Source organism: Amblyraja radiata, chromosome 22 (assembly GCF_010909765.2).
Source record: "Amblyraja radiata isolate CabotCenter1 chromosome 22, sAmbRad1.1.pri, whole genome shotgun sequence".
Taxonomy (NCBI): Eukaryota; Metazoa; Chordata; class Chondrichthyes; order Rajiformes; family Rajidae; genus Amblyraja; species Amblyraja radiata.
The window spans coordinates 38,466,099-38,754,456 of record NC_045977.1 but is presented as its reverse complement, the minus strand read 5'-3'; the positions used below and the strand labels follow the sequence as shown (position 1 = coordinate 38,754,456).

The following is a 288,358-nucleotide window of genomic DNA, read 5'->3' as shown; positions in this document are numbered from 1 at the left end:
TCAATCATGGCTGATCTATCTCTCCCTCCAAACCCCATTCCCCTGCCTTCTCCCCATAACCTCCGACACTTGTACTAAACACGAGTGACATTGGACTGAATCACTGTTCAGCATTTAGACTTGTAATTCCATATCCTATTTTTCCACTACAATTTCCAATTGATCACTCTTAGTTTAGTGTAATATTGTCACATGTACCAAGGTACAGTGAAAGGTTTGTTGCGTGCCATCCAAACAAAAAAAAAATGTACATGATTACAATCAAAATATCCACCGTTAAAATAAGTTCATAAGTTTTAGGAGCAGAATAAGGTCATTCAGCCCATCAGGTCTACTCTGCCATTCAACCATGGGGGAGGAGCCATCTTGGGGAACGGATGCTAACCAGCAGCCGTCCGTTTAATTCATTTTTTTTCCAGTTTTTAGTTAGTTTAGTTCGTCGTTTTTTCGGAGAAATTGACTTCTTATTGTGGGGGGGGAAGGAGGTAACCTTACTTCTAGGTCCCTACCTGGTCGGTGAGGCAGCTTTTTCTCTGGGCTGCCCGTCGACCCGTCCTCGTGGCCTACCAGCGGGCTTGGAGCGCCGTTTCCTGGTGGGGACCGCCCAGCACCTCGGCTTCGGTGGCGGCACAGCGCTGGAGCGCCATCACGGAGCAGAGCGGGCGATGCCTTGCCTGGGTCGCCGCGCTGGATCGACGCGCTGGAGCTCCGGTGAGCTGTGACCGCCGAGTTCAACACCTCCGGGCTGCAGGTCAGCGGAGCGGAGCGGGCGGCGCCGACATTACCATCGGGAGCCTGGGAGCTCCAACTCGGTGCGTCCCTGTCGGCTTCGGTAGCCGACAATCCCCTGCTAGGAAGCGGCCGTTCCAGGTGGCCCAGCCGCTGTGAGGACTCTCCCGACGCCGGGGCAAGACCACCCGGCCAGAACGGCCAGGAACATCGGGCCTCCGTTGAGGCAACAGCGGTGGCCTTAATAGGCCTGACTTTTGGGAGGACTGGGGTTGGGGACTGGACTTTGTGCCTTCCCCCACAGTGGTAATCATTGTGGGGGGATGATTTTTCTGTGTGTAGTTACTATGTTAGTCTGTGTCCAAGATGGCTGTCGGAAGAGAGAGTGGACGCTGGCGCGCTTTAGCTGCCGCTGCTCTCCCTTCACATTGTGTTTTTTTGATTTTTTGATTTTTGTGTTTTTGGAGCGATTTCTATCTTTAATTTGTGTATTGATGATGTCCTTATTATTTATTTTTCTCCGACTATATGTTTTTTTTCTCTTCTGTTTAATCTTTGTAAGGTGACCTTGAGATTTGAAAGGCGCCTGAAAATAAAATTTATTATTATTATTATTATCTATCTTTCCCTCAACCCCATTCTCCTAATTTCACCCCATAACCCCTTACTAATGAAGAATCTGTCTTCTACTGCAGTTGTACAGGGCCTTGGTGAGACCACACCTGGAGTATTGCGTACAGTTTTGGTATCCAAATCTGAGGAAAGACATTCTTGCCATAGAGGGAGTACAGAGAAGGTTCACCAGACTGATTCCTGGGATGTCAGGACTTTCATATGAAGAAAGACTGGATAGACTCGGCTTGTACTCGCTAGAATTTAGAAGATTGAGAGGGGATCTTATAGAAACGTACAAAATTCTTAAGGGGTTGGACAGGCTAGATGCAGGAAGATTGTTCCCGATGTTGGGGAAGTCCAGAACAAGGGGTCACAGTTTAAGGATAAGGGGGAAATCTTTTCGGACCGAGATGAGAAAAACCTTTTTCACACAGAGAGTGGTGAATCTGTGGAATTCTCTGCCACAGAAGGTAGTTGAGGCCAGTTCATTTACTATATTTAAGAGGGAGTTAGATGTGGCCCTTGTGGCTAAAGGGATCAGGGGGTATGGAGAGAAGGCAGGTACAGGATACCGAGCTGGATGATCAGCCATGATCATATTGAATGGCAGTGCAGGCTCGAAGGGCCGAATGGCCTACTCCTGCACCTATTTTCTATGTTTCTAACCTCGGCCTTAAACATACCCATTGACCTTGGCCTCCACAGCCTTCTGCAGAAATATAACCATTTATCCGATTGGAACCATTCATCTTTCCTTTGATCTGATCAACTTATTCCAAGATTGACAACTCCTACCTTCCTTTGAAACCACTGGAATGATTTGAAGCAGAAATTATGTATCCAGAGAAAGAATACAAAGACCCAAATAACGCATCTAATTCAGAATCTGATAATAAAAATGACATGCAAAAATACTTCTGCACAACTATTCTCTACACATTTCAAGGGATAAATAGACAATAGACCATAATTAAATCACCAACTATAAATTTCAGTTGCATATATTGAGCATGCCAATTGGACAAGAGTGGGGCTATAGGCAGAGTAAATGCAAGTTTAATGCAAGTGAGAGCCAAATGAAGATAAGCGAATCACACAAAAACAATTACCTGAGAGTTTTTGCCATAATTCTTGAATTTTTTCATCCTGTCATGCTCCGATTTGCAACTGGACGACATCTTCACAGCCGGAGTTTTTACAAAGACTGTGACAAAGCTTCCGACAATGCGAGCAATAAACTAAAAAACAAACAACATTTTAGCAGAAGAGCGCCACGACTAACTCAAAGTTAATCTATGTGAGCACAGGCAAGAAACCACAGTGTTCTATATATAACCATTCATCTCCCATCCCCTCCCATTCCCAATCTGACCTTTCTGCCCTGGGCCTCCTCCATTGTCAGAGTGAGGCCCAGTGCAAATTGGAGGAACAGCACCTCATTTCGCTTGGGTAGTTTACACCCCAGCGGTATGAACATTGACTTCTCTAACTTCAGATAGCCCTTGCTGTCTCTCTTCATCCCTCTCCCCTGTTCTCCCTCTAGTCTTGTCTCCACCTACATACTATCTTTGTCGCCCCCCCTCCCCCCAACATCAGTCTGACGAAGGGTCGCAACCTGAAACGTCGCCCATTCCTTCTCTCCAGTGATGCTGCCTCACCCGCTGAGTTACTCCACCATTCATCTCTCCTTTGATCTGATTAACTTATTGCAAGATTGCCAAGTCCCTTTCAAAATCACTGGAACGATTTGAAGCCGAATTGAAGCTTTCTGAGAATGAGTACAACGACACGAACATCCCATCTAAAAATACTTCTACACAACTATTCTCCACGCACTTCAGGTATTTATTTCCCCCTTTGAATTTTTAAATGGTTAACTAAACAACCCATTGCAGGGCAACCTAGTAATGTTGCTTCCATTTTATTGCTCATTTTATGGTAGAAAATAATTGCATACAAATGAAATGAGAAACAGTTCAAGAGATTTGGAATGATTAGCCACATTCTATCCCCATAAAGATCAGGAGCCCATATAAATGCAATGCAATTATCTTTCAAATACTCAAGCAGGAATATTAATTATAGATTCAGTGGTTTTTGGGACAATCATTTGAAATGTAACAACTTTGCTGTTATCCACATTTGCTTTTAAATAAATCATTGTTCTGGAAATCACAGTAACTTTGTCTAGACATTCAGATGGCCAACTATCACAATGGCTTTGTAAGAAGATACTCAATGCATTGTAAGGTTAGCACCACAAGGTAGACAGAAGTGCGTTAGAGTCCGATCATTGGCTTGGTTTTGTTTGGAGCTGGTGCCTTCACACTGTAAGCTGCTCCACACTGTCTCTTTATGTCACGTGAACTTTATGCAAAACCAATTTTGAAGCATGCTACTTTAATTCCTTGATGGCATTTTTTAAATCTTTATTCACTTACAGCATAATCTGCCTGCTACTGTGCTGATTCTTCATGGAATTTCGAGTTGACCATTCTAGACAACTTTGGCACGTGGAGTTTGGGGGGGTGGGGTGGGGAGGAGAGGTGGAAGAGTGCAAACAGGGGGTTGGGAATTAAGATTTTAATTTGAACTCCAAGGCTATACGAGGGTAACCATTCCGATTGATAAAAGGGTGGCGGGTGCCTGGAACGCGCTGCCAGGGTGGTGGAGAACAGAGATACCATATAATAAATGATGCTCTATAATCTTTGGTGGAGAGGGACTAAATAATAGCAATTTTCTGGTTAGGCACGTGGATATGCAAGGAATGGTGGGATGATGGATCATGTGCAGATTGGTCATCTCATCACATGGTCTCCGTTGTCATTGTTCCTATCCTATACCAGGGCTCAAGAACAGGGAACTCAGGAAAAAGGCAACGTTTCGGCCCGAAACGTTGCCTTTTTCCTTCGCTCCATAGATGCTGCTGCACCCGCTGAGTTTCTCCAGCTTTTTTTGTGTACCTTCGATTTTCCAGCATCTGCAGTTCCTTCTTAAACACAGGTAACTCAGCTTGGGATTGTTAAAGCCATAGAATTGAAGTCAGACTGTAGTGAAGTTGGGAATGCACCGCCAGGGGCAGTGGAAGCAGATTCAATGTTGGTAGACAAAAATGCTGGAGAAACTCAGCGGGCGAGGCAGCATCTATGGAGCGAAGGAAATAGGCAACGTTTCCGGCCGAAACTCCCTTCTTGTTGGTACTCGCGGTGGGGAGCAAGTTACGCGTGATAGCAATTGTAAGAAGAACCGCTGGGCTAGGAATGGCTTAATGGTTCTTGTGTGGGCGTTGTCTCAATGTGGGGTGGGTGGGTGGGGGGGACCCAACAGCTTAATTGATACAATAAATGTCCAATTATTACTTTGGCTAACGATTTTTATAAATTAAAAAAATAACATCTCTCCGTTTTTCTTTTAAAAAACCACCCCACCCATCCAAGAGCTGATACACTGGAAGCATTAAGACACTGGAAACATTAAGACACTGGAAACATTAAGACACTGGAAACCTTAAAACGGAATTAAGACAAATCTAGACCAACAATCTTTCCCCAAACGCCAGTGAAACAACCTTGTTCGCCACTATCTGGATGAAATTCTAGCAATTGGAGCTTTAGCAAATTAATTCGAAGTCTACAAATGAGTGAACATGAAACCCATACCAACAAATACTGGAGAATTCTAACATCAACTCCACCTTCCAGTTACTAACCCGGATTCGCCCTTCGTTGACAAGGCAGCTCCCATAGGAAAAACTTCATTGCGCACGAGTTTAAAAATACACACGAGGAGTCCATTAAGCGTTTTCAAAATCGATTTAATCTAATTAATTAATTCTCTCCACATACCATGAAGGATTTCCTGGCGTCAAGGTCCCTCATCAACCCATTGAATGATTTGAGGGCTGTGTAATATCCAATTATGCATTAACGTGAAGGCATTAATACAATTTGGATATTGTGTTGAGCTATTTTTAGCCTGGATACCAAGTTAGCGACATCGGGTAAACAACGCGTTCAAAAAACCTCGTTTGTAATGAACGATAAATTCTGATACTTAAATCTCACAATCGATTTACCACGAAAGACCAATAACGATGACCCAATCCAAGCTTCAGAAAATCACCGTTGCTTTGAATCCTATGTGTTATTGTTTGTTACCAGATTAATCAAGACACTGATTTTTTAACTGAAACACATCAAATTATTATACGGGATAACTACTGTCACGAAATGTCTTAATACTAACCTAATCCATGTTAACAAAAGTGCAGCTTGGTTTTAGGAAGGGCCCGATAAATAAAATTATGGGGCAATTTGGTAGATTTGAACTGGCACTTAACTAGCCTCGAACCGGAATTTCGATAATTTAGCTACAAATACGTCGCTAAATCGAAAAAGGGTTTACAATCTCGATTATATACAACATTTCTTACTCAACAAAATTGTTACATCCTACGCAACAAGGAGACTGCAAGAAACAAAAAGCAGAGGGAACTGCAGATGTTGCAATGCTGAACAAAGCCCAGAGTGCTGGAGGAACTCAGCGACGCCCTCTCCACAGATAATGACTGGCCCACTGACTAACTCCAGCACAGAACTCCATCTTAAACCAGCAACTCCACGGACATCAATGCAGAGTTCACAAAAGGAATAACCGAACAGGAATCATTCCAGGCATCGCGAAAGTGGCCACGTCAAAAGTAGCAAAGGACTCGAGGTTTTATTTAATTAACAAATTAAAGAATTGAAAATTAGAGCAATGAGATTAAGAGCAAAGATGAATAAAAAAACATTATGAGGTTCAGACCTTAAAAGGAGTTAATACGAAGTTAATAATAAGTCAAATTATCAAGTTCAAGTCAAGTTCAAGTGAGTTTACTCACTTATGGGCAAAAATAAGACAGACATTTTGCACCTGATAGCATAGAAATGTTTCACAAAAACGACAGACTTTTGAGTAGTCCCTAATATCTATGACGAATAAATGAAACCTAATCTCAACGCTTCTTCACTCACCGCCGGGCTACTTTGCTGAACATCAACACGAGAAATGTGGAACTTGCGGCTGGGTTTAAATTTCCAGGCCTTTGCTCGTCCCAGTCCCTCTCTGCACCGGTTGGGTGACCCGCAGTGAGCTCCGCCCAGGGCCCGGGATAACGTTGACCCGACCAGCTGTTTTATAAGCACTGATTACAATGAGAAAGACACAAAATGCTGCAGTAACACAGCGGGACAGGCAGCATCTCTGGAGAGAGAAGGAATCGGTGACGTTTCGGGTCGTGACCCTTCTTCAGATTATAATGATATCTCCATTCTTACTTTTAGCCCCAGTAGTGTGTTATATAATTGTGTGGGGGTGTGGGTGTGGGTGTGGGGGGCACATGACAATAATGAACCACAATCTGAATGGGCTGCGTAAAATCCAAAGTGCAGAATTCCTTTCACAATTTCATAAATTCATGACTTCTAGGAGCAGTATAAGGCCATTCGGCCCATCAGGTCTACTGCACCATTCAATCATGGCTGATCTATCTTTCCATCTCATCCCCATTCTCCTGCCTTCGCCACATAACTCCTGACACCCCTACTAATTAAAATGAAATCTGTCAATCTCCACCTTAAAAATATCCATTGACTTGGGCTCCACATCTGTCTCTCGAATTGCTAGACTTTTCAAAAAATTAAACAGAACAATATAAAAATTAAAAGAAATAGCTACGATTGCAATTAAAAGTACAATATTTATACAATTAGTAGGAATGTACTATTCTTTAAAGGCTTTGAGGGATATGGGCCAAACGCAGGCAGGTGGGTCGAGTGTTGGTAGGGCATCTTGGTTGGCACGGGCAAGTTGGGCCGAATGGCCTGTTTCTCTGCTGTATGTCTCTGTGACTTTACTATTAGCCTGGCCAAGCTAGAGAAGAAATTGTTAACATAAAGGTATTCAGAGGGTATAGATGCAAGGAACTGCAGATGCTAGTTTACAACAAAAAAGACACACAGAGTTATTCAGCAGGTCGGGCAGCATCTTTGGAGAACATGGATAGTTTTGGGTTGGGACCTTTTTTCAGACTCAATAAGAAGGGTTACACCACAGAACGTCACCAATCCATGTTCCCCAGAGATGCTGCCTGTTAATCCAGCACTGTGTATCTTTTGTAGTGCAGAGGGTAAGATTCTTGGTGTGTCGGATGGAACTGCAGATGCTGGTTTAAACCGAAGATAGACACAAAATGTCGGAGTAACTCAGCGGGACAGGCAGTAACTCTGGATAGAGGAATAGCTCTGAAGAAGGGTCTGAAGTCTGAAGAAGGGTCTTGACCCGAAACATCACCCATTCCTTCTATCCAGTGATGCTGCCTGTCCCGCTGAGTTACTCCGGCATTTTGTGTCTATGTAAGATTCTTAGTGGCAGTTTCCATCTTTCAAATGGGCTGTTGAACCAAGGGTTTGCAGGTTAACTGGCTTTTGGGTGAATGATACCAATAGTCTATCTTGTCAATTTTTCCATTCTTTTTAATAGTGCTGGAGTAACTCAGAGGGTCAGGCAGCATCTCTGGAGAAATCTCAGGCAGCATCTTTATTTGTCAGGTCAGTCAACTCATTGCACTGAAAAGAGTAACTATATCTCACAGTTGCTGTCCTAATATAAATATGTGTGAGGACCCCATTGTCATAGTTCACAGATGCAGCAAGATCTCAACCTTTGGCAGAAACACTCTTCAAAAGTTCACGTGATAGGAGCAGAATTTGGCCATTCGGCCCATCAAGTCTACTCCGCCATTCAATCATGGCTGATCTATCTCTCCCTCCTAACCCCATTCCCCTGCCTTCTCCCCATAACCCCTGACACCTGTACTAATCAAGAATCTATCGATCTCTGCCTTTAAAATATCCATTGATTTGGCCTTCACAGTGTTGTTATCATCTGTGTGGTGCAGATTAGCAACTATTAAATCATCAGCTGCTGCATAATATAACATTAACTATTTTTGCTGTCTCAGTTTCAATCTTGGAGAGGTTTCACTTTGATGAAGACTATCCTGCTCAGTGCCAGCTGATGAGATTTATTTATACATATTAACATCATTAATTAGAACTGAATGGATTCAAACGCAAGTGTCTGATGTTACTAAAAATATAGTTGAAATGCGCTTCAGATGCAGTCTAATGGGTCTCCCAGGATTTAACCGTTCAGCCATGAGAAGGCTTGCTAAAGAAGTAATGCATCTGTTTAGGAGTTCCCAGCGCTGATAGATAACGATAAAACTAACCACAGGAAAAGAATGATAACTGGGAATAAACTTCATATTTAGATTTTTTGCTATAATTCCTTTTCTTTTTACGCATTGCTAGAAACAGCAATGCTGACAAAACAAAACATCTTAATTGTGTTTGCGCACTAACAGCATTGAATACTGATTTGAAGACGGTATAAATAGAATATCATACTCAAATTCATCCCCCATTTGAAACTGCTGCTGAGTGAAAACCGTCAGCTGTCCAACTTCTGTCAAATCTTTCCATGCCTGCACACACACAAATTAACTTGTTTACAGGAGAAATTGTGGATATGGAATACTCTGCATTTTATTTTGTCTGTAAAACTTAATTCAAGAGCATCTGAGCTATAGTCAGGATAGCAGCCAATGATAAGATGATAATTATATTCTTTTAAGATGCTATTGGCATCTTAAATCGTGTTTTTAAGGATTAAAAATGATAACTACTGCTTGCTGAATATACACCAATGTCCATAATAGTTTTGACAATATAGATTATTTATTTACAAACGACTGAATATTTTTCTATCCATAGCAAATATTAACTTTTTAAGTCCAACGGCAGCAAGTGTTAGGTATTAGGTTTATGATTGTCACGTGTACCAAGGTACAGTGGAAACATCGAAACATAGAAAATAGGTGCAGGAGGAGGCCATTCGGCCCTTCGAGCCAGCACCGCAGCAAGCTTTGTTTTGCATGCTGTCCAATTAAATTGGATAATACTATACATAAATACAATCAAGTTCGTTCGCTCGTGTGTGTGTCAGACGACCCACAGCTCGCTGTTGGCTTCCGTCGTTGTCCAACCTGTTGATAGAATTAGTCTCCCGACGCGTCACTGAGCGCATCGTGCCGTCGTCTGTGGGGATCGCCACAAGAAGGCTTCTGTCATGATCCCCAATACAAGCAAGTCAAACTCAAGTACAATAGGTAGAGCAAGGTGCAAGGTACAGCGTGCAGAATATAGTTCTCAGCATTATTGCACATCAGTTCCATGGACACAGTTCAATGTCCACAATGGGGTAGCAGAAACTTGGACAGTTCCCTAGTTTATAGAAGGACTAACATGCAGAGGCTTTTAACAGCAGCCAAGACTCCATCACCCAGCTGATAAAACTATCAGCTCTGGTTGTCTTTAGTGACCAAGTAAATGTTGTCTCACCACTCCCCTATCCCAATCTATCCATCTTATAAAAGTATAAGAAATAAAAGCTAGACTAGGTTGAGCCACCGTTGAATTATGACCATGGCCGAATCTATCTTCCTCACTTTCTGACACTACTAACATATAGAAATATAGAAACATAGAAAATAGGTGCAGGAGTAGGCCATTCGGCCCTTCGAGCCTGCACCGCCATTCAATATGATCATGGCTGATCATCCAACTCAGTATCCTGTACCTGCCTTCTCTCCATATCCCCTGATCCCTTTAGCCACAAGGCCCACATCTAACTCCCCCTTAAATATAGCCAATGAACTGGCCTCAACTACCGTCTGTGGCAGAGAGTTCCACAGATTCACCACTCTCTGTGTGAAAAATGTTTTTCTCATCTCGGTCCTAAAGGATTTCCCCTTTATCCTTAAACTGTGACCCCTTGTCCTGGACTTCCCCAACATCGGGAACAATCTTCCTGCATCTAGCCTGTCCAACCCCTTAAGAATTTTGTAAGTTTCTATAAGATCCCCCCTCAATCTTCTAAATTCTAGCGAGTACAAACCGAGTCTATCCAATCTTTCCTCATATGAAAGTCCTGCCATCCCAGGAATCAGTCTGGTGAACCTTCTCTGTACTCCCTCTATGGCAAGAATGTCTTTCCTCAGATTTGGAGACCAAAACTGTACACAATACTCCAGGTGTGGTCTCACCAATACCCTTGAGATACAACATATATTTTGTGTCCATCAGTATCCAATTATGTATCTGACTCAATGTTAAATTTGTTCAACATTTGACCATTCGTAGGTCTTAGGGCAGAACACGTCGACCATTCACCGCAGATATTTCTCATCTTGGAAGATGCATTGTACTTTTTATATCTATCTCACGATAATGCAATAACCAATAACTGCCACATAAAAGTTGTCATCCAGGTGGGGATTTGTGGGCAGCTCAGTAATAATCTCATAACGTATATCATCGAGAACTCGTAAAGTGTAACAAGGAAAAATCTCTATTTCGGTGAGATTGGCTCTCATTCTCCCAACTCTCATCTCTTACAGCGATATAAAGAGTTGGCGGTGACATTATTCACTTGAACTTCCACACATTTCACCTCCAATGTCACAGTATATTATGGACCAAAGAAATCATGAGAGGAATAGATCAGGTAGATGCACAGAGTCTCTTGCCCAGAGTAGGGGAATCGAGGACCAGGGGACGTAGGTTCAATGTGAAGGGGAAAAAGATTTAATATGAATCTGAGGGGTAACATTTTCACACAAAGGATGTATGGAACAAGCTGCCAGATGAGGTAGTTGAGGCTGGGACTATCCCAATGCTTAAGGAACAGTTAGACAGGTACATGGATAGGACAGGTTTGGAGGGATATGGACCAAGCGCAGGCAGGTAGGTTCAGTGTTGCTAGGACATGTGGCCGGTGTGGGCAAGTTGGGCCGAAGGGCCTGTTTCCACACTGTTTCACTCTATGACTCACAAAATGGTTCTAAATCTGGAGAACATATTTAATCATTGAAAAATTGAGCAGCCTTCAGCTGTCAATAAGAGTCCACCTCTTCTTTTAGGTGTAGGTTTTCATGTGTACCAAGGTACAGTGAAAGGTTTTGTTTTACATGCGATCCAAACTAATCAGATAATACTGATATATAATCAAGCCAAACCTAAGTCCAATATGCACAGTGAAGAGAAAGATACAGTGCGGAATATTGTTCTCATCATTGGAGCGCAAGTTATCAGTCACATTCCCAACAATATTGTAGGTATTGGGCAACAATATGAAAATAATCTGACTCCTTGAAATTTGGCAGGAATAGCCACAATGTAATAAAAAGGGACTGCAGATGCTGGTTGTCCTGAGAGATGGACACAAAATGCTAGAGTAACTCAGCAAGTCAGGCACATCACTGGAGAACATAGATGGGTGATGTTTCGGGCTGGAACCATGAAAGAGGATCCCAATCCGAAACGCGACCTGTCCGTTTTCTCCGGAGATGCTGCCTGACCCGCTGAATTACTCCAGCATTTGGTGTCTATCTGTCACATCATAACTGGTTGCTATGGAAATCTTGCTGAAACATTGATAAAATATAACGCCATTATGTTCATGGGTTTAAAACACCCTGATAGGCTTTACAGCCAATTAAATGCAGAGAGGATTAGTAAATGTTTCAATGAAGTAAACATTTGAATGCAGGAAACATAACCATCGATCTGTCAGCAAGGGACACACACAAACAGATCATGCTGATGATTTTCTAAACGCATTGAAGTCGGGGCCATAGGTGCTTTTCTGTTAAGTATTTATTTCAAGGCATTCATAGAAGTCCAAACATAGGGTTGACATTAATTTAGCTGAACTGCTTGCTAATCATAGTCAAGCATTTTCACAGACACTAAACCTGCAAATAAAAATAATAGTTTTCAATTAACATTTTCGATCATAATGTCATAAAACACGGGAGCAGAATTAGGCCATTCGGCCCATCAAGTCTGCTCCGTCATTAGATCTATTTTATTCCTCTCAACCACATTCTCCTGCCTTTGCCCTGTGAATTTTGACCCCTTTACTAATCACGAACATTTCAATCCCCGCTTTAAGCATCCTCAATGTCTTGGCCTCCACAACCATCTGTGACAATGAATTCCACAGATTCACCATCCTCTGGCTGAAGAAATACCTCCTCATCTCTATTCTAAAGGCACGCCTTTTTATCCTGAAGCTCGCCCACGACTCGAAATATCCTCTCCATGTCCACTCTATCTGGGCCTTTCATTAATCAGTACGTTTCAATGAGATTCTCCCCCCTCCCCTCATTTTATACATTTTCAGAGAACAATTCAAAATTCACACAAAATTAAGATAGAAATGAAATTTTGTAAACAAACCTTTAAAAATTAAAAACAAAACAAATAATCTAAAACTGCAGTATATTGTGAAATACTTATCTGAGGTAATTACAGTTTACACATATAAAATTACTGCTTTGGAACGAGTAATGTTGTTAAGCAATAATTACGGCTCATTATGCAATTGGAAACTTCGACAAAGAGTGGCATCTTCAGTGTTTCCATAACAAGGATGATTTGTAAGTACTTGAAATTCTCTTCAAGTCACTGATTTCTGAAGATTATGCCGGAGTGGATGAGAGTAAAATATAGCTTTGGATGGACAAGTCATCAATGGCAGTATCTTCTGGGGAAAGTCGAGAGAAAGGGAGAGTGTCTGTAATAAGGTGAAGACTAATATGTTTTCAGTACCACAGAGTTAACCATAGATATTTTTGCTATTTAACATTTAGCAGAATGTTACAGTCTTGGCCACAATACCAACAAGAGGTGTGAAGTGTAACCTGAAGTGTTCCATCTCAGGTGTAAACCAGGAAGAAAATCATGGTTTTCCAGCATCTGCAGTTCCTTCTTAAACAGAATATCATGGTTTATCTTTCCAACAAAAGCTTTGACACAGGCCTTAGGAAATTAAAAAAACCATTTTATTCTGCCTGAGCATGCTCCAAGGAAAGAAATTCATAAGTTATAGGAGCAGAATTAGGTCATTCGGCCCATCAAGTCTACTCCACCGTTCATTATGGCTGATCTATCTTTCCCTCTCAATCCCATTCTCCTGCCTTCACCCAGTAATCAAAAATCCATCAATCTCCACCTGAAGAATATCTATTGACTAGACCTCCACAGCCTTCTGTGGCAATGGATTCCAAAGATTCACCACCCTCTGACTAAAGACATTCTTTATCATCTACTTTCTGAAGGTACGTCCTTTTATTCTGAGTCTATGATCCTGGACTCTCCCATGAGTGGAAACATCCTCTCCATATTCACTCTATCCAGGCCTTTCACTATTCGGAAATAACTAAAAATGCATAAGATATATGCCCGAAGCTCTGTGCATAGTGGCCCTCAGACTTGGAACAAACATGATAGCCAAATACTCGGACAGACTGGGGCTTATTTTATGAAAAGGAAATAGCGAACACAAAATGGGTTCTGCACTAATAACACACATCTGTCTAGAATTAGCATGCCGTTCTGAGGCTAATTGATGATTAGTGTGATTTAAACATGCCTGCAGATGCTGACATTTTCTTGTAGATTTAACACTTGATATCTGATTAGTGACAGTTTTCAGAAGAGATCTGTCTAACCTCCAGGCATCTTGTTCCACTGAAATTGAGACTGAACCTCTGAATGGAAACGTGGATATTTAAGGATGGGTCGGGGCACATGGGTTTTCAATTTTCCAAATGACCATTGGGACATGTAACCCACGTGGGAGGAGATGGTGCAGGAGGGAAGAGGCAAAGATTCTGGTCCTTGAATGCTGCTCCAGTGCCTAAAAATAGTAAGTTTAATGCATGGTAATGATCAATACGAGAAGCAAAGTGCAGCACAGGCTAAAACCATGCACTGGCAATCACACACCATCCTTGTATAGACCACACATGCATGCACTCATTTGTACATAGGTACACAAGCATACACACATGTACACCCACACACATATACACACGCATTGACAATCAAACACCATTACATCCTTGTACAGAGCACACATGCATGCACGCATGTTATAGACACACATGTGTACACACGTATACACCTGCACACATTTACACACACACAAACAGTTACATACTATTACACACTTGTATACAGCACACATGCACGGACTTGTGTACATACACCATCATCATCGGTGGTCACTCGAAACAAGTATGACTGTCCTCTCCTCTCCTCTCCACAGGGTCGTCTACTTGTGGGTCTGCAGATGTCTGTAGAGGCCGATCCGCGATCCACACACCTTGGCGCAACGTGGGCAGTGGAGACTGGCGGTGGTTGGTAGTCGTCGAGTCCCCTTCTCTCTCTCTCCTCACGGTGCTGTTGCTTTGTCTCTGTGACACGGCCTAGTTCCGTTTCGTGACGTGCAGCTCCTTCCTGCACGGATTTCCTCCAGGAGCGCCCGCCTGTCCCGTGCAATGTGCTCCCTGTTGCTCGATGTGATGTGGAATTTCTTCAGACTGTTCTTGATGTTGTCCTTGAAGCGTTACTTTGGCCCACCGGAGGCTCGCCGACCTTCCTTCAGTTGAGAGTAGAGGATCCGTTTAGGGAGACATGTGTTGGACATGCGGATGACATGGCCAGTCCATCGAAGTTGGTGCTGTATTATTGTGGCGGTGATGCTGGTCATGTACACACATGCACATTGTCAATAACACACTATTCACACATGTACAGAGCACATGCATGCACTCAAGTGTACATATACACACACGTATATACATATACACAGATATGATCACCCATTCACACTAGTTCTATGTTATCCCCCAATTCCTCATCCACTCCCTACACAGTAGGGGCGATTTACAGAGGCCAATTAACCTACAAACCCGCATGTCTTTGGGATGAGGGAAGAAACTGGAGGAAACCTACGTGGTCAGAAGATGGGTGGGAAAGGAAAGACACATGGAACTGCAGATGCTGGTTAACAAAAAAAGACACAAGAGCTGGAGTACCTCAGCAGGCCAGGCAACATCCCTGGAGTACTTGAATAGGTGACGTTTTGGGTCGAGACCCTTCTTCAGACTGGAGAAGAGTCCCGACCCGAATACCTATCCATGTCCTCCAGAGATGCCGACTGCCCTGCTGAGTTACTCCAGCACTTTGTGTCTGATTTTGGTGGGGAAAAGGACATAGTGGGACAAGGTCAGTTGACAGGATGTACCTTTTTTTTTCATACAAAATGCTTTTATTCAGAACAAACAAAAATGCAAAGTAGTAACACGATCAAAGAATGCCTACATTGGCATTTTACAAACCAAGTTATCAAATTAAAATATTAACATTTTTATCAACAATACATTCGACCTCCCGCGGTGACCAGCGTCCACGGACGGCTTCCAGAGTACCCGTGGACACAACGTGTTCTCTCTCCAGATGAACTACAAAAATTGTTCATCCCAGTTTGGCAAAAGAATAAATCAGGGAAGGTAGTGCATCCGTGGATAACAAGGGAAATCAGGGATAGTATCAAAGCGAAGGATGATGCGTACAAATTAGCCAGAAAAAGCAGCATACCGGAGGACTGGGAGAAATTCAGAGACCAGCAGAGGAGGACAAAGGGCTTAATTAGGAAAGGAAAAATAGATTATGAAAGAAAACTGGCAGGGAACATAAAAACTGACTGCAAAAGTTTTTATAGATATGTGAAAAGAAAGAGATTAGTTAAAACAAATGTAGGTCCCTTGCAGTCAGAAACAGGTGAGTTGATCATGGGGAACAAGGATATGGCGGACCAATTGAATAACTACTTTGGTTCCGTCTTCACTAAGGAAGACATAAATAATCTGCCGGAAATAGCAGGGGACCGCGGGTCAAAGGAGTTGGAGGAATTGAGTGAAATCCAGGTTAGCCGGGAAGTGGTGTTGGGTAAATTAAATGGATTAAAGGCCGATAAATCCCCAGGGCCAGATAGGCTGCATCCCAGAGTACTTAAGGAAGTAGCTCCAGAAATAGTGGATGCATTAGTAATAATCTTTCAAAACTCTTTAGATTCTGGAGTAGTTCCTGAGGATTGGCGGATAGCAAACGTAACCCCACTTTTTAAGAAGGGAGGGAGAGAGAAAACGGGGAATTACAGACCAGTTAGTCTAACATCGGTAGTGGGGAAACTGCTAGAGTCAGTTATTAAAGATGGGATAGCAGCACATTTGGAAAGTGGTGAAATCATTGGACAAAGTCAGCATGGATTTACAAAAGGTAAATCATGTCTGACGAATCTTATAGAATTTTTCGAGGATGTAACTAGTAGCGTGGATAGGGGAGAACCAGTGGATGTGGTGTATCTGGACTTCCAGAAGGCTTTCGACAAGGTCCCACATAAGAGATTAGTTTACAAACTTAAAGCACACGGCATTGGGGGTTCAGTATTGATGTGGATAGAGAACTGGCTGGCAAACAGGAAGCAAAGAGTAGGAGTAAACGGGTCCTTTTCACAATGGCAGGCAGTGACTAGTGGGGTACCGCAAGGCTCAGTGCTGGGACCCCAGCTATTTACAATATATATTAATGATCTGGATGAGGGAATTGAAGGCAATATCTCCAAGTTTGCGGATGACACTAAGCTGGGGGGCAGTGTTAGCTGTGAGGAGGATGCTAGGAGACTGCAAGGTGACTTGGATAGGCTGGGTGAGTGGGCAAATGTTTGGCAGATGCAGTATAATGTGGATAAATGTGAGGTTATCCATTTTGGTGGCAAAAACAGGAAAGCAGACTATTATCTAAATGGTGGCCGACTAGGAAAAGGGGAGATGCAGCGAGACCTGGGTGTCATGGTACACCAGTCATTGAAAGTGGGCATGCAGGTGCAGCAGGCAGTGAAGAAAGCGAATGGTATGTTAGCTTTCATAGCAAAAGGATTTGAGTATAGGAGCAGGGAGGTTCTACTGCAGTTGTACAGGGTCTTGGTGAGACCACACCTGGAGTATTGCGTACAGTTTTGGTCTCCAAATCTGAGGAAGGACATTATTGCCATAGAGGGAGTGCAGAGAAGGTTCACCAGACTGATTCCTGGGATGTCAGGACTGTCTTATGAAGAAAGACTGGATAGACTTGGTTTATACTCTCTAGAATTTAGGAGATTGAGAGGGGATCTTATAGAAACTTACAAAATTCTTAAGGGGTTGGACAGGCTAGATGCAGGAAGATTGCTCCCGATGTTGGGGAAGTCCAGGACAAAGGGTCACAGCTTAAGGATAAGGGGGAAATCCTTTAAAACCGAGATGAGAAGAACTTTTTTCACACAGAGAGTGGTGAATCTCTGGAACTCCCTGCCACAGAGGGTAGTCGAGGCCAGTTCATTGGCTATATTTAAGAGGGAGTTAGATGTGGCCCTTGTGGCTAAGGGGATCAGAGGCTATGGAGAGAAGGCAGGTACGGGATACTGAGTTGGATGATCAGCCATGATCATATTGAATGGTGGTGCAGGCTCGAAGGGCCGAATGGCCTACTCCTGCACCTAATTTCTATGTTTCTATGACACGCGGGCACGGACGTAACCCCGGAAAAGGGGCAGGCAGACGACTTCTGTACGGCCATCGACTGCCCGCTGCCTGGACCCGCGAATGGACAGGATGTACCTTGGGAGTTCAACGTTGTGGCAAATAGCCTTGTAAGGCTGGGCAAGGAGACCAATGAGCACACTTGGTTAATGCTTAATATAATTCTAGTCTTGCAATGCGTCACTTGAGCTTTTTAATTCCAGTATCAGGTGCATGTATAAGTTGCAGCTATTTCCTGAAGCCCAAGAGGGTCTGTTTATTTTCTGTGCATGTGCTTGATGCTGGAAGAATGTTTGCAAAAGTAGACAACCTCCACAGTTGCAAAGTTGTTTTAGAAGAATATGGAAATAAATATGCAGTAAATATTTTGACATTGTCAGTTAGATCATAGATCGGGTCACAGGTCCATTGGCCCACATTGTTTGTGTACGGAACAAGTTCCCACCCCCAGCTTTCTTCCAGCTCTTTATACCCCCCCTCCCCCGCCCCCCACTACTAACAGCTTGACCCATAATGTCGCCGATCTATATCCTCCCCGCTGCTTGACTCGCAGAATTACTCCAGCACTTTGTGACTTTTTTCGTAAGAACAAGCACCTGCAGCTCCTTGTGCTGCCAAGTTAAACTAATCTCCTCTGCCTACCCTGCGTATGGTCCATATCCCTCCATTCCCTGCATGTCCAAAAGCTTCGTATACACCACTGTTGTATCTGCTTCCGCCGCCACTCCTGGCAATGCATTCCAAGCACTCACCGCCCTCTGTATAAACCGGCACGGTGGCGCAGCGGTAGAGTTGCTGCTTTACAGCGCTTGCTGCGCCGGTGACCCCGGGTTCGATCCCGACAACGGGACATTAGTACATTCTCCCCGTGACCACGTGAGATTTCTCCGAGATCTTCGGTTTCCTCCCACACTCCAAAGACGTACAGGTTTGTCGGTTAATTGGCTTGTTATAAGTGTAAATTGTGTGTGTGTGGGACAGTGTTAGTGTGTGGGGGTCGTTGGTCGGCGCGGACTCGGTGGGTCCAAACGGCCTGTTCCCACGTTGTATCTCTAAACTAAACTGGCCCTGCGCATACCCTTAACACTTTGCCCTGCGCATACCCTTAACATGTTTCCTCTCGCACCTTAAAGGCATGCACACTACACAACAACATTTCTACACTGGGTAAAGTTCTTTATATTTACTTTAACATTTCCATAACATTAATCTGGCGATTATTTGGTTACGCGACATCATATCGCATCATTTTCCTTGCACTGGGCAGTGAACTACCACTCAGTCCCTGATGGCAAATGTATGATGGAGGAGGGAGGATATATTTCACACACATTTCCAAAAAGATCCAAATGAAGAATTTTGTCTCTTCAAAATTAATTATCGTCCTATTTCTGCAGCCAATGGTGCATGATAGGACGGGAATTTGCGTTCAAAGAGAATTATCAGAGATATTAATTTTCTTAGTTTCCTCACAGATGTTCATCTGTAATGTAGAAACACGGAACTGCAGAAACTGGTTTACAGAAAAAGACACAAAATGCTGGAGTAACTCAGTGGGCCAGGCAGCAGCTCTGGAGAATTCAACCAGGAACACCTTGTTGCAAAAACAGTGCGGCACGGTGGCGCAGCGGCAGAGACCAGGGTTCAATCCTGGCTAAAGGGGGCTGCCTGTACGGAGTTTGTACGTTCTCTCTGTGACCACGTGGGTTTTCTCCTGGTGCTCCTGTTTCCTCGCAGACTTCAAACGCGTACAGGTTTGTAGTTTAACTGGCGTCGGTAAAGTTGTAAATTGTCGCCAGTGTGCAGGATAGCGCTAGTGTACGGGATGATCGCTGGTTGGTGCGGACCCAATGGGCAGGGGGGCCTGATTCTGCACTGTAGTCTAAAGTTTACAGTCTAAAGAGAATCATTTTTCTTTGTTTATTTATTCTTTCAGAAACACGTCATGAATGAATTAATTATTTTTTAATATGGCTACTTTGTTCATTAATGCTGAATGTTGAAACTCTATCGCCTGTGTCTTAACTACATACAGACTCCAGGTTAGCACCTGTTCCCTGTCCCTTATACGGATATGAACTGGACCACAGAATTCCCATGAAACCGACTATTAACTGCACCGTACACTGGGGATCCGCTTCAGCCAATGAGAGTTCAATTAAGGATGCTTTGCTTCATCATTTTTGCTTGCTCAGGAGATTATGCATTAGTATAAAAGTCAAATTCCAATAAGACTTCACAGCAGCTTCTGCCCCTGTGTCCGGTAAGTCTTTGGTAGCAACTATTCTGGTGGTAAGTTTATGATGCATTCCTCTAACCTTCACCAAATTGACAAAACCTTAGTTAAGCTGCAAATTGTAATGCTTTCCTTTTCTACGACTGGATAGCAGACCAACAAAAGCTTGTCTCTGTGCCCTTGGTACAAATGACAATAATAAACTAAACTAAACTAACTGTGCAGTGAAGTTTACCCATTGATTTACTCTGATGGACTGCCGTTTCATATGAAGAAAGACTGGATAGACTCGGCTTGTACTCGCTAGAATTTAGAAGATTGAGGGGGGATCTTATAGAAACTTACAAATTTCTTAAGGGGTTGGACAGGCTAGATGCAGGAAGATTATTCCCGATGTTGGGGAAGTCCAGAACAAGGGGTCACAGTTTAAGAATAAGAGGGAAATCTTTTAGGACCGAGATGAGAAAATCATTTTTCACACAGAGAGTGGTGAATCTGTGGAATTCTCTGCCACAGAAGGTAGTTGAGGCCAGTTCATTGGCTATATTTAAGAGGGAGTTAGATGTGGCCCTTGTGGCTAAAGGGATCAGGGGGAATGGAGAGAAGGCGGGTACAGGATACTGAGTTGGATGATCAGCCATGATCATATTGAATGGCAGTGCAGGCTCGAAGGGCCGAATGGCCTACTCCTGCACCTATTGTCTATGTTTCTATGTTTCTACGTTTTTATGAAGACATTTGCGATAAGTTTGTAAGTCGCAAATGAGTGAGATGATGTATTTTTTGTAGTGTGTTGGTATGGTTTGGACTGCACATGCCGAAAGTTGATTCTATCATTACTTTAAGAAAGATATTTGGAAAGAAAAAAAATGGGGGACAGTGGGGGGGGGGGGGGGGGGGGGGGGGGAGAGGGAGACAGCGATGATAAAGGATGTCTGTTCCCAGGTGCTGGGAGAGTTCCTGAACCCTTTGCCTGAACAGTATGAGGATGGTTAAGAATGTGCCCTGTTACAAACATATGGATTTTGTGTGTTACACCATTAGGCCCACTTTACAATAGAGGCAGAAGGAACTGGAGATGTGGGAATAGTTACCAGAATGAAGGGGAAGATCTTCTTTTTATCGAGCCCACATCACAAGATGAGAAGTTGTTCAGCCAGAGCTGAACACATTTCTCGGCATCTGCACACAATGGCGTCTGTCTTGTCGCTTCTTGTGCGTGCTGGTGGCCGCGACGTGAACGCTCTTTCCTTGACCCCAAGGGGAAGATATAGAGTGCAGAATTTAGTTCTCAGCATTGCAGCGTAACAATTTCATAGACAATGTCCAATGTCCACTATGGAGATAGATCTGAGCTGCTCGCAGCCTTAGTAAAGTACATGATCGGTGACTATCTTAGGACCGGTATACTCCGTTCCTAAGATAGTATTTTACACCACTGACCTGCCCCCTGGTTCTGACCTTGCTTCCTCTGCTGCTGCAGCCTTTATCCATGTCATTTGTATTTGGGACTTGACGATTCTCATGTACACCTGACCAGCCTCTCATTTTACCACCTTCCCACCCACCACTTTGCTCCCCGATTATTCCCTTGTTCCCAGTCTCCTTCACCCCTTTCACTTCTTTCCCTCTTGACAGTGTTTCAGTTTCAATATCCTTCACTTTGTTTTCAAATCCCTCCAAGGACTTGATCACTCCCCCACGCTGTCCACCTGTGCAATCTCTAGAAGCCTTGTGGACCTCAATGCTCCTCTCCTTCTGGCCCCTAATCTCTACGGATTTAATTTGTTCCAAGTCTGCTGGCTGTACTCTCAACTGCCACAGTTCTAAGGGCTGGCCTTTCAAAATTACAGCATTATGGTATTGTTTGCAACAATTAATATCAAACACATGCAGGCATTTGGCCTCTGGTTTTATCAACCTCCTCCAGATTGCGTTTCTTTGAAGTCCAGTGACCAACTAAGGTACCCAACCCAAAACGTCACCCATTCACGAGGTGCTGCCTGACCCGCTGCCTTACTCCAGCACTTTGTGCCTTTCATTGTAAACCAGCATCTGCAGTTCCTTGTTTCTCCATAGGCCTTTAGACTTTAGAGATACAGTGAGGAAACAGGCCCCTCGGTCCAACTGAGTCCACGCCGACCAGTGATCAGGGCTGATCACTATTCCGAGCACTCGGACTACTGCTAGTACACTAGCACTATCCTACACTCCAGGGACAATTTACAATTTACAGAAGCCAATTAACCTACAGACCTGCACGTCTTTGGAGTGTGCGAGGAACCGGAGCACCCGAAGTAAACCCACGTGGTCACGGGGCGAACGTGCAAACTCCACACAGGCAGCACCCGTAGTCAGGATCGAACCGGGGTCTCTGGCGCGGTGAGGCAGCAACTCTACCACTGCGTCACCGAGCTGCACCAGCCCCTCCCGAAACCTCTGAATTTAATAAAGGCCATGGGTAGTCAGATCGCCAAGTCAACAAGCTTCTGAGTTCTACAATCCTTAGCGTTTCTGACCTTTCTCTCTCCCTGTCTTCTCTTGTATTGTGCCTTCAGAGGGAGATCTCTGTTCTTCTCGAGCATAATCTGCAGCCAACTTGAATCCAAAATGGGAGGCAAGGGAGAATGTGGAGATGATGTTGATCCTATGCCTTTCTTGGGTCCGACCGAGAAGGAGAAACTGGACTTCATGAAGAAGCCCTATGACATCAAGAAGTCCTGCTGGATCAAAGATGATAAGTGTGGTTTCGTTGAAGGAGAAATCCAGTCTGAAAAAGATGAGCAAGTCACGGTGAAGACAGCCAAGACAGTAAGTGGCAATTATTACGCAATTTGTATGGGGGGGGGGGGGGACAAAAACTAAATGAGAATTGAATAGAGAAAGGTACAGCACAGGAACAGGCCATTCTGCCCACAATATCGGTGCCAAACACAATGCCAAAATAAACTCATTTATTTTAGTTTAGTTTAGAGGTGCAGCGTGGAAACAGGCCCTTCGGCCCACCCAGTCCGTACTGACCAGCGATCCCCGTGCACTAGCTCTATGTTATTCCATGTTCGCATCCTACACACTAGGGGGAATTCAGAGAAACCAACAAACCTGCACTTCTTTGGAATATGGGAGGAAAATAGAAAACCCATGCAGTCACAGGGAGAACGTGCAGACTCCATACAGACAGCACCTGTAGTCAGAATCTACTGTAGCAACTCTACCGCTGCGTCACTGTGCCACCCCAAACCGATATGACCGGTATCAGTTATACTCTTCGACAGTAATATCATAGCTATTAAATTCTGACCATTTTTTGACTTATGTTTCAGACTGTGACTATGAAGAAGGATCTTGTTCAACAGATGAATCCACCTAAGTTTATTCAAGCCACAGACATGGCCAACCTGACCTTTCTGAATGAGGCCAGCGTCCTCGTGAATCTCCGGGATCGCTATGTCAACATGCGAATCTATGTAAGTCTCACACTAATCGTCACCTGCCCCTGTTTATCTGTGTAGGAAGGAACTGCAGTCGCTGGTTCACATCAAAGGTAGACACAGAATGCTGGAGTAACTCAGCGGGACAGGCAGCATCTCTGGAGAGAAAGAATGGGTGACGTTTCGGGTCGAGACCCTTCTTCAGACTTGAGATGCTGCCTGTCCCGCTGAGTTACTCCAACATTTTGTGCCTGTGTTCATTTGTGAGAAAGCAATGTGAAGGGACAGCGATCTCAACAGAAATTATTACCTGCCACGCTTTGTCCTGCCTCACCTTTCTTCCCGATTTCTTTACCCCTCCGACCGCAACGTTCTCTGGATACTTTCAAGAGAGAGCTCGATAGGGCTCTTAAAGATGGCGGAGTCAGGGGATATGGGGAGAGGACAGGAACGGGGTACTGATTGTGGATGATCAGCTATGAATGGCGGTGCTGGCTAAAAGGGCCGAATGGCCTACCCCTGCACCTATTGTCTATTGTCTATAATCAGTTTGAAGAAGGGTCCTGACCCAAAATGTCACCCATCCATGTTCTTCAGCGTGCTGCCTGACCTGTGCTGTGAGTTACTCCAGCACTTTGAGTCTTTTTTTTGTAAACGAGCATCTGCAGTTCCTCATCTCTCCATGGTTCATGTGGTGCATTTTTGTCCACCTCCTTTAGATGTTGCCTTTAGATCTCCCCTTATAGCTACTGGATGCCCCGTTGTTGGAGATGCTGAATTTCCGATAAGACGTTAAGCCAAGACCTTGTGAATTAAAAAAAAAGAAAACAAGCATTTTAAGGGGGTCAAGGGTAATGGGGAGAAGGCAGGAGAATGGGGTTGGAGAGGGGAAGATAGATCAGTCATGATTGAATGGCGGAGTAGACTTGATGGGCCGATTGGCCTAATTCTACTCCTGTAACTCATGAATTGTTTCATTGGTGCTTTTGGGAGTGTTTTGTGTCTAATTATGGGCTGCATTACCACAGCTACAATTTCAAAGGCCTTTCATTGTCTGAGAAGTGTTGTGAAGTTCCAAGTTCTGTCAATCCTTGTTGTCATTGTAGTTTCGGGTCAGTTGTGGATATAGACAATAGACAATAGGTGCAGGAGTAGGCCATTCGGCCCTTCGAGCCAGCACCGCCATTCAATGTGATCATGGCTGATCATCCCCAATCAGTACCCCGTTCCTGCCTTCTCCCCATATCCCCTGATTCCGCTATTTTTAAGAGCCCTATCTAGCTCTCTCTTGAAAGCATCCAGAGAACCTGCCTCCACCACCCTCTGAGGCAGAGAATTCCACAGACTCACCACTCTCTGTGAGAAAAAGTGTTTCCTCGTCTCCGTTCTGAATGGCTTACTCCTTATTCTTAAAGTGGCCCCTGGTTCTGGACTCCCCCAACATTGGGAACATGTTTCCTGCCTCTAGCGTGTCCAAGCCCTTAACAATCTTATATGTTTCAATGAGATACCCTCTCATCCTTCTAAACTCCAGAGTGTACAAGCCCAGATATTTAACTATGACTTTGTGAAATCAATGAAGCAAAAGTGTTTTTATGAAAGGGCAGTACATTCTCATTCCATTCCACCTGTGTTTGATGTTTGCAGACATATTCTGGGCTGTTCTGCGTGACTGTGAACCCTTACAAATGGCTGCCCATCTACGGCACCAGAGTGGCGAATATGTACAAGGGCAGGAAACGCAATGAGATGCCTCCTCATCTTTTCTCAATCTCTGACAACGCATATCATGACATGCTCATGGGTAAGGAACTGATAGATCGCACCCAAAGTTCCGAATCCAGTACTGAGAAGAATTTTGCATCGAACGTTAAAACGTTGCTTTTATCAATAAACCTTCTCAGTTAGTTTAGTTCAGTTTAGTTTGTTGCTGACGGTGCCAAGGTACGGTGAAAAGCTCACATTGCATGCTAACTAGTCAGCTGGTCTGAAGAAGGGTCTTGACCTGAAACGTCACCCATTCCTTCTCTCCAGAGATGCTGCCTGTCCCACTGAGTTACTCCAGCTTTCTGTGTCCATCTTCAGTTGAAAGACTATGATGACGACATGACTAAACTTAGTTTAGTTTATTGTCACGTGCACGGAGGTACAGTGAAAAGCTTTTGTTGCGCGCCAACCATGATTACAATCAAGCCATCCACCGTGTACAGACACAGGGTAAAGGGAATAACGTTTAGTGCAAGATAAAGTCCGATTAAAGATAGCCCGAGGATAGATAGTAGCTCAGGACCGCTCTCTAGTCATTGATATGATGGTTCAGTTGCCTGCTAACAGCTGGGAAGAAACTGTCCCAGCTTATTTTATTTGTAGGAAGGAACTGTAGATACTGGTTTACACCGAGGGTAGACACAAAATGCTGGAGTAACTCAGCGGGTCAGGCAGCATCTCTGGAGAGAAGGAATAGGTGACGTTTCGCCTCCCCGGCTTGTTTTATTATCAATTGGCTACTTTAATAAACCAAGTTCCATATTTTTATGGAAAGGGCTGGAAAACGTTTGACAGAAGCTCCATTTACAGCAGGAGCTAGAGGCAGCACAGACGTTATGGCAGGATGTGCAGCAAACCATCCATTTACTCAGCAAACAAAGTCTGTTTAAACAACAGAGGACAGCAAACAGGCAGACCGGTCCACTTGGAAACCTGAGTGTTTATCGGCTAAATGAAATCAATCTTCATTTAAGACTGTTAACAGCTTTTTGATTAGAAACTGAGTTATTCCTTTTGCAAAATGCACTGGGTGGAGGGGAGTTGCCCGCATATGTTGTGGGTGAAATCAAACCTGATACTTCCAACAGTGCAGTGTCCACGATGTGATTTGCACACAAATGATTTCCCTTCTGGCAAAGGGTGGTAATGTCACATTTTACTTGTATGCAAGTTCCAATCAATAGTAAATAGGGGTTTTGGTAGCAGATGGAATTTGGGTACTCTCTGAGTACAGTTGACTTCAGCAGCATTTCAGTGTTTACATGAGCCAGTTCCACCAAACCATTGCCACTCTCTCTCTCTTTTTCAGCCTCTCTTTTGGTCCTGCCCAGTACATCCATTGAGCACAAGTCTGTCATAGTTTGGTTTAGTTTAGTTTAGAGATACAGCGTAGAAACAGGACATTTGGTCCACCAAGTCCGCGCCGACCAGCCATCCCCGCACACTACCACTATCCTACACATACTAGGAACAATTTACAATTATACCAAGCAAATTCACCTACAAACCTGTACTTCTTTGAAGTGTGGGGGGAAAGCGGAGATTCCGGAGAAAACTCACGCAGGTCCCAGGGAGAACGTATTAACTCCGTACAGACAGGCACCCATAGTCAAGATCGAACCCGGGACTCTGGCACTGTAATGCCCCTGTCCCACTTAGGAAACCTGAACGGAAACCTCTGGAGACTTTGCGCCCCACCCATGCTAGTTGAAGGTGGTTGCCGGAGGTTGCAGGTAGTGGAAGGTCTTACCTTCCACTACCTGCAACCTCTGGCAACCACCTGCAACCTCAGGCAACCACCTTCAACTAGCATCGCAACCGGCTTCGACTCAAAAATTACCGATTTTTAAAACGGCAACCTATTTTTAGTCGCGGCCGGTTTTGAACTTTTTGAAATAATCGCCGGAACATGGAAGAAGCGGAAACCACTTTTGACCATTAGGGAGACTGACAAAAACCTCCGGGAAACCTTGGGTGGGGCGCAAAGTCTCCAAGAGGTTTCCGTTCAGGTTTCCTAAGTGGGACAGGGTCATAAAAACTCAGCAGATCAGGCAGCAACTGTGGGGGGGGAATAGATAGGCGATGTTCCGGGTCGGGACTCTTCTTCAGACTGATTGTAGTTGGGAAAGATTATGAAAAGCTGGGAAAGACAGATGAGGGTGATGAGTGTTTATAAGTGAAAGGGAAGTTACAAGACGGTTACTATCAAGTCAGCAGAAATGGAGCCTTGTGCCTTGAGAATGTTGGAACGGCAGAGAGGAATATCAAAAGTAGATTCCGACACCCCTGAAATATTTTGATATTAGCAGCATTTTGACTTGTGTAATAACTTTACAATTTATGGGAAGTTTGAGACTGGTACACAGGTGATGCCAATGTTATGGCCAGATAAAACCCCACCATTACTGATTTAATGCCGTGACGTATTATTGTCACTAACTTTTATAATGGAAGCGACGGAAATGATGCCTTTGACTAATGTTTCTTTGCCTTTTTTTTGCAGAGCGTGAAAACCAGTCAATGTTGATCACGTAAGTTTATATAAAGTTTAAGGAGGAACTGCAGATGCTGGAAAATCGAAGGTAGACAAAAATGCTGGAGAAACTCAGAGGGTGAGGCAGCAGCTATGGAGCGAAGGAAATAGGCAACAAAATAGGAAATAGGCAACGTTTCGGGCCGAAACCCGGAAGGGTTTCGTCCCGAAACGTTACCTATTTCCTTCGCTCCATAGATGCTGCCTCACCCGCTGAGTTTCTCCAGCATTTTTGTCTACCTCCTGTTTATATAAATCTATTTTTTTTTAAACAGAAGTATAATCTACAACAAATTATAAAAGAAAGCAGACAAACGACCCTGTAAAAAGAATCTAGGCAAACAGGTTTAAATCTTAGAGTACTGAGAGTACTGAGGTTGGCAGGTCATGTTGCAGTTGTATAAGACGTTGGCGAGGCCACAATTAGAGTATTGTGTTCGGTTCTGGGCACCGTGTTATAGGAAAGGTGTTGTCAAGCTGGAAAGGTGTACAGAGAAGATTTACAAGGATGTTGCCAAGGGCTAGAGGGTCTGAGCTATAGGCAGAGGTTGCGTAGGCTGGGACTCTATTCCTTGGAGCGCAGGAGGATGAGCGGGTGATCTTACAGATGCGTATAAGATCTTGAGAGGATTAGATGTAATAATTTTGTTTATAGGGACAGTGCATATTAATGAACATTTGCATGTAAATATGCGAGATTGTAGCCAATCAGTAGCTAATTTCCGTCTCTAGTCGGGTAGATGCACAGATGTTTGTTGCCTAGAATAGGTGAATCGATGACCAGAGAACATAGGTTTAAAGTGACGGGGAAAAGATTTAATAGGAATCAGAGGAGTAACTTTTTCACACAAATGTTGGCTGATGTATGGAACAAGCTGCCAGAGGAGGTAGTTGAGGCAGGGAATATCCCAAGAGGGATCAGGGGGTATGGAGAGAAGGCAGGTACGGGATACTGAGTTGGATGATCATATTGAATGGTGGTGCAGGCTCGAAGGGCCGAATGGCCTACTCCTGCACCTATTTTCTATGTTCCTATGTAAAGAAGCAGCTAGACAAGTACATGGATAGGACAGATTTGGAGGGATATGGACCAAATGCTGGTAGGTGGGCCTAGTGTAGATGGGACATGTTGGCCAGTGTGGGCAAGTTGAGCCGAAGGGCCTGTTTCCACAATGTATCACTCTATGAAACAAGGAACAAACTGCAGATGCTGGTTGAAACACAAATGGGCTGACAGTGCTGGAGCAACTCAGCGGGTCAGGCAGCATCTCTGAAGAACATGGATTGGCGATGTTAATTGCAGCCATCCTAGATATTCCTTCAGTGAAAGCCCAACCCTTACTGCATCCATTTGTCGGATTCCCAGACATGAACCCCGCTGCTGAAAATGGATAAAATATCAAGATGCCAGAAATATGAAATAAAAGCATAAAATGCGGGAAACACTCAGCAGGTCAGGCAGGCTGGATGAGAAATTTGGACGGTTTCACAATTTGCTACTCTTCAATCCTTTTGTCTCACACCCTCTGTGTTATTCTCTGGGCTTTGTTACAAAAAGCCCCGGTAGACACAAAGTGCTGGAGTAACACGGTGGGTGAGGCAGCATCTACGGAGAGAAGGAATTGGCGACGTTTCGGGTCGAGACCCTGTCAAAAAGCCTGAGTCCCCCTATCACCTGCTGCCCTTTGTTGTGCCGCCCTCCCATCCTTACAATCAGTCTGAGGACGGTTCTCCACCCAAAACGTCACATATTTTGGATGATCAGTCACGGTGGCACAGCGGTAGAGTTGCTGCCTTACAGCAAAATGCAGCGCCAGAGACCCCGGTTCGATCCCGACTACGGGTGCTGTCTGTATGGAGTTTGTACGTTCTCCCCATGATCTGCGTGGGTTTTCTCCGAGATCTTCGGTTTCCTCCCACACTCCAAAGATGTGCAGGTTTGTAGGTTAATTGTCTTGATATAAATGTAAAATTGTCGAAGTTGGCGATATGCAGAGTACTACAAAATTCAGGTTCAGAAGGTATCTATATTCTCTCGAGATGCTGCCTGCCCCGCTGAGTTACTCCAGAGATGCTGCCTGCCCCGCTGAGTTACTCCAGAGATGCTGCCTGCCCCGCTGAGTTTCTCCAGAGATGCTGCCTGCCCCGCTGAGTTACTCCAGAGATGCTGCCTGCCCCGCTGAGTTTCTCCAAAGAGACTGCCTGCCCCGCTGAGTTACCCCAGAGATGCTGCCTGCCCCGCTGAGTTACTCCAGCAATTTGTGCCCTTTATGAACCAAAACATCGTCTGTCCATTCCTTCCACAGATGCTGCCCGACCCACTGAGTTCCTCCACATCTTTGTGTTTTACCATCTGGACTTCCTTCACAACAGTCACCTAATGTGCCCGTAATATCAGCCAGCAGATGCTTATGGCCATTCTTGCACGGAGTTTAGATATATTTGATATATGTTTAGAATAAGGATAAGGGGAAGCATAATGAATCAATACTAAGGGAGGAAATGATGGATGTGATGTGGTCAGTGCTTGTGTTACCCTGACGACTGATGCTAGCTTGTGTTAAGTGGAACTGCAGTGCCACCACTAGGGGTAAGAGTGAATAGCAGGTACAGGTCCACCATCGATGTTCCAGCACCCTTGGTTCCAGAGCCTTGGTGGATTATCCGTTTTGCCGGACCAACAGAGGTCACGTAATTCAACTCTAACCCACTCTTCACCAGCTGCATCCCTGTGCCGCCTGCGCTGAAGATTTAGCTACAGAGTTCAGCTTTTGCAAATAGGAAGAGTCACGTTGCGTACAGTACTTAAGAGAGGAAGTTTCAGTTCTATTTGTGAGTTTGACATTAAAAGGATGACAAAGTTACAGCATTTCAAGGTTTTCAAGCAGTGAAAGTGAAAAGAATATTTGCACTTCGACCTGAGAAATCAATCAGCATCTAAGAATTACTTTTTTTCCCACACAGAGGAGAATCTGGTGCTGGAAAGACTGAGAATACCAAGAAGGTTATCCAGTATTTTGCCAACATGGGCGGCTGTAAGCCAATCGGTGGTGATGAGAAGGTAGGATTGGAACCATGTGCGAAGATCTGGGAAAAAAAAATGTCAACTCAGAGCAATAGTTACTGGGACCTTGATAGGCGGTTTAGAAAGTATATATTTTCAGCATCATTAGACAACGTCTATAAAACAAAATCAAGAAAGTTTTGCTAAAACAGTAGACATAGCCCAGTCCGCCGTGCAATCCAACCTCCCTTCCACTGACTCCATCTACACTTCACGCTGCCTCGGCAAGGCCAGCAGCTTAACCAAGGACCAGTCTCAACCCGGTCACTCCCTCTTCTCCCCACTCCCATCAGGCAAGAGGTACAGAAGTGTGAAAACAAGCGCACACCTCCAGATTCAGGGACAGTTTCTTCCCAGCTGTTATCAGGCGACTGAACCATCCTATCACCAGCTAGAGAGCAGTCCGGAGCTGCCATCTACCTCATTGGAGACCTTCAAACTATCTTTAAGTGGACTTTAATCAAAGTTTACTGGACTTTAACTAGCACTAAATGTTATTCACTTTATCCTGTATCTGTACACTGACAGCTTGTTAGTAATCATGTATAGTCTGACTGGATAGATAGCACGCAACAAAAAAGCTTTTCTCTGTATCTCGGTACACATGATAATAATAAGCTAAGCTAAACTAAGCTTAACGTTGGGTCATTGTTTATATGAACCAACCTAATTATGACCTTTGCAGCTTTTATCAAAGCTCGGTCAGATGTCTGATCAATATAGCTATAGTCACATTATATAACTGTGTAGGAAGAAGCTGTTGATGCTGGTTTACACTGTAAATAGACACAAAATGCCGGAGTAATTCTGAGGGACAGGCAGCATCTCTGGAGAGAAGGAATGGGTGACGTTTTAGTTCAAGACCCTTCTTCAGACTGGGTCCGCAGTCTGAAAACTGGTCTCAAGCCAAAACGTCACCCATTCCTTCTCTCCAGAGATGCTGCCTGTCCCGCTGAGTTACTCCGGCATTTTGTGCATTACATAACTGCTCTTACACACAGATAATTATTTTAATTCAAACACTTTACGAAGTAAATTTGGAACTGTTGGTCATTATTTATTAATATAAGTTTTAAAGTATCTGAGCTTTTAATGTTATATCCTTAATTTTGTTACTCCTCAAGTGAGTTTACTCTTACTTATAAAAATAATTACTTATGCAGGATTTCAAGATGTATTCAAGGGAGAGTGGCTCTTCGGGCTAACGGAATCAAGGGATATGGGGAGAAAGCAGGAACGCGGTACTGATTCTGGATGATCAGCCATGATCATTAGGGTTGAATGGCGGTGCTGGCTCGAAGGGCCGAATGGCCGACTCCTGCACCTTATTTTCTATGTTTCCATGTTTCTAAAATGTGTTGAGCTGTTACCAGACATTTCATTTTTTTCTTTCCTTCTTCTTTATTTATAAAGGGCTCCCTGGAAGATCAAGTCATCCAGGCCAACCCTGTGCTGGAAGCCTTTGGCAACGCCAAAACCACCAGGAACAACAACTCCTCGCGCTTTGTAAGTCTTGGCTTGCTCTTTCCCTTCCTTAATTTCCACCTGCATTATCTCATCTCCAACACGTCAGCAGAGAATCGTGATGAAGTTGCTTTCCAATGTTATGAACAACTGCTAGAATTTAGAAGATTGAGGGCGGATCCTATAGAAACTTACACAATTCTTAAGGGGTTGGACAGGCTAGATGCAGGAAGATTGTTCCCGATGTTGGGGAAGTCCAGAACAAGGGGTCACAGTTTAAGGATAAGGGGGAAATCTTTTAGGCCCGAGATGAGAAAAACATTTAGTGGTGAATCTGTGGAATTCTCTGCCACAGAAGGTAGTTGAGGCCAGTTCATTGGCTATATTTAAGAGGGAGTTAGATGTGGCCCTTGTGGCTAAAGGGACCAGGGGGGTCCCTTTAGCCACAATCTACCTTGGGCCCACAATCTTTACTTACAGAATAATGAAAGGTATAGATAGAGTGGATGTGGAAAGGATGTTTCCACAGGTGGGAGAGTCTAGGGTCAGAGGTCATGGCCTAAGAATTAATGGGCGCTCTTTTAGAATGGAGGTGAGGAGGAACTTCTTCAGTCAGAGGGTAGTTAATCTGTGGAACTCGTTGCCACAGAGGGCTGTGGAGGCCAAGTCAGTGGATATTTGTAAGACACAGATAGACAAATTCTTGATTAGAACGGGTATTGGGGCGATGGGGAGAAGGCAGGAAAATAGGATTAGGAAGCAGAGATCAGCCATGATTGGATGGCAGAGTAGACTCGATGGGCTGAATGGCCTAATTCTACTCATATAACGTGTGAACATGAACTTATGAACAATGTCTGTGCCGTACATGATGCTAAGACCAACTCTTCTCTGCCCTCACATAATCCATATGCCATTCTCTGCCTATTCATACTATGGATACTATCATATATCACGATCATATTACTGACATATTTGACCGCACCACCACCACTGTCTGCAGGTTCCAATCGCTCACCACCTTCTGTGTAAAAAAAAATCTAACATCTCCTTTCATTAGAACTCGAGAAAATTAGTGTTAAGTTCCAGATAGAAGAGAGGAAGGGGCGTTATGTTGTGTGTGCGTGCGAGCGTGCGTGTGCAAGCGAGCGTGCAAGTGTGTGCACATATACTTAGGACTGAAGTTGAATATTAATGGTAACTCGTAGCAAAATACCATCTAATTTCACTCTCTCGTTCTCTCAAGGGAAAATTCATCCGCATTCACTTTGGTCCATCCGGCAAACTCTCGGGTGCTGATATTGAGAGCTGTAAGCAGATGTTTTTATTCATACATATTTTTTTAGAGCTGCATTTGATATTTAAAGAACGTTTAAGATTTCAGCCATTTCATGATTTTGTGACAATAAGCTGAACTGGAGAGTTTAATTCACGCGCATGCAATGTATCTATTCACTCAGATTTGCTTGAAAAATCGCGTGTGATCTCGCAACAGTCAGCTGAGAGAGGCTACCACATCTTCTATCAGCTCTTGTCTGGAAAGATCCCAAGCATAATCGGTAAGCAGTTGATGGTTAACAAACATAATTAACTTACTGGGAAGAAACTATTCTCAGTCCATAAAGGGTGCCCAGCACAAACTATCAAATCTGAATCATGGTGATCACACAACTAAAACCCCTGTCCCACGGTACGAGTTCATTCCAAGAGCTCTCCTGAGTTTGCCCCGATTCAAACTTGGAGATTTACGGTAATGGCCACTCGTCGGTACTCGGGGCTCTCGTGGACATTTTTCATCGTGTTGAAAAATCTTCACGAGTCTTCCCGTGCTTACCTGCCGTTAGCGAGCCTTCCTGAGTACCTGCCGTTAGCGCTAAGAGACGTCCCCGAGCTCCGACGTACCCGCTACGTTCATTCTCCGTGCTTACCACGAGTTTGATTTTTTTATAAACTCGGGAGAGCTCTTGGAATGAACTCGTACCGTGGGACAGGGCTATTATCTGCTCAGCAAGAGCCAGGCCTCCCAAGCTCATTGCCACTTTATTGATTGAATTGATTGAAAGGTAAACAGGCCCTTCGGCCCACCAGGTTCACACCGACCATCGATCACCCACCCGTTCTATGCTGTTCTCAACCACTTCCTTCACACCGGGGACAGTTTGCAGAGGCCAATTAACCTACAAACCAGATGTGGGAGGAAACCGGAGCAGCCGGAGAGAACCCCACTCGGTCAAAGGAAGAACGTGCAAACACCACACAGAGAGGTCAGACTTGAACTCGGGTCTCTGGCGCTGCGAGGCTGCAGCTCGACCACTGTGAGGCCCCTACTTTGCAAACATTCATTGATTATCAAATGTATTTATTGGTCAGCGGATTATTTTATATTAAAGATCCAGATTAGCTGTAAATGATTGTTGTACAACAAGGGGATTCTTCTACTTGTTTGCACTCAAGTGGATTAAAGCCTTTGGAATCAATGGGTGTTCACAAACGTAAGTGAAAATGTCCACAGCCCTTTGATTCAATGCGCTGGATCATAAGAGATAGGAGTAGAATCCCCACCCTCTGACTAAAGAAATTCCTCCTCTTATCCTAAAAGAATGTCCTTTAATTCTGAGGCTGTGAGCTCTAGTCCTAGACTCTCCCACCAGTGGAAACATCCTCTCCACATCCACTCTATCCAGGCCTTTCACTATTCGGTATGTTTCAATGAGGGTCCCCCCCCCTCATTTTTCTAAACGCCTGCATTCTCCTGCATTTCTTCGTCATTGAGTTTATAAAGCAAACATATCCTCCTGGTGGCTTGAATGTATATGATGACATACAGTACATTAAAATATCGTGGACAAATTGGATGGGACAGGCAAAATGCTGGGTGTTGAGTTTATCATTTATCCTTCACCACTTTATCCTTCACCTGTACATTGTGGAAGGCTTGATTGTAATCAGGTATTGGCTTTTCTTTGACTGGATAGCATGCAGATAAAAGCTTTTCACTGTACCTCGGAGCATGTGACAATAATGAACTCAACAAAACATTTTTTTTTTAATTCTACGAGGCATTCGGAGCCTTCATAGGAGACAAAGCTCCACCCAACTTTCTTGATTAGTGTCAGAGGTTATGGAGAGAAGGCAGGAGAATGGGGTTCGGAGGGAGAGATAGATCCGCCATGATTGAATGGTGGAGTAGACTTGATGGGCCGAATGGCCTAATTCTGCTCCTATTCCTTATGACCTTCTGACTGCCTATCATCTTTCTATGGCGGGTCTTCAGCTGGCCACCAGTTGATGTGTTCTCCCTGCTGGGGCTTTGGTTCGCCCTGTTGAATGTCCGTCCCACCAGGTGCTGGAGATCAGTTGGATAAACAGCTTGGCCAGATGTGCGGGAGCAGACAGGAATGCAAATAGCCGTGCCACGGTGGTGCAGCGGTAGAGTTGCAGCCTCACAGCGCCAAAGACCCGGGTTCGATCCTGACTACGGGTGCCGTCTCTACGTTCTCCCCGTGGCCTGCGTGGGTTTTCACCGAGATCTTCGGTTTCCTCCCACACCCCAAAGACGTACAAAGGTTTGTAGGTTAATTGGCTTGGCATAAATGTAAATTGTCCCTAGTCTATGTAGGATGGTGTTAGTGTGCGGGGATCGGTGGTCGGCGTGGAAGGTGCCTGTTTCCGCGCTGTATCTCTAAACTAAACTAAACAAGTCAAGGTGACAAACCATATCCACCTCAGTTCACCCAACCTTGTTGCAAGTGTACGCCTGTACGTACAAAACCGATGGTGAAAATTGTCTCCGTACAATTGAGCTCTTGTTCATCACTTTGATCAGAGAACCAAAGAACAACTCAAGGATGAGATAATCATAATGAACATTTGAAATGGATGAGATAATATAAGTGGAAAAAGTCTTGGCTGAAAGACATGATCTAATGTTATCTTTGGTGTAAAATCTAGTGAGTCTGATGGTTCTCTGCATCATGCAGCCCATCTGTTGTGACAAGAATACACGGGATTGGCAGAGTTGACAGTGATTAAGATAACACAGAGAGGGAAATGTGTTCTTTCATGCCTCCTACACCACGAATATACTTAGAGACAAATTAAAATAGACTGCACTTGGCCTCAAAACTGTTCCAAACCAAGATGGGAAATGGTGACATGAATGACACAATGGACAGTGTGACTCAACTTGAGATGAATTGGCCGACATTCTGTCACAAAGTGCAGGTTTTGTGCACGACTTATTAAATATCATAAAAAATCAACTTGAATACTTCGACAAAAAACATTGGAGGAACTCAGCGGGTCAGGCATCCGGTCTGGAGGACATGGATAGGTGACAACTCAACATCTGCAGAGTCTGAAGAAGGGTTTCGGGCCCAAAACGTTGCCTATTTCCCTCGCTCCATAGATGCTGCTGCACCCGCTGAGTTTCTCCAGCACTTTTGTCTACCTTGGATAGGTGACATTTTTGGTTGGCACCCTTCTTCAGTCTGCCCGAGCCAAATCTGGCTATTATCACATTGCTATTTGGGAATTTGCTGCACACAAACTACCTAACTGTTTTATTTCTCACTTAATATCACTGCCTACATTTCAAATATAGTTCATTGTGAAGGCGAGAACTGCTTTGGGGCATCCTGACGTGAACTATACTATCTTAATGCAACTCCTTTCTTTGATTCTCTTTAATTTATGATTATGATAAGCTGTTCCTTGTTTTAAATAAAATAATTAGAGGTGTTAGTAACAAAGACAAAGAATGATCAAAACTCTTTGATAAACACAAAACGCTGGAATAGATCTGCAGGTTAGGCAGCATCTCTGGAGAAATGCAAATAGGTGACGTTTCGGGTCGAGACCCTTCATCAGACTGAGAGTCAGGGAGGGGAGAAATTCTTTAAAATTCTTTAAAATTCTTAAAACTATTAAAACTGTTGTTGTTATTTTTCCAAACAGAGGCACTGTTGTTGCAGCCTGACCCGAACCAATACTTCTGGGTCTGTCAGGGTGTCGTTAGTGTGGACAACATGGACGATGGAGAGGAGTTGGGTCTCACTGATGTAAGTATTTTAACATTTAACACTTGGTTCCTTGAAACTTACCGAATAGTGAAGGGCCTGGATAGAGTGGATGTGGATAGGATGTTTCCACTAATGGGAGAGTTGAGGACCAGAGGCCATCGCATCGGAATAAAAGGACCTACCTTTAGAAAGTAGTTGGAGCAGCGTTGCTGCCTTACTGCGCCAGGGACCCGGGTTCGATCCTGACTGCGGGTGCTACCTGTACGGAGTTTGTATGTTCTCTCTGTGACCTGCGCGGGATTTTGTCTGGAAGCTCCGGTTTCCGAAGATGTACAGGTTTGTAGGTTAATTAGCTTGGTAAAATTGTAAATTGTCCCAAGTGTGTGTAGTGTAGTGTTACTGTGCGGGAATCGCTGGTCGGCACGGCCTCAGTGGGCCGAAGGGCCTGTTTGTGCACTGTTTCTCTAAGCTAAACTAAGCTGAAGATGAGGAATAATTTCTTTACTCAGAGGGTAGTGAATATGTGGAATTAATTGCCACAGATGGCTGTGGAGGCCATCAGTGGGTATTATTAAGTGGGTATTATAAAGGCGCAGGTTAACAGATTGTTGATTAGTAAGGGTATCAGGGGTTTTGGGGAGAAGGCAGAAAATGCGGTTGAGAAGAAAAGATAGATCAGCCATGATTGAATGGTGGAGTAGACTTGGCCTAATTCTGCTCCTACAACTTATGAATGCACTGCAACTGTGAAGTGGCAATACTTCTCGGTGGCAATAATTGTTATAAATTGGAAAATATACTTGGATGGGAGGTTGGAGGGTGCAGAAGAGCTTTATCAGCATGCAGAAACAAGGAACTACAGATGCTTGACTGCACAAAAGGACACAAAATGCTGGAGTAATTCAGCCGATCAGGCAGCAACTCTGGAGAACACGGATAGATGATGTTTCTGGTCAGCTCCCTTCTTCAGACTGATTGTAGGTGTGGGGGGGGGGGGGGGGGGGGGGGGGGGGGGGGGGGGGGGGGGGGGGGGGGGGGGGGGGGAGGAGAGGAAAGTTTTTAGATCATAAGATCATGTGATAGGAGCAGAATTAGGCCATTCGGCCCATCGTCCACTCAGCCATTCAATCATGGCTGATCTATCTCTCCCTCCTAACCCCATTCTCCTGCCTTCTCCCCATAACCTCTGACACCAGTCTCCAGACCTGAGTTGCCACTTGACTCCGAGATGACAATTAGACCATATGGAGGATAGACACAAAATGCTGGAGTAACCTAGCGGGACAGTTATGAGCAACAGCAGTTACAAGGCTGTTGGATAGGCACACGGATACGAAGGGTTGAGGGGGATTTTGGCCAAACAGGTAAATGGGATTAGCTTAGATGGGGCATCTTGGTTAGAATGAACGAGCTGAGCCGAAGGGCCTGTTTCCGTGCTCCGTGACAATTGTGTAAGACAACTGTGAATGTTTGATCACCAGGTTGCCTTTGATGTCCTGGGCTTCACTCCTGACGAGAAACTGGGCATCTACAAGTTGACTGGGGCAATTATGCATTTCGGTAACATGAAGTTCAAGCAAAAACCAAGAGAAGAACAAGGAGAAGTTGACACTCCTGAAGGTAGATGCCCTTCATTCAATGGAATATCTTCAAACATATGAAATGAAAGAAGCACCAGGCAGTAAAGTGGGATTTGAGTATAGGAGCAGGGAGGTTCTACTGCAGTTGTTCAGGGTCTTGGTGGGACCACACCTGGAGTATTGCGTACAGTTTTGGTCTCCTAATCTGAGGAAATACATTCTTGCCATAGAGGGAGTACAGAGAAGGTTCACCAGACTGATTCCTGGGATGTCAGGACTTTCATATGAAGAAAGACAGAATAGACTCGGCTTGTACTCGCTAGAATTTAGAAGATTGAGGGGGGATCTTATAGAAACTTACAAAATTCTTAAGGGGTTGGACAGGCTAGATGCAGGAAGATTGTTCCCGATGTTGGGGAAGTCCAGAACAAGGGGTCACAGTTTAAGGATAAGGGATAAATCTTTTAGGACCGAGATGAGGAAAACATTTTTCACACTGAGAGTGGTGAATCTCTGGAATTCTCTGCCACAGAAGGTAGTTGAGGCCAGTTCATTGGCTATATTTAAGAGGGAGTTAGATGTGGCCCTTGTGGCTAAAGGGATCAGGGGGTATGGAGAGAAGGCAGGTACAGGATGCTGAGTTGGATGATCAGCCATGATCATATTGAATGGCGGTGCAGGCTCGAAGAGCCGAATGGCCTACTCCTGCACCTATTTTCTATGTTTCTATGTTTCTATGAAAGTGACTTACTGGAAAATACTGAGGTGGACAAAAAGCTAGAGAAACTCAGCGGGTGAGGCAGCATCTATGGAGCGAAGGAATGGGTGACGTTTCGGGTCGGTTACAGGGTATAGGTACATGATAAAGGGAATAACGTTAAGTGCAAGGTAAAGCCAGCAAAGTCCGATCAAGGATTGTCCGAAGGTCACCAAAGAGGTACATAGTAGTTCAGCACTGCTCTCTGGTTGTGGCGGGATGATTCAGTTGCCCGATAACAGCTGGGAAGAAACTGTCCCTGAATCACGGTGCCTGGGTTTGATGCTGACCTCGTTTGTGTGGAGTTTGTACGTTCTCCCCACGACCGCATGAGCTTTTTTCTGGGTGCTCTGGTTTGCACCCACATCTCAAAGATATGCGGGTTAGCAGGTTAATTGGCCTCTGTAAGGGAGTGGCCAAGAAAGTGGGATAGCAAAGAACTGGTGTGGACGGGTGATTGTTGGTCGGCATGGACTTGGTGTTTCCATGTTGTGTCTTTCAATTTAATTCAAGTCAGTTCACCTGCCCTCCACCTCTGACAGTGGGTGAAGCTGGGAGCAGGGCTTGCGAACAGTTATGGGCAGCACAGCACAGGAGGGGTGGACATTTGTTGTGACACCCACACTCCTCCGCTACTTTGCTCAGCTGTTGCCTGTCGTTCAGAGCTTCACTGCACAGATCGAGGACAGTCTAGGGTTAGGTTTGTTATTGCCACGTGGTACATTGTAAAAGCTTTGTTTTGCATGCAAACAGACCAGATATCACGACATAGAGATACAAGTCAAGGTCAAGCTGAGCTTCACTCGGGTGGTGGGTGGATGGAACAAGCTGCCAGAGAAAGTAGTTGAGGCTGGTAAAATAACAACATTTAAAAGACACTTGGACAGGTGCACGGACAGTAAAGGTTAAGAGGGATAGGGGCCAAATGAGGGCAGTGTAGATGGGGCATCTTGGTCTGGATGGGCCGAAGGGCATGTCTGCTGTGTGCTGTCTTACTCCATGACTCTGGCTCTAGAAGAGGCTTGAATAGAGTGGATATGGGGAGGATGTTTCCACCAGTGGGAGAGTCTAGGACCAGAGGTCGCAGCCTCAGAATTACAGGATGTTCTTTTAGGAAGGAGACGAGGAAGAATTTCTTTAGTCAGAGGGTGGTGAATTGGTGGAATTCTTTGCCACAGAGGGCTATGGGGCAAAGTCAGTGGATATATTTAAGGCAGAGATAGATAGATTCTTGATTAGTATGGTTGTCAGAGGTTATGGGGAGAAGGCAGGAGAATGGGGTTAGGAGGGAGAGATACATGAGCCATGATTGATTGGCAGAGGCGACTCGCTGGGCCGAATAGCCTAACTCTACTTCTATCACTTATGACCTTATGAAGAGGAGATATAAACTACTGACATTTCATTGTGTGGCGCAGTAATGTTTTGTGACAGTGAACCAGAAAATGCCAAAAGAGATTCAGCGGGTTCATACAACTTCTCAACCCTTCTGTGTCTTCTGCCTCCAGTGTCGGACAAAGTCGCCCACTTGTTTTCCATCAATTCTGGAGATTTGCAAAAGGGCATCACCAGGCCTAGGGTGAAGGTTGGCAACGAGTTTGTGCAGAAGAGCCAGAACGTGGACCAGGTAAGCGTGGGCATCCAACTTCATGCTATTTTTTATAATGAGAACATTGAACAGAGAGCAGTACAGTGCAGGACCCGGCCCTTTGACCCACGATGTTTGCACTCACCATGATACCAACACCAATTCTTATCTCACTGCATAAAATCCATATCCCCCATTCTCTGCATAATCCATATGCCTATCCAAACGTTTCTTAAATGTTACGATCTCCTCTAAGTATCTATCTCCTCCACCATAACCCGGCAGCCTGTTCCAGGCACTCACCACCCTCTGTGTAAAAACTTGCCCTGCACATCTCCTTAAGGGCCTGTCCCACATAGGCGACTCTTTAGGCAACTGCCAGGGACTAGTTTTAATGGAATTCACTTACGACACCTGGCGACGACCTACAACAACACCTACGTCAACCTACGACAGCAAAACTTGTCGCCACTGTCGCCGAAAATTTTTCAACATGTTGAAAATTATGAGGCAGTCGCCTGTAGTCACCTAAGGCCGGGCCTTAAAACGCGCCAGGCCGTTAAAATGTTGTCCCTCTCACCTTAAACCGATTAAATTTCTATTGTTTAAAAAATTTCATCCACCAGAAAAACCCCTGATATATTATCAGTCAACTACATTTGGATTTGGTTGCTTTCATTGCCAGCTTTCACCTCCTTCCTCTTCAAAGGATTTGACTATCTTTTTGATCATGCTCCCTTGATAAAAGAGCATTCGCTCAGGTCCTCACTGGTGGCCTTCAGTTGCCTAACTTTTCACTCTGGAAGCATTTTTCACGTGGATTTTGGATGCTCCCAGCGCTACCAACATGAGGCAGAATTATGCTTTTGTTTTGTATACATTAAGCCAGCACAGAGGTAGAGTTACTGCCTTACAGCGCCAGAGACCCGGGTTCCATCCTGACTATGGGTGCTGCCTGTACGGAGTTTGTAGGCTCTCCCTGTGACCTGCATAGGGTTTTTCCGGGTGCTCCGGTCTCCTTCCACACTCCAAAGGCATACAGGTTTATCGGTTAATTGGCTTCGGAAATTTTTTTAATTGTCCCTAGTGCGTTGGAAAGTGCCGTTACAGGAATTGCTGGTCGGCGCGGATTCGGTGGGCCGAAGGGCCAGTTTCCGCGCTATATCTCTAAACTAAAAACTAAACTAATAACGACAGGCTTCCACTGTCATCTCGATCCATCTCAAACTCAGGGACCAATCTTGCTGCATGTTAAAATGTTGTTCCTACACAGTAAGAATAGATCTTGACTCTGAAGTCAATGCGAGGGTGAGTTTGATGAACTTGTTTTTATTTGTGTCTGCTTTCAGTGCTACAATGCGATTGGCGCGTTGGCGAAGTCTGTTTATGACAAAATGTTCAAGTGGATGGTGGTCAGAATCAACAAGACCTTGGACACCAAGTTACAGCGCCAGTACTTCATAGGAGTGCTGGACATCGCTGGCTTTGAAATCTTTGAGGTAGAGTCTTACAATGCAGACACTTTGCAATGCAGATCACCAAAAATTAGCTATCACCTAACATTGGTGATTATGAAAGCAGAAGATGAAATGTTATTTGAGTTTCAAGTTGAGATGATATAAAAATAATCTTTACCCTAATAGGGGCTAATTTTAACTTTAATAATGGATATAAAATTGGCAGTATTGGTTCAACCATTCTGGACTACTAACATCTGAGAAGGAGTATGTTGGGAAGAACATTTGTTATAGTTTATTGTTCAAAGTCAAATGATCCTAAATACCCCAAAGGACAGAGAGCACAGGGACAATCGACTCTTCGCAGCTCCTGTAACATTCCTAACGATCATGGCTGATCTTTTATCTCCACAGTTCCTACTCCCACTGTCCCCATAACCTATGGTTCTCTGCGTATCTAACGCTAAGCACTATGGATTGCTGAGCCAAATTTGCCCCACAATAGGACATTCGTTGTCCTCTGGAGTAGCAACATCTAGAGCCTGACAGCTCTCTGAATGAAGATGTTTCTACTCATCGATCCTAATCGAAAGATCGATTATTCTGAGACTGGATCCCAGTTTTAGTCTCTTGACTCAAAGGAAACATACTCCCAGCATCCAACCTTTCAAACTCCTTAGGAATTTATTTTTCTGTTTCATTGAGATCACCTTTCATTTTCCTAATCTCAATCGAATATAGGTTTGTTTTACGCAACCTCTCATGATGTGATTATCACCCCAAGTCAGAATCAATCTGGTCATAAGGGCGGTCGCGGTGGCGCAGCGGTAGAGTCGCTGCCTTACAGCGAATGCAGCGCCGGAGACCCGGGTTCGATCCCGACTACGGGTGCTGTCCGTACGGAGTTTGTACGTTCTCCCCGTGACCTGTATGGGTTTTCTCCAAGATCTTCGGTTTTCTCCCACACTCCAAAGACGTGCAAGTTTGTAGGTTAATTGGCTTGATAATTGTAAAAATTGTCCCTAGTGTGTGTAGGATAGTGTTAATGTGTGGGGATCGCTGGTCGGCACGGACCTGGTTGGCCAAAGGGCCTGTTTCCGCGCTGTATCTCTAAACTAAACTAAACTAAAACAAAATAAGGTCATAAATAATAGGAGTAAAATTAGGCTATTCGGCCCATCAAGTCTGTTCTGCCATTCAATCATGGCTGATCTCCTTCCCAACCCTATTCTCCTACATTCTCCCCATAACCTCTGACACCCATGCTAATCAAGAATCTATCACTATTCTGTATGTTTCAATGAGGTGTCCCCCCCTCATTCTTCTAAACTCTTGCGAGTACAGGCCCAGTGCTGACAAACGCTCATCATACGTTAACCTACTTATTCCAGGGTTCATTCTTAGAGTAGAGTACAGTGAGTTGCTTGGGTCCAGAGACTTGTAACTGAATTTAAAATTTATCAACTTTATCATGGGTGAAAATGTAGATTTTAAAATTGGGATTTTCAAAGGACAAAGGAATGACAATCAATAGATAATCTTAATGGTTTGAAAGTAAACTTTGATTTCTAAATAAATAAATGCTATTCGAGATGCAATAAGGAATGAGAATTAAGCAGGTGTCCAAACAGTTTGGTAAGGAAATATTCTTATTTTTCACCATTATTATACTTCCACAGTTCAACAGCTTTGAGCAACTCTGCATCAACTTCACCAACGAGAAGCTGCAACAGTTTTTCAATCACCACATGTTCGTCCTGGAACAGGAGGAATATAAGAAGGAGGGGATTGTCTGGACGTTCATTGATTTCGGCATGGATCTCCAAGCTTGCATCGAGCTGCTGGAGAAGGTAATTGGGTCAAACAACTCACAAAAACATTGATAGAACGGACATTGAGCAGGAGCAAGAATCAAGAAGGCAAAACCTTGGGGAGAGAAAGTCATAGAGTCATAGAGGGTGTAAACAGGCCCAACTTGCATACACCAACCAATTGTCCCTAGTTTGTAGAAACCTACTGATAAAGTGGGAGAATGTGGAACTGGTGTGTACGGGTGATTGATAGTCAGCCTGGACTCACTTGGCCAAAGGGCCGTTTTCAATGCTATATCTCTAAACGTGTTTGGGAAATCCAAATGTGTCCACTTTGGGTAGCAGTTTGACGATTACTTTTGGATGAGTAGCAATGGAACAACCCAGTGAAAATTCTTCTGCTCTTTTTGTCCAGCCCATGGGAATCTTCTCCATCCTGGAAGAACAATGTGTGTTCCCCAAAGCCACGGATGCAACATTCAAGGCCGCCCTGTACGACAATCATTTGGGCAAGTCCAACAATTTCTTGAAACCCAAAGGTGGCAAAGGAAAAGCAGAACCCACCTTTGAGCTGGTCCATTATGCTGGCACGGTGAGTGTTGACATCTTCAGCAAATGCACCGCGCTCTGCAATTCCACCAGTTCTGAAATGCGACTTGGTGGTGCTTGGTGAGGGGTGTGAGGCAAGGGTGGAATTGGCCAATGTTCGTGGCTGCAGATAGGTTGATGGCAAATAACTCAGCGGGTCAGGCAGCAACTCTGGAGAAAAAGGATGGGTGACATTTCCGGTCGGGACCCTTCTTCACCTGTTCTTTTTCTCCAGAGATGCTGCCTGACCCGCTGAGTTACGCAAGCATTTTGTGTCTAAATTCGGTCTAAATCAGCATCTGCAGTACCTTCTCACGCTCTCGATTGCAAATCCACCTTGAGGATCCTTGGCAAAGAGAATGGTGGATACTTAGGTTGTGTGTGCTGATTTGTCACCAGTCCATTTCACACAGTGCCACAGTTGGTCGAGCTGCTGCCTCACTGTGCCAGAGGCCCGGGTTCGCTCGTTTTCTTGGCTGCTGTTTGTGTGGAGTTTGCACGTTCTCTCTATGACTGCGTTGGTCTCCTCCAGGTGCTCCGGGTTCCCCCCCCCCCCCAACCTAAAGACACGGGAGTCTAAGTTTACATTGCCTCTCGTGTGTGGGGAGGGGATGTGAACATGGGATAACATGGAACTAGTATGAAGGGGTTGGGGTCTTAAGGGGTTGGACAGGTTAGATGCAGGAAGGTTGTTCCCGATGTTGGGGAAGTCCAGGACAAGGGGTCACAGTTTAAGGATAAAGGGGAAATACTTTAGGACCGAGATGATAAAAAAAAATTCACACAGAGAGTGGTGAATCTCTGGAACTCTCTGCCACAGAAGGTAGTTGAGGCCAGTTCATTGGCTATATTTAAGAGGGAGTTAGATGTGGCCCTTGTGGCTAAAGGGATCAGGGGGTATGGAGAGAAGGCAGGTACAGGATACTGAGTTGGATGATCGGCCATGATCATATTGAATGGCGGTGCAGGCTCGAAGGGCCGAATGGCCTACTCCTGCACCTATTATCTATGTTTCTATGAATGGGTGGTTGATGGTTGGCATAGACACGTGGACTTCCCATCTACAAGGTCCCTACCTGCATGACTCAACTCCAAGCTAAAAGTGTCACCAGAGTCTGGACTCTATGTGTACCTTCATTGGGATACATTGCAATTCTCTTCCTGCTCTTCATCAGGTTGGCTACACCACCCAGGGTTGGCTGGAGAAGAACAAGGATCCCTTGAATGAAACGGTGGTGGGCCTTTTCCAAAAGTCAGCCCAAGCTTTGCTACCCATTCTGTTTAAAGAAGAAGAAACACCAGGTAGGTTACAGAGAGCAGCGAGACATCCCAAGAGTGGGTGAGACGTTGGGATAAACCAGAAGGGAAGCCCAATGTGGTTCAGAACAAAGATGCAACCTCTTGTATATTGTATCTTTCTTATCTTGATAAATGTGTTCAATTCTGATGAATTGTAGATTACAATACAATTTATTTGTTGTCATTTGAACCCAGAGGTTCAAACGAAATTTGGTTTCTGCAGTCATACAAACAAGAAGAAGAACCAAGAAACAACACAATTTACACGAACATCCATCACAGTGAATCTCCTCCTCACTGTGATGGAAGGCAAAGATTAAGCTTTTCTGTAAGGCACAGCTGGTGGGGCAGCTACTTCACAGCACCAGAGACCCTGGTTCGATCCTGAACTCGGGTGCTGTCTATGTGGAGTTTACACGTTTTCCCTGTGGTCGCGTGGGTTTCCTCCAGGTGCTCAAGTTTCCTCCCACATCCTAAAGACATGCAGGTTTGTAGGCTAATTGTGCCTAGTGTGTGTGGGGACTGGATGCAAAAGTGGGATAACATAGAACTAGTGTGAACGGGTGATCGATGGTCGGCGTGGGTTCGGAGGGCCAAAGGGCCTGTTTCATGTAATATCTCTCAATTCAGGTCACCAATTTCAGGTGGCATAGAAAGGAGAGGTATTTTATTCTGTAGTGCGTTTACTAAGCTGAAGGGAAAGGGAGATACACTTGTATGAGTTGGACAAACTGGAATTAAGGAGTTCCTGCCACATCACACATGCATGAACATGCAGGTCTCAACTTCCTCCAAGCCTGTTGTTTGGTTTAGGAGTATAAGAACTGTTAGTTTAGATTAGTTCAGATATACAGCGCGGAAACAGGCCCTTCGGGCCACACGAGTCCACACCGACCAGTGATCCCCGCACATTACAGTACCCTAAACACACTAGGGACAATTTTACATTTACACCAAGTCATTTAACCTACAAACCTGTACGTCTTTGGAGTGTGGGAGGAAATCAAAGATCTCGGAGAAAACCCACGCAGGACACGGGGAGAATGTACAAACTCTGTGCAGGCAGCACCTGTAGTCAGGATTAAACCCTGGCGCTGTAAGGCAGCAACTCTACCGCTGCGCCAACGTGCCGCCTGTTACGTGAGTGTAACACTTCTATCCCATTGCAGCTGGTGGAAAGAAACAGAAGAAAGGCTCTTCCTTCCAGACTGTTTCTGCGTTTTACAGGGTAAGGTTTTACTTTAGACATTTAACTGTCAGTGCTCACTCTAATGCTGGAAAATGATGACTGGGCTGGGATTCGAAGGCTGCACAATAATGACGTCCAGTGAACTAGACAGTGTTGGGCCATCACCAATTGAAATCTGATAATAGACACAAAAAGCTGGAGTAACTCAGCGGGACAGGCAGCATCTCTGGAGAGAAGGAATGGGTGACGTTTGCGGTAGAGGGTAAGGGTTTTACAGGGTAAGGTTTCTGTGTGGATTCCCCAGCAAGGACATTTGGCAAAACCTTCTCTCCATTGTATTTCATTGTCCTAACTAAACCAGGAAGCAGTGAATGATGAGCAATCTGGAATGAAGGCAAACCAATCAAGAAAATCAAGTCAAGTCAAGTCAAGAGTTTATTGTCATGTGTCCCTGGGACACATGACAATAAACTCTTGACTTGACTTGACTTGATTTTCTTGATTGGTTTGCCTTCATTCCAGATTGCTCATCATTCACCGCTTCCTGGTTTAGTTCAGTTCATCGTTGTCGCTGATAAGCTGTTGCCTGCATGCTATCTAGTCGAAGAAAATATTTCTCAGCTGTAATCAGGCAACTGAAACATCCTCTCACCAGCTAGAATGTGGTCCTGACCTACCATCTACCTCAAAGACCTTTGAACTATCTTTAAGGGCCTGTCCCACTGTACGAGCTAATTCAAGAGCTCTCCCGAGTTTAAAAAAAAATCAAACTCGTGGTAAGCACGTAGAATGTACGTAGCGGGTACGTTGGAGCTCGGGGACGTCTCCTAGCGGCTTGTAACGCTAACGGCAGGTACTCGGGAAACGCGGTAAGCTCGTGAAGACTTGTGAAGATTTTTCAACATGTTGAAAAATGTCCACGAGAGCCCCGAGTACCTACAAGCGGCTATTACCATAATTCTCCGAGTTCGAATCAGGGGAAACTCGGGAGAACTCGCTCGTACAGTGGGACAGCCCCATTAACTGGACTTTATCTAATAATAATAATAATAAATTTTATTTATGGGCGCCTTTCAAGAGTCTCAAGGACACCTTACAAAAATTTAGCAAGTAGAGGAAAAACATGTAAGGGGAATGAAATAAATAGTGGAGACATGACTAGTACACAAATTAAAGACAGAGTTCAATTCAAAACACAATATGAGGCAATTCATGCACAGATGAAAAGGGAGGGGTACGTGGGGCTAAGGATAGGCAGAGGTGAAGAGATGGGTCTTGAGGCGGGACTGGAAGATGGTGAGGGACACGGAATTGCGGATCAGTTGGGGGAGGGAGTTCCAGAGCCTGGGAGCTGCCCTGGAGAAGGCTCTGTCCCCAAAACTGCGGAGGTTGGACTTGTGGATGGAGAGGAGACCAGCTGATGTGGATCTGAGGGACCGTGAGGGTTGGTAGGGGGAGAGGAGATCAGTGAGATATGGGGGGGCCAGATGGTGGAGGGCTTTGTAGGTGAGGACCAGGATTTTGTAGGTGATCCGGTGGGAGATGGGAAGCCAGTGAAGTCGTTTATCTGGCACTAAATAATAAACCCTTTATCGTATATATCTGTACGCTGTGGATGGCTTGACTGTAATCATGTATCGACCTCTCATCGACTGGATAGCAAGCAATAAAAACGCTTTTCTCTGTACCTCGTTACACCTGGCAATAATAAACTAATCTAAACTAATCTACACTAAACTAAACTCAATTCAACTTGAACACATTCAAGCCATCCACAGTGCACATACAAAGGATGAAGCATAAAGGGCACAATATTTAGTGCAAGATATAATATTCAAGTCCGATAAAGTTCGATGAAAGGTTATTCACATGAGGTAGATGGGAGGTCAGGACCGCACTCTAGCTGATGAGAGGACCATTCAGTTTATTGAATTATTCAATTTAATTATTCCATACTGCTCTTTATTCAACACTTCTGGATTTCATTTAACTGGTGAAGTAACTTTCACATTTCTGGACCTCTTGTTGTTTTTGCTGGTCCCACCGCGGCCGGTCTTATTTCCCTTCACTGCCTCCATTTAAAATATTCCTTCTTTCAACACTACAGGAACAGCTGAACAAGTTAATGACCACGCTACGCAGCACCGCTCCCCACTTTGTGCGCTGCATTGTGCCGAATGAACACAAGCAGTCAGGTGAGTCCCATTCTATGTACAATCTCAGCAACACGTACAAAAAACATTATGATTTTCTCTGTTCGAGGTGGATTATCATCTTGTCGTGGTGGAGAAGCTTGTGTGGACCTGAAATCCTGAGAGCGATGCCGTCTGGAGCTATGCCCCTGGTAGGGCCACCCATGGTGGTAAGGTCTCTGCAGAGGTCCTTCTGCAGTTGTACAGGGCCCTAGTGGGACCGCACCTGGAGTATTGTGTGCAGTTTTAGTCCTCTAATTTGAGGAAGGACATTCTTGCTATTGAGGGAGTGCAGCGTGGGTTAACAAGGTTAATTCCCGGGATGGCGGGACTGTCATATGGGTGACGTTTCGGGTCAAGACCCTTCTTTCAGTCTCGACCTGAAACATCACCCATTCCTTCTCTCCAGAGATGCTGCCGGTCCCGCTGAGTTACTCCTGCATTTTGTGTCCATCTTCAAATGACGCCACACGCTCCAGACGGCCGCGCGGGCGCATGATGACGCGCGCGACTCTCGCGGGACCGTCGCGCGACCGTCACTACCGGCCTGTCGCATAATTGACGGCCCAAGTGGGACAGGCCCTTTACTTGAAGTTAGAGGAATTAATATTTGCTGGGTTATAAGCTGCCCAAGTGAAATGTGGTAATCATTGGTTTTGGTTTCTCTTGCAGGTGTGTGTGATGCTGCCCTAGTTCTTCATCAACTTGCGTGTAACGGTGTACTGGAGGGCATCCGTATCTGCAGGAAAGGATTCCCCAACAGACTGCAGTATCCTGAGTTTAAACAGAGGCAAGTTTGGTTCAACGACATTTGGAGGATGAGAGTTTCAGCAGTGAATGAACTGAGACATGGACTGTTTAGTTATATAGTGTAGAAACAGGTCCACTGAAAACATGCCAACCAACAATCACCTGTTCACTAGTTCTATCCTCCACACTAGGGAACAATTGACTTTTCACTGTACCTCAGTACACGTGACAATAATAAACAAAACAAAATTAGGAAGCTAATTAGCCCACAAGCCTGTACATCTTTGGGATGTGGGAGGAAACCGGAGCACCCAGAGAAAACTCAGGTAATCACAGGGAGAATGTGCTGACTTCACAAAGACATCACCTGTAGTCAGGATTGACCCGGGTCTCTGGCGCTGTGAGCCAGCAACTCTAAGACTGTGCTGCCGTGAGTGATAAGGGTATTGTTACAGAGATGGTACGTGAGACCCTCAGGTGGATTTGGAGGGAGATATTCGGCTCAGTATCAGTAAGATGCTCAGATTGGGGACAGTGTGGGTGGGGCAGTATCAGATGTTACTGAAGGGGGTCTTGGCTGGAAGCTGAGGGAAAGAAGTGAGTGGTCTCTTAAATTAATTTCACTGTTTAAATAAGAAGAAGTAGAATAAATGTGCGGGAAGGAATTGCAGATGCTGGTTTACACCAAAGGTAGATACAAAACGCTGGAGTAACTCAGGGGGACAGGCAGCATCTCTGGAGAGAATTAATGGGTGACGTTTTTGGTCGAGACCCTTCTTCAGACTTCCTTCTCTCAAGTGATGCTGCCTGTCCTGCTGAGTTACTCCAGCATTTTGTGTCCATCTTAGAAGCAAAATAAGGATGAGTAATACAACTGCAGTCATGAAGTCTGCGTAACATTGCCCAGTCTCACATCATGTATTGCTTTTGTCCAGATACCACATCTTGAACCCCAATGTCATCCCTAAGGGATTTGTTGATAACAAGAAAGCTTCAGAACTGGTCCTTGCTTCACTTGGTCTGGAGGAAAATGAGTACAAAATTGGACACACTAAGGTAACGTATCTCTTAGCTGAACAGAAAAATCACTCAAATACTAAATAATAATAATAATAATGGATGGGATTTATATAGCGCCTTTCTAATACTCAAGGCGCTTTACATCGCATTATTCATTCACTCCTCAGTCACACTCGGTGGTGGTAAGCTACTTCTGTAGCCACAGCTGCCCTGGGGCAGACTGACGGAAGCGTGGCTGCCAATCTGCGCCTACGGCCCCTCCGACCACCACCAATCACTCACACACATTCACACACAGGCAAAGGTGGGTGAAGTGTCTTGCCCAAGGACACAACGACAGTATGCACTCCAAGCGGGATTCGAACCGGCTACCTTCCGGTTGCCAGCCGAACACTTAGCCCATTGTGCCATCTGTCGTTACTAAAGCACAGGTAACCCTTATTACAACAGACCAGGGGGGGGTGGCGGGGGAATGGTGTCCGTTATTGCCGATTGTCCGCTATAACCAGGTAAGGGATTTACTCCAACCACCCAGCCGTCACTCCATGAAATAACGAGTAGTTTTCACGTATAAAGTTCTTTCTAACAGCTAAAAATGCATTTTTGTTACTGTTAGAAATGTCTAATGAACATAGGTTGTCATAGGTGTGGTCGTAGGTGGAGTCCTACGGACTCCTAATGGGTCGCTGGTTGTCGGTAGCTTACCGTAGCTTGACGTCGACTAGGTGGTGGTAGGTTGTTGTAGACATTGTCATAGACATTGTCTTGGGGGGGGGGGTCCAGTCGCCGAATTTTTCGGCGACCTGCTACGACTATGACAGTCGCCGGCAGTCGCCGAAAAATGGAGACAAGAGCACCCGGAGGAAACCCATGCAGTCACAGGGAGAATGTGCACACTCCACGCAGACAGCACTCGAAATCCGGGTCAAACCTGGGTCTCTGGCACTGTGAGGCAGCAGCTCTACCAGCTGTGCCACTGCGCCGACTGATGGTTGGAATAATCTTTCATGACTCTTGCTTTCCATATCATTTATCAGTGTGTAGCCTCATTTAGTTTAGAGATACAACGCAGAAACAGGCCCTTCGGCCCACCAAGTCCATGCTGACCAGTGATTCCCGTACACTAATATTATCCCACACACCAGGGACAATTTACAATTTTTACTGAAGCCAATTAACCAACAAACCTGCACGTCTTTGGAGTGTGGGGGGGGGGGGGGGGGGAAACTGGAGCACCCGGAGAAATCCACGTGGTCACGGGGAGAACGTACAGACTCCGTACAGACAGCACCCGTAGTCAGGATCAAACCCGGGGTCTCTGGCGCTGTGAGGCAGCAACTCCACTGCTGTTCCACCGTGCCGTCCACTGTGTTGAGAAGACGTTTGTTTGAGTTTATATCTCTTGTACGTACTGAACAGGTGTTCTTCCGGGCCGGTGTCCTGGCCAAGCTGGAGGACTTCCGTGATGACCGACTGGCAAAGATTCTCACAATGATTCAGTCTCGTTGCCGCGGGATGCTGATGCGAATAGAATTCAAAAAGATGCTGGATAGAAGGTGGGTCTTCACGTTCAATAAAGCTTTGATTATACACATCCTCATCTATCATAGACTTCCTTCCCTAACCCAGTGCACATTTCCCAATTCGCCACCTTCTCCTCATTGCCAACATTGGACTTTGTCTCTAGAACTATAACACAACAATGATGAGAAACGATATGATGCACTCTATATCTTTCTCTATTGTACTTGAGTTTGGCTTGATCATATTTGTGTATAATATTATCTGAGTTGATTGGATGGCACGCAAGCGAAAAGCTTTTCACTATATCTCGGTACACCTGACAATAATAAACCGACACAATGATAAATTATTTAAGAAGGAACTGCAGATGCTGGAAAATCGCAGGTACACAAAAAAGCTGGAGAAACTCAGCGGGTGCAGCAGCATCTATGGAGCGAAGGAAAAAGGCAACGTTTCGGGCCGAAACGTTGCCTTTTTCCTTCGCTCCATAGATGCTGCTGCACCCGCTGAGTTTCTCCAGCTTTTTTGTGTACCAATGATAAATTATGTTCAGTTTTGAAGGCATGTATCTGACAGTCATACATGTGAAAATCAGAATCAGTAGATTAAATAAAACTAAGGTCCATTTAGTTGGTGATTTACGATCCTGACAGTTACATAATGCAACGGCAGTGGAATTGTTTATCTTTAGACTTTAGAGATACAGCGTGGCGATAGGCCCTTCGGCCCACCATGTCCACTCTGACAAAAGATCCCCATACACTAGCTCTATCCTACACACTAGGAACAATTTCCAGAAGCCAATTAACCTACAAACCTGAACGTCTTTGGAGTGTGGGAGGAACCCAGGGCACCCGGAGCAAACCCACACAGTCACAGGTAAAACGTGCAAACTCCGTACAGACAGCACTCGTAGTCAGGATCAAAGCTGGGTCACTGGCGCTGTAAGGTAGCAACTCCACCGCTGCGCCACTGTGCCGCCCTGATTCATCAGAGCAATAACCTTGATCAATTAGCCTACAGAAGATCTAGAGATTTTACAAGGAAAACTCCACTTGTGCGAGCATTGAGAATGGCAGGTTCATGGTCACCTTATTTCTCCCAACTTTATGGTATTTACTATTGCTTCTTTGTACAGTATGTGTTTGAGATTCATATTCCTCACATCACATTTATATAATGTGTGTGCTTACATATTTTAAGCATATCCGCAGCTATATTAGACCAGTACATGGTTCAGCCTGAAAATTCTTGCCCAGCCTCCAAGGAGCAAATCATGTGAAGAGATAACTTGTCAATCCTCACCCTACTCAACACCAAAGATGTTGGGTTCAGTCCAGAACCTGGGGCCACAGTTTAAGAATAAGGAGTAAGCCATTTAGAACGGAGCCGAGGAAACATTTTTTCTCACAGAGAGTGGTGAGTCTGTGGAATTCTCTGCCTCAGAGGGCGGTGGAGGCAGGTTCTCTGGATGCTTTCAAGAGAGAGCTAGATAGGGCTCTTAAAAATAGTGAAGCAGGGGATATGGAGAGAAGGCAGGAACGGGGTACTGATTGGGGATTGATCAGCCATGATCACATTGAATGGCGGTGCTGGCTCGAAGGGCCGAATGACCTACTCCTGCACCTATTGTCTATTGTCTATTGTCAAAGGTGAGCGATAATTGGCATGCAATGTTGACTCAATGACGCAATCGTAGATTAATAGTATAATAACTGAACAACAAAATGATGGGACGGTAATATTGATATTAATAAGGAGCAGGTATATGAAGCCATGTCTCTGGTGTTCCCATATCCTTGCACGTTGCTAAGAAATATCTTGTTTACACTATTTGCAGAATCGGACTGATAGTTATTCAACGCAATGTCCGCCAATTCCTGCAACTTCGCTTCTGGGGCTGGTGGAAACTGTACACCAAGGTAAAGTATTCTAAAGGATATGTTATTTATGTTATCTTGATAAAGGTTATGTATATCATCGAGTTATACAGCATGATAATAGGCCCTTTGGCCCAGCTCATCCATGCCGACCAAGAACCCCCATCTAAGATAGTTCCATTTGCTGACATTATCCCCTCCACACCTATCCTATCCGTGCGCCAGGCCTAGTGAGACAAAAAGTGCTGGAGTAACTCAGCAGGTCAAGAGAACATGGATAGGCCTTGAGGATCGGAGGGAAGGAGTAATCACAGAGGGGGAGCAGTGAGAGAGAGGGTCTAAAGAAGGCTATTCCTTCGCCCATTCCTTCTCTCCCGAGATGCTGCCTCACCCGCTGAGTTAGTCCAGCATTTTGTGACTACCTTCCAACATGGATAGGCGATGTCTTGGGTCGGGGGGACATCTTATTTACTTCGATCTGATTTATTCCAGCACTTTGAGTCTGTTTTTTGTGAGTGCCATTTGTACTTCCTTGTTTCTACAGTTCTCGGCTGGAGTTCTGTCCTTATCTCTATCCCATTCTGACGCTGAAACATTAACTCTGTTTTTCTCTCCGTTGCTGTTGCCTGACCTGCTGAGTGCCCACGGCATTTTCTGTCTCTATTCCAACCTGTTTCTCACAAAGAGTCTCTGTTGCTGCAGCCTATAATGTAGTCGCCCGTACTAAGCGATGCCCAATAACTCTCTTCAGGTTAAGCCTCTGTTGAACGTGGCCCGCCAGGAGGACGAGATGAAGCTGAAACAGGAAGAGCTGAGAGCCGCAATGGAACAGACCGGCGACCTCCTTGGGCGGATCAAGGAACTCGAGGAGAAGACAGCAACCCTCTCACAGGAAAAGAATGACCTCTCGTTGCAAGTCCAGGCTGTAAGTGATCAGTAATAAGCCAGGACATGGCTATAATGGGATAGCAATCACAGATGTATTCAGTAACTAATTCATATTGAATAGAACAGCAGATAACAGGCCCAGAAGACAAAGGAGCAGAATTGGGCCATTTGGCTCATCATTCTATCATGGATGCTCTATTTTTCCATCTCAATCCCACTCTCCTGTCTTCTCCCCATAACCTGCGATGCCCTGACTATCAAGGGAGATGCTTTCAAGAGAGAGTTAGATGCTTTCAAGAGAAAGTTTGATAGAGCTCTTATAGGCCCACTTACGCGACATTTTCGGCAACCACCGGCACCCATCACAGACGCTACAACTCTTTGGGTGACTGAGGAGACTACTCACGACCATACAGGCGACACCCTGGCTACATGTCGCGGGGTGAAGCCTGTATGGTCATGAGTAGTTGCCCAAAGAGTTGTACCTTGTTCTGGTCGCCGCTGGATTTTCAACATGTTGAAAATTTTTGGAGACCTGCTGCGACGATGACGGGTGCCGGCAAGTCGCCAAAAAAGTTGCGTAGGTGGGACAGGCCCATTAAGGATAGCGGAGTTAAGGGATATATGAAGAGAAGGCAGGAACGGGGTACTGATTGTGGATGATCAGCCATGATCACATTGAATGGCGATGCTGGCTCGAAGGGCCGACTCCTGTCCTACTATTGTCTATTGTCTAGAAGAACCTATCGTTCTCCGCTTTAATGATACTCAATGACTTGGCCTCCATAGAGGAAGTACAGAGAAGGTTCACCACACTGATTCCTGATTTAGGTGTCCTTGAGACTCTTGAAAGGCGCCCTTAAATAAAATTTATTATTATTATTATTATTATTATTATTATTATTCCTGGGATGGCAGGACTTCCATATGAAGAAAGACTGGATAGACTCGGCTTGTACTCGCTAGAATTTAGAAGATTGAGGGGGGATTTTATAGGACCGACAGATCATATGTTCCAACTCATTCACTCAATCAACACCCTCGGAGCATGCTTCAGCCGCAGATAATGCAAGCAAATAACAGCCTTGTTCTCTTCCTGTAAACCCGGTTGACCTCGGCTTGTACTCGCTAGAATTTAGAAGATTGAGGGGGGATCTTATAGAAACTTACAAAATTCTTAAGGGGTTGGACAGGTTAGATGCAGGAAGATTGTTCCCGATGTTGGGGAAGTCCAGGACAAGGGGTCACAGTTTAAGGATAGAGGGGAAATCCTTTAGGACCGAGATGAGAAAAACATTTTTACACAGTGAGTGGTGAATCTGTGGAATTCTCCGCCACAGAAGGTAGTTGAGGCCAGTTCATTGGCTATATTTAAGAGGGAGTTAGATGTGGCCCTTGTGGCTAAAGGGATCAGGGGGTATGGAGAGAAGGCAGGTACAGGATACTGAGTTGGATGATCAGCCATGGTCATATTGAATGGCGGTGCAGGCTCGAAGGGCCGAATGGCCTACTCCTGCACCTATTTTCTATGTTTCTATGTTTCTAACTCCCTCTTTTTGCTGTTCCATAGGAACAAGACAACATTTCGGACCTGGAGGAGCGGCTCACTCTACTGATGAAGACTAAGATGGAACATGAAAGCCAGATCTCAGATATGAGGGAGCGGCTGGAAGAAGAGGAAAACTCAAGTTCCAATCTTTCATCGCAGAAACGGAAAATGGAAGCAGAGATATCCGAACTGAAACTCGACCTCGAGGGCTTGGAAACAACCCTTGTGAAAACCGAGAAAGAAAAGCAGGTAGTGTGGCTGGCATTTTAGGTATTTGATTCAGCCTTTAGAGATACAGCATGGAAACAGGCCCTTTGGCCCTCCGGGTCCCTGCCACCCAGCGATCACCCTGTACACCAGCAATATCCTACACACAAGGGACAATATACCAAAATCAATTAGCCTACAAACCTGCATGACCTTGCAATGTGGGAGGAGACTGGAGAAGTCAGAGTAAACCCACGTGGTCACGGGGAGAATGTACAAACTCCGTACAGACAGCACCCGTAGTCGGGATCGAACCCGGGTCTCTGGCGCTGTCTCTATTGATACACACTGCAAGATGGCCCAATGCAGTTACCATTGTGATCTGATGCTTTTTAAAATTCCCTTTTTCTTACAAGTGGCCGAGATGCCTTGTGTTTAGCCCAGCCTTCATTGGTATTTCGTACATATGGGACCCGCCTACAGCCTCTTCACATGCCAATTCATCTCCCAGCTGCCCTGGGTGGGCCCAAATCCAATACAGACTTTAATTTAAAATAGTTCAAGTTCCCTCGATTCCTGTCAGATTACACTTCAGTTACTGGTTATATGAGCTGCAAGAGGAGGGTGGCGAGGCAGGTACAATAACAACACAAAAGACACTTGGACAGCTACATGGATAAGAAAGGTTTTGAGGGATATGGGGCAGGTGGGACTAGCTGACATCATGCATCTTGGTTGGCATAGATGGGTTGGGCCAAAGGGCCTTTTTCCGTGTTGTGTGACACTAAGACATTCATAATCTTCTTTAAAGTTGACATAAATAACACACTCTATGTAATAATTTACCTTCGTGTACGGTTTCCACCAGCCCAGTAGCACAGTTGCAAGAAATTGCAGATACTACATTGAAACACTATTTTCAGCTATTTGGCTATGTATATAAAAACAGAATAGCCTTTTTTTTTAAATATTGCCCCTTTTTAATATTGTAGTATTCCGCTTCCAGCTACGTGAAAACTAAAGTGTTCGTACAGCACAACTGTAGAAAGTCAATTGTGGATTAGTGAGAAGCAAGGGAAAGCAATTGGCTGCAAGTCGAGAGGAAGGGTAAATATTGGGATAAATGAGGAAGCAGTTCAGATCTTGGCACTAATGATCACCAGTGGGAATGTGGTACAGGCTTGGAGCGACTTAAAAACCCCCCATTAATATCAATTGCTGCAATGTTTCTCAGTTGCATCAGATGCCACACAGACTGAGAGCACCCTTAGTTGTAACCAGAGCTGGAATTGTGGAGAACCAGCAGAACTCTTAGCCATATTTTCCAGACTTGTTTCCTGACCCACTGAGTTACTCCAGCACATTGTGTCATTTCTGAGTTGTAACCCGTGTGAGGTGGGATCCATATGCGAAACATCTCCTGTCCATTCCCTCCCCAGATGCTGCCTGACCTGCTCAGTTCCTCCAGCACCTTTATATTTTGCTTGGTTGTAACTGCACTGACCACAACAGGGAATTTAACATACATCTTAAAACCTAATGAACCCAAACTATCCATCAGCCTTCCACCTTCCCACCACAAATAAGTGCTCGCTCTCAACCAGCAATAAGGCACAGGTCCTCCTGCATGCACGTTATTCAGCCGAGCTTACCCTTGCCCACCGATGATGATCGGGTTATGTTACTCCATCAGGCTCTGGATGGCAAAGTGCGCACTATGACCAATGACCTCAATCAGCGGGACGAAACCATCGCCAAACTGCAAAAGGAGAAGAGAGCCTTGGATGAGCTTCAGCAGGTTGGTATGACTCCGCAAAGCCTCTGAACTGACCGTATTAGTGACCATTATCTGCGGCTTCCTCTTTGCACCATTTTAAGTGCGGAGTGATAACTTCAAAAAGTTTGTAATGGAACTAAATGGCTCTAACCGCGGACTGAATGTAAAATTTGAAATATTGTTAGTTCTTCAACATTGGCACCAGGGTTGAGATTAATGATAAATGGTAGATTGATGCTGCATTCTGTTGATTATTCCGGGTATTTTAAAGGGGTGCATAATGGTTAGTTTAGTTTTATTTATTATTGTCACATGTACCTAGGTAAAGTGAAAGGCTATAGTCAGCGGAAAGACTATACATATGTACATTCAAGCCGTCCACAGTGTGCAGATACAGGATAAAGGGAATAATGTGTTTAACGTTCAGTGCAAGACAAAGTCCAGTCAAATCTGATCAAAGATAGTCGGAGGGTCTCCAATGAGGTAGATAGGTAATGAGGTAATGAGGGCCATCTTGCAATGAAATGTGAGGTTATCCACTTTGGTGGCAAAAACAGGAAAGTAGACTATTATCTGAATGGTGGCCGATTAGGAAAAGGGGAGATGCAACGATACCTGGGTGTCATGGTACACCAGTCATTGAAAGTAGGCATACAGGTGCAGCAGGCAGTGAAGAAAGCGAATGGTATGTTAGCATTCATAGCAAAATGATTTGAGTATAGGAGCAGGGAGGTTCTACTGCAGTTGTACAGGGTCTTGGTGAGATCACACCTGGAGTATTGCGTACAGTTTTGGTCTCCTAATCTGAGGAAAGACATTCTTGCCATAGAGGGAGTACAGAGAAGGTCACCAGACTGATTCCTGGGATGTCAGGACTTTCATATGAAGAAAGACTGGATAGACTCGGTTTGTACTCGCTAGAATTTAGAAGATTGAGGGAGGATCTTATAGAAACTTACAAAATTCTTAGGGGGTTGGACAGGCTAGATGCAGGAAGATTGTTCCCGATGTTGGGGAAGTCCAGAACAAGGGGTCACAGTTTGAGGATAAGGGGGAAATCTTTTAGGACCGAGATGAGAAAAACATTTTTCACAGAGAATGATGAATCTCTGGAATTCTCTGCCACAGAAGGTAGTTGAGGCCAGTTCATTGGCTATATTTAAGAGGGAGTTAGATGTGGCCCTTGTGACTAAAGGGATCAGGGGGTATGGAGAGGAGGCAGGTACAGGATACTGAGTTGGATGATCAGCCATGATCATATTGAATGGCGGTGCAGGCTCGAAGGGCCGAATGGCCTACTCCTGCACCTATTTTCTATGTTTCTATGTTTCTATAGTAGCTCAAGAGCTGGAGTAACTCAGCAGGTCAGGCAGCATCTCTGGAGGACACGGGTGTTTCGGGTTGGGTCTGAAGAAGAGACCCAACCCGAAACGTTGCCTATCGATGTCCTCAAGATTGTGCTGCCTGACCCGCTGAGTTACAGTACTCCAACACTTTGTGTTCTATCCACCTTTTAATTAGATTGTGTTTAACCGATACCTCGACTCCACCGACTCGCCTTAGCTACTTACCATCAGACATGTTGAGTAACTCTACAAAACAAGTACTTGATTAAATCATTGAATTTATTTCTTTAAGGAAGAACTGCAGATGCTAGAAAAATCGAAGGTAGACAAAAATGCTGGAGAAACTCAGCGGGTGAGGCAGTATCTACGGAGCGAAGGAATAGGTGACGTTTCGGGTCGAGACCCTTCCGGGTCTTGACCCGAAACGTCACCTATTCCTTCGCTCCATAGATGCTGCCTCACCCGCTGAGTTTCCGGAAGGGTCTCGACCCGAAACGTCACCTATTCCTTCGCTCCATAAACGCTGCCTCACCCGCTGAGTTTCTCCAGCATTTTTGTCTCCCATTGAATTTATTTTCAACAAATAACAACTTAATCATGTTCTATATTTTCAGAAAACACTGGACGATCTTCAGTCTGAGGAAGATAAAGTCAACCATCTGACGAAAACCAACGCGAAACTCAACTCCCAGATTCAAGAGGTAAACTTGCGCACAATATTCTGAAGAAAGGTTTCGACCCGAAACGTTGCCTAGTTCCTTCGCTCCATAGATGCTGCCTCACCCGCTGAGTTTCTCCAGCATTTTTGTCTAGCTCAGAATATTCTGAAGATATTTACCCAAGAGCTGATGGTCGAAGCTTTTCATTTTTATTTGCCATGTGGCTGTGTCACAAAATACTTTTATATTTCACATGTAAAGTTTAAATGTGTGCTTGGATTGCTGTAGATGTGTTTCAAAAGACGGGTAGTAAAAAATCTCAATGTTGCAATTTGTGAATTATTCATTAAATCACAATAATAGTCAAGTAAATATTTTCAAATTTACTGCTCCACCGGTATGGATAAATGACTTTACATTTTGGAGATACAGCGGGGAACCAGGCCCTTTGTCCCACCGTGTCTGCGCCGACCATCAATCACCCCTTATCCCATACACCAGCCTACCTTACCCTACTCTACACACCAGGGACAATTTTAAATTTACAGAAGCCAATTAACCTAATAATCTGTGCGTCTTCGGAGTGTGGGAGGAAACCAGAGCACCCGGAGAAATCCCACGGGGAGAACGTACAAATTCCAGCACTGCACAGATTGTGTGATTTACCTGTTTGTCTGAGGGTGACATATGGGGCTGTCCCACTGTACGAGCTAATTCAAGAGTTCTCCCGAGTTTCCCCTGATTCGAACTCAGAGAATTACGGTAATAGCCGCTCGTGGGTACTCGGGGCTCTCGTGGACGAGTCTTCACGAGCTTACCGCGTTTCCCCGAGTACTTGCCGTTAGCGTTACGAGCCGCTAAGAGACGTCCCCGAGCTCCGACGTACCCGCATCGTACATTTTTATTTTATTTTAATATTTTATTTATTAGAAGTAATGTACATAACAGTGATATAAGCTAAAAATAACATAATACATTTCCTGTACCACTTCTTGTTTTAAACTTAAAAAAGAAGGAAAGTAGTGAGAGTAAGATAGGATAGTAAGTGCGTGAAAGAGTGATCAAGAAAGACCCGTAGAAACGTAAAACATGGATAGGAGATGAAAAGAAAATCAAAGAAAAAGACCACAAGCTTGATTTTTTTTTAAACTCGGGAGAGCTCTTGGGTAAACTGGTATAGTCGGACAGGCCCTTAGGGGTCAGGATTGAACCGTGGTCCCTGGCGCTGTGAGGCAGCAACTCTACCACTGCGCCACTGTGCTGCTGCCAAGAATGCCTCCCAGAAGCTTGGCATTTAGTCTCCCATGATATTGTGAAGAGGTACCGTTATCCCTCCAACAGTGGTTAAGGTAGACTTCACAGTTAAATGTAGTCTAATGTTTGACAATTGTTTCAATACATGCCAGCTGGAAGATAACTGGAGCCAGGAGAAGAAGATCAGGACTGAGGTGGAGAAAGCTCGGCGAAAGGCTGAGGGAGATCTGAAGATGACAATTGAAAACCTGAATGAGATGGAAAGAGCAAAGCTGGACCTGGAGGAAATTCTGAAGAAGTAAGTGACTTCTTTTTCAGTAATCTGTATTTATCCTGGCATCTCTTATAAAGGTCTAGGGTCAACTTTTTAATTTATAACATTTTCGTTGGGTGCCTTGGAACAATTTACTCTATTTAAGCTACTATAGAAATGCAAGCTGATCCAGGAGTTGAAGTCTTCACTGTTTATATAAAGAGTTAATCATTTTGAAATGACAAATTGGAGAAAATTGCTCATCGCCCTCATTCTGAATGAGGAATGACGAGTATTTTTTATTGCAGTCCCAGGAATATATTTAACCGGGGAAATTATATTATGTGAATATTGACACACCCCCATTCATCATTACTTCCACAATATTTGCGCAGAGTCATTTTAAAGACCTTAGTTCTTATAAATAATCCACAGATTTTACTCTAGGCTGTCTTCTTGAGAAGTAAAGACCATTAGAATGTAAAATACACAAAGGAGAGAGATTCAGGCAACACTTGCAAGTGTACCAGCTGATCCTCAAATTCATTGTTCCTGTCAGTCCATATTCCTATAACTTTTTTGAAATTTTAACTTAACTGTAGTTGCAAAGTCTGGGTTTATGAGAAATGTTTAAAAAAAAACCTATTTCATTGAGTCATTTAAAACTATTTCACTGTTAGATAGAGCTCTAGGGGCTAGTGGGATCAAGGGATATGGGGAGAAGGCAGGCACGGGTTATTGATTGGGGACGATCAGCCATGATCGCAATGAATGGCGGTGCTGGCTCGAAGGGCTGAATGGCCTCCTCCTGCACCTATTTTCTATGTTTCTATACAGCTCGCTAAACATGCTCTTTGGCCCAACTGACTCATGCCGACCAAGATAGCCCATCTAAGCTAGTCCTTTCTGCCCATGCCTGGCCCATATCCCTCTAAACCTTTTCTATCCATGTTCCAACTTAGTGTCATAGAGCATGGAAACAGGTCCTTCAGCCCAACTCGCCCATGCTGACCATAATGCCCCATCTACACGAGTCCCACCTGCCTATGTTTGACCCATATCCTTTCCGATCCATCTACATGTCCAAATGTCTTTTAAATGTCGATCAGGGCTCGTGGTTGGCGTGGACTCGGTGGGCCGAAGAGCCTATTACCAAGCTGTATCTCTAAAACTAAACCATAACTGAAACTAAACTAAATAATCAGGTCATTTGGTCTTCTCCGTCAAATTTTTTTTTTACCTGAACCGCTGACATTATTTCATCAACAATGGTTTGCACTGTGACCTGAAACTCATTTTTGATTTTTGAAGGAGGGACATGGAGATTAATTTATTGACATCCAAGTTGGAAGATGAACAATCTCTGAACACCACGTTACATAGGAAGCTGAAAGAGCATCAGGTATGGAGATGACTAATCTGATAAATGCTATCAGAACATGGTCTATTCTTGCCAATAACCAACTGGATGGAGATACATTTTAGAGCACATTGAAACAATGCAATGCATGTAAAATTGGCCGATGACTCAAAGCTAGAATGTAAGGTTGGGAGTGTGATTAATTTTACCCTAATTTGCCGATTATGGCTGGAATGCTGGCAGTGCACCTGCCCACTGTTCCCCTCCCCACCATTCAATAGACAATAGACAATAGGCAATAGGTGCAGGAGTTGGCCATTCGGCCCTTCGAGCCAGCACTGCCATTCAATGTGATCATGGTTGATCATCCCTAATCAGTACCCCGTTCCTGCCTTCACCCCATATCCCCTGACTCCGCTATCTTTAAGAGCCCTATCTAGCTCTCTCTTGAAAGCATCCAGAGAGCTGGCCTCTGAGGCAGAGACTATTCCTTCTATCAAAGACCAAAATCATGCATTCCCAAAATCTTGTCAACTTAGTATATCTGAAGACTATAGAATTCATATGTCTGAAGAAGGGTATCGGCCCAAAACATCACCTAATCCTTCTCTGCTGAGATGCTGCCTGTCCCGCTGAGTTACTCCAGCATTTTGTGTCTATCTTCGGTGTAAACCAGCATCTGTAGTTCCGTCCTACACACTGTACCCCTCAATTGACTCAAGATTGTTAAAATGATTCCATGTTATGCATTGAATACAAATAACAATTACCTTATGTGATACAAACTCGACCACAGCAGTCATTTGCAAAACACAATAAAAACGTGCAAAGTAGTTTCATGATGCTGGTATAATTTGACTTTAAAATACAGATTTTGGAGTAATAATAATTAAAAAATACCGCATAGATCATTGTAGCCCTTCTGATATTTTAAATGTGACTCGAAAGACTTGTAAAACTTCTACATCTACATGTGTAATGTCTTCGCCTGAATAGCCAGAGGACTTTGAAGAGAAAGGCTTCTTTAGTTTGTTAATTTTGTTTGAGCTTACCATTATTAAATTAAATTTCTGATTCAAAGAAAAGACCAAAATCATATATGACCAAAATCTTGCCAACTTAGTATACCTGAAGAGTATATCATCTGTCTGAAGAAGGATCTCGACCCGAAACGTCACCTATTCCTTTTCTCCAGAGTTGCTGCCTGACCCGCTGAGTTATTGCAGCATGTGTGCCTATCTTCCGTTTAAACCAGCATCTGCAGTTCCTTCCGACGCATAATACATATGTATCATTGGTTTTAAACTTAGAAAGGGATAGAGAGATATTAAACACTAATGTGTTTAAGAAGGTACTGCAGATGCTGGAAAATCGAAGGTACTCAAAAAATGCTGGAGAAACTCAGCGGGTGCACCCGCTGAGTTTCTCCAGCATTTTTGTGTACCATTAAACGATTAAACATTAAACGATATTATTTGTATTATTTGAGTTACTTATTTGGTTGTTTTCCTTTGTGTTTTCTTTTCTTTTTTATTGCTTACAAGTTTATTTGTGTTTGTATTTTTTAACATGTTCAATAAATTAATAAATAAATAAATAAATAATTAAAGAAATAATTTTTTTTTTAAAAAACCCCACTAATGCATGTGTTTCTGTTTGTAGTCCCGTATTGAAGAGCTGGAAGAGGAACTTGAGGGCGAACGGGCGATGAGAGCCAAGGTAAAACTACGTCGATTGCTGCTTCGTGCAAATATCTCTCATGATACGGCCAACCAGTCTGTGACAGTTTCGCTTATTTAAGAGATACAGCACTGAAACAGCGAGTCCTCTCCGACCATCCATCACCCGTTCAGACTAGTTCTGTGTTGACCCACATCCTCATCCACTCCCTGCCACACTAGGGCCAATTAACCGACAAACCCGCACGTCTGTGGGATGTGGGAGGAAACTGGAGCACCCGGAGGAAACCCACGTGGTCACTGTGTAAACGTGCAAACTCCACGTAGACAGCACCTGAGGTCAGGATTGAACCTGGGTCTCTGGCACTGTGAGGCAGCTGTGCTGCTGTGCTGCCCAAATCATGCCCATAGTAACACTTCATTAATCATTAACACCTTCGCTCATTATCTTCATGCCTAATCACTCGGCCACATGCCGACATGCTCAAACGGTGAAGAACCAAATAGAAATTTTAGAGGTGGGGTAAAGGGATATATCATGCCGTATCTCGTTGCAGAGGTCATGGGGTCAAGCCCTTTACGGGGAGGTGCTGGAGCAAAGGTCTTGAAGCAAACTTAGGGTGAGATGGGATGTGAGAAGGAGAAAATCATTTGGGAATGCGATCACCATCAATGGCCTCATGAACCAGCTTCCTAATAATCTACCATCTCCTTCATGGAGTTAGAAGAATCCTACTCTGAAGACCGCCACCATAGCCATGCTTCTTGCTTCAGCATTTGCCCGCCCCATCATCTTGCACCACGTGGCTTCCAGCTCTGTTTCCACACCTCTCAGTTTGGACCCAACTAGGATTTCAGGTACCCAGTCTGAAGAAGGGTCTCGACTCTAAACATCATTGATCCAGGTTCTCCAAAGATGCTGCCTGACTCACTAAATTACTCCAGTATTGGCGTCTTTTCCCATCAAACCTCCCTTGGTGGCCTTGGTAGCAAATAATATCTGATAACAGCCGGGATCATCTTTGCTGTTCTTGTTTTAAGTGGTTGTGCTTGGTTTCAAATGGCGTTCCTCCAATCCATGCAGGTTGAGAAGCAGAGAGCCGAGTATGCCCGTGACTTGGAGGAACTCAGTGACAGACTGGAAGAAGCTGGCGGGGCTACAGTGTCTCAGGTAACTTCAGGGGCAAGTGGAGGGATTTCAATCCGAGCGCTTTTATCAACGTGTCTGCATGTACGTTTATCTTTGGAGCAGGGAAGAGTTGTTTACTTTAGATTGGTTTAGAGATACAGCATGGAAACAGGCCCTTCGGCCCACCAATTCCACCCGGTGACCAGCAATCACCCCGTGCATTAGTTCTCTCCGACACATTGGGGACAATTTACAGAAGCCAATTAACCTGCGAACCCGCATGCCTTTGGAATATGGGAGGAAACCGGAGCACCCGGAGAAAACCCACACGGTCACAGGGAGAACATGCAAACTCTGCACAGGCATCGCCTAAAGTCAGGATCGAACACGGGTTTCTGGCGCTTTGAGGCAGCAACTCTACCGCTGTGCACGCCACTGTGCCGCCCAGTTGCCGTAAACCCTGCTTCACCTTCACGTTGAAAAGACCCAGAAGGGAGGCAGCATCCTGAGATGTTGCTGTCGGTTTGGTTATATGTATTGTCGTATGTATTGAGGTACAGGGAAAAGCTTTTGTTTGCATGCGGTCCAATCTGCGGATAGAGTATACATCAATACAATCATGGCGTGCGCAGATACAGGATAAAGGGAACAACATTAACATATTAACAGGGATTAACATATGGAGAGAAGGCAGGTACAGGATACTGAGTTGGATGATCAGCCATGATCATATTGAATGGCGGTGCAGGCTCGAAGGGCCGAGTGGCCTACTCCTGCACCTATTTTCCATGTTTCTATTTAGTGCAAGATAAAGTCCACTTATCCAATTAAACTTAGCTCAAAGGCCTCCACAGCCGTCTGTGGCAATGAATTCCACAGATTTACCACCCAGATTAGATCATCCATGCTTGAATAGCAGAGTAGAGTAGACTTGATGGGCTGAATGGCTTAATTCTGCCCCTAGGAATTATGAATTTATGAACCCTCTGGCTAAAGAAACTGGTCCTCACATTTTAAAATTATTGGCAAATTCTTCAGGTTGTTCAGCAAAAGAAGGCGTTTATTTTGGGGGTGGTGGTAAATTGCAGACAATGCCTTCTCTTGCGAGTGTTATGGTAATCACATTGTCCCCACTGTCCCCACAGATTGAGATGAACAAGAAGCGGGAAACAGAACTGCTGAAGCTGCGACGGGAGCTGGAAGAGTCGGCGCTGCAGGCTGAGGCCACCGCCGCGGCGCTCAGGAAGAAGCAAACCGACTCCTTGGCTGAGCTGACGGAACACATCGAGAACCTGCAGAGGGTCAAGGGCAAACTGGAGAAGGACAAGCAGGTCATGAAATCCGAGATCGATGATCTCAGCGGCAACACGGAGGCCCTGCAGAAAGCCAAGGTGAATGGGCCAAAGCACCGTGAATAATCACCTAAATCTAACCCTGGGTGGACAAAAATGCTGAAGGAACGCAGCGGGTGAGGCAGCATCCATAGAGCGAAAGGAAATAGGCGACGTTTCGGGTCGAGACCCTTCTTCAACTAGACAATTTACAATTTTTACCAAAGCCAATTAACTTACAAAACTGTACGTATCTGGAGTGTGGGAGTGTGGAAACCTGCGCACCTGGAAAAAACCCACGCAGTCACGGGGAGAACGTCCAATCTCCATCCACACAGCGCCCGTAGTCAGAGGCGAACTCGGGTCTCTGGTGCTCTGGTGCTGGCAGAAGGGTCTCGACCCGAAATGTCGCATATTTGAAGAAGGGTCTCGACCCGAAACGTCGTCTATTTCCTTCACTCTATAGATGCTGCCTCACCCACTGAGTTTCTCCAGCATTTTTGTCTACCTTCGATTTTCCAGCATCTACAGTTCCTTCTTAAACATTTAAACTAACCCTGGCTCGCCGCGATGGTTTGTTAAAGCTAATGGCAGTGTAGGTAGTCAACATGATTTTCAGCATTCTCAATGATACCTCAAGATGCTAAGCACCAAGTTGAGTCTAAAGAAGGGTCCAGACCCAAAATGTCGCCTCTCCATTCTTTCCACAGGTGCTGTGGACCCTTTATAAAACAATGTATGTTTTGCTCAAGATTCCAGTATCTGCAGTTCCTTACGTCAAGTTTGATCTGATATGCCACTTGGTACTAAATTATCAATCAAAGTTCAGAGAAATTCCCGGCAATATTGAGTTTATTTGGAGATACAGTGCAGAAACAGACCCTTCGGCCCACCGAGTCCGCGCTGACCAGCGATCCCCCCTCCCGGCACACTAGCATTATCCTACAGACTAGACAATTTACAATTTTTACCAAAGCCAATTAACCTACAAACCTGTACGTATCTGGAGTGTGGGAAGAAACTGGCGCACCTGGAAAAAACCCACGCAGTCACGGGGAGAACGTACAAACTTCATCCACATAGCACCCATCGTCAGGGGCGAACTCGGGTCTCTGGTCCTCTAAGGCATAAACCCTACCGCTGCAACTTCATGCCGCCCCTGAACTGAGTAATGTCTTATAAGTGGCATAGATACTGTTCTTTCTAGTATTGGTTTTACACATTGAAAACGCAATGTACAAAGAACTTTACATCTCGCTCTGATGCAACTCCCTCTAGCATTGACGTTTGATCATTTTGTAATCTTCATCTCCACGGAGAGATATGTTCAGGAGGTGCAGGTGTGAAATTAACTGCAACTTTAAGGGTCTTTCATCGAGATTCAGGAAAGTTCCAGACAATTTCAGGCAGTCTCCAGATCATGTACACATTGACAGAGCTGAAATAAACAGCCTCTCTTTTCCTCTCTCTCTCTTTCCCTCGCTCCCTCTACCCCTCTCTATCCCGCTAGCCCTCTCTCCCTTTACCCCTCTCCTTCTCTCCTTCTACCCCTCCTTCACTCTCTCCCTCTCACCCCAACTCCCTTCCTCTCTCCCTCTCTCCCTCTCCCTCTCCCTCTCCCTCTCCCTCCCCCTCTCCCTCCCTCTCCCTCTCCCTCTCTCTGATCCTGAGCATACTGGTTGTGCTATTTTCTTTGTTCTACTAAATGGTAAAAGCCTTTTCTATGATAAATGATCATTATACTCTTCTGTGTGCAGCTTGGTGCAGACATGCATGTTCGAAAGCTGGAAGACAACTTAACAGAGGCCATTGCCAAGTATTCTGAAATGGAAAGAAACATGAGTGAAGTTAATACGGTGAAGACCAGGTTATCAGGTATCACATAACCTGCCACTCCTCCCTACACCTGAAACTGTTGCAGTCATAAAAGTTTACAAAGCAGAAAATAACTTCCCTTAATTAATATTCTTAATGAATTAAGAATTAAGAATCAAATCTTAATGTGCCACCGATCAGAATTAGTTTAACTTTCGCACTTGCTATAACGCTTTGATTTGAAACCAGTTTCATTGACCTTAAAGAAAAAAACCATCTGTAAAATATAAGCAATATCTTTTTAAAAAAATGCAATTTATCCTGCTCTATTCTCCAGTGCTCGGAATGTAATGTATTTATGATTTAGAATAGAATAGAATAGAATAGAATAGTTTCTTTATTGTCATTGTAACATGAACCATGTACAACGAAATTGTAAAATGTCAGCCAGTCAGTGCACCATTCAAACATTTCTAAAAGCTAACGATACATACAAAGTAAAATATTTAAAAAGATAAACAACTAAAATAAATATCATAAAAATAGCACGCATAAACACCCAGCCCTACATCCTTCTGTCGATTTCATGTATGTATGTATCGCCCCTGCGTTTATTTTCTGTAACCTAGTTTCGTATTTCTTTTACCTTGGGCTGATGTCCAATTTGGCTCTGGTCTGTTGGTCTGCTACACTGTCTCTTTGTCTGCAGAGAGTGCCTCCATGTTGAGCCGCCCTGTCCAGACATTGCTAGACCTGCTGGATTCTATTCACCTAGTTTTCCTAGTTAAAAGTACAATATAGAGCCAGAGATTCTTCTGAAATACTTTGTATCATGAAACATGTTCATTCAAGTACACGGATAGGACAAGTTTAGATATGGGATAAATGCAGGCAGGTGGGACTAGTGTAGATGGGACATGTTGGTTGGTGTGGGAAAGTAGGGCTGATGAGCCTGTTTCCATGCTGTATGACTCTATGATCTGAAGAGACTATTGTATAGGCATGTGGACATGCCAGGAATGGAGGGATATGGATTATATCCAGGTAGCTAAACGTTGGTCTTGGCATCATGTTCGGCACAGACTTTGTGGGCCAAAGGGCCTGTTCTTGTGCTGTACTGTGTTCCTAAATGCCACTATGGCATCTGCCTTCCCCACCGCACGTTACATTATACAGGAAACTCCGTGAAGGATCAATACACTTTTTCCTGCAGGTGTTGCCAATGGTAACTTGGAACCTCAAGTTCAAGTTCAAGTGAGTTTATTGTCATGTGTCCCTGTATAGGACAATGAAATTCTTGCTTTGCTTAAGCACACAGAAAATAGTAGGCATTTACTACAAAACAGATAAATGCAGAAAGGAAACAGTGAAGTAAGTAAGTTTATTGGCAAAGTATTCAATACAAGGAATTTGCCTTGGTGCTCTGCCCACAAGTAACAACATGACATACAGTGACAGTTACGAATGACTCAGAAAACACTAAACATTAATAATAATAAAACATTAATGATAAGACACCATTGATCAAGCATGTGAACCAACAAAATACCAGATCAAAGGGAGGCTACAGATTTTTGGCTGTTGAGTAGAGCAATTACTCGTGGATAAAAACTGTTTTTACGTCTGGCTGTGGCAGCTTTGACAATCTGGAGTCGCCTTCCAGAGGGAAGCGATTCAAAGAGTTTGTGGCCAGTGAACATAATTGACAGCTATAGTTTGCTGACCTTTTATTCTCTCTTTCTTTCCTGACCAGCGGAGAACAGCGAGTTGAGTCGTGAACATGCGGAAGCCCAGAGTAAACTGAACCAGCTGATCAGGACCAAAGTTACCCTCAGTACACACGTTGAAGACCTCAAGAGGCAACTAGAAGAAGAGTCACGGGTGAGGCTTGTTTTATTTTGTGTGGTTGCATGTTTGGTTGGACGGAGCGCCTCATGGTAAATGCCATTTCCAATCTTCAGTCCAGAAGCGGAGCAGTGGTGGGTCTAGCCAACGCCAAGCATGACATGGACCTGACAAAGGAACAACTGGAGGAAGAGCAAGCGAGCAAAGCTGAACTGCAGCGACTGGTCTCCAAACTAAACAGCGAAGTGACTACATGGAGGACCAAGTATGAGACCGATGCCATTCAGAAGACAGAGGAACTGGAAGAGACAAAGTGAGTCATTCTTCTTGTCCCGAACAAGGGGTCACAGTTTAAGGATAAGGGGGAAGTCTTTCAGGACCGAGATGAGAAAAAAAAAATTCACACAGAGTGGTGAATCTGTGGAATTCTCTGCCACAGAAAGTAGTTGAGGCCAGTTCATTGGCTACATTTAAGAGGGAGTTAGATGTGGCCCTTGTGGCTAAAGGGATCAGGGGGTATGGAGAGAAGGCAGGTACAGGATACTGAGTTGGATGATCAGCCATGATCATATTGAATGGCGGTGCAGGCTCGAAGGGCCGAATGGCCTACTCCTGCACCTATTTTCTATGTTTCTATGTTTCTTTAAGTGAGTAACTGATTGATTAAAGTCCACAGCCATTGTTACAGAGCTTTCCCAGAACATTTCCTGGGAAAAGTGTTCCCGGGATAGTGTTCCATGCAACAGGCAAATTGGAGGAACAGCACCTCATATTTCGCTTGGGCATCTTACAACCCAGCGGTATGAATATTGATTTCTCTAATTTCAAGTAACCCTTGCATCCCCCTCTCTCTGCCCCTCCCCCACCCTAGTCATCCTGCCAGTTCCACTGTTTGCATCCATATATCCCTTCATTATCACCTCTTCCACAGTTAGCAATGGACCATGGTGAGCTCTACCTTCCCTTGGTCAACAGTGCCAGCTCTGATTTGTTCTGAATCTTTAATACCTCTAGTTTCCCTTCCCCCCGACTCTCAGTCTGAAGAAGGGTTTCGACCTGAAACGTCACCTGTTCCTTCTCTCCAGAGATGCTGCCTGACCCGCTGAGTTACTCCAGCATTGTGTTTCTATCTTCAGTGTAAACCAGTTCCTTCCTACACAGTTTTCCAGCGCAAACGCTTTTCAGCTGCAGTGACCTTCATTCCTTAAGGTCAGAAGTGGGGATGTTCTCTAATGGCTACACAATGACCAAGTCCATTTGGAACCTCTCAGTAAATGAACTAGTCTATGCCTGCATTCAACAAGTCCTGGGCCCGTATGTGGCGTCAAATTCATTCCTAGAGATGCCTGGCAATTAATTACCTCCATTCTGCGCTACAAAGCCTCATCATCATCACACTCCGGCACAAGTAACATCCTGCGGATCAGCATTGGCCAAACACTGAACCAGAGAAGACACGTCAATATTCTGGCCCCGAAGTAGGTCAGAAGTTGGCCATTCTGTGACGACTGTCTCACTTCCTGACATCCCAGTCTTTCCATCATCCACAAGACATGTCAGAATGTAGAAATCTGGATAGAATGTAGAAGTCTGAAGAAGGGTACCGACCCAATACGTCATCAATCCATGTTCTCCAGGGATACTGCCTGACACGCTGAGTTAATCCAGCACTTTGTGTCTTTCCCACGCGCAAGTCAGAAATGTGCTGGAATATTCTTCCCTGGCCCAAAGAATGCAGAACAAAGCAGCGGACTAGATTGATAATCTATCCACCACTCCACACGTTCATTCCTTCCATCACTGGCACAGAGTAGCTACATTGGGTAGCATCTAGAACATGCACTGAACTTCATCGCTTTGGCAATGCAGGCAGCATTTGATCTCCAGACCATGATCTGCATCTCTGAGAAGGACAAGTGCTTTAGGCGTGTGGGAACATCACAATCTGTAGGTTCCTCGTCTAGATGCAGACCGATACTGACCGCTTCATCAGCTGTTCTTTATTCAGTGAAGAAGCCGGTACAAGCCACTACTGAATTATGAATTCTTTATGAAATCAAGTGGCCAAATATTATTAGTTTTGCCCATGTTCCCATTGATTCACAATACAGCAGCTCCTCGACCTACGATGGGGTCACGTTCCGATAAACCCATCGTAAATCAAAAATATCGCAAGTCGGAAACGCATTTAATACAATTTGATCACGTGACCAGATGTGACGTACGGCTCGCTGCCGTTGCCGAGCGTTAGCACCATCGTAAATTCGAGATATCGTAAATCGAAGCATCGTAAATCGGGGGGCATCTGTAGTGCACTGGGTGTTATATTATCACACGCGTTCAAACAGACTAAATCCCTTCCAAATCACACAAAGTGCTTGTGGATCTTTAGGCGGCACTGTGACGCAGCAGTAGAGTTGCTGCCTTATGTGCCTGTCCCACTTACGCAACTTTTTCGGCCACTGCCGGCACCCGTCATAGGTCGTTACAGGTCTCCGAAAATTTTCAACATGGCGACCAGAACAAAGTACAACTCTTTGGGCGACTAGTCATGACCATAAAGGCTTCACCCCGCGACTTGTCGCCAGGGTGTCGCCTGTATGGTCGTGAGTCGCCTCCTCAGTCGCCCAACGAGTCGTCGCATCTTTCTGGTTGCTGCTGAATTTTCAACATGTTGAAAATATTCGCCGACCTGCAATGACCTATGACGGGTAGCTATAAAAGTTTTCCTCATCTCGGTCCTAAAAGATTTCCCCTTTATCCTTAAACTGTGACCCCTTGTTCTGGACTTCCCCAACATCGGGAACAATCTTCCTGCATCTAGCCTGTCCAACCCCTTAAGAATTTTGTATGTTTCTATAAGATCCCCCCTCAATCTTCTAAATTCTAGCGAGTACAAACCGAGTCTATCCTGTCTTTCTTCATATGAAAGTCCTGACATCCCAGAAATCAGTCTGGTGAACCTTCTCTGTACTCCCTCTATGGGTTGGACAGGCTAGATGCAGGAAGATTGTTCCCGATGTTGGGGAAGTCCAGAACAAGGGGTCACAGTTTAAGGATAAGGGGGAAATCTTTTAGGACCGAGATGAGGAAAACACTTTTCACACAGAGAGTGGTGAATCTGTGGAATTCTCTGCCACAGAAGGTAGTTGAGGTCAGTTCATTGGCTATATTTAAGAGGGAGTTAGATGTGGCCCTTGTGGCTAAAGGGATCAGGGGGTATGGAGAGAAGGCAGGTACAGGATACTGAGTTAGATGATCAGCCATGATCATATTGAATGGCGGTGCAGGCTCGAAGGGCCGAATGGCCTACTCCTGCACCTATTTTCTATGTTTCTATGTTTCTAACACGTGTATGGGTGATTGCTGGTCGGCACAGACTCTGTGGGCCGATGAGCCTATTTCCACGCTGCATCTCTCAAACTAAAAAAATGAACTCAGTGCTTCAGGCAGCATGTGCGGAGAGAATGGACAGGCGATGTTTTGGGTTGGGATCCTTCTTCAGACCAGAAACTGTCCATTTCCTTCCTGACATGCTGCGCTGTTGAGAAGTTGAGTTCCTCCAGCACTTTGTGTTACACTCAAGTTTCTAGCACCTGTAGTCTCTTGTGTCTCCCTAGATCTTTAGACTTTAGAGATACAGTGTGGAAACAGGCTTTACGGCCCACTGAGTCCACGCCGACCAACAATCATCCTGTACACTAGCACTTTTCTACACACAAGGGACACTTTACAGAGGCCAATTGGCCAGCAAACCTGTACGTCTTTGGAAAGTGGGAGTAAACTGGATCAGTCGGAGAAAACCTACAAAGGGAGAACGTACAAATTCCGTACAGACAACACCCGTAGTCAGGATCAAACCCGGGTCTCCGGCGTCGTAAGGCAGCACCGTGCTGCCGTCTATCTCTGCGCTAACATCTTACACCACCTTCTGTTTAACAGGAGGAAGCTGGCCGCTCGGTTGCAGGAGGCTGAAGAAGCTGCTGAGGCTGCACAAGCCCGGGCAGCCAGCCTGGAGAAGTCCAAGCAGAGACTCACTGGAGAGGTGGAAGACTTATCCATTGAGCTGGAAAAGGTAATGAGACATTGGCTGCTGCTCGTCCTTGATATATATATACCATATAACAATTACAACACGGAAACAGGCCATCTCGGCCCTACAAGTCCGTGCCGAACAGTTACTCTCACCTAGTCCCATCTACCTGCACTCAGACCATAACCCTCCATTCCTTTCCCGTCCATATACCTATCCAATTTATTTTTAAATGATAAAATCGAACCTGCCTCCACCACTTCCACTGGAAGCTCATTCCACACAGCTACCACTCTCTGAGTAAAGAAGTTCCCCCTCATATACGGTGAAAAATGCAATTGATTCCTTCTCCCCAACAGATTAAATACAGATCACCTTAGATTGATTGGTTGGAAGGTACAGCATGGAAACAGGCCCTACAGCCCACCGACCATCGATCACCCGTTTACACTAGTTCTCTGTTATCCCACTTTCCCATCCACTCCCTGCACACCGGGAACAATTGACTAACAAACCCGCGGGCCTTTGGGATGTAGGAGTAAACCTGAGCACCCAAAGGAAACCCACCTGGTCACAGGGAGAACGTGCAAACTCCACACAGATGGCACCCGAGGTCGGGATTGAATCCGGGTCTCTGGCGCTGTGAGGCAGCAGCTCTACCCGCTGCGCCGCCATGCAGACCTGGTGGCTCCCAGAGTGAAATATTTTATTACCAGGAAAAAAAACAAAAAACCATTAGTGTAAAAAAAAAACAAAAAGACATTTAAAAAAGGTATGTATTTTTGATTTTCATTAAATAATAACGCAAATAATTGAGAATTGTTTTGCAAAAAGATCTCTTGATTGAGTGGCCTGTTTGGAGGTTATATGGTAAAATCTCCAGGAGTATATCAAATCAGAATCAACACCTTCACAGGGTCACACACAATGGGTTCACCGACTCAAGACATAAGACAGAGGAGCAGTATTAGGCCATTTGGCCCATCGAGTCTGCATATGGCTGATCTATTTGCCCCTCTCAACCCCATCCTCCTGCCTTCTCCCTGTAACCTCAAGTGCTTAGCCACGAGTTAAATGGCCCTCCAGTTTCAACCAATGCACTCAGGATGTAAATTTGAACATGTTCAGATGAAATAGAAGCCCTATTTCTCAGGATATTTCTGCAGGGGGTGTAATACGTGCCCTCTTTTCTGATTATTCTCAGTCAAACGCTGCTGCAGCTATTCTGGACAAGAAGCAACGATCCTTTGACAAAATGCTTTCAGAATGGCAGCAGAAATATGAAGAAATACAGGTTGAACTGGACAGCTCGCAGAAGGAGTGCCGGAGCTACGTGACGGAAGTCTTCAAACTGAAGACAAGCTATGAGGAGATTATTGAGCACCTCGAGGTTGTGAAGAAAGACAATAAAAATCTTCAAGGTAATTGTTTCAAGGCAACCGTCCCGTGGCAGAGAATAGCAAGCCAATGTTTCGATCTGCTTTAAATGAACACATTTCAATTGGAACAAACTAGATGTTGCACCTTAGCTTTCCCTAGATACAATGTAACACGTGCACACACATATCTCTCTCACACATACACACACACATTCACCAGCTTGTGCACACATGCACACACACACACACACAAACGCACGCTTGCAAGTGCATACACACACACACACAATTAAATCTGAAGAAGGGGTTTGGCCTGAAACGTTGCCTATTTCCTTCGCTCCATAGATGCTGCTGCACCCGCTGAGTAAACACAATTAAATCATTATACAACCTCAGATAGGATAGATGATTGGTGATGGGTGTTTAGTTTAATTTACTTCCGTGATACAGCTTGGAAACAGGCCCTTCGGTCCACCGAGTCCATGCCAACCAATGATCACCCATGTCCGACACATTTGCGGCAATTCACGGAAGCCAATTAACCTACAAACCTGCACCTCCTTGGAAAGTGGGAGGAAACTGGAGCACCCGGAGAAAACCCACGCTGTCATGGGGAGAACGTACGAACTCCGTACAGACAGCACTCGTAGTCAGGATCGAACCCGGTCTCTGGCGCTGTAAGGCAGTAACTCCACCGCTGTGCCACTGTACACACAATCAAGTGGTGCAAAACATTGCAGCAAAACTCAGTGCTGGAGGGACTCCACGGGGCAGGCAGCATTCGCGGAGAGAATGGGCAGGCAATGTTTTGTGTCGGGACATTCAGACTGGAAGAAAGGTCTCAACTCGAAACGTCTTCTGACCATTACCCTCCACACAATCTCCCTCTTCTCCCCTCTCCCATCGGGCAAAAGTTGTTGAAATGTGAAAACGCACACTTCCAGATCCAGAGACAGTTTCTTCCCACCTAAACCACCCAACCACATCTATAGAGCAGACGAATTGTGTAAGAAGGAACTGCAGATGCTGGTTTAAACCGAAGATAGACACAAAAAACTGGAGCAACTCAGGGGGTCAGGCAGCATCTCTGGAGAGAAGGAATGGGTGACGTTTCAGGTTGAGACCCTTCTTCAGACCCTTCACACCCTTCTGGAGAACAGTCCTGAACTACTATCTATCTCATTGGAGCCCCTCGGAATATCTTTGATCGGACTTTGCTGGCTTTATCTTACACTAAATGTTATTCACGCTATTCCCTTTATCATGTATCGATACACTGTGAATGGCTCGATTGTAATCATGTATTGTCTGACCATCTTTCAATTGTCTGATCGTCCTTATTGTCTAATCATCTTTCCGCTGACTAGTTAGCACGCAACAAACGCTTTTCACTGTACCTCGGCACACGTGACAATAAACTAAACTGAACTCAACCCACTGAGGTCCTCCAGCACTTTTGAGTGTTGCTCAAGATTTCAGCATCTGCAGTTCCGAGTGTCTCGATGAAATAAGAGTTTGATTCAGTTTAGGTTACTAGGCACAAATAATGGGGTGCTCAACACTCAGATATATCAGTGCTCTGTCCCGTTCAATAAAGCTTCAGAAAGGAGAGGACGTCTGAATTGCCCTGTTGCTGACAGATGTTTCCAAAATGGAGACACATGAGCTGCAGATGTTGGAATCTTGAGGAAAACATACAGGAGGAACTCCACGGGTCAGGCAGCGTCTGAAGAGGTAAATGGGCAGACAATGTTTCGGTTGGAATCCTTCATTGGATATGTCCAAAGGCCTGATCTCACCTGCGGTTATCGTGATACAAATGGTCATTGGACTCTGATTTCACTGTATAATTTGGTGTGATCCTTCAGATGAGATTAAGGAGCTGGTCGATCAGCTGTCAGAAGGTGGGAAGAGTGTGCACGAGCTGATGAAATTAAGGAAGAAGCTGGAAATTGAAAAGGATGAACTGCAACTGGCTCTGGAAGAGGCTGAAAGTTTGCTGGAGGTAATGGAGTTTGATTCAGTGAATGGCTCTCAGAGTAAGCGCCTGATTTATCATAAAGATGTGAACTGTGTTCTGTGTTTCTGTGTTTGTGCTTTTTTTTTTTTTTTTTTTTTTTTAATTCTATTTTATTTTTAAGATGTTTTATTATTTATTATTATTTATTTATTTTTATTTTTATGATACTGCCTGTAAGGGAAATTCATTTCGTTGTCTCTAACTGAGACAATGACAATAAATTTGAATACAATACAATACAATACAAAAAACTGCATGGCATGGAATCATTATCTCTGTGACGTAAGTTTCACAACTGACCAAGACAAGGCAAACACTCAGTGTAGCTTTCACATTGTGATTTAGTTCATTTTAAGCCAAGTGCATGCGGACGGCTCGATTATAATCATGTCTCGTCTTTCCTCTGACTTTATTTTTATTCGTATGGCTGTATGGTAACCCAAATTTCACTGTACCAATTGGTGCATGTGACAATAAATGTGAACTTGAACTTGAACTTGGTTAGCACACAACGAAAAAGCTTTTCACCTTACACATGACAATAAACTAAACTAAATGTTCTCCAGAGATTTGATTCAATTTATTGTCATTGCACTTTTCAGTGCAACAAAATGGTTTAGCCTGCAGTCATAACATAGAATAAATAACAAACACTCAACACAGTTTAAGTCCCAAAGTCATTGTCTCTTCCCTCCTTGCTCTCCCTCTGCGCTGAGGCAATCCAAGCCTCCGATGTTGTGACCCCGCCGGGTGATGGTAGGTAAGTCCCGCTCCGCAAGGACTCCGCAGCCCGGGGCGGTGCTGCCTGACCCACACTTTGTGTCCTTTTATGTAAACCAGCATCTCCAGTTCCTCGTCTCTGCAGGCAACATTGTTCCTGTTCCTTGTTGCTGCATGCAACATAGTCCCTGTTCCTGCATGCAACAATGTCCCTGTTCCTCGTTGCTGCATGCAACAATGTCCCTGTTCCTCGTTGCTGCATGCAACAATGTCCATGTTCCTTGTTGCTGCATGCAACAATGTCCCTGTTCCTCGTTGCTGCATGCAACAATGTCCCTGTTCCTCGTTGCTGCATGCAACAATGTCCCTGTTCCTCGTTGCTGCATGCAACAATGTCCCTGTTCCTCGTTCCTGCATGCAACAATGTCCCTGTTCCTTGTTGCTGCATGCAACAATGTCCGTTCCTCGTTGCTGCATGCAACAATGTCCCTGTTCCTCGTTGCTGCATGCAACAATGTCCCTGTTCCTCGTTGCTGCATGCAACATAGTCCCTGTTCCTCGTTGCTGCATGCAACAATGTCCCTGTTCCTCGTTGCTGCATGCAATATAGTCCCCGCTCCTCATTGCTGCATGCAACAATGTCCCTGTTCCTTGTTGCTGCATGCAACATAGTCCCTGTTCCTCGTTGCTGCATGCAACAATGTCCCTGTTCCTCGTTGCTGCATGCAACAATGTCCCTGTTCCTCGTTGCTGCATGCAACAATGTCCCTGTTCCTCGTTGCTGCATGCAACAATGTCCCTGTTCCTTGTTGCTGCATGCAACAATGTCCCTGTTCCTTGTTGCTGCAGGCAACAACTAGGTCCCTGTGATTTTGCTTTGCATTCACACTGTGATCATAACCTAAATCACATATCACTAATTCTGAGTCCAGAATCAGAATCTCATGGAAGTGCTCAGACAGGACTAGCATGGTGACAATGAGCTGAAGGGCCACCTTCTGTTGCAGTAAATAGGTACATTATCTGCTTCGTGTGAGGAACAGTCTTTAATTCTTCTTTTAATAAGAGGATTTTGTTGGAGAGCTACAAAGTTCACATGAAGAACATCTCTGAAATCTTTAAATTTCTAGTTTTATATTTTTATTTGTTTCTTTTTGGGAGTTTCCTTTTAACATTTTTTTTATATTCGTATGTCCTGCGTTTAAGATAATGCATGACCAGTTTGTACTTCATTGAATGGACTTATTTCGTTTTCTTTACCTGTAGACAGAGGAGGCTAAGTTGGTTCGGGTTCAACTGGAACTGGCACAGGTGAAGGCGGATATCGAGAGGAGAATCCATGAAAAGGAAGAGGAATTCGAAATCACCAGGTATGCAGGATTATAAGATTATTTTAAATGTATCCATTTTATTAAGTACGCCTTAGGTAGAGTCCTGCACCAATTATGCAATACATGTCTCAACTCAAATTAACCATTGCTTAATGTCATGGGCAGCACAGTGGCGCAGCTGGCAGAGCTGCTGCATCACAGTGGCAGGGGGCTCTCTGTGTAGAGTTTGCACGTTCTCGTCTGTGACCATGTGGGTTTCCTCCAGGTGCTCCTGGCTTCCTCCAACATCCCAAAAACATGCACATTTGTAGGTTAATTGGCTTCTGTAAATTGCCCCTGGTGTGTGGGGAGTGGATAGAATAGAACTATGCACTCAATGGGCCGAAGGGCCTGTTTCTGTGCTGTATCTCTAAATCAAACTACACCAAATTGTCATCATGATTGCAGCAGCATCCATTTCATACTTGGCTCTCTGACTCTCACAACTGCCAGCGTTCCCTGGCAGAGAACATTGTGTGTAGACATCACTGTAATATTTCACCGGGAAGTAGGAAACTCGCGCTTGAAATGCCACCTTCTCCAATGAACTTGCAGAAAGAACCACCAGCGTGCCATTGAATCGCTGCAGGCCAGCTTAGATGTTGAATCGAAGGGCCGTGCTGAGGCTCTCAGGCTGAAGAAGAAGATGGAGTCCGACGTGAACGAGATGGAGATCCAGCTGGAGCATGCAAACAAGAACAACGCAGAGCTGGTCAAGACCCTAAAGAGACTCCAGCAGCAACTCAAGGTAGATACGAGCTGACGTCTTTTCTTTCAAGGGAATATTAGGACATGTCTTTCTAGAGAAGTTAGTGAGAGGCATAGATAGTGCAGACAGTCAGGACCTTTTTCCCCGGGATGTATTTGCCAAGGACTAGAGGGCATAGCTTTAGGGAAAGTTTCAAGATGTGCGGGCAGGTTTTATTACACAAAGGGTGATGGGTGCTTGGACCAGAAGACACAGCCTCAGAATAAAAGGATGTACCTTTAGAAAGAGATGAGGAGGAATTTCTTTAGTCAGAGGGTGGTGAAACTGTGGAATTCATTGCCACAGACGGCTGTGGAGGTCAAGTCAATGGGTATTTTTAAGGCAGAGAAGAATTAAGGGTTAATAGGGGGAGAAGGCAGGAGAATGGGGTTGAGAGGGAAAGATAGATCAGCCAATGTAAAATTGTCTCTAGTGTGTGTAGGGTAGAGTTGTCGATGTGTGGGGATCGCTGGTTGGTGCGGACTTGGTGGGCCGAAGGGCCTGTTTCCGCGCTGTATCGCTAAGCCAAAAGATGAAACTAAAAATTAGCAAGCAAACTTTGATTTGAAGCAGTTAATGACAATATTTGTGGCTGTGAGGCTGCTTTAAGGGACTGAGGGATGAATTTCAGAACTTAGGCCCAAGTAAAATTTAAAGCCTGTCTGCTCATGATTGAACAGTGAAAATATGGAGCGCGGAGCTAGTCAGGGTCGGAAGGCCACAGTGCACGGTGCACATGACCTCTGGGAGGTGTGGGGCGTGGAGATTTGGTGGTGAAGTTCAATTCAAGGAGTTGGCAGTCTCTCTTGTGATGGAACAAAATGGTCTTCTCTCCCCTCAGGAAACACAGGCTCAAATGGACGAGGACACCCGACGACACGAGGAACTGCGCGAACAGTTCAACCTGTCGGAGCGGCGCATCAGCCTCCTGCAGACGGAGCTGGAGGAGCACCGCCACACGCTGGAATCTAGTGAGCGATCCCGCAAACTCACCGAGCAGGAGCTGGTGGAAGTGAGCGAGCGGTACAATGAGCTCAACGTGCAGGTAACTAACTGCGAGTAAATGTCGTGAGAGCTAATCAAAAATTAACATTGCCGTCACACACACACACACACACACACACACACACACACACACACACACACACACACACACACACACACACACACACACATACACACACGAAAGCAAAGGAAAATGATTTGAAAATTTCATGTGATAGGAGCAGAATCAGGCCATTCGGCCCATCAAGTCTACTCCGCCATTAAATCATGGCTGATCTATCTCTCACCCCAACCCCATTCTCCTGCCTTCTCCCCATAACCCTGACACCCGTACTAATCAAGAATCTATCTCTCTCTGCCTTAAAATATCCATCGACTTGGCCTCCACAGCTGTCTGTGGCTAAGAATTCCACAGATTCACCTCCCTCTGACTATAGATTGATGTTTATATAACTTGAAAGAGGATCTGGTTTGAACTCCAGAACACAATGATGGCGTCATCATTTCTATTCCTCTCTGCCTATATCTTGCCCTTTAGCTGCTGGAGGTGAGAGTTGAGGCAGATACTAACACAACGTTTAGCAAACATTGGACAAGTTTAGAGGGAATTGGGCCAAACACAGGCAGGTGGGAGTAGTGTAGATGGGACAGGTTGGGTAAGTTGGGCCGAAGGGCCTGTTTCCATGCTGTAAGATTCCATAACTCTATATGGGCTGTAACTGAAATGGATGTTCATGGTCACAGTGTCGAGAGCATAACTGATCTGCAGTGATAGGTAGTTTATAAGTTGTGTCTCAGCTCTCAGGCTAACTGCAGCAAACGCAACATCATCCTCCTAGAGTGGGACTGCTGCCCTTCGGAGTAGTTTATGATTCACTGCAGATTGTCTCTGTGCAACACACCTCTTCTTGGGCATCTCACGGAATTGAGAATGACTAACCTGAAGTCCAGTTCCGTGTGGTCTGATGGGGTCGATGTGCACATTGCGGGCATGGTCATGAGGTTCTCAGCACCGTAACGAATGGTCCTTCTCCACCTTGAGTAGTCATGGATAGGTGGCGCTTTGGGTCGAGCAACCTTCTTCAGAATTATGGAGATTAGCCCCACTCCCCTGCAAGGTCTGCTGGAGGTGAGGCTGTGGCAGGAAAGATTAGAACCAGTGCAATAGCCTTGTTTGATACCGATCTCCACTAAGAATGGCTCTCTTCTCGACCTTTAAAAGGCATTTGGTCAGATATATGGTTAGGAAGAATTTAGAGCTATGGGCCAAATCTAGTCAAATAGGACTAGCCAAACAGGCCAAATTGGCCAGCTTGGACAAAGTGGGCCGAAGGGGGCTGTTTCCATGCTGTACAGCTCTATGAGCCATTCAATTCATGGTTTAAATGCCATTGTGAGGCAAGTATAAGATGGAGATGGATTTCTGAGGAGTGTATTCTAGTGTCCTTCCTGATCAGTTTTCAGTGCAACATAGCTAAATATTGGCCAGGCATCTGGAATGCTGTGTGTGAATCAAGGTGATCAGGCAACACTCTTCCAAAGCAATCAAATTGGACAGAATAAATTGCCTTCAAACTTTCAATGTTCTTTCCCTTCAGAATAGCACCTTGCTGGTGTACAAGAGGAAACTAGAAGGGGATCTTCAGTCACTCACCAATGAACATGAAGAACTGATTCACGTGTTCCGATCTGCTGATGAGAAAGCCAAGAAGGCCATGAGTGACGTAAGTTCAGTCTAGAATCGCTCCACAATAGAAATACTCTTGCTAAATAGTTGTACATCATTCATTTCACTCAGCCAACATTATTCTTAAACTAATTAATTTTTGGTTTAATTTCCATCCATCATTATGCTTTTAATTTGAAATTACTGCCTCTGGTCCTTATTTTATGTTAATGATAAGTTACATTAAATATGACAAATTAATATTTTACAAATTGATGTCGAGTGGGTTTGATCAGTTTCGTGCCATCGATGCCTGGATATGAACGTGGGCTGAATTTACACCCATTTTGTGCACATTTTGAAATGTTGATATTATTAATATTGAAAGCGCCTAATGAGCACAAAAGCCATTTAACCAAAGGTTGCTGATATATTTTGACCTGAGTGGATTCGAAGTCCACCACAAGCAGTTACCTGAACGTACCCTCTTTCTTCTTTGTCCAGGCCACCCGCATGGGCGAGGAACTGCGGCAAGAACAGGAGCACTGCATGCACCTGGAGAAGATCAAGAAGAACTTTGAGATCACCATCAAGGATTTGCAGGGAAAACTGGAGGAATCTGAGCAAATGGCCCTGAAGGGTGGACGACGTATGATCCAGAAACTGGAGACAAAGGTGAGGATAGCGAAGCGGCTGGAGGGGGGGGGGGGGGGTCGGGGGCAAAGGATGACCTCAGAAAATGGCCAGTTAATCACTGCCCCAAATCAAAGGGGAGAAGATAATTTACAAAAATCAGAGGAGCAGAATTAGGCCATTCGACTCATTGGATCTACTCTGACATTCAATCATGGCTGATCCATCTTTCCCTCTTAACTCCATTCTCCTGCCTTCTTCCCATAACCCTTGACAAAAATAGCGGAGTCATATGACAGTCCTGCCATCCTGGGAATTAACCCGGCGAACCTACGCTGCACTCCCTCAATAGCAAGAATGTCCTTCCTCAAATTAAAAGCCGTCCAGTTATAACGTCATGGGATAATGTGATCACTAAATTGGTGTTTTTGCTACAATCTAGATCAAGGAGCTGGAGTCTGAGCTGGACATAGAGCAGAAACGCCATGTGGAGACAGTGAAAAATCTGCGTAAGAATGAGCGCCGGCTGAAGGAGCTGATCTTCCAAACCGATGAAGATCACAAGACGAACCAACGCATGCAGGAACTGGTGGAGAAACTGCAGGTCAAACTGAAGAGCTACAAAAGGCAGATTGAAGAGTCTGTAAGTCATCTGTACATCCCTGACCTTGGAACTGTGTTTAGAAAAGCAAGTTATTCTGAATGTCCTCAGTCTGAATGTCCTTCATCAGGTCCCTCTTTAAAGAGCATTGTTACAGCCCACAAGTGCAGGCTTGATCCTCTTTAATAGCTCCTCTTTCGCTACAGTGGAAAGCTTTTCTCCTGTGTGCTCTCCAGTCAGCGGGAAGACTATTTACAATGAAGGCATCCAAGTATATGAATACAGGATAAAGGGAATAATGTATACAAATACAGGTTACAGGGAATAAAGATACAATTGAATTGCGATTCCATTTTATGAGACAATACAGTATATCCCACAACAGTGACTTTAGACTCTGGAGATACAGTGTAGAGTGTGGAAATAGGCCCTTCGACCCACCGAGCCGCGCCGACCAGCAATCACCCCATACACTAGCACTATCCAACGTGAAGAATTGTTCATCCTAATGCCAACTGATTTGGACATTAATCCCCAACACCCATCTGAAGGACCAGTTGTGACTGTCCCAAACAAAGGACACCAGCTGGAAAAGAGTCAGTGAATATCGGTCGATTGGATCAATATTCACTGCTTCTAAGTGCTTATGTGTAGTGATACGTCCTGAACTGTATACAAAAAAAATAGTTTCACTGTACCTCAGCAGGTGTGACAAATACAGTGTCATTAAACCATTGTTTCTCTTGAACTCCTCTTTCACAGGAGGAACAGGCTAACCAAAGCCTGGCCAAATACAGGAAGACTGTGCACGAGTTGGACGATGCCGAGGAGAGAGCAGGAATGGCAGAGTGTGTCCTGAACAAACTCCGCACCAGGAACCGCGTGTCCGCCAGCAAAAGTTTCAGCACCGTCGAGGTCATCCAGGTGTCCTCCAAATCCACTCCCGAGGAGTAGGAAGGGCCTTGCCCCGTCTCGCCCAGTGGCCCCAACTTCAGTCACTGAGCAAAACCATGTGTAAAAGGCACATTAAAGTTTGTCCGTGTTGAACATTTCATTTGTTCCATGCCTCTGTATTCTTTACTGGCTCAGAATGTACAATAGATAGTCTGATTGAAAGATACAGTGCGGAAACAGGTCCTTCAGTCCATGTCGAACATCCATCCATTTTCTCCAGCAACATTGGATAAAATCATCTTCAACATCAGCAGCTTAATTGATAAAATGGATCATCCATTTACACTAGTTTTATGTTATCCCACTTCTGTAACCATCCCCTACACTTTAGAGACAATTTACAGAGGCCAATTAATCTATAAATCCGCATGTCTTTGGGGTGTGAGAGGAAAGCAGAGCAGCCGGAGGTAACCCACGCGGTCGTAGCGAGAACATGCAAACTCCACACAGACAGCACCTATAGGAATGTGTAATAACTATCCGTACATGAGCATAAGTTATTTAGTTGTATATAGTTGTATAAGTTGTAAAGAGTTTGTGGCAAGGGTGAGAGGGGTCAGAGATTATCTGTAACCGCTCGCTTCCTGGCCCTTGCAGTGTACAGTTCGTCAATGGGGGAGAAGGTTGCAGCCAACAATCTTCTCGGCTGATCGAACGATGTGCTGCAGCCTCCAGATGACATGCTTGGTGGCTGAGCCAAAGCAGACCATGCTGGAGAAGGTGAGGATAGACTCTATGATGGCAATATAAAACTGGACCATCATTGCCTGTGGCAGATTGTGTTTTCTCAGCTGCCACAGGCAAGTGGTACTAGTGTAGCTGGGACATTGTTGGCCAGTGTGGGCAAGTTGGGCTGAAGGGCCTGCTTCCCTCTATGACTGTATCACTCTATGACTCTAAGTACGTCCTCTGTTGGGCCTTTTTGACTATGGAGTTGATGGTGGCCTCCCATTTTAGGTCCCTGGAGATTATGGGAACTTAAATGACTCCACAGATGTGACTGTGGTGTTGTTGATGGTGAGTGGGGGGAGGGGAGGGGGAGCTCTCCTAAAGTCTACAATCAATTCCACTGTCTTAAGAGCATTGAGCTCCAGGTTGTTGCGATGGCACCAGGATGACAGCTGTGTCACTTCCTGTCTGTAGGCAGATTCCTCCCCATCCTGGATCAGTCCAATCAGGATTGTGTTATCCGCAAACTTGAGAAGCTTGACAGAGGTGTCTGTGGAGGTGCAGTCGTTGGTGTAAAGAAAGTAGAGGAGAGGGGAGAGTACGCAGCCTTGCGGTGCTCCTATGCTGAGGGTCAGCGGGTACGAGATGTGCTTTCCCAGCCTCACATGCTGCTTCCTGTCTGTTAGGAAGTTGGTGATCCACTGACAACGGGGTTCAGGCACAGTCAACTGGGAAAGTTTGGAGTGTAGTAGCTCTGGCACAATGGTGTTGAATGCAGAGTTACTATAAAATCCACAAACAAAATCCTTGCATAGGTCCCCTGGCGGTCCAGGTGCTGGAGGATGAAGTGCAGGCCCAGGTTGACTGCATCATCCACTGATCTATTGGCCCGGTATGCAAACTGCAGGGGTCCAGCAGGGGGTTAGTGATGTTTTTCAGGTGGGCCAGCATGTCTTTGAAGGGTTTTCATGATACAGAGGTCAGTGCGACAGACCTGTCGTCATTAAGACCAGCAATCCATAGGTTTTTGGGCACAGGAACAATAGTGGAGACTTTGAAGCAGGCAGGGACAGTGCAGGTTTGCTGGGACCGATTCAAAATGTCTGTGTAGACTGGTGCCACTTGTTCGGCACAGAGCTTGAGAGTAGAGGGGGAAACATTGGTTCTGGCTTTTCTTTCTCCTGAATAGCTTTTCCACCTCCTCAATTTTTATTGTTAGTGAAGGAGAAGTGGCCAGACTGATGTTGGGCAGCAAGGAGGGGGGTGGGTAGTGGACAAGGGGCCAGTCCTTGCAGACTGGAGTCAGGCTGTAAGTGGGTGTGAAGCAGTGATTGGGGAAGGGTCCAATCTTTGCAGACTGGAGTCAGGCGGAAAGTAGGTGTGAAGTGGTGATTTGGAGGAGGGGGTACTGGGGTTATGTTACTGTCTCTCGAACCTGCAGTAGAACTTATTCAGGTCGTTGGTCATCTGACGATTGTCCAGGGAGCGGGGGGGGGGGGGGGGGGGGGTTTCCTCTTGAAGCTGGTGATTTCTTATAAGCCCTTCCACACTGAAGAAGAGTTATTAGCTGAGAACTCGCTCCTCAACTTCTCATAGTACCTTTCCTTGGCAGCTCTGATTCCTCTTCTCAGCTTGTACTTGACCTGCCTGTAGAGATCTGCATCCCCGCTCCTGTAGGCCTCCTCTTTAGACTGGTGGGACTGTCTGAATTAGACAATAGACAATAGACAATAGGTGCAGGAGTACCTAGTTGAACGGGGTACTGATTGGGGATGATCAGCCATGATCACATTGAATGGCGGTGCTGGCTCGAAGGGCCAAATGGCCTACTCCTGCACCTATTGTCTATTGTCTATTGTCATCTCTGGAGAACATGGAGAGGTGATGTTTCACAGAGTGCTGGAGTAACTCAGCGGGTCAGGCAGCATCTCTGGAGAACATGGAGAGGTGACGTTTCAGGTCAGGACTTCTTCAGACTCAAGACTAAATTTGTTGATAAACATCAATGATTTACACAATACTAACACTCCGAAAAATCCAGATAATTCATGGCTTGACTCATGTATGTTTAATCGGATGTGATAAATCTCATTAAAAAATGCGGTTTTGTTTTAATAAAAGGCAGTTTTTAATATCCCATAATATAATAATTAGAAAAAGAGAAATCTGACCCGTCTTTCGAAATATTTTTCAAATAAATTTAAATTTGGAAAAACATTCGCCTGACGGGGATTTTGCATGAATATTTTGCCCATTATAGTGTAAGTGCAATATTTCACCCGGCGTCTAATCATTTTTCTTCTAATCATTTGCATTTGTTGTTATGTTCCTCAAGGACAGTTTCAACCACAAAGGTCTCCTATTTATAATTCAATTATTCTTAATATTTTGTCTGAAGAAGTCTGACGAAACATTTTAGTCTGAAGAAGGGTCTCAACCCGAAATGTCACCTATTCCTTCTCGCCAGAGATGCTGCCTGTCCCGCTGAGTTACTCCAGCATTTTGTGTCTATCTTGTTAATATTTTGCATACTTCATAAGCAAGGTAACAAATGGCAAATGTGGCTTCTCAATTGCGTGAGACACCTTCTGCTTCAAGAACATATTATTTTTATAAGTGTTGGTCTCCTCTGAGATTGGGGTAATTTACATTTCAAGATTTGAATACATTTGCAGAATAGTACGTGAGATTTTCTGACAAAAGTATCAGCGGTTAATACAACAATTGAACAGACCTCAATACAAAACATCAATATAAATGCACAGTTAGAGCGAGAGGCATGGGAATTAAACTGACAACTGATTGAAAAGACACACATGGTATATCTAGCATCAGAATGACACAGCGCAGACTGGCTCTTTGTAAGAGGTGTCCAATACATTCATCTGTCTGATTTGCTTCCCGAGCCCAGTAATTTAGCTGTGCTCATGTTCTTAATCAAACCACTTTAGTAAATCATTTTAGAACCTTTTCTGTCAGCCTTTAAGGCAGTGAACTTGGATTCAAACAAATCAGAGTGAAATAATTGTCCGAATTTCATCTCACTCCTTTGCCTTATATTTGAGTCCTGGGTTATTGATCCATTTATCCATCAGAACAGTTTATCCTCAATTAAATTGTTCTTAATTGTACACACTTTTTCATAACTTCACTCTCGCCATGGACACAGAACATCCCTCTTCACTGCTGATCAAAACAGAATGGCAGCATTTCTCTGTTTTAGTAAGATCAGTAAACAAGTGGGATTGTCAACAATCAACTAACACGAGCAGCTAATAGAGCAATGTATCAAAAGTCATCAAAACTCAGCAGGTCAGGCAGCATCTCTGGTCATATAGAGTGAAAATAGTGTGGAATCAGGCCCTTCGGCCCAACTTGCCCACATCGACCAACATGCCCCATCAACACCAGTCTCACCTGCCCGTGTTTGGCCCTTATCCCTCTAAAACAGTCCTATCCATGAACTTGTCTAAATGTTTCCTAAATGTTGCGATAGTACCTGCCTCAACTACCTCCTCTGGCAACTTGTTCTATACACACACCACCCTTTCTGTAAACAGAGTTACCCCTCAGGTTCCTATTCAGGTCCCGTAGTATGTCTACGGCCATACTAGCCTGAAAACGCTCAATCTCGTCTAATCTCGAAAGCTAAACAGGCTCAGGTCTGGTTAGTACTTGGATAGGATTCCGCCTGGGAATACCAGATGCCGTAGATTTGGGGCGGCACGGTGAAGCAGCGGTGGAATTGCATCATCACAGAGCCAGAAACCCTGGTTCAATCCTGACTACGGGTGCTGAATGTATGGAATTTGTACATTCTCCCAGTGACCTGTGTGGGCTTTTTCCGGGAGCTCCGGTTTCCTCCCTCACTCCTACAGGTTTGTAGGCTCATTATCTTGGTAAAATTATAAATTGTCCATAGTGTGTAGGATAGTGTTATTGTGCGGGGATTGTTGTTCGGCACGGACTCGGTGGGCCGAAGGGTCTGTTTCCACACTGTATCTAGAAACTAAACTAAATCTTTCTCTCCTCACCTTAAACCTATGTCCTCTGGATCTCGATTCCTCTACTCTGGGCAAGAGTAATGTATTGCCCGATCTATTCGTCTCATGATTTTGTACACCTCTATAAAATCGCCCCCCACCCACTTGTGCTCAATGGAATAAAGTCCAAGCCTGCTCAACCTCTCTCTATATATAGCTCAGACTCTAGAGTCCTGGCAACATCCTAGTAACTTTTTTCTGCACCCTTTCCTACTGGACAATATCTTTCTTAAAACATGATGCTCAAAACTGAACACAATACTCTAAATTTGACCCCGTCAATGTCTTATTTAACTGCAACATGACCTCCCAACTTCTTTACTCGGAAGGACACAAAGTGCTGAGGTCATTCAGCAGGTCAGGCAGCATCTCTGGAGAGAAGGAATAGGTGACATTTCGGGTCAAGACCCTTCACCCTGACCATCTTCTCAAGGTATGCCTACTTTGAAGAAATTCTCATCTCCTCAAGGTCAGGCAGCATCTCTGGAGAACATGGGAATGTGCCAAGTGTGTGTGGGAAGGGACTGCAGTTGCTGGTTTAGACAGAAGGTCGACACAAAATGCTGGAGTAACTGCTGGAGAAAAGGTATAAACGATGTTTCAGGTTGAGATGCTTCTTCAGACTGAGAGTTAGCGGAGAAGGGGACATCGAGATATGGACAGGTAAGGTGTGAAAACAACAGATCAAAGCAGACGATGATCAAGGAAATGTACAATGGTTCATTGTTAGCTGAGGGGAAGGTGACAAGGCCGCATACAATCAGTAAAATTAATCAGGAGGACAGTGAAACCAGTGGGAGAACTAAGGTGGGGGAGGAACAGAGAAGGAGGGAAAGCAAGGGTTATTTGAAGTTAGAGAAATCAATTTTCATTTGTGTAAGCTGCCCAAGCTTTATATGAGGTACTGTTCTTCCAATTTGTGTTGGGTCTTACTCTGACAGTGGAGGAGGCCCAAGGCAGAAAGGTCGGTATGGGTAGGAAGGAACTGCAGATGCTGGTTTGCACCAAAGATAGACACAAAATGCTGGAGTAACTCAGCAGAACAGGCAGCCTCACTGGGTAGAAAGAATGGGTGACGTTTCGGGTCGAGATCCTTCTTCAGACTGAGAGTCAGGGGAGAGGGAGACACAGAGACACAGAGACAAGGAAGTGTAAGGTGTGAAAACGAGACATCAAAGGGGATGGAGATCACGGAACATGTGGAATAGACCATTGTTAGCTGGGAGAAGCTGACAATGATGCATACAGGGATAAAATGTAATCAGGGGATATTCATAGAGTGATACAGCGTGGAAACAGGCCCTTCGGCCCAACTTGCTCACACCGGCCAACACATCCCAGCGACACTAGTCCCACTTGCCTGCGCTTGGTCCATATCCCTCCAAACCTGTCCTATCCATGTACCTGTCTAACTGTTTCTTAAACGTTGGGATAGTCCCAGCCTCAACTGCCTCCTCTGGCAGCTTGTTCCATACACCTACCACCCTTTGTCTGAAAACGTTACCCCTCAGATTCCTACTAAATCTTTTCCCCTTAACCTTGTCAGACTGGTCTGAAAGTGGGATGAGAGTGGGATGGAGAGATAGGTTATTTGAAATGAGAGAAGTCAATGTTCATACCGCTGGGGTGTAGAAACATAGAAACATAGAAAATAGGTGGAGTAGGCCATTCGGCCCTTCGAGCCTGCACCGCCATTCAATATGATCATGGCTGATAATCCAACTCAGTATCCTGTACCTGCCTTCTCTCCATACCCCCCTGATCCCTTTAGCCACAAGGGCCACATCTAACTCCCTCTTAAATATAGCCAATGAACTGTGGCCTCAACTACCTTCTGTGGCAGAGAATTCCAGAGATTCACCACTCTCTGTGTGAAAAATGTTTTCCTCATCTCGGTCCTAAAAGATTTCACCCTTCTCCTTAAACTGTGTCCCCTTGTCCTGGACTTCCCCAACATCTGTCTCCTCAGATCCTGGTGAACTTCTACCGCTGCACCATTGAGAACATCCTTACCAACTGTATCACAGTATGGTATGGCAACTGCTCTGTCTCCGACCGGAAAGCACTGCAGAAGGTGGTGAAAATTGCCCAACGCATCACCGGTTCCTCGCTCCCCTCCATTGAGCCTGTCCAAAGCAAGCGTTGTCTGCGGAGGGCGCTCAGCATCGCCAAGGACTGCTCTCACCCCAACCATGGACTGTTTACCCTCCTACCATCCGGGAGGCGCTACAGGTCTCTCCGTTGCCGGACCAGCAGGTCCAGGAACAGCTTCTTCCCTGCGGCTGTCAATATTTATTGAAATCATATTCTATGTCGCTCTTCCAGGGAGATGCTAACTGCGTTTCGTTGTCTCTGTACTGTACACTGACAATGACAATTAAAGTTGAATCTGAATCTGAATAATCTGAATCGGGAACAATCTTCCTGCATCTAGCCTGTCCAACCCCTTAGGAATTTTGTTCAAAAGGGAACTGCAGATGCTGGAATATCGAAGGTACACAAAATTGCTGGGGAAACTCAGCGGGTGCAGCAGCATCTATGGAGCGAAGGAAATAGGCAACGTTTCGGGCCGAAACCCTTCTTCAGACCTTAGGAATTTTGTAAGTTTCTATAAGATCCCCCCTCAATCTTCTAAATTCTAGCGAGTACAAACCGAGTCTATCCAAGGTGCTGTTCCTCCAATTTGCGTTGGGGCCTGTGACGCAGGTGGAGCAGGCCCAGGACACAGTGGTCAGTGTGGGGAGCGGCCAGGAGCTGAGAGACTACAACTCCCAGAGTGCACCGGCGGGTTGCGGCTGACGTCAGGCGGCGAGCGTGTGTGCGTCAGTTCCTGCCGGTGAGGCCGGGGCCCTGAGCTGCGGAGTGGGATCTGGACTCGGCGACGGGCGGTCAGACAGCAGCACGGTGAGGGTGAGGGTGAGGGTGAGGGTGAGGGAGGGCCAGAGGCGGCAGCGGGGGCGGGCGGGCAAGGCCGGGCGGTCTTGTCAGCCGCGGCCGCTTGTGACGATTGAGGCAGTGGGTGGGTGGGCGGAGGCGGCGCTGCATCGGGATCGGCCTCTCCTCAACAGCCCTCGGAGTTGGTGCGAAGAACTCCTTCCCCAGAGGGAGAGGAGGTGAGGGGGGGGGGGGGAGGGGAGGGACTGGGGACTTGTCAGACCCGGGTGCCAGCTGTAACACCTGGCAACTGTGGGTAGGCAGCCCAACCTTGGCACCGGGCACCTTCCTCTGAGCGTGCGTACACACACACTCACACACTGTTATCCCCTACAAACACAGCTTCCCCCCGGATACCCCCCCCCCCCCGTACTCTAAAACCAACCCCTGCCCCTTGATTTTACCATCACTCCTCCATATATCCCTTGCCACTGCATATATCCCACTAACCCATCATATATCCGACTTTAACGCAGAAATCTAAAACCAGCTCTTGCTGTTGGATATACCCCTTGCCCCTTATATACCCCCTTGCCCGAGGATAGATGTATCACAGCACTCTAAAACTAGCCCTTACCCCTGCATATATCCTGTGCCCCGCACATATATAGGGTGCCTAGCGCATAAAACCCCATATCCCTATATACACCTTGCCCCAGGATGTATCCCACTGTACCCTTGTGCTCTAAAACCAGCCCTTGCGTATTTCCCCATGTGAACTACATATATCCTGCTGAACCCCCTGTACTCTAAAATGAGCTCCCACCCCAACATATGTCCTTCTTTCCCACTGCTAGAAAAACAACCCTCATAGAAACATAGAAATTAGGTGCAGGAGTAGGCCATTCGGCCCTTCGAGCCTGCACCGCCATTCAATATGATCATGGCTGATCATCCAACTCAGTATCCCGTACCTGCCTTCTCTCCATACCCTCTGATCCCCTTAGCCACAAGGGCCACATCTAACTCCCTCTTAAATATAGCCAATGAACTGGCCTCGACTACCCTCTGTGGCAGAGAGTTCCAGAGATTCACCACTCTCTGTGTGAAAAAAGTTCTTCTCATCTCGGTTTTAAAGGATTTCCCCCTTATCCTTAAGCTGTGACCCCTTGTCCTGGCCTTCCCCAACATCGGGAGCAATCTTCCTGCATCTAGCCTGTCCAACCCCTTAAGAATTTTATACGTTTCTATAAGATCCCCTCTCAATCTCCTAAATTCTAGAGAGTATAAACCAAGTCTATCCAGTCTTTCTTCATAAGACAGTCCTGACATCCCAGGAATCAGTCTGGTGAACCTTCTCTGCACTCCCTCTAGGGCAATAATGTCCTTCCTCAGATTTGGAGACCAAAACTGTACGCAATACTCCAGGTGTGGTCTCACCAAGACCCTGTACAACTGCAGTAGAACCTCCCTGCTCCTATACTCAAATCCTTTTGCTATGAAAGCTAACATACCATTCGCTTTCTTCACTGCCTGCTGCACCTGCATGCCCACTTTCTATGACTGGTGTACCATGACACCCAGGTCTCGCTGCATCTCCCCTTTTCCTAGTCGGCCACCATTTAGATAATAGTCTGCTTTCCTGTTTTTGCCACCAAAATGGATAACCTCACATTTATCCACATTATACTGCATCTGCCAAACATTTGCCCACTCACCCAGCCTATCCAAGTCACCCTTGCAGTCTCCTAGCATCCTCCTCACAGCTAACACTGCCCCCCAGCTTAGTGTCATCCGCAAACTTGGAGATATTGCCTTCAATTCCCTCATCCAGATCATTAATATATATTGTAAATAGCTGGGGTCCCAGCACTGAGCCTTGCGGTACCCCACTAGTCACTGCCTGCCATTGTGAAAAGGACCCGTTTACTCCTACTCTTTGCTTCCTGTTTGCCAGCCAGTTCTCTATCCACATCAATACTGAACCCCCAATGCCGTGTGCTTTAAGTTTGTATACTAATCTCTTATGTGGGACCTTGTCGAAAGCCTTCTGGAAGTCCAGATACACCACATCCACTGGTTCTCCCCTATCCACGCTACTAGTTACATCCTCGAAAAATTCTATAAGATTCGTCAGACATGATTTACCTTTTGTAAATCCATGCTGACTTTGTCCAATGATTTCACCACTTTCTGCACATATCTCACTGCACCCTCTCTAAAATCAGATATCTATGACATATCCCACTGTACCCCTTGCCCTCACCCTTGGAGATATTACACTATTCTCTGCATTCAAAAATCAGCCAACACTGTGTACATATCCTACAATAACCCCTCAAAAAGGGCCCCACCTTTGGACATATCCCAATGTATGCCCTGCCTTTCAGAAACTGGCTTTTACCCCTGAATATATCCCATCATACCCCATCCAAAGTTCAGTTGAGTTTAGTCTGTTGTCACGTGTACCGAGATACAGTGAAAAGCTTTTGTTGCGTGCTATCCAGTCAGCAGAAATTTAAATTGTATAAATACATGATATGGGAATAACGTTTAATACAATGGTAAAGCAAAGTCTGATCAAGGATAGTCCGTTAACAGTTGGGAAGAAACTGTCCCTGAATCTGGTGGTGTGCGTTTTCACACTTCTATACCTTTGCCTGGTGGGAGAAGGGTGTGACTCATCCTTGATTATGCTGCTGGCCTTGTCGAGGCAGCGTGAGATATGAATGGAGTCAATAAAAGGGAAGTTGGTTTGTGCAATGGTCTGGGCTGCGTCCATAATTCATTGCAATTTCTTGCGGTCTTGGATGGAGCTGTTCGCAAACCAAGCTGTGATGCATCCTGATAAAATGCTTTCTATGGTGCATCGGTAGAAGTTGGTGAGAGTTGTAGGGGACATGCCGAACTTCCGAAGCCTTCTAAGGAAGTAGAGGCATTGGTGTGTTTTATTGGTTGTTGCTTCATATATGGGTCACCCAAGAGAAGCTCTTGGTGATTTTGTCTCCTCTGAATTTGATGTTTTCAGCCATCTCTACTTCGGCACTGTCAATGCAATTTGGGGTATGTGTACCACTTCGCTTCCTGAAGTCGATCACCATCTCCTTTGTTCATATCCTCTCCGCCTCTTGCAAGGCCTCTGGTTGTCCTTTCACTTGCTTGCTTGAAAGGCTCTAGCCGAAGTACATAAGAAATAATAGTTAGAGTTTGTCACTCAGCACCATGTACTTGAGCTGCCAGAGATTCCAAAGATTGACGACCCGTATTTCCTCTCTTCTACCCTGAATGGCCATCTGTTTGAGTTGAGACTGACCCCTCCCATTCTCAACTGTTCAATGAAGAGGAATATTATTCCTGTAAGAATTTTGCATGTTTCAATTAAATCGCCTTCCATTCTCCTAAATGCAAGAGAGTTTAAGCTCAATGTACTTCAGCTCTTGTCACACAACAAACCCTACATACCAACTCCTTCGCTCCATAGATGCTGCTGCACCCGCTGAGTTTCCCCAGCAATTTTGTGTACCTACCAACAATCTTGATCCTTCCTCACAGCCACCCGAGGCACCTCTAGCCCTCACTTATAGCCGCCTCTCGGGACCCGTCACCTTTGCGTGTCTCTGCACCAAAGCTATGAAGCAAACTGGTGACCTGGATTGCTTCCGTCAGTTGCGGTTCCTTGAAGGATATGTATTGTGGATGAAAAAATACAGTGAAATATCTCGTGGACATTGTGTTATGGAATGATTTAGACATTTTCTAAAAATGTGTAACGTATTAATATAGTTTACGTTTTTCCCCAAAATTATGAGAGCGTGTACTGACCTGGGCAAAATACCTCGAGGAATAAAAATTCTCTTAACTTCAAATATCTCTAAACTCCCCCCCCACAAGTCACACCAGCTTCTGGTTTTCGCCCAACAAACAGCTAACAATGGCCTGCTTCCTTTATCATTGTTACTTTTTTGCATATCTTTCATTCATTGTTCTTTATCTCTCTACATCACCGTCTATATCTCTTCAGAGATGCTGCATGCCCTGCTGAGTCACTCCAGCTTTTTGTGTCTATCTTCGGTTTAAACCAGCATCCTTCCTAAGCGAATAAAAGTATATGTTACCTTTCCCCAACTTTATTGGTCTTGCCTGCAGCTTTTTTGTAGTGCATTCCATAATTTAAGTTGATCCTTAATTCATCTAGGGCTGTTGTGAACATTGGAAATCCTGTGTTTCGGATGAGTTCCGTGCCAGCATGTGTCCTGTAATATAATGAGATTGTGACTGGCTCGAAGCAAGTGGACAATCAATACTATTGTAATACAATAGTAGTCAGTGTCACAACCATATCATTTGAATTGTGTATAGAAACTAAAACTATTGATTCAATAGTTTTAGTTTCTGCTATTGTATTATAATCCTCCCACCTGGGATCAAGAGCTGTGAACTGTACAGTTATTGTATTCTTGGCATGAGACAACCATTTAGATTGAATATAGTTCAGACATTCTTTGTTTAAAATCCAGACTAGGATTCTTCTCTGGAGGCAACTTGTTTCTTAACCTCAGTATAGTTATGCTCTTTCTGTTCCCAGTACTTGTATGCATCTGAAGATACAAAGTGCTGGAGTTACTCAGCAGATCAACAGGGGCAGCCCAGTGGTGCAGCGACAGAGCTGGGTTCAATCATGACTGCGGGGTGTAGGAAAGAACTGCTGATGCTGGTTTAAATTGAAGGTAGACACAAAATGCTGGAGTAACTCAGCGTGGCAGGCAGCATCTCTGGAGAGAAGGAATGGGTGACATTTCGGGTCAAGACCCTTCTTCAGGCTGCGCAGTGCAGTCTGTACGGTATTTGTAAGTTTTCCCTGTAAGCGCGAGGGTTTTCTCCCACAGTCTTAGATGTTCAGGTTTTTAAGTTAATCGGCTTCTGTAAAATTGTTCCTAGTGTGTATGATAATTCTAGTGTAGGGAGTAAGTCAAGTCAAGTTTATTCGTCACATACACATACGAGATGTGCAGTGAAATGAAAAGTGGCAATGCTCGCGGACTTTGTGCAAAAACAAACAAACAACCAAACAAACTACAAACAGAATGGAACAGTATCACATATTATTTTACATATTAAATATTGTGGGTGGAAGGAAAAAGGGAAAAAAACAGCACTTTTAAAAAAAAAGCAGTAGAGTGGTACAGTAAAAGTTAGTCTCTGGTGAGATAGGAGTTTACAGTCCTAATGGCCTCTGGGAAGAAACTCCTTCTCAACCTCTCCGTTCTCACAGCATGGCAATGGAGGCGTTTGCTGGACTGTAGCAGCTGGAACAGTCCGTTGCAGGGGTGGAAGGGGTCTCCCATGATTTTATTAGCTCTGGAGTTGCACCTCCTGATGTATAGTTCCTGAAGGGGGGGCGAGTGAAGTTCCCATAGTGCGTTTGGCCGAATGCACTACTCCTCTGCAGAGCCTTTTTGTCCTGGGCAGAGCAATTCCCAAATCAGATGGTAATATTTCCGGACAAGATGCTTTCCACAGCCGCTGAGTAGAAGCACTGGAGGATCCTCGGAGACACTCTGAATTTCCACAATTGCCTGAGGTGGTAAAGGCGCTGCCTTGCCTTACTCACAAGTGCTGAGGCGTGTGATGTCCATGTCATATCCTCAGAGATGTGGACTCCCAGATATTTAAAACAGCTCACCCTGTAATCACTGGACTCGGTAGGCCGAAGGGTCTGTTTCCACGCTGTATCTCTAAAGTAAAGTAAAGATTAGGGACTGCTCCTAAAATCACTTTTGTATGGATTGATTTATTCATCTGATAATAAACAGAGCACCAGCATTGCTGCAGTATTGCTTTGGGAGTATTGCATTGGGACATTCTGAAACTCGTCTCTAAATCAAGCCAGACGTTCACAACATAACACAGAATTGTCCATTCGTTCTCAGAAATCGTATTTTTAATGTTCTTGCAACTGTGTACAAACACATATGTATCCACCACCTAGTTGACGTGCTTCACAATGGCTAATATTTTAAAACTAGAAACACCATTGAGTCACTGCCTATTTATTGAGACGTTTTGGTTGTGAATCTCTAATAGTTTTGTAACAATCCCAACAATGGGCAGACAAACTTGTTCTCTATTATCAGTGGAGTAAATCAAACATACAAAAGTAAAGGGCCTGTCCCACTAACGCGACTTTTATGCGACTGTCAAGCTCGAGGGCACTCACCTGAAAAACCTCGAGCTGGATCGATCGTGAGCGATGAAACCGCGAGCCGGATCGACCGTCTGCACGCACACACACACACGCGCGCGCGCGCACACACACACACACACACACACACACACACACACACACACACACACACACACACACACACACACCTGGCACAGTTACGTTAAGTCCTTTAGAGAACGCGAGGGGGGGGGGGGGGGGGGAGAGAAGGGGGGAGAAGGAGTGGAGACACTTTTAAGAAGCCAGACAACTTTTAGTAAAGTTTAGCGGGCATTTAACATTACCGGTCGGTTTACTTAATTTTTTTTTCTCAACGAGCTTAACCTTCGACTACCTTCGATTACCTTCGATTACCTATGATAGCATTACAACCTACCTTGACTAAACCTACGACCTTATTTTATTCGGGGGCATTTTTCAGCATGTTGAAAAAAACGGCGCGACCTAGCTGAGTCCTCGAGTACGCGGGGACTACTCTCGAGTATGAAGGAGAGTTACAAAGACCTTGGACCTCCTAGGACCTCGTGTCGACCATGCTGCGAATATGTGTCGAGGGCAAACTCTTCTAAACTCATGAATTAGGTCGCTGCAATGGGACAGGCCCTTAACCCTTGCATCCCCTGTCTTTCCATCACTCTCCCACCCAGTTGTACTCGCTTCAAAGTTGTCTTGTTGAGTCTCATTGTCTGTAACTCATTTTCACCTAGCCCACTGCTAACAATGACCTGTTTCCTTTATCCTCGTTACATTTTTTGCATATCTTTAATTCATTTGTTCTATATCCATCTCTTTCACCTATATCTCTCGTTTCCCTTTCCCTGACTCTCAGTCCGAAGAAGGATCTCGACTCGAAACGTCACCTATTTCTTTTCTCCAAGGATGCTGTCTGACCGGCTGAGTTACTTCAACTTTTTTGTGTCCATCTTCAGTTTAAACCAGCATCTGCAGTTCCCTTCTACGTACAAAAGAGATTGTAGGAACAGGCCTTTGATCTCTTCTGAGGGGTGATTAATGCTAGACAACAGAAAGATTGCTACATTTTATTGTCACATGTACCTAGGTACAGTGAAATTCTTTTTTGCATGGTAAAATCTTCTGTAAAAATCTTTGTATACATAGGCACAATCATACTTGAATACAAGACTGTAAGGATAGTAGATTACACTAAGATAGTACACAAGTTGCCATGTTTCCAGCACCATCTTGTACCCTTCAAGTTTAAAGTTTAATAAATGTAGTCTTTAGTGTACAGTGTATAAGTGTAGTGTAGTTATGAACCAACTCTTCTCTATACCGTTACAATATTTTTCTTCACCATATACTTATTCAGTTCCCTCCCTCACAATGGGTCCTGACAATCTCACTTCTGTATCTTTCTCTTAATTCTCTTCCCCTTTGTTTTATACTTGCGGCCTTTAGTCCGTGATCCTTCCATCAAGGTGAATAGCTTCCCGCTATCCACTCGGCCTAATACCTGCTCATTTTATATATTTATTTTGGCCATTTAGAACGGAGACGAGGTAAAACTTTATCACCCAGAGTTGTAAATCTGTGGAATTCTCTGCCTCAGAAGGCAGTGGAGGCCGATTCTATGGATGCTTTCAAGAGAGAGTTAGATAGAGCTCTTAAAGATTGCGGAGTCGAGGGATATGGGGAGAAGGCAGGAACAGGGTACTGATCAGTGGATGATCAGCCATGAACACAGTGGATGATCAGCCATGAACACAGTGAATGGCGGTGGCTGGCTCGAAGGGCCGAATGGCCTACTCCTGCACGTATTGTCTATCTCCCCTCAGACATCTCCTCTAAAGAAAACACACCCAGCCTCTCAAATCCTTGTAACTAGTCCCTCATTCCAGGAATAATTATTTTCTCAAGTCTTGCTGGAAAGGGTTTGCATGCTTACTGTAATGTGTTGACCAGAATTGAACACTGTATTCCAGTTGAATCGCATCTACTGTTTCTTAATTTTAACTAGTTTGAATTCTCTGTGACATCTCTCTCTGGCAATATGATGTGGAATACTGTGGCATTCTCTTTGTTCACTGCCACCAGCCTTTTCTTCTCCTTCCTTCCCTGTAGTTCCCAGACACTTAAAATATCTCCAATATTTAATGCACGGACCTGTATCCTTGAATCAAGTTTTTGTTATTATGATTATGTCAGTGTTACGTGGGTATCAGTGAAAACTCAGCTCGCCTATCCTACTTGCCCCTCCAAGCATGTTTACAGTCAGGCCTCTTTGCCCCACCATGTCCATTCATCACTTTTTCGCTGATAAAATCAGCACAATCTAATAATAATAATAATAATAATAATAATATCTTTTAATGTCATTGCACGTCAGTGCAACGAGATTTAGTGTGCAGCTCCACTGATGTACAAGAAAGGTAAATCTATCAATCTTTATCCCCTGTACCCGACTCCCCAGCATCTACTCCACCACCTACCAAGGCCCCTCCTTTCAACATCTCCACTGACCTCCTTACCCCTCCTCCACACTGCTTCCTCTCCCAGTTTGACCTGGTCACCCCTATTGCAATCTCCAAACTCATCAGCTCTTCCAAACCCACTACCTGCTCCCTCGACCCTCTCCCCACTCCCCTGTTGAAGTCCTGCCTCCCCGTTCTCTGCCCCTACCTCACTAATCTCTTCAACTCCTCATTGTCCCAAGGAATTGTCCCCTCCGCTTTCAAAACTGCTGCTGTTACACCAATCTTAAAGAAACCTGGTCTTGATCCCTCCTCTCTCATTAACTACCGCCCAATCTCAAACCTCCCCTTTCTTTCAAAAACCCTGGAGCGTATCGTTGCGTCGCAACTTCATTCCCACCTCCTTGCGTATAACCTACTTGAACCCCTCCAATCTGGCTTTCGCCCCCTCCATAGCACAGAAGCTGCTCTCCTCAAAGTCCTCAACGACCTCCTCACCTCTGCTGACACTGGTTCCCTCAACATCCTCATCCTCCTCGACGTGAGCGCAGCCTTCGATACAGTGAACCATAACATCCTGCTCACCAGACTCAAAGACCTCGGCATTGAAGGCTCTGCACTCAGCTGGCTCCGTTCCTACCTTTCCAACAGATCCCACTTCATCTCTCTCCACAACCACACCTCTGCTACAGCCAGCAGTCACTCAAGGCGTTCCCCAAGGCTCCGTACTCGGCCCCCTCCTCTTCATCATCTACATCCTCCCCCTTGGTCAGATACTCCGCCACTTCAACCTGGACTTCCACTGTTACGCTGATGACACCCAGATCTACCTCGGCACCAAATCCCCCCACAACCCCCCCCCCTCCCATATCAACTCCTGTTTGTCAGCTATAAAAACCTGGATGCAACATAATTTCCTCAAACTCAACAGCGATAAGACAGAATTCCTCCTCATAGGCTCCAAAGCCACACTCAGTAAAATCAATAACCCCACTCTCACCATCGACGGCACCACTGTCTCCCCATCTCCCCAGGCCCGCAACCTTGGCATGATCTTTGATTCCGCCCTCTCCCTTGAGCCTCACATCCGCCATGTCATTAAAACCTCCTTCACTCCAGTCCTCAAACAACTTCACTGGCACCGGATCAACTACAAAATCCTGATCCTCACCTACAAATCCCTCCACCATCTGGCCCCCCCATATCTCACTGACCTCCTCTCCCCCTACCAACCCTCACGGTCCCTCAGATCCACATCAGCCGGTCTCCTCTCCATCCACAAGTCCAACCTCCGCAGTTTTGGGGACAGAGCCTTTTCCAGGGCAGCTCCAAGGCTCTGGAACTCCCTCCCCCAACTGATCCGCAATTCTGTGTCCCTCACCATCTTCCAGTCCCGCCTCAAGACCCATCTCTTCACCTCTGCCTATCCTTAGCCCCACGTCCCCCTCCCTTTTCATCTGTGCATTAATTGCCTCATATTGTGTTTTGTATTGAATTCTGTCTTTACTTTGTGTACTAGTCATGTCTCTACTATTTATTTCATTCCCCTTACATGTTTTTCCTCTACCTGCTAAATTTTTGTAAGGTGTCCTTGAGACTCTTGAAAGGCGCCCATAAATAAAATGTATTATTATTATTATTATAATATTATTATTATTATTCCGATCTTTTTGTACAAGTCCTCCCCAGTTACAACAGGGTGGGTCCCATTCCTCAGAACTGATTGTATCCCGAAAAGTTTGCATGTTGGAAATGTGGCCCTATGCCAATATATTTAGATAAAAGTAAAGGCCAGCCAACGGCAACATATGGTTTATGCAGAGCATTTAACTCAGCCATTCAGATGCTGCTGCATACTGAGTTAACACTTGGCAGAAGATACCTGCAGCAGCTGGCAATTTCATACAAACGGCCAATGGCTCTTTATTGTCACAGGTACCGTGAAATTATTTTTTTGCATACAGTGTTGAACACTATTAATATACATATGCAGAGACCAAGCGTAGGCTTGGCGATCGTTTCGCCGAACACCTCCGCTCGGTCCGCATTAACCAACCTGATCTCCCTGTGGCTCAGCGCTTCAACTCCCCATTCCGAATCCGACCTCTCCGTCCTGGGCCTCCTCCATAGCCAGAGTGAGCACCACTGGAAATTGGAGGAGCGGCACCTCATATTCCGCTTGGGCAGTCTGCACCCTAGTGGCATAAACATTGAATCCTCCAATTTCCGGTAGCCCTTGCTGTCTTCTCCCCTTCTCAGTTCTCACTCAGCCCTCGGGCTCCTCATCTTCCTTTTTCCTTTCTTCTCCCCGCACCCCCCCCCCATCTCCCCTCCACCCTACATCAGTCTGAAGAAGGGTTTTGGCCCGAAACGTTGCCTATTTCCTTCGCTCCATAGATGCTGCTGCACCCGTTGAGTTTCTCCAGCTTTTTTGTGTACCTTCGATTTTCCAGCATCTGCAGTTCCTTCTTAAAAAAAAAAATCCAAGTAGAAGATATCCGTTGCTTAAAGCCCAAACACCCATTATGTCATGTTTTAATCTGAACAAATTTAAGCACATTTATTACAGCTCCATAACAGGACTTGCTGACTTACGGGCTATTCCCAGGGACAGATTTATACACGGGCTTCAAGCGGTGCTGGACGACCATCAATTTGGCGGTGAAAGATACTTGTTGGTGTCCCAGCAGAACGAGATGCCTGTCGGGGAATGTTGCCAGTTGGCCAGCTCCAGACTGCAGGAGCGTGCGCTGAGGGACGCACTGAAGCTTGGTGCATCCAATGCCAAGGCTCTGTGGGGGGGAGGACTATAGTCTGGGGTCCCTCAAACAAGGGAAGGGATATCACCCCAGGGGACCACATGAGCGGCGAGGGTGGTTTCCTGAAGGATAGGTGTGCACACGACTGAGTATGACACTATTGAATGTATAGACACTGAGAATATATGAAGAGTTTGTGCATTGAATATATTTTTCATTCTGAATGAAGTATAATTTTGAAATAAAAAGTTATTGAGTAGCTACATGTTATTGTAGGCAGATAATTGGTAGTCTGCTCTGACTTCCTAACTCCACCCATTTAAACATCTTATCAACTCCTCCTAGATTATCGCCAGATCTGTTAATAATGGCAATGCTTATTTAAAGAGCAAGGAAAAGAAAGAGCATAGTTATCCAGCACCTGCAGTTCCTTTTTATTACTTTATAGCATAGGAGTTATTCTGTGTGGGCCATCCTATGCCGTGCAACCTTCAAAAACACAACCCTGTCTATCTTGAGTTGTAATGGTGGAATGCTGTGTAGGTGTTGCAGGAAATTTAGAAATTTTTGTTGGGTTCCAAAGAAGAATTACTTCAACATAGCTGACATTGAGAATTTGAGCTTTACCTGCTTCTCGGAATCCTTCATTATAGTTATGAATATATAATTGGATTGTGAATAAAACCACTATCGTTTTCAATGAAGCTGATCAGCAGATCTGAAATTTTTTCATTTGAAGTCAGGAAAAAATCTTTTGGGCTAATTGTGGGGCTGTTGCTTGTTATTCTTGAAGTGATGGGTTGTGATCTCTTGCACTTGCCCGAGGTGGAAATTGTTGCTTTTGTCTAAGGTCCTGTCTGGAAGAAAGCCTGGTGTATCATTTGCTTGATTCACCACTAAATTATCAGCCTTTATAACAGGCTTAAAATGCTTGTCCCACTTGGCAATTTTTTTTTCGGCGACTGCTGGCATCATCGACTGATCAGGTCACCGAAAAATTTGTGGCGTGATGCGGCAGTGACGGGACATGATGACATATCGACGCGCGGTGTTTTTTCAAGTGTCGCAACATTTTTTGTCGCTGCTGGATTTTGAAATGTTCAAAATCTTTTGGCGACACTGATATGACGCTGGCAGTCGCCGAAAAAATTGCCAAGTGGGACAGGCCCTTAAGTTTCAGGAGTGACTTTAGACGTTAGCATGAATATAGGCCCTTCATTAAGGATAGCTCCTTATTCTTCATTGTTTTTGCATTGAATCTCCGAAGCATCCATAATGGATTTTTGGTATACTGACGACAATGCCGTCCTTGTGTGTCTGAGCTGATTAACCTTCAGATCTCCATTCGTCTTGTGTGTGTGTGTGTGTGTGTGATTCCGTAGCACAAGGTTCTTGCTTCACATTAACACGATTAAGATGTTCCATCAGGTCGATCCACCACAATGTGGCATTAATGCACAATCAAGCTGCCAGTTATCTTTGTAGCCTCATTTCTCAAAATGCTAATGTTGAGTGAGAGACTCACAAAATGAAGTACATGCTGATTGTGAGCAAAGGAAGAAGAGACCGACCTCTCACTACAGGGAAATCATCATCTCTACCTATGAATGCTTGATTTACCAACATGGCCACGAGGGTCAAGATTGGAAGGATCTACGTTTACCTACTTCCTTGGCACCCAAGAAATTCCTTTGCATCATGTGGGCCTGTTTGCACCATTAATGACGGCAACCATGCTGAAGCCTCTGTAATTAATGCTGACCATAGGTTCTTGTCCACCAATTCCTTATGAACTGGACATGGTTTACAGATCCAGATTCCCAAACAAACATTGTGCTCCCTGCTTTCCCAAGATTGGAGATCCATAGTTGGATTAGAAGAAATGCCACAAAGACATGTTGAAAACATATCTAGCTCATCAAGTGTTTATCCTTAGGTTTCTGGATTCCTCCACCTTTTCAAGCAGTGAGTTCCTGACTTCTTCAACCCCTTCACCTCCCCCATCACACCTTAATCTTCAGATTCCTTGTGATCTTTCAACCACAGACCTGCATCAAACCTTTGCTTAAATATCTATAATTGCTTTTGCTTCAAACATTCAGGCAGGGAGATCTACATTTTTGATGAAGAACCGTTTGAGTCTAAAGTTAAAATCCGATCCATCCACTTGAAACTCGATCCATAAAGGCATAATTGATATTTTTTCCCCATATCTAATTCCACCCAGAGGATTGTGAAAAGTCAAATTACACTTGCCAGTAACTCCTGAAAAAGATACTCCAACTCCAAACAGTTTCGTTTTTAGAGAAACAGGGCCTTTGGCCCACCAAGTCCGCTCCGAACTGAGATCATCCCGTGCACTAACACTATCCTACACACGAGGACCAATTTACAATTTTTACCGAAGCCAGGTTACCTACAAACCTGTATGTCTTTGTACTGTGGTAGGAAACCAGAGCACCCAGAGAAAACCCACGCAGTCACGGGGGGAATGTACAAACTCTGTACAGGCAGCACCTGCAGTCGGGATCGAACCAGCGACCTAGGTGCTGTAAGGCAGCAGCTCTACTGCTGCGTCACTGTGCTGCCCACATTGAAGAACCCATGTCAGGGTTGAAGTCCTTTATCCACTACCCTCCCACCTCAATGACGATGCCACATCTGGTCATGACACTTAAAGGAAGCTGATGGTTAGAAATGTCTTGGCATCATTCACTGCCCATCCCTGTGCTGTATATCCCTGCCTGATTGTAGCACCAAGGTGTAAAGTAAGGGTGAAACACACTGTGTTAGCTGACAACTCAATTTTAGCCGTCAGTATGTTTAACCCTACTAGTATTCCATTACAAAAGGTAAATTTGAAAGAGACACCGGCAGATGCACACAAAATCCTTTGCCAAATATTGTACATTAGCTGGACGAAGTTCATTGCCTCCTCCCTCGCTGACTTTCGCTCACTGATATCAAGACTAACTTTAAACAGAAGCATGAGAATGAGCTTCTAGTGCCCACCAATACTCCCATCTGCATTGTTGTTTTCATGTCAAAGTTGAAATTGACCTTAGAAAATCACCTTCCCATACTTACTGGTGAGTTTTCCATTGTACGCAGTTGCCATCCACTCCAAGTCAAACTGACCTGTGTAAAATACCTAACCAGATTGGCACAGGCTGATGTTTTCTTGTACTTACCCGGCCTTGAGTGAACCCAAGTGTTTCGAAGTATAAGCCAAGTCTGACGCTCACAGTTATATCCCGTTGAGCTCAGGTTAGGTTACACGGTTCTGATTCTTAATGTTCTTTTTGGTGATAAATTTCTTCTAAATTCTTTCTCGTGCTTTTGGTACAAGTGTATAAAAGAATCAACCACTTAAAATGTATCATTATCGCAAGGCAAGTGACTGAAGAGGTTGAATTTTCTTCACACAAATGTACTGGGTCATTGACTGTTTTGCCAAAGGGCGTGGCTGTGCTTTGCAAGTTTGGAAGAAAATATGAATAAATATTGGAAACTGCAAAATACAGGACAATTCCAATTTTGTGCAGGGATATGACGAAGGACATGGTGCTGTTACATTCTTTTAGGCTTGTTAAAGGATTCGGAGGAGAGCCTTGGGCACTGCAATAGATTTTGGTTTGATGCAAGATTGTGGCGTGGGAATGGTACAGTGAGATTAGATTGCAGGGAGAGAATAAACAGAAGAATGAGTTTGGGATTGATGCAATGCTGCAAGAATAATAAATTATAGGATATGTTTTCCGTTCCTCCATTAAAGCAGACGGGAGTTCAAACTGAAGTAATGAAATCCTCTCTCCGCACTGTTTCTGGCCGAGGTGAAATCAGTTTTTTGTTTTCTGCATTTGAAGCAATTAGCAATGGTCCAAACCTCGGCTCTTAACTTACATGGTTCATGACATGTAAAGCGTTAGCTTTTATTGTTCTGAAATTTGTAGGAATATACTTTGCAACCATAAAGTGTCACTTAATTAAGGAGTTCTTTAGCTTGAAAGTATTTGCACGGATTGAAAGAAGTGATGAGAAATGGAATATGCATCCTCTGTCGCTGTGTAACACTTTTAACAGGGTTTTTTTTTCAACTGAGTTCTTAAGTACATAAGAAATCTGTACTACATATTGTAGTTGAGTAAAATGTTAAAAAGTGCTTCACAGGGACAACATCGGGTTAAAACCCCTGTCCCACGGTACGAGTTCATTCCAAGAGCTCTCCCGAGTTTGCCCTGATTCGAACTCGAAGATTCACGGTAATGGCCACTCGTCTGTACTCGGGGCTCTCGTGGACATTTTTCATCATGTTGAAAAATCTTCACGAGTCTTCCCATGCTTACCTGCCGTTAGCGAGTCTTCCCGAGTACCTGCCGTTAGCGCTAAGAGACGTCCCCGAGATCCGATGTACCCGCTACGTTCATTCTCCGTGCTTACCACGAGTTTGATTTTTTTTTAAACTCGGGAGAGCTCTTGGAATGAACTCGCACTGTTGGACAGGGCTATGAGGTTTTTACACTGAACCCATGAAGGAGATTTTGGGCAAAATGACGTTGATACAAATTATTTTAGCAGATTTCTGGAATTTCATTTTTCAACCTTTTTTAATGTGTTCTAGTTTATTTAGTTTATATTTCGGACCAAACATATTGCATGCACTGAACATTTGCAAACAACCTTTGCTACCAAAATATATTCACCACTTAATGGTGGTGTTTGTACAAGTTAAGCTAATGGATACAATGAATTGATTCAATGAAAAGATTTAATGTTTCATTTAATTGACTCTGTTAATTCATTTTCTGCAATTGTATGTTTGTACATATGAAGATGCAAGTAATATGAAAATCTGAGAACCAGTGTTTCCGTAAATATGCCGGCCTGTTCAGTGCATTCATTGAACTGAGTAACTTCAAGCGGAGAATGCAGGAAGAACTCTTTTGAAGAATTGGAACTTTATTCTTTAAGTGATAGATGAGTCTGCGAATGGATTTGAATGCCATAATCATTTTTGTATCATGAAGTGGCCTGCACATCTGCTGCCTTTTACTATTTTCCTTTTCAAAATAGGATGATTGGAAGTTTTGTGCTTAACAGAGCTGGGATAAATGACTTTTTTAATGTATGCGATGGAGGGCAGGTTTTTGTTTCAGTAATAAACACACTTCTATCAAATACGAATAGACACTAAATGCTGGAGTAGCTCAGCGGGACAGGTAGCTTCTCTGGAGAGAAGGAATGGGTGACGTTTCAGGTCGAGACCCTTCTTCAGACATTCAAATACGAAGTCGGTGTTTTTTAAGGTTTTGAAAATACCTCCCATTGCTACATTTTGCATACCTTACACAAATCTTGCATTGGGATGTTCAAAGCATTCTATTCCTTATAGTCAAGGAAGATTACTGTTAACTTCCATTCACCGAATAAGATAACATTTCATTGCATCATATTTGTGATGTCGAAACTATAGCCAAGTGGTATGTGTCCTCAAAACTAATGGACAATCAATCCTCAATGATTTTGTTTTTGCTAATTTGTCCCATTTGATCAATGACCTTGCAGTTCTGGTGAAAGCTTGTTAAGCTGGAATATTGATGCTAGTTTTTTCCCCCCACAGAATTGACGCCTGATCTGTTGAATATTTCAACATTTTCTACTTTTATCAACCCACAATCAATGGACTGCTTTTATAGAAATTAATCCAGTGTTCGGTGAGTAATTATTTCTGTGTTTAATTAGAGAGGATAAGGTTTGGAGACTGTTTTTTCAAGAGCAAGCTTATCAACTGAGGATGTTATTTTCATTGCCTCCCAAGTTGTGGAGAGAAAGCAACATTACTACCTACATGCCCATTTTGCAAATCTTGAAGGCCACCATTGCATTTGGATGAGGGTATACTTATTTAAAATTCCCCACTGTTCAAATCGCATTATTATTAGGGCATAACTGGTTAAATATTGAAGAAAGATTTTGTATACGAGGATGGTATTCCCTTGAATATGGAAAATTTGAAGAGGTGAACTTATTCAAAACTGTTTACCTCACATTTGTGTAATGCCTTAGCTTATCTTCAAATTGTCTCAAAAATGCTTAGCCATCCATAAAGTATTGTTGAAATTGGTTGTTTATGTAAATGTGTAATGGGCCCGTCCCACTTGGGTGATATTTTAGGTGACTACAGGCGACTGCCGAAAAATTTTCAACATGTTGAAAAACTTTCAGCGACAGTGGCTACAATTTGGGCTGTCGTAGGTGATGTCGTAAGTTGTCGCCAGGTTAACGTAGGTTGTAGGTTGTCGCCGGTGCTGACTTCAGTGAATTGCATTGTCCTAGTCGCTGGCAGTCGCCTAAAAAATTGCCTAAGTGGGACAGGCCCATAAGAAGGAACTGCAGATGCTGGTTTAAACCGAAGTTGCACTGACTGCAACTTGCTTGGCCTTGCACGAGTGATGGTGATTATGATTTCTCTATAGAGAGGCTACGTTGATAAAAATGTTCCCGGCTACAGCATTTGCATCTCCTCAATTGCAATGCCAAAGCTTGTAGATTCAATCATCCCATTGATCAGCACCATCTAAACACTTTCTGCAGCATGTTTGTCAGGTACATGCAGGAAATCTCCATCTCGCCTGTTTATGAACACAATTTTTTGTGCCCAAATTTTGATATTCTATTGAAAACATTGTGACTACGTGGATACGTTTCCCATTCTCTTTGCTAATGTGAATTGTTTGGAAAACTATTTAGTGCAACTGTAATCGAGAAAGCTTCACTATGTCGCAATTTGCTTCCCCCTTCACTTGCCGAGTTCCACAACTGCACCTTCTCTAACAGTGTATAGAACTAACAAATTGAACGTAAATAGGAGCAATGTAGTTTTATGTTCTCTTGGGTATGGTTCAGCAGCAGGATAAGACTCTGGATTGCAATTGTGAATCCATTCAATGGCTTCGTGTGAGGCGCTATGTGGAAAGAAGTTGTGCCCCGGCTGAAAAATCATTTACGAGAGGGATTAGGACCCATTGTCTTAAGAGTACAGCCGCCACCATAGATGTGCCTTTCTGTTACATACTGCATTGTAGCAAGTGATTTTGTCTTTCCTCATCTGCTTGCAAAGGGTTCAAGTTCTTCTGCCAAAGGTGAAAGCATCTTCCTGATTTAGAACCGATGCCAGAGCCCAGATGGTGTCTTTGGCATTTTACCAGAGTTGTGCCATCAAGTAGAAAAATAGCCTCGTACGCATATGGGTATTGGCTGCATTGGAAAGAAGTCTGAGATTTCAGCCACATTTGATGGATATCAAAGATCGTGTGTCATCAGGAATTCCTCAATTGTTGCAAGTGATATTAATACAAGTGTGTAAGATCATGAGGGGAGCAGATAGTGTGAATGCACAGACTATTACCCAGGGTAGAAAACTGGTGGAAGATCTAGAGGGTGTAGGTTTAAGGTGAGAGGGGAAATATTCAATAGGAGCCTGATGGGCATCTTTTTCATTCGGAGGTTTGTGGATACATCGAAGCAATTGCTAGGGGAAATAGTTAAGACAGGTACAATAATAACATTTAAAAGACATTTGACAGTTGAATAGATAGGACAGGTTGAGAGAAACATAGGAATACTTTATTGTCACATGTGACTAGGCACAGTGACATTCTTTGCTTGCATACGCAATGTATACAAATAGCGGCCACCTACAGCGCTGACAAAGTTACAAAGCACGCCGGCTTCCCATTTTGTTGTCTTTCGCCCCCAACAGTTCCCTCACACCGGGTCCTCCATTGTCCTTCCACTCCCCCCTCATGGTGGTCCTCCACGCTCTCATCGACCATCGACCACGGGTCGACCCGCGAGGCACCGCTGCCGAAGGGAGGCTTCACCAACAGTCGAGACCCCATTGTCGCGAGGCTCCACTGCTGCCGCCGCTGAGGCCTCACCGGTGTCGACGCCCCATTTCACGCCTCCGTGATGCCGACCCGAGCCCCAGCCGTGGGCTCCGCCGGCCGCCTCACCTGACCCGGGCTTCTACCCGCGAGACCCCGTCCGGGCCCCGACCCGGGCTTCTACCCGGCCAATCGGGAGGCATCGAGACTCCGGCCGAGTCCCCAGTCCACAGCAGTGGCCCGTCGGGAAGCCTTCAGGAAACACGGGTCAAAAGCAGGAAAATTGGACCAGGTTAACATGGTCATGGATGAGTTGGACTGAAGGGCCTATTCAAAGCCACTCGGACTCCATCGTATAGTAAAAACGTCCCCCACCTGCCATGGTGGCATGTTCCAGGCATCTACCTCTCACTGCATCAAAACAAAATTGCCCTGCACATCTCCTTTAGACTATTTGCCCTCTCACTTGAAATTTATGCCCGCTGGTATTTGCCATTTCCACCCTGGGAAAGCGAATCTAATTGTCTACCCTATCAATGGCTCTCACAATTTTATAAACGTCTATCAGGTTTAAATTGGAAATGCTGAGTTTTTAAGTAGTATTCTTGGCTCTTTAAAATGAACAAGTGGATGATTTAATAGTGACCTAGGATTGTTTGCTGGTTTTATGCACATATTTATAGACAAGAGCCTAGCAATAGATTCTCAGCCACTTTCCCAATTTAGCCACCAGTCCTCAGAAGCTCAAGGTTCCTCTGATTTTGTCCACTTGTTATATTGCGGCCTAACATCTAGGAGTTGGCGGCCTTTGCTGGAGAACGACGTTTGAGAGCTCCACCGCGGGGAGCGTACGGGACTTTAACATCGCGTAGCCCGCGATCCCTTTGCCCAGGATCGACCTCGGAGCTCCAACCGCAGGTGCTTGCGGGACTTAACATCACGGAGCTCACGGTCTCTGGAACTCCAAGCCACAGAAGCTTCGATTGCCCCGACACGGTAGCTTCGGTCGCCACGAAGGATGTTCAAGTGCCCCGACCGCGGGAGAATTAAGAGGAAGAAGATTGGACGTTTTTTACGCCTTCCATCACAGTGAAGAATGTGGGGAATCCACTGTGATGGATGTTTATGTTAACTTTTATGTAGTTGTGTGTCCATTTTTTTTTTTTCGTTTGGCTGTGTGGTATTTCGCACATCACTGTATCGTAATTGGTACACGTGACAATAAAAGACCTTTGAAACCTTTAAAATACCATTGATAATGAGAAAACGGTGACTTGCAAGGCCAATTGAGAAGGCAGTAACATTACTGCGGGTCTCAAGTAGTATAAAGGCCGGATACGGTAAGGTATGGTCACATTTGAACTTGTAAGTCCCTTGATGTGACTTGTAATTATTATTTGATATGGCACCATAATGAAACATCAGTCTGTTATTACATTGGTAACGTGCTAATTTTTTTATTCTTTTGATACTGCTTCAGGTATGTGAAATATCTGGGGGACAACATTTGGGTTCAGTGTGTGGTGGCGATGGCTGAACGAGTAGTGGAGGAGGAGGTCATCAATGTCTCCATGTTTCAGGGAAATTCCCACAGTGGTAAGTACCTCCATTGGATAGCATTGTTACCATTTTGTCTTCTGTTTTCATCAGTTTATGCAAAATGAAGATAAAGTGCAATTACAATACAATTCCGTTTATTGTCATTTGAACCTCAAATGAAGTTCAAACAAAAGTTGGTTTCTGCAGTCATACAACAGGAAAAGAACCAAGACACACACCAACACAATTTACACAAACACCTATCACAGTGAATCTCCTCCTCACTGTGATGGAAGGCAAAGTCTTGTCTCTCCCCTGCTCTCCATTCTTCTCTCGATGTCAAAGCCCCCGGCGGGTGCTGGCAAGTCCCGTGGCCGTTAAAGCCACGCCGGGCGATGTCAGGCCCCGCTCCGGGTCGCCTTCAACCCCGCAACTCGGGCGGGAGAAGCTGCCGCTGCGGGAGCTCCGAAAAGCGGTCTCCGCTAGGGACCCGCGAGCTCCCGATGTTCCTGTCCACCGGGCCTGCGGCTGGAGCCTCCGAGCTCCGGAGTCGGGCCGCAGCAAAGCGCCACCACCGCTCCCCACACTCCGAGGCTGGCCAGCCCCACGATGGTAAGAGATGAGGTCGGTTATTAATGAGGTAAATAGGGTGGTGTGGCGGTTGAGTTGCTGCTGTGGCGCCTACACACCCACGTTGGTTTTGTATACAGCCTGTTACCGCTGGCGACTCGCCAGCAGCCTCACGTGAAGGTCCAGACACAAGCTCAATATCAACAAGGTCAGACGCACTAATTGGCCTCATCTTCACACGGGTTATGATTGGTGAGAATGTAGGTAGTGGGGCTTCTGGAATAAACGTGACACAAGGTGTCTGGTTCAGCTAAGTATCGTTTGTTCATTGCTTTCTGTCATGGGATTCAGTAGATCCTACACTGCCGTACAGCACCAGAGACCTGGGTTCAATCCTGACTACGGGTGCTATCTGTACGGAGTTTTAACGTTCTCCCGTGACTGCCTGGGTTTTCTCCGGCTGCTCCGGTTTCCTCCTACTTCCCAAAAGACGTACAGGTTTGGAGGTTAATTGGATTTGGTAAAAATTGTAAGTTGTCCTTGGTGTGTAGGATAGTGCTAGTATACAGGGTGATCGCTGGTTGTCGCCCACTCGGAGGGCCGTAAGGCTTGTTTCTGCGCTGTATCTCTCTAGTAAACTAAACTACATATGTACAGTATTGGAAAAACGGCCAATAAATATACACTAAACAAGACACATAATAAACAGGAAAGGGCGCAAACTACATAATATTTATGTCTACCTTATACATAATATTTAAACGCAGGCTGTGGCAAGATTTGCTCCAGCCACCGGGGGGATCACTCCGTGGAACAACAAACACAGTCCTTTGCTCCCTACGGCTCGTGGTGAAGGATGCCTGGGTGGCAACAGATTTTGTTCGCCAAAACCGAAATCCGTTATCGAGAAGCCTGTAATAACGAAGATGGACTACACAAGCATTCTGCGGGAACCAGTGTGCATTGAAGAAGTAACAAACTATGAATATGATGAATTTCTCTAGAGCTGGCAGTGGGTCCTGCCATATGGTAGAGAACAGCATGTTCCGTTTGTTAGCTTTTCATCAGCCTTTCTATGGAGGGAACAAAAAAAAAGATGTGACAGCTGGTAAATTCAATAAAATGGATTAAATTTGGATGATATTTGCTTATATTTTTAAACCATTCGACAGGTGAAAGGTGCACATCCATTCTTGGAAAGGAAACCCGCCGTAACTATCAGATGCATGAGTTTTAGTTTGAATATAAGGTTGTATTAATATGCTATGTATGTATACAAAGTCAGCCCACTGTCCTCACCAGCTTTGCTCCAGGCCTCAGCCATGGTAACTTCAGTTTCTTACATCAGTTTCGTCTGTATCTCTACGTTGTTAATGTTACGCTGATATACCATACATTTCCGAGTTGTTTCATTCAAATAAAAAGTGCAAACTATTGGAAATATCAGGTTAGGCACTATTTAGGGAGAGATATTATCAACCTGAAACATTCTGTTTTTCAGTCTAAAGTAGTGTTCGAAATGCTGACAATATCTGTTTTAGTTTAGTTTAGTTTTTCAGCATCTGGTTATTTTTCATTTTGTTCCTTTCCTCAACAAATTGATCAAGCCCACACCTGGTCTATACGCTACCTGTGGGGAAACTCTTTAGGAGTGCTTCAAACAAACGCATGATAAATGTTTTGAAAGAGATTTTGTTTCACGGGTCGACAAAAATGCCAGAGAAAATCAGCGTGTTAGGCAGCATCTATGGAGCGAAGGAATAGGTGACGTTTTGCTCCATAGATGCTGCTGCACCCGCTGAGTTTCTCCAGCATTTTTGTCTACCTTCGATTTTCCAACATCTACAGTTCCTTCTTAAACACTAAATCCTTCTGAGACAAATTGTTTCCTGGGTGATCGCTGGTCAGCACAGAATCGGTGGGCCGAATGGCCTGTTTCCACGCTGTATCTCTAAACTAAACTGAAATTGTTTTTCACTTTCTGTGACAGTATGGAGGGACTCTCGCAGCACACCAGTCATCACCATCTCCGATGATTCTGACTCGGATGACGATCCACCAGTTGTGCCCATTAAGATCGAAATGACAGAAGACCAAGATGTTGTACTAATTGAGGTATTGTGCTTTTTGCTGCCTCTTGCCGATGGGGATCAGATTTCGAGATTTTGTGCCTTCTTGCAAACTATGGTAGAAAATAAGCCCTAGAGAAAAGGAACTGCAGGTGCTGGTTTATGTAAAAATGAAAGGCACAAAGTGCTGCAGTGACTCAGTGGGTCACACAGCATCTCTGGAGAACATGGATTGCTGACGTTTTGGGCTGGAACCCTTCTTCAGACTGATTCCTGCTCTCCAACAATTGTTCTGAACCAGACTCACTGCCATAGCCACTCGTGTTTATGCCTGTGACGCCATCTTGTGCCACGTGGCTTCCAGCTCTGTTTCCAGGCCTCCCAGTTTGGACCCAACCAGAATTTCAGGTACCCAGTCTGAAAAAGGGTCTCTACTCAAAACGTCACCTATCCATGTTCTCCAGAGTGCTGCCTGACCCGCTGAGTTACTCCAGCACTTGTGTCTTTTTTTTTGTCGAAAACCTCTGCAAAGTTCCTTGAGCTAACATGCCACATAAAAAAATAATGAGAGTTGCATAAGCATTATTTAAGATGAGATGAAGTATTCAAATGGTGTTCCCCAAGGAATTTTTCCGGCTCCTAAGTATTTAACCATACTTGCCAAAGACATAGATGTAAAAATGAAAATAGAATTGCGTATTCATTTTTCCAGATGACACCAAGTTAGGAAACTATAATAGTAAATGTAGACAAAAGTCTTACAAGTGGGCAGTTTACAGACCAATTAGCCTGCAAACCCGCATGCCCTTGGGATGTGGGAGGAAACCAGAGCACCGGGAGGAAACCCACGTGGTCACAAGGAGAATGTGCAAACTCCACATAGACAGCACCCGAGGTCAGGATCGAACCCGGATTTCTGGTGGTGTGAGGCAACAGCTCTACCCGCTGCACCACTCTGCTGGCCCTGTCGTTAAGCAATGGTTAATGTTGCCCATTTGGGGCTATCCCAACAACAATGTTACTCCTTATTTTCCAAAGTTTTGCTGTTATCATTCGTGCACTTGTCATTAACTGGTGCTCACCTGTCATATCCCTTTCAGCCACCAGAGAGACAAATGCGACCTCCTATCATCATCCGGCCTGCATCAGAATGGCAAAATATCCAACAGGGAGATCAACCAAGGGAAAACCAGGGAGCGAATGGAAACTTTGGAGAGGAGAGGAGCTGTATCATCGTGACTCAACATAATCGAAACCAACTTGTGTCAGATGTTGTTGGAGCTCGGGTCAGACCAGAAGAGGTCCACCCTCAGCCTCCCATAGACGTGGAGGCTGCCCCTGCTGCCGAGCACCAACTTGAGCAGAGGAATGAGGAACAAAATTGGGTGGACCCTGGAGCGGTTGCTGGTCCCAGTGAGCCTCCAGCTGGGCGAACAAATGAGGTAGAACTACTAAACGTTCCACTTTGTTCAGCGGCAAAGACAGTGGAGCGGGAAGAAGCACAAGCGAATGTGGCGCCAGAGCAAGACCCTGTACCGCCGCAGCCCGACGTTGCACAGGAAGCTTTCAGAGAAGAGATTCAGCCAATTGACAACGATCAAATCGTGCAGGAACAGCAGGGGGAAGATTTGTTAGATAATATGATAATGGACCTGGAAAACCTTGAGGAAGCTGCTGACGAAACCAGTGAACTCTTACAGTCACTTGTGAAAGAAACAGTAAGTTCTTGCCATTTGTTAAGGAATCTTTTCCAGTTTAGTGCATTTTGCCGAGCATTTAAATTCTTACCTAATAATTCGCAAGGGATCTTGGGGTCCAATTCCAGAACTTCCTGAAAACGACAATACAAATAGATGGCGTGATAAAGAAGGTATAACTTACGCTTGATTTCATTGGTCGGGGCAATGTTGCCACATGGTGGCGGGGTGAAGCGGCGTGACGCCTGTATTGTCGTGAGCTGTTGCCTCAAGTGTCGTGGCCTTTTTCTTGTCACCGCTTGGTTTTGAAATGTTCAAAACCTCTCGGCGACAGTTAGCTTGGCGTTGCATGACTTCTCCTGGTGCAGGTGCTGTCGTAGGTTGTCGCCATCTGACGTTGGCTGTTGCCGGGTGCTGACTTCGGTGAATTCAAGTGCCGGCAGCCCACGTCATGCAACGTCAACCGTCGACAGTATCGGCGTCACGAGAAGTCGTGTAGCGTAATTTGGAAAAAAAGTCCACCGCTCCACCTGTCTTCAGATGACGCCGTCAGGGTCGAACCTTGTCGTGGGCCGATGTAGGGCGACTTTGGTTGCGTTGACGGTCGTAGAGGCTGTCGTGCGTTGACATAGAAACATAAAAACATAGAAAATAGGTGCAAGAGTAGGCCATTCGGCCCTTCGAGCCTGCACCGCCATTCGATATGATCATGGCTGATCATCCAACTCAGTATCCCATCTCTGCCTTCTCTCCATACCCCCTGATCCCTTTAGCCACAAGGGCCACATCTAACTCTCTCTTAAATATAGCCAATGAACTGGCCTCTACTACCTACTGTGGCAGAGAATTCCACAGATTCACCACTCTCTGTGTAAAAAATGATTTTCTCATCTCGGTCCTAAAAGACTTCCCTCTTATCCTTAAACTGTGACCCCTAGTTCTGGACTTCCCCAACATCGGGAACAATCTTCCTGCATCTAGCCTGTCCAACCCCTTAAGAATTTTGTAAGTTTCTATAAGAAACATAAAAAACGTCGTGTCGCGACGAATTGGGATGCCGGTTGACGTAGCTTGTCGTAGCTCGACGTCAACTTGGTGGCAGCCGGTCGTAGGGGGTCGGTTTCTCGCCGTCACGCCACGACGGTGACTGTCGCCGAAAAAGTCGCCTAAGTGGGGCAGGCCCTTTAGGAAGTCATGCGGCTGTATAGGACTTTGGTTAGGCTGCATTTCAAGCATCGTGTGCAGTTCCGGTCACCCCAGTACAGGAAGGATGAGGGAGCTTTGGAGAGGATGCAGAGGAGATTTATCAGAAAGATGCTTGAATTAGTGGGCATTAGCAACAAGAAGAGGTTGGACAGCCGGATTGTTTTCTTTGAAATGTTGGAGGTTTGAGGGGAGTCCTGGTGGAAGTATATAACATTTGAGAGGCATAGGTAGTTAGACCACTTTCCCAGAATGGAAATATCAAATACTAGAGAGCATAGCTGTAAGGTGAGAGGAGCAGTTTAAAGGATATGCAGGGCAGGTTTTTTTTAAAGAGGTTGTAAAGAGCCTCAGAGAGCGGTGGAGGCAGGTTCTCTGGATGCTTTCAAGAGAGAGCTAGATAGGGCTCTTAAAAATAGCGGAGTCAGGGGATATGGGGAGAAGGCAGGAACGGGGTACTGATTGGGGATGATCAGCTATGATCACATTGAATGGCCTACTCCTGCACCTATTGTCTATTGTCTATTGAGTACCTGGAACACACTGCTGGGGGTGGTGGTGGAGGCAGATACGATAGTGGCGTTTGAGACCTTGGATAGGCGCAGGGATGTGCAGGGATATGGATTATCTGCGGGCAGAGAAGAGTTGATCTTGGCATCCTGTTTGGCACAGACATTTGTGGGCCAGAGGGCCTGCTCCTGTGCTGTACAGTTCTATTTTCTATGTTTACATTAGATTAATGGTGGTTCTGCCTAGTTACTCTCCTGCTTTCCGTTAGGCACAACTGCAGCTGTGGGCACAACACGCCAAACTTGCAATGCAAGCAGAAACTTGAAATCTGCATCATATGTACAAGCACTTCAGCAGTGCTGTCAAAGCAGAATCTTCGCAATGATGGTGTTTGCTGAATATTGTTGAGGATGGATTTTAACTATTTCTTATTGGAGTCAGAGAGGGAGAGTGAGAGAGCACAGATGATGTCCTTAGGTCCAATACTGACCTTTAAGCACCATTTTTACACTAAACCCACCTGAATCTGTTTTATTCTTCCCATTATCTACTTAGGGTAGTACAGCAGCGGAGTTACTGCTCCACAGTGCCAGAGACCCAGGTTTGATTCTGACTACCGGTGCTGTCTGTGCGGAGTCTGTACGTTCTCCCTGTGATAGCCTGGGTTTTCTTAGCCTGGGTTAGCATTCATAGCAAAAGGATTTGAGTATAGGAGCAGGGAGCTTCTACTGCAGTTGTACAGGGTCTTGGTGAGACCACACCTGGACAGTTTTGGTCTGCTAATCTGAGGAACGACATTCTTGCCATAGAGGGAGTACAGAGAAGGTTCACCAGACTGATTCCTGGGATGTCAGGACTTTCATATGAAGAAAGACTGGAAGACTCGGTTTGTACTCTCCAGAATTTAGAAGATTGAGGGGGGATCTTATAGAAACTTACAAAATTCTTAAGGGGTTGGACAGGCTAGATGCAGGAAGATTGTTCCCGATGTTGGGGAAGTCCAGAACAAGGGGTCACAGTTTAAGGATAAGGGGGAAATCTTTTAGGGACGAGATGAGGAAAACATTTTTCACACAGAGAGTGGTGAATCTCTGGAATTCTCTGCCACAGAAGGTAGTTGAGGCCAGTTCATTGGCTATATTTAAGAGGGAGTTAGATGTGGCCCTTGTGGCTAAAGGGATCAGGGGGTATGGAGAGAAGGCAGGTACAGGATACTGAGTTGGATGATCAGCCATGATCATATTGAATGGCGGTGGGCTCGAAGGGCCGAATGGCCTACTCCTGCACCTATATTCTATGTTTCTATGTTTCTCCAGGTGCTCTGGTTTCCTCCCACATTCCAAAGACGTACAGGTTTATAGGTTGATAGACACAAAGTGCTGGAGTAACTCAACCAATCAGGCATCATCTCTGTTGGTTAATTGGCTTCTGTAATTTGTGTGTCGGATACGAAGCGGGATAATAGAGAACTAGTGTAAGGGTGATCGATGGTCAGCCTGAACAAAGGGCTTGTTTTCATGCTGTGACTAAAACTAAAATTAAAATGACTGCATAAACGTAGTGTAAGTAGCCCATACAAAAGCCTCAGCGCCAGGGCAGTACGTCACAACAGCAATTCTCTATTCTGTGATAAACCTACCACAACCAGGGAACTATCTACCTCACTGGCGACCCTCAGACTATCGTTGCTCGGACTTTGCTGGCTTTTCCTTGCACTAAACGTTATTCCCTTATTATGTAGCTATACACTGTAAATGGCTCGATTGTAAACATGTATTGTCTTTCCGCTGACTGGATTGCTTTTCCCTGTACCCCAGTACATGTGACAATAAACTAAATTGAACTAATAAGCAATAACAGCTGTTTGTTTCGGAGGCAGATACATTCTTCACAATTGCCTTTATTTTGACTTTTTTTAAATCAAAATATAATTTTCATTGAACTTGAATTTTTCATGCAGGTGAATTTGTTTCCTGAAATAGAAGAACAATTTGTTGAAGAGCTGATTACAACACATGAAATCTGGGATTTAAATGTGTAAGCACATCATTGTTGTTTATTTAATTTAGCTTTTTGATTAATGGGCAATGAGGAATTGTGGCACTGCATTTTTAGTCAGTCCTGTTTCTGTTCTGGTAGCTCACCCCCTGAAACATTTCAAATGAGTTGAAAATAGAATCAACAATGCATGGTACAAAGAATAACAAACTGCAAAACTAGAAAACTGTTATTGCAGAGTAATAATTTATCAGCAATGTTGCTTGTCCAAAACTCAGTCGTGAGAAGGATGGGAAGTTTCTGCAACTGCGTTTAATCTTAGACAATTGTGCACAACTCATCCCTTTTCCAAAATTCTGTCGTTCTTGTCGGAGAGCTATTTTTTATATGAAGTTGATATTAAGATGATGAATGACTCCCATTTTTCAGTGTTTCTTTATTTTTTGGTGGAAGCTTCTGGGTTCACTTAGTGATTCTCTGAAATATAATGTTATTCATAACCATCCAAGGAGAGGAAGTGAGCCAAGACTCGCCTATAGTGGGGATGAACACATGAAATAGAAAGATGCCTCAAACAAACAGTACATGGCTTCTGACCATAGCTTTGGTTAGGGATACATAGGATAGCTCAGGAGAACTTTAACAAGGTGAAGATAATATTAACAATATCTGTTTGTGCATTGACTACCTATTATATATTGTGCAAGCAAGAATCAGTCACTAAAAGTTGTGGAATAGAGGGTTCTGTTTTTCTGAAGAAAATAGATAGTTAGTTAGAATGTTATATACATATAAACCTGTGTACCAACATTTCATTCTTGTTTTTCAGCTTGTGCAACCACCTCCTAGAAAATCCTGATTATCCGAAAAAAAGTTTAATTTTCAACCACAGCAGCAGTTTGCTTGAAAGTAACGAAGAGGTAACTGGGCTTATTCTGGCCTATTGATGAGGGATATCTAAGTAGGACACAAGGTGCTGGAGCAACTCAGAGGGTCAGGCAGCAATCTTTTACCCAGAGTAGGGGAATTAAGAACCAGCGGAACCTGGGGGGCAACTTTTTTTATACAAGGGTGGTAGATATATGGAACAAGCTGCTGGAGGAGGTAGTTGAGACAGGTAATGTTTAAAAAACATTTGGCCAGGTAAATGGAAAGAACAGGTTTGGAGGGATATGGTCCAGATGCAGGTGGATGGCAATAGTGTAGATGGGGCATGTGATCGGCATGGGTAAGTTGGTCCAAAAGGCCTGCCTACCAACTCTGTGACGACCAGCGTGGACATTCATAAACATTCTCCCAGATAACTAGTCAACCGCAAATGCTCTTTTCCTCAAAGCAAAGGATATATATGTAATCAGCGTTATGTCTTTTCTGTTAAACAGAAACCCAAGATCGATTTCTTTGACTTTTCGAAACTTGTGCCTGTAAACCAGCAATGCTTCCTTCAGGCTTCAGACCTCCTCATGTCAGATTTCAAAATGCTCAACAGTCAAGACATCAAATGGGCTTTACATGAGCTCAAGGGACACTATGCAATCACCCGCAAGGTTTGTGTTTTCTCAAGTGGCGTGGCATTTCTGTTACGTTTTATAGCTGTCTGTGGCCAATGATGAGCATATCCAAAATGTGTCCTTGTGTCAATTTTATGGATGTGGTGGCTAATTACATTGCAGTCTGCAATTCTTGCACTTAAGAATATATTTATGAAACTTGAAGATGCGTAAAACTGGCACTTAATTTTGCACTAGACACTGCCTGAACCCTTGAGTCATTTGGCAACATTTATTGAGGTAATGGTGAGGATGCATTAGACTGAGTAGAGGTAAACTTGAGTCAAAATGTTCTTGCATTTGCTGGCTTCCATAAATGGGAAAGTGTTTTGTTTCATCCCTAAGTTCTATTTAGATGGGCAGGTGATTGACACTAATCTTATATTTTCCTTGGTTATCACTGTGGGCGGCATGGTGGCACAGCGGTAGAGTTGCTGCCTACAGTGCCAGAGACCCGGGTTCGATCCTAACCACGGGTGCTGTCTGTATGGAGTTTGTCCGTTTTCCCTCTGACCGCCTGGGTTTTCTCTGGGCGCTCAGGTCTCCTACATTCCAAAGACATACAGGATTGTAGGTTGTTTGGCTTCTATAAAATTGTGAATTGCTCCTCAAGTGTGTAGGATAATGCTAGTGTAGGGGGTGATCGGTGTGGAGTCGGTGGGTCGAAGGGCTTGTTTCCATGCTGTATCTGTATCTGAGAATGGAGCAGCTGGGCTTGTACACTCTGGAGTTTAGAAGGACGAGAGGATATCTCATTCAAACATATAAGATTATTAAGGGCTTGGACACGCTAGAGGCAGGAAACGTGTTCCTGATGTTGGGGGAGTCCAGAACCAGGGGCCACAGTTTAAGAATAAGGAGTAAGCCATTTAGAACGGAGACGAGGAAACACTTTTTCTCACAGAGAGTGATGAGTCTGTGGAATTCTCTGTCTCAGAGGGCAGTGGAGGCAGGTTCTCTGGATGCTTTCAAGAGAGAGCTAGATAGGGCTCTTAAAAATAGCGGAGTCAGGGGATATGGGGAGAAGGCAGGAACAGGGTACTGATTGGGAATGATCAGCCATAATCACATTGAATGGCGGTGCTGGCTCGAAGGGCCGAATGGCCTACTCCTGCACCTATTGTCTATTGTTTATCTCTAAGGTCTAAAGTCACTCTTCGCAAAAGCAGCATTAGCACCATGCTGCATATTGTTTTATTTATTGATGAGCACAGTTTTCTTTGTATGACAAGATGGTTTTGTCCTGAGTATAGCAGCTGGTGTTTTAACCATTTTTCCTCCTGCTGTTTATTTTGTAGGCCTTATCAGATGCCATTAAGCAGTGGCAAGAAAACTCACCGCAATCCAGTCAGAAAAAGACCCGACGGAAAGAAATGAGCTCGTCTAATTCAATCAGTTTCAAATTTGAACAGGGTGAGAATTGAAAGCTGCTACAGTGCGAAGTGCCCATGCTGAAAGACCTGCCAATTAAAAATGGATGTGTCTCTCGAATAAGTGAAGTTTAATGTTTTAATGTTGGCTGGTTTAAGTGAATGGAATGGCCCCAATTCTATTTAAATTTCAATAATTTAGAAAATAAATCATTTAATTAACACAAGCGCATTCAGACACAGATGGTATTAATACACTCAATATATTACATACAACACTGCTGAATATAATTTAGTATTTATCGGAAAGTATTAGTATCTTCCAGTAGTTTCTCTAAAATTACCAAAGTTGTTATATTTTTATATTACGTTGTAGCGGAGACTCGCTACAGTCCAGCCAAAAGCCAAGCGGACACAAGTTGTGTGCATGAGACGTGTTTATTCTCTCCGATACAGCTCCCTACTCCTCGAAGGTCACGGGCATTGCCCGGCCTTAAATACCAACTTGGGTACAAACCCCTTGACTAGCGCCTCCCACACCGAGACGCCCCCCTCCAGAGCCGAGGGTTCATTGTGCCCGTGGCTTGCACCAGGTGCCGCCACAACATTACTGAAGTTCTCTCATGGAATGTTGGTGGTCACACTGAAGAATTGCATGCGTTGTTACAAATTATTTATGCTTTTATGTATTCTTCATGGAGATTTTCAAAACTCTTGTATCGGAAAGTCATTGCGGCAACGTTATGTAATAGCCTGACAAGAGTTATCTTGTAGCGAGGGTGATATATCCTTTTATTATGCTTGATAATCCTACTGCTGTTGTGAATTCCATACATTGGAAGATTCAGGGACAGCTTCTTCCCAGTTGTTATCAGGCAAGTGAACCATCCGACCAACAACTAGAGCGCAGTCCTCAACTACTATCTACCTTATTGGAGACCCTCAGACTATCTTTAAACGGACCTTACTGGCTTTATCTTGCACTAAACTTTATTCACGTCATTCCCTTTATCATGTGACTGGACACTGTGGGTGGCTCGATTGTAATCATGTACTGTCCTTTCCGTTGACTGATTAGGATGCAACAAGCTTTTCACCGTACCTCGGTACACGTAACAATAAACTAAACACAGCTCAACTCAACATTGGAAAAATAAAATCTTTCAAGAGCAAAATTGTACCAGAGGTCAGATAGTCTTACCATAATTTTCTCATTTTCTTCCCAGCTGTTATTAGGCATCCTACCAACAACTGGGGTGCGGTTCTGATCTACCATCTACCTCATTGGAGACCCTCGGACTATCTTTAACCGGACTTTACTTGACTTTAGCTTGCACTAAACGTTACTCCCTTTATTCTGTATTTGTACACTGTGGACAACTTGATTGTAATCATGTATTGTCTTTATGCTGACTGGATAGCACGCAACAAATAAGCTTTTCACTGTACCTCAGCGCGCCTGGCAATATACTAAACCAAACTAAAATCATTCCACTTTTGGTTTATTACTACTGACTTTGAATATCTTAAAACATCTCAAGCCTTCATTTTGTGTGCCTCAAATTCATTTAAATGTGACGGGTTCTCTTTGTGAGAAGGAAAATAAGAAGTAGCATTTATCGGCCTCTCTTTCTTGCTTGTGTTTTTCCAAGGTGCCTTTAAAATAGAGAGACAGATGCGCTTTCTGGAAAACAAAAGACGACACTGGAGATCGTATGATCAGGATGGCCTTCATCCACTAGTACGGCAAGAACTGGAGTTCTTCCATCAGAAGATGAAGGAAATGGAAGAGGTAATTGATATTTTTTATCAGGAAAACATAAGCTGGTGAAGGGCATTGGATTGTGCGTGTCAAATTAATGCTCTGAAAGTTCATGTCGTGTGGCCTAGCCTAAAATCTGGAGGACTTTTGTTTTCCCTGGAAACATGTCCAATCATTGCGCTATTCATATGAAGACGGCTATTTTATTCCTTGGAGCACAGGAAGTTGAGGGGGTTATCTTATGGAGGTTTATAAAGTATGAGGTGAATGTACAGTCTTTTTTTCCCCTGGTAGGGGAATCAAGAACCTGAGGACTCAGGTTTGAGGTGAGAGGGGCAAGATTTAATAGCACCGTAGGGGGCAACATTTTCACTTTGAGGGTTGTGTTTATTTGGAAGGAGCTGACAGAGGAGATACAGTGGCTTGCAAAAGTATTCATACCCCTTGAACTTTTCCACATTTTGTCACGTTACAACCACAAACGTAAATGTATTTTATTGGGATTTTATGTGATAGACCAACACAAAGTGGCGCATAATTGTGAAGTGGAAGGAAAATGATACATGGTTTTCAAATTGTTTTACAAATAAAAAACTGAAAAATGTGGCGTGCAAAAGTATTCAGCCCCCTTTACTCTGATACCCCTAAATAAAATCCAATGCAACCAATTGCCTTCAGAAGTCACCTAATTAGTAAATAGAGTCCACTTGTGTGTAATCTAATCTCAGTATAAATACAGCTGTTCTGTGAAGGCCTCAGAGGTTTGTTAGAGAATATTAGTGTACAAACAGCATCATGAAGCCCATGGAACACACCAGACAGGTCAGAGATAAAGTTGTGGAGAAGTTTAAAGCAGGGTTAGGTTATAAAAAAATATCCCACGCTTTGAACATCTCACGGAGCACTGTTCAATCCATCATCCGAAAATGGAAAGAGTATGGCACAACTGCAAACCTACCAAGACATGGCCGTCCACCTAAACTGACAGGCCGGGCAAGGAGAGCATTGATCAGAGAAGCAGCCAAGAGGCCCATGGTAACTCTGGAGGAGCTGCAGAGATCCACAGCTCAGGTGGGAGAATCTGTCCACAGGACAACTATTAGTCGTGCACTCCACAAATCGGGCCTTTATGGGAGAGTGGCAAGAAGAAATCCATTGTTGAAAAAAAGCCATAAGAAGTCCCGTTTGCAGTTTGCCACAAGCCATGTGGGGGACACAGCAAACATGTGGAGGAAGGTGCTCTGTTCAGATGAGATCAAAATTGAAGTTTTTGGCCTAAATGCAAAACGCTATGTGTGGCGGAAAGCTAACACTGCACATCACCCTGAACACACCATCCCCACTGTGAAACATGGTGGTGGCAGCATCATGCTCTGGGGATGCTTTTCTTCAGCAGGGACAGGGAAGCTGGTCAGAGTTGATGGGAAGATGGATGGAGCCAAATACAGGGCAATCTTGGAAGAAAACCTGTTAGAGTCTGCAAAAGACTTGAGACTGGGGCGGAGGTTCACCTTCCAGCAGGACAACGACCCTAAACATACAGCCAGAGCTACAATGGAATGGTTTAGATCAAAGCATATTCATGTGTTAGAATGGCCCAGTCAAAGTCCAGACCTAAATCCAATGAGCTATTTTGCAAAGAAGAATGGGCAAAAATTTCAGTCTCTAGATGTGCAAAGCTGGTAGAGACATACCCCAAAAGACTTGCAGCTGTAATTGCAGCGAAAGGTGATTCTACAAAGTATTGACTCAGGGGGGCTGAATACTTTTGCACGCCACACTTTTCAGTTTTTTATTTGTAAAAAAATTTGAAAACCATGTATCATTTTCCTTCCACTTCACAATTATGCACCACTTTGTGTTGGTCTATCACAAAAAATCCCAATAAAATACATTTACGTTTGTGGTTGTAATGTGACAAAATGTGGAAAAGTTCAAGGGGTATGAAAACTTTTGCAAGCCACTGTAGCTGAAGCAGATACTATTACAGTATTTAAAAGACTCTTGGACAGACACATGGATAAGAAATGTTTATGGACAAAACGCAGGCAAGTGGGACTAACTTAGATGGGCATTTTGTTCACCATGGTCGAGTTGTGCTAAGGGCCTGTTTCCATGCTGTATGATGCTGACTCGATGATAATTGCCTCCATTATCAGTGACAAAGAAGTTCTTTAACTGTCCTGTTTTTTATTATGCGTCTTTCCTGTTTAATAATTAAATTCATTGCATCACTTCAATTTTCCTTCAGTCCATATGTCTCATTGAAACTGCATCATCTTTGAAACACATGTATCAGTTATATTTTTGTGTACTTTCTCGGTCACCTCTTGTTGAATAATGGTGGTGGGGCTTTAACACCATCATAGTTCAACATAAGCAGCATTGAGATGTTCTATCCACATTGGTTGAGCATTAACTGAAAATAGATTGGCATGGCTCGGTATTCTGATTATTTGACAGCAATCATTCTTTTCCTTTAATTACCCATTCCACATTCAATCTCCCAATTCCTCCCCATCCATTTTATTCATGTTTTGCTTTGTATTGTATATTTTTTCACCAGATTTTACGTATATCTCTCATGGCATCAGTTTTATGAAACCCGAGGGGTGCAGAATTGAGGAACATGATTGAATATGAAAAACAGTGAAGGATTTACAGAAGAGTGAGATTTTTCCAAAGATGGAAAAATAACTTTTTTTGAACAGTATACACATAATCAAAATGTCATTACCCGTTGTCCTTGGCGAAATAAGTATGCTGAGTTTCTCTTGTTTTATGAAGAAATCGCAATGGATAATGCAGGATTGCAATTAATCTTATCGGCATAGCAGGATATGACTTTTTCATGAAGCATTAGAAGCAGAGAATATTGGAATGTGAAGTAGTTTGTGACTCACTGCTGGATTCTTATTTATAAATCTATTTCTGTTTCAGTATGCAGATTTTCAATTTGCTATGCAAATGAATGAAGAACAGTATCAGAAGGCAAGTATAAATTGTTTGACTATTCAAGACGGCTTTCTTGTTTATAATCTCCAGCTTTAGAGTGGCTCCAAACTTCATGAATCATTTATAAGCAGCCTTGCTTTCCAAAGTGGTCATGCTGGGAACCATCAGAATGTTCAATTTGTGCGTCTAAAAGCGCTGATGCATCTCCTCGGAAGCGAGCAGTTTAAATAGTTGAGTTCTGCCCTTTTGGATTCCACTTTGAACGAAGGCATGTGAAGAATCATTCAAGCATTGGATTATGGCTTGAAATGCTGTAATTAAATGCTTACCTTTTGAGCAAAGCAAACGCCCAAGGATACTACACATTCAAAGAAGATACTTGGAGAAATAATAAGCTTGATGTGTCTAATAGAACCTGTTGTCAGGGAAGGGGGGATTGATAAATTTCTTGCAGAACTGATGAAAGCTGAGGATGTAAGCACAGCAAGAGAGTATTCTTTTTCATTGAAGCACTTAAAGAAAGCTCAGTTAATTTCCTCTCCTGGCTACAGCAATGGGGATTTGAACAAGATGTGGGACTGTCCATTCTCAATTCAGGTGCTGATCACACTGGGGTGTATTCTTGGCACTTTAGTTTTTTTTATTTGTAGCATTTCAAAGTTTTAAAATTATTTGTACAAAGGAATACAGTTTAACGCAGATAAGCGTGAAGTGCTGTATTTTGGGAAATCTAACCAAGGCAGGACGTGACAGTGTTTAAGAAGGAACTGCAGATGCTGGAAAATCAAAGGTAGACAAAAGTGCTGGAGAAACTCAGTGGGTGCAGCAGCATCTAAGGAGCGAAGGAAATAGGCAATGTTTCCGACCAGGATGCATCACCTATGGTCAGTCATGACCGAGAGGGGCCTACTACTATGGGCTTTATCAGTGAGGAGATTGAGTATAGACGTTGGGACGTTATGTTACATTTGTACAAGACATTGGCAAGACCACATTTGGAGTATTGTGTTCAGTTTTAGTCACCTCGCTAGAGGAAGGTTTTCATTAAACTTGAAAGAGTGCAGGGAAGATTTACGAGGATGTTGCCAGGTCTCGAGGGCCTGAACTATAGGGATACGCTCGGATTTTATTCCTTTAAGTGCAGGAGGCTGAGGGCTGATCTTATTGAGGTGTATAAAGTGATGAGGAGAGATGATAGGGTGAGTGCATCTAGGCTTTGTCCCACAGAAGGGGAATCAAGTTGGCGAAAGTGATATATGGAACATACAGCATCATATGCGCTAGAATACAACAAGTGAGGGTTTGTGTATCAAATCATGAGGGAGATTGGTAAGGTGAATGAACAGTGTCTTTTACCTCGGGCAGGGGAATCGAGAACCAAAGGACATAGGTTTAAAGTGAGAGGAATAAGATTTAATACAATCCCAAGGGGCATCTTATTCACTGAGAGTGGTGGATATGAGCTGCCAGAGGAGGCATTTGAAGCAGGTACAATAATATTTAAAATACACCTGTACAGGTACTTGGAGAGGAAAGGTTTAAGGGGATATGGGCTAAATGCTGGCAAATGTGACCAGCTAAGTTTGGGCATCTTGATCAGTGTGGATGAGTGTAGACTTACAGCACAAATCAGGTCCTTCAGCCCACAAAGTCTGCGCCGAACAATGACGCCACGTACGCTAACACTATCCTACACACACTAGGGACAATTTACAATTTTACCAAAGCCACTTAACCAACAAACCTAGATGTCTTTGGAGTGTGGGAGGAAACCAGAGCACCCAGAGAAAGCCAACGCGGTGACGGGGAGAACGTACAAACTCCGTACAGACAGCACCCATAGTCAGGATCAAGCCGGGGTTTCTGGTGCTGTAAGGCAGCAACTCTACCGTGGTGCCACAGTGCCAACAGTTGAAGCACCAGTTTCAGTGCTGTATGTTTCTATGACTCTAAAATGTCTGGGCAGTTAAGACTCAAATGCACAGAAGACATAGTTTGATTGAAGCAGGAATGAAAGGAATAGAGTATTCCATTGTTTTCCATCTACTTTCTTCTTTCCTTTTCTTCTTCCCGCCCTCTCCCCCCCACCCTCACATCAGTCTGAAGAAGGGTTTCGACCCGAAACGTTTCCTATGTCCTTCGCTCCATAGATGCTGCCTCACCCGCTGAGTTTCTCCAGCATTTTTGTCTACCAGAGTATTCCCTTGGTTGGCTTCAAGTCAATTTAGAAACGTATCTACACTTGGAAAATCAGGAGATTTATTGAAGGCCCAAAATGGGAACTGCTTAACAATTCAAGCCATAACTATCAGAGAGCTGCAGACTACCTCAATGGTAGTGGTTACATAGAAAATAGATGCAGGAGTAGGCCATTCGAACCTTCGAGTCGGCACCGCCATTCAATATGATCATGGCTGATCATCCAAAATCAGTAGTACCCCGTTTCAGCTTTCTCCCCATATCCCTTGGTTCCATTAGCACTAAGAGCTAAAACTAACTCTCTCTTGTATACATCCAGTGAATTGGCCTCCACTGCCTACTGTGGCAGAGAATTCCACAGATTCACAACTCTCTGCGTGAAAAAGATTTTCCTCATCTCAGTCCTACCCCTTATTCTTAAACTGTGACCCTTGGTTCTGGACTCCCCCAACATCGGGAACATCTTTCCTGCATCTAGCGTGTCCAATCCCTTAAGACTTTGTCTCCACTCTCCTCCATGGTTGCTTTTAATCTACTGGTGTCTGAGGTGAGTACTTGTGAGCAAACATTGCCACTTCTGGGTCTCCAGTGTTTAAAAAAAAAAAAAGCTTTTTGTTTAAAATTGTTTCCTGATTTTTCTTCAAGTGTATATTGCATCCTTGGAGTAGAACTGCAGCTCTCAAGTTTTTTTCCATTGTTAGAAACATAGAAACATAGAAAATAGGTGCAGGAGTAGGCCATTCGGCCCTTCGAGCCTGCACGGCCATTCAATATGATCATGGCTGATCATCCAACTCAGTATCATGTACCTGCCTACTCTCCATACCCCCTGATCCCTTTAACCACAAGGGCCACGTCTAACTCCCTCTTAAATATAGCCAATGAACTAGCCTCAACTACCTTCTGTGGCAGAGAATTCCAGAGATTCACCACTCTCTGTGTGAAAAATGTTTTTCTAAGCATTATGATTCTTAGACGGGTCTAAAGAAGGGTCTCGACCCGAAACGTCGCCTATTCCTTCACTCCATAGATGCTGCCTCACCCGCTGAGTTTCTCCAGCATTTTTTGTCGTCTTATGATTCGTCGACTTGTGCTTTATGATGATTTAATGTTGCTGGATTATTCAGAGATTATTTGTAAAATATCCTGTATTCCATTCTTGTATTAATTTGGATGCATTTTGATCTTGGAGAAATGTAGGACTCTCGCGTATATTAAAATAAAACCCTGTAATAAATTCACGTGTGTTGCCTGCAGGATGGACAGCTGATTGAATGTGGCTGCTGTTATGGAGAATTTGCCTTTGAGGAGTTGACACAATGCAGTGACGGTCATCTCTTTTGTAAAGAATGCCTCGTGAGGTATGCGCAGGAAGCTGTGTTTGGAGCTGGCCAGGTATGAGCTGATTTTTACGATGCCTTTTAAACATTTAAAAAAAAAAGTTGATAACTCCAATGGCAAGGATGTCAATTTTAACAGGAGGAGGCCATCCTCATATCTGAGCTTGCACCACCTCTCATTAAGGGCATTGTCTGATCTTCTATCTCGTAGACAGATTCAAAATAATGGTGTTATTTGAAGGGTTGTGATGGTGTATCAGAGATCAAAACCCCTCTCAACCAAAGAAGTATTGAAAAATATATCTTACTCATTCACTGCCCAATGATCTCAATTCAAATTTGGTCCTTTTAGAATTTGAGTAATCAGTTTGGATTATTGTAATGATGTAATGAGTAATGAGCGAAAAAAAGGCACAAGGTGCTGAGGTAACTTCAGGCTGGAGAAGGGTCCTGTCCTGAAATGTCACCTATCCATGTTCCCCAGAGATGCTGGCTGACTGCTGAGTTACTCCAGTACTTTGTGGCTTTTTTGGTAAGCCAGTATCTACAGTTCCTTATGTCTACATGAACTGCAGGGGAACTGTTGTAACTTTGTCAGCACCATTGATGTGGCGACTTTTTGCATACCTTCGGTGTGCAAGCAAAGAATCTCACTGTGCCTGGCCACGTGGCAACAAAGTGTTCCGTGCAAATGGGAACAAATATAAACTTGGAACATTTGATGATCAGTGTGTGATGGCCAAATTTCGATGATCATTGTGTCAATGTCAATCTTTCCTTTCTTTGCAGTCCCAGCTGAGCTGCATGGATAGTTGCTGTACATGCACGTTCCTCAATGGTGAGCTGGAGAAGGTATTGCCAGAGAACATACTATGCAAATACTACGAACGTCAAGCAGAGGAGGCGGTTGCTACGGCCTGTGCTGATGAACTTGTCCGGTTGGTGTCTGATGATGCTTCTATTATATTCAAGAGTTAGAACTGGGAATGTAACATGTCTGCCTGATGTCTTGATATTCATTTAATATGAAGAATGGGAAAGTTCCATTTCTTCCATGACTCGAGATATCGTGATTTAGAGGCAATGAAGTGTGGTCACTGCACTGCAGGAAATGTGACGATCAATTTGTGCATAGCCTGCTCTCGCAAACGTGATAAATGATAGGATCGGTTTTAATGATGCTGCTATTTGATGGATAACTATCACAGGACAGTTTTGCTTGTCTTTGGGATAATGGCAATGGATTTTCTGTGTTGGAATAAACAAGGTCATGATAACACAAGGGTTCCCAACCTCGGTGAATTTACCCCCAGGGGGTAAGTTTCGCCTACCCAGGGGTTCCATTTGTTGATTCTGGATTTGCTCATATTTTTTCTCATTGACTGATATACTAGTTGACTGATGTACCATTTTCTCATTGACTGGTTCTGGTATACCGGTATCTGTTCATCATTAGTTGTTCATAAATAAGTGAAATAACATTGTTATGTGCTATTAAAGTTGCCGGGAGTAAACGGGATGAAAAAGGTTGGGAACCTCTGGTTTAACATTTCATCAGAAAGATGCTGCCTCCCTCTGCCTAGATTTTTGTTTTTTAATTTCTGCTATGAGCTTTGACTCCAAAACCTCTTGACCCCAACTAGCACGCTATCTGTGGAGTGAAAGAATAATCTGCACGTTAGAACTTTTGCAAATCATTATTGTCTCAAACTGCAAACGAGGACGGCCAGATAGGTTAGTGCGCAGGTTTGCTTGGGAAATGTTTCTCTGAAAGCCCTCATTTCCAAAAAGGGGATCAAGTCTATCTGGAATCACAGTGCTGTCAGAAATATAAATGGAACTTGCCCTTGATTATGTGCTCTCTGTTATTGTAGTCGATGTTCAGATGAGATGCCTCTCATTTGTATCTGAGTTATGCACTTAAAGATACAAACCTACATGTTTGCTGGAGTGCCATCTTAATATCAGTCACATCTTCGATTAGCACCAGGCGTTTTGTTTTTAGATCTTGATTCTCTAATATGTTACAGAGTCCAATGTCTAGCTTTATCTACCCTCTGATTAGGTTATTATCTTTAGACTAGAGCAATTGGTGTTTGCAGGAAATTAAAAAAAAACACAATTGAAAAACAAATTGTGCAAATTATGCACACATCTCATATTCTCTTATGAATGTTCCATAGTAATAAGACTCTGATTTCCATGAAGGGAGATTGGCAGACAAACTGACCTGCAATGTTGAAAGTGCACTAAAGGGATTTGTAGGAAAATAACTGCCGATGCTGGTTTATACTGAAGATAGACAGAAAAAGAAGGGTTCGACCCGAAATGTCACCTGGTCTTTTTCTTCAGAGATGCTGCCTGACCTGCTGCGTTACTCTAGCATTTTTCTGCACTAAAGGGATGTTGCATGGCATGAATTTAACAGTTTTAGCCATAGACCTGGTAAATATGCTACTGATTGTTTGCTACGGAAAAGACAGCAGGTGCAGGACTGAGTCTGATGGGGTCATAGTGCAGAGGATGGAGGGGTAGGGGTTGGCGGCTGGAAGGAGTAAGGTCATGGCCAGAGACTGAAGCCAGGGAATAGCAGGTGGAAATGACTGTGCCCGTGGATTGGAGTGGAATTAGTATGTGCGGGTAGATATCCCAGCCACACACACACGCGCGCGCACACACACACAGACACACACACGCACATGCACACGCACACACACACGCACACACACACACACACACACACACGCGCACACACACACAGAAACGCATACACACACAGACACACACACACGCACACGCACACGCACACGCACACGCACACACACACACACACACACACACACACACACACACACACACACACACACACACACACACGGTGTCTGAGGTAAGAGCCTTGGGAATATCTCAAGATTGTTAACTGGGTGGGATGGTGTCAGGGTGGAGGATGAAGCCAGTGTCCAGAGACTGGGGCATGGGACTGTGTCACGGTTAAAATTAATGAAATCCATCTGTACTGTTTTTAATTTATTGCTTTCTGACAACGTTCCAGGTGCCCATTTTGCAACTTCCCAGCACTATTGGACAAAGAAATAAATATGTTCAGCTGCCCCAATCCTCGCTGTCGAAAGGTAAGAACTCAAGTTTCTTCATTTTAAAACCAAGTCCTTTTCCATTCGTGTGCAGGAAGGAACTGCAGATGCTGCTTTACACTGAACATAGACACAAAATGCTGGAGTAACTCAGTGGGTTAGACAGCATCTCTGGAAAACAGGAACAGGTGACGTTTCGGGTTGACTTCTTCTGGCTGATGCAGACAGGTAGGAAGAAGGGTCTCAACCTGAAATGTCACCTATTCCTTTTCTCCTGAGATGCTGCCTGTCTCGCTAAGTTACTCCAGCATTTTGTGTCTACCCTCCATTCATACCTTGAATGCTTTCAGTCTAGTTTTTTTCCATTCTTAGCCAGGCAGAACTCCATGCATTCTTGAGTTTGTGTGGAGTCAAATACAATAATAATTTCATGCCTTGAAAGTGTTAGAGATTGAATGTCATATTAAGGTTGGATTAGGTAAAAAATGAGAAACGGAGAGTAAGAAGTTCTGTTGCTTCTATGCCTTTTTCTTCAAGAAGGATTCTTTAAAAGCTAAATTTGCTCATCTGCCAAACTGAGATTGTTTCAAACTCAATTGTACACTCGCAGCTATTTGATTGCTCTTTTTGTTCCATTGTTAAACCCTTCGTATGTTCACCTTTCAAGTATATAATTGCTCCTCACGGTCACACTTGTTTCCTCCGTTAATGTTGCTGTATAATTTCCCTCGCCATTTAAAACAAACCCACTTCTGGCCAGCCTTCATTTGATCAATTCCCCCACTCTGATACCGATTTTAATGTATTTCCAAAGCTAGCTATTTTTGTTGGTCAATTCATCTTCAGAAGTTGTAAATATCAGTCCCTGAAATGTCCACTAGATGGCGTCGTAGGACAGCGTATTGATGCAACGAATCACATGTAGAAATTAAAAACTCTGTGGTGAAAGAGTTGGTGAGGTTGATAGTAGTCATCAGTCTGAAGAAGGGTTTCGGCCCGAAACGTTGCCTATTTCCTACGCTCCATAGATGCTGCTGCACCCGCTGAGTTTCTCCAGCAATTTTGTGTACCTTCGATCTTCCAGCATCTGCAGTTCCTTCTTGAACACTAAGTTTTATAATATCTGCCTGCATTTTACTTCAATGCGCTGACTGCCATTTTGGATTGCATCCACTTGAACGTTGTAAATGATCACAGACATTTTTAATGTAACATTTGTGACTATTTATTTATTTTCTGAATGGTCACGTTGATGGGGACACGGCTACTTTGCCTTATGAGAACTTTATAAATTTCATTTACTTCATCTTCACTTCACACTGGATGAGCGTTCCATTAGATTAAACAAGAGCGTGGTGAAGTAGCGATTTGTGTACATCATTTTCACATGAATTTGCTGTTTAATCTCTCGGGAAATATTTACAGAGCAAATTGGCTGAAGAGCTGTTCTTTTCGGATATAGTTGGTAGAAAAGGAGATGAGATTCTATATGAATTGCTTTTCAGATTATTCGGAGAAGATTAGAAATAAGTGTCATTTATATTGCTTAATGGCGCCAAAATGTTCACAGCTCTTTGCAGGGGTGTGGGAAACCTCTTGCACAATTGTGGCTAACCTTCAAATGAGCACTTTTTCGACATTAAGTGACATTAGTTTATCCACTTTATTTTTCTAATATCTCATCCCTCATTCCCAAGTTCACTGTCTCCTTGGAGGGAAACCTTAACCCAGGAGTTTTGTTTTTGCTGAGGGCCATGCACATATTGTATTTTAGGGCAGGCTGCAAATTGAAGTCAGTCTGAAAGCCTTTAAAAGGCTCTTACAGATCCAACACAATCTACAAAGCACAATGTGTAACTGGAAAGCTAATCACGAGAAGTTGGTAATGACCTGCAGCCAAATGCCTAACTTGTAAGGCAGCTTCTATAGAAACAATGGGAACTTATGGCCAAGATCAATGTGCTAAAGGCCAGCAAAGTCTTAGAATCTGAGGAATTGGATTATCAAAGAAAAAATTGAGTATCGAGCCTTTGTAGTTGTAGTAAAAATTTGCAGTCTACTTTAATAGGGAACCGTTTCTATAAATGTCTCAGACCAGTGTCTTCAATATTGGGCACCGTATATTAAAATGGAGTACTGAAACCTCAATGGGGCCACATGATTAGACCTGACTGTACTGTGTGACATGAAAGTTTTAAAATAAGTTAATTGTGTTACAGGTTTGTACCTCACAATGCTTTGTGTAATGTGAAAATGTCAATTGACTATTCCATGGCATTTTTGTTGGCTGAGATGCAGATCCGTTTTTTGTCACTGTTATGCTTTAAGTTGTCCAAGATGATTCCCTGTGCGAATGTATTCGATTTGAAACTTGCTATAAATGTACTTGTCAAGAGTTTACAAGTACAGGTCCACCACCGATTTTCCGGTACCCTAGGTGCCAGAGCCTTTCTGGATTATCCGGTTTGCTGGACCAACAGAGGTCACTGTCTCTGAGAAGAGTCCACCGATACTGGGACAGTCCGCTTAGGAGGAGCTGAGGTACCAGCTGTTCAAGTTGTATTAAAACAGAGTCAAAGTCAACTTGAACTACAAGTTCTTTAATAAGTATATGCACAGAGGGAACACATTATCTCTGGACTCAAGGACTAACTAACAGGCTAACGTGTCATTATATGTCAGCCAATAGACAATAGGTGCAGGAGTAGGTCATTCGGCCCTTCGAGCCAGCACTGCCATTCAATGTGATCATGGCTGATCATCCCCAATCAGTACCCGGTTCCTGCCTTCTCCCCATATCCCCTGACTCCGCTATCTTTAAGAGCCCTATCTAGCTCTCTCTTGAAAGTATACAGAGAACCGGCCTCCACCGCCCTGTGAGGCAGAAAATTCCACAGACTCACAACTCTCTGTGTTTGATATATAGAAAACCCAGACTGAATGTACATTGAACGCAGACACGATCAAATCAGCTAATGCGATTAATCTACACCAGCCCGCAAAGTCGGCCTTGGTATTTGGCCATGGGAACGGGTCTGCCGGCTCTGGCCAGGCTGCAGTTCCAGAACCCCAGCTGCAAGGGGCAATCCAGCACGGAGGTCCCGATAGGCCGCCTCGTACAGTCAGCACCCGTGGTCAGGATCTAACCTGGGTCTCTGGTGTTGTAAGGCAGCAACGACCACGGCCGCATCTTGCAGCCGCATCTTTTGGTTCTGTGTCCAACTTGAGTCCCAGGAAGATTGGATTGTCAACTTATGGCACAGAAACGGAAGTCATCTGCGTTTTATACTTCCGTCCTCTTTTCCAGTCTCTTCCAACCTCCTTCACTGAATCATAATTACTCGCCATTGTTTTTACATCCTTACATGCTTGTCTACGTTTTTCATCTCAGCTATCCCCTATGGAAATGATTTTCACTTTTTTTTACTCTGGCTGAAGTAATTTTTTGTGTCACCTCTAGTTTTCCTTGTTCATTTGCAGTGCCCTTCTCTCCCCATCTGAAAGGTTGAGGGCTCAATCAAACCAGGAGGAACTGGAGCACAATAAACTAAGATGACCCTTCGAGTCCATGATGACCATTGATCACCCGTTCACACTAGTTCTGTTTTCCCACCTTTGCACTCACTCCCTACACACTTGGGGCAATTTATACTGTCCAATTAACCTACAAACCCGCACGTCTTTTTAAAGTTATTATCAAATTGTTACCTTTGCGACTCTGTGCATAAACTGATTTCTCTCTTTAGATTAATAAGCAGATTGTAAGATTGATTGTATCAAAGAAGTGTATTAATTCAGAAAAGATCTTGCTAAATGCTCATTATAGTAATGGGACTTTTACTTGCTGATTTTTTAATATTGATGATTACATGAGAGAATTTTAATATTTATTGCATAGTCAGGGTTGTTGCCTTCAAGTATGAAAGCACATTGTTATTCACGTGTGCTGTAGGTGTGAAGGTCAGGCTATTTGCTATTTCCCAATTGCCCTTCAGAGGACAGTGGTGAGCTGTTTCAACCCATCCGACAAAGATGCTTTATACTGTATTCCAGGATTTTGTTTAGACAGCAAGAAAAGTGACAGTCAAGATAGATTTTTATGTCAGGATGGTGTACAACTTGGAAGTGAATTTGCTTACAATGGCATTCCCAATGGTGAAATTTTACACCTGCTGCTTTTGTCCTTTGTATGCTGTAGTTTTCAGGTATTGCACGGTGCTATTCAGAAACCAAGGTGAGTTGTTGCAGTGATTTTTGTATGTGGTACATGCTACATTTATACCTTCCCATGTTGCTTGAATACCTCAAAATGTGGCCACATCCACAACAGAGACTCTAGGCCCAGCTCACTAACTATCACAAAGTCAACAATAAAAACCCATCCCTAGGGTAAATTACATCGATGTTCCATCTACCAACCACTTTCGACCTGCAGTATAGTCACAGTGGGGGGGGGAGGGATGTGTGGGGGGGGGGGGGGGAGACGAAGCATATTTCAACCTCTTTATATGGCTGCTCACTTTGAACTTGGAAGATCAAGGCATGACCTTTGTGCTCCAAGACTTGTAGTGAAGACCTGTGCAAGACCTTGGGCTACACTATTCAGAGACCAAATTAGATAATAAGGTAGCAAAAGTAAAGGGCCTGTCCCACTTACGTGACTTTTTCGGTGACTGCCGGCACCCGTCGCTGAAAATTTCCAACATGTTGAAAATTCAGCGGTGACCAGAAAGACGCTACGACTCTTTGGGTGGCTAGGATACTACTCACGACCGTACAGGCGACACCCTGGCGACATGTTCGCGGGGTGAAGCCTGTATGGTCGTGAGTAGTTGCCCAGAGAGTCGTATCTTGTTCTGCTCGCCGCTGGATTTTCAACATGTTGAAAACTTTCGGCGACCTGCAGCGACCTATGACGGGTGCCGGCAGTCGCCGAAAAAGTCGCGTAAGTGCGACAGGCCCTTCAAGAACTGCAAAAAAAGATGCCACGGTGTGGATATTTGACCAGCGGGCGAGATATGCAGAGTGCATTAAACGCACAAACACGCGAGCAGCAAAAAGACTGGGAGTAATGAAAACTGACAGTCTGACATTGGCAAGAGACTAATAGACAACAAAATGTGCTTTGGTGGTCCCTGTAAACTGTGGACTGAATTTAATAGGGTTTAACACTGCCATCCCGCCAGCCCTCAATGAGTGAACTTTGTTGCGTTTCCTTTAAAACCACTATTTCTTCGTGAAGAAAGAAAACCAAAACTGTACACATTACTCACGGTTGTGCTGAACCTGCTCCTGATTTTACACTTGAAGGTATCAGCCCTGATTGTGAAATAAATATTCTCTCTCATATAATAATCACTCCAGTTCTCTGTAATAATTGCTGACATACTAATTATTTTCCTACAGTACCAGCGTGTTAACTTTGTGACTGGTAGAAATGTAGTCTCAGGAACCTCGCACTAAACTGACACTTTCCTGTTTATAAAATATTCTTCTTTTTCATTCTTCTCAGTGAAGTGATTAATTTGATATTATCCATATTGTATTCAATTCACTATGTTCATTTCCACCCACTTAACATGTCCACATCTTTCTGCAGTCTTTCATACCATTCTTGCTGCTTACTCTCAATTTGGCCTTGTTTCAAGAACATCAGAATAATTCCCTTCATTTAAGTTATTGGTTTGATTATATATATCTAGTCCTTGAAGTGCCCATGAATTAATGTCATCCATTCTTATTTACTTTTTCTGCCTGTTACACAATTCCTAATCCATGCTAAAGCTTAATTTTGATTAGACATGCATCATGGAAGCAGGCCCTTCGACCCAACGAGTCCACGCTGATCATTGTGTTCACACTAGTTCTCTCTCCCACTTTCTCATTTGTTCCCGACACGCTAGGGGCAATTTAGAGAGGCCAACTTTCCTTGTCTTTGGGGTGTGGAAGGAACCAGAGCCGGAGGAGAAGGGAGAACGTGGCTGCAGGGAGAATGTGCAAACTCCACACAGACAGCACCTGAGGTCACGATCAAGGCCGGGTTTCTGAACTTGTAACTGCTCCACTGTGCCACACACATATAGTTACAGCTTCAAAACACCCTCCAGATGTGGCAGTTCCCCAGTCAGAAGTCTATGCTAAACCCTTTGCTTCTCACACTGCATTGTTACCACAGCCCTGCTATTTCTCAAATAACCATCCTGTGGTTTCCAAACTTTTCCCCTGATTTCTTGAAAAATAGAGTTCTGTCAATTGGCAGAAACAAATCTATAATCTGGAGTATTTCTCAAGATTTTTTGAATGTGGATCTAGGAAAAATTTAGTAATATTTAACAAAAAAGCAAGATTCTTTATTGTCAATCAATTAATTTTCAATTGTTACTGATTGTACATTTCACCCGTATCTTTGCAATTTTTATGGCTTGTCGAGAGGGTGCATGGTTGAATTTGTGGTCTCGCTCATATTAACTGGATATGTGCTGGGAATTTTGGGGTTGATGAGAAATAGGAAGGGAAATATGAAATGCAGTCCAATTAGCTTGCTGTGATCCTTGCTGTATTATCTGTGGATGTTTGAGTGTGTGCAACTGCACATAACTGCTACTGCTCTGGGGTAGAAATGAGGCTGTCATCGTTTTTCGGACAGGCGTCGAGACAGATGATTAAATGCACTTGTCTTTTTATTTGAACTTTTCTGCACAGAATAATAAGGAGGGGAAATAAGTTGTAAGTAGTGCAGTCTTGTTATGTGAAAGCATGCATGAAGCCAGAATATCAATCCAAGTTGAACGTGCTTGCAATGATTACTCTTGACTGTGTCTACTTAATGATTTTCTTTTCATGTCTGGCTGGACTGTTTTAGTGTGCAATTTATGAAGATAGGAGGTGGGGAGGGTGTTGAAAGGGTGGCGTGGTGCAAATGTATTCAAGAAAGTGCTGAACTTATAATTTTATTGTACGCTGTCGATACAAAGTAATGGGCCTGACTCACTTAGGCGACTCTTTAGGCGACTGCCAGGGACTAATTTTAATGGAATTCACCTACGACACCTGCCGACAATCTTATAGAAACTTACAAAATTCTTAAGGGGTTGGACAGGCTAGATGCAGGAAGATTGTTCCCGATGTTGGAGAAGTCCAGAACAAGGGGTCACAGTTTACGGATAAGGGGGAAATCTTTTAGGACCTAGATGAGAAAAACATTTTTCACACAGAGAGTGGTGAATCTCTGGAATTCTCTGCCACAGAAGGTAGTCATTGGCTATATTTAAGAGGGAGTTAGATGTGGCCCTTGTGGCTAAAGGGATCAGGGGGTATGGAGAGAAGGCAGGTACCGGATACTGAGTTGGATGATCAGCCATGATCATATTGAATGGCAGTGCAGGCTCGAAGGGCTGAATGGCCTACTCCTACACCTAATTTCTATGTTTCTATGACGACACCTACGTCAACACCTACGTCAACCTACGACAACAAAAATTGTCACCGCCGTCGCCGAAAAAATGTCGACATGCTGAAAATGTTGTGGCAGTCGCCTGTAGTCGCCCAAAATCGCCTAAGTGGGACAGGCCCATTAGTGTTTAGCGTTTTAGTTCAAGGATCGTTGAGAGACACAGCATGGAAGGGGGCCCTTTGGCCCACCGGGTCCACGCCAACCATCGATCACCCGTTCTCACTACTTCCAAGCATTTGACAGAGGCCGTTTAACCCACAAACCTGCACATCTGTGGGATGTGGGAGGAAAAGGGTGTACCCACATGGTCGCAGAGAGAATGTGCAAACTCACACCTACAGCAACTGAGGTCAAGTTCGAAGCTGGGTCTCTGATACTGTGCCACCCTTGATGCATATATTTTCTGTAAGGGCGAAAGAGAAGCTCGGCATTTGTTTTCCATATTATTGAAAGGAAGTACTAGCTCACCAGCTAACCTCTTTTAGCTAGTTAATTTGCTGACATAGTGCATACATAAGCAAAGTGGAACCATAGATTACTAGTGGCCTTATCTACAGTGGCTGTTACCTGCAAATTGTTTTGACAATGCCATTATTAGCCTTAGTCTTCCATGCTGAGGCAGAGAACATTGGCATGTTCTGACCTGTACAGTGTCTGCTAAAACCATACCCGCGCAGACATTGGACAAAGATACATTTGTGCTTCATTTGTAGAATCATTTGTTGGTAGTTTTTTTTCCCTTGAAACTAATGGCATTTGGTCAAGTCACAAGAGGCTTTAATTGCATATAATCACACTCAGAGCAAAGAAACAGATCTATTTGGACGTAGAGAAATTTCTCATCAGCAGATAAAGAAATAACATTTTGGATGCATCGTTTTCCGTGAGCCTGAATGAGCTGACATTTTCCCAGAAACTCTGTGTGATTCCGCCCATGACCTCCTGTTCGCCAATCAGTGCTTCTAGGCTTGAATAGCAGAACTGGGATGAGCAGGAGGTCAGATGCCAGTCACATCATCTATTGCAGCTGGACTTGTCATTGATGTGCTGAAGCATGAGGTTGGTGCAATTTGTATCCAGCCCCTCAGCCTTACAGCATTGAAGGCTGGCGTAAGTGTCAGCATTCCATTCATTTCGAAAGGGTCGCTGACCTTGTAAGAAAAGGTTTAAGAAAGAACTGCAGATGCTGGAAAATTCGAAGGTAGACAAAAATTTCTACCTTGTAAGAAAAGGTGATTGGATTTATTTATTTTACTCTTTTTCCAAAACTCATTTATTACTTAAGGTCGCTTTAAGTTACTAATAATTCACCTTATTCTTCCTACTTGAACTATGGATTTTTTTTTCTTTAAACCTTCTTTAAATATTTAATTTTTCAGCTTTTTACTTGACAATTCTTCCTCTATCACCTGAATAATATTTATTTGGATTTATCCAAACTCTGATTAAAAAAAAAAAAATGATTGAATGCTGTGTTAGTTGTAAAATGAGATGCAGTGATTGAAGGTTGGCACAGTTGTAAGCCGGCACGTTTGAGAACCCTGCGTTCAATTGCCTCTCGAATTCTTTTCTTTTTGTGAAAAGGCAGCCTACAATTCTGATGCAAAAAGATGAATGTTGCTGAAATCTGAGTTTTTATTTATGGTGACACTCGTGTCTGTATGTCCACCACGTCTGTGGAGGCACTCGCACTGCCTTTTGTGCCTCGAGTCCTTTAGGAATCGCTGTTCGTGTCATGTGACAGCACTTGTCAAGAGGATTTTTGTGCATGTCATGTCGCAGATTGGAGGGAAATGAGGCCAAGCCAAAAAAGGATCAAATTGGGTCCTGTGGAATGACTCACTGTTGCTGCTTGCATTGAAGGATGAGAGAATGAGTGCTGGCAGTACTGTGTTCTATACATGTTCAGCAAGACCTTATTACCGAGAGCTACACTGTGCAGCTTGTAGGCTCCATTAGTCGGATTCCTGTGAGCTGCCTACAATGAAGCCGTTTGTTAAATACTATGCCTGCTATGAAGTCTTGTCAAATCGTAATCCCAGATTTGTAGTGTGCAAGGAAAAGCTCTCAACTGCATGTTTGCCGCTATAGAAAATGTACGGTAAAAATGACAAGAAAAATGTCAGTCAAGTGGTGCTAGCAAATGGTCTGTCCGTTGCTATAAGACAAATGAGCTTTGTATGTTCAAACTGAAGAGTGTTTCCTTAAAAATGAGCCATGCTTCCTGTACCAATCTGCAGCTGCATTTACCATTATTTCCATATATGGAAGCTCTGAAGTTGCAAGCAGGATTTTTAACTCTCAATTCATGTTCACTTCCTTCAAGCTTTGTGTGCAGGCAGGATACTGATCAAATTCAATGGTCCCCGTTTTTTATGTTTAAAAATATTTTTTTATGCCACCATAGAGTAAATAAGCCTGAATACAATTGAAATTAACTCATTTTTATCGCAGTCTTCATAATGTTACAAGTTCTAGAGGTCCTGTATTACAAATTAGACATCGGTTGAAGAACTAAATATGGGACTGAATCTGGGTTTAGGTTTATTATCGTCACGTATACTGAGGTAGAGTGTGAAGCTTATGTTTCTGTGTTATCTGATCAAACCAGGTAATACTATAGATAGACACAGAAAGCTGGAATAACTCAGCGGGACAGGCAGCATCTCTGGAGAAACAAATGGGTGACGTTTCGGGTCGAGGCCCTTCTTCACACTACAAAACTATATATGAATATAATCAAGCCAAACTCGGGTACAAATGTGAGAGTGAAAAGATAGATGCAGAGTGCAGAATATAGTTCTCGAGTAACTGTTCAAGAGAGGTCCTCCAATGTTCGCACTGATATAGGCTGGAGAATCAGGACTGTACCCGAGTCTGTGGAAGGACCGTTCACAAGTCTGATAATGGTAAGAAGCTGTTCCTGAGCTTGGTGGTGTGTGCTGTCAAGCTTCTGTATCTTCTGACCGATGGGAACGGGGAGAAGAAGGAATGTCTGAGGTCGGAAAGGTCCTTGATTATGTTCCCAAGGCAGTATGAAGACTTGATGGAGTCATTGCCGGGGAGTCTGGTCTGTGTGATGGACTGAGCTACATCCACATCTCGGAGGCAATTTCTTGTTGGATCAAATCGCCCACTCGCCCTTGCTGGATGAAGACGACCATCTCTACTCTTGAGTACACAAAAATGCTGGAGAAACTCAGCGGGTGTAGCAGCATCTATAGATCACTTCTATAGATGCTGCTACACCCGCTGAGTTTCTCCAGCATTTTTGTGTACCTTTGATTTTCCAGCATCTGCAGTTCCTTCTTAAACATCTCCACTCTTGGTCTGAAGAAGGTTTCCGACCCGAAACATCGCCCATCCTTTTTCTCCAGAGATACTACCTGACCCGCTGAGTCACTCCAGTACTTTGTGTCCTCTCTTGGGGAGTTGGGATGCAAGGTCTTTTCCTCGTCCCCAGGCTAGGAATGTCCTTTCAAATGAACAGATTGCTTAGGAAATCCCCGCAAAATGGACTGTGCAGCTGGGACCAGCGATGGAAGTAAATGACAGTTCAGGGGGCATCTGTCACTCCATCAGTAAGTGATGGAGTCACGCTGTTTGCCTTGTGTGCGACTCGGAAATAAATGAGATTTTACATGATTGAAAAGAGTGGAATTGCCAAGATCATTCTCCAATATTCGCACCCTTGTCTTAACAATTGTGCAGTTTACATATTTTCAAGAAGGGTCAAACTTCTTTCTTTAGTAGAGTTAATATTGTTTTAAAACGTGACCTTGGTAGGAACTTGTGTGATGCTTGAATATCTCAACTTAACAAAGGATTTTTATTCTGCCAAAGTTATCTTAAATTCTCTGGTGATGTGAATGAATATTTGTTTCGCTTTCTGAACTGTTTAGTTTAGTTCATTATTGTCATGTGTACCAAGGTACAGTGAAAAGGTTTTTTGTTGCGTATTATCCAGCCAACAAAAAGGCTATACATGATTACAGCCAAGCCATCCACAGTGTGCAGATACAGGATAAAGGGAATAACGTTTAGTGCAAGAAAAAAATCAGATTAAAGATAGTGGATGTAGTTGAATCAAATGTGAGAATTGCAACTTATGTAAAATACAGAACGTTCTGCTTGTACAATCACTTCTGTATTCAATTGGTGAAATAATTTGTGATTGTATTTTGTATTGGTAGAATCTTATCTGTCAGCACACAAAGGGCGCACGTTTCTTGGTATCAGCGCGTTTGCTGAATTAACTATGTTAGCACGTGCTTGGTATTTTAAATACTTTGGGTCTGCCTCGGATGTCATGAGGTCTTAGGCTAGGAGCAGAATTAGGCCATTCGGCCCATCAAGTCTACTCTGCCATTCAATCATGGCTGATCTATCTCTCCCTCCTAACCCCATTCTCCTGCCTTCTCCCCATAACCCCTGACACCCGTACTAATCAAGAATTTATCTATCTCTGCCTTAAAAATATCCATTGACTTGGCCTCCACGGCCTTCTGTGGCAAGAAATTCCACAGATTCACCACCCTCTGATTAAAGAAATTCCTCCTCATCTTCTGCCTAAACTATAGTAAATTTGCCTCGATTCAACAAAGCTTGCCCTCGACTCTTAAGTGAATCTGTACAATACATTATAGTAAATTTGCGCTAATTCAACAAACCTTGTTCTCTGGCTAAAAAATAAACAATATCTCACTATTCTTATTATCAAGCAAAAGAAACAAACACTCTTTCTGATTATTTTAAAGAAAAATAACCAATGTTACCTAACGGAATAGATCTTGGCCCTTATCTGCCTCGCTCACAGCAGAGTTGGCTCGGAAGCACCCATGACCCTGTCTTTTGTTCTCCAGGGTAGACAGACAGCTGGTAGTTTGACCTCCAGCCCTTGCTGTTCTGGTATTGGACAGCAGAGCTACTAACTATGAACTAATAACTGTCTCGCATACTCCCTCTGCCCCTCTCCCTGCAGCCATTACTTGCTCTCCAAATGATTACATTGTCTTGGCAAAATAAGACTGGATAATGAATGGGTAGAAAATGCCTCACTGTCCAAAATTAAAATGACTTGTAAAAGCACATTCTTCACCATGGCTCATGTCTGCCCCCTTGTACAGAAAACGTAACCACTTGAATGCATAACTAAAATTTTAATTGAAATAATTACTAGAACCTTCCGGCAAAATGGCAAAAGTTGCAGCAAATGGCACTTTGTTCTCTGCTCCAACATGTGTCCACGTAAATGGGAGTTGAGGATGTGCTAGAATCCAGAATTTAAGTTGCATGAACACGTGGGTTTAATAGGACTACGGGCAATTAAAGAAATCAGGACGAGTCTCCTGCAGCTAGTCAAAAGTTTCAAAGGTCTTTTATTGTCGTGTGTACCAATTAAGAAGCAGTGATACCCGAATTACCATGCAGCCATACTAAAAAATGCAACAAGACACAGAACTACATAAAAGTTAACATAAACATCCACCACAGCGCATTCCCCACATTCTTCACTGTGATGGAAGCTAAAAAAGTCCCATCTTCTTCCTCTTTATTCACTGATCAATATTTGGATTTTGTTGATTAACTGCACCAATCGTCAAGTAACTTTCTAATGTTTTGCCCTTTTGTTTGAGTAAATCTCATAGTTGAAGATATACAAAACCTTCATTCTAGACATGATTCTTAATCTGTGTTAATATTGTTGATTTTAGCTGGGCATGGCTTAAGGAACTGAATTGGGTTTTGGAAGTCTTATTGCTAGAAGTACATTATTGGTGTTGCCTTATTATTGTAATCCAGTGAATTTGCTCAAATCTGGTGGAAAAATTGCTGGTTTTTTGTTGTTGTGTGTCTCCTGACACTTGCTGTTTGATCTGAGCATAAAGGAAGAATTCTGTCTGTCTTCTGGGACCTTTGGCATGTGCCCACAAAATAATATCTTCATGGTAGAAAGTAAACTAGATGGGCCAAGTATTTTTATTTATTTTTTAGCTCTTAAGGTTTCTACGGGAGGTGCCCTTAAGGAAAAGGGTGAGGTATTGTTAAAGAAATGGCAGCCTTCAGGAAATGAAAACCACCAAGTAAGAAATAATGGTTTGAGTAATGTTCATCGTCACCACTTTTGAAGTCACCATTCGTCAAAAACGCTACTGGACCAGCCTCATGGACCCTGCAGCTGCAAGCACAGATCAGAGGTCAGGTCTCCCACAGCGAGTGATTCACCTCCTGATACCCCAAGGCCCAATACTCTTCACGTGTCGGGATAAGTGTATGGGGTGATTGCTGGACAGCGCAGACTCGGTGGGCCGAAGGGCCTGTTTCCGTGCTCTATCTCTCAATATCATATGGAGTCGATACCACAAGTTCCGAGCAATGGCTTGCACCTGCCCTTTGAGCCAGGATCACGAGCCACAGTCCTGATGAACAGCCACTCCTTACCAAGCCATGACAATTTTATTATGTGAATGCGCCAGCAGAGGGCAAGGCATGGTGCCAGATTCACAATGCAGCAAGAACTGCTTGAGCAAATGCTATTTTTAAAGTTCAGGGCGGGATCACATACCTACAGGTGTGGGAGTGGAGGACAAAGAGCAGCCGAATGATTCACCGATCTCGGGTCTCAGGCGATCTGCTGAGAAACAGAATAAAGATTTCAGGTCAATAACCGCTCATCGAAACTGGATCAAGGTATTTTACTGAAGCACTGAGGCGGGCGGCTCTGCAAACTTAGACGGTGAATTGGTGGTGTTGCAGAGAGGTCAAGAACACGCAAGTGTTGACACGTGGCATTAGTACGGATCTGCGGAGAGCAGTAATTCGAGAAGCGCTGAATAGCTTGTACTTATCTGTGATTCATGGGTGGATTTGAACTGTTAATGTGGTCATTTCAATTAAAATATGTTAATTCCCTTGGATTAAGTCACAGTCGGTGATATTTGCTGAGGGAAGAGAAGCTGCTGTGGAAGCAGTTTTTGGTCAATGGCAAAACCAAGAAGAGAGATGCACCATTGAAGGTGAGCATTCCTGAAACAACGATACGTTAAATAGTAGCCAGAAAGCAAAAAAACTTGTAGTTGCCTGAAATCTGAAATAAAAGCAAATTACAGGAGTGCACATCGGGTTTAGTTACATCCACAGAAAGAATGTTTAAGAAGGAACTGCAGATGCTGGCAAATTGAAGGGAGACAAAAATGCTGGAGAAACTCAGCGGGTGAGCGGGTTTCTCCAGCATTTTTGTCCACAGAGAGAAAAGCAGATAACATTTGAGTTCCATCGCCTTTCAGCAGAACTGGAAGTTCATGGTGATTGAATGAATCAAGTAGTAAAGAACAGAATAGTCCTTTCATGGCACCCGATTCATTGCCCAATCATGGAGTTGCAAATAAAATCAGCTTTATCTCCTATATGGCCCATCGCATTCTGTACAGCCACAAACTTCAAATGGAACCAGATGACTAATTTATAAGAGTATGAGTCCGTGGAGTTTAAAGGGCTTATTACAGGGTTTGAGTCACAGTGTGCTGAATCATGTACGTTTTACCATTGGTTTCTGTGACGCTGCATTCAGTTTGCAACCATAAAAGGTAAATAGAATTTATCAATAACTTGGAAACAACACCACAGGAAGACGAAGGATGTTATCAGTGTATCTTAATGTTCTTGTGGTCAAATAGTAAGCGTGGATGGTTTGGAATGAAACTCATCCGCTGAACTTAATGCTGGTTTCCTGTGTCATGTCGTAAAAATATCATCCCATCCCAGCCCTAACTGACGCAGTTGTTTGTGTAAATAAACTACTAAAGCTGCAATTATTTGTGTAAATGATGCTTTGCATTTAATTGGTGGCGAAGTTTTCGTGCAGGGTTTTTCTTGTAAGTCTAACGGCAGGAATTCCCAAAGATGTACTGGACACAACTGTTTGTTCTAGGTGTAGATACAAGGAACTGCAGCTGCTGGATTGCAAAAAAAAAAAGAAAGAAAGGTCTCGACCAGAAACGTTACCCGTCCATGTTCTCCAGAGATGCTTCCTGACCCGCTGAATTATTCCAGTACGTGGTGTCCTTTTGCGTATTAACCAGCGTATGCATTCTTTGTTTCCCACGTTAAAGAACACAACTTTTTAGATGTTTTCACTGGGCATAAAAAGTCAGGCTTTTGGTGGCTGGCAGTCAAGTAGAGGAGGAGCATTTACATTGTAAAATTAAAGCCCCAAGAAAATTCAATGGGTAGAAAATGACCCTCCTTTGTATACTTTGAATGGATGATATATGTGCTTTGAGCTGTTGAGTGCAGAAGCCAATGCTACTGAATCTCAGTCGTGCAGCTCAACGTCCACTTTTAGCACCAACAAGAGAGGATGAATTTCTACTTCAGCATCTTTTGATCCTATCAGGACTTGGTTGCACATTATGTTGTCATGTTATTTTTATGCTCTCCTATCAAGGTTTTCTTCTCATGATAGTGCAAACTACTTCCCAGAATGTAATTCCACACATGCCACATATCTTTTCATGGTTTGGCCACGTTGCCTTGTTCAACTAACTTTGACACAGAATTATTGGCGCTTGGGGAGATCTGTGTGCTTTTTATAGTGCACTTTAGATCCATTTTCAATCTGGGTAGAAATGATGATGTGCCGGGCTAAAACATGAGAAAAGAGCCCTTGTGGTAAATGGTCGGATGCTAAGCAGCATCAACATACATGGAGATCTTGGGATGCAAATCCATAGGTTCTTGCAAGGAGTGACAGAATTAGACAGGTCCCCTCTTTCAACCAGCACCACTGCCACTCCTGTCATTTAATATCTCACCCTTTCACAGATTTTGGTTTAGTTCAGAGATACAGCGCGGAAACAGGCCCTTCGGCCCACCGAGTCCGTACTGACCAGCGATCCCCACACATTAACACAACCCTACGCACTCTAGGAACAATTTACATTTATACCAAGCCAATTAACCTACAAACCTGCTCAGTAACTTCGCACTTGTTTCAATTCTACCTTTTCCCAGCTCTGATGAAAGATCAAAAACACGTAACGATTACTGTTTCCATCTTCACAGATGCCTCCGAGCCGACAGAGCGTGCAGTAATTTTTTATTTCATTTTTATTCATTCCTCTGCTATTTCTTTGTAACTCCTTGTATGTATGTATGTGCGTGTGTTAAGTCTAATCCATCTCCTCAAGTGATGAATGTTAATGGGGAGAGTGGGCAGGCTGCCCAAGGCACCACAACACAGCCTGATCCCATCCTCAGCCTTACATTTTTCATTAACGATCCATGGGAGTAGATTTCGTCTTAATTTGCCCTTCCGAGCTGATGTGCTGAAACAAGTCACATCACCCATCCTCGCCCCCAACTAAATTCGACAAACAAGATCCTCAGACTGGAAATCCAATCTGATACATTCACAGTCGCACACAACTGTAACAAGGAATGTGTTTGCAAAGATTTTGTTTTCAATTTCGACATAAAATATTCTTGTAGTGTGCAAAGTTGTAGAGTAAGAAATACAAGTGTTGAGATAACTGGTCATGTGAAAATAGATTGCTGCTTCTAAGCTGGTGTTTACTCTGGATTCCCAAAGAGCAGAATACATCTTTAAGATGTGGAGCAAATGCATCGTAGGAAGGGTTAAGCTGAGCTTTGGAACTTGAATCTCAAACAGTTGCCTAATTTGGTCAGCGCTGCAGCAGAGACTTGACCTGTTTGGTCAAATCGTACGAGCGGGAGGAAATGGTTCTTATTGAGGGAGTAACAGATCGACACTCACTTCCTCCTGAAGGAGGAAGCAGATTCTCATTGCTTCCATTTTTTTTAATGATCATTTTCTGATGCACAGCATAACTATTGTTTCCACAAATCCCTGACATGGAAGTTTTGACAAGGAAGTCAAAAAGGAAGTCTCACTTTTGACATGCTCAAGGCATTTTTTTTCAGGTTTTTTAATTTTTGGTTAGTATAATTCTACTGAAGTAGCATGGTGCGATAGAGAGCAGGGTCCCCAAATTTGGATGAAATGAGCTTGAAATCTGCTTCAAAAAAATGTGATTCTGTCCATTGCCAAATTCTCCAGCGAATATGCTGAATCACTGATGCTGGAAGGTTCAGTATCTTCCATATTATTTCAACTTTTTGAAACAAAATGTACTGGGAAAGTAGAGAAATAAAAGTGAACTTCAAATTATAATGCTCTGAAGCACTCAAATTTCAACGCTACAGAATGGCAACACAGATTCAAAGACAATTGCCTCTTTGTTTATTTTTTTCTCCTTCCGTTCTTTGTATCAGCATCCAAGAGATTGATCCATGATTTCTGGAGATCAAATGTCAAATTAACAGCCTCGTGGTGAGGACGGAGATGCACAGGGTCTCTTGCCCAGAGTAGGTGAATCGAGGACCAGAGGACATAGGTTTAAGGTGAAGGGGGAAAGTTTTAATAGGACTCTGAGGGGTAACGTTTCCACGCAAAGGGTGGTGGATGTATGGAACAAGCTGCCAGAGGAGATAGTTGAGGCAGGGACTATCCCAACATTTAAGAAGCTGTTAGACAGGTACATGGATAGGACTGATTTGGAGGGATATGGACCAAATGGTGGCAGGTGGGACTAGTGTAGCTGGGACATGTTGGCCAGTATGGGCAAGTTGGGCCGAAGGGCCTGTTTCCACACGTTATAATTTTATGACTGATGTGATTCAGTGAAATTGGCCTCCTTTGTTCCTAACTGCCAACGATAAATGCTCCAATGTGGAGGAAGAAACTGCAACAACAATACCTGACAATAGGGTGGTTTGATCTGCAGAGATCTTGAATAGAACGTGAAATTGAAATTGAATTGCCAGTGCTGCTCTGAATGGCAAAAAAGCTGTTGTACTTACGGTTTGTATATTCGAGAAAAAAAAAAGAAAATGTTTTAAAAGATACATGATTAATTTTAGTTTAGATATACAGCGTGGAAACGGGCCCTTCATCCCACCGCGTCCACACCGACCAACGATCACCCATTCACACTTATTCTGCTCTACACACCAGGGGACAATTTACAGAAGCCAATTAACCTACAAGCCTGTACGTCTTTGGAATGTGGGAGGAGACCGGAGCATCCGGAGAAAACCCACGCAGTCACTGGGAGAACGTACCAAATTCCGTACAGACTTAACACCCTTTGTCAAATCGAACCCGGGTCTTGTGACTGCCGCAAATTGGAGGAGCAGCACCTCATATTTCGCTTGGGTAGTTTACACCCCAGCGGTATGAACATTGACTTCTCCAATTTCAGGTAGTCTCTGCTTTCTCCCTCCTTCCCCTCCCCAGCTCTCCCACAGCCCACTGTCTCCGCCTCTTCCTTTCTTCTTCCCCCCCCCCCCCCGCCACACATCAGTCTGAAGAAGGGTCTCGACCCGAAACGTCACCTATTCCTTCACTCCATAGATGCTGCCTCACCTGCTGAGTTTCTCCTGCATTTTTGTCTACCCTTTGATTTTTCCAGCATCTGCAGTTCTTTCTTAAACACCAGGTCTTGTGAAGTAACTTTACACAAAATGTTATATATTGAAAGCTTCTGGGCACTAGATGCTAAATTATGACAGCTGGGCAAGAATGCTTCTAAAGTTTTCTGCTAAATGTATCCAATAATTATTAGCGGGTCATGGCAAGCTCAGAGTGTGGAAAGGAAATGCAGATGCTGATTTAAACAGAAGATAGACACAAACAGCTGGAGTAGCTCAGCGGGACAGGCAGCGTCTCTGGAGAGAAGGAATGGGTGGCGTTTCAGGTCGAGACTGAAGAAGGGTCCTTCTCGCCGGAGATGCTTCTTGTCCCGCTGAGTTACTCCAGCTTTTTGTGTCTATTTATGGCTTTCATGCAAAGTACATTTTTCTTTTTTAATTGTGGTTTTTCTACTGTGTTTAGCAAATGGTTTTCAAATGGTGTTTTAGCAAGCGGTGGGTTTTTAGCACGTGGTTTTCTTCCAAAAGAAATATAGGAGGACTTGCAAATATTGACATATTCCCCAAAACCTAGTGCTTTAAAAGTTGAGAGATGGTGCCACGGATCTGAATCTATTAATGCCGAAAGGGGTCTTTGCAAGTATTTAACAATGGAGCTATTAGTAGATAGTCAACAAGTAGGGTGAAGATGGGTGAAAAATAGAAGGCACCATATTCTATTAAGGATCGGCATGGGTTTTTTGACCTTAGCTTGAAAAAAGCGCTGTGAATTGAATTGCTCTCAATTTACTGCCTGTGATAAAGAGCAAAACTATTTTTCTAGAGCTACTGCTGTTCATTTCTGGATGTGATTTTCTAAAGGTTAACAACAGAGGTCACTCTGCAAACATTTTTAAACCATTTATGGTTTTTTAACATGTTTTAAGTAGTTGATTGGACATCTGAGGTTATGGTGGTACTATTTTTGATTCAAGGCATTTCTGTCTGAAAAGGATATATTGTATTTTCTCTGGCCTTTTGTTCTGCGAAGGTGCATTATTTGTGATTAAGATCGTTATGACGAGTAAAGTGGCCAGTCCAGCAGCTTTTTAATACAATAAAAAGCAATATTTTTGGATGATTCTCATTGTAAGTGAGTTATTAACTGCTTGCCCCGTTCTATTATCCAGTCATGCTGTTAAATGTTGAATGCAATCCATTTCAATGAGAAGCATGGTTTATCTTTGACTTGCATGTCTGTAAAAGAGTATTAGAAATGGGAGCCTTTTGCTGAACTATGTTGAAGCATGGTTACACATTGCCAGGCCCATGAAATATTTTCTTCCCCTTGTTTCGAACTTCTTAGCTATCCTGATATTGATCCTTGCATCAGATAAGCAATGAGAAAATTGGTAAGGGATTCTGTCAAAGCTTTTTTTTTAATTAGAAATTTCAAATATGTGAAAAATGCAGTTATCCTTTACAAATATAACCTGTATAGTGTTCAGCTGTAATTTCAAATGCAGTCTTTTTAATTAGTTAATGATTCAGGCGGTCCCCGTATGGTGAATTAGTTCAATTTTTGTTTATAGGTCCATAGGTCGTTTTTTTGTCAGAAAATGCACAAAAAGCATTCAATATGCTAACCATATGCCTAGAGTATTGTAATGAATGGCATCAGAAGCACAAAAGACTAGTCAGAAAGAACAAATGTATTGGTGACATCAAATGCAGGGTTTTTATTCTTATTTCATTGCATTATTCAAACATTGAGCCTCTCCCTCATCTCGAGGGATAATTTTTACTTTGCAGCGTGGTAGTGAAGGGAAAACTTGTGTCTGCTTTGTACTGCTTTGTGTGGAAGTTGGGATGAGAGCGGCATTTCCATGTTATTTATAGTTTCCTGGTGCATTTGTAAACGGGGGAGGTTCTTGCCATGTAATCACCCATTCCTATATCTTCAACAGTAGTTGACATTACTTCAGCAGCTGAATCATATGAAGTTTTAGTGATCTTTCATTCTATGTGCTCAGAATGTTGCTGCATCATAGGTAGTCATGCATGGGTGGGGGAGAGAAGTGGAAGAGTGGGTAGGGAGGGAGGGGTAGGGGAAGTGGTGGAAGAGGGACAGAGGGGTAGGGGAAGGGGTGGGGGGTGAGAGGGGAGGGAGGGGGAAGAGAGAGGGAGAGGGGTGGGGGAGGAGAGAGTGGGGAGGGATGGGTAGGGGGAGTGGTGGAAGAGGGACAGAGGGGTAGGGGGAAGGGGGCGGAGGAGAGAGGGAAGGGGGTGGGGTAGAGAGGGAAGGGGGGTGGGGGAGAGAGGGATGGGGGTGGGAGGAGGAGGGTGAGGAGAGGGAGATGGAGAGGGGGAGGAGAGAGGGTGGGGGAGGAGAGGGGGAGAGAGGTGTGGGGGAGGGGGGAGATGGGGTACCACCTCCAGTTTAAATTCCATTTGGAATATTTTGGAGGATCAAGAAACCAAGAATCTGGGGAGGGGGGGGGTTGGGGGAGACTCATTCTGAGGAACTGTTAACACTCATGATTACATATTTTAGGAGTTTTAAACAAATGAACAGGTGGTCATGACCCTGAATATGTTCCTTTGGGCTGCAGTGTTGCTCTTGCAGTTTTTGCTCATTTGTTTTGAGTGTTTTGCTTAAGATATATTTCTGATTTGCTGTTTGATTACATTTGTGTCTGAATGTAAATGACTTCAGGAGCGCTCTTGAGAATTTTATACAGCTTGTTAAAAAATCAAGTGGTTTATCTCTTAACATCGAGAATCATTGGTTAATGAGGCAACCAATCTGGAGAATATTCAAATAATTTTTTTTAATACATTTGCGTTCATTGATGATAAGATGACATTTGTTGTTGAAGGTTACACTTTGTATATTAAATTAAAGATCCTTAAACAAATGGATCTACTTTTACCCCCTAATTTCTTCAGTTGCTCTTTGTAAATCATATAACCATATAACAATTACAGCACGGAAACAGGCCATCTCGGCCCTACAAGTCCGTGCCGAACAATTATTTTCCCTTAGTCCCACCTGCCTGCACTCATATCATAACCCTCCATTCCCTTCTCATCCATATGCCTATCCAATTTATTTTTAAATGATACCAACGAACCTGCCTCCACCACTTCCACTGGAAGCTCATTCCACACCGCTACCACTCTCTGAGTAAAGAAGTTCCCCCTCATGTTACCCCTAAACTAGCAGAGAAGTCTTGTCAAAAATGCATAAGAAATACATGCAAATTAGGAAGGTTACCCCAAAAGGTAGAGGCATAAGTGGGCACTGAATGTTAAGTTACTTCATGGAAATTATTATATCTTGTTTAACTTGCATCTTTCCAGTGGCGCAGCTGGTAAATCTGCTGGCTCACAGCACCAGAGGCCCAGGTTCAATCCTGACCTTGCGTGCTATCTGTGTGGAGTTTGACAATTCTCCCCGTGACTGTGTAGGAAGGAACTGCAGATGCTGGTTTAAAATACTGGAGTAACTCCGCGGGACAGGCAGCATCACTGGAGAGAAGGAATGGGTGACGTTTTGTGTCGAGACCCTTCTTCAGACACTGTGACTGTAACCGTGACTTTATCGGTTTTCTCCGGGTGCTCCAGTTTCCTCCCACATCCCAAAGCCGTACAGGTTTGTCGGTTAATTGTCCAATGTAAGTTGCCCCTACTGGGATAACTAGTGTGAACGGGTGATCGATGGTCGGCGTTGGTTGATGGGCCTGTTTCCATGGTCTATCTCTAAACTATTCCCTTACTTCCACAAAAAATTCATGGTTCTAAGTTGTGATCGATGCATTCACCGCAAGTGACATCCATTTCTATGCAGACATTTAAACTATGGATAGCTGTGGTAATAATTTCTCATCAGATCAATAACTAATTTTCTGGGTCAATTTACTTTAGCCTATTACAAAATATACTTTGCACACACATTCTCCCATGAGCTATTTCAGCGAATTATATTTTACATGTGAATTGTGCCCATAGTGCTATTTTTGCGATTTCTCACGCCCTATTTCTTTCTACTTAAAGATAGCTGTTCCAAAGCTTGGCTATTCCATTAATCTACTGCTGGCACAGAGGGTCTGAAATTAGCAAATTGTCTGTGTATAAGTCATGCTTGTTCATGGTAAGCAATTGGTGTTTCAAAACGAATTGGTCCTTCAAAGAACATCCCTTATTATGGCTCGTTGAGTTACATCAGCATTGTTTGATTTCCATTTCAATAGAGTTAACTACAGTTTTTTTTAATTTAAAGCTATTTTCGTTGACCATGAAACCAAAACATAACACCCTACCAATGACCATTTCCTCTCAATGCATCCTGCTTTTTGTAATGTTAGTATTTTTCAACTATACATTGAAATATGGTTCACGTATTAAAGCAGATATGCAAAACAGTTTTGACCAATATGTCTCTTAGACCCACATGTGGTACTTCTTGGTTCCAACGAACCAAATTGCTTTTCCCCTCTGCTATTCCAGAGCCAGCCTTAAGAGAGACCTTTGCCCCCCCCCCCCCAGCAATTTTGATGCTTCTCTGCACAAGTCAACAATGACTTCCCCCAACATGTCAGGAAACATAGGGGCAGGAAACATGTCCCCGATGCTGGGGGAGTCCAGAACCAGGGGCCACAGTTTAAGAATAAGGAGTAAGCCATTTAGAACGGAGACGAGGAAACACTTTTTCTCACAGAGAGTGGTGAGTCTGTGGAATTCTCTGCCTCAGAGGGCGGTGGAGGCGGTTTCTCTGGATGCTTTCAAGAGAGAGCTAGATAGGGCTCTTAAAAATAGCGGAGTCAGGGGATATGGGGAGAAGGCAGGAACGGGGTACTGATTGGGGATGATCAGCCATGATCACATTGAATGGCGGTGCTGGCTCGAAGGGCTGAATGGCCTACTCCTGCACCTATTGTCTATTGAGGCAGAAATGGGAACTTTAACGCCAAAGAGGGCCATATAAAGCGATTGAGGATGCTGTTTGCACTTTTGTTATGTGGTAAAGATGATTATGCCCCTCGATTGGGAGACTGGGTGGTTGAGAAAGAATCTTTCAATGACTGTCCCTGTGACTGAAGCAGGGCGACTCCTCTAATTACCACAATCGACTGTCGCCATTCCAAGAAATTGTCATGATTACAACATCTCTGAAATTCCCTGGCACAGTTCCCTCTTCCCAGCAGAGGAAGATGAGGTCACGAGTTTGTGCAGAAACATTTTGCGTCCTCTGCTTGTAGCCACTAGAGGGAGTCAGTAGCACAGTGAATGACCTCGAGACACGCCTGTAATCCTGTTCCAAGTTACACAAAAAAGCTGGAGAAACTCAGCGGGTGCGGCAGCATCTATGGAGCGAAGGAAATAGGCAACGTTTCAGGTCAAAACCCTGAAGGAAATAGGTAACGTTTCGGGACGAAACCCGGAAGGGTTTCGTCCTGAAACGTTGCCCATTTCCTTCGCTCCATAGATGCTGCCGCACCCGCTGAGTTTCTCCAGCTTTTTTGTGTACCTTCGATTTTCCAGCATCTGCAGTTCCTTCTTAAACATGCTGTTCCAAGTATTTGCTTTACTCCAGCAAACCTGACTCACCAAGAGCTATAAAATACTACAGACAATCGAAAAGATGGGCAACGGATGAGTTTTATCATGTTAAACCAATAATGGTTGAAGTTTTATAGCGTATACCTGTTTGCTTTAAGGATTACCGCGCAGCGGAAGTTGATGAACTGAATCATGATGATTAACAGATTTGCTGGTAAATAGTTGTTTAAATGGCAGTTAGTGGTTTCTGCAAATCTGGTTGGGAGGACTGGCAAGAATTTAATAGGCAAGGTGAAAAAGTTGTTTGGAACCAGACAAGAACCTAGTCATCAATAAACAATAGGTGCAGGTGTAGGCCATTCGGTCCTTCGAGCCAGCACCGCCATTCAGTGTGATGATGGCTGATCATCCACAATCAGTACCCCGTTCCTGCCTTCTCCCCATATCCCCTGACTCCGCTATCTTTAAGAGCTCTATCTAACTCTCTCTTGAAAGCATCCAATGAACCGGCCTCCACCGCCCTCTGATGCAGAGATGCAGTGTGCTCATGATTTTGTTTTTCATAGAACAGGAACAGGCCCTTCAGCCCATAATGTATGTGCCAAACATAATGCCAAGTCATGGCACAGGTGAGCCTAAGCCTGTGCTGCAGCACTCTCCCAAGCCATCTTCTCTTGTTTCTCCCACTACACTCAAGCTGTCCTTGGGTTGAATACTTAATATAGTATCTCGGACATCCTTGGCAGGTTTGCTCTGGTAAATAATATCAGCAATGGTATACAGGCCAAACTTGATGTTGGCCGACTCTGAATGTGCTGGAGATCCAAATTGGATTGTAACCATTGGGACCTCATGTCCAGGTTTGCAGAGGAAAAAAAGACAACGTTCCTAATATAGCCTTCTCCTTAGTCACCCTTATATGTATGGCTGTGCGTGGATTGTCAAGCTGTGCATTTCACTACTTTGCTCTGGTGAAATTAGAATGCAGCTTTAATGGTGGACGTCATAGTTCTGAAATTGAATGTAATTTCCCTTTGCAGCTTGAGTTATGCAATATTTATGATAAATCATGGTAAATTTTTGCAAAGTGGTTTCGGTACTGTTTTTGGTAATGGGATACAGCATCTCGTTTGCTTAGAAACTGCAGTTATTAACTGAGAAACTGTCCTGTTATTAAACATAAATAAATTTGAACTCTCAGAAACAGTCATGATAGCACGAGGATTGACGGAAAGATAACTTAAAAGGTCCAATTTTAATCTTGGATTAAAATAATCCACAAAAAGAAGAAATATGAAGAAGAAAATGGTTGTAGGTGTACCATGGGGCATGCAAAAGATTACGACCATTGAGTATTCTCCGAGAATTGATTAAAGTGTAATTAGAACTCTCCTGCTACTAATTTAATAGCCCTTTTGTACATTATAATTAATGTACTGAGCTTAAAGATCTGTGGTTTGTAGATGTTAAGCTATCTACAGTGTGATGTACAGTAAATACTGCAATGAAGCTTAAGATTCTGTAAGAAATCTTAATTTTAAATGCTTAAAATATATTTCAAACATGGCCCTGTTGTGTCTGGTTAGAGAGCGTGTGGATGCGTGTTGTGCCATTTGAGACTGAGATAAGGGTGAGGTTTTCTTCTGACATTAGTGCGTGTCTGGAATGGGAAATCTGTGACTGCGCCGTTCTGATTATGCCTTTTTTTTTTTTTTCCTTTTGCTTTCGTTACCACCTTCTTCCCCCTCCCCTCTTCCCACCTCCCCCCACCCAACTCGGCGCTTTCTACTCTCATAATATTTTAGTTCTAGTTCTTATCTTTGTCTTGGATTAAAAAGGAGTCGCAGATGAGTGTTTCTTGCAAGCAAGCCCGCACCACACCCCATTATCCCTCTTGCTGAGAGCGAGATTGTTCAATCAGCTGGGAGACGTTGTCATGGAAACAGCATCCATATGATTGCTGGTGCATTAGCAGATAACTTTTGATCGCCAGCCGGTGAAAGTTAAAAAGGGTGACCCATTAAATCCACTTCCCATCTCGCCGTTAAATTCTTAATGTCTTGAATTCCAGTCAGTATAACTGTTGATAGACAAATACCTGAGAAATATAGTGCTTTTTTTTTTTTTGCTGCGCTGTTAACCATGTTTCTCATTCGTATTTCAAAGCCTGGCAGCCTGCATACAAGAGCTCTTCTGGACAGTCATTCAGACGGGTGAGGCAGTATCTCTGGAGAGAAGGAATGGGCGACGTTTCGAGTCGAGACCCTTCTTCAGACCTGAAGAGCGGTCTCGACACGAAACGTCTCCCATTCCTTCTCTCCAGAAATCCTGCCTCACCCGCTGAGTTACTCCAGCATTTTGTGTCTACCTTCGATTTAAACCAGCATCTGCAGTTCTTTCTTACATAGTCATTCAGACTCTTGGTAGTTGTTATGCACATTCTTTCCTGGCTAGAACCTTAGTTGTGAATATCTTCCCTATAAACCAGCATCTGCTGTTCCTTCCTACACATTTTGCCTGCTGCACTGCAGCAGGCAAAATGTGTAGGAAGGAACAGCAGAAAAAGCTCGTCAAGGTATGCCAACTGTGAAGACGCTCTCCCCTTCTCTCTGCAACACCCTCTCTCACTGCTCCCCTTTGTGATTCCCACTGCTCTCCATCATGGACTCCACCCTTCTTGAGGTCTTTGCTGTATGACTCTGTAAACCAGTGCCAGAGAATCTCAGCTATTTCATGGTCTGCCGCCGGAGTCTATGTGGTTGGCGATTTCCGGCAGTGTCATCCAGTTTGCCAACATGATTCACCCCAAAGAAAGTTAAAGATGCTTGAGACGGACGCAAAGCGCTGGAGTAACTCAGCTGGTCAAGCAGCATCTCTGGAAAAAACGGATGGGTTACGTTTTGGGTCGGGACCCTTCTTCAGACTTGACTTGGTTGCAGCTCAGAGATATCTTCGTGGAATGGGAAGGTCCTAGAAAGATGGCGTAGTCAAGGGATCGGTGCGGATTATCAGAATGAATTTCGATCTCAGATCTGTGCATCTTTAGTCACCATCTCAGACGGCTTTGCCAAGAAGTACTTTAAAGAGCAACCATGGTTCTGGAAAAAGGTCCTGTGGGCAGATGAGATGAAGATTAACTTATATCAGAGTGATTGCAAGAGCAAAGTATGGAGGAGAGAAGGAACTGCCCAAGATCCAAAGCATACCACCTCATCTGTGAAACACGGTGGTGGGGGTGTTATGACCTGTGCATGTATGGCTGCTGAAGGTACTGGCTCACTTATCTTCATTGATGATACAACTGCTGATGGTAGGAGCATAATGAATTCTGAAGTGCAAAGACACATCCTATCCGCTCGTTCAAACAAATGCCTCAAAACTCATTGGCCAGCGGTTCATTCTACAGTAAGACAATGATCCCAAACATACTGCTAAAGCAACAAAGGAGTTTTTCTAAGCTAAAAAATTGTCAATTCTTGAGTGGCCAAGTCAACCACCCAATCTGAACCCAATTGAGCATGCCTTTTATATGTTGAAGAGAAAACTGAAGGGGACTAGCCCCCAAAACAAGCATAAGCTAAAGATGGCTGCAACACAGGCCTGGCAGAGCATCACCAGAGAAGACACCCAACAACTGGTGATGTCCATGAATCGCAGACTTCAAGCAGTCATTGCATGCAAAGGATATGCAACAAAATACTAAACATGACTACTTTCATTTACATGACATTGCTGTGTCCCAAACATTATGGTGTCCTGAAATGGAGGGACTATGTATAAACACTGCTGTAATTTCTACATGGTGAAACCAAAATGTATAAAAAATTACCTTTATTAAAATCTGACAATGTGCACTTTAACCACATGTGATTTTTTTTCCTAATACAGATCTCAAATTGTGGAGTGCAGAGGCAAATAAATAAATGACGGGTCTTTGTCCCAAACATTATGGAGGGCACTGTAACTATGTGAATGTGCTTGGACTTTATTGTATATCTGAAACGTGTTGGGAAATAAAGGAGTCGACATTGATTCCTCAGCTGTTTAATGTACGTCTACTTGATGCGCAGTCACGCACATAACGGGCAGTCAAGTTCCAGATGAAATGTAATACAGTTAAGTGATCCATACTGCAGGAGTGAGACAACATCAACTAAGTGGCACAGATGTAAAGGGCGTGGAGGAATAGAGCGGAACTAAATTGGCTTCATGCACATGGTTGTGTGTGTGGCACATTCAGTCGTTTTCAGCTGGTTCCAGTCTGTGCGCATTCACAGGACTTAACCGAGCAGAAAATTGACTTTAATCACTCATTTATTTCTCCCAAACACATCTTTTGGACCGTTTTGCCAATGCAGGGGAGTCTGTCACTGCAGGCTACAGGTTCAAGGTGAGAGGGGAGAAGTTGAGAGGGGGTCTGACAGGTAGCCGATGGTGAACATCTGGAACAAGAGTTGGTGAAGGCAGATACCATCGCAACGCTTGAAAGGTGTTCGGACAGTTATGTAGAAATGGTTGAGTATGTTGAAAGTGAGGCACCAAGCTCGGGGCAATAGTTGCGTGCTAACCAGTCAGCGGAAAGACCAGACATGATTGAGGTGCTGTTCCTCTGGTTTGTGTGTGGCCTCACTCTGGCAATTGAGGAGGTCCAAGACAGATAGGTCAGTATGGGAGTGAGTAGGGGAGTTAAAATGGTTCGCTACCAGGAGATCCAGCAGGCCTTGGCGGGTCGAGTGTCATTTTGTTGTCTCTAATTGAGACAATGACAATAAATTTGAATACAATACAATACAATACAATACAATTGAGGTGTTGAGCACTATACGAGGATGGCTATATTCAAACCTTATAAAGCATTGGTTTAGCCACAATGAGAGCATTGTATTCATCATTTGAGACCGTATTTCAATAGAATTGTGCAACTCATATAAGGGATGCAGAGTGATTAATCTGTAAAGTTGGCCTGGAGAAGCTGGGGTAGACATAAATGCTGGAGAAACTCAGCGGGTGAAGCAGCATCTATGGAGAGAAGGAATAGGCAACGTTTTGGGTCGAGACCCTTCTTCAGACTGAAGAAGGAATAGGCGATGTTTCGGGTCGAGACTGAAGAAGGGTCTTAACCCGAAACGTCGCCTATTCCTTCTCTCCATAGATGCTGCTTCGCCCGCTGAATTTCTCCAGCATTTCGTCTACCTTCGATTTTTCCAGCATCTGCGGTTCTTTCTTAAACACCTGGAAAAGCTGGGGTGTTTTTCATTGAGCAGAAAGATATAAGATAGTGTACGTGTGTTCAGACACAACCTCTTCACATTAGCATAAGGGTTCAGGCACTGGGGAGGCATTGGTTCAAAATAATAAGCAAAACATAAAAGGGATGTGAGAAAAGGCTGATTTAGACTTTGGTAAATGCATCAGTAATGTAAAACAAATCAATCAAATGTTAAAAGGGGAATTGGATAGGCACAAGGACAAAATATTTTTCTAGGTTATGGGGTAAAGGGAAGGAATGAGACTCAATAAATTGCCCTTCAGAGAGGCGGAAAGGGGACTGGGTTGAATTGCCTGCTTTGCTGTTGTTTCCAATGAGCCCTGGTCTCTATTGTGAGGTAGCTGCAGGCATTTGAACAATGGGAATGCTTTTGGATTGCAAAATCACACTCCCACCCCACCCCGGCCACAATTGCGGCAAACTGTTTCTTCCATATATAGGCTGCTGCTGCTGCTTGCTGTGGACATGACTGGGATTGAGAGAGCACTGGTGGAGATGAGTGGCTGAGAGCTGAAACTGTCGGGGGAAGGGATGAAGGATGTGACTCAGCTTAGGCAGCATGGAATTGATTTGTGTGGCATTGCATGAAATCTGCTGTGCAGCACGGGGCCGGGATGTAAATGTTATCTCTGCTGTCGTGAAGTGAGAAAGCAGAGCAAACTGTGATGGTTTTAAGTTGGAATATATAATAACCAGCTAGTTGTACATGACATTAAATCTGCCCCTTTGGTTTGTAAAGACATGTTGCTGATTATTCCGATTTCTAACATCAAAACTGTTTACATCACAGCTCGGATTGGGTAGATTTTGCGAATGCAGCTGCTTTTAATCATGGGTCTGAAAATCACTTGCCTCTCCGTCGACAAAAATGCTGGAGAAACTCCGTGGGTGAGGAGGCAGCATCTTTGGAGCAAAGGAAATGTGTGGAAACCCTTCTTCAGACTGATGTGGGGGGTGGGGGGGGGGGGGGGGGGGGGCGGGAAGAAGAAAGGAAATATAGATTTGCTTGCTACCTACTGATTCCACAGTTTGTGGGCCCAGGTTCAAAAGGAATGAACAAGGTAATTCAGCATCAAGGAGCCGGAATGCAGCCGGATTGCAGGATGGAAATGGGAAATTGTTGATTACAATGCCAGAGTCTTTCAAGCTGCTTTACTTCCTAATTTAAAAATAACTAAGAATTTAATCTTAGATAGAAACAAAATGCTGGAGCAACTCAGCGGATCAGGCAGCATCTCTGAAGAAAAGGAATTGGTGATGTTTCGGGTCGACACCCTTCTTCAGACTCCTCCAGAGGCAGGTGCTGCCTGTCCCGCTGAGTTCCTCCAGCATTTTGCATCCATCTTCGGTGTAAACCAGCATCTGCAGTTCCTTCCTACTCAAGAATTTAATCTTTCCTGTTTTTACATACTTTATACTGTTATAATTGTCTTATCATTATTGGCAAACTCATTCATTAATGTCAAATAAATTACTGTACCAAATTTATTGTTACAGTGCAGATGGCAGAAAGGGTTTATTAGTCACAGGGAGTTGTACCACTTTGTGTGTGAAGGTACTTTACCCAGTGAGTACTAGGAATATTTTTTCTGGGGTATTTCCTTTGGCTGACCATGTACAGATCTGTTTATTGCAAGGCATAAATGTTTTCCTGGCCTTGATTCCAGAATAAGCTGAACTTAAGAAACAGTTCTAGACACAATAACTAAACGGGTCAGGCAGCATCGAGACCATTAGTCGACCCGAAACGTCACCTATTCCTTTTCTCCAGATATGCTGCCTGACCCGCTGAGTTGCTCCACCATTTTGTGTCTATCTTCACTGTACACCAGCATCTGGCAGTTCCTTTCTACACAGGGAAACAGTCCTGTACTGTTCAGCCTGGGATCGGTATCCTTCCCCGGAAACATTATTCTTGGTGTTGAGGCCCTGGTTACATATCTCTGAGAGCTGTTGTGGGCAAGCCTGACGTGAGGTTCGTGAAACAAATACTCTCTCTGAGTTTTAAAAAATGGAAGAGATTATCAGGCGGACAGTATAAAAGGTTTAATGATATGCTCAAACTTTCCTTGAAGTGCAATGTCCTCACTGACCCCTGGAAACATCTGGTACATGACCACTCAACGTGGAGTAGCGGCATTTGCGATGGTATTGAGAACCTTGTGTATTTGGAGCACTGCAAAGCCATGAGGAAGCAGCAGAAAGAATTCATGACCAACCCAAATTTAACTTTAGAGTTTAATTAAAGGTACAGCAGGGAAACGGGTCTTCAGCCCACTGAGTCTATGCCCACCATTGATCACCCTAGTTCACAATTGTTCTCTGTTATCCCACTTGTTCTCATCCACTCCCTGCACACCAGGGGCAATTTACAGAGGCCAATTGACCTACAAGCCCACACGTCTTTGGGATGAGGGAGGAAACTGGAGCACACAGAAGAAACCTAAACAGTCACGGGGAGAATGTGCAAACACCACACAGACGGCATCTGAGGTCGGGATCAAACCCGGGCGTCTGGCCCTGCGAGGTAGCTGCTCTACCAGCCGCCCCAAGCAGAACCGGTATCAACTGTGCATTATTAGTCTGTGGTGCCCACATTGGTTCTCATTAGCCACCTCAAAGCCCATAAGTCCTTCTCGATCTCGAGGAATTATGAAGATGTCAGTGAATTACCTACTCCTGGCCTTCAGACTTCGCACTAACATTTGACTGTCTTTCAACAAATGCATCTACTGTGCTGCTATCAATTGTCCCAAGTATAGGACCATGGCCTTTGATGCCTGCCCATAGTTTTTCAATGTTACTTCACACAGCTGAGAATTTCTTTCCCCAGATAAAAATGGTGTGGGGGTTAGTCTATGAGGAATCACCAGACCATAACTGTCCTGTCACTGGTTTGCAGAGGCAGTTAGTGGCAGCACCTACCTGCATTTCATGCTGAAAGTTTGGTTCCTCAATGGTGACTTGCGCCTCTCACTGAATTGCTGACTTCCTGGTGCACTGGACACCAATAAAACTGCTCAATAATCTAGGCTGCTTTGATATTTCTCAGCTGCTGGGAGAGAGGAACCATGTGCTTCTGCTTTCCAGTAAATGAGGTTATTAGAAAGGTGTGGTTTGAATGTTGTAATGAAAGATATGGTTAGTCTAAATGAAATTCAATCGGCTGTATGCTTGTTTCAATGGCGCAATTCAAAGGTACTTTATGGTCATGTGTACCGAGGTACAGTGAAACTCATTTTTGCAAACAGTTCACAATTATTACTATACATAAGCACTTGGATACAGGCCAAGGGTATAGAAATGGCACACTGAGAGACTCTGCAACGCCGCCAGAACAACGGGCCTTCATGGTCAGGTTAAGAAACTCTGCATTTACAACAACTGGGACTTGAAAATGGCGCCAAGTTTGGCGCCATTTTCAAGTCCCAGTTGTTGTAAGTGCAGAGTTTCTTAACCTGACCATGAAGGCCCGTTGTTCTGGCAGCGTTGCAGTGTCGGCCTGGCCTAGCGTAGCTGTTGGTGTCCTCTGCCGCTGCTCCATAAAGCTGTAGGTCCATGCACTTGGCCTCGCTCCATGAATGTACCACATGCATGTAATTCTACAGTCCTTGATGCAGATGAATGCAAATTGATGCAGAAAATTATGTTGCCTGACATGATTACACATATTTGAGAACCAAAGGCAATCTCCATTTTGTTTTTAATATTTATACCAGGACCACAAACACTTTATATGTGTCCTTACCAAAATGAACTTGTAGCGAGTTTGCTGTTGAGAAATTGCTATTCTAGTTGAAGTAAATAAATTGCAAAGTGGGATTTAAAAAAAAAAATTAACCAGAGGAACAATATTAGTTTCAAGCACATAGCTGTATTTATGTGACACTTTAAATTATACTTGTACCTAGTTAAGCTCCGTGCACACTTGCAGGGTGTAACTAAGCGGAAAATTGACTTCAGCTTGTTTCACTCAGTTGTCCTGAATGTGCCTTTTAAGGTTTTGTTGAACAGAATACAGTATTTCAGACTTAACAGGGCTTGCAAACATAATCAAAAATGATTATGCGACAGACCTTGGACGTTCTTCAGGCAATGAAATGTGCAAAGGATATCGGCAAAAAGTTGCCCCAAATAACTTGCATTGTGACAAACTTCAATTAGGAACAGGAAGAGCAGGGGAATGGAAGAGGAAGTGAAGAGCACAGAGGAAAGTAAAACAGCTGGCCCTCCTTTCTAAAGGTGCTGTTGATTAAGAATACCAAGAGGCAATTTTGGATCCAATTCTGGATCATCATATCATTAACAGCTGCCTCCTGGTCTAGTCTCGGACCAGCTGGCAGACATATTTGTGGACTCTCCTCACTTCAGTCTGGGGTCCTCACCTGCTTTAAGATGGCGACTGGAATCCAATGCCAAGGAAAATAAAGTAGCATGCTTTAATGACCCATCCAGTGGCTCTGACCTCTACAATTATGAAGCGCTTTGAGAGGCTGGTCGTGGCGCATGTCAACCCCAGCCTCCCAGATAGCCTTGATAACTGCTCTTCTTCACCGACTGCCACGACAGGTCCATGGCAAACACCATTTTCCTGGCCTTGCAATCACTTCTGGGCCACCTGGATAACAAAGACTCTTATTTATTGACTATACCTCCACTCTCAACACCATATTTCCAACCACACTCCTCTCTAAATCCCTGGACCTGGGACTCAGTTAAACCCTCTGCAACTGGATCCTTCATTTATCTGACTCATAGATTGCCATCTTTCAGGACAGGTGACATTACATCATCCATGATAATTCTCAACAAAGGCACCCCGCCAGGCTGTGTTCTCTGCCCCTTGGTGTATGCTCCCTCTATTTCATGGCTGTGCGGCCAAATTCTGTTCTAACTACATTTACGAGTTTGGAGGTGACAGCATGGGGGAGGGAGGTGGGGAGAGAGTTTTAGGGGGGAGGGAGATATTTTCAATGTCTTTACAATTATTTGGGTGACACAGTGGCGCAGCGTCAGAGATAGAAACATAGAAAATAGGTGCAGGAGGAGGCCATTCGGCCCTTCGAGCCTGCACCGCCATTCAATATGATCATGGCTGATCATCCAACTTAGTATCCTGTACCTGCCTTCTCTCCATACCCCCTGATCCCTTTAGCCACAAGGGCCACATCTAACTCCCTCTTAAATATAGCCAATGAACTTGCCTCAACTACCTTCTGTGGCAGAGAGTTCCAGAGATTCACCACTCTCTGTGTGAAAAATGTTTTTCTCATCTCGGTCCTAAAGGATTTCCCCTCTATCCTTAAGCTGTGACCCCTTGTCCTGGACTTCCCCAACATTGGGAACAATCTTCCTGCATCTAGCCTGTCCAACCCCTTAAGAATTTTGTAAGTTTCTATAAGATCTCCCCTCAATCTTCTAAATTCTAGCGAGTACAAGCCGAGGTCAACCGGGTTTACAGGAAGAGAACAAGGCTGTTATTTGCTTGCATTATTTGCGGCTGAAGCATGCTCCGGGGGTGTTGATTGAGTGAATGAGTTGGAACATATGATCTGTCGGTCCTTTTGCAGAGCAAATGATAAACAACATGGGAGCAGCTATAAGATGTTAAATGTGTGGGCATTCTTTAAATATGCCTTTTGCAAAACAATCAATTGTCTTGCTTCACCATGGGTGTTTTTCTTCATTCTTCTGCACAAATTGGCAGGCAAAATATGTGCTTGTTTAAGTTAATTTGCAGCAAGATTCATTGGAATGCAGGCATTTTCATTAAGCAGGAATGCTAATTCTAAACAAGGTCTCGGGGATCACTAGTATTATATCCTTCTGGGATGTGTCTTTCATAGAACAGTGCAGAACAGGAACGGGCCCTTCGGCCCACAATTTTCTTGTGCTGAACATGATGCCAAGTTAAACTGATCTCATCTGCCTGTACACGATCCATATCGCTCTATTCTTTGCACTTTCAAGCGCCAACCAAAAAGCCTCTCAAATGCCTCTGTCGTATTTCATTGCAAGTGGAATAGTTAACGGATAAGTGACCTTCAGTGGAGAGCCGTGCACACCAGAAACAGTCAGACTGTTTCTGTGTCTTAGCTCAGCATGTTGCAGCTAAGATGGAAGTTGTCTTCCTTGCCGCTCCACTGTGGTTGCCATCGCTGGAGCTACTGCTCGAGTTCCTGTCAGTAATGCCCACTTTTCCATCACAGTATCTCCCTAATCTAACTGGAAAGTTTGAAACTTCACCTTATCTGATTGATGGTTATGTATTATCTAATGAACCAGGTCCTTTCCGATTTTAAGTGTTTCATAGCGTAAGAAATGAAAGTTGGTGGTGGGGGGGAATGAAAATTAGGGGAAAACCGAATTATCTCTGTATCTGGGACTTTTCTCCCAAGTTTCTCACAGTTGGGTCCTTGAATTGTAGCTAAAATTTATATTAAGCAATCCTGGAACACTGCTCTCATCCCAGAGTCTTTAGAGGGGAAAATTAGTCAAAGTTTGCACACAATTCTGTCAGTGAATACTACTGGAAAATGCATGTGGGTGTTGGCTAAGAGAAATTAGCGTCAGGTAACATTTATTCAAAATAGCTTCCCATTGTGGACCATTAAAGATCATACATGATTGCTACCTTGGATAAAAACATTCACGATATAGGAAAGGTTTAGGGGGATATGAGCCCAACATGGATAGGTGGGACTAGTATAGATGGCGGTATCTTTGTCGGCACTGGCAAGTTGGGCCGAAGGGCCTGTTTCCGTCTGTATGACTCGAAAGGAAATTAAATGGTATATGCACAAAAGTATCCATTGACAAAGTTGTATTGGAAAGATACAGCCATTTGGCTGGATATCATTAATTTAGTTTAGAGATACAGCACGGAAACAGGCCCTACGGCCCACTGAGTCCACGCTGACCAGCGATCCCTGCACACTAACACTATCCTACACACTCTAGGGACAATGGACAATTATACCAAGCCAATTAACCTACAAACCTGTACGTCTTTGGAGTGAGGGAGGAAACGGGTGACTGGGAGAACGCACAAACTCCGTACAGACAGCACCCATAGTCGGGATCGAACCCGGGTCTCTGGCGCTGTAAGGCAGCAACTCTACTGCTATGCCACATTGAATAATGAATAACACACGACATGAATAAACATTTTCAATGCCAAAACTGATTATTTTATCCCCTGTAGATCTTCATAAAGTAAACGGTAGTCTTTGTTATTGGCTATAGTGCCGGTTGTGGCTGCCTTCCCCGTGTTTATAGGTACAGTATAATTCTATGACTTGCAGAAGCAGAGAATTTGACCTTGGTCCTTCAGTAGAGCGATCACATGATCGAGCATGCTAACCGCTTCCAATCAGAAATCACCAGCTGTCTCTGGCAGTGTACATTTAAGCTGCTGTGTTAGTCGGGGGAAATCTAACACCCTTTAACAGTTTGAGTTGCAACCCTTATTTGAAGTCGGGGCTTTTATCAATTTCAACCTTCTATGGTTATATTTGGTTTATGTGCAGAGAAGCTAGCCTGCAGCAGCAGCAGCTCATAAAATCCAGATGATTGAGGGACAAAAGCTTTAAACTGTATGTTGCATCTTAATTGAAATTTATTAATCTGTATATACAGGTAATTACCGTGAAATAAAGAAAATCAGATGCAGGGATGAGGCATTACTTTCTCCAGTGAGTTCATCTACAAGTAATTTGTGCTTTCACGGTTTGCCATCTTTAGCAGGGGATGGAGTGGATGAAGGATTTCTGACAGGAGGTGGGGTCTGACGAACCACTGTGCCACGGTGTTGCCCCTCTGCACTTTTCATGAGCACTGATTCTCGGTTTGCGGTTCCCAGTCCCTGATCTTGATCTTATTCTTTTGCCCTTTGCCACTCGCATCTTTCGTTTCTGCTTTTCCAGATTGAAAACTAACAATGTATGGAATCGGGAAGCAAACCCACATTGCACAGCCAGATCTTGACTGTGGTGCAGTGTGTATCATTAGTTGTGCTTAAAAACAATTGCATCGGATCTAAGAGTATGTCACCAACCTTGCAGGCCTGTGTTAAAGCTGGCAAACAAATAAATGTTTAAAGAATAACATGTTGGGGTTGTCATAGAGTCTTATAGCGAAGGAAACAGGCCCTTCGGCCCAACTTGCCCACACCGGCAAACATGTCCCATCTGCGCTTGTCCCACCTGCCTGCGTTCGGCCCATATTACGTTAAACCTATCCTATCCATGTCTGAAGGAGGGTCTCGACCCGAAACTTCACCTATTTCTTCTCTCCAGAGATGCTGCCTGTCCCGCTGAGTTACTCCAGCTTTTGTGTCTATCCATGGACCTGTCTAAATGTTTCCTAAAGGTTGCGATAGTATAATTTTATTTATTCGGCAGTTGAGGCAGGTACTGCCATGGTGGTTGAGGCAGATACAATAGTGGCATTTAAGGGACTTTTGGATAAGTACATGGATATGCAGGGAATTCAAGGATATGGATTATCTTAGGCTCCCTTCGGTCATGGCTGACCATGGGTGTCTCCAGGGGTGCTATTCCCTATATGGATCATGTGCAGGCAGATAAGGGCTTGGTCCTTTGCTGTACTGTTCTCAGTTCTATGCCAATATCTAAAATACACACCTATGGAGGATATGTGAATTAATGATGACATTTATTTTTTTTAATTGGAAAAAAGACTTAAAGCAATTTATTCGAGCCGCTCATATTTTGCTTGGGTAGTTTATACCCCAGCGGTATGAACATTGACTTGCTTTCTCTCTCCATCCCCTCCCCCTTCCCAGTTCTCCCACTAGTCTTTTACTGTCTCCGCCTACATTCTTTCTTTGTCCCGCCCCCTCCCCTGACATCAGTCTGAAGGGTCTCGACCCGAAACGTAGCCAATTCCTTCTCTCCATAGATGCTGCCTCATCCGCTGAGTTGCTCCAGCATTTTGTGTCTACCTTAGATTTTACCAGCATCGACAGTTCCTTCTTAAAAATGTATCCAAGGAGCTTTCAACCCACACAAGATATGTTTGCGATTCAGCCAAAGGGGATACGTTTGTGATTCAGTCTTCATTCTGTCCTAGATAAGTAATAAGAGGGCAGCGTTTGTTGCAGAGTCCTGGAGGAACTCTGATTAGGGAGTGAAATTTGATATAGGTTCCTGCTCTTAATTCACTTTTCAACATTTGCTCTTAAATTTGCACATATTTGCAAATTGGGACGTGGACACAACATGGTGGGTGTTTCCGTGAGACTATCCCCCCTCCCCCTCCCCTCCCCCTCGTGTATTGTGATCATATGAAAAATGTGCAGATGGTGCACAATGCCAGTGGGACCATTTCACAGAAGTTTTGATGCTTTCAAGAGCACAACGGAGAAAATTGGCAAGAGTTCACGTTCCCCAAGCACACAAAATGACTTGAGTGTGAAATATGGATGATGGTCTATTTTTTTTAAATCTGGACACTTCTGTTCACGACTTTCATTGAAGAGCCATCTGGATAACAGTAAGATCTTTTGCTTTGTCAAATGTCCTTTGACATCACCAGGCAAAGTGAAGAAAATATGAACCACAGCCATCCTCATTACTGTAATATTGTTTTCTAGTGCACATATTTTACAGCTTAACATGATTTGTGACCACATTATAGCGTTTGGCCAAAAAACAGAGTGGCCATCAGCAGCTATAACTGAGTTGACGTTTTGATGGGATATCCAGATTCTTCTTTGTGAAATGATGTAAGACTCAAAACAATATTCATTATGTGATGCTGGCGTTTTTTAATTTTGATATGGGCAGAAACAGATTGAGAATGATTATTTTAACTCGTGATTCGATGGAGCATAATGACAAAAAGGGACTATAAAATTACAGATTACAAATCTCCTCAGTGTTTTTACAAACATCAAAATTGGTATCATGCTTAAATTATTAGTTAGTAAAATTTCAGTCTCCGTAGCAATTCCACCACTGCTTCGGTCTCGAGGGATTTGGTGAATAAACGTGTTCAGTTATGGAGAAAATAACATAGTATTCTTCCTGTTCATCATGAAAATTGATTCATTTGTTTATACATCTTTGTAATTTAAAGAACGGCATTGAAATATTCCATGGTCAAAACACGATCACTCAATCATGATCAAAGGTTGAATCGTGCATTATTATGCATATTATATGGGACAATTATGTGTAAAAAGCCTCGGTGATTTTTTTTTGTTGTTGTGATTTTTATTATTCACATATTTGTGTGTCACATCTGAAAAGCTCCTCTTTTCATGCCCCTCCTCCTGCTGGATGTGTTTACCCGATTATAACATTTAATTGTTGACTGTTAGAGATGTGCGTGGCATTTTTAAAGTTTGGACGGGGAAAAAAAATTTGTGCTTTTGTACAGTCACCATTGTTGGAAACTCAACAGCTAATTTACCCACAGCAAGCTCTTGCAAACAAATATGATAGCATCTGGTTATCGACATGCTGCCAGGGGGGTCAGGATTCCCCTGCTGCCTGTCAACATGCCAGGGGATTGTTTGCATCCACTGGAGAGATCTGCTGAGGGACATGGGAAATATAATATTTCTTTTTAATGCTTCATCTAACTGTAACTGAGAGCCAAAAAGCATGTTCGCTGATAGGGGGTTGTGGTTCATTCATGTAAATGTTCACTGCTGGACAATTATTATTGCTTTCAATAAGTAGTCACAGTCAACAATAACTGTTTTTGCTTTAATAATAATAACTAACATGTGTTGGTCAAGTTTCAGACGGGTTGTTCTCACAGTGTGATCCTCAGATGACTCATATGAATTTTGCTCGTCAGTATTTTACCCGTGTCATTTTGTGTGTGGCAACAGAGGCTTGTTCATCATGCTGTAGTGTAATACTGGGGGAAGCAAACTTCCTTTGTTCAGTGACTTCAACGTAAAGGCATGCCAAGTCATTTAGTACTCTGAAGAAGAGTCCCGACCTGAAACGTTGCTTATCTATGTTCTCCAGGGATGCTGCCTGACCCGTTGAGTTACTTCAGCACTTTGTGCCTTTCCAAGTCATTTTAAAAATAAACGTCAAGCCAAAATAAACATTTGGAAAGGTGCACCAATAGACAATAGGTGCAGGAGTCGGCCATTCGGCCCTTCGAGCCAGCACCGCCATTCAATGTGATCATGGCTGATCATCCCCAATCAGTACCCCGTTCCTGCCTTCTCCCCATATCCCCTGACCCCGCTATCTTTAAGAGCCCTATCCAGCTCTCTCTTGAAAGCATCCAGAGAACCTGCCTCCACCGCCCTCTGAGGCAGAGAATTCCACAGACTCACAACTCTCTGTGAGGAAAAAGTGTTTCCTCGTCTCCGTTCTAGATGACCTACTCCTTATTCTTAAACTGTGGCCCCTGGTTCTGGACTCCCCCAACATTCGGGAACATGGTTGGTCAAAGTGGGAGATTTTACTAACAATCCTACAGGACGTATAGATTATGTAAAACTGTTATATTGACTCTCCCATTTCCTGTGTTAAGCTGCTCCTTATGTGTTGTTGCACTTGTCTCTTTGTATAAAGCTGCCACTGTTATGCACTGCTCCACATGTGTCCTCCTCATGACTGAGGCTAAGCAAATTACTTTGTTTAAATACAGTACTCTGTCCCAAAGTTATACCATGGATTGAAACGCACCCAACGTCTGCATACCACATAGCATTGACATTTACTTCGTGAGCGGCTTAGTCAGAAGTAACCTTAGTCAGTCTGATGCAAAATAGGTGTGAAAGATTGCAGCCTCTACCCGCAGTTATTGGTCACAGAACTGGTGGGTGAGGTTGGTTGCAAGCTATTTTTAATACCGGTATAAATAGAGACTACAGCGTTCACCCAGTTACCAGATCTGCTTGATTGTTTGCAGTGTTAACTGTCGTCTGTCTTCACACAACAAATATTAGTTTCCATTGTAGAAAGATCCTGGCAAATTGTACAGCACACTTGTGGAATTCATTTTTACGTTTGGAATGATGATAACTAAGCCAATCCAAAGTTCATCATCAGTTATGAATTAATTAATCTTTTTATTACAAAAGTTGTGTGTTCAGTTGGTTTTTTTGTGTAGCCAGTTAAATTGTTATTCTAAATTGGAATGAGATTCTGAACTTTAACGGTAACATGATGAAAGTTTTGTATTTCTCCGTTATATTCATTTCTTATTTGTAGTCCTGTCCAAATGTTTTTTTGTTTCATTTCAGAAGTAAAAGGATTTTTTTAAAGACCGACTTACTGTCTGTCTTTAAAAAAAATCCCTTAACTTCTGAAATGAAAAATATTTGATCCAAATGTGCCCTTCACATGCATTGGCTGATCTGTTAACCTGATAACTTAAGGTTATTGCTGCAAATATTACAGTCCTCAAGAAAAGATCACCACGTCTTCTGGAGAACTGTTTTTGATCCAAGCTCTAAGATTTTTCAGGAGCAGGGCAATATTCTGATCCTCTAGTTTGTGCCTGTCTTCAGCATTTGTTTATGCGTCTGGTATGGTTTTCAGATTTGACCAGGCCGCATTTAACTGATGTTTAATGTTGCTGGGTAGTTAAATGACTGCAGAGTCTCATGCTCTGTTACACAATTCAGAATTGGACTATCCTAAAGTGCTGGGTTACATGCTTGCTATTTGAGATATGTGTCCATTATACAAGAGGAGTGGGTAATGAGATTTACAATGACCCGAGTGGATTGCCATTTCATTTAACTCCATGTTGCACCATATGCTCTTTGGAGTGCCAAACATCACAGTATTTAAACTAAGTAAACACAAAGGTGGCAATATGACTTTGATGACTTGGCCCGACAAGCTGTGCACACACCACACGAGGGGGCTCTGAAAATCCATTTTGAATATGATCCTCTGTGGTTCAGTGAGTTTACTGCACTGTCTGCTGCGATACTGAAACAAGAGCCGAGAACAAAGTATAATGGTGCTGAATTAGCTCATTTAGCTGCTGCAGCAGCTGACTATGGCAGTAGATTTCAGGCATGCTTGAACAAAGAAAGGGGGGAAATTATCTGGTGCGCTCTTCTGAATTGCTGTTTGAGCTCCTCTGGGAAATGCTGTTGTGTGGCCATCACATGGTTGCAGATTGGGGCTGGGTTATGAAACTATTTGTGCTTAACCGTGTATGCCGGTCGGTACATGGAGACTACCATTTGGACAAGTCACCAGCAGACCTTCAATACCTGCAGATCCGAACAATTGCTGCCTTGTACATGGAACGCATACATCACAAACAGACCCTTCGGCGAGCATTGTCTATGCTGAATATGATGCCAAGATATGTTAATCTCATATGCCTGCACATGTGCCATATCCCCCCACCCCCCCCATTCCCAACATGTCCAGGTGCCTCTAGCCTCTTAAACATCACTGTCGTATTTGCCTCCAGCATGTTCCAGGCACGCACCACTATGTTTAAAGACAGCTTGCTGAGCACATTTCCTTTAAACGTTGCCTCTCTCCCTCTGGAGCTGTGCCCTCTAGTCTTTAATATTTCTACCTTGGTGGGGTATTTGATATTTACACACTTGCAAATAAGTAGTGAACAGAATTGAGAGCTGGAGGAAAAGCAAATACAAAGCTTGATCACGCAGGATTGAGATTATATTCATGCAATCGAGTGGAGCACATGAAAGTGCAGAAGGGAGTGTGGAGCAAGTTTCATTTCATATACAGACGGGTGGTGGGTGGGTGCCCGGGACGCACTGCTGCAGGGTGGTGGTCGAGGCAGTTACATTAGTAGCATTTAAGAGAATTTTGGTGAGGTGCACGGAGGTGCAGGTAATGGTTGGAAATGGATTATGTGCACTGAAGGTCAGAGTTGGCCTTGGCATCATATTTGGCACTGACATTGTGGGCCAAAGGGCCAGTTCTAGTGCTGTAATGTTCTATGCTCTATCTCCACAAAACATTACTTTTATAAAACTAAATTCTTGACGATGAAACTATTTCTGTGGCTTTGCATAAACCGGTTAGCTTATAGCAACATGGGGGAAGAAAATGAATTTGAGTCACCTTACTCTAGTCACTCCGGAGTTCTCAAACCACTGACAATGGAGGCTTTAACTACAGAGGCATCTATCTGAAAGGGCATCCTATCATTTAAATTATTTGAAAATTGCAGTTTTTTAGGAAATAAGTTACTGTTTCAGGTCATTATTAGAACCAGGGGCCACAGCTTAAGAATAAGGAGTAAGCCATTTAGAACGGAGACGAGGAAACACTTTTTCTCACAGAGAGTGGTGAGTCTGGAATTCTCTGCCTCAGAGGGCGGTGGAGGCAGGTTCTCTGGATGCTTTCAAGAGAGAGCTAGATAGGGCTTTTAAAAATAGCGGAGTCAGGGGATAAGGGGAGAAGGCAGGAAAGGGGCACTGATTGGGGATGATCAGCCATGATCACATTGAATGGCGGTGCTGGCTCGAAGGGCCGAATGGCCTACTCCTGCACCTATTGTCTATTGCCTAAATAGTTAGGATAGAATAATGACCTTGAACACCGAGAATATCTTGTTTAAGAAGGAACTGCAGATGCTGGAAAATCAAAGGTAGACAAAAATACTCGAGAAACTCAGCGGGTGAGGCAGCATCTATGGAGCGAAGGAAATAGGCAACGTTTCGGCACGAAACGTTGCCTATTTCCTTCGCTCCATAGATGCTGCCTCACCCACTGAGTTTCTCCAGCATTTTTGTCTACCAAGGATATCTTGTTTCTTTGTGTTCCAGTCTCCTGCCCAGGTAGCATCTTTGAAGAAACATCCAGGCTAAATTATTTTAAAGACGATGTTGAAGAAAATAGAATAGCATATTATAAAAGTTAATCAAAAATCATCCTCTTTCGCCATTTGTGTTTTGTCTTGGACCAGAAAAGTATTTTTGCCGCTTATTTAAAAAAAAAAAGTATTTTGGAGCTGCCGATGGACTCTGTTGTTTCAATGAAGCAGAATGGTTCAGAAGCACGACTAGAGTTCCACCACTAGGGTTTGCTCAGTCACTACTGAAAAGCAGCGTTTCTTACTGCTGTGCATCCACACAGCAGGTGTGGCTTTATATGCCATTTTCACCGGACGTTCCCTCCCTGCTGTTCTGTTCTTGTGTTTAATTTAACCCCTGCTGAGTCGGCTTTCGAGCAGCATATTCAGAATTTGACAAATCAAGAAATTAATCTTTGGGGTAGGCAACCAAAAAACAATTGACTGGCTGCTTTCGTGAGGTTTCTGCCTTGAGATTTGATTTCAGAAATTGCATTTTTTCAAAATGGATTCCATGATGTTAAATGAAAGAATGTTTCCCAATTTTTTTCTCTTTGCAGTCATTGTTTTAAGAACCTGCTCTACAAAGTCCATACGTTATTCACAATTTGTATGTCGGTTGGTATCTGTCAATCCCTGGGAAATGTCACTGTTCTCCTTCCTTCAGTCCAAAATCACAACACTTTGCCACATGCTTTTAAATCCAAAATGAAGAAATTTTAAACGATACTAGGCCAAGTGGGGGGGGGGGGGGGGGCAGTCTGCAGCGTCACACACACACACACACACACACACACACACACACACACCACCCACACACACACACACACACACACACACACACACAACACACACACACACACACCACGCCCCACACACCCACACACACCAAACCACACACCACACACACACACACACACCCCACCAACACACACACACACCACACACACACACACACACACCACACACACACACACACACACCACTCCACACACACACACACACACACACACACACACACACACTAACCACACACACACACACACACACACACACACACACACTAACCACTCACACACACACACACACACACACACACACACACACCACTCCACACACACACACACACACACACACCACACACACACACACACACACACACACACACACACACACACACACACACACACACCACTACACACACACACACACACACACACACACACCACACACACTAACCACCCCCTTGATATTATATTAATATTATTCATTCCCTCCTTTTACCCCATCCCCCGCCCTATCCACTCGCGCATGGCCCCCAACTCGCAGGCGCGGCTAGAGAGGGAGAAGGAGAGAGGGCAGGGGCACAACACTTTACTGCAGGCTTTTAAATCCAAAACTAAGAAATTTTAAATTATATGAAGTGTAAATTTGAATGTACAGTTATGTTCCAAATTGTGTCATTCTTTCAAGATACTCGGCAAAGATTGCAAGATGTACATTAATAATACAGCTATTTTATTATATAAGGTTTGGACTATATTTGTGTGTGGGGTTTAGTTCCATTCTTTTTCTGGAAAAACAATTTCCTCAAGTATCTGAACATTGATGATATTTTACCTAGAATGCTGGAAAAGCTCTTTGCCCAGGTGAGCCTGATGTTGTCTATGCTATTCCAATATCAATCACAATGAGGTAATTAGGAATGGAACCATTACTAATGTTTCTCCCTCCCTAATGAACTCTTAACAAAAGAGGGCGTTTAAAATGTAAAGATTGTCTTTATGTTTGAGGTTCAGCTCTTCGTATTTTTTTTTTAAAAACCTCCTTGATGAACACCAACAAAATGGAGCAAATAAAATTTAAAGATTATCTTAATATTCAAACAATTCTCTTCGTATTCATTAAAAAAATTGCCTAAGATTAGTTTAAGTTTAGTTTACTGAGGTACAGTGAAAAGTTATCCAGTCAACGGAAAGACTATACACGATAACAATCAAGCCATCCACAATGTACAGATACAGGATAAAGGGAATGACATTTAGTGCAAGATAATAGACCAGTAAAGTCTGATTAAAGATAGCACGAGGGTCTCCAATGAAGCAGAGGTCAGCACTGCTCGCTAGTTGGTGAAAGGATGGTTCAGTTGCCTGAAAACAGCTGGGAAGAAACTCTCCCTGAATCTGGAAGTATGCCTTTCACAATTCTGTACCTCTTGCCTTATGAGAGAGGGGAGAAGATGGAGGGTGAGACTTGTCCTTGATTATGCTGGTGGTCTTGCCGAGGCAACGTGAAGTGGGAATTAGTGGCAGGGAGGTTGGTTTATGTGATCGTCTGGGCTGCATCCACAATTCAGTGACATTTCTTGCGGTCTTGGGTGGAGCTGTTCCCAAACCATGGTGTGATGCATCACTAAGGACAGCGATTTACGCATTGATTTGTGTTAGAGCACATTGTTTTAATATCTTCCTGGAATTGGAACTCAACTGGACCAAAGAATTGGATTCTACAAATTCCTTCTGTTGAAGATGGCTGTAAAAGATGATTCCAAACATTATGTTACATGCAAAGCAACAACTTAAATTCATCTTAAACCTGAATTGCATCAGTGACAATCATTTTTTGCATCACAACTATCTGTCTTGGGTAATCGAATCGTATCTCTATATTGGAGTTTCAGCATGTAATAGGCCAACAAATACTGAACTAAGATTTCATAAATATCGTGTAACATCTTCACTGTAGTTGGCAATTTCTCCCATTTTTGTGCAGTCATCAAATCTGGCATCTTGGCATTGGTCGAGGTAATTACATGAAAAACCTAAGGTGTTGGTTTTAATAGTATTTAAGTAATGAGTATAACCTTTTCTAAACCTCCAGAAGCACAAAATTCACAAATGAGTGCGCAATGTCGATCACAGTGCTGGTTCAATTTTCCTTAAGATTTGAAGGAATTCAACAAGACTCTCAGGCCACAGTATGGACCTTTAATGAGTTATGCAATAGCTAATTGAAAGATAAGGCGTTTGCATTACTTTTAAAGAATTTCTGATGAATATTACATATAGGTGATTGAACATGATGCAATTGTACATAGAAACAACCTTAAATTGAATGGTGGAGCAGCGGTAGAGTTGGTGCTTTACAGCACCAGAGACGCTGGTTCGATCCTGACTACTGATGCTGTCCGGAGTTTGCATGTTCTCCCCATGATCTGCGTGGGTTATCTCCAGGATCTCGGGTTTCCTCCCACATTACGAAAGACATACAGGTTGTGGTTTAATTGACTTGGTATAATTGTAAATTGTCCCCAGAGTGTAGGATAGTGTTAGTGTGCGGGGATTGCTGGTCAGCGCAGACTTGGTGGACCGAAGGGCCTGTTTGTATGCTGTAACTCTAAACTAAACAAAAATTGCCTCCGGCAAGACGCATTACAAGAGTGACCATTAACAGTTATTTCCAGGTTTGCTCTTTGCGATACCATTAATATCTGCTCTCTGAGTACATTTGCCAGTTAACAAAAAATAAGGTATCTTGAGATCATATAAACCCCTGTGATAAACAGTGCTGACACGTGGACTGACATGTACTTGTGCAAGGTATACTTTAACTTAACTGTTCATGAGTTGGTTAATTTTGTTTTTCATCTTCTCTACCCTTTCAAGGAAAGTTGCAGAAAGTGTCAGGTGTTATGGAAAGACCATGCCGGGCTGTCGTGCGATCAGGTGGTCGAGAAAGATGAAATCAAGTTCAGGACGTCATTGTAAGTAACTGACAGCCGGCCTGATAAAATGGTTCAAAGGTACTTGATTGTCATATGCACCGAGGTACAACGAAATTCACTTTTGTATGCAGTTCCGTTCAACTATCACTATAGATAAGCACTTTGTTACGTCTTAGGGAAACATCCTAGGTACATTGCATGTGTATAGTAGTGGCAGTGCATCCGCTGCTGGTGCCGACGATGGCTGCTTCGGTGTACTGCTTTAAATCGATAATGTTTTGTTATTAATGTTTTATTTCATTTCTAACTGTGGGCGGAGCACCAAGGCAAATTCCTTGTATGTGAATACTTGGCCAATAAACTTATTCATTCATTCACACTAACAGTATACAAAGTGGCCAAATTTGACTTAATTTTAAAGTCCGATTTGTTGCAAGTGCCGGGTTCTTGACCTGACCTCGAAGGCCCATTGTCCTAAAGGCATTGCAGGGTCAGCCAGGCCAAAAGGAGGCATTTTATTCATTGAATATATTGTTTTTTTGCGAAAATGGAAATTGATCACTTTTTGCTTTATGGAAAGTAAACTTCTGTCATGAATGTCCTATAACAGTTATTTGGTTCACATCCTCTCAAAGGAAACAGCTGGGGAGACATAGAGAAAACAAGAGGGGGGGCGAGCAGAAGGAAAGGAGGGGGAGGCAAGCAAGAAGCAGAGGGAGACTCTGTTGCAGAGGAGATAAAGAAATGAGGGGAGCAATGCAGGAAAGAGCAAAATGATTGAGAGGAAGTGAAAGGCGATGAATGGATGGAGTTGAGAGGTCCATGGGAACACGTGGATATTTGTGAATCATACATTGTGTTATTAACGCAAGTGTTGACACAAAAGTAGGTGGGAAGGCGTACCATAATGAGTATAGAAACTATCGCAGATGCTGGTTAATACACAGAAGGACGCAAAGTGCTGACGTAACTCAGCAGGTCAGGCAGCATCCTTGGAGAATATGGACAGGCAATGTTTTGAGTCAATACACTTCTTCAAACTGGGTATATTTTAACTGTGCTGAAAATTGCATTGTTTAACTGCTTGCCCAATGTAGTTTAATGTGAGAATATGCAGTCCTGGACTTCAATGGGAGGAATTAAACGGCAGATTAATGTCTAAGTGGGGAGAATCTGCAAATGAGTGGTGTACAGAGTGGTGGGTTTGGTGTTGTGCAGAAAACAAGAGCTAGCATCTCGCTGTAGCACGGTTAAGGCAAATGGTATATTGGTCAATACTACTAGATATTTGGAGTTTAAAAATAGCCATGCACTGTTGCAAATATACAGTCTTTTGGTGAGGCGGCACTGAGCTCTTTAACACCTGATAAGGTAGTGCAAGGGTTGTGGGGATTCTAAGCATCTATGATCAAAAGGAAAGATGAGATGCTTCCTCATGAAATAAATTCTTGCTGGTTGATGTGTTCTTTACACAATTCATTGTCACAACACAGTCCAAACATTCACACAAGCTTCCACTCATTGTTCTGCTATCATACAACAACAATATGGATTTATATATCTCCGTTTTTACATGTTAAAACAGTACCAATTGAGAGCAAGGCAAAAGAGGATGTGTTTGGACAAGTATCCATGTTTGGTCATCGGCAGTTCTCAAGCAGTCCTTCAGACGCATGGAAGAAAGCAAGAGAAGTTCACAAGAAAAGATTTCCTGAACTTGGGGTGGAGATGGCTCGAGTGAAACTAGCAACAATGAGGGTACACAAAAATGCTGGAGAAACTCAGCGGGTGCAACAGCATCTATGAGGCGATGGAAATAGGCAACTTTTCGGGCCGAAACCCCTCTTCAGACTGATGGGAGGTTGGGGGGCGGGGAGAAGAAAGGAAAAAGGAGGAGGAGGAGCCAAGAGGCACTGGAAAAGGAGAGTGTAAAAGAGCCCAGGATTAGAGGGATGCTGAGTTCCTTGATAATTTGTGGGCTTGACGATGTTCTAGAGATGTAAAGGAGCAGATGTTTTTGAACTTGAAAATGTGTTTAGTTTAGCTTAGTTTATTGTCACGTCTACCGAGGTGCAGTGAAATGCTTTTGTTGCATGCTAACCAGTCAGCTGGAAGACACAGGTCGGCATTGGGAGTGATGGGTAAATGGGATTTGGTATAAATGACCACTGTTTTGGATGAGGTCATTAATGGAGGCCATAAAATAAATCAGACAGCAGAGCATTCCAGAACAAGGGGTCACAGTTTAAGGATAAGGGGGAAATCTTTTAAGACCGAGATGAGAAAAACATTTTTCACACAGAGAGTGGTGAATCTCTGGAATTCTCTGCCACAGAAGGTAGTTGAGGCCAGTTCATTGGCTATATTTAAGAGGGAGTTAGATGTGGCCCTTGTGGCTAAAGGGATCAGGGGGTATGGAGAGAAGGCAGGTACAGGATACTGAGTTGGATGATCAGCCATGATCATATTGAATGGCGGTGCAGGGACGAATGGCCTACTCCTGCACCTATTTTCTATGTTTCTATTGAATGAATCAAATCAGTTCATGAAGCCATGCATGGTGGTTTTGGCCTTTATTGGTTCAGAAAAGTTTGATCTTTTTCGCACATTTTTATTTAATTCAAATTTATTCTTATTTGGCCTGAACTGAGGGCACGCAAGTCCACAAGATTGGTGTGTCTGGAATAACATGTAGGCCAGAACAGATAAGGATACAGATTTTTCAACCTGAAGGATATTTGTGATTCAGATGTTATTGTTAACGATAATGCAGAAGTTCTCCAGGGTCTGTCTGGAGATGGTTTTTGCAGCTGAGGGTGGATTGAGGCCAAGATGGAAAGGGGAGTATGTAGTTTGTAGCTTAATTTTGGAACCGTTCATGGTCCGATTACAAATATTCAGTCTAAGACTGCATCCAAGGATCATCGAGGGAGTAAGTTTATGGTAGAAGTGGGAAATATGAGAGTTGGCAATACCAAAGATAATATTTATATTTAATTGAGGAAATCTTGGTTCATTTGGGATTAAGTGCTGGACAAGAAATACAACAAGCCGGTGATAGTGGAGCAAATATACATATTCCTGTTAGAGTGAAGGACAGGGCTGGGAGGATCAGGGAATCTTGGTCGATGAAGATTATTGAGGCTCCGTCAGGAATGAGGAGCCGGTTTATGTCCAGTATAGCTGCTGGATTCCCGAGAGGCACACAGAAGAGTTGTCAAGAATGGAGGGCTTGACTTGTAAGGCTCGGAATGAAGAAGACTGAGGGGGTGACCTATATAAAAATAAGGGGTAAGCCATTTAGAACGGAGATGAGGAAATGCTTTTTCACACAGAGGTTTGTGAATCTGTGGAATTCTCTGCCTCAGAAGGCAGTGGAGGCCAGTTCTCTGGATGCTTTCAAGAGAGCATTAGATAGAGCTCTTAAAGGGGATATGGGGAGAAGGCAGGAACGGGGCACTGATTGTGAATGATCAGCCATTATCACATTGAAAGGCGGTGCTGACTCGAAGGGCCGAATGGCCTACTCCTGCACCTATTGTCTATTGTCTATCATAGCTAGAATAATTCTAGTCATTTTCCCAAGGTAGGGAAGTCCAAAACTAGACGTCATAGGATAACGGTGAGAGTGGAAAGACTTAAAGGAGAGCTGTGGGGCAGGTTTGTCATAGACATTGGTGAATATAGTGAATGAGCTGCCAAAGGAAGTGGTGGACGCGAGTACATTGACAATTTTTAAAAGGCATTTGGGCAGGTTCAAGTGTGTTTATCCATCATATGACAGTGAGATTTTCACTTGCAGCAGCTTTATTGGAACATTAGATGCAACCATAAATATACAATAAATTATTTGATTATTCCGGGCAAGCAGGAACTGGATCGTGCAAAAACTCAAGTACGTAGAATAAGCTGAGTGGTGCAGAGTCTGTCGTGGTTCAGTGCTGATGTGTGGTGGTAGTTAGGCTTACGCAGGGTGGGTGAAGAATGTGATGGTGAATGGAACGAAGCTGTTCTTGAATCTGGAGGTGAAGGTTCTCGGGCTCCTGCATCTTCTCAATGGTAGCAACGAGAGGAGAGCGTGGCCGGGGTGGTCTAGCTCAGAGATGATTCACTCTTCAGGCAGGCAGCAAGTTCAGTTTAGTTTATTGTCACGTGTACTGAGGCGCAGTGAAAGGCTTTTATCACGTGCTCTACAGTCAGTGGAAAGACGATACATGATTACAATCGAGCCATTTACAGTGAACAGATACATGATAAGGGAATAATGTTTAGTGGAAGATAAAGCCAGTAAAGTCTGATCAGAGATAGTCCAAGGGTCACCAATGAGGTAGCTAGTAGTTCAGGACTGCTCTCTAGTTGTGGTCTTCTTCTTTTGTGTCCGTCTTCTATGTTTCAAATGTTCGGCCAGGCTTTTTCAGTTGTGGTAGGATAATTCAGTCTACTGATAACAGCTAGATCCATGTAGACCTCTTTGGTGGGGATGTCCTTCCTCGTGATGGACCAGACAATGTCCACCACTTTCTGAAGACTCCTTTATTCTTGAGCGATGGAATTACCAAACCAGGCCATGAAACATATAAGATTGTTAAGGACTTGGACACGCTAGAGGCAGGAAACATGTCCCCGATGTTGGGGGAGTCCAGAACCAGGGGCCAAAAGTTTAAGAATAAGGAGTAAGCCATTTAGAACGGAGACGAGGAAACACTATTTCTCACAGAGAGTGGTGAGTCTGTGGAATTCTCTGCCTCAGAGGGCGGTGGAGGCAGGTTCTCTGGATGCTTTCAAGAGAGAGCTAGATAGGGCTCTTAAAAATAGCAGTCAGGGGATATGGGGAGAAGGCAGGAACGGGGTACTGATTGGGAATGATCAGCCATAATCACATTGAATGGTGGTGCTGGCTCAAAGGGCCGATTGGCCTACTCCTGCATCTATTGTCTATTGTCTATCCACCTCTTGGTATATTCCCCACCTTGCTCCTGTAGGAGTTCAGAGACATGATTAATCCCCTCATGCTTGTAAGAAAGTGTTGGTGAGTTTTCTTTGTCAGTGCATCAGCATTCTGCGCCTAGACATATCATCGGAGATACATACACCCAAGAACTTGAAGCATTGGACTCTGCGCTGCCATCCCTCCATCTGCACCACTGTGCCGTCCTGCGTGAACAATGCCGTGTGAATTTTTTCCTACATTTCGAATCGCAAGTTCACCAAGGCAGTGGAATTTCCAATCTAGCTACCAGGGAAACAGAAAACTATGATTTAATCAGATTGGTTTATTTTAATACCAGCAATGTTGAAAAGCAGTGGAAAGTGAAAAAGCAACTTCCTGAGTTTGATCAGGCTTAGACGTAAAGCATCGTTAGACTAAATCTTGCTTTGCTCATCACAGCCATTAAAACTTTATATGCATTGTTTTTAATTTTTGGATGTGTATTTAAGATTCTGATTGCGTGCCGTTACAGATGACATCTTCAAACGACCACTATGCACTCAAAGATTCTAATTTTGTTGCCAAGGCACTTTCATTGGTTGCTCGGCTTTTCCACATCAATCAAACATTGACTTATGGGGAAAAAAAGGTCAATAGTTGCTAAGGCCTCCCAGCGAGATCGACACTCATCCAGTAAAAGCATAAAGACACGAGGCCAAGTCATTAAGCAACCCGTAGAATAAAGAAGGGTTTGATGCTTCCTTTAAATGATCTTGCAGCTTTAGAGGCATTTACATGAATAGGTATTTACATTGTAGGCTTGTTAAGGCAAGAAAATTAGCAGTGTGTTAAAGCAATCTTGGTGCTCCACAGCCATTGGGAAGTGAGGAATGAATGAGTCATGTCCCACTGTGATTCAGTACTGAAAGGAAATTAATAAAGGGTGACAGACTCCAGCAGATGTCCCAAATCTCTCCTGACATCCACGTCGGGAATCTCTTTAGCAGAATTAAACTGGTAAAATTACTTCTCTGGAAAGGGAATTTCTGTATCCGAAAGCTATTACAGTGAAGGAGGAAACTAGATTCCAAATTTATCTGAAGATGTTTTTTTTTTTCAGATAAATTCCAAGCTATCAGATCCCATCGTTGGTATAGATTGTGTAGATTGGGGCTAGTTCTTCATTAAAGTGGTGCAAAAATGTCACGTAATCTTCTGAAATCCTTCATTCAATTGTGGCACCAAGCCAACAATTTATTTAAACAAAGAGACACAGTGTTGAAGCAACTCAGTGGGTCAGGCAGCTTCCCAAGTGAGGCGACATTTCAGGTGGAGACCCTTCTTCAGACTGGGAGGAGAACCGCTCCACAGCAGGCATACCTTGAGGAGACATTGCCAATCTGAAGAAGGTTCCATCCTGAAACGTCACCCATCAATGGTCTCCAGAGATGCTGCCTGGCCCCCTGCGTTACTCCAGCACTTTGTCTTTTTGTTGTTGTTGTAAACTCGCACCTGCAGTTCCTTCTTTCAACAACTTATTTTAAATCATTTGGAGAAAACAGAATGGTTTTGATTGAAGACTGGCATACTAGGGGTACATGCATTTACAACAGCAGCCTGAAGAGTAGGAACAGCAAATCCTCAAGATAACACAAAGTGCTGGAGTAATGTAGCAGGTAGACAAAAAAGCTGGAGAAACTCAGCGGGTGAGGCAGCATCTATAGAGTGAAGGAATAGGCGACGTTTCGAGTCAAGGCAGGCAGCATCTCTGGACCAAAAGGATAGGTGATGTTTTGGGTTTGGGCCCTTCTTCAGACTCGCTTCACAAACAGTCTTAACCTTAACAGGTGGGAGCAGAGCAGCTAAGTATTAAAAAACAGGCTTGTTCTAATGGTTTATTTTGAGTTTTATGCTTAATATTTTCCACATATTTATATATAATCATTGTAAATAACAAAACAAGCTACTAGTGGAAACTTGCACAAAATGGTCGGATGGTTTTAGTCACTATCAGGAAATTCATTGTATTATTGTTTAGAGTCGTTAACGGCCATGTAAAAATATTATTTTCTAGCTGTGCAAATAAATTAGTAATTTAGGAAATGGCGGATATATTTGCCATCTTCCGGAGGACGTTAACCAGTCGTTAACGCAGTGAAATGGTTTCCTTTCAGATCAGCAAAGCATCCTGCTGTATATGAGCAGGAAGGTCCACTCCCAAAGCAAGAAGGTGCAGTGTGACGCAGAGCCGCAGATCGTACTGAAACCATGGCCATCCACAGGGGTGGCACAGTGGTGCGCCTGGTAGAGCCGCTGCCTCACAGTGCCAGGGACCCGGGTTCAAAATTGACCTCGGGTGCTGCTGTCTGTGTGGAGTTTGCACTTCTTTCCTGTGACCTCATAGGTTCCTTCCAGGTGCTCCGGTTTCCTCCCACATCCCAAAGACTTGCGGGTTTGTAAGTTAATTGGCCCTACTGTGTAGGGAGTGGATGTAAAAGTGGGACAACAGAGAGCTAGTGTGACTGGGTGATCGAGGTCTGTGTGGACTCTGGGCTGGAGGGTCTGTTTCCATGCTGTATCCTCCACGCAAAAAACAAAAAGTTCGACCACCGTTCTGCCTCCACAGATGCTGTCCAACCTGCTGAGTTCCCCCAGAAGTTTATTTTTGCTCCAGATTGTAGTATCTGCCTCCACATAACCTTCACATTGGTCTTCATGGCTATCAGTCAATTGTTATTATCACAGATAGACAGTCTTATGTACAACAGGAATATACACTTATGAGTTTGGAGATATAAATTTAGGTCATAGAAGATGATCACAGGCTGAGAATTTTGCCAGTGTGAATGTACATATGCTTGCTGTTTGTGACTTTATTGTTGGGGGCCATTTCATGTCACCACATGGACTGGTGACGTTTAATAGATCTCAACACCCGTTTGATAGAAACATAGAAAATAGGTGCAAGGAGTAGGTCATTCAGCCCTTCGAGCCTGCACCGCCATTCAATATGATTATGGCTGATCATCCAACTCAGTATCCTGTACCTGCCTTCTCTCCATACCCCCTGATCCCTTTAGCCACAAGGGCCACATCTAACTCCCTCTTAAATATAGCCAATGAACAGGCCTCAACTACCTTCTGTGGCAGAGAGTTCCAGAGATTCACCACTCTCTGTGTGAAAAATGTTTTTCTCATCTCGGTCCTAAAATATTTCCCCTTTATCCTTAAACTGTGACCCCTTGTTCTGGACTTCCCCAACATCGGGAACAATCTTCCTGCATCTAGCCTGTCCAACCCCTTAAGAAATTTGTAAGTTTCTATAATATCCCCCCTCAATCTTCTAAATTCTAGCGAGTACAAGCCGAGTCTATCCAGTCTTTCTTCATATTATGTCACCATTGCAATGTGCTAGGGCACTATCTAGCCCAATGAGCATATGGAAGCAGATATCAACCAGAGAGTTGAAGCCTGCTTGATTAACGGTTAAATCTTTAGCTGGTATTTCAGCATCCATCAATGGAAAGTGTCCTTAGCGCGATTTAGCAGCCTCAACAAAGCTAGGAAAAAGGCTTATCGAAAAACTGTGACTGTCGTCACTGTTCCAGCCTGATGGATACGATACATAAAAATTAGAAAAAACCCTACTCAGTTACAGTACTTGGCATGTTGGTCTTCGTTGACCAAATTTAATTGAACTTTTTATTGTGCACTTAAAAATACACCATTACCACAGTATGCTGACTCCTACGGAACAAGATATCTGTTCTGAAATCTAATAAATGTGAACAAAGCATTTTTAAATGCCCTTTGCTATTTCAGGACTTAGCAAAACTCGTAACCTTCGCCCCTTTCCCTCCTCTACTGATGGCACGGGCTTGGCAGCCATTTCATGCCAGCTGATATTTGTCATTGGTGAGTGAGTGAGATAACGCAACACAATTTGACCCTGCCTTCTCCCTGCGTTTATTCTGCTTGCCTTTACTAGAGGAATGATGCAGCCAACAGTCAACCATTCTACATCTTGCTTGATCACCATCCCCTTTGTTTTCTCATTTTCACACCTCGCCCTTCCACATCTCTCTGTCTCCCCCCTCCCTGATTCTCGGTCTGAAGAAGGGTCTCGACTCGAAACGTCACCCATTCCTTCTATCCAGAGATGCTGCCTTTCCCGCTGAGTTATTCCAGCATTTTGTGTCTATAATCCAGTAAGGCTCTGGAACCGAAAGTGCCAGGTAATCGTTGCTCAACCTGTATCTATTGATTACTGTGCTTACAAGTCTGTGCTGCTGCAAGTAAGGATTTAATTGTTCCGTTTCGGTACTCATGACAATAAAACACCTCTGGAGTTTAGATAGACTAGGGAATAGAGATTTATCTCTTAAATCTTTCTTCGTGGGACAGATCTTCCCATGTCCGGAATGTAGACAATACATAAGCTTCCAGAGATAATCGTGTGATCACACCTGGCCCGAATTTAGCATTTCATGTGAAAAGTAACAGTGCGAGCTTGTATTTCTGGAGTGTGATATTATTGACAACAGGTGCAGGAGTAGGCCATTCGGCCCTTCGAGCCAGCACCGCCATTCAATGTGATCATGGCTGATCATCCCATCTGAGGGAGACAGAGATTAACTCCATCCCCGGAGTGTGATGGCCGACACGGTGGTGCAGCGGTAGAGTAGCTGCCTTACGGCACCAAATATGCAGGTTCGATCCTGACTACGGGTGCTGTCTTTTATTTATTTATTTATTTTTTGGGGGGCGGGGTTTCAATTAATTTTATTAGGCCATTAAAAAATGGGTGCAGATTATGCTGCCATATCCAAGCTCATTTTTTCCAAATGTACATATCAACACAGAACATTTGAGTATTATACACTCCGCACGGACTCTGCTGTCTGTGCGGAGTTTGTACGTTCTCCCCGTGATCGCGTGAGTTTTCTCCGTGAACTTCGGTTTCCTCCCGCACTCTAAAAACGTACAAGTTTGTAGGTTAATTGGTTTGGTATAAATGTAAATTGGCCCAAGTGTGTGTAGGATTGTGTTAATGTGCGTGGGATCGCTGGTCGGTGCGGACTCGGTGGGCCGAAGGGCCTGTTTCCACACTGTATTTCTAAACTAAACTAAAACTAAACTCAACTCGTGACTTCATGATATTGGTATCTCCGGGTTGTGATTAATGTGGCAATAGACAGGGTGAAATTTCCCGTGTTTCCCTAAAGGAATGGTTCAAATTGCTGTTCATCCCGTTTCATATTGTTCTCATCTGACAAGTTGATGGTACAGCAGAATACAAAGGTAATTTCAGAAGTGATGGTATCTATTTTTGTGCAGGCTAAAATTAACAACTAATTCTTCCCACTTGTAGAGACTGACTGACATGCAATGCTTTTCCAGCATTTTCTCAATTTTATGCAACTCTTGCAGTTTTCCCTTTGCATTTTCAGTGTAACAGTTTGTGTTTGCTGAAATTCAGCTGTTGCTACGGCAAAAGTTCTGAAAAGCATCCACGTTGAGTCCTGTAAGGTTTTCTCCCATGACGAGGGAGAAATATATGGGGTCGTTCGTGATAGATTTGACAGCTGTGTTGTAAGCCTCGACTTTTCCGCTATTGTACTATGGTACTGCAAGTGTAAGCTTCATTTCCCTTGTCTGCAGTCTTATTCTAGTATATAATTGCGCTTCGAAATCTACCTTAAAAAGCACACGCAGGTCTCTCAGTTTCATCTTCTTCTTGTGTATGGCGTGCACAGCCTAAAGTTGTAGGGCAACTTGTTCTATTTGACCTTACTTGATTGTGCACGCCAGGTTGATTGCATTCGTCGAAACAGGGCGGACCACGTGAAGGATGCAATCTCCCACCCCTCAGTTTCATCTAAGGATCTGTTTCCCTTGTACGCTGATGACCTGCTCCCAAACTCTGATTTGATACACCAAATTTTGTTTCTTCGTTTATAAAATGGTTTACAGTGTACTATGCTTGCATGTGTAGGAAAGAAATGCAGACACTGGTCTGGAGAAGGGTGTCGACCCGAGACGTCACCCATTCCTTCTCTCCAGAGATGCTGCCTGTCCCGCTGAGTTACTCCAGCATTTTGCGATCTGCTATGTTTACATATTCTGTTGTGCTGCTGCAAGTAGGAATTTCATTGATCCATCTGGGACATATGACAATAAAACACTCTTGACCTTTGAGAGATCTCAATTACTTGCTCCGGGTGGAACTGTGTAAGACCTGCACATGTTACAAAGCTCATAACAATCAATTTCCTGCGCGTCGATTGAGCCTGAAGGATTTGGATATCTCTGCGGCCGTTTTTGCAAATCTGTTTTTTTTTTTAATGTTGCAGCGAGGAGAAAATGACAGCAACAGCGATCAGGAAATGTCACAAATGTACGATGGGTCTCATTAAATCAGAGGGGTGCAACAGGATGTCCTGTCGCTGTGGGGCCCAGATCTGCTACCTCTGCCGAGCTCCCATCAGTGGCTACGAGCATTTCTGCCAACACCCGCGATCACCTGGTGCCCCTTGTCGATTGTGCAAGAGATGCTCTTTGTGGACGGACCCTAAGGTAAGACTGTGGACATTCCATAAGCAAATAGCATTGTGACAATTCTGTACAGAACAGCCAAAGGCAGAAGTTGGTCCAGGAAATGTTGATGGATTAAGGTGGACAGTCAGAACCTTTGTTCCACAGGATGGAAAAACCCTAGAGTAGTACTCTTTCTTCCCCCCCCCCCCCTTTTTTCCCCACTGCCTCCACCTCCTTCTCTCCCAACGTGCTCCACCTTGAAGCGACAGCAGGTGAGAGGGGAAGGAGCCTACGCGGACCGAGTGATACTACGAACACTGGAGGACATAGCTTTAAGGTGAAAAGGGCAAAGTTTAAAGGAGTTATATGCGGGTGCAAGTTTTTGTTTTTACACCAAGGGCGGTGAGTGCAAGCAGGATTGATAGAAGTGAGGGACATTGAACAATGCAGGGAAGGGAAGTTAGTGTTGGAATGCCCAGCTCTCTGGAGAGCTCAGCTCCACAGAGCTGGGCCTGCCATCACTGGTGTATACGGAGGTGGAATATTGTGACGCTTGCTTCCCCAGGCTGAGGTGCCTAAAGGGCCTGTCCCACTTGGTCGTCATTTGCGCGTCATGTACGCGACATTATTTATGCGTCGTGACGCGCGCATGGTGACGTAGGCAGTCGCGCGCGGCGCCCCAGGAAATTTGGAATGTACAAAATCTCTGCGTGACCCACAAAATGACGCCCAAGTGAGACAGGCCCTTAACATCCAAGGCAGAGCTGCTACATCGATAAAATCTGTGCTTTGAATGAAGAATTTAAACTGCATTTAGAAACTGGCAATGGCGAAAGCCAATAATTGCATACAACGAGGTGGAAATGAATGGGGCGCGATACAATCTCTTTGCGTATTAACATTACTTAAAATTTTAACTATGATATAAAAAGGCAGAAGAAAATTCAATTGATTTGGATGTTGTAAAGCTCTTGGTTTCCATGGATTCTTTTAAAATGGCAGAATTAGTCTGTGGGTCTTAAATGCCTAATGGTAATTCAGCACGTGCATAACTAATCTTATGATTATTCCATTATCATCAATTATCTTGGAAGCGAATGACCGTACTGCATTTTTTCATGAAAAAGCTTCTTGTGCTCTTTGTGCCTCAGGTATGGCTACAAAAGCAACAAATTGACGACATCTGGAAACGTTTCCAATGTAATGCTGCTTGAAACTTGCATGAAAAGTAGTGCACGCCTCCTCCTTCAACTATCTGGCTTTTTTTTCCTGCAATTTCTGCAACTTTAACAAAACTTTGGTCCATTGGCTGAGCCTCTTGGCCACAAAAGGGGGAAACTTGTCATGGAATAAGATGCGATAATGTTGGGAAATACCCAGAAGGCCTGTTTGTATTAAGGTTGCCAGATGCCATCATTTTTGACTTTATTCTTCATGATTACTAACTTCTCGAAGCCTAAAGCATAATTAAAAGGTCCTTTGGTACGTTGAGTATCTGTTTTTTGCGATGTGATTGCTGAACTAATTCAATGCCTGTTCTCTCCTCTGCGGTACAATTTCTTCCTTTTAATTATTTACCCATTTCTCCCTTAAAAGCTGCGATGGTTTCTCCCTTAAAAACAAAATCTTTGCAACAGGGAGTGGTAATGTTTCAACAATTCATTGCATGCTGCCAGGATCCCTTTGCAAAGAAAGATTTTACAGCAGAACCGTGGTCAAAATCGGTGTAATTCGATAGCCATGTGGAAAGTGCTCCATCTAGTATTTCCCACCTGTGTTTGCTGGTACGAGACACTGGTGTGCTGGTGGTCTTTGGTTGATCTGGAAATATTTTCTGAGTCCTAGCATATTCATAACCAATCAGACTGATACTATTTATGGTGGAAGGAAGTGAAGATGCTGATTTAAACCGAAGATAGACACAAAGTGCTGGAGTAACTCAGAGGGACGGGCAGCATCTCTGGAGAGAAGGAATGGGAGACGTTTCGGGTCGAGCCTGAAGAGGGGTCACCCATTCCTTCTCTCCAGAGATGCTGCCTGTCCCGCTGAGTTACTCCAGCACTTTGTGTCCATCTTAGACTTAGTATTTAGTTTAGTTTAGAGATGCAGCACTGAAACAAGCGCTTTGGCCCGCTGAGTCAGTACTGACCAGCGATCCGTGTGCGCTAACAATGTCCTGCACAGTTGGGACAATTTACAATTTTACCAAACCAATTAACCGACAAACCTTTACGTTTTTGTAATAACATCTTTCCTCTTTTCCACTTTCTGCAAGATTGTCTTCTCATTGAATTTTAAGTTATTAAGCTGTTTTTTTTAAGTTATTAATGCACCTCTTAGAATAAAGGGGAGGTCATTTAAGACTGAGGTGAGAAAAAAACTTTTTCACCCAGAGAGTTGTGAATTTATGGAATTCCCTGACACAGATGGCAGTGGAGGCCAAGTCACTGGATGGATTTAAGAGAGAGTTAGATAGAGCTCTAGGGGCTAGTGGAGTCAAGAGATATGGGGAGAAGGCAGGCACGGGTTATTGATAGGGGACGATCAGTCATGATCACAATGAGTGGCGGTGCGGGGCCGAATGGCCTCCTCCTGCACCTATTTTCTATGTTTCTAAATTATGCTATCCCTGGCTAAGCTTCTCCAAACACTTTGTGCGGTGTTTAAGAAGCCATGCTGCATCAGAAATGGTCTGTAGACACCAGAAACTGCAGATGCTGGTTTATATGAGAAATAAACACAAAGTGCTGGAGTAACTCAACGGGCCAGGCAGCATCTCTGAAGGACGTGGCTTGGCGACGTTACACGTCGGTACCCTTCAGATTAATTGCCTTGAGGCAGCAATGCTGTTACACCAACATCAACCCTGTGCCATCCTACATTTAGTTTAGTGTAGAGATACAGTGCCGAAACAGGCCCTTCGGCCCACCGAGTCCGCACCAACCAGTGATCCCCGCATACTAACACTATCCGACACACACTCGGGACAATTTACATTTTATACCAAGCCAATTAACCTACAGACCTGTATGTCATTGGAGTGTGGGAGGAAACTTAAGATCTGGGAGAAACCCCACCCAGGTCAGGGGGAGAACGTGCAAACTCCGTACAGACAGTGCCCATAGTCAGGATCAAACCCAGGCCTCTGGTGCGGTAAGGCAGCAACTTTACCGCTGCACCACATTTGAGTTCATCTTTTCTTCGAAAACTCTGCTTTATTTTTGACACAAAAGGCCAATGGAGATTACTGCATTTGATCTGTGAATGCTAATTGTTGCAGGTGTTTGGGCATTTTGCCCATCTTCAACCAGTCGTCAGTCTTGGGTGATGCATGGAATGTGCTTTCATTTGATGCTAGTAATGCTGTCGCCTCTCGCAATTGAGTATTACCTTTCTGGACAGGTTCCAAGTTTCAGGGGTTCAAAACAGAAGGGCAAATCAAAGCTTATGTGTGTCTTTGGCAGGTGATTCTGTAAAACCATCAGAGACCTGGTACACTACAAGGCGGACTTCAAATCATTTCCAGATAAATCATTGCAACACAATTTAGAATATTATGGCCAACACGTCCCCTCTTGCAAAATTATTTTTCTTTTTTTTCACCCTTTCACCTCAGGCCTTTCAGTATGTTTGTACCTTAACTCAGCTAGACTGTCACCCAAGTCGGTGATTCTAATGCAACAGGCAGTAGATGAATGCGATTAACATGTGATTCCTCTGCATTCACAGACTGTTCTAATTTAGACAATAGACAATGGGTGCTGGAGTAGGCCATTCGGCCCTTCGAGCCAGCACCACCATTCACTGTGATCATGGCTGATCATCCACATTCAGTACTCCATTCCTGCCTTCTCACCATATCCCCTGACTCCGCTATCTTTAAGAGCTCTATCTAACTCTCTCTTGAAAGCATCCAGAGAATTGGCCTCCACTGCCTTCTAAGGCAGAGAATTCCACAGATTCACAACTCTCGGGGTAAAAAAGTTTTTCCTCATCTCCGTTTTAAATGGCTTACCCCTTATTCTTAAACTGTGGTATTCTGCAACACATGGTGCAGTTGGCAAAGCTGCTGCCTCACAGCACCTGAGACCCGGGTTCAATCCTGACCTCGGGTGCTCTGTGGAGTTTGCACGTTCTCCTCGTGACCGCGTGGGTTTCCTCCAGGTGCTCCAGTTTCCCAAAGACGTGCGGGTCTGTAAGTTAATTGTCCCCCTGTAAATTGCTCCTAGTGTGTAGGGAGTGGCCGTGAAAGTGGGATAGTATAGAAATATGTCACTGTTCCTTCACTATTACTGGGTTTAAATCGTGGAAATCCCTTTTCATCATCATTGTGTGAATGCCTCCACAATTAAGAGTTTGGTCGCTTGCTAAAGCCAATCAGGGAATTTGTAATAACTCCCAAACTTGTCAGAAGCAGTTGTATCACACATTAGTTAAATAGGTTGGGCAGCAAATAGTTTGAAACTTGTGAGAGAAATATTTTCCCTGCGAAGTAAAATGCTGTTTAACGTATCACAATGTTTTGATAAAGAATTTTAAACCTCCCTGAAAATAATATGTATTAGGAGACATTTGCGCAGTCTAATAGATTTTTTAAAATTGCTCGATTTCCATCATCTCCCCGCAATAATTATATTAAGAGATGGATTATGGAGCTGCTGTCAGATTGTGGAGCTACTGAATCAACTTTAAGAATGTGCTTTATTGTTCTTTAGGGAATTGCTGCAATTTCCAAACAGAAGTCCCTTAAAGATCATATCCGGTTATTTTAGACCAAGAGAGCCCGTAACTAAAATTAAACCTGAATTTAGCACAACTTTCCTAGCATGGTGCTTTACGGGTGTAAATGAGAACCTCAACTTGTTAAACAAAACAAAACCAAAAACAGAAGGCTAAACAAGATGGGATTTAGCTGTGATAGAAACATAGACAATAGTTGCAGGAGTAGGCCATTCGGCCCTTCGAGCAAGCACCGCCATTCAATGTGATCATGGCTGATCATCCAAAATCAGTACCCCGTTCCTGCTCTCTCCCCATATCCTTTGATTCTGTTAGCCCTAAGAGCTATATCTAACTCTCTCTTGAAAACATCCAGTGAATTGCTCACGGTGGCGCAGCGCAGCCTGAGACCCGGGTTTGACCCGATTACGGAGTTTGTACGTTCTCCCCGTAACCTGCGTGGGTTTTCTCCAAGATCTTCGGTTTCCTCCCACATTCCAAAGACGTACAGATTTGAAGGTTAATTGGCAAGGTAAAATTTTTTTTTTTTAATTGTCCCTAGTGGGTGCAGGATGGTGTTAATGTGCGGGGATCGCTGGTCGGCGCGGACCCGGTGGGCCGAATGGCCTGTTTCCGTGCTGTATCTCTGAACTAAATTAAACTAAACTAACTTGGCCTCCTGTGACAGAGAATGCCACAGATTCACAACTCTCTGGGTGAAAATTCCCCACAGTCAAAAAGCTAACAATGCTTGCAGAGTCGATGATCAGAGAAAGATTGGTTATTTGGACAAAGATAGAATAAGTGAGGATACTTTGAAATATTCAAATCGTATGGCAAAAGTAAAAGAGACTGTTAATAAAATGGATATTGTTATCTATGCCTCGAGCTAAGCAAGAGAACTCAACATAACCTTGTGGGCCTGTGTTGAATGTATATCTGTAGTAACTGGAGGTAAATAGGTTTGTCCCAAAAGACCATTTTTAAATAAACATCAACAATTACAACCGTGCCAATGCAACCTATTTTTACTTGATATTTCCAGTTAGAGCAAATGACAATGCAATTGCTTTGCTTTGGAAAGATGATGGTGATTTTTTTTTCAAAAATTCCATTTAAAAAAAAAGTCCCTCAATGGCAAAACTAATTTGCTTCCCGATGACTCGTATTGCCACCCATTTAATACAGGTTATTATTGCTCTACTTCGTCGCTTGAACTATTTGCCTGAACTTATGTTGTGAAGCAGTTCAATCCTGCACAAGAATATCAAGGTTGTCTCCTTGCCTTCTGTCAACATTTCTCGTAAGTGCAGTAGAGACTTCTTTATTTAGTCCGTTTTGTTTTGCTACCAGTGACGCGGTGTGGCAGCAGGTTAGATTGACTGAAATGTTACACATCATTTGGCAAATAATTCCCAGAACCATGTTGGAGAATCCAGATGGATAGCTATTAAAAGAAGATCGACACAAAAAGCTGGAGTAACTCGGCGGGTCAGGCAGCATCTCTGGAGAAAAGGAATGGGTGACATTTCGGGTCGAGACCCTTCTTCAGACTGAAATCTTATTCCTTTTGTCCAGAGATGCAGTCTGATCCGCTGAGTTACTCCAGCTTTCTGTGTCTATCTTCGGTTTAAACCAGCATCTGCAGTTTCTTCCTACAGCTATTAAAAGACCTCTGCTCTGTTCTCACCTGTTGCACCCAGCCACTGGTTCTAAACCTCGTGCCCCATCCCACCCTCCCCAAATCCCCCAATGTCCTTTAGCAAGATTTTTAAAATCCCTTTTACACTGTACAAGTCATCTGGCCTCCAGGGTGCTTAAGATAGTTCAGTCATAGTCTCGCTTCAGAAACTCCATTAAGCTCGTAATTTTTTTAAATGTTGACTGATAACTCAGGCACAGCTGTCCCTTCAAAAGGCTATCAATAAAGAAAACTTTTGAATAAATCAGAGTATTTTAATACACGATCTGAACACCGTATTTCCATGTCTGAAGAAGGGTCCCGACCCGAAATGTCACCCGGCGCTTTTCTCCAGAGATGCTGCCTGATCTGCCGAGATACTCCAGCACTTTGTGTCTATGGTTGGTATAAACCAGCATCTGCAGTTCCTTTCTGCACAGCACATTTCCTTCCTCTGGCAAACTGTTTGATCACAGATCTGCGTTGATTTAAAGTCAGATGTGATTGTGAAGAATAAGGTTGATCGTCAATATTTTAACATGTCAGATTTGATCTGAAGAATTTAGTGTCACGTGCTTCAATTAAGGTACAGTGATATTTGAGTTACCATACAGTTAAAAATAACACAATACACGATAGAATTTAACATAAACATCCACCACAGTGGAATCAGCATTCCTCACTGTGATGGAAGGCATTAAAGTTCAGTCAATCGTCCTCCTTTGTTTTTAAGAAGGAACTGCAGATGCTGGAAAATCGAAGGTACACAAAAAAATGCTGGAGAAACTCAGCGGGTGCAGCAGCATCTATGGAGCGAAGGAAATAGGCAACGTTTCGGGACGAAACCCTTCTTCAGACCTAAGGAAATAGGCAACGTTTCGGGTCAAAACCCTTTGGGTTTCGTCCCGAAACGTTGCCTATTTCCTTCGCTCCATAGATGCTGCTGCACCCGCTGAGTTTCTCCAGCGTTTTTTTGGTGTACCGTCCTCTGTTTGTTCACCCGTGGTCGGGGCCTCGAACCCTCCGCAGTCGCCGCTACGGACGGCCCGATGTACCAGCCCTCTCGTCGGGACGATCGAAAATCCGACGTCGGGATGGATCTGAACGCACTCTGCGGCTTGGAGTTCCCGAATCGGCCGCTTCTATAAGGAGGCAGTGTGAGGGACTGGTAATTGATTGGATGTGGGATTCAAAATAGGTGCAGTAGTGTGCCAGGTTTTAAAATTTCATACAGCTGTTCTTTGCTAGGAAGTGCAGCTGCCAAAGGAACTAGAGCAGGAGACTTAAACATCTGGATAAGGAGAATTCTTAGTTGTTTATTCTACTATTGCAAAAAAAAAAAAACGTATCCAGAAACAACATAAGATGATGCCCTTGGTGACCGCATCCACAGCTCTGAGAAGCGACAGAAAGCAGCTTTGTTGATCCAACATTGACCTTGCATCCTCTCAGACAATAGATGAATTCAAGGGTACGCTGGCTGTTTGGCATTCTTAAGTCCATTTTTATAATGTATCCATTGTCGAGAAAGATTTAAAAATAAATATTTTCATTTATTTTGGCAATTATCTGAAACAGAAACTGAATTGGATGCATGTTATTCTAAATCAGACCAAGAAAGTCGGTAGACCTTGTGTGCAACTGTAATATATGGCCTGCAATCGCAGTCGGACCAGTAACACAGCAGGCTGAGGGGTGACCTGATGGAAGTAAAGAATATGAGCCATTTATAGTGCAGTCAAAATCTCTCTCCCATTATAGAGGTATCAAAAGCACTAGGCACAGAAGTGTGAAAATGCACACCTCCAGATTCTAAACACTTTAAACACTTTAAGTGTTGGTAAACACTTTAACTCCCCCTCCCATTCCCACACTGATCTTTCTGTCCTGGGCCTCCTCCTCTGTCAGAGTGAGGCCCAGTGCAAATTGGAGGAACAGCACCTCATATTTCGTTTGGGCAGCTTACACCCCAGCGGTATGAACATTGACTTCTCTAACTTCAAGTAACCCTTGCTTTCCCTCTCTTTCCATCCCTCCCCCGTCCTAGTTCTCCGACCAGTCTGACTGTCTTCCTGATTAAATGTTATCTCTGTGTGCTTCTTTGTCACTTTCCCCCTCGCATGCAATGATCTGTTCTACATTTTCCTTGTACTCCATCCCCTTTGATGTCTTGTTTTCACACATTACCCTTCCTTATCTCTGTGTCTCCCTCTCCCCCTGACTCTCAGTCTGAAGAAGGTTCTCGGCCTGAAACGTCACCCATTCCTCCTATCCAGTGATGCTGTCTGTCCTGCTGAGTCACTCCAGCAGTTTGTGTCTATCTAGATTCAGGGACAGTTTCTTCCCAGCTGTTGTCAGGCAACTGAACCATCCTATCAACAACTAGAGAGCGGTACTGAGCTACTATTCACCTCATTGGAGACCCTCGGACTATCTTTAATCGGACTTTAACTTGCACCAAATGGTATTCCCTTTATCATGTATCATTACACTGTGAATGGCACGATTGTAATCATGTATAATCTTTCCGCTGACTGGTTTTGGCAAGCAACAAAAGCTTTTCACTGTACCTCGGGGCACATGACTATAAACTAAAGGGTATGTGGAGGTACAATGAGACCTGGGTGTCCTTGTTCATCAGTCACTGAAAGTAAGCATGCAGGCAGTGAAGAAAGCTAGTGGTATGTTCATCTCCAAACTCAGTACAGACAGCACCCGTAGTCAGGATCGACCATGGGCCTCTGGCGCTGTAGGGCAGCAACTCAACCGCTGCGCCACTATGCTGCTCCTGGTCTCTCCACAAAACTGGGATTTAAAGAGAAGGGGGGAAGGCAAAAGGTATTATCTGAATGGTGTATGATTAGGAAAAGGGGAGGTGCAACGAGACCTAGGTGTCCTTGTACACCAGTCACTAAAGTAAGCTTGCAGGTACAGCAGGCAGTGAAGGAAACTAATGGCATGTTGGCCTCCATAACGAGAAGATATGAATATAGGAACAAGGAGGTCCTTCTGCAGTTGTACAGAGCCCTGGTGAGACCACACCTGGAGTATTGTGTGCCGTTTTGGTCTCCTAATTTGAGGAAGGACATTCTTGCTATTGAGGGAGTGCAGCATAGGTTCACCAGGTTTATTTTCTGGGATGGCGGGAATGACATATGATGAAAGAAAGGGTCAACTGGGCTTTAATTCACTGGAATTTAGAAGGACGAGAGGGGATCTTATAGAAACTTACAAAATTCTTAAGGGGTTGGACAGGCTAGATGCAGGAAGATTGTTCCCGATGTTGGGAAATCCAGAATAAGGGGTCACAGTTTAAGGATAAGGGGGAAATCTTTTAGGACCGAGATGAGAAAAAAAAAATTCACACAGAGAGTGGTGAATCTCTGGAATTCTCTGCCACAGAAGGTAGTTAAGGCCAGTTCATTGACTATATTTAAGAGGGAGTTAGATGTGGCCCTTGTGGCCAAAGGGATCAGGGGGTATGGAGAGAAGGCCGGTGCAGGATATTGAGTTGGATGATCAGCCATGATCATATTGAATGGCGGTGCAGGCTCGAAGGGCCGAATGGCCTACTGCTGCACCTATTTTCTATGTTTCTATTTAGCTCTTAGGGCTAAAGGAATCACGAGATATGGGGAGAAAGCAGGAACGGGATACTGATTTTTAATGAACAGCTATGATCATATCGAATGGCATTGCAGGCTCGAAGGGCAGAATGTCCTACTCCTGCGCCTGTTTTCTATGTTTCTAAACTAGGTTTAAAGTGAGAGTGAGAAAGAGTTTTAACGAGCTCCTGAGGGGAAAGTTATTTTCTTATAGATTAATTGCTGTCTGGAACGCATTGCCTGAAGAACTGATGGAATCAGGAACAGTATAGTTGGTGCTTTGTAGTGTTCAACCGTCTAATGGTTGTTGGGAAGAAGCTGGAGGTCACGTTTTTCAGACTCCCATTACCTTCCTCCCAATAGGCAAAAGTGCTGGAGAAACTCAGCGGCTGCAGCAGCATCTATGGAGCGAAGGAAATATTCCTTCGCTCCATAGATGCTGCTGCACCCGCTGAGTTTCTCCAGCACTTTTGTCTACCTTCGATATTCCAGCATCTGCAGTTCCTTCTTAAACGCCTTCCTCCCAATAGCAGGAGTGAAATGAGAGCATGGCCAGGGTGGTGTGTGGCTCCTTGATGATGCTGGCTGCCTTCCTAAGGCAGAGCCTCCTGTAGATCCCTTCGATAGTGGGGAGGGCAGTACCACCACCTTTTGTCATCTCCTTTCAGATATCAGATTCCCAGCACCGCCCAGATCCTAAGACCAATTGTGGTTCAAATTTACCATGTCCCTTGTTGATAAAGTAACCAACTGACAACCAGTGAACAGAGGATTAATCATTCCCCATTATTTTTATCTTGCACTAGTGAGTGAAGCCACGTATCAATAAGTCCTGTTACAATTATCTTTTTTTAAGTAAAGCAATCATCAACTCTAATGCAATGTCAAGTTTAACTTGGCCTCACCAGCAAATGCAAGAACACTTTCTATATCTTAAGCGGCTGACTGATCTGATAATTTAATTCAGACGAGTGAATGGAACAAATATTTTTATCTTATGTGATGTCTGCTATTTTAAAACTCTAATTTTCCATCTCTGAGTATGTGATCATTAATTGTTTAAGTGGCAACAGATAATTAGTCACACACTAGCCTTGGGTGGGGGAGCTGTTATACTTATATCAATCTATATTAGCCCAGTAACAATCTGGTCCTCTGTCGTGAACTGCTGTGACAGCAATAATCTTGCTTCTTGTACAAAGAAGCAGTTGAATCTAGGTTCAGTGATCATAGCTGGAACGGACATATATTTATTTTGTTTTATACCTCCATTAGTAAATGCTATGGCACACTAATGTGATATAAGGGACCATGTTATCAACCGTAAAGCTTCAAGCCCAACATGCCCACACCGACCAATATGTGCCATCTACACTAGTCCCACCTGCCTGTGTTTGGCCTTCATCCCTCTAAATCTGTCCTCTCCATGTCTGAAGAAGGGTCCTGACCCGAAATGTCACCCATTCCTTCTCTCCAGAGATGCTGCCTGTTACTCCAGCATTTTGTGTCTTATCTTCGTTGTAAACAGCACCTGCAGTTCCTTCTTGCACCGTCCATGTATCTGTCTAAACGTTGCGATGGTACCTCCCTCAACTACCTCCTCTGGCAGCTCCTTCCATGCACCCAGATAAGGCAAGTTGCATCCTTGATGCTGCAGAAATGCCTGTATGCGTTGTATCTGTTGGGTGGAGTCAGAATTGCTTCATGTAACATCTCTGGGGGTCAAATCATCTCCCACGTTCAACTGTTTGAAAGTACATTTAGGAGTGGTACTTTCCAAAAACAAAAACTGCTTTTGGCAACCAGCAGGGTAAATTCTAATGGCGTTCTGTCAAGTTTCCAACAGGTACACATCCATTCTCTGGCCCGTATGGCTGACTGTTAATTAACCATGAAAACTTCCGTGATGACAATGTAATGTAAATCCCTTGATCTGCTCATCATAAATAATAACCGCTATTTTCTGGCAGGAAGATGATGAGAGATTAATCCAAGAGATTCAAAGCGAAGCAGAAAACGAACAGAAAAAGAGGATTGGAGGTGAGCTATTTGATCTGCTTAGCCACAATATGTGGGCTTACACTGAAATTACAGCATGGAAAAACAATCCCCAACCCGACCTTATCTCATCCGAACCATCTCATCCATGTGCTTTTCCACCATATTGTGTTTTTGAGTTTAATTAAATTTGATATCTCAGTAGTTACACCAGTTATGACAGATTTGTGTGTGTTTGTACCTGACATTTACCATAACCTTTCATAGTCATGGGGAGAATGAGGAGGGAAGAGACAGTAACCCTAAGATTTTTGCCTCCATCACAGTGAGGAGGTGCCTGGTGAACTCACTGTGGTGGATGTTAATTTGTGTTTATTGTGTTTATTATTATATGTATGGCTGCAGGCAACGACATTTCGTTCAGACTGAAAGGTCTGAATGACAAATAAAGGATCTAAGTCTAAAGTCTAAGTCTAAGTCATGCAGCACAGAAACAGGCCCTTCGGCCCAACTCCTCCATGCCGACCATGATGCCCCATCAAACTAGTCCCTTTTCCCCACTCATATCCCTCTTAAGTCTTTCCTACTATTGTATCTGTCCCAAGTGCCTTTGAAATGCTGTTATAGCATCTGCCTCAACTACATCCTCAGGCAGCATGTTCCATATATCCGCCTCCCATACCCAACAAAGCTTTCCTTACACTGGCTTCTCACAGATTGTCCGACTCAAGGAGAGATACACATGGCTTTGATTTACTGACTAAACATGGTTTGTTACTGCTGATAAAATATGCTTATTCTTCTTGCGTATGGCGTGCAAGGCCTAAAGTTGTAGGACAACTTGTTCTATTTGATCTTATTTGATTGTGCACGCCGGGTTGATTGCATTAGTCGAAACAGGGCGGACCACGTGAAGGTTGCAATCTCCCCCCCCATAAAATATGCTGTGACATGGATACAAATCACAGCTGTGTACATGCCCCAATTTTAGATGGAGCATTTAACTTCTCTCTTAAATTGCTATTAAATCATTGTAAACAAATCTAGGACAATTAAAGAAGTGCAACGCATCGTTTATCTTTCACACAAACGTAAACTAAAGCAGTAACGCACTATGACCCATATTTTAATCTGTAAAGTAACTTCATGGTCAAACAGTGATAAAGTTGGGCAAGTTAAGTGGATACGCCAAAAGTGACCAGAGCTTGGACACGAGGAACTGCAGGTGCCGGTTTGCAAAAAAAAGCCACAAAGTGCCTGAGTAACTCAGCGGGGTCAGTCAGCATCTCTGGAGAACGTGGATGGGTGACGCTTTGGGTCGGGGCTCATCTTCAGGCTGAGCCTCTTCTGGCGATCTGCAAACTTGTTTGAAAACCACCATTTAAGGCCAAGGTATTAAAATTCATAGAATCATGAAATTATTGCCAAGAAGGAGGTCGTTCACACCTTAGAGTTCATAGTCGATCCTTGCAAAATAGTATATTGACTCCTTTTTCTCATTAGTGAATTGGAAAATGGCTTTCCTCATTGCTCCTTTGAAATCATTGATTTTGACTATCTCAATCAAATATACTCCTCATTTACTGTTAGAAAATCCTCCAGCCCAGAGGGCAGGCCCTTGGGCCCAGTATGTCCACATTAATCACCCATCAATACTAATTCCATCTATACTCTGGATACAAGGAACCGCAGATGCGAGTTTACAAAAAGAAACGCAGTGCTGGAGTAACTCAGCACGTGAGGCAGCGACTCTGACAAGCTGGGTGACGTTTCAGGTCTGAAGAAGGGTCCTGGCCCGAATCATCACCCAACTATGTTCCCCAGGGATGCTGCCAGACCCGCTGAATCACTACAGTGCTTTGTGTCCTCTAGTTTCCATCTATAATATATGCAACTCCACACACAACTGACAATTCCACATTCCAGATTATCATACTAAATCTTATAATCATTCCAAATCTCCTGCACCTTCTGTCCTATGTTTTACGCCGCAAACTGAAAAAATACACGCGTTTACTTTAGTTTAGAGATACTGAGTGAAAACAGGCCCTTCGGCCCATCGAGTCCGTGCCGACCAGCCATTATTTTGTTTTGGCATAACTTTGTTGATTGTGTGCACTACTTTTCAACTTGTCTTCCCATGTCTAGTGTCAGTAGACTTCCTGACCTCTCTGTTGCTGCACCGTCTAAAACACTGAATCATTTAGTTTATATTGCTTCCAAGCAAAGTCTCTCACGACACACGTCTGAGTAAAATTCCGTCTACAATGCCAGTCCATTCTTCCTTCTTCCATCTCCTGAAATCTGCCAAACTCATTTCAAATATTCCATCATCTGCACATGTTGCCATTTTATATAAAAAGAGGAATGGTCTGAATAACCCCACGATAAACCTCTTTCCAGTCAGAATAACAACCTCTCTATTTGTCCCTTGGGACAACTTTATTTCCCTGTGCCACTCTGCACTTAATTCAGTGGGTTTTAGTTTCCTCCGGGTGCTCCAGTTTCCTCCCACGTCCCAAAGACATGCAGGCTTGTAGGCTGATTGGCCCTCTGTAAAATTGCCCCTAATGTGTCGGAAGTGGATGAGAAAGTGGGATAACATGGAACTAGTGTGAACGGGTGGCTGATTGATGGCTTGCTTCCATGCTGTCTCTCTCAACTAAACTAAACTCAAAATGATTACCCATCTTTAAACTGAAAACAAAATCATCTTCCCATTCTGGCTTGTATCCTGCGTTTCACGCTGTTAAGTGATGTCATAGTCATCAACAATATTATCGCAGCACTGCTAACACTTAAATCTAATGAACGCAACCTGTGATACGCAAGCCCTGTGTTCTGGAGGATTATTCTGCACAGAGATCACAAACGCAACAGCGTGTTCCCCAGCCATGCATTCTCCTACTTTATTACACTAAAGGGCCTGTCTCACTTAGGCGACTGCCAGGGACTACTTTTATTGGAATTCACCGACGACACCTGTCGCCCAAAAAAACCACCTATGTGGGACAGGCCCTTAATCCCGTACCATCTAGGATTATCCCATGTCCTACACTACACAGCACTGGAGGTAAAGTGGAGAAAGCCACCTTCCTCCCTCAGTGCTGACAATATTTAAAATGTCAGTGCTATTATTGGTTCTTTTATCATGACATTAGTTTTCCTATGTTGTCGTTTCTTGCATTGATCACAACTACTGGTGATTTAATCCTCTTACCTTCCTTAACCCACTTACCCAAAGCACTCTACGTTAAGTCACTTTAACATATCCCTGGGTGAATGAAAACGCAATTTTAAAAAAAGATGCTGTGGCAGCTCCCAAGGGTCGTGCCATCATACTGTCGAACCCCTCGGCACGGGAGTGGTTCAGTCCGGAGGCGGCCTTTAGCCAGAGGGTTTAAAGGCAGGGGTTTGGGTGCCATCTTTCTCTTGTTTGGTCTTCCCTACAACCGGGAGGAACATAATTAAAGGTGCCTCTCAAAACACTGGACTTTGTGCTTCCTTTTGAGACCCACACACCACAATGCTGCTCTTTGTTACAATCTATATTTCTACCTTGGGCAAGATCAATTTCTAAACAGCTGTGAATGTTGGTGACACAGAATATAAAACCTTGCCCGGTAAGGAAACTCCGGACAGCTAACAGCTAAGATATTGGTGAGGCCACATTTAGAGCATTGTGCTCCATTTTGGTCACCATATTGAATGAATGAATGAATAAGTATATTGGCCAAGTATTCACATACAAGGAATTTGCCTTGGTGCTCCGCCCGCACGTGACAACATGACATATAGTGACAGTTAGGAATGTCACATAAAACATTAAACATTAATAATAAAACATTATTGTTATAGGAAAGATGTTGTCAAGCTGGAAATGTTTTCAGAGAAATGTTGCCAGGACTCGAGGGACTGAGCTATAGGAAGATCAAAATTGCTGGAGAAACTCAGAGGGTGAGGCAGCATCTATGGAGAGAAGGAATAGGCGACCAAGGGTCTCGACCCGAAACGTCGCCTATACTTCTCTCCATAGATGCTGCCTCACCTGCTGAGTTACTCCAGCATTTTTTGTCTACCTTCGATTTTTCCAGCACCTGCAGTTCTTTCTTAAGCACGAGGTTGAACAGGCTTAGACTTAATTCCTTTGAGCGCAGGAGGCTATGGGGTGATCTGGTAGAGGTGTACAAAATCATGAGATAAATAGATCACGTCTTTTGCCCAGAGTCGGGGAATCAAGAACCAGTGGACATCGGTTCAAGGTGAGGGCGGAAAAATTTAAAGGGAACCTGAGGGGTAACTTTTTTGACACAAAGCGTGGAGGTTGTATAGAACAATCTGTTGGAGGAGGTAGTTGAGTCAAGAGTGTTTTATTGTCATATGTCCCAGATAGAACATTGAAATTCTTACTTGCTGCACCAGAATATGTACAACAGAATATGTAAACATAGTACACTGTAAACAATATAATAATGAGAAAAGTTCAATGTGTGTACACACACACACACACACACACACACACACACACACACTCACACTCACACTCACACTCACACTCACACTCACACACACACTCACACACACACACACACACTCACACTCACACTCACACTCACACACACACTCACACACACACACACATCTCTCACACACACACACTCACACTCACACACACACACACACACAAACACACACACACACATCTCACACACTCACACACACATCTCACACACACACTCTCACACACACACGCACACACACACACACACACAAACAAACAAACACACAAACACACACACACACATCTCACACACACACACACACATCTCACACACACACTCTCACACACGCACACACACGCACACACACACACACTCATACACACTCACTCTCACACTCACACGCACTCACACACAACAAACAATAATATAACCAAGGTTCTATTGGGACGTTTAAGGAACATTTAGACAGGTACATGGATAGGACAGAGGGATTTAGGCTGAAAGTAGGCAGGTGAGACTAGTTTAAATGGGGCATATTGGTCGGCATGGGCAAGTTGGGCCGAAGGGTCTGTTTACACGCTGTATATGACTCTAAATCTTTTCCTGTGGATCCCTATTTGCTAATGCCATGCGACTGTTTTGCTTTGTGCCCTTTAGAGAAAGTGGTGAAAAGGATCGGCCCGCCACCAGATGAACCTCCTCCAAAGAATGCACGGCTGGAAGAGCGGGGCCAACCCATGCATCCCGGAGTGAACTTCAACCGCAACGACCTGCCGAGGCCAGCGCCCATGATCCCCGAATTCCCCCCCATCCCGCCAGTGCCCCCCCATCTCCAGGTGCCCTTTCCCCCCGCCCCCTATTTCCATTTCAACTTTGACCCCCTGCAGCACATGAATTTCGAGCACGAGTACCCGATGCACTTTGGCCCGCAGCCCTACCACCGGCGTCACCGCCACCACCACCACCACCACCACCATCACCACCCCCATCAGGATCCCCCCCACCACCTCCACCACCACCCCCCTCCGGATCCTCCCCACCACCACCACCCTCCCCACCAACACGACGCGCCCCACGGACAACCAAATGTGCCGCCCGTTTACCAGCCCCCGCAAAACCGCGTCTTGTTCAACTTTCTACCGCAGCCACAGCAGCATAACCTGCGATGACCAGCATCACCCATGTAGAGTTTATTTTCAGCCAAAGAGACCTTTGGTGTCTGTTGTTTTGGTGAATGTATAAAAGAATGGCCACAGATTTACTGTAAATACTGGTCAAATAAACCATGCTGTTTTTTTTGCACTTGCAATAGACAAAGGTTTTGTTCTGGTTTTTTTTTATTTTTAAAAGATGAACTAAATAAATTTTACTGAGTTCCATATTGAAAAATAATAAAAGTTTGCTTTACAAACGGTGATCCTGAATTTAATTCGAAGATCTGTGGTTGATCTAGCCAAACTCTTGGTGCCATCTGAGAAGTCATTCATAACTACATATTCCATTCAAAGTGAGCCAAATAGAAATGCAGCAGGCAGATCCAATTTTTGAGTTGAGTTCGAGCAGGAAAAATGTTCCCCATGTTGGGGGAGTCCAGAACCAGGGGGTCACAGTTTAAGAATAAGGGACAGGCCATTTAGGACTGAGATGAGGAAATACATTTTCACCCGAAAGTTGTGAATCTGTGGAATTCTCAGCCGCAGAAGGCAGTGGAGGCCAATTCACTGGATGTTTTCATGAGAGAGTTAGATTTAGTTCTTAGGGCTAGTGGAATCAAGGGATATGGAGAGAAGGCAGGAAAGGGGTACTGATTTTGGATGATCAGCCGTGATAATATTGAATGGTGGTGCTGGCTCGAAGGGGCGAATAAAAAATGTTTGCTGAGTGCTAACCAGTCAGCAGAAAAAACAATGCATGATTACAATGGAGTCATCTACAGTGTACAGATACATGATAAAGGGAATAACCTGAATGACATTTAGTGCAAGATAAAGTCCAGTAAAGTCCGATCAAGGATAGTCCAAGGTTCTCCTGTGTTAGATAGTAGGCCAGGACTGCAGTCCAGAACCAGGGGCCACAGTTTAAGAATAAGGAGTAAGCCATTTAGAACGGAGACGAGGAAACACTTTTTCTCACAGAGAGTGGTGAGTCTGTGGAATTCTCTGCCTCAGAGAGCAGTGGAGGCAGGTTCTCTGGATGCTTACAAGAGAGAGCTAGATAGGGCTCTTAAAAATAGCGGAGTCAGGGGATATGGGGAGAAGGCAGGAACTGGTTATTGATTGGGGATGATCAGCCATGATCACATTGAATGGTGGTGCTGGCTCGAAGGGCCGAATGGCCTCTACTCCTGCACCTGTTGTCTATTGTAGTGATAAAGGAAAGGCAGCAACCAATCTGGGGACACAAGCAGCAACACAACAATGACCAAGACTGAAGGATCCATTTTGTTCAAGGCATGACGGCAAATTCTTCCAGTAGTATCCACTGGCAGGATGCTCACCCAGTATTGCAACGACCTCTTTTGCACCCAGAGAGCTGTGAATTTGTGGAATTCCCTGCCACAAGGGGCAGTGGAGGCCAAGTCACTGGATGGATTCAAGAGAGAGTTAGATAGAGCTCTAGGGGCTAGTGGAGTCAAGGGATATGGGGAGAAGGCAGGCACGGGTTATTGATTGGGGACGATCAGCCATGACCGCAATGAATGGCGGTGCTGGCTCGAAGGGCTGAATGGCCTCCTCCTGCACCTATTTTCTATGTTTCTATTTTCCTTCTAAGGTTTTCAAGTACCCATCGTTTAGCCACCTACTTTCTCTTTGTCCTGAATGCCGCTTTTCTAAGAAAGTTGCGGTTGTTATGATAAAGGCCTTCTTTGCCATTCAGAGGGCAAAATATTATGGACCCTGTAAACGCTGAGTGCTTTGTGGTTTGTTGTCACATTTACCGCTGTTTATGATCTATCGTCTACCCACTGTCTTTTGACTGGTATATGGTTATTATTTAATGTTTCCTCCCCATGTAATTAGTTCTTTTTTAATCCATCCACATGGGCTACACTTTATGCTGTGGTGAACTAATTGAAAGGTTGAAATGTCATTAGAACGTGCCCTGCGCCGTTCAAGTGGTTTAGTTCCTTCACTGATAAAACAGAATTAGATTACTGCTGCTCTCCGACTGACTCTGTCATTATCTGTAATGAATGGCTGGGAATTCTCTTTTTCCTCTCTCTCGTATTCACAGGTTTCTTCAATCTTGCTCGTTTAAACTACAGCGCATGTTATTCTAGAAGTAACGCAGCAGGCTAGGCAACATTGCTGGAGAGAGGTAACGGAAGGAACTGGTTTACACCGAAGGTAGACGCAAAATGCTGGAGTAACTCCGCGTGGACTGGAGCACCTGGGGAAAACCCACCTGGTCACAAGGAGAAACATAGAAAATAGGTGCAGGAGGAGGCCATTCGGCCCTTCGAGCCAGCACCGCCATTCATTGTGATCATGGCTGATCGTCCCCAATCAATAACCCGTACCTGCCTTCTCCCCATATCCCTTGAGCTCTATCTAACTCTCTCTTAAATCCATCCAGTGACTTGGCCTCCACTGCCCTCTGTGGCAGGGAATTCCACAAATTCACAACTCTCTGGGTGAAAAAAAAATTTCTCACCTCAGTCTTAAATGACCTCCCCTTTATTCTAAGACTATGACCCCTGGTTCTGGACTCGCCCAACATTGGGAACATTTTTCCTGCATCTAGCTTGTCCAGTCCTTTTATAATTTTATATGTTTCTATAAGATTTTCCCCTCATCCTTCCAAACTCCGGTGAATACAAGCCTAGTCTTTTCAATCTTTCCTCGTCTGACAGTCCCGCCTTCCCAGGGATCAATCTCGTGAACCTACGCTGCACTGCCTCAATCACAAGGATGTCCTTCCTCAAATTAGGAGACCAAAACTGTACACAATACTCCAGATATAGATATAGAAGGTACGAATTCTGTACAAAGACAGCACCCGTTGTCAGGATCGAACCTGGGTCTCTGGCGCGGGTAGGGCAGCAGCTCTACCCGCTGCGCCACCATGCCACCCCTGATCTCCACAAAACTGGGAAACAGGGAAATAGTGGAAATAAGCAGGGTTTAACGAGAAAGGGGGGAAGTGGAAGGCAAAATGTATTAAATGAGGAGACACAATGAACTGCAGATGTTGCCATCATGGATTGCACCTTGACAACTGTACTTGAATGAAACAAAAAAAAAAGAGTTGCATTTATGGAATCCCTTTCATTACCAAATATATATATATACCTAGCATATTCAATGCGAGACTAAATGAATGAAATAAAATTCAAACAGTTCACAGATGATCTCACACAAGAACAATCCCCTCGAGAAAAGTGAGAAAATGCACTAAATTAATCAATTTTAAATTGTTCCTGTTAATTAATTGGATTAGTATTTAATTCTCAGCACTGGAGCTGCACTGGGGACTAAATCCAGATATTTTTAGGGCACAGTCTTAATTTCATTGGAACTCAGTCTTTGCTGTTTGTAGGTTGCCACAGGAGAGCAGGTCTTTAATAAGCTGATGTTTCCCTGCAGAACCAGCCCTGGCAATGAATGGCATGCGATGGATCTGAGCGAAGGCAGGCGGCCAGTGTAGGTGATTAATGACAAGTCACCGTGTAGCTTGTACTGGAGACATTCCCGCAGTCTCTGCCTTCACCCTGAAGCTGAGAAGAGGTATGATAATATTTGAGTATTGATCCCCATATTTTTGTCCAAGGCTGTGCAGTATTGCAGCTACTACGAGTTTAGTTTAGTTTAGTTTAGGGGTACAGCCCCCAGAGTCCGCACCGACCAGCGATCCCCCATACGCTAGCACCTCTCCTACACGCGAGGGTCAATTTGCAATTAACCTGCAAATTTGCACGTCTTTGGAATGTGGGAGGAAAGCGGAGCACCCGGGGGAAACCCACGCAGTCACAGGGAAAACGTGCGAACTTCACAACAGACAGCACCCATAGTCAGGATCGAACCCGGGTCTTGGACGCAGTAAGTAAGGCAGCAACTCTACCGTTGCACCATGCTGCCCTAATGCTCACAGGGCCAGAGACCTTGGTTAGAACATGACCTTGGGTGATAGAGTCAATAGAAACAGGCCCTTTGGCCCAACTTGTCCATGCTAACCAACGTGTTCCATCTACATGAATCCCACCTGCCTTCATCTGACCCATTCCTTTCTAAACCTATCCTATCCAATTTTATCTACGGTGTCGTCTGTGTGGAGTTTGCACGTTCTCCCTGTGGCCGTGTGGGTTTCTTCTGGATGCTCCAGTTTCCTCCCACGTCTCAAAGATGTACAGGTTTGTAGGTTAATTGGCCTCTATACATTGCCCCCAATGTGTAGGGAGTGGGATAACACAATGGGATAACAAGGAGCTGGTGTGAACAGGTGATCGATGTTCAGCGTGTACTCGGTGGGGCTATAGGGCCTGTTTCCATTCTATAAACTCTAAAAAGGGACAGTGAGATAATAAGTGCCACAACAAATGCAATGCACCAGTCGGGTGGCCATTGTATAAACAAGGAACTGCAGATGCTGGTTTACAAAAAAATGGCTCAAAGTGCTGGAGGTCGACACAATAGGTCGGGTAGCATCTCTGGAGAACATGGATAGATATATTTTTGTGTCAGGACCCTTCTTCATCCATGGGCTCCAGAGACCCACTGAATTGTATCTTTTTTGGGGTCCCATTTACTTTAGAGAAACCGCAGAAACAGGCTCTTCGGCCCACTGAGTCCGCACCGACCATTGATCCCCGCACATTAACACTATCCTACACGCACAATTTACACATACACCAAGCCAATTAAACTGCATACCTGTACGTCTTTGGAGTGCGGGAGAGAACCAAAGATCTCGTAGACAACCCACATGGTCATTGAAATATAGAAAACTGGTGCAGGAGGAGGCCATTCATCCTTTCGAGCCAGCACCACCATTCATTGCGATCATGGCTGATCGTCCCCAATCAATAACCTGTGCCTGCCTTCTCCCCATATCCCTTGATTCCACTAGCCCCTAGAGCTCTATCTAACTCTGGTCACGGGGAGAACGTACAAACTCCGTACAGACAGCGCCGGTAGTCGGGATTGAACCCGGGTCTCCGGCGCTGCACGCGCAGTAAGGCAGCAACTCTACCGCTGCGCCACCGTGACCGCCCCATTCATTGGGGTTCCCACTGATCAAGACTCGTGTGAATTTACTCCCTTCCTCGTTGCTGTTTGCAACCATCAGCCCGAAGCGCGGGGAGTCATCCCCAACACCCCCTCTGCAACACCCCTGTGCTCCTGAAAGCCTCCCCCTTTGAGTAACCCATTGAGTGTCAGTCCTGTGGCTTGGTGGCAAGTTATTTTTGTTGGGTAACTCCCCTGTGAAGGTCCGTGGGGAGTTTGTGTTAAAGTCACGACTCAGCGGACTGATGTTGTTGACGGTGCCCATGCAGGAAGAGGGACGATTGTCTAGAACATCAACAGGAAACTGTGAGAACGGGGAGTGATTATACCTTTGATCATGAATAACGCTGCCCATTGGAATGAAAAATATGTAAAAGAAAAAAACCCAAAATCACAAGGAACTGCCGATACTGCTTTACATAAAAGGTAGACACAAAATGCTGGAGTAACTAACTCAGCGACTCTGGAGAGAAGGAATGGGCGACGTTTCGGGTCGAGACCCTTCTTCAGCCTGATGTTAGGGGAGGGGGCGGGACAGAGATAGAATGTAGTCGGAGTCAGTAAGACTGGTGGGAGAACTGGGAAGGGGGAGGGGATGGAGAGAGAGGGAAAGTAAGGGCTATCTGAAGTTAGAGAAGTCAATGATCATACCGCTGGGGTGTAAGCTGCCCAAGCAAAATATGAGGTGGTGTCCCTCCAATTTGCGCTGGGCCTCACTCTGACAATGGTGGAGGCCCAGGACAGAAATATGACATTAACTTGAGAAATCTCAGAAGTACAAATCTTGTGTTGAGACCCTGTCTAAGTAACAATATAATGTTTTAATTATTTGATCGTGTCAATCTTAGTTTAGTTTAGTATAATAATTTAATCTGAAGAAGGGTCTCGACCCGAAAGGTCACTTATTCATTTTCTCCAGAGATGCCGTGCCGTCTGTCGCGCTGAGTTACTCCAGCTTTTTGTATCTATCTTTAGTTTAGTTTCATTTATTCTCACGTGTTCAGTGAAAAGCTTTTGTTGCGTGCTGTGTTCCAGTCAGTGGAAAGACTATACATGATTGTAATTGATCCATCCACAGGGTGCAGATACATGGTACAGGTTGGTGCAAGATGAAGTTCAGTAAAGTCTGATTTAAGATAGTCCGAGGGTCTCCATTGAGGTAGTTAGTAGCTCAGGACTGCTCTCGAGTTGTTGATAGAATGGTTCAGTTGCCTGATAACAGCTGGGAAGACACTGTCCCTGAATCTGTAGGTGTGCGTTTACGGTGACTTCATATTTCCGCCTTTTGTTTAAGATGGTTTCACCCACCAATGGTGTTCACCAGATGCCAGAATCACCTGAAATACAAAGTTAATCGCATTGAGTTTATTGCCACGTGTAGCGAGGTACAGTCAAAAGCTTTTGTTGCATGCTATCCAGTCAGCGGAAAGACAATGCATGATTACAATCAAGCCGTCCGCAGTGTATAGACACACAATAAAGAGAATAACATGAGTCCCGTTTAGTGCAAGATACTGATTGGGGATGATCAGCCATGATCACATTGAATGGCGGTGCTGGCTCCAGACGGCTCCGCGGTTGGAAGTGGGACCGGCCCCGCGAGGCCGTACGCCTCAAGCCACCACGTTTGGTCGCGCTAGATGCATGCGATCGCATGCTGGTGGTACAGGTCCTTAAATTGGCTTCTGTAAATTGTCCCTCGTCTGTGTAGGATAGAGCTAGGGTGATTGATGGTCAGCATGGGCACGATGGGCCAAAGGGCCTGTTTCCGCTCTATATCTATAAAAATAAAAATAAAACACAGAACTAACATGACCAGGTCACAATTCACTGATTTGCAAGTCAAATCTTCCCACTCCAGGCACCACTGCCTCAGTCTCCACCTCTTTGGCCATCAAAAAGGCCAAAAGGGACTTCTGCTCCAAACTGGAGGACGAGACAGATGTTCGGCAGCTGTGGCAGGGTCTGAATGCAATCACCTCCTACAAGGCAAAACCAGGAGGCAGCTCGAATGCCGGTGTAACATCACTCCCTGACGAGCTCAATGCGTTTTACGCACGCTTTGACAGGGAGAATACTGATGTGCCTTCCCGATCCCCCATTCGCTGCGATGGCATTTCAGTCTCAGTCACAGAGGCCGATGTCAGGAAATCCTTCAGAGGGGTGAACCCCCGAAAAGCACCTGGACCTGATGGTATACCCGGCCGTGTTCTAAAAACCTGTGCGGACCAACTGGCGGGAGTTTTTACGGACATTTTCAACCTCTCACTTCTGAGGTCTGAGGTCCCCACCTGCTTTAAAAGGGCATCAATTATACCGGTGCCCAAGAAGAGTAAGGTGACATGCCTCAATGACTATCGACCAGTGGCACTAACGCCGGTGGTGATGAAGTGCTTTGAGAGGTTGATCATGGAGCAAATCAACTCCTACATCGACAAAAACCTGGACCCACTGCAGTTCGCGTACCGCCACAACAGATCAACGGTGGATGCGATCTCGCTGGCCCTCCACTCCGCACTGGACCACTTGGACAACAAAAACTCATATGTCAGGCTGTTATTCATTGATTACAGCTCGGCATTTAACACAATCATCCCCTCCAAACTGGTTACCAAACTCGCAGAACTGGGTCTCTGCGCATCCCTCTGCAACTGGATCCTCGACTTCCTCGTCCACAGACCACAGTCTGTTCGTATTGGTGGAAATGTGTCAGCCTCAATAACAATCAGCACGGGAGCACCTCAAGGCTGCGTGCTCAGCCCCCTGCTGTACTCACTCTATACCCATGACTGCGTAGCGAACCACAGTGCGAACTCCATCATCAAGTTCGCTGACGACACCACTATTGTGGGGCGTATCACTGATGGGGATGAGTCAGAGTACAGAAGAGAGATCGAGCAACTGTCCATATGGTGCCAGCGCAATAACCTGGCCCTCAACACCAGCAAAACCAAGGAACTGATTGTGGACTTTGGAAGGAGTAGGAGGGGGACCCACAGCCCCATTTATATCAACGGGTCGATGGTTGAAAGGGTCAAGAACTTCAAATTCCTGGGCGTGCACATCTCTGAAGATCTTTCCTGGTCCGAGAACACTAACGCAATTATCAAAAAAGCTCATCAGCGCCTCTACTTCCTGAGAAGATTACGGAGAGTCGGATTGTCAAGGAAGACTCTCTCTAACTTCTACAGGTGCACAGTCGAGAGCATGCTGACCGGTTGCATCGTGGCTTGGTTCGGCAATTTGAGCGCCCTGGAGAGGAAAAGACTACAAAAAGTAGTAAACACTGCCCAGTCCATCATCGGCTCTGACCTTCCTTCCATCGAGGGGATTTATCGCAGTCGCTGCCTCAAAAAGGCTGGCAGTATCATCAAAGACCCACACCATCCTGGCCACACACTCATCTCCCTGCTACCTTCAGGTAGAAGGTACAGGAGCCTGAAGACTGCAACAACCAGGTTCAGGAATAGCTACTTCCCCTCAGCCATCAGGCTATTAAACCTGGCTCGGACAAAACTCTGATTATTAGCAACCACTTTCTGTTATTTGCACTACCAGTTTATTTATTCATGTGTGTATATATTTATATCATGGTATATGGACACATTTATCTGTTTTGTAGTAAATGCCTACTATTTTCTGTGTGCTTAAGCAAAGCAAGAATTTCATTGTCCTATACAGGGACACATGACAATAAACTCACTTGAACTTGAACTTGAACTTGAACTTTTCAGTATGAAACAGATTGGAAAGAGCAGCAGAACTGGATTGATCTACGAATTATAAAAGGACTGGACAAGTTAGATGCAGGAAAAATGTTCCCAATGTTGGGGGAGTCCAGAACCAGGGGCTACAGTCTATGAATAAAGGGGGGGGGGGGGGAGGGCATTTAAAACTGAGGTGAGAAAAAACTTTTTCACCCAGAGAGTTGTGAATTTGTGGAATTCTCTGCCACAGAGGGCAGTGGAGGCCAAGTCACTGGATGAATTTAAAGAGAGTTAGATAGAGCTCTAGGGGCTAGTGGAATCAAGGGATTATGGAGAGAATGTGTTCAAGAAGGAACTGCAGATGCTGGAAAATCAAAGGTACACAAAAATGCTGGAGAAACTCAGCGGGTGCAGCAGCATCTATGGAGCGAAGGAAATAGGTGACGTTTCAGGCCGAAACCCTTCTTCAGACTGATGGGGGGTGGGGGGGAGAAGGAAGGAAAAAGGGAGGAGGAGGAGCCCGAGGGTGGGGGGATGGGAGGAGACAGCTCAATGGTTAAGGAAGGGGAGGAGACAGCAAGGGCTAGCAAAATTGGGAGAATTCAATGTGCATGCCAACCGGACACAAGCTACCCAGGCGGAATATGAGGTGCTGTTCCTCCAATTTCCGGTGTTGCTCACTCTGGCAATGGAGGAGACCCAGGACAGAGAGGTCGGATTGGGAATGGGAGGGGGAGTTGAAGTGCTGAGCCAATGGAGGTCAGGTAGGTTATTGCGGACTGAGCGGAGGTGTTCGGTGAAACGTTCGCCCAACCTACGCTTGGTCTCACCGATGTAAATCAGCTGACATCTAGAGCAGCGGATGCAATAGATGAGGTTGGAGGAGATACAGGTGAACCTTTGTCGCACCTGGAACGACTGCTTGGGTCCTTGAATGGAGTCGAGGGGGGAGGTGAAGGGACAGATGTAGCATTTCTTGCGGTTGCAACGGAAAGTGCCCGGGGAGGGGGTGGTACGGGAGGGAAGGGAAGAATTGACAAGGGAGTTGCGGAGGGAGCGGTCTTTGCGGAAGGCAGACATGGGGGGAGATGGGAAGATGTGGCGAGTGGTGGGGTCACGTTGGAGGTGGCGGAAATGGCGGAGGATTATTTGTTGTATTTGCCGGCTGGTGGGGTGAAAGGTGAGGACTAGGGGGACTCTGCCCTTGTTGTGAGTGCAGGGATGGGGAGAGAGAGCCGTGTTGCGGGGCATGGAAGAGACCCTGGTGCAAGCCTCATCTATGGTGGAGGAGGGGAATCCCCGTTCCCTGAAGAGCGAGGACATTTCCGATGCCCTGGTGTGGAACGTCTCATCCTGGGAGCAGATGCGGCGTAGGCGGAGGAATTGGGAGTAGGGGATGGAGTCTTTACAGGAAACAGGGTGGGAAGACGTGTAGTCCAGATAGCCATGTGAGTCAGTGGGTTTGTAGTGTATGTCGGTCAGGAGTCTGTCTCCTGTGATGGAGATGGTGAGGTCAAGGAATGGTAGGGAAGTGTCGGAAATGGTCCAGGTGTATTGGAGTGCCGGATGGAAGTTGGTGGTGAAGTGGATGAAGTCAGTCAGTTGTGTGTGGGGATTATAGAGAGAAGGCAGGGATGGGTTACTGATTGTGGATGATCAGCCATGATCACAATGAATGGCGGTGCTGCGCCGACTCGGTGGGCTGAAGGGCCTGTTTCCTCGCTGGAACTCTATACGAAACGTTGTGTTTTTGCACAGGTCTTCAGGCACGTGCACGCCCAGGAACCTCTCACCCTGCCGTCCCGCCAATGAGATGCGTTCAGGTGAAGATGCAATGCACCCATCTTGCTTTGTAGCGGTTTATGTGGGACTTGTGTTTCTGGCTCAACCATAGGGGCTGTTAGTCTTCTCCTGTTGCACACTCGGATGCCTGTAAAATGCTGTCAGCATTGTGCCATCTGCCCCAACCTCCCACACAAAGGCACTACTACATATGTGACGGTAGACTAAAATGCTGGAGAAACTCAGCGGGTGCAGCAGCATCTATGGAGCGAAGGAAATAGGCAACGTTTCGGGCCGAAACCCAAAGGGTTTCGGCCCGAAACGTTGCCTATTTCCTTAGGTCTGAAGAAGGGTTTTGACCCGAAACGTTGCCTATTTCCTTAGGTCTGAAGAAGGGTTTTGACCCGAAACGTTGCCTATTTCCTTAGGTCTGAAAAAGGGTTTTGACCCGAAACGTTGCCTATTTCCTTAGGTCTGCAGAAGGGTTTTGACCCGAAACGTTGCCTATTTCCTTAGGTCTGAAGAAGGGTTTCGGCCCGAAACGTTGCCTATTTCCTTAGGTCTGCAGAAGGGTTTTGACCCGAAACGTTGCCTATTTCCTTCGCTCCATAGATGCTGCTGCACCCGCTGAGTTTCTCCAGCACTTTTGTCTACTTTCGACTCTCCAGCATCTGCAGTTCCTTCTTAAACACTGCATATGTAACTATGTGTGTGTGTGTGTGTGTGTGTGTGTGTGTATATACACACACTGAACTTATTTTCCTTGTATATTATAGTGTTTTTCAGTGCACCATGTTTCCATATTCTGTTGTGCTGCTGCATGTAAGGATGCCATTGTTCCATCTGGGCCACATGACAATAAGACACTCTTCTAACTATTGCCACACACACACACACCCCGGTCGAGCACCAAACTCCTTCACACAGTGCGTTCTTTCATCGAGTTGCCAGGGAAACGGTCACTGCGACTCCATGCCAGGATTCTGCCACTCGATTCATTTCACACTGGGCATGGTGGCGCAGCAGTAGAGTTGCTGCCTCACAGCGCCAGTGACCCGGGTTCGATCCCGACTACGGGCGCTGTCTGTACGGAGTTTGTACCTTCTCCCTGTGCCCGGCATGGTGGGTTTCCTCTGAGATCTTCAGTTTCCTCCCACACTCCTAAGACGTACAGGTTTGTAGGCTAATTGGCTTGGTGTAAAATTAAATTGTCCCCAGTGTGTGTAGGACAGTGTTAATGAGCGGGGATCGCCGGCCGGTGCAGACTCGGTGGGCCGAAGGGCCTGTTTCCGTGCTGTATCTCTAAACTAAACTTATACCATGATGAGCAGAAATATAAATCTGCAGTAATTTTAGTTGAATATTATTGTCCCATCCCAGAAAGACTCTCGCATTTAGTTTGGCTGCAAAGCTGATATCTTGCGTAACGTTATTGTCACGTGTACCGAGGTACAGTGAAAAGCTTGTTGTTGCGTGCTATCCAGTCAGCAGTAAGACAATACATGATCACAATCGAGCCGTTCACAAACTTGTCACGTGTACGGAGCTACAGGGTGAAGCTTTGTTTCGTATGTTTCCCAATTAGGTCAGATGATACTATTCATCAACACAAGCAAGCCATATTCGAGTAGAATGGCGGAGAGTGAAGGGAATGATAGAGAGTGCAAACTGTGCCATGGTGTGTGATTATGTACGGTGGGGGTGGGGACAGGGGGGTGATGTTTCACCAGTCATTCTTGCTTCGTTAACTCAGCGAGTCAAGCAGCATCTCTGGAGAGAAGGAGACCCGAAACGTCACCCATTCCTTCTCTCCAGAGATGCTGCTTGACCCGCTGATTTTCTCCAGCATTTTGTGTCTACCTTCGATTTTACCAGCATCTGCAGTTCTTTCGTAAGGGGCTGTCCCACTTGCCAATTTTTTCGCCCGCTTGGAGTGCATACTGTCGTTGTGTCTTTGGGCAAGACACTTCACCCACCTTTGCCTGTGTGTGAATGTGTGTGAGTGATTGGTGGTGGTCGGAGGGGCCGTAGGCGCAGATTGGCAGCCACGCTTCCGTCAGTCTGCCCCAGGGCAGCTGTGGCTACAGAAGTAGCTTACCACCACCGAGTGTGACTGAGGAGTGAATGAATAATGCGATGTAAAGCGCCTTGAGTATTAGAAAGGCGCTATATAAATCCCATCCATTATTATTATTATTATTATAATTGACTGATGTCACAGTTTAAGGATAAGGGGGAAATCTTTTAGGACCGAGATGAGGAAAACATTTTTCACACAGAGAGTGGTGAATCTGTGGAATTCTCTGCCACAGAAGGTAGTTGAGGCCAGTTCATTGGCTATATTTAAGAGGGAGTTAGATGTGGCCCTTGTGGCTAAAGGGATCAGGGGGTATGGAGAGAAGGCAGCTACAGGATACTGAGTTGGATGATCAGGCATGATCATGTTGAATGGTAGTGCAGGCTCGAAGGGCCGAATGGCCTCTACTATGTAACAAGCCACCGAAACATTTGCAACGTGATGACGTATCGACACGCGGTGATTTTACTTTTTTTTTGACGTCACTAGATTTTGAAATGTTCAAAATCTTTGATTCATCACTGGATCGACAGACCTATTAATCCAATCTCTGCTCCGGTCGGTGTAAGCCCCCCCACCTCCACCCTCCAAGACAAATGCAACGGCTGCAGATCTGGCCACATCCTCGTGGCATTGTCCTGGCGAATGCACTGAAGTCTTGTTTCTCGTCAGACTGAATGGTGCAGCAGCACAGGGCACGTGGTGTGCAGGGTTGGCAGATGCAGGCATTGTACGAGTGCCACTCGGATTTAATGCCAGCCTTGTAATAACGTGCTGGTGCCGGGGGAGCTTTGACCTGTAACAGGGACCGCTGTGGAATGTACTGACTAACCGATCCACATGTCCGTCGTTTTATTCCCTGTTGACTGACTGCCCGCAAGACACCAGTATAAATATTCCCCAAGGAACAGGGAATCCATGACAGAGAACATGGAACAGTGCAGATAGACACAAAACGTTGGCGTATGTCATGTTGTTACTTGTGGGCGGAGCACCAAGGCAAATTCCTTGTATGTGAATACTAAGCCAATAAACTTACTTACTTACTTACTTAACTCAGGGGGTCAGGCAGCATCTCTGGAGGAAAGGAATAGGTGACGTTTCGGGTTGGGACCTTTCTGTTGCCTATTCCTTTTCTCCATGGATGCTGCCTGACCCGCTACAGTTACCCCAGCTTTTTGTGTGTATCTTCTGTTTTAAACCAGCACCTGTAGTTCATTCCAGCATAGAAGAGTACAGCACAGGAACAGGCCCTTCGGCCCACAATGTCCGTGCTGAACACAACGCCATGTTAAACTGATCTCGTCTGCCTGTACATCCTGGGCATTGACTCCACCTACACCTCATGCTGCCTCGGCAAGGCCAGCAGCATCATCAGGGACCAGTCTCACCCCAGTCACTCCCTCCTCTCCCCTCTCCCATCAGGCAAGAGGTACAGAAGTGTGAAAACGCACACCTCCAAATTCAGGGACAGTTTCTTCCCGGAGGTTATCATGCAACTGAACCATCCTATGAACAGCTAGAGAGTGGTCCTGAGCTCCTAACTACCTCAATGCAGACCCTCGGACTATCTTTAATCGGACTTTACTGGACTTTATCTTGCACTAAACGTTATTCCTTTTATCCTGTATCTGTACACTGTGGACGGCTCGATGATAATCATGTATTGTCTTTCTGCTGACTGGATAACACACAACAAAAGCTTTTCACTGTAATTCGGTACACATGGCAGTAAACTGAACCAACTAAGCTAACTATCCCTCCATTCCCTGTATTTCCATGTGCCTATCCAAAAGCCTCTTATACACCACTGTCGTACCTGCCTCCACCACCAGCCCTGGCCACATGTTCCAGCCTCCACTATGAATGAAACGGCACCTTCCTCAAAGGGGTGAAAGCCTTAAAACGTTGAGCAATATGGGGCCATGGGAGACACAGGGAACTGCAGATGCTGGAATCTCAAGTAAAACACGGAGTGCTGGAGGAACTCAGCGGGCCAGGCAGCATCTGAGGAGTGGGCGGACAGGCAACTTTTATGTTGGGACCCTTCTTTGGGCTGGATGAGTAGAGTTGGGCCAATGCACAAAAAACTCGGGATGGCCGCGCACCTCCCGCTAACACACACGGTGCTTCCGCTCAGCATTCAGCGTGAGAGCGGGCAAACTGGTCGCAGAAACAGCAAGAGGGAAGGACCTGTCTGATGAGAGTGTTCAGGGTATACCTGCATCCACATCTCCCCACCTGTGTGGAAAAAGTTACCCCTCAGATTCCCACTAAATCTTTTCCCCTTATAGAAACATATAAAATTATAAAAGGACTGGACAAGCTAGATGCAGGAAATATGTTCCCAATGTTGGGCGAATCCAGAGCCAGGGGCCACAGTCTTAGAATAAAGGGGAGGTCATTTAAGACTGAGGTGAGAAAAAACTTTTTCACCCAGAGTTGTGAATTTGTGGAATTCCCTGCCACAGAGGGCAATGGAGGCCAAGTCACTGGATAGATTTAAGAGAGAGTTAGATAGAGCTCTAGGGGCTAGTGGAAGGGATATGGGGAGAAGGCAGGCACGGGTTATTGATTGAGGACGATCAGCCATTCTTCTTCTTCTCCCGTGTGGCGTGCACAGCCTAAAGTTGTTGGACAACTTGTTCTATTTGATCTTCCGTTTGTGCACGTCGAGTTGATTGCATTAGTCGAAACAGGGCGGACCACGTGAAGGTTGCAATCTTCCACCCCACGACCAGCCATGATCACAATGAATGGCGGTGCTAGCTCGAAGGGCCGAATGGCCTCCTCCTGCACCTATTTTCTATGTTTCTATGTTTCACCTTGAACCTATGTCCTCTGGTCCTCCATCCCCCTACTCTGGGCAAGAGATTCTGTGCGTCTACCAGATCTTTTCCTCTCATTTTTTTAATCGGTGTTTAGAACAAAGCCTACAGTAATGCTCACCTCTGGCGCCCGAGCCGCCCGCCCGCTGAGCCAATTTGATAACCTTGTACTCGCAGGAGTTCAAAATAAAATCTTCACAACATCCTCAACGAGACGTGCCAAATAATTGAAAAATGGTGTGATTTTATTGAATGTAGTTTTATCAAATTTTGACTGCAGTAGCGTTGTTTTGGAAAGGCTGTTGAGTCTATTCACGGCAGAGATTTACCTTATCTAACTCTAGTGAAGGGCAAACGCAAAAGCAATTGGATATCGGACAATGTAATAGAGTGATCAACAGGCTCAAACATGTGTACTGGTTATCCTGTACAGTGTAAAACTAATCATAGGGTCACCTAATATTCTGCTGGAACCTCTGTCTTGTATCAGTTCAACATTCATCCTGAAACACAGACACTACCCAAGTTAAGGCCAGCTCTCTTCTGTGGTCTAGGCTGGTTCTACTAAAAGAACAACTGATCCGTGGCAAGTTACGACACAAGAAGCTGGAGTAACTCAGCAGGTCAGGCAGCATCTCTGGAGAAAAGGTGACTTTTCGGGTCGAGATCCTTCTTCAGACTGAGAGTCAGGGGAAAGGAAAAGGAGAGATATGGAACAAATGAATGAAAGATATGCAAAAAATGAATAATGATGAAGGAGAATGGCCATTCATTGCTAGCTGTGGTTTTGTGCCTATCTTCAGTTTGAACCAGCATCAGCAGTTCCTTCCATCTTTCATCTGTTGCAGACCTTGACGAAGGGTCCCGGCCCAAAGCGCCACTCATCCTTGTTCTCCACAGATGCTGCCTGTCCCGATGCTGATTTACTCCAGCCCTTTGTGGCGATCCTGTATCCCTTTAATTAGCTTCTCACAAAAATATCTATCATTTCCATCGTGTGAGCTGCAATATCGTTAATTCTATCACACATTGCAAGCCCTAACAATTCACTGCAGAAAGAGCACTGGTTAACTCTTTCTCTGCGATCCCGTGATCTCTCCACAATCGGCTAACCACCGCAGACCAGATATCTTAATTCATTCTAAAGCCAGGCGGTGCAGAATTAAACCGTGAATATACCGTTAGTGTGTTCTAGAAGTGATCAAGAATCACTGGAGTCAGGAGTGTGTTCCAGACAATTGAAAATTGCCGATATTACTCTGCTGTTTAGCCAGTGGGTGGTGGATCTGTGGAATTCATTGCCACAGACGGCTGTGGGGGCCAAGTCAATGGATATTTTTTTACGGCGGAGATTGATAGATTCTTGATTAGTACGGGTGAGAGGGGTTCTGGGGGGAATGGGGCTGAGAGGGAAAGGTAGATCAGCCACGATTAAATAGTGGAGTAGATTTGATGGGTCGAATGGCCTAATTCTGCTCCTAGAACTAATGAACTCTTGCTTCGAGCTCTACAGCCCAACGGACAGGCCCACCTTGTCTATGCCAACCATATTAGCTCACTGGACTTGTCCGATGTGCCCGTATTTCATCCATATCACCTCTAAAACCTTGTCCATATCTGTCCAAATATCAAATAATTAAATGGCAACGTGTATAAATGTGTCATTCACTTTGGTTTTCAGTATTTTAATTTTTCACTAACTTCTAATGGTTTAGTTTAGTATAGAGATACAGCACAGAAACAGGCACAAGGCACAGACCAGCGATCGATCCCCATACACTTGCTCTATCCTACACACCAGGCACAATTTGCCAAAGCAAGGGAAATCAAGAGAGAGCTAGATTGGGCTCTTAAAAATAGCGGAGTCAGGGGATATGGGGAGAAGGCAGGGACGGGGTACTGATTGGGGATGATCAGCTATGATCACATTGAATGGCGGGTCTGGCTCGAAGGGCCGAATGGCCTACTCCTGCACCTATTGTCTATTGTCTAATTAACCCACAGGTCTTTGTGGAGTGTGGGAGGAAACCCACGTGGTCACAGGGTGGAGGAACGTACAAACTCCGTACAGACAGCACCCGTAGTCAGAATTGAACCCGTGTCTCTGGCGCTGTGAGGCAGCAACTCTACCGCTGAGCCACTGTTTTGTTTCTAAGTTTGACTGTTCAGGCACTTGTTTTTGGGAGGAGGCTCGGCCCCAAAAGCAGAATGGACGATGATCAGTTATTATAGGCCGGGCTGGTCTGGCGTTTCCACTATGGTCCACGTGGACATTTGGTGCCGAGGTTTTACCAGCGAGGTTCCCCATTGGTACAATCCACAAAATGCAACTGTCGGTAGAGAACTTGCTGCTGACCCAACGAACCAGCACACACAGTCTCCACCTTCGTTAAAACGAATGAACATCGACAATTTGCCTGTAAATCTTTGCTTAGGGCTGTTGACAGCGCAGACAAATGCGAAACCGTCATGATATCGAACAATCCTCTTTAGTTTTGTTCGGAGGAAAGGTCTAGTCATATACACATTCCCCAGAACTTTTATACCCCTAAAAACTTCATGTACTTCTAATATGTAGAATCCAGACTCGGGGACAAGGTCTTTCCAGCTGTTATCAGGCAACTGAACCATCCTATCACCAAGTAGCGAGCGGTCCTGAGCTACCATCTACCTCATTGGAGAACCCCAGACTATCTTTAATCACTTGACTGGGTTCAGGCTGAAGGATCGCGACTCGAAACGTCACCCATTCCTTTTCTCCAAAGATGCTGTCTGACCCGCTGAGTTACTCCAGCTGTCTGTGGTTTTTCTTCGACTTTAAACCAGCACCTGCAGTTCCTTCTTACACGTTTTGTTTTTCCACACAAAGAGTTATCCCTGTCCCCACTGCACATCCACCCCATGAGATCCCAAACTCCAAATGCAATGATGCAATAATCTACCATGTTCTGTGCTCGATTCTAACGAGAATTAAAATACACACACACAAGCACTTTAGCAGTTGCAACATTTTTATTTCACATGACATTCCTCGAGTTATACAAGTGACATGAATGGGAAGAAGTTCAAAGTACAGTGTTATTTCTACGGGATACGTGTATGGAATCCGTCGTTCCAGGTGAACGCTCAAGTTGACACCAATTTTAATGTCCTTTCGGTAACGGTTTGCTTTTTTTTTTATTTTTTTTAATATATATACATTTGGTGACATCGAAAGTTTTGAATCCAGCAATTCCTGACATGTTGTAATTTACACAAGACTAATGAGACCAGTTTTATTTTAAAAGGGTAGATTGAAGCGAGCACAAACTGGAAGGTTAGAGCACTCATGGTCACTGCGATTCCAATCGGCTTGCTGGCGAGGATAATATACAAAGGTTTCACATAAACAGAAGCGGGTTTTGGCAACATGTCCCTCCACAGCAAGTCACAAGACCACATGCAGTCTCCATAAAGTACATTGCAAGATTGCATGAAGGAGATCCTACCAAGGACCAGTAATAGCAGGGGTTATGGTCCAAATGCCTGCCTATCTTTCACCTCAAACCAAATCATTCCCGACTGAGTTTGGTCATGGTTTTTTTTTTGAAGGGAGGGCACAACTGATGTGGGCTCACATGCATTCTTTGGGGGTGGGGGGGGGGGGGGGGGGGGGTCCAGTTCACTCCGCTAACATTGAACCATTACTAAATTAGGTAGTATCAGAGCAAGCATGACTAAAGTTTCCAGTTCAAGGATATTCATGCTTTACAAATTCCAGCAAAACAAGTATTAAAATATTCCAGTTTAAGAAGGAACTGCAGATGCTGGAAAATCGAAGGTAGACAAAAATGCTGGAGAAACTCAGCGGGTGCAGCAGCATCTATGGAGCGAAGGAAGTAGGCAACGTTTCGGGCCAAAACCCTTCTTCAGACCTAAGGAAATAGGCAACGTTTCGGGCCGAAACCCAAATGGTTTCGGCCCGAAACGTCGCCTATTTCCTTCGCTCCATAGATGCTGCTGCACCCGCTGAGTTTCTCCAGCATTTTTGTGTACCTATTAAAATATTCCAGTAGCCACATCATCATGAGACGGTGCAGAGAATGATAACGAGAAAATATCTCCATTTCACGTTCCAGCAAAAAAAAAACAATGGCAGTGGTGTGTTTTTCCTCCCCTAGGCATTTGCCGCATTCAAAGACCTACTTAACACTGTTGCTGTCGGCAATTAGGCACACACACACACACACACCCGACTGAAGAATATTGTATAAAGGTGGCACTAGCTAAGCACAAAATGCACAGTGAAAAATAAAAGCGCAATGGCGAGGGTGACTCCAATAAGATAAAAGTCACAATTAGCAACAGGACACCTTCCTTGTGCAGTGATGATGCATGGTGGGGATAATCAGTGGATGGATAATGGAGAGACAAGTGTCTAACACAAGACCACTCCACAACCACCAGTTTGGGAATGGATGTTACAAGGAAGTCTTCTGCTTCCCTCTTTTTTTTCCCCTGAAGAGTTCTTGAGAAGTGCAAGCAAGTACACAAGGACTAATGCACACACCACAGGCTATACTGCCGGGTCCAACTTCGATTCTAGTGTGGGTAATTCTGTTGTCATGGTATTACTATAACAAGTTGGGTATTGGGCAAGTGACGAGCGAGAGATCGAAGAACAATTCTCGTAGGAGCTCGATTGCAAATCATTTATGGAATTGTTCCTCAATAACCGTGGCAACTGTGTCGGGTCTGTGTTAAAGGGATAGCTTAAGTGATAGCATGCAGTAGACTTGCCCGGGGCAATTGAGTGGAATGAGCTGAGGGTTTGGTGAATGGCGTTCCAGAGAATGAAACTGCCTTCTGCAGAAAGGATGGGAGGTCGAGGATAATTTGCTACTCCGTTTACTGCATCCATTCCCAGTAATAAGCCAGCGTTAGGGAGCTCGCCTCCATTTACATCGGGAGGCTGCTAGTGGTCTTGGGCTCCGAGCCTGGCACAACCGACACACGGCCAACAATACCAGGGGTATGTCGGTAGAACAGCAGCTATGCGGTAAAGGCACATAAAGTCTTAACCGTAACTTTGCCAATATTACAGTCTCCAGAAAAGTCCCACTACAAATTAAGGAATGCTAAAGGGAATGTCATGAAGCACTGATTTCAATGCCCTGCATAGATCTGACGGCAGATCTTTAATAGCAGCTGCAGCCGAGATGAATATACAAAAAAAAAAAAGTTTCAATTTTTTTTAAAAACAAGGTGGTTGCAATATGTTGTGAAAGGCAGGCAGGCAGGCATGGCAGTCCGTGGTAGGATTCTGCAACTAACAGATGCAGCAAAGCCACGTAAAGTGCATTTAGTACTCCCAGAGGGTGGAGGAGTCAATGGCATCGGCAGATGCCTTGAGCACCCCTGCATGGTCCCCCTTTAAATACTTTCCATCGACTTTAATTGCAACCTTATTGTAGTCACAGAATTCAAACAAGAAATCCACAGGTTTATCACTGCTGCTGGTGACTGAGGAGTCACTTCCAACCATCCAATATTTCCCAGTGGAATCTGCAAAGGAATACAAGAGTATGTCAGTCAGATGGGGTTGAGAAGTGCAACCAAGTACACAAGAACCAGTGCGCACACACACACCACAGGCTATACTGCCTGGTTCAAGTTCAATTCTAGTGTCGGCAATTCTGTCACCATGTGTTACTATAAACAAGTTGGATACAAGGCAAGTGATGAACTAGAGAACATTTAGATTATGCAGGGTAAATTAGTTATAACACAAGTGATGAATTAAGAAACGTTTGCATTCCGTGAGCCGAATTGGTTATAACAATCGCAATCGGGAATTAGAGAACCACTAAAGTTACTTTGGAAATTGACAAACAGAAAAAGGCTGTCTTTGAATTAAACAGTTTAGGAGGGAAAAAAACTGTTTCCATATGACCTTCCCACAGTAGTTTTAGTTTAGTTTAGAGATACAGCGCAGAAGCAGGCCCTTTGGCCCACCGAGTCCGAACCGACCAGTGTTCCCCGCACATTAACATTATCCTACACACTAGGGGCAATTAAACATTTACACCAAGCCAATTAACCTACAAACCTGTACGTGTTTGGAGTGTGGGAGGAAGCCGAAGATCGGAAAAAACCCACGCAGGTCACGGGGAGAACGTGCAAACTCTGTACAGGCAGCACCCGTAGTCGGGATCGAACCCAGTGTGGGTGTGTGCTGTGAGGCATCAACTCCAGTGCTGCACCACCGTGCTGCCCAATAATCAGATACCATTGAGTTTTAAGAGCACAACTGATACTTCACCAATGGGTGGCTATTGAAAGTGATATTATATACACACGCACATATATTATATATATATATATTATGTGTGTGTGTACACACATATACATACACGCACACATTATATATATATATATATATATATATATATATACACACACACACACACACACACACACACACACACATATATATATACACACACATATATATATATATATATACACACACACACACACACACATATATATATATATATATATATATATATATATATATATATATATATATATATATATATACACACACACATATATATATATATATATATATATATATATATACACACATATATATATATATATATACACACACATATATATATATCACACACACATACACACACGCTTCTACTGGGACGACAGAGGGCACAATGGGCTAAGTGTTCGGCTGGCAACCAGAAGGTAGCCGGTTCGAATCCCGCTTGGAGTGCATACTGTCGTTGTGTCCTTGGGCAAGACACTTCACCCACCTTTGCCTGTGTGTGAATGTGTGTGAGTGATTGGTGGTGGTCAGAGGGGCCGTAGGGACCGTAGGCGCAGATTGGCAGCCACGCTTCCGTCAGTCTGCCCCAGGGCAGCTGTGGCTACAGAAGTAGCTTACCACCACCGAGTGTGACTGAGGAGTGAATGAATAATGCGATGTAAAGCGCCTTGAATATTAGAAAGGCGCTATATAAATCCCATCCATTATTATTATTATTACTGATGTCAAACAATATTCTAAACAATAATAACATGGAGCCTTTATTTTTAAACTTGGAGTAACAAAGAAAATAAATAGTTCTTGAAAAGATCTTTCTCTAATAACTTATTTGGAGTCGGAAACTCTTGCATAAAGTAGAAATGCTGCTCACGTTAGCAACTCACGTGGGAGAATATGAACGAGAGCATTGCTGCGGTAATGTCTAGAAGGGGAACCTCATCCACCAACATACGTCTCAGGCTCAGGGATGAGACGGTGGCATCTGTGGAACACAGTATTCCAGGAAAGTACAAAGAGTAATCGTGTGCTGATGTACCTTTGATGTTGTAAGCTCCATCGTTCAGCTCCAGGTGAAAGACATCGTATGAAGATCTGTTGGAGTCGAGGGTCCCGGTCACTTTCCTGCAGCCAATGAAGCCATGTTCTCCACGAAGGACTATGATGGGCCTGTTGATGAGTTTCATTACAAACTCCTCTGTCTCCGCTTGAACAGGGGGAGGGGGAGAAGAAGGAAGGTGTCAGCATTTCACAGGTGGTTGTCACCAGTTCAAGAGGTTTTCCGAAACCTCAGCACAGCAGCAAGGCTACGGGTCAGTAGTGTAGGAAGGAACTGCAGATGCTGGTTTAAACCGAAGATAAAGACACAAAATGCTGGAGTAACTCAGCGAGGCAGGCAGCATCTCTGGCCCATTCCTTCTCTCCAGAGACGCCGCCTGGCCCGCTGAGTTACTCCAGCATTTTGTATCTATCCAAGGCCAGATATAGGTCAAGCTTGGCAATGGCTTCCTTCAAGACCAAATAGCTTGAAAGCCAAAGCCATGAAGATTATAGTTATGGTTTAGTATTCTTGCGTGTGTAGAAGGTAAAGCTTTTGTTTGGATAATATCCATTCAAATCAGGTAATACTATACATTAATACTATCACGCTGAACGAGTAAACCAGGCGAGGCAAATACCAACGAAATAATATTCATAACACATCCATTCCTTTCAAACCACCTCTACTTGGAAAGTGGAAGAAGGAATGGTGGGTGGGGGGAGGGGGGGGGGGGGGGGGGGGGGGGGGGGGGGGGGGGGGGGGGGGTATGTTTAGATCCGCCATGATCGAATGGCAGAGTAGACGAGATGGGCCAAATGGTCTAATTCTGCTCCTATATTGCTCTTATAATGGAGATAAAGTGTGCACAAATGCGGATGTTTCACTGCAACTATTCGAAGTCAAAAGTCAAAGTGTCCTTTATTGTGGTAAATTGGATTAGTAAGTATGCAGATGATACCAAGATAGGGGGTGTTGTGGATAATGAAGAGGATTTCCAAAGTCTACAGAGTGATTTAGGCCATTTGGAAAAATGGGCTGAAAGATGGCAGATGGAGTTTAATGCTGATAAATGTGAGGTGTTACACCTTGGCAGGACAAATCAAAATAGGACGTACATGATAAATGGTAGGGAATTGAAGAATACAGTTGAACAGAGGGATCTGGGAATAACCGTGCATAGTTCCTTGAAGGTGGAATCTCATATAGATAGGGTAGTAAAGAAAGCTTTTGGTATGCTAGCCTTTATAAATCAGAGCATTAAGTATAGAAGCTGGGATGTAATGTTAAAACCTTTCGGTCTGAACGAAATGTTGTTACCTTGCAGTCATGCATATAATATAAATAACAAACACACACACAATAAACACAAATTTAACATCCACCACAGTGAGTTCACCAGGCACCTCCTCCTCACTGCGATGGAGGCAAAAGTCTTAAAGTCTAGAAGGAACTTACTTGGTGTTTCGATGCTGGCACAAAGCTGGCCGTTCTTCTTAGCGGCTACGTATTTCCCATTGACGGCCTTCAGAACAATTCTCCGCTCACGCCACTCAATCTGAAAGTAACAGTTGTCATTTCTGGAAAACCAAATGGACAAAGGATTAATCCCTTGGTCGCCATCTTCAATAGGTCAGCACAGGGCAACGGAAGAGGAAGAGAAAGCAAAGAGAAACATTGAATCTCTAACCTATCCTTAACCTCTACTGTTGTGAAGTTTACTTCGTTTAGTTCAGAGATACAGCACGGAAACAGGCCCTTCGGCCCACTGGGTCCGTGCCGACCAGTGATCACCACACATTAACACTGTCCTACATACACACACACTAGGGACATTAATATTAACATTTACCATGCCAATTAACCTACAAACCCACGCAGGTCATGGGGAGAACATACAAACTCCATACAGACAGCACCCGTAATTGGGATGGAACCCGGGCCTCTGGCGCTGTAACTCTCCTGCTGTGCCTCCGTGACTGCTGGAGCTGGGATGTTTACAGTTTTGGAAACAGGCCCTTCAGCCCACACCGACCATCAATCACCCGCCACACCCGGTCCATGCTATCCCACTTTTTCCATCCAGTCCCTGCAGATCAGAGGCAATTTCACAGAGGCCAATTAATCTGCAAACCCACACGTGTTTGGGATGTGGGAGGAAACCGGAGCAACCGGGGCAAACCCACAAGGTCGCGGGAAGAACGTGCAAACTCCACACAGGCAGCACTCGAGGCCAGGATCGAACCCAGGGCCCCTGGTGCTGTGAGGCAGCAGCTCGAACAGCTGCGCTGCCCTATGTTGAGACTGGAGGAGAAATAATGCGCGATTTAATTAAAAAGACATAAAATGAAGACTCAAGTGCCAGAGTGCCAGTACGTTAGATCAGCTCCAGGAAAGGCCAGGTCAATACTGGCGACAGTCTGGAAAGTTGCTGACAGAAATGCACTGTACTTAACCTCTGGGGAAAGGGGGTGGGTGTAAGTACACACCCAGGACTGGTACTCTGTTGTTCAACATGTCGAGTGTAACAAATATCAAAGTACGTGGGAGCCACACAGCTCCAACTGGCACAAAGTGAAGTGGTGAGAATAATGATAGTAATTTTAAATGTCTCATGCAAAAATAAAATTATATGATCGGGTAGAGAGGTGAAAGTTCAACAGTGTGATTGACAGCGTGGTCCAAAAGTAGCAAACGGGGACATTTCTCATTCGAGTCATTCTGAACAAACACCTTTATAGTGCAGCATTAGAGTGGTATCCTGTGCCCAACAGTAAACATTGCCACTTGCCCTCCTTGTAAGCTGCCTGATATTTATTGAATAGAAATAGATTTGGTCTGGCACAATGGGGCAGCGGTAGAGTTCTCCCCGTGACCGTGGCCAAGAAGGGTCTTGACCCGAAATGTCACTTTTTCATTCCTACTCTCCAGTGGGATGCTGCTTGTCCCGAGTTACTCCAGCATTTTGTGTCTACCTTTCTTGGTATTCGTTCTGAGATGGGAGAATGCAGGGATCACTGGTCGGTGCGGACTCTCTGGGCCGAAGCGTCCATATCCGCGCTATATCTCTAAACTAAACATCGGTCCGAGCTCATTTACTTAGAAGGATTCCCGCAAATCATACTATTTTGATCAAAGGCAAAACCTAGAACGGTTTGTGTTCCAATTCAGATGTGCTTTTTGAACAGTGTCGTGGCACAAATGCAAGAAATTTAAAAATTCTGCACAAGTGCGGCACGATGTCACAGCGGTAGAGTTGCTGCCTTACTGAGCCAGAGCCCCGGTTCGATCCTGACTACGGGTGCTGTCTGTACAAAGTTTGTACATTCTCCTCGTGACCATGTGGGTTTCCTCCGGGAGCTCCGGTTTCCTTCCACACTCCAAAGATATACAGGATATTTGGCGTAATAAATTGTCCCTAGTGTGCAGGATAGTGCTAATGTGCAGGGTGATCAGTGGTCAGCATGAACTCGGTGGGCCGAAGGGCCTGTTTCCACGCTGTATCTCTAAAGGGAAAGCTTCGAAGAGTTAATGTTCCAATTCAGATGCGTTTTTTTGCACAGTGACGTGGCACAAATATATAGAATTCTGCACATCATAGAGACGTATAATTTTACAACAGAATTTAAAAAAAAGCCAAATGCTTAAATTCCTCTCCCTCACTAAAAGAGCAGTATTAATTTCCAGATAACATCAGAGATGTATTTACTCGAGAATGGATGTTATGCAGCCAGTCATCCAGGTGTTGTTCCCACAAGTTTTGATTTCAATATTAGGGAGTTTTTAAAGGATCAGGCACTTCACTGAAGGCATCCAACTGAACATAAATCACAAGCCAACCTGTGATTTGACCAAATATTGGAAACTGAATCAGCACACTTCCAAATTAAAAGGGTGGTGGTGAATCTGTGGAATTCTTTGCCACAGAAGGCTGTGGAGGCCAAGTCAGTGGATAATTTTTACAGCAGAGCTAGATAGATTCTTGATCAGTACGGGTGTCAGGGGTTATGGGGAGAAGGCAGGAGAATGGGGTTAGGAGGGAGAGATAGTTCAGCCACGATTGAATGGCGGAGTAGACTTGATGGGCCGAATGGACTAATTCTGCTCCTATCACTTATGAACTTTGGTTTAGTTTAGGGATAGAGCGCGGAATGAGGCCCTTCGGCCCACCGGGTCCGTGCCGACCATCGATCCCCGCACATTAACACAATCCTACATCCACTACGGACAATTTTTTACATTTACCAAGCCAATTAACCTACAAACCTGTACGTCTTTGGAGTGTGGGAGGAAACCGAAGATCTCGGAGAAAACCCACGCAAATCACGGGGAGAACGTACAAACTCCGTACAGACAGCGCCCGTAGTCGGGATCGAACCTTGGTCTCCGACGCTGCATTTGATGTAAGGCAGCGACTCTATCGCTGAGCCACCGTGCCGTGTGCTTGCGGTTTCAAAGTAACGGACAACATTTATGACGTCTATAACTCTGTACAAAGGTTTCTTGTGGCAATGTCTCAAAGGAACATTGCAATAAGCTTATTTCAATTACAACCTAGAACTGTACACACAGCACAACGATGGACTCTTCAGCCCAGAAGACACGAGCCCAACATGATGCCAAAGCAGTCCCCTTACTTTATAGAAGCAGTAGACTGTACTCCTCCATTGGATGTCAGCGTCCAATATTTCCCATTGCAGGTCCGGAAAGCACACTTCTTGGTCTCTTTGTTGATTTCTATCTGAAAGGTTTCCTGGTCACTTTCTTCATCCTGGTTCGCAGACAGGTCCATACCTTTCAAGAACAAGTCACAGAGTTAGGAAACAGACCAAGGCAATGGCGGGACGGACAGCAATCTGACCAAATGGTGTTGATACACTTCAGACAAGGTGATCCCAGATAGACACGCTCATCTCTTCTCGTGAGGAAACAAAAACTAAAGCTAAAATAAAAGCCACGGGGAAAATGCACAAGAATCAAACCATATTGGACGTTTTTCTTGCACCGCACCCCATCTGATTTGACAAAGGACATTTATTGTCACAAACACCAATTGGTGTAGTGAAATTTGAGTTGCCATTTGCAGCACACCAATAGGAATAACACACAACATTAAAGAATTTAACATAAAGCATAAAAACATCCCTCATAATGGTTCCCACTGTGAGGGAAGGCAGCAAAGTCCTGTCCTCTTCCTCTTGTTCACCCATGGCCGAGCCTATTGAGACCTCCGCAGTTTCATGGGGAAGAAAGAAATGCAGATGCTGGTTCATACCAAAGATAGACACAAAGTGCTGGAGTAACTCAGGCAGCATCTCTGGAGAAAAAGGATGGGTGATGTGTCTGAACCCTTCATCAGTCTGAGGGAGGGTCCCGCCTCCCGCCCAGAAACGTCACCTATCCTTTTCCTCCAGAGATGTTCTCGTGAACCACCGAGTTACTCCAGCACTTTGTAACAATCTTGGTTTCATTGGGACTTTTCCCACCTATTTGGCTCTAATTTGTTGCAGAATATCCAATCCGCGGTTTCAATGGGCCAATTGCAAAGAGACAACTAGTTATAAACTTATGAAGGAACTGCAGAAGCTGGAAAAATCGAAGGTAGACAAAAATGCTGGAGAAACTCAGCGGGCGAGGCAGCATCTATGGAGCGAAGGTGACGTCTCGACCCGAAACGTCACCTATTCCTTCGCTCCATAGATGCTGCCTCGCCCGCTGAGTTTCTCCAGTATTTTTGTCTACCTGCTATTTATATGCTTGATATTTCTTCAAGGCCATTCACAACATATAACCATATAACAATTACAGCACGGAAACAAGCCATCTCGGCCCTTCTAGTCTGTGCCGAACACTTATTCTCATCTAGTCCCATCTTCCTGCACTCAGACCATAACCCTCCCTTCCTTTCCCGTCCATATACCTATCCAATTTATTTTTAAATGATAAAATCGAACCTGCCTCCACCACTTCCACTGGAAGCTCATTCCACACAGCTACCACTCTCTGAGTAAAGAAGTTCCCCCTCATGTTACCCCTAAACTTCTGTCCCTTAATTCTCAAATCATGTCCTCTTGTTTGAATCTTCCCTACTCTCAAGGGAAAAAGCTTGTCCACGTCAACTCTGTCTATCCCTCTCATCATTTTAAAGACCTCTATCAAGTCCCCCCTTAACCTTCTGCGCTCCAAAGAATAAAGACCTAACTTGTTCAACATGGAGCTGCAGATGTTGGTTTAGAAACAAAAACAAAGTGCTGGAGTAACTGAGCAGGTCCTTGGTTCGCTACAGAAAATTAGTGCCCTGATTTAAAAAAAATCTCAACCAAGACCTGCTGAAAGGGCAGACTACTTGCAAGCTTATTTCATTGGCTATTTTTGCACCGTAACATTTTAAAATCTTGTACACAAATGGCAGCAAGTTTGTGTTGGAAGGAACTGTCAGAAGCTGATTTACACCAAAGATGCACACAAAACGCTGGAGTAACTCAGTGGGTCAGGCAGCATACAGGCAGTGGGACAGGACGGGTTCTGAAGAAGGGTCTCAACCAGAAGTCTGTGGAATTCTCTGCCTCAGAGGGCGGTGGAGGCAGGTTCTCTGGATGCTTTCAAGAGAGAGCTAGATAGGGCTCTTAAAAATAGCGGAGTCCGGGGATATGGGGAGAAGGCAGGAACGGGGGGTACTGATTGGGGATGATCAGCCATGATCACATTGAATGGCGGTGCTGGCTCGAAGGGCCAAATGGCCTACTCCTGCACCTATTGTCTATTGTTAGAAACATCACCCATTCCTTCTCTGCAGAGATGCTGCCTGTCCCGGTGAGTTACTCCGGCATTTCGAGTCTATCCGATAGCAAGTTAACACCCAATGTGAGATTCTTTGAACCACCCCCACCCCCTAAAAGACAGCAATTAAATACAACACAATCAGCTAATCATGTAGCGTTGTCCTAGAAACAGGGAACATGGGAGATTACAAGACGGGAATGAATCACAATTTTAAAAGGAGGATATTTATTGTAATCATTGGGCCTTTGAAAACACCACCTAAATAGAGTGCCGTTTATATCCCTGCACTTATGCTCCACACCTGGCATGCAATTATCAATTAATTAACTCAAAAAGGATCAGCTCTCTTAAGAAGGAAGGGCCCCAATTTCTACTGGTGATACAGTATTCAGATATAGTATATGTAGGAAGCAATCGCAGATGCTGGTTTACACCGAAGATAGACACAAAATGCTGGAGTAACTAACCCAGCTGGACAGGCAGCATCTCTGGAAAGAAGGAATGGGCGACGTTTCGGTTCGAGACCCTTCTTCAGATTCCACCGAAGATGAACACAAAATGGTCTCGGTTCAAATATGGTATGTTCTGGTTTAACATTAGGATCCCATCTAAAGACACAGCTGGGCAGACTAGAGTTAGCCTCCAAACCTCTGGCCAGTTCATCGTTCCAGTATTTAACACAACCATGCTTTGAAACCAATTTTTAAGAACATTGAAAGGATGTTTTAATCTTAGAATTAGAATTAGAATTAGTTTCAAAATTAATTTCAACAAGGGGTCTAAATGTTCAAGGGGTCTGAAGGAGGGTTTCGGCCCGAAACGTTGCCTTTTTCCTTCACTCCATAGATGCTGCTGCACCCGCTGAGTTTCTCCAACATTTTTGTGTACCAGGGGTTTGTACGTTCTCCCCGTGACCGGGTGGGTTTTCTCCGGGATCTTCCGTTTCCTCCCACACTCCAAAGACGTGCAGATTTGTGGGTTAATTAGCTTGGTATAAGTGTAAATTGTCCCTGGTGTGTGTAGGGTAGTGTTAATGTGCGGGGATCGCCAGTCGACGCGGACTCGGTGGGCCGAAGGGCCTGTTTCCGCGCCTTATCTCTAAACCAAACTATAGAAATGTCCGTGTGGCTTTAGGCAAAGATTTTGATGGAAACCTGCCAAATATTTCCTGCCCCAACACTCGCCCAAATAACCTGGAGGAAATTAAAACAGCAACACTAATTCTTTTGAGGAGTGGCCGGAAAAGGAATCAAAGGGATTCGGATCAGCTTGTTAGAACTGCAGTGAGGAAACAGCTGCATAATTACTTGTAGTCAAATGTATTTGGGAATGGAAAACTACAGGGCTCGGAGTCACAGGGCATCAGTTGGTTGATTCATGGGTTCGTATCGGTAGACCACAAGAGCATCGAAACCTGTGTCCAGGATTCCCCACGGCGGTCTGGGGTGATGGAAGAAAAGGGACTGAAGGAGGGAGGAGGGCAAGTACAGGGGTGACACTGTGGTGGAGCAGGGGAAGAGTTGCTGCCTCGTAGCGCCAGAGACCCGGGTTCGATCCCGACTAATGAATGGGTAAACCATTTAGGACTGAGATGAGGAAACACTTTTTCACCCAGAGAGTTGTGAATCTGTGGAATTCTCTGCCACGGAAGGCTGTGGAGGCCGATTCACTGGATGTTTACAAGAGAGGGTCAGATTTAGTTCTTAGTGCTAAAGGAATCAAGGGATATGGGGGGGGGGGGAAAGCTGGAACGGGGTACTGATTTTAGATGGTCAGCCATGATCATATTGAATGGCGGTGCTGGCTCGAAGGGCTGAATGGCCTACTCCTGCACCTACTACATGTGTGACGGTAGACAAAAGTGCTGGAGAAACTCGGCGGGTGCAGCAGCATCTATGGAGCGAAGGAAATAGGCAACGTTTCGGGCCGAAACCCTTTGGGTTTCGGCCCGAAACGTTGCCTATTTCCTTGGGTCCGACGAAGGGTTTCGGCCCAAAACGTTGCCTATTTCCTTCGCTCCATGGATGCTGCTGCACCCGCTGAGTTTCTCCAGCACTTTTGTCTACCTTCGATTTTCCAGCATCTGCAGTTCCTTCTTAAACACAGAGGTTGCCAAGCATGGGTGAAGATTCCTTCAACTTAAACGAGTTCAAGGAGAAACACCAGCCAAAGCGCTAGTGGGGGGAGGGGGGGGAAAGGAACATTTGCCAAGAACACAAAAGGTTTTGCAAGCTGAGATGAGAGAGAGCAATCCAGGACCCATTTTACAAGTGTCAGCCCAACCAGACGATGCAGAAACACTTCACCGCCCAGTAATTCAACAAAGCATTGGGCCTCAAGGCATAACATCACACAAAGGCAGCACAGGTTCGTGGAAAGCTGACAAAGAGGAGCGCTCTGGGCTTTGCTCAGTGTGGCTTAGAAATAAAACGTACATGAGAGGCATGGGACTCTGGTGGTGGGGAGAGAGGTTTTAATATTGGCATAGTACTAAAATGGATCTTGTGGGAAGACAAAATTGCTGGAGAAATTTGCCACATTTGCAATTTCATTGTACAGCCACATTTGCATTTTCTCCGGCAATTTTGTCTACCTTCGATTTTCCAGCGCCCGCAGTTCCTTCTTGAACATTTTAGATCTTGTGGGGGCCTGATGGAGGTGACATCGCAGGTTTTAACCATTTAATATTTCATGGGGATCATAAGTTATGGGAGAAGAATTAGGCCATTCGGGTTGGATCCTGGCTACGGGCGCTGTCTGTACGGAGTTTGCACGTTCTCCCCGTGACCAGGTGGGTTTTCTCCGAGATCTTCGGCTTCCTCCCACACTCCAAAGACCGTGGACCATACAGTGAAAACCTTCCGTTGCGAGCTAACCAGTCACTGGAAAGACAATGCATGATTACAATCCACACTGATCAAGGGAATGTCATTTAGTGCAAGATAAAGTCTGATTAACGACAGTCCCAGGGTCTCCAATGAGGTAGATGGGAGGTCAGGACCGCTCTCTAGTTGGTGGTAGTGGTTCAAATATTTGCAGTGGGTGTGTGGTACAATCTCATAGACAATAAACAATAGGTGCAGGAGTCGGCCATTCGGCCCTTCGAACCAGCACCGCCATTCAATGCGATCATGGCTGATCATCCACAATCAGTATTTAAGAAGGAACTGCAGATGCTGGAAAATCGAAGGTACACAAAAATGCTGGAGAAACTCAGCGGGTGCAGCAGCATCTATGGAGCGAAGGAAATAGGCAATAGTTCCTTTGCTCCATAGATGCTGCTGCACCCGCTGAGTTTCTCCAGCATTTTTGTGTACCATCCACAATCAGTACCCTGTTCCTGCCTTCTCCCCATATCCCCTGACTATTTTTAAGAGCCATATCAAGCTCTCTCTTGAAAATATCCAGAGAACTGGCCTCCACCGCCCTCTGAGGCAGAGAATTCCACAGACTCACAACTCTCTGGGTGAAAAAGTGTTTCCTCATCTCCGTTCTCAATGCTTTACCTCTTATTCGTAAACTGTGGCCCCTGGTTCTGGACTCCCGCAACATCGGGAACATGTTTCCTGCCTCTAGCGTGTCCAAACCCTTAATAATCTTATATGTTTCAATACCTTCTGTGGCAGAGAATTCCACAGATTCACCACTCTGTGTGAAAAATGTTACTGCTTGGTAATACAAGTCAAAATAATGTACAACCATAACACCTTAGCTAAGATAAGACCAGGAGAGCAGCATTAACTCTTAAAGGCCATTTAGGAATATGGGGGGAAAGAAAAAGTAAATTACCAGTCTGGCACAGTCCACATGACATCCAGCCATTTGTTTTGTAAAATGAAAGTAAGTGTGCTGGCTCTGGGCAGGAGGTTTACAAGAATGATTCCAGGAATGAGTGGGTTCGCATATGATGTGCGTTTGACAGCCTGTACTGGGCCTGTAATCGCTGGAGTTTAGAGGGTTGAGGAGGGGACCTCATTGAAACTTACAGAATAATGAGCGACAAAGATAGAGTGGATGTGGAGAGGATGTTTCCACTGGTGGGAGAGTCTAGGACTAGAGGGCACAGCCTCAGAATTAAAGGCCGCTCTTTTAGAAAGGAGGTGAGGAGGAACTTCTTTAGTCAGAGGGTAGTTAATCTGTGCCATACAGGGCTGTGGAGGCCAAGTCAGTGGATATTTTTAAAGGCAGAGATAGATAAACTCTTGATTAGAAATTGTGTCAAGGGTTATGGGGAGAAGGCAGGAGAATGGGATTAGGAGGCCGAGATCAGCCATGATTGAATGGTGGAGTGGACTAATTCTACTCCTATAACTATCACATTGAATTAATGACTTGAAGTGCTGGCTTGAAGGGCCGAATGGCCTCCTCCTGCACCTATTGTCTATTGTCTCTCACTCGTGGACTTGTGAAAGGTGCAGCTTCAATGCTGATCATTGCTGCAGCATTAGTAATGGTCCTTGCCTTTCAGTGAGTGTTTACCGCAGATAGACAAGGCAGCTTTCATGAACAAAACGCTGAACAAAACCACAATTACACCTACGTGAAAATCAAGCAAAGGGCTCACACGTCCGTGAAACCCATTCGTCAGGACTTTAAGTCATAATATGCGTGTGGTTTACAGGAGTCAGCAAAAGAAATGGAATCCAACAAGAGAGTTAGCAATAACTACACCCTGGTCCCTGTCACAATAGACAATAGGTGCAGGAGTAGGACATTTGGCCCATCTAGCCAGCACTGACCAGCGATCCCCGCACATTAACACTATCCTACACACACTAGGAACAATGTACAAATACACCAATTAACCCACAGACCTGCACGTCTTTGGAATGTGGGAGGAAACTGAAGATCTCAGAGAAAACCCACGCGGTCATGGGGAGAACGTACAAACTCCATACAGACAGCACCCGTGGTCGGTATCGAACCGGGGTCTCCGGCGCTGCAAGCGTTGTAAGGCAGCAACTCTACCGCTGCGCCACCGTGGCCGCTCAAGTTGCTTATTCCATTCTCACCAAATCTTTCATCACACGCAGACTGTGCCACCAGACTGGACATGGAAGCAAATGATTCCAAGAAACGTGAACCAAACAGCGAGCCTGGACAGCCGCTGCTCGTGGAGATTACATGGGACACACAAGTAAATTAAAAAATACAATCCCCACACTTTCAACAGCGCAAAGCGTTTAAGGTGAAATAAATTCCCAGTCTTGAGTGCCGAATGTACATCAGCAAACAGCAGTCTGTGTTACATCACTGTTTTAACACTCGTGTTAAAGAGCAGAGCAGCTGCAGAAAGCAAGTTTAATCGAGGACAAAGGCTCATTTAAACACTGGTTACAATAGGGATCCATTCCCCAAGAACTGCCCATGAGATTTCTCTACGGAAATGTCCACTTTCCAGAGCCTCCCCTCACCGTAAATCACTACATGTACTTGTTACAACTCTTCCGTTTCACCAAATAATCACCCCACTCTACCCATAATTAAACTAATTGATTATATATATATATATATATATATATATATAGTCAATAATGAATGCCATTAAACATATTAGCCTACTAGCTTGCAAAATGCTTTCACATTGTGCAGGAGAATGTGTGTGCATTGGGATTTTTACTTCCAGTCATTCTAGACCCAAGACACCCCTGTAACAATGAATAAACTGCGCTTATTCAAACTACTTTAGGAACTACTCGCCCAGGTTTAGTTTAGTTTGGTTTAGAGATAGTGCTTCAGGCCCTTCAACCCACCGGGTCCGCGCCAACCAGCGATCCCCGCACACTAACGCTACACTGCACAAGCTAAGGACAATTTACACTTATACCAAGCCAATGAACCTATAAACCTGTATGTCCTTGGAGCGTGGGAGGAAACTGAAGATCTTGGAGAAAGCCCACAACAGTCACAGGTAGAACGTACAAACTCCGTAGAGATAGCACCCATATTCGGGATCGAACCCGGGTCTCCAGCGCCGTAAGGCAGCAACTCTACCGCTGCGCCACCGTGCCTCCCCTCAGCTGTGGGATTTTATTCTGGTGTTGCAGAAATGGTGTTCCCCTTCCAGGGAGCCCCTGTTACACCAGTGTTTTGGTGGAGTGCCTCCTTCATCACAATGTGCAGGCATGCAGGCAGTTTTGGCTCTCAACGTCGGGACATTGATTGCACAGCGATTTTCTGCGTCTGAAATTACACACTTTGCTTTGTGTTACAGCACAAAGATCCAGGGTTTTTGTTGCATGCGGTACAAATATACCTCGCGGACCAGATATGGCAGCATTTGGTGCACGTTGTCACATATTAGAGATTTTTGGCCCACGATATCCTGTTTCCAGCAGAACTATGTCCAATTTTACCCATCAGTATGGAGAAGCATAAAGGTAATCTAATGTGTGCTCTTAAACTCATCATTTTGTCTCTGCAAGGTACTTAATTTACAAGGAGCTGGTCAACAACCAGAGATCTCCACTTACTCTTGCACTTACTTGATTGTGCTCATCTATTGTATGATTTTACCGGATTGAATGCAGAACAAAGACCTAGGTACATGTGACAATAAAATATCGCACTTCAGCTCCCCCTCCCATTCCGAATCCGACCTTTCTGCCCTGGGCCTCCTCCATGGCCAGAGTGAATCCCACCCTAAATTGGAGGAGCAGCACCTCATATTTCGCTTGGGTAGTTTACACCCCAGCGGTATGAACATTGACTTCTCCAATTTCAGGTAGTCCTTGCTTTCTCCCTCCTTCCCCTCCCCTTCCCAGCTCTCCCACAGCGCGCTGTCTCCGCCTCTTCCTTTCTTCTTCCCGCCCCCCCACATCAGACTGAAGAAGGGTCTCGACCCGAAACGCCGCCAACTCCTTCTCTCCATAGATGCTGCCTCATCCGCAGAGTTACTCCAGCACTTTGTGTCTACCTTCGATTTACCAGCATCTGCAGTTCTGAATGAGGTTCTACTCCTGGGGTGGCACAGCGATAGTGTTGCTGCCTCACGGCGCCAGAGACCCGGAGTTCAACCCTAACTGCGGGTGCTGTCAGTTCGGGGTTTGTACATTCTCGCTGTGGAGCTCCGGTTTCCCCCCCACACTCCAAAGATGTACAGGTTTGTGGGTTAGGATACAACGGTGGGCTGAAGGGCCAGTGATCCACGCTATATCTCTAAAGTCTAAAGTCAATAGAGGAGCCGATGAGTTTTCACCAGATGCTCAAAGTGGAGCTCAACAAGGTTAGGGTTACACAAAGTTAAGCATATCTACAAAGCAGACAGCTCCGAAGGACTGGACAATCCCTTCTATAGGAACAAAAACAAGAAGAATGTAATGAATGAAATTTAAGGTAATTGCAGACAATCAGGACAGGCACTAATCTGCTTTAGAGAAGTCATTAGCACATCTTGGGGAAATCTAAACTAAGTGCTCATTAGTTGACGGGTCCAGAGACTAGTCCCCAGAAGCAACCCATTTATACTATTAAATATATTCCTAGTTCAGTTGGGAAGCGTTAATCTCATTTGGAGCTGTGTGGGAGAAATGTCTGATTCACCAACCTGTGCACAGCACAGTGATAGAGCTTGCTGTATCACAGCACCTGGAGACCTGGTTTGATCCTGACCTCTGGTGCCGTCTGTAGTTTGCACCTTCTCCCTGTGACCTCGTGGGTTTTCTCCGGGTGCTCCGGTTTCCTCCCACACTCTGAAGACGACGTGCAGGTTTGTGGGTTATATTGGCTCCTGTAAAATGTCCCTAGTGTGCAGGATAGAACTAGTGTATGGGCGACCGCTGGCTTGGTGCGGACCCAGATTCGGTGGGCCGAAGGGCTCGTTGGTGCGGGCCCGGTGGGCCGAAGGGCTCGTTGGTGCGGGTTCGGTGGGCCGAAGGGCTCGTTGGTGCGGGTACGGTGGGCCGAACGGCTCGTTGGTGCGGGTTCGGTGGGCCGAAGGGCTCGTTGGTGCGGGTTCGGTGGGCCGAAGGGCTCGTTGGTGCGGGCCCGGTGGGCCGAAGGGCTCGTTGGTGCGGGCCCGGTGGGCCGAAGGGCTCATTGGTGCGGGTACGGTGGGCCGAAGGGCTCGTTGGTGCGGGTTCGGTGGGCCGAAGGGCTCGTTGGTGCGGGTACGGTGGGCCGAAGGGCTCGTTGGTGCGGGTTCGGTGGGCCGAAGGGTTCGTTGGTGCGGGTTCGGTGGGCCGAAGGGCTCGTGTCCGTGCCTGTCCCCAAAACTCAAACTACCACAAATGTAGCCGCTGATCGAACAAAACACATTTAAAAAGCTTCAACCCCCACTTAAAGTTGTCAAGTGTGCTCAGGAAATGTCGCATTACAATAGACATCTTAATTGCTTACACAGGGCTCACTGGTGTGACTCACACCAACAACAAGAATGCCTTGTGCTCGATACAGTTTATTTTTCATTTGGTGGCAATGGTTTCAGGTAATAATATACATTTGATTTGATTTGATTTGATTCAATTTATTGAGACGAGGTGGACAAATGTGACACTGTGCATTGTGAAATTTGCCACACTGATCCGCACACAATGTTGATATTCCTGAAGTGAACTACCAGCACCAAAACAAATCACATCTTCAATGTGCACATGCATACATGCCCGCACAATAAATTATAAGGACACCTGACCATGGAAATGCAAGGAGTTGCAGATGCTGGAATCTTGACTAAAACGCAAAGTGTTGGAGTAACTCAGCAGATCAGGCAGCATCTCTGGAGAACATGAGGAGGGATCCCGACCTGAATTATCACCTATCAATGTCCTCCAGAGATACTGCCCGTCCCGCTGAGTTATCCAGCACTGTTTTAGGGCAGTCACGGTGGCGCAGTGGTAGAGTTGCTGCCTTACAATGAATGCAGCGCCGGAGACCCGGGTTCCATCCTGACTACGGGTGCTGTCTGTACGGAATTTGTACGTTCTCCCTGTGAGTTTTCTCTGAGATCTTCGGTTTACTCCCACACACCAAAAACCTACAGGTTTGTAGGTTAATTGGCTTGGTAAATGTAAAGAATTGTCCTTAATGGGTGCAGGATAGTGTTAATGTGCGGCGATCGCTGGTCGGCGCGGACCTGGTGGGCTGAAGGGCCTGCTTCTGCGCTGTATCTCTAAACTAAAGGGGCTGTCCCACTTGGGCGACCTAATTGGCGAGTTTAGAAGAGTTTAGGAGAGTTTGAAAAAATGTCATGAAGACCTCCTTCAACCATGTTGAAGACTAGCTTAGACTAAATTCGGGAAAATTGGACACCGAATAGTAGAGAGTGAAGACGACCTCCTTCGAGTATGATGAAGACTATCTACGGCTACCCTCGATTACCTTCGACTAAACCTACGAGTAAAAATAAAAGTATTGATTTTTTCCATGGTGACCTGTTTTTACTCGCGGGCATTTTTCAACATGAAGGAGAGTCACAAATAACCTCCTGCGACCTCGTGTCGACCATGCTGCGAGTATGAATCGAGGGCAAACGCGCCAGGACACGTGGATTAGGTCGCCCAAGTGGGACAGCCCGTTAAACTAAACTACCAGATTCTATTTCACACCTACATTTTCACAGAATTAGCCCGATTTTGAAAAGTGTCAAAATCCTTCTGCTCACATATCCTGCCTGGTTCCATATTTTCAGCTTATACCAGATGGTAAATGATAGAGCACTTAACAGCAGAAACACTAAGGTTAATTATTTGCCATTGCATTTGCATTGTGTGGAAGCTTCCTCGGTGCCAAACTGGTCGGCACCTTTCCTGCATTCGTCCCTACCTAGTTAGAAATTCCGCTTAGAGATACAGAAAGGAGCCTGGGTCTCTGGCGCTGAGAGGCAGTGGCTCTAGCAGCTGCAACCCTGTGCCATCCCATTTATCCACCGGTCTTTCCACTCCCCGAGAAAACCTATAGCAACCTTGCAGGGCAGATTACTGAAAGATGAGAAGAGAATGTTTAAAGTAGACCAAAAGAGGGGAGAATTACTCCACGCCAAGAGCTGCAGCAGGTGCACAGGTGTGAACTTTCTGCTAATTGGGTCTCTTGAGAAACACTTGGATTTTTCTTTGGTTTGATCAAACAATCCCAACATTCCTGCGAAATTTAGTGAAGAAGCACGCTCACATTTGCACACCCACCCAACACCACCCGCCCCCTCCAGACGAGAAAGCTCTCGCTAGCCTGACGGGGTGGTTAAGACTTTAGGAGCAGCGTTTTGTTTCATAGTAACACAGCAAATAGGTGCAGGAGGTGGCCATTTGGCCCTTCATTGTGATCATGGCTGGTCATCCACAATCAGTAACCCATGCCTGCCTTCTCCCCATATGCCTCGTTTCTGCTCGCCCCCTCGAGCCCCATGAAGATGTTTGGCCCCACAGAGGACAACGGTGTGAATTCACTGTTTATCCTGCACACCGAGTCCACGGTGACCAGCGATCCCCGCACAATAACACTATCCTACACACTCGGGCCAATTTTTCAATTTTACAAATGCCAATAACCTTTACATAGAAACATAGAAATTAGGTGCAGGAGTAGGCCATTCGGCCCTTCGAGCCTGCACCGCCATTCAATATGATCATGGCTGATCATCCAACTCAGTATCCCGTACCTGCCTTCTCTCCATACCCTCTCTGATCCCCTTAGGCACAAGGGCCACATCTAACTCCCTCTTAAATATATCCCTCTTAAATACATCTTTGGAGTGTGTGGGGGGTAACCGGAGCACCCGGGGAAAACCCATGCAGATCACGGGGAGAACGTACAAACTCCGTACAGACAGCACCCGTAGTCAGGATCGAACCTTGGTCTCTGGCGCTGTGAGGTGGTAGCCCTACCGCTGTGCCCCCCGTTCTGCCCTTGTCTTTGCCCCTTCACTATCTTCCAGTTAAAAACCTATTCCATTGCCCTTAAACCGAATTTGAAGCAATCGTATTCTATCAGTTGCAGCACACTTTTCTTATTGGTCAATGTGTTATTGCCGTGATGGGTTGGTAAAACTGCAGCAAGTCAGAATAATGCAATTGTTCTGTTGCCAGCACACATGACAATTGTACAGTCTGGAGTCCTTTTGCTCGCAACAGTGGGATTCCCCTGGTCTGGGAGATAGAAAAACACAACTAACAAAAAAAACTAGTCACAAAAAAAAAAGGCTGACTTTAAAACAAGCATTCTTGCCAAGTTGAATGGCGGTGCTGGCTCGAAGGGCCGAATGGCCTACTCCTGCACCTATTGTCCATTGTTACCTCAAAGTCTACTGTTGATCTCTGGCTCAACCAAATTCACAGCCACTACAATTATTCATTTAGAGATAAAGCACGTAAACAGACCCTTCAGTCCACTCTACACTATTGATCACCCGTTCATACTAGTTCTGCTATCCTACTTTTGTCATCCATTCCCCACATACTAGGGACAATTTACAGAGGGCAATTATCCTACTAATTAATAGTCACATATGAATAAGTTCATTGGCCAAGTATTCACATACAAGGAATTTGCCTTGGTGCTCCACCCGCAAGAGACAACATGACATAGTGAGAGTTAGGAATGACACATAAAACACTAATAATAAAACATTATCGATTACATATATTGCCACTTCACAGATACGTTATTGTCACATGTACCGAGGTACAGTAAAATGCTGATCTGCATACAAGCCGGTAAAATCATACAGCAGACCCCACCTGGGTGGTACACAAGTGTCGCCACATTTTCTGGCACAGAAGAAAGTTAACCGAACAGTCCTCTCCACTGTCTGCCACCACATGTGGCAGCAGCCCCCCCCACCCCCACCCGTTTCCCCCTTCGTTCTCGGCACCCCTCACCCCACTTGATCCGCCTTCATTCTTGTTTGCAAACCTCAATGAATCACACATGTTCATAAGTTCATTACTGATAGGAGCAGAGGTAGACCATTAGGCCCATCACGTCTATTCTGCTACTCAATCTCTTCTATCTCTCTCCCCCCCCCCCAATAACCCCATTCTCCTGCCATAACCCCGATACCGGTAATAATCGAGAATCTATCTATCTTGCAAAATTCTTAAGGGGTTGGACAGGCTAGATGCAGGAAGATTGTTCCCGATGTTGGGGAAGTCCAGAGCAAGGGGTCACAGTTTAAGGATAAGGGGGAAATCTTTTAGGACTGAGATGAGAAAAACATTTTTCACACAGAGAGTGGTGAATCTCTGGAATTCTCTGCCACAGAAGATAGTTGAGGCCAGTTCATTGGCTATATTTAAGAGGGAGTTAGATGTGGCCCTTGTGGCTAAAGGGATCAGGGGGTATGGAGAGAAGACAGGTACAGGATACTGAGTTGGATGATCAGCCATGATCATATTGAATGGCGGTGCAGGCTCGAAGGGCCGAATGGCCTACTCCTGCACCCATTTTCTATGTTTCTATCCATCTCTGCCTTAAAAATATCCACTGACTTGGCCTCCACAGCCTTCTGTGGCAATGAATTTCATATTCACCACCCTCTGACTAAAGAAATTCCTCCTCATCTCCTTCCTAAAGAATCGCCCTTCAATTCTGAGGCTAAGACATCTGGTCCTAGACTCTCCCACTAGTGGAAACATCCTCTCCACACCCACTCTATCCAGGCCAAGTTAGTTGCAACCTCAAGCCAAGCAAGCAGCCATCAGCAGCAGTTCCTGTCATGTACTTGCAGAAAGGTCAGTTTCCGAGGTAGACCTCAAGCTTCCTCTGCACACTCGGTAAATGTGTCCATGAGACATGTCAGGTTGGAAATGTTAAGCAATCAAATTACGTGATCAGAGTTAACTTGTGCAAAGATTGATACATGCGTAGGTCAATTTGTAAACTTGAGTCCAGCAAATACACAGAGATTTCAATGTTATCTCTCTCATGTGCCTAGTCTGTCAGAGTCAGACTGTACAGCATGGAAACAGGCCCTTTGGCCCACATTGTCCATGTTGAACCAACATGGTATACTGAGCTGGTCCCATTTGGCCCACACTCTTCCTTTCCAGATATCTATCGAATGTCTTAAATGGCTAGTGTTATGGCTGCTCTCAATGGTACCGAGATGAGAAGTTTGTTCATGTGGAGGGTGGTGAATCTTTGAACTATATACCCTACAGGCTCGGTCATCCAATTCATTTGCAACAAATTAATAGATTTCTGGTTATTAATGGAATCTAGGGAGGGGGGCAGTAAGCTGGCACCAGGGCAGGTGTGTGGCCACGATCTTAGTGAAAGGCAGAGCTGTCTCAAATGGCCTATGCTTCCTTAAGGGGTTGGACAGGCTAGATGCAGGAAGATTGTTCCCGATGTTGGGGAAGTCCAGAACAAGGGGTCACAGTTTAAGGATAAGGGGGAAATCTTTTAGGACTGAGATGAGAAAAACATTTTTTACACAGAGAGTAGTGAATCTGTGGAACTCTCTGCCACAGAATGTAGTTGAGGCCAGTTCATTGGCTATATTTAAGAGGGAGTTAGATGTGGCCCTTGTGGCTAAAGGGATCAGGGGGAATGGAGAGAAGGCAGGTACAGGATACTGAGTTGGATGATCAGCCATGATCATATTGAATGGCGGTGCAGGCTCGAAGGGCCGAATGGCCTACTCCTGCACCTATTTTCTATGTTTCTATGTTTTTGTTTCCTATTTCTGCATTCTTGCTTTATCTTCATGTTTGATGAATGAAGAAACCAGTTGTTTTACTGCACCCCATATATAATACACACTGGAGCCACATGTACGGAGTGACTTTCAATATTAAGATATACATCAGAATGCATTAAAGCAACTTAAGATTCCTTTACACACACATTCCTAAGTGCAACTGTGAACATGTTGGACCACATGGTACTTGAGTAACTAATACAAATTCCAAAGATATCCATACGAAGGAAAAAAAAAAATATATATACTCAGCACCTGTTGGTCTGCTTCCAATATAGAGATATGTAGTAAGGAACCGCTGATGCTGGCTTATACTGAAGATATAGACACAAAATGCTGGAGTAACTCAGTGGGTCAGGCAGCAGCCCTGGAGAAAAGGAATAGGCCACATTTCGAGTTGGAATCATTCCGGGTCCGAAGAAGGGTTCCAACCGGAAATGTCACCTCCTCCTTTTCTCCAGAGATGCTGCCTGACCCTCAGTTACTCCAGCATCTTGTGTCCAATATAGAAATCTTGTCCAAATTTATAGACAAGATAGATTTATGGGCTATAAACGATTCAAATTGGCTGGAATCCAGTGCAGTAAATATGTTCGGCTCCAGTCGGCTTGAGAAGTCCTCCCCTCTGCCCTTGTGTCGCAAGACATTTGCTGCTGAACTTTAAGACAAAGCAGTTCTAGGACAAATGGTGAAAGTAAAACCCAAGTTGAAGCCAGAGTGCATTGTGCCACAGTGCAACATTATCCATGAAACAGCGGGGAATATCCAAGGCAGAGAATATTCTGTCGGATTGAAGTCATTGTTTGGCACAGCAGGGGAAGGGTCTTGGGAAGTTTATTTAGCTACACTTGAATGGCCTGTACTATTTCAGGCCATGAAGAACGACGGGACTCCCTCCGAGGGAGAGGCCAAAGCATCACAACCCTAAATTCATGCTTCAAGTATATAGCCCCTGGTTCTAAATTTTCCACGGTAGACAAAAGTGCTGGAGAAACTCAGCGGGTGGAACAGCATCGATGGAACGAAGGAAATAGGCAACGTTTCGGGACGAAACCCTCCTTCAGTCTGATGTACGGGGGGTGGGCAGGGAGGAGCTAAATTTCCCACACAAGAAACAGTGGGAAGGGGTAGGCTGTTCCCATCTGAGGGGTAAATTGGGAAATTAGAGGATTCGCTAACAACAGCGCAGGCCGGCAAAATGTGTATTTTAACAAAGATGGGATGGTGCATTGACTCTAATGGACTGTGTAAAATTGTTTCAAAGCAGGAAAATAGCAGAGAGAAATTAATAAGGATTTTATTCTAAATACACGGGCAATAGATGTAGGAGTAGGCCAGTCGGCCCTTCGAGCCAGCACCGCCATTCACTGTGATCATGGCTGATCATCCACATTCTTTAAGAGCTCTATCTAACTCTCTCTTGAAAGCATCCAGAGAACCAGCCTCCACTGCCCTCTGAGGCAGAGAATTCCACAGACTCGCCACTCACTGTGTGAAAAAGTGTTTCCTCATCTCCGTTAATGGTACAAATAAAAATAAATATGTAATCAGATAGAGATTTGCAAAATGACCAGGCTTCATAATTCCTCATTTGATTATATGTAGATAAAAGGCCCTGTTAATCATTGTATTTGCCTTGCTACACGCACCTCTAATCTCCTGATTTTTGTTTAGTTTTTGCATAGCACGGCCTTGCCATCGCTGTTTGGGGACCTGTGTACAAATCCTATCAACCTTCTCGGTTTCATAGCCCCAGACAAAGTTATTCTGTTTGACTTTGAGTTGTGAGTGCTCCTGTCCACTGCCTCCATCTTCATTAGTTAATTCACGGGCCGCTGGTCTCCTTTGCCCTTTTCCTCTGAACATCAAGTATCCTGGAGTGTGGACCCGAGGAACTGCAGACGCTGGTGTACAAACAAGACACAAAGTGCTGGAGTAACTCAGCGGGTCAGGCACCATGCCTGCAGAACATGGATAGGCGCTGCTTTGGGTCCAATGAATCTTTAGACTCTTCCACTTGAGGATGGTGGAAACAGTCCTTCAATATTCTAAGGCAGTGGTTGATAGATTCTTGCTGAACAAATGGACTAAAAGCATCCTGAGTGTTGGAATTATGAAGCCTGGTCATTTTGCAAATCTCTATCTGATTACATATTTATTTTTATTTGTACCATTAATTCTCCAGCACCTATCATGTTATAGACAATAGACAATAGGTGCAGGAGTAGGCCATTTGGCCCTTCGAGCCAGCACTGCCATTCAATGTGATCATGGCTGATTGACGTTTTAAAGAGCAGGGATGACTTAATTAACGTGCATGGCCATGATACAAGGATGTAGAGCGAATGTTTTCTTATGGGGAAAATTTAGAACCAGTGGTTGACTTACTCCAGACAGAAAATTAGGGCTGTGATGCTTTCGACCCTCCCTCTGAAGGCTGATGGAAGCAGAGTCCTTGAATACTTAAGGCAGCGGTTAAGTTCATGAGTGATACACTCTGGGATTTAGAAGGATGAGAGGGTATCTTATTGCAACATAAGATTATAAAGGGCTTGGACACGCTAGAGGCAGGAAACATGTTCCCGATGTTGGGGGAGTCCAGAACCGGGGGCCACAGTTTAAGAATAAGGAGTAAGCCATTTAGAACGGAGACGAGGAAACACTTTTTCTCACAGAGAGTGGTGAGTCTGTGGAATCCTCTGCCTCAGAGGGCAGTGGAGGCAGGTTCTCTGGATGCTTTCAAGAGAGAGCTAGATAGGGCTCTTAATATTAGCGGAGTCAGGGGATATGGGGAGAAGGCAGGAACGGGGTACTGATTGGGGATGATCAGCCATGATCACATTGAATGGTGGTGCTGGCTCGAAGGGCCAAATGGCCTCTACTCCTGCACCTATTGTCCATTGTCTATAAATGGCTTTCGAGATCAGTGTGTTGAGGAACGCATAAAGTACACCAAGAAAAGGTTGGTTGATAAACCTGGTGGTTAAGGAGACTTTTAGGAACAGTGGTCTGATATTTTATTTCCACCTGAAACCAGTGTTTTAAAAATCAGAATAAAGAGTTGGCTATTGTGGTGGACTGAGAAAATACATTAAAATGTGTGAAAATGGCTAATATTTAAAAAGACGTAGTATTCCAAGGTTAAAAACGTAACAGGAAAAGTGGCTCAGCTGCTACTGTTAAAGAGAACTTAAAATAACATAATGGAGACAAGGAGACTGCAGATGCTGGAATCTGGAGCCAGAAACAAATTGTTGTCAACCCGCGGAATTCCTTCAGCAGTTCGAGTTTTTTCTTTGCTTAAAATAGTCTTGGATCAAAAGGAAATTGTGCATATTGTTGCCAAAAAGGGGGCTCTCACTGTGGGGAAAATTCTTCGGAATTCAGAGGTGGAAAATGCATTGATGTGGGAGAGAGGCATTCTGCAGTAAGTTAGTGTGGGGGGAGGAAAACAGGCTGTGAACTTGTGTAGATGCCCAAAGAATTCAAGATTAGCACAAGTTTTCATACAAAGCAAGGTAGAAGGAAGGGAAAAATGGCAAGAGAGAAATTAAACAAACATTTTGTGCATTCCTTTATGGTAGGAAGATGGAAAATGTGGCAGGAATTGAGAACTGGAGGTCGACCATAAACAAGAACATGTGAAGGAGCAGCATTTGGCCATTCAACCAGTCACGTCTACTCCGCCATTCAATCTTGGCTGATCTATCTCTCCCTCTCATCCTCATTCTTCTGCCTTCTCCCCATAACCCCTGACACCCATGCCAATCAAGAATCTGTCAATCTCCGTCTTAAAAATATCCATTGGTGGCCTCCACAGCCATCTGTGGCAATGAATTCCACAGATTCACCACCCTCTAACTAAAATGATTCCTCCTCATCTCCTTTCTAAAGGTACGTCCTTTCATTCTGAAGCTATGGGCTCTGGTCCTAGACTCTCCCACTAGTGGAAACATCCTCTCCACATCCACTCTAGCCAGACCTTTCACTATTCAGGAAATTTCAATGTGGTCCCAGCCCCATCCTTCGGAACTCCAGCGAGTACAGGCTCAGCTCCGTCAAATTTCTGGCCCGGCTAAGAGTTTTTAAGGCGATGGATGTGGGGACAATAAGTGCAGTCATTGTTATCTTCCAAAATTCTACAGTTTCTGAATGGTGTCTCTAAATTGGAAAGCAGCAAATGTAACTACAGCTAATCCTCGAGCCAAGATGTGGTTACGTTCTGATAAACCCATCGTAAACCAAAAATATCGCAAGTTGAAAACGCATTTTATACAATGCGATCGCGTAGTCGATCGCGAAGCGACGTGCGGCTCGCTGCCGTTGCCCAGCGTTTGCCAATCGTAATATCGAAGCATCGTAAATCGGGGAGCATTTAGGAAATGGGGGAGACAGATAATACAGAACAGGACGACATCCAGAGCGGGGAAAATCTTGCAAGATTAATTCCCCAAATCAGAATTGATACTTGTTGATATGAACTATTTGCAGCCTTCTATAAAAATTGCCACACTGCCTGGATATGGGGGGGATTGGGTGCAATCAGAGGTTGGACAGACTTGCAATTGTTTTCCCTGGATCACCAGAAGCGTGTGATAGAAGTAGATGGCATAGATAGGGTAGACAGTCAACATGGAAAAATCGAAATACTCGAGGGCATATCTTTAAAGTGAACGGGGCAACGTTCAAAGGAGATGCGCAGAGCAAGTTGTTTCTTTACACACAGAGGATGATGTGTTGCTGGAACGCGCTGCCAGAGGTAGCGTTTGATGAAGATATGATAGTGGCACTTTAAGTGATTTTTTGGATAGACACATGGAGATGCAGGGATCGGAGGGATATCGATTATGTGCAGGCAGATAAGTATTGGTGGAGTAGGCCATTTGGCCCTTCGAGCCAGCACCGCCATTCAATGTGATCAGGGCTGATCATCCCCAATCAGTACCCCGTTCCTGCCTTCTCTCAACATCAAGTCTGGCACACTCATTGAAATGTTGAAAAGAGATGAAAAGCCAGAGGCGTGAGAATATCAGGACTGGCTCCAAGTGGTCCTGGTCTTTTCCCACCATCAGCTGCTCCCACCCCCTTCAAGAGGGGTCCCAGCTGAAAACATCACCCATCCTTTTTCTCCAAGGATGCTGCCTGACCAGCAGAGTTACTCCAGCACTTTGTGTCTATTTCAGGAAATACAGTCCTTTATTTCAAGATTTCAATACACCAGACATCTTGTTCTAATTATATAGCACATGGGTGAGGCTACATCCCGAATGTTATGTACAGGACTGGTCTCCCTGCCAAAATATACCTTTTTGTGAAATGTAATGAAATGGCAGTTAACTGTTGGAATAGTAATTTTGTCATAATTAAGCCAACATTGTCTTTCAAGTATTGAAGAGTGAACAGTGACTTCACTGTAACATTTAAATATCCTGTTTAAGAAGGAACTGCAGATGCTGGAAAATCGAAGGTAGACAAAAATGCTGGAGAAACTCAGCGGGTGCAGCAGCATCTATGCAGCGAAGGAGATAGGCAACGTTTCGGCCCGAAACGTTGCCTATCTCCTTCGCTCCATAGATGCTGCTGCACCCGCTGAGTTTCTCCAGCATTTTTGTGTACCTGGTAATACCCTGCTACTGTTTTGATTCAGAAAAAACAAGATGATCATTTAAATGTATGATAGATATTCTTCTTCACTGTGGAGGTGCAGTCACCAAGTAAAGATAGACTAAGAGACACATTGATATAGGAGACTAGAGACAAATGTCACCAAGGTTTGCATTGAGAGAATCTTTGATATGGGGTTACTGGAAGAAGTTGGCACAAAGGTACAAGGTCAATGAACTTCTTGAACTAAGGAGCAGGCATAATGGTCAAGTGGTCAATCCTGCTTCTCTTCTTAAATTGTTCAAGAAGGAACTGCAGATGCTGGAAAATCGAAGGTACACAAAAATGCTGGAGAAACTCAGCGGGTGCAGCAGCATCTATGGAGCGAAGGAAATAGGTGACGTTTCGGGCCGAAACCCTTCTTCAGAAACCCTTCCGTTCTTAAATTCCTCGTTTCATTTTAACTGTGTCATCCTCCAGTCTTATATATCCAAGCATTAGCACTTTTCATCACCAATACTGATGACTGTGCCCTTATTTCTCTTGGGCCAGAATATTTAGGGGACGCTGTCCTGTGCACGGCTCTTCATCTCTTTATTTTTTATTTTAGTTAGTTAAGTGTTTTGTTTGGAGGTCTAGACTTTTTAATGTGGGGGGTGGGGGGGGGGGGAAGGGGGAAACTACCTTTCAGGGTCCCTACCTGGTCGGAGAGGCAGCTTTTCTCCGGGCTGCAGCTTCGACCCGTCCTCGCGGCCTACCAGCGGGCCTGGAGCGGCGTTTCCTGTCGGGGACCGCCCAGAACCTCGGCTTCGGCGGCGGCACAGCGCTGGAGCGCTATCACGGAGCAGAGCGGGCGATGCCTTGCCCGGGTCGCCGCGGTGGAACTCCGGTGAGCTGAAGATCGCCGAGGAAAACATCGCGGAGCTGCGGGACTGTGGAGCGACCAGCTGCGGGCGGCGGCGCTGAACTTTACACCGGGAGCCTGGGATCTCTAGATGAGATCGCCAGTTGTGGAGCTCCAACTGGCGCGGCCTTGTTGGCTTTGGAAGCCGCGGCCTCCAGTACGGAAGCGGCCATTCCAGGGTTCCCAAGCTGCTGAGAGGACTCTCCCGACGCCGGAGCAACATCACCCGGCGAGAACGGCCTGGAACATCGGGCCTCCGTAGAGGCAACTGTGGAGGCCTTAATAGGCCCGACTATGGGTGAACTGGGGTTGGGGACTGGACTTTGTGCCTCCCCTCATAATGGGAACCATTGTGGGGGGATGTTCTTTATGTTTAAAACTCTTATTAATGTTATGTCTGTATTCCTTCTTTATGTGCTGCAAAATGGCAAGAAGCATTTCACTTCACTACACCGAGGTGTATGTGAATGTGACCAATAAAATACCTTTGATACTTTGATACCTTTGATTTGAATTCATTCCAAACATCTCTGCCTATAGACAATAGGTGCAGGAGTAGGCCATTCGGTCCTTCGGGCCAGCCATTCAGACTGGATAGACTCGGCTTGTACTCGCTAGAATTTAGAAAATTGAGGGGGGATCTTATAGAAACTTACAAAATTCTTAAGGGGTTGGACAGGCTAGATGCAGGAAGATTGTTCCCAATGTTGGGAAAGTCCAGAACAAGGGGTCACAGTTTAAGGATAAGGGGGAAATCTTTTAGGACCGAGATGAGGAAAACATTTTTCACACAGAGAGTGGTGAATCTCTGGAATTCTCTGCCACAGAAGGTAGTTGAGGCCAGTTCATTGGCTATATTTAAGAGGGAGTTGGATGTGGCCCTTGTTGCTAAAGGGATCAGGGGGTATGGAGAGAAGGCAGGTACAGGATACTGAGTTGGATGATCAGCCATGATCATATTGAATGGCGGTGCAGGCTCGAAGGGCCGAATGGCCTACTCCTGCACCTATTTTCTATGTTTCTATGTTTCAATGTGATCATGGCTGATCATCCATAATCAGTACCCCGTTCCTGCCTTCTCCCCATATCCCCTGACTCCGCTATCTTTAAGAGCCCTATCTAGCTCTCTCTTGAACGTATCCAAAGAACCAGCCTCCACCGCCCTCTGAGGCAGAGAATGCCACAGACTCACAACTCTCTGTGTGAAAAAGTGTTTCCTCATCTCCGTTCTAAATGGCTTACCCCTTATTCTTAACCTGTGGCCCCTGGTTCTGGACTGCCCTTCTAATTCAAATACACTTATCAACCTTTTATGTTTCCTGTTGCTCGACTATGGTGGGCAGGAATATGGCATGTTTACTGTTATGGGTCTGGAGTATAAGAGTCAGGAAGTCACGTTGTAGCTCTATAAATCTTTGGTTAGGCCACGTTTGGAGTATTGCGTTCAGTTCTGGTTGCCCTATGACAGGAAGGATGTGAGGCTTTGAAGTAGGTGACGGAAGGCTTATCAGAATGCTGGACAGTTTGGAAGGCAGAGGTTGGGCTAACTTAGATAGACACAAAATGCTGGAGTAACTCAACGGGACAGGCAGCATCTCCGGAGAGAAGGAATGGGTGACGTTTCGGGACTCAATAGACAATAAGTGCAGGAGTAGGCCATTCGGCCCTTCGAGCCAGCACCGCCATTCAATGTGATCATGGTTGATCATCCCCAATCAATACCCCGTTCCTGCCTTTCCCCCATATCCCCTGACTCCGCTATCTTTAAGCACCCTATCCAGCTGTCTCTTGAAATTATCCAGAGAACCTGCCTCCACCGCCCTCTGAGGCAGAGAATTCCACAGACTCACAACTCTCTGTGAGAAAAAGTGTTTCTTCTCTCCTGTCCCGCTGAGTTACTCCAGCACTTTGTGTCTACCTTGGATTTAAACCAGCAACTGCAGCTCTTTGCTACACATTATGGACTAACTTGGATTGCTTTCTCCAAAGCATTTGAGGTTGATGGAAGACCTTATAGAAGTACATCACAGTATGAAAGGCATTTACAACACAAGTGGACAGACAGAACCTTTTGACCAGGGAGGAATGTTAAAGAGTAGAAGGCATTGTTTTCTGGTCAGAGGAGATATGTGGGGAAAGTTTTTGTTTTGTACAGAGTGGTGGGTGTCTGGAACATGCTGCCAGGGATGGCGATCAACATAAATACAATGGTGATATTATTAGATAGACACATGGATATGCAGGAAGTAGAGGGATATGGATCACATGTTGCAGAGGAGATTAGTTTATTTTAGCATGATGTTGGGGATAGGTATTGTGGGCCAAAGGGCCTGTTGCTGTGATGTTCTGTGTGCCCACAGCTAACATTCAGAGCCAGGATGGACTCCTGTAGCCTCAAGATACCAAAGTCATGGAAGCTCTTTCTGCAGAGAAAATTCAGAAATTTCCACTCTCTACACACTAAGGGCAGTTTACAGAGGTCAATTAACCTATAAACAGGCACATCTTCGCAATGTGGGAAGAAACTGGAGCATCCTCAGAAAACCCACCAGTAAGCAGAGGCGTGTAGGAAGGAACTGCAGATGCTGGTTTACACCGAAGATAAGACACAAAAAGCTGAAGTAACTCAGCGGGTCAGCAGCTCTGGCGAAAAGGAATAGGCGACGGTTCAGGTTGAGACCCTTCTTCAGACTGAAGACCCTCGACCCGAAACATCACCTATTCCTTTTCTCCAGAGATGCTATCTGACCTGCTGAATTACTCCAGCTTGCTTACCTTAAATACAAATGTCATTGTTTTCCTGAATTTGAAAAACGATTGAATTATTACATTTGAGGAAAACAATACTAAACCCATATTAAAAAATAAGGGGGGGGGGGGGGGGGGGGGGGGGAACCAAAAACATGGGTTCGTGAAATGACAATGAAAGCTAATCTGATCGTGAATATTGAATCGTGAAGGCATATTCATAAACGGGAGACTGGATTTTATTTTATTTTTTGCAGAAACGCAATGAAATGTTGTATATTAATGCTGATTTCATGCAGACCCGAAACAGGCAGCAACAAAATACTTCATTTAAGAGCTCAAATAACACATCTGGTTTTGTTCGCTATTGACGGGCGAGAGATCGCGTCGGTTTTCCTCCCCCCTCCCCTTTTGCACGGCTGAAAGGGGTTTGTAAATGAGCATCGCTTAGTAAAAAAAAAAAGGGGGGGGGGAGCAGTTTAATTCAAAGGGCAGGAGATGCGGGAGCGCCCCTTTGTATCTCAGCCTCCACGACTTGTACCCAAAGCACAAGCACAGTCCCTTTGTTGCGTGGCATGCCAAATGTGTTACATGGCACCTCTTTAAAATGAAACCAATTAGCTGGACGGATTTCAGCATGCAGTTTATTTACCAAGGCGGAACCCATTGAGATTTTGTTTTAAACTCGTTTTCCGGACCGCGTTACAAATACCGTTAACGGGATGCGTTTCAGCATCAAGGTTTTGTAATGCATGCGGAGAGAATGTGTGCATTAAAGAATTCTGCAGGCGTTGCCACCGGGGATATGCTCAGACGGTTTGCGTTTTGGAAGCCCTTTTATTCCACGCCCACCCTCAAAAACGGTGGTGGGGGGGGGGGGGGGGGTTGGGGCGCTGGCAAGTACATTTTGGGATTGTTCGCTGCTCAATGCAGGGACAAAGCAATCGTGGGCAGCTGCAAAGAGACCTCGTTTAATAGCCCCCTCCCTCCCCTCCCTTATATATTATGCTGGGGGGATGAAACTGTTGCGTGCAAGCCTTCTGCACACTTACAACAAGTTATCATAACACACATTGCATACAATAGGATCTTGTTTTACTCGGGGAGGTCTTGTAAATCAACAAGATGGTGTCGAGGCAACTGACCTTTCCCAACAACCCCAAAAAGATCTGCATTGGAAAGAAACATAGGAGCCATATTGCTGAAGCTCTTCCAACTGAGCAATACAACCACAGGCAATGTGGACATCTGGAATTCTTGATATCTTGGGGGAAGGAAACACATTTCGTCGATGGTGATGATATATTAAACTTTTAAAAAAATACTGGAGTCACTCAGCTGGTCAGGCAGCATCTCTGGAGTACTGATAGGTGATGTTTTGGGTTGGGGTTCTTGTGGGGGGGGGGGGCGGAGAAGAGGTGGGGTACGAGAAAACCTGGCAATGATAGGGAACAGACACAAAATGCTGGAGTGACTCAGTGGGTCATGCAGCATCTCTGGAGAAAAAAGGTGGGTGACGTTGTAGCTCGGGACAGTTCTCCAGAGTAGGTGGAGGGGGGGAGGGGGGGGGGGAGAGAAAGAACACCTCAATAAAATTAGCTAGGCGAATTTCAGCATGCAGTTAGTTGCTTAGTAGGGCGGGACCTGTTGAGATTTAACAGGCTTCATTTCAGTATCAAATTTATTAAAATGCATTTAAAAAAACGGTATGCACTGTATAGCGGCGCGGGGAGAAAACACACTCTCCCACCATCAATGCATCATAAGTGGATCATATATTGGAGGCACAAGGAACTGAGTGATGCTGGTTCACAACAAAATAGACGCAAAGTGTTGGAGTAACTAACTCGCTCTCTGAGTTACTCCAGCACTGTTTTTTTTTTTAAACACATGGATCGTATATTCTCGGTTTAGGAGGCTCCTCCGTAGACTGGAGAAGGGATTGTGGGAATCATCCACCCAGTCAGTCCTGGCATTAACCCATATCTTTAAAGATTAAAGACAGACACAAAATGCTGGAGTAACTCTGTGGGACAGGCAGCATCTCTGTTGAGAATGAATGAATGAATGGGTTCGAGACCCTTCTTCAGACTGAGGCATTTTGTGTCTGTCTTCAGTGTGAACCAGCATCTGCAGTTTCTTCTCACTACTCATTTTAGTCACGTGTCATGGAAACGTAGAAAATAGGTGCAGGGGGAGGCCATTCGGCCGTTCGAGCCTGCACCACCATTCATTGTGATCATGGCTGATGTGGCGTTGTGTTGCAGTGAATTAGAACTACTTTGATAATGTTTTATAACTGCCAATAGCCGGCCACTAGCAAAATGTGGAAAAATATGATTGGAAGGAACTGCAGATGCTGGTTTAAACAGAGGAATTGCTGGAGTCACTTCAGCAGGACAGGCAGCATCTCTGGAGAGAAGGAATGGGTCGAGACCCTTCTTCAAAATGCTTTTTCACACACAGAGTTGTGAGTCTGTGGAATTCTCTGCCTATTTCTCACCTATTGTCTTAAAAGTATGATTATTGTCTCTTCTTTGGCATATTGAAATTTTGATCACATCAACGCTAAGATGGATGTGTTTAAGAATGAACTGCAGATGCTGGAAAATCGAACGTAGACAAAAGTATTGGAGAAACTCAGCGGGTGCAGCAGCATCTATGGAGCGAAGGAAATGGGCAACTCAGCGGGTGCAGCAGCATCTATGGAGCGAAGGAAATAGGAAACGTTGCCTATTTCCTTCAGGGTTTCGGCCCGAAACGTTGCCTATTTCCTTCGCTCCTTTGATGCTGCTGCACCCGCTGAGTTTCTCCAGCACTTTAAGGATACAAATGACATTTATTATCACATACACCAATTGGTGTAGTGAAATTTGACTTGCCATTGCAGCACACAGATAAAGATAAGACCCACCATTTACCAGTAAACATAAAAACATTCCCCCCCCCCCCCCACACACAATGGTTCCTGGTGGGTGGGGGTGGGGATGGGGGTGCGGGGGGGGGAGGGAGGGAGAGGCAGCAAAAGTCCAGTCTACCAACGACAGTCAACCCAACCAGATGCAACTAAATTTAAAGTAGCTCTTTCTTCCCAATAACCCTCTCTGGCTTAAGCCCTCCCTTCACCTCCCTCCAGTTTAAATTCCATTTGGAATATTTTGGAGGACCGAGAAACCAAGAACCAAGACAAGGTGGATTTCTTCTACGATATACAATATTGAATTTTGTTTTTACCTTGGCGGATGGAGACGTTTCTGCCATTGGCAGCCATGAGGACCACCTGTGGGTAGCTCTGCTCCAGCACGAAGAGCTCGTCCTTGTTCACCTTGGTGCTCTTGCCGGACTTCATGGTGCCGGTGGGGCCGGAGGGAGCCAGGTACTTGCCTTCGCTGTCCCGGAAGGCCACCTTGCCGGACCTGAACTCCAGGGTGTAGCCGGTGGCCGGCTCGGGCCTGTCCACCAGTTGCCCGTCGCTGCGGAGCAGGCGGTTGTCGCTGGTCTGCACGCTGTATTTCTGGTCTTGGAAGACCAAGGTGATGAGCGAGTCCAGCCCCCAGGGACAGTCCCGGTCGATGGCGATCTCGTCCTTGGGGCTGCTGAGGTGAGCGTACCTCTTCCTGGTCACGCTGAAGATGTTGGCCTGAGGGTGCATGGCGATGTGGAGGCTCCACTTCTCGGCCGCAGAGATGGTCTGGGCGAAGCACAGGATGCGGTCCTCGGTGCCGCCGAAGTAGCGACGGTGGGGCTCGGACTGGAGTGACCAGCGGCCATCGTCGTGGGCTACGATGAGGAAGCGGCAGTCATCCGCCGGCTCCTCGCTGTCGCACGACACCTTGCCGTCCTTGTCAGCCGCCAGGTACCTCCCGAGGTGGCTCTTGAGGAAGACGGCGCTGGTTTCCTCGCCCTTCTGCTCCAGGGTCCAGATCTGCTTCTTCTTCATGGTGCTGGCCGAAGCGTTGATCTTGAAGCCGAAAGCCTCGGCCGTCAGATACTTCTTGCCGCAGTTGATGAGGCCGAACTGGATCTGCAAGCGGTGGCTGTTGTCGTTGGACGGCATGATGATGGTGAGGGGAACAACGAGATGTTGAGTGGAGAAGGTCTGGGCGGCCCCGGGGACACTTTCGTTTCAGCCTCTTGAGATGTTTATGTGGCGGTATGTGCTCGGTCCGCCTGCCTGCCTTTGTTCGTCTGCAGACCCCCCGCTCCAAGCAACACCACGATGGAATGGGGACGTGATGCGACCTCCACCGCCAGGGCTGGCGTTGCCGCCTCCACCGCTCTTATACCGCGCCTGACGTAGAGCGGGCGGGCGGCGCCAGTGCTACAGACCGCCCAGTCTCTGCTCCTACCTAGATCTTCATTCATCCCTTCATCCAAGTCAAGTTTACTCGTCACATACACATACGAGGAGCTCGGTGACCCGCGGGACTGCCTTACCGGTGGGGTATCGCCTCAGCGCAGAGGGAGAAGAGGAGGGAATAGACAGCTACCCTAAGATTTTTGCCTCCACCACAGTGAGGAGGTGCCTGGTGAACTCACTGTGGTGGATGTTAATTTGTGTTTATTGTATGTTTTGTTGTTTATTATTACATGTATGGCTGCAGGGAACGACATTTCGTTCAGACCGAAAGGTCTGAATGACAAATAAAGGATCTAAGTCTAAGTCTAAGAGGTGTGCAGTGAAATGAAAAGTGGCAATGCTCGCGAATTGTACAAAAAAAACTACAAACAGGATGGAACAGAATCACACATTCTATTCATATATTTGTGGGAGGGAGGGAAGGAAAAAAAAGGGAAAAAACAGCAATTTTAAAAAGACACCACACAACAGTAAAGTGGTCCATCCACACACTCTCTCCCCTCCCCCACCCGCACCACCAGTAGCCGCAGGCCACGCTGTCTGTACCTGTCGAAGGCAGAACACCAGCGACAACCATAGCCCTTCCGCCCGTCTCCTCCCTGCCCGCCAAGATGCCCCAATTTGAGGTGAGTATAAGTGGGAAAGGCTGGAGGTGAGAGTGACGCACTAGGGTGACATAAGCAGACAAAAGCTGTCAGAGAAGGCAAGAAAAGGAGCGAAAAGTAAACAAGACAATAGACAATAGGTGCAGGAGTAGGCCATTCGGCCCTTCGAGCCAGTACCGCCATGCAATGTGATCATGGCTGATCGTCCCAATCAGTACCCCGTTCCTGCCTTCTCCCCATATCCTCCGACTCCGCTATTTTGAAGAGCCCTATCTAGCTCTCTCTTGAAAGCATCCAGAGAACCTGCCTCCACCTGAGGCAGAGAATTCCACAGACTCGCCACTCTCTGTGAGAAAAAGTGTTTCCTCGTCTCCGTTCTAAATGGCTTACTCCATATTCTTAAACTGTGGCCCCTGGTTCTGGACTCCCCCAACATCGGGAACATGTTTCCTGCCTCTAGCGTGTCAATTCCTTAACAATCTTATATGTTTCAATGAGATACCCTCTCATCCTTCTAAACTCCAGAGTGTACAAGCCCAGCTGCTCCATTCTCTCAGCATATGACAGTCTCGCCATCCCAGGAATTAACCTTGTAGAGGGAGTCAGAGGGAGGCATGTAGATGGAAGAGAAGGGGGGGGGGGGGGGGAGGGAGATTCTCAGCCTGTGTAACTGGCAACATCCGACGTATTTCTGGATAGCTGTTACAATGGTATTAAAGGTTCAATTAATTGATGGGTGGGATTAATTTCCCCCCTTTTCTCTCTGCACACCATTTATCTTTCCATGTCGTATGTTTTGGCTTTTTCTTTTGGATAATTCTCCACCATAGGCCTGTCCATATTAACGGTAGGGGAAAAACACAAAGTTCTGGAGTAACTCAATGGGTCAGGCAGTGTCTTCAGTCCAAAGGGCCTCGACCCGAAACATCACTGGATGTTTTCAAGAGAGATTTAGCTCTAAGAGCGAAGGGAATCAAGGGATATGGAGAAAAGGCAGGAACTGTGTACTGATTTTGGATGATCAGCCACGATCATATTGAATGGTGGTGCTGGCTCGAAGGGCCGAATGGCCTACTCCTGCACCTATTTTCTATGTTTCTATGTTTCCACATCCACATTCTTCAGAGATGCTGCCTGACCCGCTGAGATATAATCATAGAGTGATAGTGTGGAAACAGGCCCTTCGGCCCAAATTGCCCAAACCAGCCAACATGTCCCACCTGCCCACGTTTATCTCATATCCCTTTAAACCTGTCCGATCAATGTACCTGTCTGTTTCTTAAATGTTGGGGTAGTCTCTGCCTCAACTACCAGCTTGTTCCAGACACCCACCACCCTTTGTGTGAAAAAGGTACCCCTCTTATTCCTATTAAATCTTTTCACCTTGAACCTATGCCTTCTTGTCATCGATTTATCTACTCTGGGCAAGAGACTCTGTGCATCTACCTGATCTATTCCTCTCATGGTTTTATACACCTCTATGAGATCACCCCTCATTCTCTTGCACACCATGGAATAGAGACTCAGTCTACTCAATCACTCCCTATAGCTCAGACCCCCTAGTCCTGGCAACATCCTTGTAGAATGTGAAGAAGGGCCTCGACCCGAAACATCGCCCATTCCTTCTCTCCAGAGATGCTGCCTGCCACACTGAGTTACTCCAGCTTTTTGTATCTATCTTCGGTTTAAACCAGCATCTGCAGTTCCATCTTACACATCATTGTAAATCTTCTCTGTACCCTTTCCAGCTTGACAACATATTTCCTATAACATGGTACCTGAACACAATACTCTGAATGCGGCCTCACCAACGTCTTATACTACTGCAACTTGACCTCCCAACTTCTAAGATAGACACAAATAGCTGGAGTAACTCAGCAGAACAGGCGGCAACTTCTATACTCAATACTGTGACTAATGAAGGCCAACAAACCCAAAGCCTTTTTGACCACCATATCTACCTGCGACTCCACCTTCAAGGTACTATGCACCTGCACTCCTAGATCCGTCTACTCTACAACACAGAGCCCTACCATTCACTGTGTGGGTCCTGCCCATGGTAGACTTCCCAAAATACAACATCTCACATTTCTCTGTATTAAATTATCAACCTCAGGGGTGGGAGATTGCAACCTTCACGTGGTCCGCCCTGTTTCGACGAATGCAATCAACCTGGCGTGCACAATCAAATAAGATCAAATGGAACAAGTTGTCCGACAACTTTAGGCTGTGCACGCCATACGCAAGAAGAAGAGAACCATTCCTCAGCCCACCTGGCCAATCGATCCAGATCCTGCTGCAATTTTTCACAACCACTTTCTGCAAAACCACCCACTTTTGTATAATCTGCAAACTCCAGCACTTTGTGATTCTATCCCTGAATTCATGGCAGGTCAGGACTGGTTAATGTCACCTTTACAGATGAACATTAATGTAAGACAGACACAAAATGCTGTCGGAACTCAGCAGGTCAGGCAGCGCCTCTGGAGAGAAGGAATGGGTGATGTTTCGGGTCGAGACCCTTCGTTAGACTGATTAATTAAATGTAACATTGAGATTACTTCTAAACTCTTTCCCTTCCTTGCAGTTTGTTGCCAATCCACTTGCCTCATGCTTCCAAAAAGCTGGGTAAGAAACTTCTGTTTTTTCTTTGCCGGTATGTGGGGAAGATGAGGGGGAGCAGTATTTTATTGTCACATGTCCCAGATAGAGCAATGGAATTCTTATTTGCAGCAGCACAACAGAATATCTAAACACATAACTCTGTAAACAATATAATAAACAAGATATTGATTTTTTTCCTTGCTTATTATATTGTTTACAGAATAATAAGTTTACATATGTCACATATGTTTCCATATGTCACGTAGATACATAGAGAATAGGTGCAGGAGTAGGGCATTTGGCCCTTCGAGCCAGCATCGCCATTCAATGTGATCATGCCCCATTCCTACCTTTTCCCCATATCCCTTGATTCCACTAGTCCTAGGAGTTCTATCTAACTCTTTTGAATGCATCCAATGAATCCGCCTCCACTGCCTTTTGAGGCAGAGAATTCCACAAATTCACAACTCTCTGTTCAGAAATCATTTTTCCCCATCTCAGTTCTAAATGGCCCACCCCTTATTCTTAAACGTGTGACTCCTGGTTCTAACATGTTTCTTGCATCTAGCGTGTCCAATCCCTTAATAATTTTATATGTTTCTATAAGATCCCCGTCATCCTTCTAAATTCCAGTGAATACAAGCCCAGTCGCTCTATTCTTTCATCATATGACAGTCCCACCTTCCCGGAAATTAACCTGGTGAACCTACGCTGCACTCCCTCAATAGCAAGAATGTCCATCCTAAAATGAGGATCCTCATCTATTACTTTTCTTCAGAGATGCTGTCTGACCTGCTGAGTTACTCCAGCTTTTTGTGTCTATCTTCTACACACACACACACACACACACACACACACACACACACACACACACACACACACACACACACACACACACACACACACACACACACACACACACACACACACACACACACACACACACACACACACACACACACATAAACAAATAATAATAGTGCAAAAAGACAAAACCAATGTCCCACAGTCCATGTAGTTAAGAGTATATTTGGAGGTTGTAGTGTTTAATAGCCTGATGGCTGTAGGGAAGAAGCTGTTCCTGAACCTGGACGTTACAGTTTTCAGGCCCCTGTACCTTCTTCCCGATGGCAGGGGTGGAGTGAGAGCGTGGCCAGCCAGGGTGGTGTGGGTCTCTGATGATGCTGGGCTGTGTCACTTCTCGATATCACTACACCCCCACACCAGCACACTTCCAGGTGCCACCACGTAATGGTAACCATGGTGAATAAGCCACCTGCTTGCACGGCAGCAGTTATAGCTATGCCGCTAGCCTCTGATTCTAACCATCTAAGTCTGTACAGAGTTTGTACGTTCTCCCCGTGACCGCGTGTTTCCCCGCGTGCTCCAGTTTCCTCCCACACCCCAAAGACGTACAGGTTTGTCGGTGAATTTGGCTTTGGTAAAAAAAAGATTGTAAATTGTCCCTGGTGTTGTATGCAGCATAGTTCTAGTGTACGGGGTGATGGCTGGTCGGTGCGGACTCGGTGGGCCGAAGGGCCTGTTTCGCACTGTATCTCTAAACTAAACTAAATTAAACCAGCATTATTGCACTGGCAAAGTATAGCACTTGCAGTATCTGTGTCCTCAGGTCTGCATCTCTGCCATGCTCCTGGTGGGAGCACCTGAATCAGAAGACTATGGGTTAAATTGAAACATGATCAGTCTAAGCTAACACTGCAGTGCAGTACTGAGAGGCACTGTTCCAGACAAAGCTGTCTTTCAGATCAGACTAAAAGACTGCATTGTCAATAACCCATTTGCTCTGTTGGGTGAATGTGAAAGAATCCGTGGCATTATTTTGATGAAGGGCATTGGAGTTATCGTGGCGGCCTGGCCAAAATTTATCTCTCCTTCAACATCACTGAAAATCCAATCTATATCCCAGTCTGTATCTCTCCTGACACAGTCTGAAGAAGGGTCTCGGCCCGAAACGTCACCCGTTCCTTCTCTCCAGAGATGCTGCCCGTCCCGCTGAGTTACTCCAGTGTGGAATATTATGAGCTATATATATATATATATATATATATATATATATATGTGTGTGTGTGTGTGTGTGTGTGTGTGTGTGTGTGTGTGTGTGTGTGTGTGTGTGTGTGTGTGTGTGTGTGTGTGTGTGTCTGTGTGTGTATATATATATATATATATATGCATACACACACACACATACATATATATATGAGTGTGTGTGCGTGTGTATATATATATATGTATATACACGCACACATATATAATAGGCTGTATATTTATATTTTACATATATATATAATGTCGTACAGCATAGAAACAGGGCCTTCGGCCCACCTTGCCCACACCGACCAATATCTCCCATCTACACTAGTTCCAATTGCCTGCATTTGGCCCAAATCCCGCTAAACCTGCCCTATCCATGTACCTGTCCAAATGTTTTTCAGAAGCTGCGATAGTCCCTGCCTGAACTAGCTCCTCCAGCCATGAGTTCCATACATCTTTAATCTATCTTTTATTCTTACTAAAAGAGTAATCTTCTTGTTTATGCCGAGGATGTTTCAACTGCAGTGCACCTCAAGGACCTAAAATGACCTTACACCCTTTTATTGTGTCGTCTGCCATTAATCGTGTTAGTTAATAATCCATTGTCATGCAATAAAAGCCTCGAAATGTGTTAATGCCATCGTCATAAAATCTGAAAATAAGCAGTTGTGTCAACAGTGTTTATTGTTATGGCTAGTATTTATCACCATGAGTTGTCTGTCTGAGTGCTGTTTTATAAAGTCTGCTTTGGTGTTTAACATCTGTTACGTACTCAGTTGTGGCTTTGGATCATTCACACATGCTCAAGGCCATTGCTCCACATCCTATTAGTTGGGATCTCACCATTAATTCTTACTTGCTGCAGCTCCACAGCCCCATTTACACAATTACACACAGATAAACAGCACAGCCGTTGAGTTGTGGCCTCGCAGCGTCAGACACCCAGTTTCGATCCTGACTAACGGGTGCTGCCTCTGCGGAGTTTACACGTTCTCCCTGTGACCGCGTGGGCTTTTGCCAGGTGCTCCGGTTCCCAGTCTCCTAAGACGTGCAGGTTTTGTAGTTTAACCGGCTCCGTTAAAGATTGTAAATTGTCCCCTGTGTGTGTAGGATATAGTGTTAGTGTACGGGGTGATCGCTGGTCGGTGCAGACTCGGTGGGCCAAAGGACATGTTCCTGCGCTGTTAAACTAAACTAAATGAATTAAAAGATGGCAGTGCACTAAATGTGAGCTCAATTTCTGTCCTTTGTGGATCCCTTTTACAGAAGCACTTTCTTATCAGTCCGAAGAAGGGTCCTGACTCGAAGCATCACGTTCCCCAGGGATGCTGCCTGACCCGCTGAGTTACTCCAGCACCTTGTGTCTTTCCTAACGGATCTTGAATGTGTGTTAGCTCTCCAAAAATGGGCTTGATTTGTATTCCTCTGTGATGATATCACCAATACATGAGTTGAGAGAGAGAGTCGAGAGTGTTTAAATGTCGTATGTACCAACAATGGAACAATGAAATTCTGACTTGCTGCTGCATAGCAGCTCTGTAAGCACAATACTTAGATAATATATCATAAACAAAAATTACATCAATCCATAATCCCAATATCAGTACACAATACCCCGAAGGCCTTAGAGCAAACAATGACAGTGCATGGAGAGAGAGTTGAGAGTGTTTATAACAGAACGGGGAATTCTTACTTGTTGCAGCTTTGCAAGCCTGCTTACATAATTACACACAGATAAATATATGATAATCATAATACAATTAACTACGGTCATAAGGGATAAGAGTAGAATTAGGCCATTTGGCCCATCAAGTCTACTCCACCATTCAATCATGGCTGATCTATCTCTCCCTCATAACCCCATTCTCCTGCCTTCGTCCTATAACCTCTGACACCCGAACTAATCAAGAATCTATCTATCTCGGCCTTAAAAATATCCACTGATCCACAATTAATAATTAGTAATACTTGGTAAACAGACAAGAAGGGTGTTAAACCAAAGTACTGTATGTCGTGTGATGCAAGCAATGAGGGTGACATTTGCGGGGGTTGTGTTGTGGTTCGTGTTGTGCTGTGTGCACCAGTCTAACCACCCTCTCTGTGAAGAAATTACTCCTCAGATCTCTTTTAAATACTTCCCCTCTCACCTTAATCCTATCCAGGAGCTCTTGATCACTGTTGCTTTTTGCCTATCGTTCATTCATTCATTCTATTCACCTTCTACATCTCTCGTTCCCCTGACTCTCATGCTGAGGAAGGGTCTCGACTCGAAACCTCACCAATTCCTTTTCCCCAGAGATGCTGCCTGACCCGCTGAGTTCTATTTGGTTCTGGACTGTTGGAGCCTGGAAAAAGTTTGTGGGTTCACCTTATCTATGCCTATTATTATTTTGTATACCTCTAGAAGGTCATGCCTCAGCCTGTTGTACTCCAGGGGAAAGATGTCCGAGTCTATCCAATTTCTCTTTACAACTCAACCCCTTGAGTCCTGGCCAAATCCTCATGAATCTTTACTGCTACCCCTTCCAGCTTAATGTTGCCCTTGTGCAGCATTGTTGCCAGAACAGCACACAATACTCCAAACAGGGTCTCACCAACGTCTTGTACAGCTGTTGGGTGGCACGGTGGCGCAGCGGTAGAGTTGCTGCCTCACAGCGCCAGAGACCCGGGTTCAATCCTGACTACGGGTGTACAGAGTTTGCACGTTCTCCCTGTGACAGCGTGGGTTTTCTCCGGGTGCTCCATTTTTATCTGTTGTACTGCAATTCGGAGAGCAACTCTCTGCCACAGGGGACAGGTGATTGGGGAGGACCTCTGTAGCATGGAGACCCTTCTCTGACAGGGTGCAACAGAGGATTGGGACCAGGTAAGTGGCCAACAATGTGGCTGGGAGCTGGGTCACAGGTACTGATGGGAGGTGGACAGGCATCGGGCTTTGGAAGTGGGGAATGGGGCCAGTGTTGGGATGGGAATACTTTGGGGAATAGGGTCAACTTTGGGATGGGAATAGTTTGGGGAATAGGGTCAACTTTGGAATGGGAATATGTTGGGCTGGGAATTGTTTGGGAAGGAAATCCTTTGGAATGGGATGGAAATAGTTTGGGATGGGAATATTTTGTGGAATGGGGTGAACTTTGGGATGGGAAGACTTGGAATGAGGTCAACTTTCAGATGGAATATTTTGGGGAATGGGGCCAGGTATGTGGACAGAATCCAACAACTGTACTGTAAAGGGAATCTAGCTGTGTTGTGTGTTCTGTCTCAGTGGACTTAACTTGTGTTTGGTTAGTGGGTCAGTTTGTGGATTTAACGATGGCTGTGTGTTTTAAATGTATTAATCAAATATAGTATACCTACAACACATTATTTGGGTTTGACTTCCTTCAAAATCTGTTGTAATTGGTTTATAATTATATTGCCACACACATTAGTGTTATCTGCTTCTCAATGCTGCATCTTCAATGGTTCCATCTTTGGACGTAACAAGTCAGGGTCCCTGTCCCTGTTCCTCTTTGCTGGATGCAAGCAAATACTTGTCAATATTTTGAAGAAGGAGAAGGACTTTACTCTTACACCCATGCCAACATAACCATCTGAAGAAGGGTCCTGACTCGCAATGACACCTGTCCATCCCCTGCACATATACCTAGCAGCGCCAGAGACCCAGGTTCGATCCTGACCTTGGGTGGTGTCTTTGCGCACGTTCTCCCCGGGACTGCGTGGGTTCCCCCTGCGTGCTTTGGTTTCCTCCCACATCCCAAAGACGTGCAGGTTTGTTGGTTAATCGCCCTCTCTGAAATGTGGCTTGTGTGGCGGGAGTGGATGTGAAAGTGGGATAACAAAGAACTCGTGTGAACGGGTGATTTATGGTCGGCGTGGACTTGGAAGGACCCGCTTCCATGCTCTATCTCTAAACTAATATCCAGACTACAACTCGATGTGAAAATGTATATGTTGCTCCTTGAATGTTTCATTATATTAGCAGTGTCTGGGATTGGCAGCCGTACACACCAAACTTCCTTCTTTGCTTGAATAAACGGATCCCATCTAGAAATGCATCCAACTCATCAGCTCGGTCCATTGCTGGAGCTGTTTATTTGCAACGAGAGCAGTTAAGGTTTATGGCACCTTGCCAAATCACCCTGTACGGCAGATGAGACTTGTTTTGATCTTAGAATGAAAGAAAACAAAGGTTCAAACGTCAGTTTATTGTCACGTGTACCAATTAAGGTACAGTGATATGCGAATTACCAAACAGCCATACTAAAAAAAGCAACAAGACACACAACTACATAAAAGTTAACATAAACATCCACCACAGCGGATTCCCCACATTCCCCACAAGGTGACAATTAACAGGGCATACAGCTGTGCCAGATGCCCACATGCGTACACCTAGTCTACCCAGGTTACCAGGGTCATTTGTGGCACAGCGTGAATTAACCTTCAAGACACAGTGCAATTTAGACAGTTGTCAACAGCTGGAAAGTATACAGAGAAGATTTACTAGAATATTACCAATGATCAGACCGACCGCAATTATGTTAAGGAACTAGAGAATTAGGTTAACAAACTACACCACTGCTTCCTCAGAAGGTGAAGGATATTCGGGAGGGACAGCCAAAACGCCACCTACGCATGTTCTCCAGAGATGCTGCCTGACCTGCTGAGTTACTCCGGCGCTTTTTTTTTTGTAAACCAGCATCTGCAGTTCCTTGTGTCTAATATAAAAAGTCCCTGGGAATGGATGAGAAGGCCGGCACAGTGGCGCAGTGGTAGAGTTGCTGCCTCACAGCGCCAGGGACCCGGGTTCGATCCTGACTGCAGATGCTGTCCGTACGGGGTTTGCACGTTCTCCCTGTGACCACGTGGGTTTTCACCGGGCGCTCTGGTTTCTTCCCGCACTCCGAAGACGTGCGGGTTAGTGGCTTAATTGGCTTCGGTAAATTATCCCTAGTGTGCAGGATAGTGCTAATATTTGTGGTGATTGCTGGTCGGTGCGGACTCGGTGGGCCAAAGGGCCTGTTTCCAATAGCAATTTATATTCAGATCCAAAGACTTTGAACTGGTGTCGGTGCCACATTAACCATTGGGAACCAACTAATAAGGTTGAATTTCCACAGATTTAAGACCGGGGCATAAATCTGCACAGCTATCCCGAGGGAAAGTTAATAAAATCCCAAATTCGCCCAGAGTTATGAATAAGGCATTTGTGAAATACGAACAAAATCTGCATCAACATTTATTGTCGGAGAGAAAATAGTCCCCTCAAATTACCCAACCCCACTTCACTCAAGGTGCAGGGACACAATGATGCAAGCCAAGGGTGATTAATGTACTCTCTATGCTAACTCTGACCTCCTGTGTCCAACTTGATCGTGCCAGGGCTGTTTGAAGTTTGCTCCAGGCTAATATAAATGCTCCAATAGTTCAAAAGGTGCACAAAGCCTTTGTGTTTCGTGAATTAAGGTTCTCAGCCCAGTTAAATCCCAGGGTTTAGTTTCCTTAAGCTCTCTTAAATCTGGCAATTTAATTCCCTGGAATCTATAAAGGAACATGGGATGAAAGCAAAAGGGAACAAAAGGAAGTGGAATTATTGATGATCGAATCTGCTCTTCTCTAGTGGGAATGCCTTCTCAACTTGGACCTGTTCCTTGAGGTATCATGAAGTGACCACCTGCCCCAAAATTTTGTGTACAGAAATAGGGATGTAATGTTGAGGCTCCATAAGGCCGCATTTAGAGTATTGTGAGCAATTTTGGGCACCACATCTGAGGAAGGATGTGCTGGCTCTGGAAAGGGTCCAGAGGAGGTTTACAAGAATGATCCCAGGAATGAGTGGGTTACATAGAAACATAGAAAATAGGTGCGGGAGGAGGCTATTTGGCCCTTCGAGCCTGCACTGCCTGCATCATTCTGCCCATCAAGTCTACTCCGCCATTCAATCATGGCAGATCTATCTCTCCCTCCTAACCCCGTTTTCCTGCCTTCTCCCCATAACCCCTGACACTCGTACTAATCAAGAATCTATCAATCTCTGCTTTAAACATATCCACTGACTTGGCTTCCACGGCCTTCTGTTGATTAGTACGGAAATCAGGGGTTATGGGGTGAAGGCAGGAGAATGGAGTTGAGAGGGAAAGGGAGATCAGCCATGATTGAATGGTGGTGTAGGCTTGGTGGGACGAATGGCCTAATTCTGCTCCTATAACTATGAACATTATGAAAATCCAATGCCTACTTGGATACTGTAAGCATTGCTACTTTACCTATGATCATCATTACCCAGTCCAATTTTGTGGTTGATTTAATTTAATTCAGATGGATTCCAGTTATGAGTGCTTTTGAACTGTAGCTCAAAAAAACATCTCTACATAGAACATTGAACACTACAACACCTGAACAGGCCCTTTTTACCCACAATGTCTTTACCTAACATGATGCCAAGTACCCACAATGTCGGTAGCTAACATGGTGCCAAGGAAGGAACTGCAGATGCTGGTTTAAACCAAAGATAGATACAAAGTGCTGGAGTAAGGGTCAGGCAACATCTCTGGAGGGAAGGAATGGGTGACATTTCGGGTCGAGACCCTTCTTCAGAGTGATAGGTGGATACAGGTGAGTGGGGTTTGGTCAGCAGATGGGTGGACAAAGGCCAGAGATGAGAAGAAGAGAAAAGGCTGTGAGATAATGAGAGATGAGGTGTGCAATGTGAATCCAGAGGAAGGGACATACTGCAGGTGGAAGGGTGCTGTCTGTATGGAGTTTGTATGTTCTCCCTGTGACCGCGTGGGTTTTCTCCGGGTGCTCCCTCCAAAGATGTACAAGCTTGTCGGTTAATAGACTTCAGTAAAAAAAGAATGTGGGATAGTATTAGTGGGCCGAAGGGCCTGTTTCCACGTTTTATCTCTAAAGGAGGTAGTTGAGGCAGGTAATATAATAGAGTTCAAAAGGCAATTGGACAGGTGCATGAATTGGAAAGCTTTTGAGGGATATGGGCCAAGATGAGGTATTTTGGTGGGCATGGATGAGATGGGCCGAAGGGCCTGTTTCCGTGCTGTGTGACTCTGACTCTATTCCAGATGTATCAAAGGATGGCAACTGACGTCTCGCGAATGTATACGGTGAAAACCAAAAACACTGGAAATACTTAGCAAGGGAGGTGGATTCTAGTTCTAAATATACCGTGGCATCTTAACAAGAAGGGAGAAAGCTGCCAACCTAAATTAAGGTGAAAAGAGGAAATATCTTGCCTGAGAACAGAATTTCCATTATTTTCCGAGCCCTGTGGGGGAACGACGTGCTGGGTTTGAAAGGCCAATAAGTGGTAATCTCAGGATTTCATATGAATGGATGATGAATAAATCAAGCAGTCCATTAATAACATTTATACATTATTCAGTAAGCAGAGCAGTTATATTTCTGCTCCAGCATGACAAAGGATTAATATCTAATGTTGAATGCCAAGGGGAATATATGCAACTATTAATCACAGCCTGCATAATGTGGAGAACGGACTTGGTGTGTTGCATAGCAAGGAGAGCGTCGGTTAGATGGGGATGAATAATCAGTTTGTAGTTTAATCTCGGAGTTCAGAGGATATCGTAAAGCATGTCAGGAAAGGTCATGTGCAAACTCGGAGTCTGACATCACACTGCACACAGGATACTTTCACTGACTCGAGACTTTGGACTTTAGAGACACAGTGCGGAAACAGGCCCTGCGGCCCACTGAGTCCGCGTTAAAGTGCCATCACATACGCGACAATTTTACAACTTACCGAAGCCCATTAGCCTACAAATCTGTACCTCTTTGGCGTGCGGGAGTACCTGGAGAAAAGCCATGTGATCATAGGGAGAACGTGCAAACTCCGTACAGACAGCACCTGTAGTCAGGATCGAGCCAGAGACCATGGCCTTACATCGCTGCCGTTGCACCAATGTACCGCCCAGTTACGGAGTTTGCATGAATATAATGCATTTCCAGCTCTCCCACAAATATTCCAGAGCATTCTGCAAACAATGAATTGTTTAGAATACCATTTTACAATTTCACTGCCATCTGTGGAATGACTGGTATTTTATCTTGCCGTTCTTTGCTAAGTTTAGTGTAGAGATACAGCATGGAAACATGTTCTTCCCACCGTCCCGCCAAGTCCACAGTGACCTTTGATCATGAGTTCAATGTTATCCCCTCCCCTCTCATCCTAATCCCTACACACTCGAGGCAATTTGCAGAAGCCAATTAACCTACAAACCTGCACGTCTTTGGGATGTGGGAGGAAACCGGAGGAAACCCACGCGGTCACGAAGAGAACATGCAAACTCCGTGCAGACAGCACCCGCAGTCAGGATCGAACCCGGGTCTCCAATGCTTTGAGGCAGCGGCTCTACCGCTGCGCCATGTGCCGCTGGCATTTGTACAGAGTCACCATCACTGATGCCAGGATTTTTAATATATTGTACAGATTAATATTAAAACTGCCCTGTTAATGGCAGGATCCCTGGGCAGCAAGGAGGTGAATAAACCAACTGATCTGTTTGAGATGGTTTGGAGAACAATAGGCTAATTGGCTTCTGTAAATTGTCCCTGGTAGGCCAGTTACGCCGCTGCAAGAAGATAAGACCGTACGGTGAACTTTTGGTAACTTTGTTGGTGCCAGAAATATGGCAACTCTTTGTGTACTTTGGTGAGGTCTGCTGTATGATTTTACTGGATTGTATGCAAAACAAAGAAGTTAGCTGTACCTAGGTACAAGTGACAATAATGTATCATTAACATAGAAACATGGAAAATAGGTGCAGGAGGAGGCCATTTGGCCCTTCGAGCCAGCACCGCCATTCATTGTGATCATGGCTGATCGTCCACAATCAGTAACCCGTGCCTGCCTTCTCCCCATATCCCCTTGATTCCGCTAGCCCCTGGAGCTCTATCTAACTCTCTTTTAAATTCATCCAGTGAATTGGCCTCCACTGCCTTCTGTGGCAGAGAATTCCACAAATTCACAACTCTCTGGATGAAAAAGTTTTTTTCTCATCTCAATTTTAAATGGCCTACCCCTTTATTCTTAAGACTGTGGCCCCTGGTTCCGGACTCCCCCAACATTGGGAACATTTCCCCTGCATCTAGCTTGTCCAGTCCTTTTATAATTTTATACGTCTCTATAAGATCCCCTCTCATTCTTCTAAACTCATTGAATAATTGAAATAGGTTGTGAGGACTTTGTTCTCATTTGGATTGTGCCATTGGAATGCTAATGTCTGCCGAAACCAGCGAAACATGAATGCGTACTGGGTTTGATCATTGGGAAACACAGTCATAAATTTGAGACCTGCAATAACTTGATACTGGACTAAAATGCGAGAGGCCTTTGTGACCATACACTTTGTAGGGCAAAGAGTGGGATGTGAAAGCCCTCTTGCTCTGCCATAAATCACCGCGGCCAGCTCAGGTTCACTCCACGACCTAAGCAGAGGTGGAAAGAAAGTCTTGTTTTTTGTGCCGTATAATCATGACCTCAGCGTCCCGCAGACAATGAAGTTCTTTTGATGTAGAGTTGCTTTTAAAAATTGGATACCCAGCCAGGATGGCCAAGTGGACAGAAATATTATTTGAGTCCCTGACTTCAAAGGTTAGTCGTCAGGACACCGCTCCTGAAAGAAAAATCATCAGGGAATTAAACTAATGTTTTCTTTTTGTTTCCTTTGAATGCCTTTGTTTGTCATGAAATGTATTCAAGAGTCAAGAGTGTTTCATTGTCACATGTACATGCAGTGGAACAATGAAATCCTTACTTGCTGCAGTTTTACAGACACATGAGGGAGTGCAGCGTAGGTTTACAAGGTTAATTTCCGGGATGGCGGGGCTGTCATATGCTGAGAGAATGGAGCGGCTGGGCTTGTACACTCTGGAGTTTAGAAGGATGAGAGGAGATCTTATTGAAACATATAGGATTATTAAGGGTTTGGACACACTAGAGGCAGGAAACATGTTCCCGATGTTGGGAGAGTCCAGAACCAGGGGATCTTATTGAAACATATAAGATTATTAAGGGTTTGGACACGCTAGAGGCAGGAAACATGTTCCCGATATTGGGGGAGTCCAGAACCAGGGGCCACAGTTTAAGAATAAGGGGTAAGCCATTTAGAACGGAGACGAAGAAACACTTTTTCACGCAGAGAGTTGCGAGTCTGTGGAATTCTCTGCCTCAGAGGGCAGTGGAGGCCAGTTCTCTGGATACTTTAAAGAGAGAGCTAGATAGGGGTCTTAAAGATAGCGGAGTCAGGGGATATGGGGAGAAGGCAGGAACGGGGAACTGATTGGGGATGATCAGCCATGATCACATTGAATGGCGGTGCTGGCTCTGTTTTGTAGTAAATGTCTACTATGTTCTGTTGTGCTGAAGCAAAGCAAGAATTTCATTGTCCTATCAGGGACACATGACAATAAACTCACTTGAACCCGAAGGGCCGAATGGCCTACTCCTGCACCTATTGTCTATTGGCTATTAACGCAATAATGCACATAACAATAATGAATAATACAAAAAATGAATAACCGGTGGGTTACTTGGCCTCAGTGAATTGCCCCTAGTGTGTAGGGACTGGATGAGAAAGTGGGATAACATAGAACTAATGTAAACAGGTGATCAGTGGTTGGTGTGGACCAGCAGTATCTCTAAACTAGACTAAAGTGGGCCAAGGGACCCATGCTGTATCTTTGTATAATAGTGCAAGACCAATGTGTAGTGCAACCAAAATGTTCTGTAGATTCATAGCCATCATTACTAACATTCTTTATTCCAGATTAGAGTCGTGGGTACAAGACCATGTCAAAGCCGCACCATTATCTCTCTCAGATGGATGGATGCCAACAACTGTCATAGAT

The 288,358-nt window shown here is 44.6% G+C and overlaps 4 protein-coding genes and 1 pseudogene across 5 annotated transcripts in view; 3 read left to right on the top strand and 2 right to left on the bottom strand.

Moving 5' to 3' along the window:
• LOC116985965 (importin subunit alpha-5-like) overlaps positions 1-2,577 on the bottom strand; it is a 16,272-nt gene extending 13,695 nt beyond the window's left edge. The window contains exon 1 of the mRNA XM_033041107.1: positions 2,454-2,577. Coding sequence (XP_032896998.1) covers positions 2,454-2,522 — 69 coding nt within the window. The 5' untranslated portion in view covers positions 2,523-2,577. The remainder of the gene's footprint in view (positions 1-2,453) is intronic.
• Positions 2,578-20,100: 17,523 nt separating this feature from the next.
• Positions 20,101-87,353, top strand: LOC116985963 (myosin-16-like). The gene is made up of 44 exons (XM_033041106.1): positions 20,101-20,144; positions 22,676-22,928; positions 23,441-23,584; positions 25,196-25,352; positions 27,819-27,846; positions 30,813-30,909; positions 32,326-32,418; positions 33,623-33,686; positions 33,837-33,935; positions 37,333-37,436; positions 38,879-39,017; positions 41,243-41,361; positions 42,672-42,821; positions 44,459-44,629; positions 45,006-45,182; positions 46,354-46,480; positions 47,647-47,705; positions 49,774-49,861; positions 50,531-50,648; positions 51,544-51,664; positions 53,048-53,184; positions 54,993-55,074; positions 55,784-55,957; positions 57,491-57,718; positions 59,370-59,474; positions 61,414-61,500; positions 62,865-63,010; positions 64,277-64,367; positions 65,988-66,044; positions 67,089-67,175; positions 68,279-68,524; positions 70,222-70,339; positions 72,033-72,160; positions 72,241-72,437; positions 76,067-76,199; positions 77,362-77,578; positions 79,405-79,541; positions 81,543-81,646; positions 82,202-82,394; positions 83,236-83,439; positions 84,998-85,123; positions 85,570-85,740; positions 86,141-86,341; positions 87,062-87,353. The coding sequence occupies exons 2-44, from the start codon at positions 22,728-22,730 to the stop codon at positions 87,251-87,253; spliced, it is 5,817 nt and encodes a 1,938-aa protein (XP_032896997.1). The 5' UTR covers positions 20,101-20,144; positions 22,676-22,727; the 3' UTR covers positions 87,254-87,353.
• A 4,166-nt stretch (positions 87,354-91,519) lies between these two features.
• LOC116986033 lies at positions 91,520-91,638 on the top strand (annotated as a pseudogene).
• Positions 91,639-94,781: 3,143 nt separating this feature from the next.
• Positions 94,782-215,505, top strand: rnf216 (ring finger protein 216). 2 transcript variants are annotated; one of them, XM_033041104.1, is made up of 18 exons: positions 94,782-94,869; positions 111,874-111,967; positions 115,620-115,735; positions 118,239-118,363; positions 119,418-120,035; positions 123,688-123,764; positions 124,555-124,645; positions 125,108-125,272; positions 126,574-126,688; positions 128,298-128,437; positions 131,348-131,398; positions 134,819-134,956; positions 135,691-135,839; positions 137,954-138,032; positions 186,166-186,263; positions 197,508-197,730; positions 209,667-209,736; positions 214,854-215,505. In XM_033041104.1, the coding sequence occupies exons 3-18, from the start codon at positions 115,669-115,671 to the stop codon at positions 215,363-215,365; spliced, it is 2,718 nt and encodes a 905-aa protein (XP_032896995.1). In that variant the 5' UTR covers positions 94,782-94,869; positions 111,874-111,967; positions 115,620-115,668; the 3' UTR covers positions 215,366-215,505. The 2 variants fall into 2 exon arrangements, with proteins under 2 accessions (XP_032896995.1, XP_032896996.1); XM_033041105.1 differs by lacking the exon at positions 111,874-111,967 and having other exon boundaries at positions 94,807-94,869.
• Positions 215,506-235,309: 19,804 nt separating this feature from the next.
• On the bottom strand, positions 235,310-272,131 carry fscn1 (fascin actin-bundling protein 1). The gene is made up of 5 exons (XM_033041103.1): positions 271,085-272,131; positions 242,813-242,969; positions 239,634-239,755; positions 238,176-238,343; positions 235,310-236,358 (listed from the first exon to the last, which is right to left on the bottom strand). The coding sequence occupies exons 1-5, from the start codon at positions 271,905-271,907 to the stop codon at positions 236,156-236,158; spliced, it is 1,473 nt and encodes a 490-aa protein (XP_032896994.1). The 5' UTR covers positions 271,908-272,131; the 3' UTR covers positions 235,310-236,155.
• Positions 272,132-288,358: the final 16,227 nt, after the last annotated feature.

Excerpts from the sequence above, each read along its gene's own strand:
- rnf216 (XM_033041104.1), top strand. The coding sequence starts at position 115,669 with ATGGCTGAACGAGTAGTGGAGGAGGAGGTCATCAATGTCTCCATGTTT. Across the intron at positions 125,273-126,573 it reads ACTATGCAATCACCCGCAAG|GCCTTATCAGATGCCATTAA; the intron begins GTTTGTGTTTTC and ends TTTATTTTGTAG. Across the intron at positions 138,033-186,165 it reads CCAATCCTCGCTGTCGAAAG|GAAAGTTGCAGAAAGTGTCA; the intron begins GTAAGAACTCAA and ends TACCCTTTCAAG.
- LOC116985963 (XM_033041106.1), top strand. The coding sequence starts at position 22,728 with ATGGGAGGCAAGGGAGAATGTGGAGATGATGTTGATCCTATGCCTTTC. Across the intron at positions 32,419-33,622 it reads ACAACAACTCCTCGCGCTTT|GGAAAATTCATCCGCATTCA; the intron begins GTAAGTCTTGGC and ends CGTTCTCTCAAG. Across the intron at positions 72,161-72,240 it reads AACTAGAAGAAGAGTCACGG|TCCAGAAGCGGAGCAGTGGT; the intron begins GTGAGGCTTGTT and ends TCCAATCTTCAG.
- fscn1 (XM_033041103.1), bottom strand. The coding sequence starts at position 271,907 with ATGCCGTCCAACGACAACAGCCACCGCTTGCAGATCCAGTTCGGCCTC. Across the intron at positions 239,756-242,812 it reads CAGTCTACTGCTTCTATAAA|AAATGACAACTGTTACTTTC; the intron begins GTAAGGGGACTG and ends TTGGTTTTCCAG. Across the intron at positions 238,344-239,633 it reads TGCCAGCATCGAAACACCAA|CGGAGACAGAGGAGTTTGTA; the intron begins GTAAGTTCCTTC and ends CCCCTGTTCAAG.